Source organism: Neopsephotus bourkii, unplaced genomic scaffold (genome assembly GCF_033783945.1).
Source record: "Neopsephotus bourkii isolate Nb327-2 ecotype Australia unplaced genomic scaffold, CSIRO-AGI_Nbou_v1 NB_1234, whole genome shotgun sequence".
NCBI lineage: Eukaryota > Metazoa > Chordata > Aves > Psittaciformes > Psittacidae > Neopsephotus > Neopsephotus bourkii.
Window position 1 is genome coordinate 2,214,349 of NW_026901719.1, and position 288,358 is coordinate 2,502,706.

At 40.5% G+C, this 288,358-nt stretch overlaps 5 protein-coding genes and 1 long non-coding RNA gene across 14 annotated transcripts; 2 read left to right on the forward strand and 4 right to left on the reverse strand.

Annotated features, from left to right (window-relative positions):
- The first annotated feature begins 49,024 nt into the window (after positions 1-49,024).
- BMX (BMX non-receptor tyrosine kinase) lies at positions 49,025-73,755 on the forward strand. The gene is given in 16 exon segments (XM_061364613.1): positions 49,025-49,157; positions 50,196-50,297; positions 53,505-53,566; positions 57,687-57,726; positions 57,729-57,984; positions 60,307-60,310; positions 61,505-61,735; positions 63,180-63,248; positions 63,614-63,698; positions 63,701-63,765; positions 64,381-64,603; positions 69,270-69,470; positions 71,648-71,665; positions 71,668-71,736; positions 71,739-71,803; positions 72,804-73,755. Coding segments are annotated over 16 exon segments (1,743 nt in total). The 3' UTR covers positions 72,924-73,755.
- A 1,882-nt stretch (positions 73,756-75,637) lies between these two features.
- ACE2 (angiotensin converting enzyme 2) lies at positions 75,638-102,166 on the reverse strand. 2 transcript variants are annotated; one of them, XM_061364484.1, is made up of 18 exons: positions 101,651-102,166; positions 99,167-99,325; positions 98,281-98,374; positions 97,558-97,701; positions 96,641-96,753; positions 95,994-96,102; positions 95,170-95,267; positions 93,504-93,673; positions 92,267-92,493; positions 91,315-91,459; positions 85,988-86,086; positions 85,239-85,361; positions 84,712-84,884; positions 83,713-83,771; positions 79,541-79,641; positions 78,499-78,615; positions 77,066-77,260; positions 75,638-76,430 (listed from the first exon to the last, which is right to left on the reverse strand). In XM_061364484.1, the coding sequence occupies exons 1-18, from the start codon at positions 101,831-101,833 to the stop codon at positions 76,316-76,318; spliced, it is 2,424 nt and encodes an 807-aa protein (XP_061220468.1). In that variant the 5' UTR covers positions 101,834-102,166; the 3' UTR covers positions 75,638-76,315. The 2 variants fall into 2 exon arrangements, with proteins under 2 accessions (XP_061220468.1, XP_061220467.1); XM_061364483.1 differs by having other exon boundaries at positions 75,638-77,260.
- Positions 102,167-110,046: 7,880 nt separating this feature from the next.
- Positions 110,047-133,788, reverse strand: CLTRN (collectrin, amino acid transport regulator). Of its 2 annotated transcripts, none has more exons than XM_061364485.1 (6): positions 133,636-133,787; positions 133,192-133,250; positions 127,295-127,380; positions 119,824-119,940; positions 116,426-116,620; positions 110,047-111,981 (listed from the first exon to the last, which is right to left on the reverse strand). In XM_061364485.1, exons 1-6 carry the CDS (start codon positions 133,700-133,702, stop codon positions 111,825-111,827), a joined length of 681 nt encoding a protein of 226 aa, XP_061220469.1. In that variant the 5' UTR covers positions 133,703-133,787; the 3' UTR covers positions 110,047-111,824. The 2 variants fall into 2 exon arrangements, with proteins under 2 accessions (XP_061220469.1, XP_061220470.1); XM_061364486.1 differs by lacking the exon at positions 110,047-111,981 and adding an exon at positions 113,616-113,776 and having other exon boundaries at positions 133,636-133,788.
- A 7,012-nt stretch (positions 133,789-140,800) lies between these two features.
- ZRSR2 (zinc finger CCCH-type, RNA binding motif and serine/arginine rich 2) lies at positions 140,801-158,345 on the forward strand. Of its 3 annotated transcripts, none has more exons than XM_061364524.1 (11): positions 140,801-140,936; positions 142,763-142,842; positions 142,976-143,075; positions 143,368-143,476; positions 143,814-143,900; positions 146,413-146,451; positions 148,299-148,414; positions 151,162-151,375; positions 154,541-154,596; positions 154,772-154,881; positions 155,515-158,345. In XM_061364524.1, exons 1-11 carry the CDS (start codon positions 140,890-140,892, stop codon positions 155,994-155,996), a joined length of 1,440 nt encoding a protein of 479 aa, XP_061220508.1. In that variant the 5' UTR covers positions 140,801-140,889; the 3' UTR covers positions 155,997-158,345. The 3 variants fall into 3 exon arrangements, with proteins under 3 accessions (XP_061220508.1, XP_061220510.1, XP_061220509.1); XM_061364525.1 differs by lacking the exon at positions 140,801-140,936 and adding an exon at positions 141,010-141,197; XM_061364526.1 differs by lacking the exon at positions 146,413-146,451 and having other exon boundaries at positions 140,860-140,936.
- A 4,077-nt stretch (positions 158,346-162,422) lies between these two features.
- Positions 162,423-191,397, reverse strand: AP1S2 (adaptor related protein complex 1 subunit sigma 2). Of its 5 annotated transcripts, none has more exons than XM_061364530.1 (5): positions 191,183-191,397; positions 183,282-183,390; positions 182,227-182,364; positions 173,900-173,994; positions 162,423-162,711 (listed from the first exon to the last, which is right to left on the reverse strand). In XM_061364530.1, the coding sequence occupies exons 1-4, from the start codon at positions 191,359-191,361 to the stop codon at positions 173,950-173,952; spliced, it is 471 nt and encodes a 156-aa protein (XP_061220514.1). In that variant the 5' UTR covers positions 191,362-191,397; the 3' UTR covers positions 162,423-162,711; positions 173,900-173,949. The 5 variants fall into 5 exon arrangements, with proteins under 5 accessions (XP_061220514.1, XP_061220513.1, XP_061220518.1 ...); XM_061364534.1 differs by lacking the exons at positions 162,423-162,711; positions 173,900-173,994 and adding exons at positions 165,866-166,355; positions 167,759-167,860; XM_061364529.1 differs by lacking the exon at positions 173,900-173,994.
- Positions 191,398-248,147: 56,750 nt separating this feature from the next.
- Positions 248,148-267,899, reverse strand: LOC133218292 (uncharacterized). The gene is made up of 3 exons (XR_009727093.1): positions 267,690-267,899; positions 253,287-253,415; positions 248,148-249,181 (listed from the first exon to the last, which is right to left on the reverse strand). It is a non-coding gene; the product is annotated as an uncharacterized LOC133218292 (long non-coding RNA).
- Positions 267,900-288,358: the final 20,459 nt, after the last annotated feature.

Genomic DNA, 288,358 nt, shown 5'->3' on the forward strand with positions numbered 1-288,358 from the left:
AATCAAGAAAATTTGGACCATTTACTAGAAAATACAAGCATTATGGAATATTTAGGAACTTTTGGATCTAAAATTCTGACAGTATGTTTGTAATCTTATACCTTGAAGGCTGCAGGGAGGTGTAAGGAAGGTGATGAGCAGCCCATAGTTATAGTTTATGGCAACAATGTCAGCAACCCTCATCTTAAGTCTTATCAAGAAGTGTCCTTCAGACTGCAATTATTAAGGCAGAGGTACCTGGTTCTCAAACTGGACAGTACCATCAGTCAATACACTATGGTGAAATTCTAGTTTTTGTTTAGCATCATCAGGATCTTTGAATAAAGCAAACTTTTAAATATGAAATTATAGGAACCAAGCTGTATATTCTTTCTAAACACTTCTGAAAATTATTTTGCTTGGAAACATTTATGTTTCTCTTGCAACCAGCTTAAAATCCTTACAAGATTTTTTTTTCTTGAATACATTGAGATTCACTCTTTCTCAGTATTAACTCAGAATGTTTCTACCATGAAAGGAAGTCATTTCCCCTCTACTTTCAAACTGGGTGTGTGCAACCAGACTTTTCTCAAACACTGGATATGAAGGATTGCCCAAAATCTTTTGATGTTGGATGAACTGTGAATAAGAAAGGCCAAAATACTCTAGCATATATTTCAAAAGCAGAAGATGATACAAAGGAGTCTGTAAAAACTGGATATTCCCATTCAAAGAAGATTTTATGTTCTTATGACGTACATTCCATTGTCTGCACAGAACTGTCCCAAAAGGTCCTTGCTGTCACCGTGTCTTCTTTTAAGCCTTGAATACCATTTTGCAAAGTGACATGTAGGTTTATTTATGAAGTAATTTATAATGTGAATGTATCAATAGTGACTTTTTTAATAAGGGACACATATACTTCCTGAAGAATTTGTTTTCTAGTCCTGTCTGAGAATTCTGATTTACACATCACTAGTACCAGTTTGCCAATATACTGAAGTTCTGACTTTATATGGGGTAATTTTTCCTCTCCTTTTCTAAGAGATGGATAGAAAGAACAAAGTTTGTGATTTCAAATTACATATAAATATAAATGTAGCTCTTATGGCCTGTTGCTGTATTGTCAATTTCTGGCTTCATGGTTAAATGGCAGAGCTTTGACTATATCCCCAGACATTGAAGTCTCTTTGTAATACTGGAGAAAACTAGCTATATAAACCTAGATTATATATGTAAAATATGTTGCTATTTATACATAAAATGCTAACAAAAGAGTTGCAGAGCAGCATCAAAGACAACTACATAAATGTTCACAGGCAATTTTTCTGATACATTATGAACCTTGTTATATTTTGTAAATCAAAAAAGTTTCAAAAGACAAAATACATTTTACATGTCTTTCAGTTATAAATACTGCCAAATCAGATAAGAAATATTTTCCATTGCTAACCTGGGCCAAGAATGCTAACTAACAGTACAGTTCAGTACTGAGGATTAAGCAATAATTCCCAGTATCATGAGACATACAGACCATGCCAATTAAAATATAACATATGTCTTAAAACTTTGATTACTGCTACCTCTTTTGGTTGGACATATTGAGCAGATATACAGATCAGTGTCCTCTTAGCAAGGGAATTAGGACTGCAGACATGAACATAGGAAAACTATGTCTCTATACTCTGATCAACCTAATCATGCCTTTAGTACGTAGAGAGCATAGGAGAGCTAGCCGTCAGATGCTGCAGTGCAACATCTAGATGACACTGCTGGAAAGCATACTGTCAGGGGCGCAGCTTTGCCCCTCATGTTGCTCTCCATGGGTGGCCCCTGTGCTACCCTAACAGTGTGCAGGCGTGTAACCCTGATGAGATAAAAGGGTGGAGAGCATTGGGATCTAAATCAGTTCCAACAAGCGGCAAAACAGATCTGATTGATAGATGACATTGAGCATGTGAATAATAAGCTTGTAATAGAAACCTGTTCTTTGGGCATATTTTCTTTAAAGCACAGTAGTGTCAGTAATACTGAGAGATTGAAGAGGAAATGAAAGCAATGAGCTGTCAATCCACCATACATTGTTCTGCTCAACCACAGACTTTTGCTGTTTTTAAAAGCAGCATCTCACATATTGGCAAATCTTGTCATCTTGTCATTCACCAGAATGCCATTTTTGTACAGCTGAATAGAAGCTTCAAGGAGAATGGCATACAGCTTTACCAACAGTTCCACTGCTGGGCTTGGTGTGAATCAAAGGTGTCAGCACTGAAATACAGCTAGACACAAAAACTCACTGTACCAAGTTTTTAAAAATATATAGGATGGGCTTCTCTGAACAGGAGCAAGGAGTTTCACAGACTTCAACAGTGAGCACAGACACCTCTTTGGATAATGCCTGGAGCCTTAGGTACTGTTGCCATTTGAAGGACAGACAGAAAAAGTTTAGATAGGTTTAGATAGATGTCTTTTCTCCTTGTTTCCAACCTCACTGGCAGAAACAAGGTAGCATAACAAATTTGGAGTATTCTTAACACTGCTTTACAAGTCACTTGCAGTCAGCAAGGTAATTTTGGACAGTGACCAACTTTCCCAGGAGAGTATTGCACCTCCTTCAGAGGCAGTGTTAAGGGGACATTTGTGTGTGTGTATGTATAAGTCCTGACAGACAACTGCAGCTCTGTATATGCTACTTCTAACTTTGGTGCAAATCTACCCACGTGCACATGTACGCATGTGCTTTGAACAAGCACACTGGAGTAAATATCAAAGCAGTATTTCCAGCTTTGGCTGTGGGGAATCTATCAGGCCTGTTCATTGAAAATCTGAAGCCTAACTTAACCTCTAAAAATCCTTGCACTAAGCCAAATCACACAGTATCCAAGAGAATTACTGGTATCTATGACTGGATTAATTTCCTCTAACTTGGGACTTTTACAAACGAGTATATGGTTTATCAGACCAAGTACACAAAGCATGTGCTTTGAAATAAGGAATGTCCTAGCAAGCCTGTTTGCATCCACTACAGTGAGGTCAGGCTGACTCACTCAGGTGCAGATGGATGCTGTCTTCAGGGCTGCAGGCAACTCCTTCAGATGTCCTTCAGCCATGTAGTAAAATCAGAATGTTTTCCAGATACATTTTTATTCTGCTTCTCATATACTGCCTGAAAAATGTCAATTTCCTAGAAACGTTTTAAGCTATTTTAGACATGTAAGGCAATGATTTCCACTTTTCACAGAATTCACAAAGTATCTCATCTGGGTTGGTTGCCTCATCTGAACTGAAATATTTCTACCCTGTGTCTTTCTTTCCTCAAGGTGAAATGTGGTCCTCCAAAGTTTTCTGCAGGTTCCTTAAACTTTCAGTCACACTGTCTGTTTCTTTAATAGCTTCTAACAAATCCCTTTCTGCCTTAGTTACTATCCAGTAACAATCTCTAGCAAAGGATTTCTCTCTAGATCAGTTCACTCCCTTTTTGATTCAGTCTCTCTGTTTTGACAAAACATATTGCTTTCATCTTTAGAAGCTTCTCTCTATTTATTAACTACAGTTGTTTCAGAGTCACACCTTAACCGTGCAGGCTGCAGCAGGGATTGCATTAATGTAAGGAAACTATCCTGCACTACTACTGGGAGAAGTAATTGCATTCAATAGAAGATGTCGTTTATTATCTGAGATGTATAGTAGTCTCACTGGAGATGCTATACCAAATATTACATATACATTTGTTAAATTTCAACAGTCCACATCTGGGGTATGTTTTCTAATGTTAGAAAGTATTAGAAGGAATTTCTTTTTAATTATTGATCAAATTCTTAAGTGTGGTGTGTCCTTTGCACATTGTTCTATTCTTTAATCTTCAATGCAGCCAAGTTAATATTGCTACCAAATTGTAACTTTGCACTAAAAGGATTTTTGATGTGTCACATTTTCAATGAGTACCACAGTGGGAAACATTCATATGTTTCCATACACACTCATAGACACTCATTGACATTTCCTTTTGGGGAGCTACCACTGTACTAGGAGTACATCTGCAGTAAATCGTCTGATAGGAATTCTGCTAAATTACATGACCATGTTTCCTACATTCCCTTCACTTGCTCTGTGCAAGGAGTCATTTGTCCTTGGTGATCACTTCTGACAACAGAGAGAGGTGAAGTACTTAAGTTCTGAAATTCTCAAAAATGTCATCCCTTTTATTCTATACCTTCTAAATCCCTATTTTCCCCTCTTCCATCCATTCTTTTATGCTTTCACTTAATCAGTTACAAAAATGAAGGGTATTCCTCTGTTGGGTTTTTTTTTTTCCTAGATTTTAAGACTAGAAATAGATAATTAAGGAAACCCCCATGACCCTTTAAAAATAACTTATCTCCATCTGCAGTTAGATCTTAAATCAAGGCTTGATTCCTAAATATCACTATAGACTCTAAATCCCTCACCCAATCCCTTATTTATGAACATCTTTGTACACCACATCTGACTCACTTTCATGCTTACCTTACAAATTGATTTGGGATGCCACACAATCTGATACTTAAGCCAAACTGCAGACTGTTGGTTTTGGCTTGGTACAGTAGGCTGATACTGTTCTTCTTTGTGACTGAAGAGTGTGAAATCAGCTCAGATCTCAGGGATGGTATTATCCTAGAGAACAGTACCACATCCTCCCAAAGGATTTATTCTTAGAAAGGTACTTCAGCTTAAAGAAATTTCTTCCAACTTCCCTATCAGATGAACGGCACTGTTGATTCTGAAAACTGAAAAGACTTGACATATTTGTTTTGCATGGGATTGCTTAATAATTTCATGTTTGTCTCATCTCGAGGAGTAACAACAAATCAGCTTCAACACATTTCTCTTACATTTTTGTTTTTGCAATCTGCAATTTAAATCTTCATAAGTGATCTGCAAACTATGATATTTTGACTGCAAAGAGATAGAAAAATCTTATCACCATAATTTTTCAAATTTATGGGATCCTGTTGAGTGCTTTTAGGTATGTAAAGAAATTATTTTTAAAATCCCTCAAATTCTGGAACTAGATTTTCCAGGACATTGTACACTGAAGAGTGATTGTATCAAATGGAAAGCAAAATGCTTCTGCCCTTCAACATATCAGGTCCACCATCAAAGTAACAAATGCTGAAAGTACTGCAAGAGTGATAAAATTGCCAGGGGAAACTTAGACCAAATGTAAAGTTAAGGTATCGCATGCTGCAAAGTTGTAATATAAAGAATGTTTGAGCGCAATTTCTTTTTAAGAAGTTTCAGACAAAATAACAATAGCTTTAGCTAGAATATGCAAGGTAATCTTTAAGAAACTGTCAGCCACATCAAACATTACTCTGTTTTTAGGTTTCGTAAAGGTAAGACATGCACCATTTCTTACTCAGCATTTTTTAAGCAGTTATCTATTGTGGATACTGTAATCCTCAGAGACAGAAGCAATACAGGGTGACTATTTAAAAAGATGAGGTGTATCTACATATTCAATGCAAATTCCCCATGACATTGAACTTACCTCAAAAGCAACAGGTCAAAAGTGACTTGTTTTACATCAGCTAGAACACTACTCATTTATCTTCACTTATGTGATTTGTGCTTTCACAAAGGGTTGGCTTAAAAAACATATGTTCTATGTACAAATTTGCATGGTAACATCACCATGCAAGAAGAGTTAAGCAAGTGCTTTTGAGATTGAAGTGATCTACTAAATCAGAGCCACCATCTTCTAACTCATTTATGACCACAAGGTCATTCATGGATCACCTTGTTACTCTGGCCCTTTGCTAAATTTAAGATAATTGCTCACTAGGTTCTTGTTACTTCCCATGCTATGACCACCTCCAATCATTCTCCTAGCAATTCAAAGCCAAGAGCTGGTATGCTGATTACAGCAGTTGAATACAGTCCTGACCACTCAACTGCAAGTCTATTACTACATACCTGTATGATGCATATAATGTGTAATTTGGGGTAATTCACTAGGCCTAGCTTCCCATCTTTATTATTCTTCTAATATGTATGTAATTAGTAACCTATGCCCTATGCAGTTCATTGGTGGTGTTACATGGTTGTAATGCTTGATACTATCTTACTCCTCATCTGCCCTTTTTATGTGAAAGCAGCTAACAAATATTATCTTGTACTGCAATTGAGATAAATTTCTGACGCAAATCAAACCCACTGCAATAGATAGTAGTGAATTCCCTTTTATACAGGCAGCAGGAAGAAATGTGTTACAAATGTGAAAGAATTATGCAATGCTGATATTCTGCTAATCCTGAGGGCAACCCTTGAGTGCTGTGACTAGCGCATGCTGTGAGGAGAACTGTTCCCAAGAGGAGGATTTATCAGATGGGTGAGGGCTGCACGATGTGGACCCACATTCTTTCCAAGCCACATGGAACATGCTGCTTTCAAAACCCCAGACACCTTTCCACAATGTGCAGAAACACGCTTTCTCTGAGCGCAAAACCACTGATCAACTAGTTAACTCTTAGATGTGACTAAAGGAATCACTCAGGAAATTAAAACAACTGGTTCCCTGAAAGTGTTTTCTAACGTGTTCTCTAATGGATGTGTATCACCCTTTATTTATTGTTCCCATTCACTCCATTGTAAATTCTCTGGTGCTGATGAAGTGAAGCTTCTGAGTGACCTTTTCCCTCTGGTTCTGAGGCACCTGCAACACCCCCTCTCACGAGGACAGTAAGAGGGGAGTTCATATTGGAGTCTTCCCCAGTAGAGGGCTTACAGGAGAGGGTCCATGCCTCCATGTTTGCAGGAAGCTTGCATTATCACTTGTATAATTGTTTGTGAGCAACCTCCATCAGTCACTCACAGACTGAACTTTAAAACAGACTGACATTAAAGACACATTCCACATAGTAAAGGTCTTTCCCTACTACTTAAAAGAAATGCAAACAAGATACTGTTTGCAGTACATGGTTTGCGTATATTATTAGATACTCCAGATTGAAATAAATATACATTGCAATCCTACATGGTTTCTCTTTCAAAGTGTCTCTAGTAGATTTATGCATGAAAATATCTGATTAACATCTGTGATTAATCTTCCAATTGCAGTCTGACAATTAATAAATCTACAGAAGTCAAATAAAAAAGGAACAATGAAACAACACATTTGAAATACCACATGGAATATGTGTTTGAGCTGTCTGTGTTTAATTCTTTCTCCCAAATAAGTACTTAATCATTCACATTAATACAGAGGGTTTGTACAAAGGCCTTTGGAATACCCCTTCACTTACAAGTTTGTATAGTTGACAACTTCACTTTTGCTTCTTTTTTTTAACTCACACCAAGTGGAACTCTTAAGCTTTATTAGCACTAATAAAGTGCTAATTAAAGACCCAAACTCTCAGTTGAGGGTTTTTTCAACCATCAGAGAGCTCACATGTTTTTTCTAGAATAAAAAGGCATGCTTTTCTATAAAAAGGACAGTTTCTTCTCTCATTTAGTCCATCACAAGTTGACACAAAGAAGTTCAGTCCTCTTGCTGTACATTTTGACCCTTCATTATCCAGAAAGCTATGAAGACCTTACAAAATCAGGTTGTGTGTTAACTCATGGTTACCCTTCCAAGGGACCAAGTTCTTTCCAAACAAGCCAGCTGTAGATAACCATCTTCCCGTACTTCAGTTTAGCAACTCAAAATCACACTTACCAGGCTGAGATTACATTTTCCAATTCCTGTTGATTTTTAGTCAGTAGAATTTGAACTGCTCTTGAGTGATCTTTGAAATCAACAGAGATATTTTGCTCCCATATACAGGAACCCAGCTCGCATCAAACACTGTGCTGCTCTTTCCTGGAAGCAGAATCTGGGAACAAGTATCTGCCTTTTCAGATATTTCTAAACATTGTGGACACAGAACATTGCAAAATTAAGATGTTTTTCACCCTATAAAGGTGAAATACTTTACCTTGCTAAGAATCACATTAAATTCATCCTCTTTTCCTACTTGCCTCCACCCCCCAAAACCGGTAAGTTCATTGCCATTTCTAAGTGTTGTGTGCTTGAATTCATTGTGCATCTTGAAGGCTAGGTATAGATCTTGTACTTGCATGTAGCTAAGGAAGAGAAGGAAAGTGTTGTTTATATATTTAGAAGCTATCGATCACTGTTCAAAACCAGTTTGCTTTCTTTTGTTCCTTGGAAGTAAGGTGTAATATCCTAGATAAATGGAATAGTAGTTGAGGAAGATTTCTACATGAGTAACATTATGGCTATAGAAATAGAAGCTATAATGGCAGCTGTAATACAACATGGAAACAGAGAAAAAATTCATGGTAAAAGATAAAAAAATTTCTTTATAGAAATTAATAGCAATTATGAAATCTCATCCACACAAGTGATGTGACTAGAACTTGAGTAAATAAAGCAATGAAAATATCCACTAGGAATAGCAATGCCGTAAAATAATTTTTCCAGTGGGTGTTTACTTGGCTTACCCTTATTTGGAAATATTTCTAGTTAAGAGGCAATTCCAGATGTACATAAGAAAACCCATTTATTTCCCTCCCTCAGACAAATAAAAAGACAGTGGAAATACATTTACATTTTCCAAAATATACGTCAGTCCTCCCTAAAAGAAAAGCAAAAAAGGATTCTCTGGAACTTTCTGCAGTATTGTATAACAGCCCCAGGGCACCTCTGCATTCATCTCTCTGCAGCTGAATAAAAGCACAGGTAGTTCTTGAGAGGGACTGTCACATTGTTAGGCTATTCAGCTGTAATGAACAGGCTTAGGAGGTCATCAGAAGCCTGCCTAGGTTTAAATGTTGACAGACATTTCTCTGTGGAATGCAGCTGCTGGATTTGATCACCTTGCAGTTCTGGCAGAGCTTTCTTTTTTTCAAAGTTAACAATTTAAGGATTATTCCTGGAAAAGTTGCTGCTGAGCTCATGTGCTTTTTCGAAGGCCTACTGAATTTAACACACAAAGTGAAAGAAAATCCTTGAAGCAAGTTCAATTAGCTTAATAGAGAATTGCATTTCTTCCTAAGAGCTCTAAAACCAGGCTAAAATCTATTCAAAGCTTGTGCTACTTTGCAGGGAGCCCTCAGGCATTATTGTTTCATCAAAATGCTATCCGCCAATGTAATTTCCTCACAAGATCCCTCACAGACTGCAGGAGACTTCACAAGACTGTACTCTCTCCACACACACCAACAAGGAAAAGCTGATACTGAACTGGCCACAAACACCAGATGATAGCAAAGCAGGAGCACTGTTTTTCTTTGTGCTCACAGAGACTATCCAAATACATGTTGCATGATCATAGATATGACCTTTCCAGGTCTCTGCTGACAAACTTCAGCTACTTATATGTCTGTTTGACAGGAAAGTTAACTGTCCATGAGCAAACTAAGTGGAGTTCCATGGGTACCAGGCTTCACAGTGCTTACTAGACATATGCAAGGAATCATCTTCTAGCAGAGACTCTGTATTCTGCCTAGACAGGACAGCTTGGACTCTCTAACCGGACAGTGACAACTTCCTGGGCTGTTACTCACTTGATCATATTGTAGTTGCTTTGAGTTGGCTTTTTCATCAAATATTTAGTCAAAATACTGCAGTGGTAATTTTACTGAAATCACAAAACCAAAATAACCAATATAACAAAATAACAGAGCGTTTTTTGTAGAGTTCTTCATTGTGAGGGTGGTGCCCAGAGAAGCAGCGTTCAAGGCCAGGTTGGACGGGGCTTTGAACAACTTTGGTCTAGTGGAAGGTGTCCCTGTCCGTGGCAAGGGGGCTGGAACTCCATAATCTTTAAGGTCCCTCCCAACACAAGCCGTTCTAGGATTCTATGGTTCTATGATTCTATGATTTTATGATTCTGTGAGTCCTGTAGAACTTGCCTGCAGTACACTCTTTATATATACACATTGGATAACAATGAAGTAAATGGGGTTTAAATATCACAGTGGTACTGCTCTGTAAAACATAGACTTAATCTGATACTGCAAGCATACAGTAAATGTATGCAATGCATTCCAGTGCAATTAGGTAGGGTTTATTATATTTCAAAGTATGTTAACAGCTGTATTAAGCCTGTCTACTTTTTCCACAGAAAGACAGTGCCTACAAAATACAGAAATTTCAGTAAGTTTCTGGGTGTCAAAGCCTCAAAAGATGAGAATTTACCAAAAATAAACAGTGCTATTTTATTATGCTAATAACTTTCATCTGTCTTTTTAGTGGCTAAAGTTCAGACACTGATAGTGAGCAGAAATGATAATTAAAACCTTGAAAAAAGACACTGGGGGGAAAAGAAAAAATCAGTGAGACAACCCAAACAATTCCAATATCTTGAATTATCTGAAATAGTAACTTTTGGTTGCACTTCTAGACAATGGAGATAAACAGACACTTCAAAGAATTATTAATCATAGAGTCATAGAATGGTTAGGGTTGGAAAGGACCTCAGGATCATCTATTTCCAACCCCCCTGCACACTTCCCACTAGACCAGGTTGCTCAGGGCACTGGCCAACCTGGCCTTGAACACTACCAGGGATGGAGCATTCACAGCATCCTTGGACGACCTGTTCCAGTGCCTCACCACCCTCACAGTAAAGTTCTTCCTCACATCCAATCAAATCTACCCTCTTTCAGTTTAAAACCATTACTTCTTCTCCTATCAGTATAGTCCCTAATGAAGAGTCCCTTTCCAGCATCCTTTACGTACTGGATGGCTGTTATGAAGTCTCCATGCAGCCTGCTCTTCTCTGGGATGAACAGCCCCAATTTTCTTAGGCTTTTCTTTTTTAAAATAAACAACAAAAATATATCTGAACATAATCCTACAATTTTCTCAACACACTCTAAGGAGCATCTAGGGTGACCAACTCTGCAGCAGATGCCTCTGCCATGGACTTATAATATTAGGGGGGATAAATACCATCCTGGAATCACTGGATGCTTTTCATCTGAGCATAGTCTACATGCACTTAAAGGAAAGTTTCAAAATGGAAAAAAAAAAAAAAAGAAGGAAAAAAAATCAAGGCAAATTAGATTTTTAGATTAGATCAGAATATTTGCCTTACAGCACAGAATAGATCACAGAATCGCTGTCTTTGAGATCGGAAGGAACGGCTGGAGACTGCCTAAGCAGGGGCAGCTACATCAGTGCTCAGGGCCACATCCAGCTGGGTTTTGAGTATCTCCAAGGATGGAAACCCCAAACATCTCTGGGCAACCTGTTCCAGTTCATACAATGGTCAGTTACATTAGGGCATCACCCCACACAGAAAGGGGTTAGAGATTACCCAAAAATGTATGGAAAATGGAGTATGGAAAATGTCAGATGTTGTCTGAGACAGCCTTTTTTGTTTTTAATTAAGAATTTCTAGGTTTTGTCACCTAATTAGTCTCTGTTTTCTGTCACACATATGACAGTCATGAAATCAGTATGTCCTCATCATTCACATTGCAAATAGAAAAGACCTATTCTGATATTATTTTAAGCACATGCAGCCTAGTCAGCTTGAAACTCCTTACTGGTTAACACATTTTATTACAAACCCCAAGACTTAATTTTACATACAGACCAAGGAAAGGCAGACTTGTACTTTTTAAGAGTGAAAACTTTTATAGTGACAACATCAGAAGAAGACAACAAATAGACTTTCCAGAGCATTTATTTTGGGATGGGAATGATTGACAGACTTTTCACTCCTGACAGATCTCCTGGTCTGCTTTGGACTTGGAGCACCACTTGAGACTGGGGAGTCCACCAAGGAACAGAAGATGCCACAGAGCACCCTGGGGGAGCTGCCTACCTCCTAAGCAAGTGTTAAATATTGTTAAGAACGGAAGCTCTTTGATGTTCTTTTCCTTCTTGTAATTTTACCAATACAATGTCTGTCCCCTCCACTCAATAGTTCCCTAATTAAGAACAAAGCCAGATGAGGAACTAACCCTTAGCAAGCAGTCTCACATTGTAACCAAATGCACCGCTTCAATACAGAAAGCACACAGATCAGAACTAAACTAAGCTTGCAAATTCCCTTTCTGAAATGAAGAATTACCTGTATTGTATGACCTTCAAAGAGTTTCCATTCTGAAGTCTTTAATTTTAACACCCCTAGCATTCTTTCCCTTCTTTCCTGGATTTTATTTGTAAATGTGTTCTTAATTATAAGAAAAAAAAAAAAAAACAACACAAAAACCCAACATTGCCACACATAAGCTATGCATCCTATTGAAATCACAGCTGCTCCAACAGGGAGACACTGACTAGAGTTTCTAACACGTGTGAGAGGCAAGAGTATACATGTCCACACTCAATTCCCCTTTTATGCATTAGAACTGATTTATGAACTGCTCTTAATATTTCTATTTTATTGCTGAAGTATAAAACATGAAATAAAAAAGGGAGGCTGAAACAGAGTGGGGTCTGCATACTTGAATAGTCATGAATTTTTCAACATGTGGCTTCAAATGTATCCATAACTATTTTACAAATATATTTTAAAATACATTTGTATGTAATGTTTGAACTTGCTCCGGGTTTTAGATTTCTATAGAGTATTGTGTTTAATTTCCTGACAAAATTATAGTTTGCAACTGAAGTATGAAAAACTATGTCTTAAGACATTATTAAAAACAAATTAGTCTTCCCCCATTTATTGTCTAATGGAATAAAGAAACCAAAAAAGCTTACATCCAGATGTTGTATTAAAATCATAGAATAGTTTGGGTTGGAAGGATCAACTATTCATAATTCCAGGAACACTACAGGCTATGCAGTCAAAGAGATTTTAGGGTTGGGATCATCCAAGATTTTCTCCAGGTTTGCTTTTTGAAATGCTCTGTACTGGATTCAGACACTCTTCGAAAAGCTGCATCTATGGATCTCACCCAGTCGGTACATCTTCTAGAATAATGGTTGTTTTTTGAATAAATTATATGTTGATGATTATCTGTGCTTTTGTTTTGATTCATATATTGCAGCACCAACTTAATTTTACCTGACACCTTCCTTCACCTACTTTTGCCATTCTGATATACATCTCATCCATTCAGTATTTGCCCTTCTCCGATTCTACCCCACTCAGCATCAATACATCATAACCCAAAGATGCTGTTCCACAAGTACCCTCTGTTTATGATTCCTCTCTGTTCTCTCCTTAAAACTTTTCAGTCTTAGGTCAAACTTTACTCAAGCAGCTTTGCAGTAACAGAAGATCTAGGTCCTCAGACATCAACCAAATGCCACTCTGCCATCTCTTGTACAAATACAAAAAGACTAGATGACTTGGAGTATGCCTTCATCTTACTTTAGGACACATATCAGCACATGGGGGAATAAAGAAGCCAGTAAGGCAATGTCATGATGGTAGGCAGTGGGCTCAGCACAAACTCAATTTATTCTCAAGCTTGCTGCCAAACAAGTTCTTATGAAGAGATTTAGAAATGCAGATTTCCCCAAATAACTACCGTAGAATCATAGAATAGTTAGGGTTGGAAAGGACCTTAAGATCATCTAGTTCCAACCCTCCTGCCATGGGAAGGGACACCTCATACCATGTCACCCAAGGCTCTGTCCAACACCACCTTGAACACGGCCAGGGATGGAGCATTCACAACTTCCTTGGGAAACCCATTCCACTGCCTCACTATCCTCACAGTAAAGAACTTCCTCCTTATATCTAACCTAAACTTCCTCTTTGTAAGTTTGAAACTGTTATCCCTTGTCCTAGCACTACAATCCCTAATGAAGAGTCCCTCCCCAGCATCCTTATAGGACCCCTTCAGATACTGGAAGGCTGCTATGAGGTCTTCACGCAGCCTTCTCTTCTCCAGGCTGAACAGTCCCAACTTTCTCAGCATCTCTTCATAAGGAAGGTGCTCCAGCCCTCTGATCATCTTCCTTATGGCCCTCCTCTGGACTTGTTCCAACAGTTCCATGTCCTTTTTATGTTGAGGACACCAGAACTGCACACAATACTCCAAGTGAGGTCTCACAAGAGCAGAGTAGAGGGGCAGGATCACCACCTTCGACCTGCTGGTCACACTCCTTTTGATGCAGCCCAGGATACGGTTGGCTTTCTGGGCTGCAAGTGCCACTGAAGCCTGCTCATGTTCATTTTCTCATTAACTAGCACCCCGAAGTCCTTCTCTGCAGGGCTGCTCTGAATCTGTTCTCTGCCCAACCTGTAGCTGTGCCTGGGATTGCTCTGACCCAGGTGTAGGACCTTGCACTTGCCATGGTTAAACTTCATAAGGTTGGCATCAGCCCACCTCACAAGCGTGCCAAGGTCCCTCTGGATGGCATTCCTTCCCTCCAGCGTATCAACCGAACCACACAGCTTGGTGTCATTGGCAAACTTGCTGAGGGTGCACTCAATCCCACTGTCCATCACCAACAAAGATGTTGAACAAGGCCGGTCCCAACACTGATCCCTGAAGGACACCACTTGTTACTGGTCTCCAGCTGGACGTTGAGCCATTGACCACAACTCTTTGTGTGTGGCCATCCAGCCAGTTCTTTATCCACCGAGTGGTCCACCTATCAAATTGATGTCTCTCCAATTTAGAGACAAGGATATTGTGTGGGACAGCATCAGACACTCTGCACAAACCCAGGTAGATGATGTCAACTGCTTTGCCCCTGTCCATCAGTTCCATAGCCCCACCATAGAAGGCCACCAAATTGGTCAGGCAGGATTTCCCTTTAGTGAAGCCATGCTGGCTGTCACCAACCACCTTGTTGTTTTTCATGACTTTAGGCTTTATCATGCCTTTAGGCTTTATCATGCCTTCATTATTATCAATGATAGATTTTTAAATGGTGCACTGGAATGTATCTAAACATATAGGAGATAAAGAGAAAAATGTGGGGTGAAAGCAAAGATGGCCAAGGCAATTATTAGTTTTATGCATGTGAATTTTTACTTTTCTTAGGACATATCGTTGTAATCATTTTTTACTATCATTCTCTTGTTGCTTCCTGGTTTTGCAATGGATGTCCTTTCTGCCAAGATCACAGCCTATCAGTTGCATCTGCAAACAGAATTCCTTTCAGCTAAGCATAATTTCACACCAGTTCAAGATTCTTCCTATGTAGATACAAATGCAAAATTTTAGCTTTGGATTATACACTTTTCCAGGCAAGGATCACATTTGTGTGATTCTATGAAGTGCAGAAAACACTTTGGACAGCTAGCTAAAAAACTTCTGCAATCAAGAAAAATTTTACATTGGAGACAGTATTTAAAGACTACAAGCCAGTGGCATGATGGTAAGGAGAGTGAGAAGGAAAAAATCTATCTATCTCGTTTTTAAGAGCAATAGCAACCTCCAAGTCAATCATTTCCTGGACGTTAATGACCAGACAGATTAAGATCTCCTCCAGATGGCCATTAACTGCCAGGAAATAGCCGACTTTTGGCCATTAGTGCTTAAAACACCATTAGGATACTGCTCTTCATTAGTCACATTCACATGATGTTACTATGAACTGAGGATATGAATGCAGCAGAAAACCTTAGTTTGAAAAGACAGAAGAAGAACAAAAGAAGAACAAAAGAACAGAAGAAGAACAGGACAAAAATAGCATCTGAAAAAGATGGATAGTTTCACTAATGCAGGGCTGTGTTGCTGCTAGAACAGTAAGAATGTCATACTTGTGGAAATCACTGTTAGCAATGTAAGACTCCAGACACTAATCCACTTAGGTGCCTTCTCTTATGTCTTGAAGGGACCACCCCAAGGGGTGAAAGGTTAGTCTCCATGCCAAATCAACTGATGGTTTCCCTGCTAAGATGTCCAAAAAAGTATGTGACTGGTGAGATTAGGTTACTTGACAACTATTAACAGGACTAAGACAAACATTCCAAAGCATAGAAAGCACAACCATTTAGTTTTAGGGTCCACACATACACATAAGTTAGAATATTTAAGACAGACTGGAATTTCTTCCAAGCAATCTATCTTTAAACACTGTAGTTTATTGTAGTTTATATATATTTTACTATATATATTAAGTCATATTTTATATATTCTATGCTATAGTTTCTTTATACTATAGTTTATATATAATTTTCTGTGATTTGTATAGTTTACTACAGAACTGTGTTTTTTTGAATCATATTGTATATACATATAACTACTCATATCTATTAAAATATATGTACTAACTGTTGAACTCACAATTAATTCAAGGCTTGTTTATCATAAAATTTCCAAAGTTAAAGCTACATGATTAACCTATCTTTGAAAATAGTTTTTTTCTGATCCTTTTTATGTATGTGAACAAACATGAACATCTATGAACTGAAAAGGGAGCAATTTGTGAAGTTGTAGGTAGAATAGTTGGGGAAAAATAATCTGTTCATGTCACTAGTGCAATATAACTAACGGATAGCAGAATTAAGGAGAGCAGTCTTCAAAAGAACAGTGAGTACGCCTAGAGCTGTATTAGTTTTACTAGTTTTAAAAACAATCCCAAATACAAATACTCCTGTTTGATCATCAGCCAACACTTTTCCAGAAGAGATAAGGACAGTCTCACTGTATCTTTGCCAAACTTAGATAGTATTTTTGCAACATGTTTTACACAAAGGGCATGTTACCTAAATAAAGCTAGTGAAGAACTCACAAGTTTTTCTGCATCATTAAACACCATTGCTCACTTGGTGCTGGTGCCTTGAGGCTGACACTGCAGCCCAGCTTACCCATTTTGAGAGATGTGCTATGTAATACTGTGATACTAAAAATTATAACACTCAGGTACACTGCAGAGGAACTGCCAGTAAGGTCTTCTTACCAAGATGCACTATATCGCATTGTCCCTGAGCTTTGTCTCCTAAATATGCTAAAACCTGTTTCTACCAGATGCTGCAGACATGTTAAAAGCTTGGAGAGAGCTTGTTTGACCGGGTCAAAACTATCTTTTTGAAAAAGGAGGATTTTTCCATTACTTTCTTCCTTTCCCCTGCATTATTTTACTACAACAGATTATATTTGTAATATATTTGCTGAGGTCTTCTTAGGGGGGGAGATGCAATTCAAAGTAAACCAATGCATTAAAAATATATCTATATAAAAAATAAAGCTACTGAAATGAGCATTCACAGAAGATTCTTAGATGCTTTCTGAAACACAGAAAAACACAGAAAGAAACCCCCCCCCCAAAGAATCATTATAAAAGTGCCTGAAACCAGAAGGTTTATAAAGGAGGAGTGAAGGAATATTTAGTAATGCGAACATGTAATCCAGTAATTCTGGATGCAACTGTTGTGAGCTCTTAAAATAATCCATCAATTAATGAGGAAGACTGTTGAAAGTATATATGAAAAACTGGGGCTGGCAACCAGCCTGGGCAGTCACTAAGTGTAATCTTAACACCTTCATGTAACTTCTATCAAGCTGCTTATCTTCACAGACATGAAAAAAACCCAAAGAGCATAGTGCAGCCACAGTATGCTATTGTAGCCCAGTGGTGTATTAACACAGCATTTGGCTGACAGGGCAAAATGCGACAACTGGAGAGAGCAGGATTTCTTTTAATCCATCCACTCTGCATTGGTATGCTAATGTCAAAAGAATTTCAAACAACAGGCTCAGAACAGGCTTCTGAATGTCCTATATAGCAGTGACTGAACATGCCCAAATATGCTACAGAATTTTTCACGTAGTTCCTTGTTCTAGTGATTTATATGCTTTTCTTCTGTATGTGCCCTGCTAGGCCTGTTCTGGTGAGCAGTCAGCTGGTTTACTCGCTACTTGATTACCTCATCCCTTTTTTAGCAAACAAGAGTCTCTGCCAATTACAGGGTACAGATGTCTTACAGAGTTCAGTGCCAAAGAAGTAGACAACGCTCCTCTGTCCACAGGCAAGAGCAACACCAGAAACTTACTTTTTATAATGAGGAATGATGACTTAAGTTCCAGCTTTGAACAAGTTAGACATAAAGCAATCAAGTTGTATCTGAATGTCACCTGCCTCAGGCAGAATATACACAGAATATTCTCTTCATCTGTTGATGGCAAAACATCTACTGCCTTCATAAGGAATAGAATTGCACTCCAGAAATTTTCAGGTAATTTGTATCATTAGGCATGCTAATGTGGGAAAAAATGGCAATTCTATTTTTGTGGTTGATTCTATTGGCAATAACATAAAGTACTGATTTGTGTCTATGGTCACTGTGTGACTGAGTGTAACGTTGAGGAAGCCTGCTGAGGATACTTTACAAAATAGCAAGCTGCAATGATAGTGCGAAAAGAGGGTGTTTCTGAAGACAGCACCCGGGACAGCAAATCAGATCAGTCTCTATACCCAGCCCTTCTACCAGTTATCTGGCTGGCTAAACACCTCCTTATCCCTTAAGAAAGCTAACAAGTGGTGTAGTATCCTCCCTTTTACTCCTATTTTGCAAGCATTTTTTCCCATTACTGGCTGGAAGATATGTGAAAGACAAACAAAAAGAGAAGGTTTCCTCCCTTTTTTTGTTAAAGGGGAGGGGGGGGAGAAGGAGAAAAAAACCCCATCCACATGGACCCACTACGTTCTTGCCAGAGGGCAGTAAATGTCAACACTGTAGTATATTTCCTGCTTTGAAAATGAACCAATTTAATTCAGAACTATTAAACTTCACAGCAGTGGTAACTCTTTCCTGTGTATGGCTGTTCTATTGGGCCAGTCTCTTAAATCATTCAGCACTGTGCCTGCTAGAAACTGAATCCTCAACAAACAAATCTACCCCTGCAGTCAGATTTCTGCAATAAGGCTATGCTTTGATCAGAGTCTTACTTCTTTCCCCAAGGATGAGTTAACCTCATAAAAATGCATATCCTGCCCAAATGTTTGTTTGCTCTCATTTATCTCTTCCTTAATACTAATAGCAAAATCACTGAACAAACAAACAACTGTGCCTTGGTATAAATAGCCACCCTTCGATGGCCATTTGTCAAAAGTGATCAAGGCCATCCTACAATTCATGCTCTACTTGGAGGCTGGGTAGCTGCTGTTTTTCTTGTGTAGGTTCAAAGACACCCACTGAGAACAAGCACCTGGTCTTGGAAAGGAAGCAGGGACATGAAATCTTGGACAGTCGGAACAGACACAAATATTAGGGTATTTTTAAATCTGTCTATAAATTCTCTGTACTCCACCCCAGTATATATAGTAAAATCCTTTTGGGGAATGTAGATATGTATGTAGCCACAATTGCCTAATACTAAAGGCTTTGTTCAACACCACCTAAATTAGATCTGGTAGTACAGGCTCCTTCCCTTATCTGTATCCCACTCATCAACAAAAGGATTGTGGAGCAAAACAGGGAAGACTCATCTATAAAGGTGTTTGCTGCGAAATCACAGAATAGTTTGGGTTGGAATGGACATTCAAACATCATCTAAATCATGGACTTATTCTCTATTTTATAATAAAATGCTGTAGATTACCATCTGAGAAGTAGGCAGCCTAAGTTCTCTTCCTCAAAGTAAAAATGAATGATGTAGTAGATGTACAGGAGACAGCCCATAAGTGTTAAACATATTGTGACTGCACACAGGTTCTGTACCCAGATGAAAGACTGAGACATATTACTAACTGAAAAAAAAAAGTCTATAAAAGCAAAGATACAAGCCACATGTAATGCAGTCAAATTCATGTTATGTTTGCAACTTTGTCCACTGTTATTTCCTCAATACTTTTACTCCTAAAGGATCTCTAACAAAAAGCTCATGCTTTCCTTGTTATTTAGGGATTTAGATTTGTACTGGCTTTGTCAGTGATGCTGGTTTTTGAGAGGTTTTGGAGAGGGTAAACAAAAATCTCAGTAGGAAAGGTACCAACATCATCCAGCCACTGTCACAATTGGAAATGTGCTGCCAGCTTGAACAAAAATATCTAAAAGGACTGAGCTGTTTTCACATTCAGTGTGCCTTTCCTATGGATAAGGGGAAGCATTCCAGCTTCTTAAAACATTAAGAAGCTTGTGTTTAACCATTAGACATAACAGAACCCATGAAAAACTGAAAGACATCTGATTACAAATGTTAGTAGAAGATATAGAAATGTTATTTCAACATGCATTCACCTTTTCTTTCTCCCCTAAAAGTTATTCTTAATAAAGATAATAAAACCACAGAGATGTGTATCTCTGCAAAACAGATAAACAGGCATAAAAATGAAGGAGCTACATATGACTGCCTTATGTCATGCATCAAGGGTGTCTAAAATGCATTACGTAAGAGATAGTTATTAACTGGTGATGATTAGTTAATAAACATTAATTCAGACCTTCCACTGAGACAACAGTTTAAATTGCAACGGCCTTATTAACCATGAAAAAAGACCATGTGCACTTTCATAAACTAAGGCAAAGCACCAATTATTTTCTGGCAAAGAAAGTCTCCCATGGCATTTGTACTGAAAATCTGGCTCCACTCTTGTTGGTAATGAATAGTTGACTCTTATCTTGATTTGCTGAATTGTTTATAAGCTCCAGGACATTTCTCTGTGGCCCCCAAAATACTGGCACAGCAGTCAGAAAGCAGGAAGATTTTGTTTTGGATGGACAAAACAGCATCAGAAGTTTGGCTTTAAATGAAAAACCAAGTAGTCTACACCCTCATGTCAAGCTTACAGGACCTGGCAACAGTCTGCAGAAGGGAAGGAGCTGGAGAAGGCAATGCTCCTCTTGGTGACAAGACTTTCTTTAAACTCAGTTTTAGTGGTGTCCAACAAATCTGTGAAGAACATAATTCCCAAGCTTCACCTTTTCATATGTCCACCCTCAAGAGAAGTATCATAGAATCATAAAACAGTCAGGGTTGGAAAGGACCTTAAGACCACCTAGTTCCAACCCCCTGCCATGGGCAGGGACATCTCACACTAAACCATGCCACCCAAGGCTCTGTCCAATCTGGACTTGAATACCGCCAGGGATGGAGCATACTTATTTTTAAGTAAGTTCATAGAGGTGGCAACAGCAGCTCCAGTTCTGTGTCCAAGGCCTGTGAAAGTGTGTGGGGAAACAAAAAAATACTTATCCTCTCCAGAGACAGCTGAGACCTTTAAAATCGGGTGAAATCATTGCACTCTTTGTCTTTCAAAAAAATCTGTCATACAACATCAAGCCCAGAGTCCTCCTATTCAGTATCCCTCTGTGATCTTTGACACTTCAGTCACACCCTTTTCCTTCCCTTATTGTAAATATATATTTGCTCCACCTGGCAAGGGGGAACCATAAATCTCCCCTGACTCTACTTGCTATTCTGGCATATTTGCAGTAGTTCACACAGACAGATAGTATTTAGACAAACGGCAGAAGGAAAACACTTCTGCATGTGTGTAAGTGGACACCTCAGCTACAAACATATTTCTACTGTGAGTTCCTGGTGATGCACATCTTGAACTCAGCTGCACCTTCTGTCTTTCAGCACTACATTCATTGTTTCTTCATGACTGCTTCTGTCAGAAATACAAGATTAATGGATGAAAAGAATGCAGTAAATACCAACACTGAATTATAGCGATCTGCCTTACAAAATCTCACTTGCAAAATTAATGTGAGCCAGCTAGCATGAGAACAGTAATGGACTGGAAAACTCCATAAACAAAAGCAAAGAGGAATGATAAATACCCAAGTACAGAAGTCAGGGATTGCAGCTAATGGAAGATTTAGGGATCAGTGTAAATCTGGTTTTATTTAAAGTATGTATTTAGGATCAAGAAAAGTAAGGGGATACCACATAAGTGTCATTTTTTGATGTTACTAAACCAGAAGGAATGTCAACTACTAGGGGGAAATCATGCAGTCTTTAACCAAAAGTATAGCCTGAGAGCTTGGTGAAACCATTCTGGCAATCTGAAAAACTGAATGCATAGAATAATAGAAGAGTTAGGGTTGGAAAAGACCTTAACATCATCTAGTTCCAACCCCCCTGCCACGGGAAGGGACACCTCATACCATGTCACCCAAGACTCTGTCCAACTCCACCTTGAACACAGCCAGTGATGGAGCATTCACAACTTCCTTGGGAAACCAATTCCACTGCCTCACTATCCTTGCAGTAAAGAACTTCCTCCTTATATCTAACCTAAACTTCCCCTGTTTAAGTTTAAACCCATTACCCCCTGTCCTATCACTACAGTCCCTAACGAATAGTCCCTCCCCAGCATCCTTATACGACCCCTTCAGATACTGGAAGGCTGCTATGAGGTCTCCATGCAGCCTTCTCTTCTCCAGGCTGAACAGTCCCAACTTTCTCAGCATCTCTTCATAAGGAAGGTGCTCCAGCCCTCTGATCATCTTCCTCATGGCCCTCCTCTGGACTTGTTCCAACAGTTCCATGTCCTTTTTATGTTGAGGACCCCAAAACTGCACAAAATACTCCAAGTGAGGTCTCGCGAGAGCAGAGTAGAGGGGCAGGATCACCTCCTTTGACCTGCTGGTCACGCTCCTTTTGATGCAGCCCAGTATACGGTTGGCTTTCTGGGCTGCAAGCGCCACTGAAGCCGGCTCATGTTCATTTTCTCATCAACCAGCACCCCCAAGTCCTTCTCTGCAGGGCTGCTCTGAATCTGTTCTCTGCCCAACCTGTAGCTGTACCTGGGATTGCTCTGACCCAGGTGTAGGACCTTGCACTTGCCATGGTTAATCCTCATAAGGCTGGCATCAGCCCACCTTACAACCATGCCAACGTCCCTCTGGATGGCATCCCTTCCTTCCAGCATATCAGCCAAACCACACAGCTTGGTGTCATTGGCAAACTTGCTGAGGGCGCACTCAATCCCACTGTCCATGTCACTGACAAAGATGCTGAACAAGACCGATCCCTGAGGGACACCACTCGTTACTAGTCTCCCGCCAGACACTGAGCCATTGACCACAACTCTTTGTGTGCGACCATCCAGCCAGTTCTTTATCCACCAAGTGGTCCACCTATCAGATTGTTGTCTCTCATCAGCCTCATGAATCAAAATACTTTTTCTACTGTCTGATCTGCTGTTTTAGGGCATTGTTCATGTAGATAGTGACAGGTCTAGCATGGCCGTTCAAGATGACACGTCGAGAACTATAGTGGCTCGTGACTGAAATGTAATGTCAGAGAACACCCCTAGAGCATTACTTAGCTCATGCTCCTTGATGAGATTTTTACTGCAACATGGATGTACTTTAAGGAAAGCCTGGGACACCCAGTTTATCACTTAATGTATCCAGCATCCAGTTTTGCTGCCTTGTGTAGGTGCTCTGGCACTGCACCAAAAGCTGAGAGGATAGATGCCGGTGAATGCAAGCAGAACACACCCTGCAAGAAAAGGCAAAATGGGAGTAGTGACTAGCTGCTGTAGATGGCTTCAGTGACTTGCAAAAAGACAGAGATTTGGCAGCAAGTAACAGTGAGGTCTCCACAGTAGGGGCAAGAAGAGATTTCCCTACAAGGACAGAGCTGGGAAAGAAGTATTAGAGTAAATTTAGGAGAGGAGCCTGGACAGGTAAACATAATTCCATACCTTGAGGAACAGACAGAATGATGAGTAGAAAACAGGCAGGCAATAACTTTTGTTTTATATTTTTAACAACCCAGGACTGATTAGGTCTATTCTTAATTCGGTGAATGGGCTATGTATCATGCTGCTAACTAGCCCACGGACACAGCAAAAGCAAAAAACAGAGACAGAAGCTTCCATGAGGGTCCACTGAAGTGTAGTCTGCTTCAGCTTCATGAACTTTGAGATGGTATTTCACAGGATTTTTAAAGCCATAAAAATGCAAAGAACCATCTGAAGAATAAGTTTGTACCTGAGGCTTTGTCAGAAATCTTCAGTCAGAGATAAAATAAATTATTAAACCTTTTCATGCTTCACTTTAAATGGTTCTCATTACTATTTTTATTAGTGAGAAACACCTTCATACAGCAGTTGGGGATCTGTGAAATAAATGAATGTGTACAATCAATTATGTTTCAGGAATTTGTTAGAAGTGGAGACAAAAGAAATGAGAGGCCAAAGCAATTCAGATGGACATCTGGGTTTTGCACTGCTCTACGCTTTGTATATGAGATGATCTCTGCTGTTCAGTTTACTGTAGCAGTGGTCTGGCAAAGAGCAAAATGTTAACAGGAATATCACATGCTAGGTGTTACATACTCATATATAAATGCCCATAAAAGAAAAAGAACTCACATCTTCTGCCTTGAACTGTTTCAGGGATCATTTTAAATACATACATGTGAAAATGATACAATACATAGAGATACAGGGAAAAGGAATTATTAAATTAATATGCCCAGCATCTACCCAATTCGCCAGCATCCTTTTTATAAATAGCAACAAGCACTAGGTACTTCAGAACAAAAGTAAGAAATCCCATGTTAGACTGATGTGGGAACAGAAGTCTTTCTCGTTTTTAACAGAGACTGTCTCAAGCCCAGAAAGATGTGGTTTAATAGCATTCTGATTTTATAATATCCAAAATTTTATATAATCACCACAAGCTTGAATGTTATTAACGCTGTAATTCTGTCAAATGGTTTATGAATCTTTTTTATATTCTCAGCATCAACAGGCTCCTATGGCATGAGTTCCAATGCCTAAATACAGTTTTGGTCAAAAAAGCATTAGCTTTCATCAGTCTTCAATTTGAAAACTTCACATTTTCACTGAATATCCCCTTCTTGTCTTTTAACATCAGAAAACCAAGTGTTCCTAAATCTATTTAAGTATCGTACTCTGTTTTGAAAACAACATTGTTCTCACTATTAGTTCACTTCTCATAGTTGTCTATATTGTTTATATGTCTTTCTCTAAATAATTTGGTTTGTTCATAACCTATCTCTCTAAAATATGTCCCAGAATACATTTAATTTTTCACTAACTCCCTTCTGCTGAAATGGAATGAGACATTAGATGTGACATCAGGAAGTTGCCTGTGGTACTAAACAACCACCAAAAGCTCTACCTGTGCTACAAAAAATAATGTAACAATATAGTTAGAAATCATCATCAATACACTTGTAATATAAACACAGTGGGGTTTTGTGTCCCAGGCTATTACTGCCCTAAACATAGATCATTCGGGTGCATGCACATCAGCTGGATTTTCTCTTTTGTTGGAAGAGAAGTTTTGGCAATGAAGCACTCATTTATTGCTACACTCTGGATGTAGCAATAAATTCTGATTCTGTAATGTCCTTTTAGCTCGTATTTGTTCTTACAACTAATGAGGTGATCATTACATACTCATGGCATCTTTGCTAGAAGACATTTAGCTACTTACATTTTTTAAGTCCGGCTATTTGTCTTTGCTCCTTTAAAGAGAGGAGAGATCCTGAAAAACCTTGTTTTTTAAGCATGAAGCCAGCAACAGCAAAACTTTTCTTGCAGAAGAAGTACAGCCATGGATTGAAGAATTTCTTGAGGGACTGTCCATTCCTAAAATCCTGGTCCTTTCTGAATGTCCCTCTGTGCTCGAGTCTTCTATGGTTGAAGGAATTATCCCTAATTATCTACCAGTAACACAGATGACAACAAATACTTTCTCTAGTCAGCTTGCTTATTCCTAAAGGCATCATTTTTTCAAGAAATTTAATTACAGCATGTCATATGACCTGCATATTTGCAAGCCTGAGACTTGTTATACACCCAGCTGAGGTTTTAAAGTTAGCATCCTTGTAACTCCAACCAACCTACCTAGACAATAAAGAACTTAGAGTGATCAGGGTTCCACAGCATTGTGGAAGTGCCTATTACTTTTCATTGAGAAAGACTATGAGTATAGGCATTGCTTAATACAGGTAGCAAGGAACTAAAATTGAAATGAACCCAGGCCTATCTTTTACTTTATTACCTTTTCAGAGAAACTCTCAAGGTTTTTCACTTAGAAGTATTCTAGCATCCATTCCTATACTGCATCTCTTACGAAGAGTTCTGCCTTCTGTTTTTTTCATGGCATAACCTTACTTGATATTCATATTTTTTTTAGCACCAGATTTTCAGCAGGCATGTCTATTTTTATAATCCCCAGTATCTCTAAGTATGTTGCAGTCAGCTAATTATTCTGTTTGGGATAAAATAAAAAAAATATTTTTTTTAGTGCAATCTTGGTAAGCCAGGACATAATTTCCAACAAAAGTTAAGAATCTTCATATACAGCAACTCTTTTGTACATGAAGGAATTTCTACCTGCAGTATCTTCTACTTGCAGAATGATGTGCATCAGTCATATATTTTTTAGGCAAATTCTTTGAATCGCATGAGTTCTGTGTTATGAAGCAGTGCTCTATAATTTTGAGTTTCTTGCTTCAGTCATGGCACTTACATGTTGTTGACTTCGCATGAAACAACTGGACTTCAGAATAAAGGTGTGTGTTAGGACAGCATCCACTAGTAATAGAAAGAGGTCTATAGAACGAATAATAAAATACATCAACACTTTGTAAAAGATGCCCCAGAGGACACCTCATTTACAAAATTAATTCCTCTGGTGGGATTCCTAGAACTTCCTTTAAAGCTACTCCACAAAACTCCTTTCTATTATCCATAACACTCTTGACATCCAGTGAAAAAAGCTTGTGCTCTGTGTTCACTTTTACTATGCTTCATAGACTGTTTAGAGAGGAAGAAATTTCCTGTGCTGAGCTACAGTTTGCAAGAGAAAAAATTGATCCCTTCTGATCCACAGTTCCCAGTATACTAGTTCATGTCAGCCTATCAGAAACAAATTAGAACAGCCAAAAAAAGCTAAACATCCCTGAAACTATTAATGCTGTTTCTTCTCTTCATTTATGTGTCTGCAATTACAGATGGAACACATTACCATGCGATTCCTCAGTTAGGAAATGGTTCCTCTATACGTTTTGTACATCTACTCAGATGTTCTGGGTGCATTTGTCCAGATAGTTATGAGGGAGTTCTGTCCCTCCTGCAGGCGAGTCAAGCGTAAGCCAGCTATGAAGCAGATGTCTTATGGATAAAGTCAAAGATACCAGCAAATAAACCCAATGAAAAATTTGGTATTGCCTGAGCATTTCACCAAGCTGCACAGCAGAGCTCCCTGCCCCTCTGAAATAGCTCACATGTCCCATGGGTAGAAAAGCCCAAATCAGTCTGAAAACACTGTGCAGATGCATCTCTCTATAGGGGGCTTGTAATCAGAGACTTGCTAGATAAGCTAGTCATGGTGCCCTGTTACATGCATACAGTTTTTCTTTCAACACTGCATTATTTACAGTCAGCCTCCAGAAAAAACACATCAGGCCCACATCTTTTCATAAGAGTTTTTGCTGCCTAACCTGTAAAAAAAGGTGAAGAAAGAGAAGCACCTGAACAGTTACTACATCTGGTCCCAAGAACATGTGTAAAATAGAATCTTCTTTTCTCATCAATTACACATGATCTCCAGATGTTAAGCTAATTTCTGTAGAGACCTACATGCTTTATAGGAAACACAAAACTGACACACTTTCTGACTGAAGAAAGTTACAGCTTGGAGATATCATTTTTGGCCTGGGAAGAATACAAGGATGTTGTCTGGGAAGCTAGGGATCAGGTTAGGAAGGCTAAGGCCCAGTTAGAATTAAACTTGTCTAGGGATGTGAATGATAATAGGAAGGGATTCGATAGGTACATTGCGAATAAAAGACAGACTAGGGACAATGTGACCTTGGGCCCATGGTAGGAGAGAATCTGGTTCAAGACCATCTTAAGAACCTGAATGTGCAAAAGTCCATGGGACCTGATAAAATTCAACCACGGGTCCTGAAGGAGCTGGAGAATGAAGTTGCTAAACCACTGGCCATCATATTTGAAAAATCATGGCAGTCAGATGAAGTTCCTGATGACTGGAAAAAGAGAAATATAACCCCCAGTTTCAAGAAGGGGAAAATGGATGACCCGGGGAACTACAGACCAGTCAGTCTCACCTCTGTGCCTGGCAAAATCTTGGAACAGATTCTCCTGGAAGGCATGCTAAGGCACATGAAAAACAACAAGGTGCTTGGTAACAGCCAGCATGGCTTCACTAAGGGAAGATCTTGCCTGACCAATTTGGTGGCCTTCTATGATGGGGCTACGGAACTGATGGACAGGGGTAGAGCAGTTGATGTCATCTCCCTGGATTTGTGCAAAGCATTCGACACTTTCCCACATGACATCCTTGTCTCTAAATTGGAGAGACAACAATTTGATGGTTGGACCACTCGGTGGATAAAGAATTGGCTGGATGGCTGCATGCAAAGCATTGCGGTCAATGGCTCAATGTCTGGCTGGAGACCAGTAACAAGTGGTGTCCCTCAGGGATCAGTGTTGGGACTGGTCTTGTTCAACATCTTTGTCGCTGACATGGACAGTGAGATTGAGTGAGCCCTCAGCAAGTTTGCCAATAACACCAAGCTCTGTAGTTCAGCTGATACGCTGGAGGGAAGGAATGCCATCCAGAGGGACCTTGGCACACTTGTGAGGTGGGCTGATACAAACCTCATGAAGTTTAACCATGCCAAGTGCAAGGTCCTACACCTGGGTCAGAGCAATCCCAGGCACAGCTACAGGTTGGGCAGAGAACAGATTCAGAGCAGCCCTGCAGAGAAGGACTGCTGTTGGGTGCTGGTCGATGAGAAAATGAACATGAGCTGGCTTCAGTGGCGCTTGCAGCCCAGAAAGCCAACCGTATCCTGGGCTGCATCAAAAGGACCGTGACCAGCAGGTCGAAAGTGGTTATCCTGCCCCTCTATTCTGCTCTTGTGAGACCTCACTTGGAGTATTGTGTGCAGTTCTGGTGTCCTCAACATAAAAAGGACATGGAACTGTTGGAACAAGTCCAGAGGAGGGCCATGAGGAAGATGATCAGAGGGCTGGAGCACCTTCCTTATGAAGAGATGTTGAGAAAGTTGGGGCTGTTCAGCCTGGAGAAGAGAAGGCTGCGTGGAGACCTCATAGCAGGCTTCCAGTATCTGAAGGGGTCCTATAAGGATGCTGGGGAGGGACTCTTTACTAGGACTGTAGTGATAGGACCAGGGGTAACGGGTTCAAACTTACAAAGAGGAAGTTTAGATTGGATACAAGGAGGAAGTTCTTTACTGTAAGGGTGGTGAGGCAGTGGAATGGGTTTCCCAAGGAAGTTGTGAATGTTCCATCCCTGGCTGAGTTCAAGGTGGAGTTGGACAGAGCCTTGGGTGACATGGCTCAGTGCAGGGTGTCCTTGCCCATGGCAGGGGGGTTGGAACTAGATGATCTTAAGGTCCTTTCCAACCCTAACTATTCTATGAGTCTTTGATCCTATGATCTAACAGCTCTTATTAATCCTCACTGAGCTGGAGGCAGAACAGTAAGATACAGGCAGTTATTTAGGGTACCAAGAAGTATCACAGAATGTTCTGTCTTCATGCAGTGGGAAGGAGGAAAGCAAACGATTCATCAGAGAGCATAACAGTAAATTACCTCTCCTTGCCCATGTTGTTTATTTTGCACATATCCTTTTTCTGCAGGCTCTCTCCCCTAAAGCCCCTGCTGAATGGGCACCTGGATCGAACTCCCTTTGGGCTGAGGATTGCCAAATACACATATATCTGACAGCAGCACTTACATGCTCTTGACTTGCTACTGAGCTGGATGCCAGGTTAAAAGAAGGGGATGAATGCAGAGGCCTAGGTCAGAGTTGAAGCTTTGAGTAGGAGGGTGCATGCATCACTTCCCTGTGTGGGCACAGGGAAGCAGGTTTGCAAACTTTGTTTTTCCTTCCCAGCCTTCTGTGATATAAACAAACATCCTGCTGGTTCACAGCAAAGACAACCCAGTTTTCTTTCACAAGACACATTCCTGTAGATCACAGAGGCATTCTTTCTTTCCAGAACCTTATATCTGAAGAAACTGACTCTCTCTTCCGTTTAATTCTAGATCTGCGTGTAAACAAACCCTAATAACACATTGAATTCTAATACCAAAACTATGAGTGAAAATAAGCAGCTTGACTCGTGCACATTCAAAATCTTTCATCCCAAATACAAGAAAGATTGAATTCTTTGTTTTAATGGCTCAGAAACAAGAATGAAAACATGAAACAAAAGCACTTTTCATTGTGCTCTCATTCTTCCAGCACAAGGCACACTTTGCCACAAAAAAAAAATAAATACTAGGATAGGAAATTACATAAGCAGGTGAAGTAAAAAAAATATTTTTTGCCATTATTTAATTTTTTCCATTTCATATTACACTAGTACTCCATAGATATTTTCCCAGACATTTGTAAAAAAAAAAAAAAGTGGGTTCTTTATTGTTTTTTTTTTCTATTTTTAACAAGAGACTAATGAGGTAGCTGTCTTTCTGGTGCACGTAGCTTTCATTACTATGCACTACAACTACGTATTTTTTTATACATCTCCCTTGAGATGTAAAGAAAATCTCTCTTGAGGCTTTTTAACAGCCTGTGCCATCAGTTCTCACAGGTGGAAAAAAGATTGAAAGGCTGCCTCTCTGTCCACTTTTGTTTGGGTTTAGGTGAAAACATAATGTCATGCAGAACCAGGCCTCTTTTTCAGTCTGCTTACCACAATTCCCAGATACCCTACAAAGAGTAGCGTGCTCCTCCATGCCAGAGGAACGTAATTGCACCGGGAGAGGAGGAGCAGGCAAACATCCATCTTTGTAAACCTCTTCTGACACTCAGTCCCTACTGCACAGACATCCTAGGAGGGCATAAAGCCCTATTCATGCCACCTACCTTAACGTAGCTGCTCCTTCTACTCTTCCTTCAAACTCCAGCAGGTCGAAGGTGATCCTGCCCCTTTACTCTGCTCTTGTGAGACCTCACCTGGAGTATTGTGTGCAGTTCTGGTGTTCTCAACATAAAAGGGACATGGAACTGTTGGAACAAGTCCAGAGGAGAGCCAGGAGAATGATCAGGGGACTGGAGCACCTCCCATATGAGGATAGGCTGAGAAAGTTGGGGCTGTTCAGCCTGGAGAAGAGAAGGCTGTGTGGAGACCTCACAGAAGCCTTCCAATATCTGAAGGGGGTCATATAAGGGTGCTGGGGAGGGACTCTTCATTAGGGACTGTAGTGATAAAACAAGGGGTAACAGGTTAAAACTTGAACAGGGGAAGTTTAGATTGGATATAAGGAAGAAATTCTTTCCTGTTAGGGTGGGGAGGCACTGGAATAGGTTGCCCAGGGAAGTTGTGAATGCTCCATCCCTGGCTGTGTTCAAGGCCAGGTTGAAAAGAGTCTTGGGTGGCATGGTTTAGTGCGAGGTGTCCCTGCCCATGGCAGGGGGTTGGAATTTGATGATCTTAAGTTCCTTCCCAACCCTAACTATTCTGTGATTCTATGATTCTTAAGCCCACCCCATAAGAAGCTATACAACAGGACCTATCATCAACGTGACTGGACTCCTGGATGAGTTATTTTAAAGAAATACTGCTATCCTGTTTTAAATATTATTTTTTAAGGATCTGCAATCTGATGTTAACTAACCCCAATCAGACAAGCAATTAGGATGGATTCAAACTATACATGGGAGTCAGTTGTACAGATAAGCCCTGTGCAGGGAGACATTGACGATATTCTTCCCCTAACAACATGTCTACATAAGACTCTTTTTCATTCTGAGCGGAGAACTGCATCATAAATATGATTTATAGTGTATCATATGAAGGAATGATTGTAATAAAATGAAGTACTGCAAGAAATATATCTTGCTAATTAGAAATGACAAGATGGAACATTTACCACAGAACTGCAACTCTCAAAACTTATTTATAAAATCCAGAGAATCTTTAGTCTTAAAGTGTAAGGAAGCTGAGGTTTAAACTTGTCTACAGATGTATGATAAATAAAGTTCTACAGCACACAAATCACTTGCATATACTGATCAGTTGTCACAGTGTTCTAAAGAATTTACCTTTGCCTCCAGCATCTCTCCTGAAGTGATGGATGGGATTATTTCATTCTTGCAGGGTTTTGGAATTGCTTCAGTTTTCTTTCATGATCATAGAATGGTTTGGGTTGGAAGGGACATTAAAGCTCATCTAGTTCCAACCGCCCTCCCATTGGCAGGGACACCTTCCACTAGACCAGGCTGCTCAAAGTCCCATTCAGTCTAACCTTGAGCACTGCCAGGGATGGGGCAGCCAAAACTTCTCTGGGCAACCTGTGCCAGTGCCTCACCACCCTCACAGGGAAGATTTTTTTTCCTAGTATCTAACCTATTAATCTAATATCTATCATTAATTAAGATAATAAGATCTAATGATAGTGAGGCCTTATCCTTTTCTCTGATCTGCTCAAATTGATTCAGGTTTGCAGGCCATGGACTAGTTTCTCTGAGTAAGAAATCTCTGCATGAAGACCTGTTTGTCTCATCTGCTAAAGAAGAAGAGGCTAACAAACAGATGACAAACAAAAACCAGAAGTCAGACACTGAATTTTAGAACACAAGATCACAGGAGCATAGCAATGTCACAAAACATTTCCCAGTGTAAGAAAGACACACAGCAAAATACTAAAAGACAAAGTACAGTGTGGTGACATAGGTATAAAACTCACAGTATTAAAGGCATCATAAATATCCCTATACTCCTTCAACAGGAGATACCAGATTAGAGGAAGTATGGATGGAGAAAAAATAAATACTAGAATTGCATTTTATAGGATGAATTTATATGGCTGAGGCTTTCACCTGATTGGAAGATAAGTTAGGTAAACAATAGCTTTCATATCTATTATCTGTTGATTTTCCTGTGTTGAAATGGTGCACTGAAAAATACCACTAAAATGTTAATCAGCATTAGCAGATCAAGAAAGCATGGTAATTTAGTGCTGCTGGAGATTTAATCAGTGCAAACCTAAAGATTCTCAGTAAAGTATGACATGTTGAGGATTCATCTGGAATGTAAACATGCTACATTCATGAGGGAAAATACAGTATTTGGCTGACTTTACCAGAAAGATGTGGTAACAAAAGCATGCCATACTTTTAGGCTGCAAAGTCTTCATCAATTCACATACAAAGGCAGACGGAGCCTCATATATATCAAGTACTCCTTTCTGTCAAGATTCCCTTACCTGTGAACCTTGGCTTCAGTTTAGTCACATGTCCACAGAAATACTCATAAGCCATAAAACCTCTAATAGTTAAGTTACCTTGAAGAACAAGGGATACAGATTAATTCAACAAGTGCCAGCTGCTTTCAAAATAATAACAAACCCAGACAATTCACACTAACTATAGAAATACACTCTGTCTAGGTTTGTTTGTATCGTTTCTAGGACAGAAGAAAGAGGAGAAGAAATAAGCTAAGAAACTAAACCTGCACACCACAGTTTTTGTTACAATGGTAATACAGAAAACCCCACATTTTATGAAGACTGTCCTGAGGAAATCAGGAAGAGAAGCACCACAGCACAAGCCATGGGCCATTTTTTGTGCAACAATACGTTGAGGAAAGCACTGCTGAGACGTCTGCAGGTCTGGCTGTTCCTACAAGCACATAATGCTCACTCTGAGGTTTTCAAAGAACTGCAAATTAAATCTGGGTGAACCAGATGCCGAATTCCCTGCTTAGCTGAACTGTTAACTGCTGTGCTGAGGCAGGAAGAAATACTTTCCACTAGACAAGCATCTCTGGGCCTCAGTTAGTTTCAGCTGCCAGCTGGGTGTAGGCTCATGGATTTCTCCACCTGTTTTTGCTCACCTCAGAAGAGCCCCAACATCCAAAGCCGTAAAATGGTGTTGTGCTCTCTCCTCTCTGGCTTGGCTTCACAAAAAACAAGTTATAGTTTGAGCAAAACTTAGGTCAAACAAGTTACAGATCTGGGACAATAAAGCCAAGAACTGAGGAAGGACAGGAGTCTAATTACATGGAAGAGGAGTCAGAAGTCAAATGTAAGGCAGCATTTGTGGGCATCTAGAATAAATAGCCAGTTAAACCAAATATGAAACCCCATGTAGGGACTGATGCAGAAGTGATTATCAAAAAGACTCTATCTGCCTACTCCAAGTGAAAGCCCATCTTAAGCATTTATAAACCACATCAGGCCTTCAGAAATCATGCTGCTCTAATATATATATATATATATATAGACATTGCCTACTGTGTCCAGTTATTTTTCCAGGAAGCCTCCTAACTTCAGCGTGCAAGTAAACAGTTCAAATCCAATAGTCACTACAAAAGGGAAGCAGCAAATAACAGTCCCCTAATATCCACATGAGGGAAGCTCCATTTACCGTATCAAAATCCCCTGTGCCAGGCAGATGGCTTTTTCAACTGGCCTCTCCTGTAACCTGTAGTCTCATCTGCACTGTCTATTTCATGAGCCTTCACAAGCTCGCTCTCAGGACATCTCCTTTACCTCCTCAATCTGTCTATATACTCACATTACCCTATCTCTCTCCTACTGCATCCCACCCACTCAAGACCACCATATCTACAGAATGCAGCTTTTCCTTTTTGTTTTTCTTTGGATTTTTTTAATAAGTTGAAAATGTCTTTAAATGAGTAAATGAAGACAGTGGCAGCCATTCTGATCCACCCTGACTCCATCGAAAGTGATAGGAATCTTTAGTTGTTATGAATGAGGAAATAAAATTCCAGGAGATGGAAGGCAGGAATAAGGAAATGTGAATTAGGGACACATCTCAGTATCAGGAGACTAAATTCTCAGATACGTGTCACAGAGAGCAATAGTGATATGCTCACTTATGCCATGGGTGAATTTGGTCTAGAACAATTTTCATGTTTATAAAGATGAAGAAAAACTTTGTCAAAATATTAAAAAGCAGTTTTTGCAGGATGTCTGCACAAATTATCACAAACTCAACAAAAACATATGTATCTTTTTTCAGCCATGGATATATTTATGTACTATAGTAAGGCAGTATTTTATACAGCTATGACTTTGTTTCAGCATTTGCATAAAAAGGTTGCTGAAAATCAAATTTTAAGGACAGCTAATCCAGCTCCGGAATTATACCCTCAGCAATATTCTTAACTCAGGTAGGAGGTTACAGTAAAGCCCTCTCCCCTTTCTGTCAAAAAGCTTCAACCAGAATAATTTTTAACATTTATCCTGGATATATAACAAGTTGCTTCAATATATGACTCAACTGCAGGGGTATTGCTAACAATTTTAGCTCTTTAAACTTAGATTTTTGTAGTTTATGGTGTTTGTAGTACACCATGCATCAGGTGAAATGCAATCTGCAGAATATTTATTATTTTACAATACAATCTGGTGCTTTCCATCTAATCTGCTGTTTTCTGTACATTCCACTCCTTTACTTTGAACTTCTGCTATTACAAGCAGTGTTTCAAAACAAAAAGCAGTGGTTATCATCTCCCAGCGATTTTCAATAGGAATTGTAATCTGTGATATTGCATCTTTATTCAATGCCACCCTAGTAATCTAACAGCAGTATTTCTCCACTGATTTTCCACCTCTTTACTCACTGAACTTTGAATGCCTTGTCCACTCTGCAAAAAATCTTATTTTCTCTTAAATTTATTTAGACATTTAGTTAATATGTTTCCTGTGATGTTCAAATGGTTTAATCATCAATTATTAACTAAAACCTGCATTTTATTATTTCCCTCAAGACACGAGAAGAGCTATCCTTTTTTAAGAAGGGTTAATTTACTACTACCACACAGATTTATGCCACTGACACTTCACAGTGAGAAAAAGCCACCAGTGTTACACCATTACAAAACTGAAGTTGTATCAGGCCCTTGAATGGAGATCTAGAAGAGAAAAATTGTATGGATTCATCTGTGCTGAATACTTTTTTATACATTATGTTTCACTTTTCATTCTGTTATGCTATGAATAGGTCCAGAAAAGTTAAAACTGGTTTAGATTTTGTTACCACATCTTTACACAGCTTTTTGTCTAAAAGACCTAACTTGGCTTTTTTTTTCTAAACCTAACAATCTAAAGTGCATAAATTCAAAAGAAAGAACTGCCAGGTGTCTGAGCTATGGGAACAGGTAATGCAGTTACCCTTGGATCACCTCTTTAAGGTGAGTTTCAGAGAGCTGCCACTGTCAGAAAGGCTGTTCATCCAATTGTAGAAGCCCAGAAAAAGAGAAGTTTCATTCTGCTGTACAGGTGACTCTGGATCTCTTGCTGAAAGGAAATACTGCTGAGATAAAGAAGTAGAGAACCAACAATAAGAGGTAAACATTACCAGAGACCCCGGAATGTTTTCCAAGGAAGAAGATATCAAGCACGCATTGCTGCTCCACAATTATTAAACCTGCAGCAGTTTTACTGCTGGCTGTGCTCAGGCAATTTAAAATGTAATGCAACAGTAGAACAATTTACAGATGCGTTAATCACTGCTTACTCTTGTTAGCAAAGAATGTATGAACCATCTTCCAACTTTAAGGCAAGTGCCATATAAAGTTTATCTGATAGAGCCAATTTTCATCCTGAAACAGTGCGTGATTTTATTTAAGCATTTACTGCAATGAAGGAGAGCTTAATTCATTAAATAGTTGAAGAAAGTTTTACACACAAATTCTGTTTCATAATACCCAATCAGACACACGCATAGGGTAATAGTGTCTCATCAACTCAAAGTGCTCTGCCCACAATAGCATTTATAGATTTTAACCAGATCATTATTTTCTGTCTAGGAGATTCTGCCAGATTAAAAAAGGTGGAGAAGGAGGAATAAAAACCGCTTTAATAGTAACTAAAGAATGAAGAGTGATTTTGCCAGTGGAACATATTTGTTTGGGGCAGTGTCAAGAGAAAGAGAAAACCTGAGTCTTTTAACATAATTTGAAACCAGATCCTGCTCTGAGGAATGGAAATGCGAAAAAGAAAAAAGAAGCAAAAAGCTGTTGTCCTGAGGCTAGGCGTGAAGGCATGCTGCAATAACCCTAACTAAATAAGCATCCTCTTGTAGACACATACTGCTGCATTGAAGCAACACAAGGCTGAAGGTAAAAATGAAGTGGGACTACTTTATTAGATTTATTTTCCCATGGGAGAATCCAATCAATGTGTCTAGCACTAATGCTCCTTTGAGAGTATTTCCTTATAGAGAGCATGGCTGGCAGGTGGGGGCAGAGCAGGAGCCAATAGTATGACAGAGACTACTCTGATGGCTAACAGCAGGAAGGCCCCACTTCCTAAGGTGATGAGCAGGAGAAAGGGGTGAACATGAAGCTCAACTGAAAAGGATGTATAAAAATGTTTTCAGGGGAATATTTTAACAAAATAGTGAGTCCAGAGCAGGGCCATGAAGATGATTAGAGGGCTGGAGCGCTTCTCATATGAGAAAAGGCTTAGGGCTGGGATTGTTCAGCCTGGAGAAGAGAAGGCTTCAGCAAGACCTTAGAGCAGCTGACGAGAAACCTGGAGAGGGACATTTTACAGGGGCATGTAGCGACAGGACAAGGGGAATGGCTTTAAACTGAAAGAGGGTAGATTTAGATTAGACATTAGGAAGAAGCTCTTCACTGTGAGTATGGTGAGGAGCATGGTGAGGCACTGCCCAGACACTGGCACAGGTTGCCCAGAGAAGCTGTGGCTGCTCCATCCCTGGCAATGCTCAAGGCCAGGTTGAACGGGGCTCTGAGCAACCTGTCTAGTGGAAGGTGTCCCTGCCCATGGGAGGGGGTTTGGAACTAGATGATTTCTAATGTCCCTTCCAACCCAAACCAGTCTGATTCTGTGATTCTATAAAAATTCTTGATTTAAAAGAATCAAGATTTTCACTGAGAAGAGGGATTTGAACCAGCAATTGAACCAGGGCAATGGAGTTGGCTGGCACTCGGCAGAGATGGGTTTCTATCATTCTAGCACCTCCGTTCCTTGCTCTCCCAGCCCTTCAGTCACTGTGCTTCCTTTAAGGAACAGGGAAGAGGCAAGCAAGCAGACAGCAGCTGGACAGTTAATTGCATTTCAGTTCTCTCAACAAACTTTTTTTCTTCCTCTATATGTCTGGTGGCTGTAGCTGAATTATTTGCTTTCCTTAGTGTGAATCCAGACATATGAAGGTCCTGTCTCATTCCTACGTCTTCCCTTTTCAGTTCCTTATTTCTAACCCTGGATCACAATTCCCAGCCCTCATCATGAGAATACCTTTTTTTTTTTAGCGCATAGCAATCAGTTTATGGCAAAGACCACAAATAGCTTGTTAGTACAACTGAAAACAGTTATGTTAGTACAACTGAGAGGGTTGCAGGAATATGAAAGAGCAGCCAGCAGATGACAAAGGGCAAGAACTTCTTGTCTCCAAAGAAAACACACTGCAGAGCACCCTCCTGAGAGCTCAGCCAGCTTCAGCCAGGCTCTTGGCTCTCCAGAACTATTCCCCAGGCCTTGGCCGAGCACATCTGCTCTGTCTCAGCACCAGCTGTATTTGCCATAGTAAGGTGAATTTCACAATACTAGCTGTTTTCCAGTAGCCCTACTGCTCTGGAATAAAGAAAAAAAAAATCTCTTACCTTAAGAAACAAAGAAAGAAAAGCATTTGTGGTTTGAAATACAAGTTTGATAATGTGAACCCTGATGACTCAACACATCTAGAAGGAAAAAAGCCGCATGAAACTAGTAATTTTTTGGTGGCTTGATTTCATTTCTTTGTGGGCTGACTTATAAGCATAATGCTCAGTACCTGCAACACTCCATCTGCATTTCACAAGGAGACAGGTTTGCTTTCCTTCAGTTTGTCCATGGTTTCACCCTAAAAAAATCAACTTCCCTATGTCTATATAATATGAACAGAGGTGTTTTTCCTTATATATACAGACATGCCCACAATAAACAAAAGATTGCAAAATTAGGAACAAAGCCATTGGCTCTATCCAGTCCCAGATGGAATAAACAGATTGACCATATAAACAAAGTTTGAGAACACCTGCTCTTCTTTGACATGCTCCGCCACCAGCACTATGGCAGAAGAATTTTCATGACACATGGCGAGCTACCATAAGGGCTTGCTCTTGCCAGCTACACACTTCCTGTTGCCTTAGTTGTGCCAGCTTTAATGTTTCTCCATGAACCAGTGTAACTTATGCAATGCACAGAAACAGCCTCGCAAATAATGAAGACACTTCTTGCTGTTATAGTGAGTCAAATCAGTTCAGCAGAAGGTGAACCACTAACCAACAACCTCTGCCAAGGAGAAAGCAATCTGAGTGATCTTGCATAGATCATTTTCTCCTTTACCTCAGCTTCCTTTTTGTAAATGAGGCTCATGCAGAAAAAGGCATGCTATTAGAAATGGTGTTTTTCTTCTGAATGTTCACAAACTTCACCCAGTTGTTTTGGCTAGACTTGCTTCTGTTTTCACAAATTTTGAGTTTCCTGTAGTTAACCAGAAGCCTATTACATGTAAAATGGAAGCTAAACAAAAAGAGGTAAGTTGTCTCTTGCTAGCAGTTTGCCCACTGTCTGTGGTTAGCAGTGAGCTACTCCATTATGCAAGGCTCTATCTAGTATAGCATCTCTTTCACGGACACCCCCTTGTCGTGGGGAAAGAGCTTGCCTGCCCTTGTGAAGTTGGGAGTTATGCTGGTGGTGGCTTATGCTTCCGGTAGGGTCTCCCATGCCAGTCAGCTCTCAAATGGAGGGTCAGACAAAGTGTGTCCATGGGCAGGATGGGCTCACTAGCTGTCAGGCAACCATCCTAGGAGAAGGACAACTCCAACTTCAAACCCGGGCAGATGGAGCTCGTGTAGCCCTCTAAGGCCATCCATCTAAGGGAAGGATACTCTAATTAAACCTACGACCTGAGGACTTTGCTGTCACCGTCCAAGCTTGCTAGGCCCTGGCAGATAAACCTCAGGTGTAAAGGGTGAGGCCAGTTCTGCACACGCTGTGCCTCACCTAAAATAAATCCACTGCGCAGGCCCGAAGGGTTTACCCACACTTGCAAAGCCCTGCAGCGACAGGCGAGGGACGAAACGGCAGGTGATAAGGTGCACTGGAAGTCGCAGACCCAACCCTGCATGCAGGCGGTTCAGGACATTGGTCGCTCAAGTCTGACCCAGGAGATGACAGTCTTGTTCGGCAGCATCCTGAATGACCAAGCAGCCTTTTTCAAGGACAGCACTGCTTGCTCCATATGGAGAGAGGCCTAGAAAAGGTGGCCTAACCAAAGCTCATCCCCCCTCCACCTGGTTGGCTAGCCACGGCCAACGGGCATCTTCTATTGCGGTCAATTAAAAACAAAGAGACAAAGGCATACACCTGCCTCCAAAGGTGTGTCCAGATTGACACTCGCATGTTGGAACATCAGAACCATGCTTGATACAGTGAACAGTGGGCGTCCTGAGCGCCGTTCTGCGCTAATTGCCCATGAATTGTCACGTCTTCACATTGATATCGCTGCACTCAGTGAAGTTCGCCTTCATGAGGAAGGTAGCCTCAAAGAACATGGTGCTGGCTATACACTCTACTGGTCAGGCAAACCCAAAACTGAAAGTCATCTTTCTGGAGTATAGCATAGCCATGTAACTGGAGGCATATCAGCTTCAGCACAGCTGGCTTCAGTTCCAATGCTATACATGTTCTTGTGAAGCAAAAGCATCAGGAAGTGTTTAGCTCAGTCAATAACAAAGGCTTCTCTCATCATAGACTCTTGTTTTCATATCCGAAATGAAAAATTTCCTTTTAAGTGAAATCTGTAAGCATCAGAAACAAAGATATCAGACAGCTAGTATTTTTGTTCTGTAAGAATTGCAATTTCAATGCTCATCAGTAAGTTATTCTTATGACAAGAACACAAAAGTCTATACAGTACAATTTCTGACAGTTAAAAATAAATCCAAGCAACCCTTTCCAGACTTTTTTCTTGCTATTATTTTTTGAATCTTGAGATTTAACCATTACCCTACCTAGAGCCCTTCACAAAAAGAAGACATATTTAAATAACAAAGATTCTCTCAGATATGGAGAGTGCATGGCCTGATACATTAGTAATTGTTCCCTTCCTCAGTACGGCTGCTCACAGTTTCACTACCCTGAATCATCAAGGCTCGGAGTTGAACAATATTAGGTCATAAAGGTCGTTATTACTTAAAGCATTATTTCTATGTATTTCAGAACTTTGGTTGGAACATCTGTAACACAGAAGATGGCAGGAGTCCTTTCTGAGGGTGAGTTTACAAATGCAAACATTCTGAGTTAACAAAACCATTATGCAACTTAGTCTAAACTCACAAACACAATTCAAGCTCAAATCAGCCAGCTAGTGCAATGTTGCGCTTTCATTCAAACCACATCCATGACAATGTGCAGCACTAGATCAGTTTAATTTGTGTGAGATTCAGCACATTTTCTTTATATGGATTTGTACCTAATGAATCTTATTTAGAATTTGAGCCTAACTGCAAAATTGCTTCCTAAATTTGCTGCACAGGTCATGAAAGTTGAATCCCATATATTACACAAACACATGACAAGGGCCTTGGGTGCGAGGAAGACTCATGAAACCATCAACACCAACAAATGGCTACAAATAAACAAGAAGGCAGAATTAAATCTAGTTCTTTTAAAACATTTATAATCCTCTGTGAATTATTTGGCAGCCTTTTAGAGAAAGAACATTGACGTAGTCCGGAAAGAGTCAACAAGAACGATAAAAATTGATGGTTAACATGCACAGAAAGTCTGGAAAACCATGAATACCATAAAGTGAAATGTAAGCTTTTAAACTCTTAAAATGGTGTTTCATAAAAGGATAGAGCAAAACCAGCAGTTATCACTCCAGGAACGAGGCAGTGAATTTTGCAAAGCAATAATGGAGCAATAATGGAGTTCCTTGCTTGTGCTTTTAGGAGTAAGAGTCCTGTTTGCTTATCTCTGTGGTTATACCCTGCTTAGCAATGAAGAACCCTCAGCCCAAGTCTGAGCATTCTGAACACTTTTACCCAGAAGTCAGCATTTCACACTAAACTGAGATACAAAGGTTCGGTTCAGTACCACCAAGCCCTTTCCATTACTTTGTCATTTCGCACATTTTAAATATATATATATATATATATATATAGGTAAGTGAAAGAAAAGATCAAGTTTTTTCTTCCTATAGAAGCATGTGATAGTGTTGTGCACATGAACTGCTATCCTTACATGCGGGATGTAAGAAAAAGTGTATGTATCCACAGTGTGTTTCCTGGCACTGCATCACATTTTTGAGGATGCATCCTTATTTCCTGTTCCCTCTCTTCCCCCTTAAGGTCTCTACTCTGGACCTTATTCAATGGCATTATTTTGACATTAAAGGGAATTTAGATTAACAATCGCCATATGTTATTCTGCATGACCCTTTGCTATGGCTGGATCCTGGTGTCAGAGCACTGACACTATCAGGCTGATGACAAACAAAGCTCACAAAATTTCAACACTCCTAGGGCAAAGAGCTTCCTACTTCAGCACATGATGATAAGTGACCTGACAGACTCTACCAGCCTGATGAAGCTAGACTGAAATGTTCTGTCCTTCTCTGTTTGGCCTTCATTTCTGTCCACTAGACAACCTCTGCTGCTGTAAATTTCCACCAACTCATTTAACTGACTCAATTCTGAAGCCCCACCTTGTCTGCTAAACTCAGTGTTGAACATTACGAGGAATAGGAGCAGTAACCTTTTTTCAAAGCGAAAGCATAACTGAGACATAAGGAAGACATTAAAATGGCTGAGGGCACATGTACACTGTGCAGTGGATTATGGCACAGAGATCCTCAAACTATCATGCAATAAATGAGCTCCAGCACAAGCAACATTAGAACTGCACTGTCTGTGGGCTAATCAGACTCGCCGAGAAGCACTGCATTAATGCAGTTACAGTGTTTCCAAGATGCAAGATCCCTGGTTTTGTGGTTAAATCAAAAGAAATACTCACTTTTGTTAATGCAAAACTTTTTGTAAAATAGTGATCTGGGCAAAAAATAAGATTAGAAACCCCAATAATTTTATGGTATTCATTGTGGGCATTTTTCATAATGAACTCGTAAGGGCAGAGAAACAGCCCTCAGATCTCTCTCATGTCTTCCACAGTCTTGGCACCTTTACAGAAGGTTGCAGTTCACTCCTCTGCTTCATTGTGAGTAAAAGTTTATATAAATCTTTGTCTCCTGCCTCAAGCAAAGGTAGAGACCCATTACATTCATCCTTTTGCACCAGTTCCAGTACCTAGAAAACTACTGGCCACAGGGAAAGAGACTGATACTGTGGTGGTGATTAACAAATTCTTTGGAGAGGTTTTGGTTTCAGCTCTTAATCCAGTACATATTTCAGAAAAGCAGCTTCAAAGACCAGAAGAAACCACCCTGAATCCCCTGCAGCCTCCAGCAAAAAAAAAAGGACCACGTTTCAAATTCCTTTCCCAAACCTGACACATAAATGATTTAAGGAAAACTGTTCTTTTTCCTCCCACTCTTCAAAACGAGTACTCTGACCACTGTGTTACGAGGGTGGGCTTTCCAGGGCTAGCATTAAGTCCATTGAATATTATTCCTGAATTTAGTCAAAACAAGTTTCATCAGATTCACCCCACTACTACCATTACTCACTCAAATGCTACTTCAGACAGCTCAGCTTGTCCCACTCATTCATACAAGTATGTTGCTACTTCATTGTATTAAACACCTTCAAACCTGTATCTTTGTCCTGTAATTAGGAGCAGCAGCATTTCAACACCAATAAAAGATAAATAAGCTTTTACTCCAAGCACTTCTAAATTTTCTAAACTGACAGTAATCACAAAACCTTCCGGTGCAAGTAGTCATCAGCTTATAAAAACTGTTTATACTACATGTCTGTTCATTTCCGTGAGCTTTTCCCAGAGATTAAGGTAATGCATACATACAAGCTGACAAGAGCTAAGGAAAACCTTCCAGCTGTGACATTAACTTATGCCGGATGTACCTGAACATGGTACATTGTAATTACTCACTTTCTCATCTGTATGTGTTTACCAAGGCAAATATTACTTAACCAGAAGTCTTTTGCATCACTGGAAATGTTTTATCTTGTTACATTTGTTTTTATATATTCATGATTTGTATCAAAGCACAATAACATGAACAGCATAGTAAATCAACAATAAAATTAGATGGAGCCTAATCATAGAACCACAGAACAGTTTGGGTTGGAAGCGACATTTGAGATAATCTAGTTCCAACCACCCTGCCAAGGGCAGGGACACCTTTCACTAGACCAGGTTGCTCAAAGCCCCATCCAACCAAGCCTTGAACACCTCCAGGGATGGGGTATCCACAAATTCCCTGGGAAACCTGTGCCAGTGTCTCACCATCCTCACAATAAAGAGCTTCTTCCTTATATCTAATCTAAATCTACTCTCTTTTCTTTTAAAACTTGCTCTTATACAAAGAGCACTGCTTGCTCTTACACAAAGTCCCTAATCATCTCTAACTACCATTTTTGTTCACGTGAAAAGAATCACACAGAAAGTACAGCCTGCTCCCTGCCTCTGGATGTCTCAAGGATTCCACAGATGCTCACCAGAAATGAGGTATGGGCTAAACTGCTAAGCAGCAAGGTCCCAGATGCCTGCTGTCTTTAAAGTTCCATGTCCTGGTCCCATTAGTGACTGGTGGTGCACCTTTCTGAGGACCTGTAATGCCTCTGCTGTGTTGGAGGTCCCATGTCTTTCATTCACTCAACAAGCTCATATGCATACATGAGGCTGCCTAGCTATAAGACACCTATAAGCTGTTCCTTAAAAGGTCAAACGGCCTTCCTGTCAGAAATGGAGAGCCAGGGAAGATCACCTTTAACCTACCATAGCTAATGCTGTGCTACCAGGAAGGCCTAGTGTTACATAGCTTGGGCACACAGGCACACAACACACCTTCAATGCTAAATTGACAACAAAATAAACTTTTTTTTTTTAAAAAAACTATGCTGAATACCCCTCTCTTAAGTAGAAGTGGTTCTTCCTGCGTCCTTTTTCTAAATAAACATGGTTTTTTTTCTATTCAGGGTGTAGCACACCTTACTGCTGCTTGCAGATTTTTAGTGCTGTTGAACCGTGCCATCTGCTGGCTCTCCTGAGAAAGAGAGACTGGTGAGAGTTCAAAACCACAGGATGCTCGCCGGGTTTAAAGGGACTTCCAGAGAGCCTGTTGCCCAAATTCCTCTGGGAAATGATGGCCATGCATATGTCAGACTGAGTCTTGGCTATTTCTGGCAAAGAAGATCCACCATGATTTCAATATTAACTCCTCTCACAGAGAAGTATTTTTTCCTTACATGCAGACAGAATTTCCTGAGACCTGTTGCTTCTTGCCCCATCATTATGCATCTTTGTGAAGAATGTCTCACTCCTCTCTATAAATACCTTTCATTATTTGATACTTTGATTCATATTTGAAGGATGTAGCTAGTTCCCTCTCCTTCCCTTCCCTCTATCTCAGGAGGCAATGAGGTTGGTTATTCACTGTTTACTCTTGGTAAATCTGACTTAGCTTGTTCCAGCCACCTTCTTGCCCTTCAAAAGTAAGCAAACAGCTTCCACGAGGACATGTTACATACTGTTCCCAGGGTGTGCTCACCAGCGGGCAGTTTCTTCCTGTGTAGTTCTCTCTTTTCACAGTTGGGAGTAGTACTTTGTCCTCTTCCTGTTGTCCACAACCTTCCTCTGGTTTCTGTGACCTTCCAGAAATAATAGAGTGGCTTTGCAATTACATCAGTTAGCTCTCTTAGAGCCCTCAAATACACCCCCACATGTCCCACAGACCTTTTTAAGTATATTCGTCTCCAGTTTGTACAGACTGTCCCCAGTCAACTTAATACTACTGTTGGTGGTGTGCCATCTCAGCCTTGCACTTTGGCACAGAGGAAATGCTGGTGGCTACATGCACACGTAAGTCTGTTATGAAAGCCTTATTTAAAACCTGAGTAGAACAATGTCAAGGCACTTCATGATTTGCTGAAATCTTTGGCTACTGAAATCAAGCATATATGTGAAAACAAGCAATTCTCACTGACAATAAAACTAGATTCCAAGTTTGTGTAAAAGAAATCAAAGTGACCTAAAGGTGATAAAAAAAAACCTTCAATTCTATTTCTTTTTTTTTTTTAATTTCATGGTCATTTGATACCTGACTGGTACTTTGATTGTTTGGCGATAATATGAAGATATTACAACATACCTGATATAAATTACAAATGTATATAATTTACGTTGTTAGCTTTACTTGTCTAGGTAAGTGATCACTCCTTAAGAAATACTGGAAAACGTCAGCAATCAAAAAGATACTTTATCAGGGTAACGGACTGTGCTTTTTAGGTTTATTAAGTCCATACTTCTTTAAGAGAAAGCTCAGGTCACAAAGCTAGTAGCGTAGCACTCGTATTACAATATAAGATCACTAGACTACTTCCTGAAACACTGTCTTACATAAGCAAGGAAAATTTGAATATCCTCAGTACAAGCGCAACTGTTTGGAGTACAAAACACGCATTTCAAGCATGCAAAAGTAGTCGAAGATCCCTAGATCCTTTATGTCTCTTCAAACTTATATGGAACAAATATTTACAGCTAATTCTGTATGGCTTTCTATTCCAGATAGGAATTAGCTTTCACAGTTGAAGCAACTGAGCTCCACCCAGCAAAGAGGGAAGATACCATACCCTGCAATTCTCTTAAGTAGGCAGAATTTTGTACACAGCACAGGCCACTCTCTGCACTTTCTCCATTGAAGGATTATCACTTCAGCACAACTGAGTGGTTAGAGCAAGCACATTCTGACTTGCCCAGAAGAGTCTGTTTACGGAGGAAGGGCAGCCTGGGCAGTGAAAAGGCAGTGCAAAACAAGCACATTTTATTCCTTCAACTGTGACCTTATTTTAAAAAAAGTAAAAAAAAAAAAACCAAAACAACAACGAAACAAACCAAAAACAAACCCCAAATTCTGAGTGCTTCATTTGACATTAATTTCAGCTATTACAATTTCTTTTCCACAAAAGGGAAGTCAAAGTGTGGAAGACTTTTTTTTAAACTTGAACCAGAGCACTCCAGTAATGAAGTGGCTTATATAAGAAGCTGCAACATAAGCAGCTGCCCCCTCAAAGACTGAAAACACAGTATTCTGTTTCAGAGAAACCAAGGGATGTAATAAACTTAGAGGCTATTTTACATTTTTCTTTTAATCTGTACCTTTAACCATCTATTGCACCCTTAGAAATAGGTCATGTGCTTGCCACAGATCCACAGATAACAAGGTAGAAGGTATACTATTAGATCACAAGGCAATCCAGGATGTCATATACTATGCAAGGACATATGCACAAACATCGTGTTCCTAAGTGGAACAGACTATTGTTTTCAGCTAATTGTTTCGGAAAGAAGAGTATGTGGGTTTGCGCATATTAAAAAAAAAAATATATATATATTACAAGTATTTATAGTTTTGTTTAAGAAATACGTTTAATAAATCTTGCAGGAGTTTAATATTTATTTCATATTTTGTATTTGATATATGTAATATTCCTGTATTTGTAATACCATTTTTAACCAATAGGTGTTGCAAGTTATGATTCATAGAATGTAAGGTTCTAATACTTAAATGAAATTATATATTGTGATAAATCCTTTTGTCTTTACTCTTTTCTTGGTATGCACTCATGGCACAACTTTGTCAAACCCAGAGGTTGTTTAGTTAGTGCTTCTACAAGTAGTAATGGAAATACTTGTTCTCTTTTCTAAGCCACACCAAGTATAGACTGCAGTCACTCCATGTGGCTTCAGCTGATATTCTCTGGGGTCTCAGTCATTACAGTGTTAGAGTCCTTACTTCTGAAAGTCCGAATTCTCTGAAATGTTTTCAATTAATTGTGATAGAGCGTAGATCAAATCTTGTTTACTTATGCTCAAAGGTCTATCAGATATGGAAGATCAGAAACCTAATCTCACATGAACGATGTTATCAGTCCTGGCAGTTCAGGTAATTGCTCAGAGTAATTCAAGCAGCAGTTATTTAAGAAATTTTGTAAAGCTCACAGACTGACAACCCTGGAAAAAAAGAGCTACAAATAATGCTTTAAAATGTGGTAGCTAAAATTCCACCTCACCTATCCTTTCTCTTAGCCTCCAGCAGGTTAGTAAAGCCCCCTCTTTTCCTCTTCAGACTGTTTGTACTGGATATTTGGTACTTTCTGGTGTTGGGTGGGATTCAGTGGAAAGATCAAGTATGATGAGCATCATGCAAATTTTCCTTTCCTGCTGGGGTCTCTGAAGTGAACAGAGACAAAACAAAGTGGGTTGCTTAGCTCAGCACTTCCCCTTGGAGCTCCACAACGTACAGGGCAAAAGACGTGGCCTACATTCTTCACATTTCAGTAAGATAACCTGAAATTGTATTAAACTTGTAGAAACATGATGGATCTCATCCTTCTTGGCATTTTCCATTGTATGCTTATCAAGGCTAAGAAAAAATACATAGCTATAAATATAGATGCATATACATACCTTGCAAGAACATTTTTACTTTTTGATCTTTCTATGTGTCACCATTCTATAAATATGCTTTTATTTCAGTTGAAAGAAAGGAATGAGAAATTTCTAGTTCAGGGAACACACTTGTTAACACTAGGTATGTTTTCTGGTCTGTAAATAGAATGGCTTGCTTTCCTGTCATTCTCTTTCCTGCTGTAATGACTTGCATGTTATGCTGCAGATGTAATACATTTGTTGATAAAGCAGACTATGCTCTTTGCCAGAAAGGGTGCGTGGTCTTAAAAGCAGAGATTCTCAAGACAATAAAATAACAGAGATTCTTTGTTTAGAACTACAGTATATCTGTAGCTTAATTTTTGTATACTATTATTGTAGTATACAAATATAATAAAAGTATATTTTTGCATACTGTTATTTGCATACTATTAATACTGCTTAAACAAATAAGGTTATTTAGTTTATGCACTCAGTAAATTCATTTAAGCAGTATTAAACACATGCTTTGTAACCAGATATTACATTAAATTTTATAAAACTTAGAATACAATGACTCTTACTATATTCATTACAGTTTCTATAGTTGACCTTGTAATGCTTTTTTATAGTAGTAATACAATGGAGAAGAGAACAATTCTAGAACTTCTTTTAAAGAAATCACTACAGAAGAAAAAAATACCACTAATTAATTACAAGAAAAGCTTGTTTGTTCAGACAAAAGCAAACCTTTCTTACTATGAACATGACAAAGGTATAAGAAACATTTTTTTACATAAACTTCTAAGATTTTCCAGTGTCACCTTACTCCTTTGTTTTTCTTCTGTGAAACTTAATTAGACATTATGTGTTGGAACAACAGGTGTACTTTTTTCTGAGTAGAATTATAGGGTATCAGATCCTAGTTTCAGTTCAGGAAAACACTTAGCTGCAGGCTTGAGAGTGTCTTCATTCAAAACAAGTCTTACAGTTGTGATTACCATTGACCATCTGTTTGTGTCCTTCCAATGAGAACGCAAGCAGGTAATTAACACTGGCATATGCTTATGTTGCCTTGAGTAGGATGTTTCCTTTTTCGGGCTTCCCTCTGAACTGATGTAAATAATGGGCTTCAGAAGTTACATGTATAAGGAATAATTAATTCAGAATCTCATCCGTCAGCTGCACAAAGCAAACGGTTGTCCCTTTTTTCCTAAGGAGTGACTGTATATCATGAAAGAGTAGCTTTTTACTCAGAAGATCTCCCATGAGGAATGCAAATGTATGTCCCAGGCAGCTTATTTTGAAGTTTTTGCTCCTTTAAACATATTTGGACTTCTCCTATGAGATACATCCCACTACAAAACTGCAGGGAAGCTCAGTGAGAATAAGCTCTGTTACCTTAACAAAATTATGGATGCTGCTGCTAGGCTTCTGGTTTGCAATTAAAGTGTTTTCCTCCTAATTTCTCCTTCTTCTTTTCCTCCTAGTCCCTCCTTCTGCCCTGTACTCCTGCAGCTGCAGCAGATGCTTTCACAGATGTGTGGCTGTGTTCTGCAAATCTTGTAACTGACTTAAAAAGGAATTTTTATTAGAAGATTGTATTAGGGTACAAGGGAGGTGTTTTACTACCTTTATTTTAAAGTTTAACAAACCCAAAGCTGTGGCTTATATAGCTTGAAAAATGAAATTGAGTGAAACCATCAAAGTAGAACACTTTATACTATTAGTATATATATTTATAATATTAGTTTACAGTCTGCTATGGATTTTTGCTCTTAGAAAAAAAAAGAAGCAAAAAGGATCAATTGAGAAATACAATATGTTGAAACAATGAATCTTGAGGAAGTACCACCTCCTGCAGCACAATATCCTTTTCAGGTTAGCCATGAAATCTGTTCCATTTACATTTCATGTGCAAGATGACAGTTATCCTAAACGGTTGCGCTTAGTGTTCCTGTCCTGCGTGGAGATACCTGACATTGCTGAGTGCTAGTGATACCTAATGGTTGGACTTGATGATTCAAAACGTCTTTTTGAACCTAACTGATTCCATGGTGTCCTGGGTTCAGCAGGAGCAGTCATTTTTCTCCTTCTTAGTAGCTGGTGCAGTGCCGTGGTTTTGACTTTCAGCCTGGGAACAGCATTGATAACACCGATGCTTTTCGTTGTTGCTCAGTAATGTTTAGTCTGAATAAGGACTTTATAAGTCTCATGCTCTGCCAGGGAGGAGGGGGAGCCAGGAGGAAGCAGAGACAGGACACGTGACCCAGACTGGCCAAAGAGGTATTCCATACCACAGCACATCATGCCCACTATATAAACTGGGGGCAGTTACCGGAAAGGGCTTAGATCACTGCTCAGTCAGGCTGGGTATCGGTTGGTGGGTAGTGAGCGGCTGTATTCTCTTCCCTTGTTATTTCCCTTATCATTATTATTGGTGGTGGCAGCAGTAGTGGTATGTGTTATACCTCAGTTACTGGACTTTTCTTATCTCAACCCATGAGAGTTACATTCTTTTGATTCTCCTCCCCATTCCTCCAGGAGCAGGGGGAGTATGTGGGAGGAGTGAGCGAACTGCTACGTGGTACTGAATTACCAGCTGGGATTAAACCATGACACATGGTTCTGACATTTTCAGCAAATAGAAAAGCAGTCCCTATTACAAAAGTTGTGACTTTGCTCTAATATTTTTAATTGACTGTGATAGAATTTAGATCAAGTCTTGGTTCTATTAAGTTCAAAGGTCTATCAAATATTTGCTTTAATATTATCTGAAATATATAGATCACTATACTATGTGATTATCACTTTTTTGAGGCAGAATTAAGCACTTAAAAATTCTTATTTTAATTTTCACTGCCTCTTTCCACTTCTGTTTTGACCTTAATACCAAGTGCAAGATTTTACTTCTGACCGCCCCATTATCATTCAGATGCGCCACAGTCACGAAAACCAAGCCTGTGCCCTGTATCAGAAGATGCAGCTGCACAAAGCATTACACATGTTCAAGAATTAATTGGGATGAGAAAACCATAACTTCAGATTTGCTGCCTTTCATCTGTTTCAGTTGCCCAGTTCAGGTTCCTCCTAAAGCCTCCATGAATCTCAATTCTACAGGCAGTGAAACTAGAGTGCCACTGACAAACAGTACAAGTGCCATGTTTGGGGGAGGGAGTGCCAGTTTACGGGTATTTGTGTTTCAGCCTTTTAAAGCTTGTATATTTGAAACTGTGGACCACTGATAGATCCACTAATTTCAATCATGACTGAACCTTGGTCTTACATATTTACAGTCGCAATCAAAAAAATATGAACACAAAATTAGAAGTTAAATCCAAAAATGTAGGTATGAGCAGTTAGGTACCTGATTTACATCAGTGAGACTTCTTGTAATAGGCATTCATTTTTGAAAATTTAAATGAGTTATAGAGGCTTATCTACTATTACTACAGGTTTCATCATTATGGAACACTAAATAATATAAAGAGTGGTCGGTTGATTTATATCAGTAATGTTAATAGCTTCATCTAGGTTCAAAATCGCTTGTTTCAAAAGCAAATAAGGAGGCCATGAAACCCCCATCAATTACAAGGACAAGGAAATACCTCATTACCAGTCATGGATGACTTAGCCAAGACAAGAATGATAAAGAGAATTTTTTTATATTGAATGCTTCGGTTATGTCTGAGATAATAAAGCATGCAGGATAATGTGCTGTATCTACTCTAAATTTGTTCATAAATAAGTTCCTAAGGTTGTCAACAGAGATGTGCAGAGCACAGGGAGACTGTCTATGTAGAGATGACTCCAGATAGCCTCAGTATTGTAACCACTGGGTAACTGAAAACAGCTTTTATCATTGCTTTATAGACTAAAAATGTCAATGAAACAATTTCAAAGAACCAGAATAAAAATAAAGCATACATGTGTTTCCTTCTGAATGCAATCAAATCAATTACAAAGTGAGTTTTCAGTTCTTGGAGAAATAAAAAGAGGAGATCAGCAAAACTGTTACTTCGGATGTGCAGAGGTCTGAATTTGTCTTATTTAGAAGCCTGGTTGATAGTTCCTTGGGAAGCAGTCCTGAAGGGCAAGGAACTCTTTGAAAGCTGGAAATTCTTTAAGAAGTAAATCTTAAAGGTGCAGGAATAGGCTGTCCTTATGTGCCAAAAGACAAGCCAGTGCAAAGAAGACCAGCCTGGCTGAACAGAGAGCTTTGGCTGGAAATCAGGAAAAAAAAGGAGGGTTTATGATGCTTGGAAGAAGGAGAGGGCCACTCAGGAGGACTACAGTGATGTTGTGAGGTTATACAGGAAGAAAATTAGAAGTGGCAAAGCCCAATAGAACTTAATCTGGGTACTGACATAAAGGACAAAAAAAAAAAAAAGTTTCTATAAATGCAACAGGAACAAAAGGAGGCTAAGGAGAATCTCTATGCTTTATTGGATGTGAGGGGAAACATAATGACAAAGGATGAGCAAACAGCTGAGGATGAGCAAACAATGCCTACTTTGTGAGGTGGATGTTGATCTGTTGTCCCAAGTAACAAGCAACAGGATGAGAAGAGATTGCCTCAAGTTGCACCAGCTGAGGTTTTGATTTGCTATTAGGAAAAATTTCTTCACCTTCAAAGGGTTGTTGAGCATTGGAACAGGCTGTCCAGGGAAATGGTTGAGACACCATCCCTGGAGGTATTTAAAGGATATGCAGACATGGTTCTTAGGGACACGTTTTAGTGCTGGATTTGGCAGTGCTAGGTTAGAGAGTAGAGTCAATGATCTTAAAGGTCTTTTCTAACCGAAGTGATTCTATTATTCCAAATAAGCAAAGAGAACTGGGAAAAACACAGAGCTAAATACAACAAGAAATTTCTCTAAATTCACATTTTACCATAGATGAAAACAATGATTGATGAGGTTATTAAGGATATTGAGATGGTGCTTGAATTAAGTGAATGTTGAAAACACAGAGCTAGAGCATGTCAGAATATCAGGCAGATGAAATGTCAACTCTCATGATGCTGTTGCTATCACTACATAGATCTGCAAGTGAGAGAGCCCCAGGAGATGAAAACCCACTTAAGTTTGTGGGGTTTATTTTAATTCTCCGTCTCTTCTAGATGTGACTCTGCGTTGTACAACCGAGTCTCTAAAACCACTACCTCCAGTCCCTCAAATGCTCGTAGGTGAAATTTGATTATCTGGCTGGAGGGAAAGACCTGGCATCCAAGTGGTAGGAAGGGCTGTGGGATGGAATGGAGAATTGAAACAGCACTCACTGGAAGTTGGTGTAAACTTCTAATCTGCAGTGCAGCTTCAGAATATTTGTGTCCAGCAGTTTGTCAGACAGAAAGACTCATCTTCCTCCTCCATGTGACAAAGTGGGAAAGTATCAGTCACATTCAGTTTAATATGCTGGTGGCAGTACTGGCTACAGCCCTTGTATTATATATATCTTTTACTTTATATACTTATTTCCAGTGGGATCAGGGAATGACATCAAACTTAGCTCTCTAGGTTGTAGGTGGTCCCATTCCTACAGATGCCAAAAACTTCCCTCCACTACAATCCCCAGTGAAAATGGTGCTCACAGTACTTTAAGAAAACATTGTGACTGAAGACGTCAACAAATATACCTGCTTTGTGGGGGTGAGAAACGGTGGATGAACTGCATTTATCTCAGGCAAGTCCCAAACTGCGCTGCTCTGGGGCTGGGTCAGGAGTACAGATGCCTTGTTAGTCCAACTTTACAGAGGCAGCCTCAGCGTTAAGAAACTGCAAAGTTCATCTGAGCTTTCTATGTGCTCTTGCCTTTATCTTGACTTTGTACCAGACAAAAGCCCAACAGTATGGTGTCCCAGCAGCACTCACTGGACCTTACTGTCCGTCTGAGAAAGGCAGGCTTTCACAGACCCAAAGAGACAAGCATAACACTAAGATGTCAAAAGGTAATACTTATGCTTGATTCATCCTGAGTCCCCTAGCACAGCAGTTGCTTGATGAGAAAGGTCAGCAGTTAACAGGGTTAGAAAAAGTAAACTGGAAGATCTGCTTCTGTGCTTATTTCCTCATCTATCTATTGTAAAATACAAGAGCAATAGTGGTATCTTTGACCTTAATTTTAGTGCCCAGCTTAATTACTGATGTTTGTAGGTGGGAAGGAGGTAACAATGACAAGAGAATAGAAGAAATCAAAGTGACTTCAGTTATAATGTTTTTGTCTCTTAAGGAAATGTCTAGCAGTATGGTTGGACTGTGTATTCACACAGTTACACAGCCTCCTCCAAATTAAACCAGATTGGGTCTCAAATAATATTTTAAAATCCGTATTTCCTGCTTTATTTTAATTTGTCTTCTGTTTTGTATCCTTAGATCTGGGTCTATATCCTAGCTTTTTCTGAAAGCCAGGGCTTTAAGAAACACATAGATTATCAAGAGACAGAAGATAAAACCACAAAACCTGTAAAATGGAGCTTTACAAAAAATAATAATAAAGCCTTGTAAAGAAGATATGAACAAAGAAGCTTTTGACATTTTTTCTGATAATGAGATTTTAAAGTAATAGCATTATGAACAGGCAGCAGCATAACTTGTTTCAAATACTGAGATCTGTTTTGCCTGACTTCTGTCAGGAGATGCTTTGTCTATCTTGAGAGATCACCAGTCATGCAGATCTGTTTCTGAACATGCTGCCTTCTGCTAGGCCTTTATGATTTATTATCTGCTTGAGTTCAGAGATGATATTTTGAAAGGGAAATTTAAAAAGCAGGAACATGACAGTTTTCAGATGGGTACTTCTAAATCAGGTTTAGTACATGTAGGTATAATAACTACCACATCTGGTTAGAAAAACTTCATTTTCCCAAGCAGTATGATATAATCAGGTTAAGAGGGCTAATACTGACTTCTTCTGGTGAGAAACAGTCTATATTTAGTCACAGGGCTACTTCTATAAGCTCTCAGCACATTTTCATTTTGCCCTTTCATCTGCTCAGTTTAGTCATCAGAGGTACTACCGTTATCCCCAACCTTCCTTCTGCCTACCTTTCAGTTCATGTTCCTCACCTATCCAGCCTATGTAAGTTTTACTTCTTGCTTTCTTCCCAGCTGACCAGAGGCATCACTTCTGCATGTGGGCAAAACTGACTAAAGGCACTGTATTTTGCATGAGGCATTACTTTTGTATGCTTGCATCCTGCATTTTTGATGCCTCTGTCCCTTTCACCAGTTCAGTTATACCTCAAAGTCTCCCACAGTGGAGCTGGTTCCTAAAGAGTGACGCCATTACAAAGAATAGCGGGCACAAAGGTCCCTCCATGGGAACCCATAGGTACATCCCCTGTGCTTTGATAACAGCTTCTTGCCTGAGAAACACTTTCACCTCTACTGATACCTGGCATCTACGTCTTTGCAATAGGAAATCGTTCATGGTGGACAGACCAATACTGCAGTAGATCAGATAGAATTTCATTGAGTGCACACAAACATCTTCTTATGATTATGTATTGGACAGGTTTTATGGAATCTGAAGTGCTCCAGCACATGCTTCCAGTTTTATGGCAGGGGTGCAGTTCTGCAGAAAGTAACCATTGCCTATATGGACATCACAGCTGAATCTCAGACTGTCACCTGCATCTGTCTCTAGGTAAGAGTGTCACAGTCATCAATATGAAAACCACAATAATATCACTGCCAGCATAAAGAGAATAATAAGATTCACCCAGTTACTATTAGGAAATGCTCTGGACCTTTCTGCTAGTGCTGGAAATGGAAAGCTACATATATGGACACAAATTAGGACATTAGTCTCTACCAGGTTACAGATGAAGTCTATCCAGAATACTGTAACAGACTATTGCAAACAGACATGTTCAGAGGGACACAAATGTCATGGTCTTATCTTTGGCTGTTTCTTTTCCCTGTCCCTGGTTGGACAAAGCAAAACTAATTTATGTGATAATAATTCTTTGTACCATTTACTTTGGCCAGTGCTTTGCAGTTTCTTCTGTTCACACAAAAAGATGAAAGCTCCATCAAAGAGTGACACTCTGGTCATTCCACAAGTGAAACACAGGAAATTAAGAAAGAACAATTTAATCTCAAAAAATTACTAAGGCCAAATATAGGAGGGACACATCAGCTCATAAAAGTATGTATTGAGTATCAGCTATCTCTAACAGCATTAGACGCTTTAAAGAGAAAACAGTTTAATCTCTGCATTATAATTTTCTCCATCTTTCTGAAGACTGCAGGAAACACTAGTTATGTCATTATTCTACAAAAGAAATAGCCAATCGAAAACCTGAATGCTGCCTAACACATACCCTCAAGCTATAAGCACCTTTCCACCAAAGTCAGATATGACAAAAAAGGAACCACTCTTATTGGGTTCAAGTAGTAGTAGATGATGAGTAACAGATCTGGAGTCAAATGAAGATGACTCTGCTGGGAGTGATATCTTTTTAAAGAATGAGTATCTCCACTGGAGCTTAGTGGGATCCTATGAGACTTTGTGTGTTTGCAGAAAGAGATCATGTGTGTCTTCTGGCTCAGTGGACTCAATCAGGCATACACTTGGCTCTTTGGTTTCTCCTTGTTTAAATTAAATAAATAAATGCCAGTGAAGAGAAAACAAGCAAACATATAATGCTATGTTCACTTGGACTTGATTTAAAGAAATCACAGCCTGATTCAAGACACTTGGCCTTCTTCCCTGGTGTTTCATTGCAGTGGTTTTCAATAATAAATAGGTGTCATTTGGAACTTTTTCTCCTAAGTCTTTCTTACTTTCCCTCATCCTTTGCTGTCAGTGTAGTTATCTCTGCTCTTAAAGAATTGTGATGCCTGGATTTTCTCAGTTACGTCATTTCCCAAATTTCTAAATGCATTTCATTGCCTTAATTTTAGATGCTCTTTTGCCTATGGTTTGGCTGGTGTCACATAACTTTAATGCCAGGTTTCTCATTCAAGTAATTTGTGTAGGCCTCTTCAACAATCAGTGATGAGTGATAGACATTTCTGTAGGATGACATATTTCACATGAAGTCAATTGCTTCTGTTGTCATTATCACAGAACTTGGTTCTGTTCTCCCTGTTTCACAAGTATGGACAACGACACCTGGGATGTGTGTCTGCATGGATGAGGAAAGAGCTGCTTGTCTGTGGCCATCTTTTTAGCTTTAATTAACTTGACTAGTATCATTCTACATGTTGAATATATGTGATCATGTACATGACATGTTGTTTATTACTGTACCCTGTGCTGCATCCCTTCATAATTTTATTTCCTCTGTCTTCAGAAGTGGAAGCATAGAAGCGTGCCTCAAGTGCCATCACCAGACAAGTCATCCTGAATATGGCTGTGGCCCAGTGCAACTATGAACTCAGAGGAAATTCAGCTATCCACCTTGTCAGAAGCAGTAAATGCTATGGATTGCAAGAGGAAGATTCTGACTCATGGAATGCAAGGGATTTGGAAAGGCAAGTGTGCCCTGCAAAATACTTTTGTTTCATGACCATGGTCTTCCACATACTTCATCTTCACAGACAACACTGCAGGCAGTCCCAGTACCTTTCAGGATCTATGTTAGAATTACATTAGTAGCTTTTAAATGTTGCTTTAGAAGCCTCATTGTCTTCTGTACAACTCCATTTTCATTACCATCCTTGGCTGCCAGGTTGAGTAAGATTTACAACAGTCACTGCCTAGTACACTAGCAAAGTTGGTCTTAATTTTGACATGTGTCTGAAGAAGGGCTTATATACACAGAAACTGGCTTTTTTTCCCAATTATTTAGTTTAAATGAATAAAAAGATAAAATATCAGAGATGTTGCCTCTGTCGTACACACAAACCCTCTAGACCAACACCATTACTATTGCAGTAGCAGTAGGGGAGACCAGTGAGAGCTGCTGAGGCATGAATTACTTATCACTCCAGTCTCTCCCCAGTGTTAGCAATACTTATTTATGAAGACAGGGCACCCAGTACCACACAGGGTTTAATTATTCTCTTTGAGTTTCACAAAATGAGGAATCCCCTTTAGCAACGGGAAAAAAAAAAAAAGAAAAAAAAATGTATTTTTCATTAATATCCAGCTGAGGCAGAAAGGAGTGTCTCTTCCCAAGTTATTAAATAAGAAACAGCTTTAGAAGTACACTGGAGACAAAGGCAAGGCAACAAACAGGAGCTGCCTGGAAGAGATAAGATTCCTTGTCTGTCTCATGGTGGATACTGGCTGAGTTTGATTTTATATAACTGATAGAAATGTGGAAGGGAAAAATTTTTGAGCTAGGGGATGCTAGTTTGGAACAGAATAAAATTACTTAATCCACTCATAATTCATTTATTTGAGTTTACAACTGCAGGAAAATTAGCAACCTTAATTTAAGCTAAAGTGTCTGCATTTTATAACTCACAAGCTTGGCATACTGTTCTGGGTGAAGAAAGCAGCACTCAATGCCAGCAACTCAGAGACAATAATAAGTAAGTAAGCTGAGGTAAACTCTTAGGTGTCTTCACTGGACTGCTTATGGATATGTAAAAGCATATGATAAAGGGAGCTCTGCTTATAAAGCCTGAATAGAGGGCTCTAAGATCAATGAAGGAGCAAGGAAAGGTCAAAAGAAAGGGAGGACATTTACAGTTTTTTCTTTGGCTTGAGAAACTTGAGAGTTTTGCAGTACTGATTTGGTAAGGACAAATCACACATACTTCATTACAAAACCTTTAAATTCTGGTTGAAAAAATATAATGTAGTTTTGTTGAATGTAATAGCAACAAACTTCAGAAGTTACCTGTTTCACCTGTTTTCATGCATTTTCAGTTTTCTTTTCACTTCACTGAAATCTGTGCTAAAGCAACTCTTTCTATGTCTATCTATATTCAAAGGTACTATTTATTCCTTCTACTTATTTTCCTCTTGGGCACAGCATTTAGCCCACCTCTTACCACTACAGATGCCTGCTGGGCCCCATAACTTAGGTCTATCATGCCGTGCTGCCAGATGCTTTTAAGTGCTAGCTCAGCTGTCCATCTTCACTTAGCTTAGCTTCTCAATTGCATCTGTCATTCTGTCAGGAAGAGTGCTGAGCCTACCTATTGACTTTCTGCATTCAACTTTGGATGCTCTGCTGGCACCCATTAATCACTGGCATACCTCATTGCAGTAGCTAGATGACATGTAATGATATTGTTGAACAGCTGCTCCCATCTTCCATATAATGAAACCAATCACAGGGGAAGAAGCCATTTCAATGCAGTGAAAAGACTATTTCATTGAAAGGTAACTTTCTAAAATAAATTACTTCTGTATTTTACTATATTGTAAGGAAAAGCAGAAATTTTTTCACCATGATCATTTCAGCTAGTGGCATTCTAAAAATTGACTTTCTGATTTACTTTCTGAATCCCTTTTTTTTTATTTTAAGTGACCAAATTTAAGATGCTAGCTGTGAACTGGGTTTTTTTTGTGGAAAGGAAGGTTTTGTACTGAGCACTTACTTGAGAAAGATATCTCTGAGTGCTGATGAGCCAAGGTGAATAAATATGCAGCCTTAATGTTTAATGCTTAAATGTTTTCCTCCCCCCTCCAGTAAAGACTAGGCAATATTTCTGGAATATTTTTCTTTTCAAATAACACTGAGTTTCTTGAAATGTATAGAATCAGATACAATTTGTATTCCTGACTCATACAAAAAAAATCAGTTGAAAATACTGATTTCATTTAAATCAGTATAGTTTTGCCACTGACTTCAGCGATGCTGGCATTTCCATCTTTTTACTCATGGAAGCGCTAGCAAGGCACTAAGTCAGCCTTGCTAGCACTTCCATGTCTTTGTATGTATGTGAGTAGTCCAGTACAGGATAAAGGGAGTCCAGGTCTGTCAAGGTGATATATCAGATTCATCTTTCCCTTTTTAGTAAGGTGACATAATGTTGTAAGCATTAAAGGTATGCCATAGATGTATGACAGATTATTTTACCATAAACCATACTGCACAAGATTCAGAGGTTTCCTTAAAAAAAAAACCCTACTTTTACAGTATCCTGTAAAAGGCAAGCATAAATCATTATTATTTTTGCGTAAGAGGTTATTTTAGGCATCTTTTTTTCTGCCACTGTTTTCAGCCATACTAAGAACACTTTTTGGAAAGTCTAGGGCTTTATATGTCTGCCATGTAAACTTTGAAAAGGTAGATACAATCTCTTCATAAGGTCACTAAAGTGATGTGCAGTTTCATTGCCTGTTACAGCATGCAGACAGAGTATCTGGCTTTTTGACACGTTGCACAGTGGAAAGTCTGTGTGTTTACCAAGTCCCAAAAAAATCCAGACAACTGAACATGTCTCAACTTTTCAAAATATTCACTTTAGACCATGGCAGAACCATTCAAAAAACATACATAGTATGGTTTTTAACCATAGTTATTTTTCATAATTTCAGCATGTTGTTTTGGTTTTGCAGGCAAAACACCAGGGTCAGTGAACAGGCATTGGCAGAAACAGAATATTGATAAGCATGAGTGAGTATATAGAGTATGTCTTCATAAGAATCCAAAGGATTCTTTGGGCAGAGATTGTCTTTCCACTTTTAGTGTCTGCTATACATAGAACAATGGTATCCTGCATATGGCTGTCATAAAAATTATCATAATTGCAGGTATTGTTATCAGCAACATAATAGCCAGCAGACTTCCAAAGGCATGAATGTATTTGCTTTCAAACAAAGAAGTCATTAGACACATCAGTCTTGTATGCCAAAGGGCTGCTTCATGCAAGTGAACCTCTATTAAAAAAGTTTCATCGAAGCTTCCAGAACTGATCTGACATAGCATGTTTGGCTTGTTCCTCCATTTGGGATCTCTCAGTTTGCCGAAATATTATGACGACTAGAAGGTTCAAGATTAGAAAAGAATTATGCACCGCCCAGCCTTTAGGGAGACAGCTATGTCGTCGTCTGCAGGAGACAGAGTCAATTACTTCTGGTAGGGCTCCTAGCAGAACTTTAGGGCAGCAGGATCCTCCTTTAACGAGCTACTGTAAGTCAGAGTCACAAAGTGAGTCCAGCTATTTCAGGGTGAGGAGAGCCATTGGATTAGAGGAAGCATATGGGAACTAGCAATTACTCTTTAATGTCCTAAAGCCACATATGCAGGACAAGTCCCAAGTCTACCCTCTGGCTTTTAAAAGCAGTTTTGAAAATACTTACAATGACTGGCATTTTTTATGTGCCTGCTGTGCCTTTTTCAGAAATCAGCTTGTGAATAATAAGCCCAATATTCCTCCTTGCGGTCTGTATGCTGGTAATATCTCCTGTGCCCAGTCTGAGCAGGTGCTCCATCAGAAGGACCTACATATCCTTTATTCTTTATATATATGAACAATCATGGAAATGTTTTTGAACAACAATGAACATTGAACAACATTGAATAACAGTAGCTCCAGCTAGTGACAATAATGGCTGTCAGGCGATGTTCCCAACAATTGGAAAAAAGGTAATATAAACCCCATTTTCAAGAAGGGGAAAATGGATGACCCGGGGAACTACAGACCAGTCAGTCTCACCTCTGTGCCTGGCAAAATCTTGGAACAGGTTCTCCTGGAAGGCATGCTAAGGCACATGAAAAATAACAAGGTGCTTGGTGACAGCCAACATGGCTTCACTAAGGGGAGATCCTGGCTGACCAATTTGGTGGCCTTCTATGATGGGGCTACGAAACTGATGGACAGGGGCAAAGCAGTTGATGTCATCTACCTGGACTTGTGCAAAGCGTTCAACACTGTCCCACATGACATCCTTGTCTCTAAATTGGAGAGACATCAATTTGATGGTTGGACCACTCGGTGGATAAAGAATTGGCTGGATGGCTGCAGGCAGAGTTGTGGTCAATGGCTCAATGTCCGGCTGGAGACCAGTAACGAGTGGTGTTCCTCAGGTATCGGTGTTGGGACCGGTCTTGTTCTACATCTTTGTCAGTGACATGGACAGTGGGATTGAGTGCGCCCTCAGCAAGTCTGCTGATGACACCAAGCTGTGTGGTTCGGCTGATATGCTGGGGGGAAGGAATGCCATCCAGAGGGACCTTGAAACGCTTGTAATGAAGAATTTCTTTACTGTGAGTGTGGTGAGACACTGGAATGGGTTGTCCAGGGAGATTGTGAATGCTCCATCCCTGGCAGTCTTCAAGGACAGGTTGGACAGAGCCTTGGTTGACATGGTTTAGTGTGAGATGTCCTTGCCCATGGCAGGGGGGTTGGAAATAGATGATCTTAAGGTCCTTTCCAACCCTAACTATTCTATGATTCTATGAAATATGTGTGTTGTCTTCACTATACTGTGTAGCTAGAGGATTCTGATGCACCTCAAATAGCTGTAGTATTATGAAGTGCTAGAAATTATTCTTCTAAATTGATATAAACAAACAGATCTCAAAAAATGCCACTTCCACATAAGTGAATAAATGATGCACCTCTAACGTAAGCTTGGAATAAAGCCACACTGAGTGCATTTCCCCTCAAAGCTCTGCCTTTTGGTTTTACTTCTAGGCTTGTGTTGTTTGCTCCAGTGTGATACCACAACCGGTTATCCAGACCAGCATTTTAGTGGAAAGAAATATTTCTCAGGCATAATTCACCTTGTCCTAATGTAGTCCTTAAAAGAGGTCAGATAATTCATGTCTTCTTCCCTCCTTTGTGGGTATTACAGTATAAAAGCCTAAAGTCCACTGAAATGAACCCCAACCTCACTGTTCCTTGTAACTTTTTTTTTTTTTCCTTTTTCTTTGTATTAGGAAAAAGAAGGCACTTTAATGGTTTGGAAATCTAGCCAGGCAATCATGTATACTGTGTCTGCATACAGCAAGGTTCCAGAGTGAGTATCCGAAGAATGTGTACTATTGAGCGTGCTATGGGCATACATCACAGCACGCAGAAGAAGTCTCCAACATGCCGGAAGCCTGTATTACATATCCAGGTGGGTGTGGGGGGGGGGGGGGGGGGGGTGTCACAGAAATCAGGTCAAGGCAAATGTAACAGTCTTCCTGGTAACATCTACTGCGTTCTTATTTGGACAGCTGGAACATGGCAGTTAATTCAGTAACCAACTGATCTATTAGCACATGGGCTGGAGAGCACTTTCCAAGGCTTTGATATGTGCTACACTTTGGGGAGTTGGACTAGATGACTTTTAAAGGTCCCATCCAACTCAAACTATTCTATGATTCTATGCTTTTCTGAAGTAAAAAAGGGAACGGTCAAATACTACCATGTGCATAAAACTCCTGAGAACAAGTATTACCTCGCTAAAAATTACTGTTTGAATCAATACTCAAGCTTATACACTACCATCAGCACAACTCAGACGGCAATCCCATATGCTCTGTCTACTTAATTTGCTTTGTCTTATGGTATTTCTCAGCATTATGGTGATTCTCTTCCAATAACAAATACTCCAAATATTGAAACATATTTTAGGAAAGTTTGGGTGGAACTTGATCTAACATATTCACGATCAATAGAGTTGCTTTCCTTTGCTGTACTGAATAATTGCACAGCTGCAGGCAGAGGTGACCCCACAGCTGCAGGCAGAGGTGCCCCCACTGCTGAGTGGACACAGCTGGCGGAGCTGCTTCATCCAGCTGTATCCAGCCAGCACCTGCCCAGACCCATCCTCACCACTGCCGCTGCTCCCGCTCCACTGCCAGGTGGTACCAGCTGTTCTGAGCAGCTTAGAAGTGCTCCCCAGGCTGGCAGCAGAGGGAAGAACTGGCTTGGGTCTCACACAGCTCTTTCTCTGCCCCTTCCCCATGCACAGACCACCTGAAGGAGTGCAGGGAGCCTGGGTCACCCAGCTGCCCTCCATCAAGCTGGTGCTCAAGGAGCTGAGCAGCTGCAATTCTGTAAGTGTCCCTCCTGCCACTGCTCTGCCCCAGGGGCTCCCCCAGCCCTGCATCAGCTGCATCGCTCCTCATCTTCTGCTCTTTTCCCATTGCCTAGGATTCAACACTGGATGCCAGCAGCCTGGAGAAGCTGCTCCAGCACCAGGCTCAGGTCAGGGTCACAACCTCTCACACACAGCCAGGGCCTGATGCAGCTCACCAGGGGCCTGGTCTGCTGCGGGGCTGCTTGGTGAACACAGCGCATTTCTTGCAGGCTAGTGCCAAGCAGGAGCCACCTCCCATCACCACCGGAAATCGAGATGGATGTGGCCACGTCGATGGTGAGTTTGGAGAAGACAGGGACAGGATGGCTTTTCTCTCCCACTCTTGCAGGTGGGCATGTGTGCTGGGAGGGAGCTGCCACTGCCCTTCCCACAGGGCACATCCATCCCCATTGCTCTGCGGCAGGGAGGAGCTGAGCCCCAAGGCCCCTCATTCCCAAATTCCACTGCCTCTCCCATGCCCTGGGCAGGGGAGGGGGATGGCAGCTCCCAAGTCTGGGAGCACTCTCCTGATGCTTCTCCTCCACAGCTCTTTTTACTGTTTCCCTTGCAGCAGTGGGACCCTTAGGAGCAGGAGGAGGCTGACCAGGCCATTTGTGTAGCCAGGGACCTCAGCTACAGTAGAGGCACTGGGGCCATCGGGCTCTGCTGTTGCAGAGGCTCTCTTTGGCTGGCGCCTGGCAGCTCTCTGCAGACAGGACAGCATACTGCTGCAGCCTGGCCAGAGGGTCCCCATCCCATCCCACCCCATCCCATCTCATCCCATCACATTGGCTCCTCCAGAGGGGAGCTGTCCCCAGCACCTACCTCAGGGCCTGTCTCCAGCCCAGCAACTCTCCTCCTCTGTGCCCTCAGGACCTGCTGGTTCTGCTGAGAAAGCATGGGCCATCTACAGAGGGGATCTTCCAGTGGGCAGCCAGCAAGCACACCTCCCGTGAGATTAGGGAGGCCCTCAACAGTGGGGTTGAGGTTCATCTTGAGAGCTAGCCTGTGCTGCTGCTGGCTGTCAACTTCCAGGTGAGCCCTGCTGACCTGGATGCCAGCAGCGCCGAGCTCTTGATGCTGATGGGCACCTGCAGGAGCACAAGCAGAATCCCAGTCACCTGCTCATGAGCCAGAGGGCCTGGGGATGCTGCAAGTGCTCCTGGGGGCAGTGGCCAAAGCCTCACGTGGAGCCCTTGGCATTGCAGGATCTCCTCCGCAAGATCCCCTTCAAGCTCCTTGATGTCCAGCTATATGAGGAGTGGATGAGTGCCCTTCAGGACACCAGCAGGCAGGAGAGGCTGGCAGCACTGAAAGAGTAAGTGTGGCAGCAGCCTGCCTGCTCTGCAGGGACTGGCACAGGCCAGGACTCGCCTGCAAAGCAGTGGCCTGCCTGAAATAGCCATGGTTTATGCAAGCCACTTTCTACTGCTGTGGGGTTTGGATATGGGGAGAAAGGGTGACAGAAAATAATTTCTCCGTGGGAATCACTTTCTGCAGACATTGGGGCTTGCTCCAGCAAGGGCCTCTTTCAGAAGGGCAGAGAGGGAGGGAGGTGGCTGTATCTCAGGGAAGGCAGCCCATCCCCTCCACTATAGACCAGACAGATCAGCCTGGGAGACCTGTGTTGTCAACACCAACTTCATTAACGTTGTGCTTCTGTTCCCTCTGCCTGGCCAGCAAGTTACCTGAGGCCAACATGCTCCTGCTTCAGCACTTGCTTTCCCTGCTCCATAACACCACCAGGAACCTGGCCATGAGCAAGTTGACAGCTAGGAACCTGGCCATCTGCCTGGGGTTAAACCTCATCAGCCCCCACCATGAGCTCTCACTGGATGTCTTTGCAGGAAACAAGGAAAGGTATACTGTGTTCACCTCTCAGCTACAGCCTCCCCAGCTGGACTTGGCTGCCTCCTCCCATCAGCAGCTGGGAAGAGCAGCCCCATGGCTGCACCTCCCTGCACAGAAGTGTGGATCAGGCTGGAAAAGGCTGATTGAGCCCCTATCAGCCTCCTCGGTGGAGCCAGAGCTTTGCTGTGTGCAGGTGACGCAGCTCGTGCAGTTCCTCGTTGAACACCAGGAAGAACTCCTTGGGAGGAGGTGGCTGGGCTGGCCAGCGAGGGGGATGAGGAGCCACCAGCACCGCAGACTCCCCCCTCAGAATGTGGGGCTGCTGCTGCAGGGGCAAGTACGGTGGGCAAATGCCACCCTCTGGCCTATCTCCCCAAGTGGGGAGCTGGCCTCTGAACTCCATCTCACACATGGCAATGATATTCATCTGAGTGGGACAGAGGGCACAACACTTATGCTGGGCCACTTGTTTATTACTATTTCGCTACTGTGTTTGTTACTTTGTTTATTAATGTGTTCATTACTATGATTATTATTATGTTTATTACTATGTTTACTACTATTATATATTACTGTTATTTATTACTCCTATGTTTCGGAAACAAATTTTAGTATATACTTTAGCATACATTTAGGATATATTTTAGGAAACGTCATAGGATATAGGATTTATTTAGAGTGTAGTTTAGGAAACGTTATAGGATAGTATTTATTTCATATTGTTTGAGTACACACTTCTTAGGATCATAGAATAGTTAGGGTTAGAATAGGGTAGTTAGGGTTGGAAAGGACTTCTGGTAATTTCATGTTATGTCACAAGACTACTCTTAGAGTGATTTTTCAGCTATATTATTAAAAAAGCAGAAAGAATTACAAAAGTCGTATCTCTATCTTGCCATCTGCATCCTGTAGAATGTAAAATGGAAAAGAAAGTATATTGAGAGTGTCTGTATTAGGAAAGAAATGACAGAAAGATATTTATGAAAGCAGAAGAAGAATGGTAACTTATCACATATCAGACTTGACACTTCTGAGTGGGTGTTAAGAAAGTGGATAATGCCAGCAGAGCTACACTGCCTTTTGGTAAAGGAACAAACCACTAAACCTTGAAAAGATTCAAAAGATTCATTCTAAGCAGAGAGATGCTGAACAAAACAACCCAGAAAACACACAAACAAAACACCTAACAAACAAAAAAACAATCAAACAAAACACCCAAAACAGACCAAACAAACAAAACAAACAAACAAAAAACCTTAAAAAAACCCCAAAAAGACCCACAAAAAAGAAACAACACCCACAAAAAAAACCCTAAATTCTTTTTGAAAATAATAATAATAAAAAAATCCTTAGATCCCTCTGCACTCAAAAGGGAGAAACATCAGCTCTCAAGATCTCAGTGGGATCTGCCATAGATGTCCAGTGTATATAGTGATACTTTATAAACAGAAGACTATCTAAATGCCATTGGGAAATTACAGCAGGCATCCCATCCATCTGCAAGCAAAGCTGTTTCAAATCTGAGTACTAACAGAGCGATTTGTTTGTAACAGGGCTGAGTGACAACTGCTACAGAATGGCATGGGAGAGAGGAAAAGCTGACTTGAAACCTGCACCCATGGTTCAGGCTCTTCTGCTCTTTTTAGAGGAAGGTTTAGGGTGTGTTTTTTACATTTTGATGTAATTTCCACTGAAGTTTTAGAATGGACTGAAAACCACAAAGTTGGCAATACCGTGATAGTCTTGCACATACTTCGCGACAAAGCCTGAAAATATTAGAATATCTAATTTCCAAAAATTCTTGATTTAATACAGTATTATTGGTACTCCTCAAACAACTCAAACTCTCAACATTTCAGATCAACAAAAGACAATAATTATTTTCTTCAGCCTGCAGTTTTGCAATTTATCTGATTTCCCAAAGATATGAAACTCACTATAGTGCTCTATGACCATCCATGTATGTATGTCACACATGTGTGTGTATGTATTTTCCATTCTCACCATCATAATTTCAAATATTTTGCCCAATTTTAACTGCATTTCATAAGGTTCTACATTTTTACAAGTGCTGAAGAATTAAGTCATTATAGACATAGGTAGAGGAGTTCCTATTCCTGGCCCAGAAGAGAGAAAGTCTTGTTATGCAAGGGCTGACGCTACAGACACTTCACATGGGAGGTGAGTCTGAAGGTGTGAATTCATAACAAATGAAGTATGCTGAAGTACTATGCTGATGGAAAATCTACCAGGTTTTGGAACTGCCAGAAAACCAATAGATTAGTCCTCTGAGAAGCCAATCTTGTCTATCAGGTATTTGAGACCATTTTGTCTTTCCTGGACAGAGTTATCTTTACCATCCAGACCACCCTGAATCTTAACTGGGTTTGGCTTCCTTTTTGAACCTCTAAGATGTCCCTTGACATAGAAAAAATATCCCATTAGTGATGCTGAAGGGCTCTTCTTCCCTTCCCACCCCTAAGACGTCTTTTTTTTACTAGTTCGACTCCCAGATGGCCTTCTCCCACCCCACTTGAATCTTCTAAATATTTTTCTAAAGGTTGCTGGGTTTCTGCACCACTCCACAACCCAGTTCAACAATACACAGTAAGCTTAAGCTGCTGCACTGAAATCACTACTCGCGTGTCTAAGTGCTTCGCTGTAAAAGGGACTGGATGGCCATAAGGCCATTGCCTTGTCGCTCCATATAGAGTGATTTCTCTGCTATGCAGTAGAACTCTGTAAATGTAATCTGTTCAGCACAGCAAATAAATACCTCTATTGGAACATTCACGTAGGGCTTATTTGTGACATGTGTGAATGTTATTTATTAGAAAATTTAAACATTATTGCAGCCAATTAGAAAAGCACTTTTTATTACTTGCAGCCTTTGCTGCTGCCAGTGCCCCATGTCTTCCCCCTTGACACCACTGTTACATACTGGCTCACTTAAAAGGCACAGGGAGCAAGCGTGCCCAGCTCTGCAAAGGTTCTGTAGTCTGAACTCCAGGTGTGATGGTAGTCTGATTTCAGATGTGCTGCTCGTGCTAAAACTCAAGCAGACATGAACACAACTATTTGCAGGATTCAAATCTCCACTTGGACATTTGAGCCATTGATCAGTCTTTGAGTGCAACCATCCAGACAATTCCTTATCAAGTCAGTTACAACCAAGTTTGGCTCTTGCCTCGTAGGTATGTTCTGGATGACCAGTATGTAAGTTCACTAGGAACCAAGTTTCCAGTAAAGTGGTCAGCACCAGAAGATTTTCCTTACACCAAATTTAGCAGAAAGTCAGATGTATGGGCCTTTGGTATGTATGGAATTTGATGTATAAATATATATGCATATATGCCACTATGTTTGGATATCCTCAGCTTACTAAGCAGAAATTCTAGACGTTTACACACTTAAGGAATGTAAAAAGCATTTACAGCGTATGTTCTTGTTTAATAATTTTATGCATCCAAGCCCTATCTTCTTCAGATTTTTCTAACTATACTGTTTTTCTTCTAGGCACATTAAAACTTCCTACTCCCCATTTACTGTTTGTATGTGTTTAATATGGTAAACTAAACTGTTGCCAGTAGAGCTCAAACAATATCGTTGATGTATCTAGACCGCAAATCAATGCTGCTCAACTCAAAAAACCTTTTCTGTTAGTCACAGAGGTCAGAGTGGACTGCGTGCATAAGCCAGCTGTGGAAGAGAGTGGGTGAGCTAGGACTGTGTATCTCAGCAAAAATAAAATATGTTTGCAGATCACTTACTACCCAGGAATTTCAAACATTTGAACTTCTACTTCAGTGCTTTTCAAGCTATGATTTACAAATCCCTGGAGTCTGTTCAGTGTTTCTAAAAGTCTGCAAAAGGTATCAAAAGGAGCCTTTTGTGAATGTGCTTAAATTCCGCTTACATAGGTTTGCTCTTAAAGCAGGAATTTTTTTTTTGCAGCTGCCAAGTTGGTGAAAGATTGCCAACCCACTTTTCTTGACATTGAATAATGGTGAATAAAGCAGATGAAACTATTTCCAAATACTGGGCTTCTTCTTATCTTTAACTTCAGCTAGTCTCCCAGCATTAACAGCTGCAAGAGAAACAGCTCATTCATGCCCTTTACAGGTTATTTATAGTATATCTGATTAAATCAGAAGTTGGATTTTCTGGCGATACTTTTTGTTCCTATTGAAGAAATCCTGGCTCCAGCCTATGTTGTTGTTAACTTTCAATATTGGCATTAATTTCAATGAGAAACATTAATTTTCTTTGGAAGATCTTTTCGCGTTTAAACACTATCCATTGATGCAGTGGAAGCAAGGGGAGAGCAGAATCCATCAGTTCTTGTTTGATTGGTTTTAACTAATGAGTCTTTAAAGGGCTAAAGAACTGATGTATTCATATCCCAAAAGCAGATGTCAGAGAACAAATAACCTTGTTGTTCAAATTTTCTCATCAGGGAAAGCTGGGATTCAGATACTGTTTTATTCTGATCCCACTGTACAATGCTCCACTCTTCAGAATAATTGCTGATAGTGCACCTGGGTCTTGAGTAAGCCAGGGAGTGTTTGGGTGCAAGGTCGGGACGGGAAGCAGCCTGGGGAGTGATTGTTTACAGAGTAGAATTTGTAGTAACTGAAAACAGTCACTGGGAATGATGTAGTTGCTGTTTGGCTTTATGGATCAGACCTGTATCTGTATGCTATATATTACCATGATTGGGTGAATAAAGAAGAGCTAGTTGTGAAAGCAGTGTGTGTGTGCATGTGCGTGTTTAGCCTCTTTCTTTACAGATGCTGCAATCATTGCTGACAGTATTACATATCACTGTAAAATAAATATTTCACTTTTTGTTTCACTTCAGGGTTGGCATGATTATCACATATGTTCAGTTACAACAAAAATTGTTTTTTGTAAAAGCTATCATTATGAATTAATGATTATGATGTTATCCAGTGTTTCTATTGCTTCAGTATAATCCTGTTTTTACAGGTATGTGTAGCTGACACTATAAAGTATTTGGCTATCTTTCTGATAAGTCCCAGAGGAAAAAAAAATCAGTAACAATCTTTCCTATTATTCTATAAAAACATAGATACCTATAGCTGTCATTTTGGGGTTTTTCCCCTCTTTCTGTGTACATTCACATACATAAGGGGAGGTTTGAATGGATTTCGTAAAAAGCTCATTCCATGGATAGCTATGCCTTGGGACTTCTCCATCATTGACTACTTTATCCATCACTGACTACATTAGATATATTTTATAACTGTCTTTATCATTTAACTTTACCTTATTCTGCAGTAGAAGTTGTTTTATATTTATGTACAGAATCACATTTGTCAGTCATATCTGTACTTTTCTTTGGACTGTATTCTCTGTAGAGTCTGATCAGTCATATGTTGCATGTGTGTCTTGTTCTGGGAAAAAGGACTAATCTTCCATGTCTTGACTTTCATTTTTTGTCTTCCATTGCCATGAAAATTTTTGCAGGTATCTTAATGTGGGAGGTGTCACTTTGGGAAAGCATCCCTACAAGGTTTATGATAACATGAAGGTGATCAAGAAAGTTTTTCAGGGATACAACTTTATAGACTACAACTGGTTCCAGACATCATCTACCAGATAATGTACAACTGCTGGCATGCGGTATGTAAATCTCCACATACAAACTGGAGAAAACAAAATAATAAGGGTCACTAGGAACCTCTCTTGATAGCTGAACTAATGTTCATAGTGGAAAATATCCCTTATAAAAGCCATTGCTTGAACGTAGTACATTCTATAAATCAGTCTAACTCAGGACATTGTTAGTACAGGAAACAGGCCATGAAGGAAGATTGGCTCCCTTTTATCAGAACCATGTATTTAGCAAATAACAGTAAGTGCACTTCAACATCAACATGATACACAGACTGAGATTCTTCTCATCTAATTTAATAGTTTAAAATTTGGGTGCTCAGCTAGCTAACTGCCTTAATTCCTTCCATGGTTACAGGACCATTACTGGTACCTGTCCATGGTCATTTGTCTTTTCTATCTCAGCCACCACAGAATAAAATATATCTGTTTTCTTATACAGTGATCTTAAACAGCAAATGTAGATGAGACCTCTGCTTCTTTAGATTAGCTTAAGTTCTGTGAAGCAACCCCATCCTTAGTATGAGAAGGATGTGTAACCCTACCAGTGAGTCTTCTAGGAATTGTAAGTCAGATGCTGATCATGCTCATTTTATTTTGACACCTGCATCTTCTCTACCAAGAATTATCCTGATTTATTGTTCCTCTTCATTGAAATTTTATACAGATGTCTGTGGACCATGACTTGTTTCTCACCAGTAACAAAGAACTGTTTGGCACATTAGTAATGATACCACAAAATGACAGTGACGTTTGGTGTATTTTTAATATAATTGTCAGAAAAATAAGAAAAATAACTTACATTTGAGGAAATGTTAAGGCAAAGAAAGAAGTTTAAACTATCACAGCATAAGACATATATAACAAGTAATTTAATTTTCCTTATCTCATAGTCATCACTGTCTCTGCAAATTTCTGCATTCTAAAATCAGGAAAAACTAATGCAAATTACAGTTCCTGAATGATTTCAAAATTAAATAACCTTATCCATCATCTTTGCTTCATTTAGCTACCAGAAAAGCACCCTGCCTTTTATCAGCTCTTATCTTTTTTTGAGGCACTGAGAGAAGACAACAGAGCTTGGAGAAGACTCTGCATACTGGTTCCATATCACCTGTCTTCTGTATGAGAGCCAAGTCTGAAATCTGCCTGACATTAGCTATCCCTGTTATTCTGTATGTTAGCGTTCTTCTCATTTAATCATCATACTGAGGAAAGAAGCATATGGAGAAAGCTTTTGTGACGCTCTGTAGGTGACAGAATTTGCAAGGATACTGAGGTAGAATATAATTCATTTTGTTAACATTGTCTCAAAAGACTTCTCAGACACTGAGATATATATTCCATTTGTGTACACTCCTTCAGTGCTTCAAGCAGGCATTATTTGACCTTAACTGGAAATGTAAACAAGGAAATATATGCTTGTTAGGTTTTCTGATTATCATAACTCACCTGAATGTGTTTTTTTCTCTGTAATCACTTGAAACTGATGCCTGAAGTAAGTCAAATTTAGAGCTGCTGCAAGTGACAGAAACACAGATAGTTATAGCCTTGCTTTCAATTACTAAGAAATGACTACTGGTAAAATATTATATGTTTGCTTTACAAGCACTACTGACTTAAGTTTCAGTCCTCAAGGTGTACATTTGATTTCAAATTTATTCTAAGCTACATATCGAAGATATCTGCAACTTAGCAATATATGAGGTATTTACTAGAGTGTTATTGCTCCCTGCTAGAGGTAAAAATAGAGGAAAAAAAAGTTTTATACAGAATTCCTTAGTCATTGCAATAGCAAATGGTAAATTTGCTGATCTCTCTAAAACCTGAAGAGAACTAAAAATGCTATTAAGATAATTACTTTGCCAAATACTTTACTACTGAGGAGGTGAAATTTGGCTCCTGACTTTAACACTTAAATAAGAGCACTCGACTTTCAAATGTGCACAGCACTGCACAAATTAGTGACTTTGGTATCTCTAGTGTATTTGGTATCTCTAGAAGTCTAGAGATACCAAATACATCTGAAGCTACATAACTGAGGCATCTAAACTTAGACACTGACATTTGCAAAATGCTGATCTAGTATGTATAAAATAAAGGGGGTTTAAAATAAAGTCTAAAAAACCACTCTTCTCTCTCCTTATATTTAAGCTAGTTCAGTGTGTGATGCCTCTAAGAGTACAAGTCACATCTGCTTGCCTTTTCTGTGATGGAGCTGTCTCTACCCTATCAGGGACACCTCTACAGCTCCAGTTTGAGCTCAACTGAATGTAAAGAGTAAGAAATGCAGGGTGCAGACAGGCAGGGAGAGGGGAGAAGGAAATTAAACCGGAGGTTCCAGCACCTGTGCTCACTGATGTTGCCTGGTCCCAGCACTGTAAGGTGGCTGGCAGAGCACATCCCTGTCTGCATTGGGAGCTCTGAGCAAGTCTGAGGGAAAGCAGCATTTAGGGTCATTCAAATGACTGCGGATCTACACAGGCCTGGAAAGCCATGGGAGGCTGCATTTGATGGAGAAGTAGGGGCATGATATGATGCTGCCTATGCATCAAGTTGGGCCAAGGAGTGCTGGCCCAGAGAAAGGGACAGGAAAGAGTGCTGACACAGACAAAATTTGAAAGGAGTGTGCCCTTGAAGCACAGAGGTATTGTTGGGGCTAATGCATGTGGTTGATTTCTTCAATATAAATGTTTTATTTCTGTTCTTCTAACACCCTGCTGTATTTTTTTTTAGTGGCTTTATGTGTTGACAGTTCTGAATGGTGCTTTTTGATTCATAGCACAGCTTTTAAAATTAATTGCTTGAAATGAAAGCTTTGCTTTAATGGAAATGTTAGTCTTAACAACAGATCTGAAGATGGCTGGCATGACTAATTATGTTACTTGATTGTTTCCAGCTTTGCCATTCTCTTTTTCCGTTGCCGCGCATTAAGTGGGAAGACCACATATAGTTGAATTATTTATCTTAGAAGCTCAGCTGAAGTACTAAGGTTTGGGGATGTTATGGCAATGGGATATGTGATGTAGGTAGGAAACTTACAGAAAAATTATTTTTATTGCTTTACATTCCTGTCTAGTTTGCAGTTCATCAGTATCATCTGCCTACCATCTGAATTGTCTCATTTAAGGGTTTTATCTCTTAAATATGAAGTGAGAGTGAAACATTAGGATAGTGTTTGATGAGTCCACAGAGTCCAACTGTATGTTTTCAGATATGTTTGCCAGCTTTCTACAGTTTCTGATTATTTTGGAGGCACATTATTTTAAAAGTCTATGTATTTGTTGAATGCTTTCATGCAGGCTTGTGTTTGCTACCAGCTTTTTGTCAGAATGCCTTCAGATACCTTGTGCCTTTCAGTGACCCTGGTGTGATAGAACAACTTCACTGGCATGGTGGCAGGTATGGCATAGGTCCTACAAGAGACAGAATCACAGAAATGCTGTCTGGAAGGGATGTCTGGAGGTCATCTAACCAAACTTTTCAGTCAGAGTAGGACTGTCCCAACTGCTCGATCAGCCATTCCTTTGTCTACCTGAGTTCTGGACACTTCTAAACATGAAGATGCCACAGTCTCTCCCAGAGCATAGAACATGGAACCTGTTCCAGTATTGCACTACTCTCCTGGTGAAAAGCATTTCTTTTTCAGGTGCAACTTGAGCCTCTCAAGCCCCAGTCTACTGCCCCCTGTATATAATAGGGCAATTTGTATTTGTAGTACGCAGTATTTGTAATGCAATATTTGTAATAGTGGTGGTGAGGTACTGAAAAATAAAAGAATTTTAATAATTTGGTTTCAAGAAAGTTTATTCCATTTTTGGATGATAACATAACACAGAGATCTTTTTATTATTTTTTTTGAGGGACCATGGGCTTTTTGTCTCTACAATACTTATCAAGCAAGCAGTTAGAAAAATAACTTATGTTACAACTTCCTAACAAAGTTCCAGTGCTTGTTAGCCTTCATCTAGTATCCATTTCACATTGATACAGATTTCCTGAAGGTGCAAAAATTGCAGTTTCGTAACAATTGAGCTCTTCATCACTAAGGATCTTCTGGTGATAAGTGCAGTTTTTTTCTCACTGTCTATTAGATACCGTTTTAAGGTCTCTGTCTTGAATGATCAAGATTTTCCTCACAGGCATTAGGAGTTTGTGAACTATTGTTATGTCTGTCTTGACCTGTATACAACTGTATGCTTCCAAATTTTTGCATCTCATAATAGAAGAAGCAAAAAGAAGTTGGATACAGCACACTTATGGAAAGCAACAGTGTATAACATTATGTGCATAATTCATAGAGAAGCCACAGGACATATGTATCTTCAATTTTTGCATTTTTTTCTAGTTACCACATAAATGACAGATGTAGCTGATGTTGTCTATGGACCAGTAAGTTAATGGTCAACCAGAAGATACTATGCAAAACACTATGACATCCATAGTATTTTGGTCCTTGCTAGGCAGTACTGCTAAAAGTGAGATGAAAAATCCCACAAAACCTTAGTGTACCCACGTCTTCTAGAATGACGTTTGTGTCTCTTCAGATGGCTCAAAACCCATGTTGCTTTTTCCTTCTTCAGCATAAGGGTTCACCTCTTGACAGTTTGATCCTGCTTCACCTCTCCTTTCTTTCCTGTAATGAAAATGCAGTTTTTTATTAGAAGCCTCTGTTCTGTTCAAGTTCTTCTGGATCCCCAGAATCCCCTACTGTAAATAATACTGTGTTTAAACAGGAATCTTTATATAAAAGGAGTTGTGTTTGTTTTAAGAGAACTGTAGCAAACCTACTACATTCTTAGAAACACCATTAAAGAAGGCACATATGAAACCAACCCAGCTATATTGCTGTTAATGCAGTATTTAAGGAACATTACATTACTGGACAGCCTCCAACAATATTACTGAAAACTGCCAGTGGTGATGAATGTGGGCAACTCTGCTCTTGGAGAAGGCACTGTGTTCCCAGCAGGCCACTCCATCAATCTTGCAGTGAGGCTGGCAGAAGCCTAGCCCCTCACAGCTCCCTGTAGCCACAGCTTCCAGCTGTGATAATGATGGGCAAATTGCACTAAGCTGCCAAATTTGTTGTGCACTGAAAGGCAGGGAGCTGAACCTTTAGCTATCACTGTTGGTGGGAGGGGAATTATAAGCAGTAATTCCTTGACTTGCTTCAGTTAGATTTGGCAGCCTATTTGTGAGCACCCTGGCGATTCAGTCATCAGGACATCTTCCAGTGTTCATGATCGTAGTATCAAAAATACTACTCACTTCTTGCGATCTCTGTGACCAGTGATGATCAAGACAATAACTCCAATGACAACCAGGCTAATGACCACCCCAAATATAATTAACCAGATGGTGACCGGTGGTTCATAAGGTGTGGCCAAGGTTGGAAGTATGCCCACAAACTCCAGCGTGTTATCATCCAGTCTGAAAGCCTCATTGATTCGTCCCCGAGACATCCTGCCATTGAGAGCAAATTCAAAGAGTTTTGCATGTTTATTGAAAGCATACAAACAGTTTTCAGTTGTTTTATAAATCTCCAGTGTCAGCTTCCCCTGGACTGCTCAGTTGGAAAGGCTGCAACAGAGTTACTGCTAAGCCCATGTTCCTTCTGGTATGGGTCCCTGAGTGACAGCCACAGTAACTTAAGCTCTTAATGTGTTGCAGCTTAACTGGCATGTTCAGACACTGAATGAACTCTTAACCTCAGTCTTAACATTTACAAAAATGAGGCAAACAGCCTTCTGACCTCCCTCTCTATTTGCATTTCTCCCACGATTCTCTTCACCTTAAGTGTCTTAGCTATCCATAAGTTTCTTCAATGTGTGATAGAAAACCACAGCTTTGAAGAAAACCACAGAAGACCTCCTACAGTGTTCCATAGTTTTTATTCTTGTGTTTTTCACTGCCCTGAAAACCCTTTCTCCGGTGTATTTTCTGTGCTTTGTTTTTCCCTGAACTTCTGCTATTGAGTGCTAACCAGACAGTGACTATCATAGCCATATTCTTCTCCCCTGGTTCACCAACTTATGTCACTGCTTTTTCAACCCCATCTAATACTGCTGCTGCTTTTAGATTTGTGCCCTCTTCATTTCCCACTGTACATTACCTGTGACCAACTGCAGAATTGCAGTTTTACTTATCATTTTTACAAAAGTGACTTACAGTAGTGTCATACTGTGCTATAAGGAGCTCTTCATTGATCCATAAGTAGGAACAATCTCCTGTTCTGACCTCTTCTTTTCTGTATAATTGAATACATCTGGCTATCTTTCTAATACATCATTGTTCTGGAGTCCTTGCTGACAATAAATCTTCCACTGAATTTTCACTTAGGAGAAAACACACATGCATTCACACACAGTTACAGTGCTCTGTATTTCAGAATATAAGATCCTGTTAAAGTTCAAGCAATGATATTTTTCTGGCAAAGTATGATGCAATTAGGTGTGTTACAGCAGTTACAAGCATGTTGAAGCATTTTACATTGGCGGTTGTCCAAGACAGCACCAGATAGATAGACTGTTTTCTTTCTGTCATAACAGTTTCTCACATCCCACTATTTCTGCTAACTGCATAAATGACTTTCTTATCACTCCTTCTGCTTCAGCTGATGTGAGCATTGCTTTCCTTTCCACCCTTTCACCTGGTTGTTTGACTGATGAGGTTTTTTCTTTCCCCAGAGAGCAAAATCTCACCTGATGGCATTTTCCACATCAGATTTGGGCACAATATCACTGATATTGCCTGGCATGCTAACAGTAAGGTAGAAGGAGATCCTTTTTGTCTGTTCCCCAACATGAATGTCTGTAGTTCTGAATAAGAAACAGAAGAAAAAGATTTTTTTTTAATTGCTGAGACAAAATTGGTTTTAAATTTGGGTGAGTGAACAGATGTGATGGGCAATGACAGGGGGTTGGTTTATTTAAGTGAATTTCGGTTATTTAAGTGAATGCTTCCTAGTGACCTCAACTGGGAACTGAAATAAATTTCCTCACAGAATTTCTTTTTCTATGTGCTATTTCTTTACTCAGATGGAGAAATTCTACCCTGTACCTTTTCCAAAGCACATAATCAGCTGCAGAAGTGTTCAAGGCAAGTCTTGTGAATGAGGTGATGTACGAAGTACCTAACCATTTTTCCTTATATCCTGCTGGTCATAGATCCTAGATACTACATGGCTGATATTCTGTAATGTAGCATCAAAGAGCTTAAGTGGATAGCCTGAAAAAATTTTGAGAGACCTAATAAAAAGGGTTGTTTTCCTATCAGAATCAATTTCAGATAATAGATTTTATGTGTAAGTGAACCTAGATAAGATTAGTAAGTCTGCACAGAATTCTAGTGGTTTGTAATCAACAAATCTTTCCTTGGCCCAAAACCTCTTGTATATTCAGTATCATACACACACATTGTCATAAATGCATCTTCCCTGATATTCCCATATAGGTGTCAAATTCTCAAGGCTCACTTCAACCACTGATAACCTGTGGGAGGCAAAGCCTTCTACATCCACTGAAGTGAACTAACCTTTGCACATTTTTCCCAAACTGCAGACTCTTGAGTGAAAAGACAGCATGTAACCAAGCTGGCATTTTACCTTTTGCAACCAGCTGATGTTTAACACTGTTTGCTATCACCTTACATTTGACAGAAGGCACAATTAATTCCACCAATTCATGCTGCTAGCAAACCAGAACCAATATAGACATAGCTGGCACAATTAAGCGAGTCACTCACTGGAAGTTAACTTCCTGTTGCTTCACCTCTGTAAAGTATTTTCTCATGGCATAGGCGATGGATGACTTGAAGAGGAAGAGCTCGCTTTCATCCCATTCATACTGCAGAAACAGCACAAGCAAAATTCATGAGATGGCAAGTTACCTGACACCAAGAAATCATTCTAAAAAGAAATAGCAATTGTAATGCTTGGCATGCACTTCAGTATTATTTATTTGCGCCATGATAGCACTTCAGGAACCTACTCAAACCTTTTAGCTCTGTTAATCTGAGTGTTTTGCAGGAGGATAAACATGCAGGCAGCCCTGCTGCCAAACACTGCATCAGGCTGCTCCTCTGCAGTTTCTGGTACCTTTACATGAGGTCGTGAAGGTGCTGCAGTCCCAGCTCATCATTTTATTTGCAGACCTAGTCTTTTGAGGAGAAACTTTGGGGTGGGATTTTTATGTGAAGGTGGCTTATTTATTTGTCTGGTGAGCTGGGATTTTTATTTGGGGTTTGGTTTATTTCAATAAAAACTCTTTTCATCAGTATTTCTGAAACAGGCATATAATTGCTGTTTTACCCTGACAAATAGAGAAGGGATATAAAACAATGCACTGCCTGTGTGCAGACTCATCCTGACCTGCCTTATAAGTCCAAAGTTATTTGCAGTGGAAATCAAAAACAGCTTCTCAGGGCCAGGAACTGAGAGCTGTACACAGGACAAAAACCATCACAGGAGCTGATAATGAAGCCTTCTCTGTTGTGCAACACTGTGTGCGCAAAGGGAAAATTCCTGTCTGAACTCTGTAACATTTTTTTTTAGCCCCCTAGATTTGCCTAGATTTGATAGTGTTTATGGTACCTGAGCAGGAATGCCTATAAATGTTGTCAGTGATAGTTTTACACAGCTCCTGACTTTTTCAAGTATCATTCTGGAAGGTGTGGTTGAAGGCAGCTCTGTTGTAACAGTTTTTATAAAACCCATATTTCAACCTTGTCATCCTCTTAACACTGACATAAAATGAAGAAGGAGACATACAAGGGAGGAAAAAGTAGAAAGAGCCTGCTGTTCTCAATTTGTGCAGGATCAGGCCCCCGGAATACAGTGGTGTCCCAAAGCCACCGCTAGCAGAGCAGCCTCATTAGAGAGTGGAGGGCAAGGGCTGTGCCAGCTCTGGGTGTTTCCATCAGCAAAGGTTGAAGCTATGAATCGCCTTGGCGAATGCCTGTGGCTTTCTCCTGTTTGCTGAGAGGCAGGCAAATCCGTGTGCTGAAGCACTTGCTGTTACCGCGGTTATCTCCAGCAGCTGGCAGTGTTCACCATTGCAGCCTAGGATGCTGCTGTGGGAGTTTCTCAATTTTTCATTTACCCCCAACATCTTTAGACTGCAGTGCTTTTTTTTTTTTTTCTTAAACCAGGAGCTAATTGAGCTTCATTCCTCTACTGCTGCCTTCTTGCTGCTTTCTGTACTTAGCATTTTAGCTTTTTAATTATTTATTCATTTCCATAATATATATATATTTTTTTTACTCTAATGTATTTTAATTGCCACTATGCCTCTCAAGTGCCTTTATAAATACCATTACTGGTTGTGTGGATGGGAAGCACCTGTCTGGCTTCTGATCTGTGTTTGAGTAATGAGTACCCACACCCCTCTAATAAGCATCTCAGAAACCTACCTTGGTGCTTGCTATTCATTACAGAGGCTGCTTTGCTTTCAGAGCAAAATGAACTTTGCTAAGTGCCTCTACTCTATTATACCCTGTTCCCTCCAAGATCCCATGTGTGACTTAAAAGACTGTAAGTCTGGCCTCTGATTCAAAACGCATTTTCCATTGTAAAATATGTCAAAATGCCCGCAGGCTGATAGCTCCCCATTCCCTAACGCTGTCTTGTGTGACACCTTTTTACACTGTAATCAGATGTCTGACATTGACCCAGTGGAGAATCTTGAATCAATGTTTGAAAAGGGGTCATGTTGTCAAGTTGTGCTCAGGGGACTGACACTCTGGAACCCTTTAATTTAAATAAGACAGACCCCATGTGATTCAGCAGCGGTCTTGTAGCAGTTTCCCTTGGAAGGGCACTTTTCATAAAGCGCCAGCTGAAGCAAAAGCTGTGGGTGTTTCAGCCTCACTGATGATCCAGCAAGGCTAGGCTGCAGCTTTAATCTCATCAGCCTGAAAACAATTAGCAGGGTAATTGCAGTAGCACACACTCTAGTACAGCTGGTGTAAACCCATCCCTCAGTCAGGAAGTTTAATTTGCATAACTTCGGCCTACTGAAACATCCCTGCTGGTAATAGCCAGGGTATGTAGTTGTGGGGTGCAGGACTGCCTGCATGAGCTGCAGCTGCCCCAGTGCAGCTCTCCCTCTGCTGGGAGGGGGGATCTTTCACTTTCTGTTCAACTCAGTGCTAAAAAGCAGAAATACTAAAAGATTTGCTGGCATACTCAGACAGTTTTCTGCTGTCATACTGGTGCAAAGCAGCTCAAAATACATCTTAAACAAGCAGTTGCATCAGGATCTCGGCTTCTGTACGCTCTGGGGTGTGTAAAGCTGCCAAAACATATTGCTTTGTGCAGCTGGGCTGAGATTCCTGCCTGAAGTTCTCCCTGCCTTTTCTCTATGCCGGTTCTTGCATGTACCATTACCCGCTGCTGGCATACAAATATACAGAGTGATGTGCCTGGGAGCTCAGCATAAGAGAAATTTGTGGGGAGGCAGAAAGCTCTGTACAAAAAAGGTTTCTTGAAAGTTAGTAATGTGGACTGGTTTTGAGAGGAAAATGCATGGCTTGCTCTTCAGAGTTTAGGAACCTACTGTCCATACAATAGTTCAAATTGAGTAATCTGCATGAGATTATTTTACAGCTGCTCAATTGTACAACAAAAGACTATGGTGGCAAAAAGCAGGCATAAAACTGGTATTAAGCTAAACATTAACCATAATGACTAATAAATGTGTTGTAATATGGAACCTTTTCATGCTCCTGATATCAGTTTAAAATTGTATCTAACTCTACTCAGTGATCTAGGAAGCAATAAAACTCCAGTGGTGTTTGCATGTGAGGCAGCAATAGAAGCAAAAGCATCCATTCATATGAAAAATGAGTCCATGGTATTGTGTCCTTGGTAGTCCAATAGGCTCCACCATGCCGGTCTAAATGACTTGCCTGATGACATACTCACTCCTGGAAAATCGCTAATGTTCTGCAAGGTGAAAATGGCTATTGACAGGAGTGAAGTGTCTGCACTTAAGCCTCCTATGTTGCCTCTGTGAGATTAACATAAAGAGGCACAGCCAGAGCAGGGAGCAAATTTTCAGCCTGGGTTTAGCAACTGGGCTAAGACAATGCTCTGTTTAAAATCATAAAAGCCATCTTTGGCTTTGATGAGCTTTTCCAGTTGCTGTAATACATTTTATTGGACCAGCTGGTATAACCAGGGAAAGTAGACAAGCTCTTGGGAATGAAAGCCCTTCTTGTCTGAAACAGAAGCAGCTGTGCTGCCCCCCACAATCTTAATAACAAAGCTGTCTCTGCGTAAGAGTTGGAGGGCAGGGAGGCAGCCAAATATATCAGGGCCTGGAAAGATTACAGCAAACAGGCAAACAAAAATCTACAAAGGAATGCTGACAGAAGGGTTTCAGCATGAAATCAAGAGCATTTGAGATTAGCTAGTGGAATTCAGCTTCTCTGTGTTAAGCCCTACATTCAAATGTGAAGTAGTTGCTCTAATAGCAATTTCTGAACACAGCCACTGAAGCATTCATAAAAGAAGTCAGAGGAAATTAGATAGAGGCTTTGTTTAGACACACCAGCATAGCTGGGAAAAATACAGTCATTTTCAGGTACACGGTTTCCCCTACACTACCCTCCAGGCATGTCCTGTAACAGGTAAAAAAGGAGAAGTATTTCCACAGAATAACTCAACTAATCTAGCTGAGATGTTTGTCTAAAATGAGTAGGATCACTCCCTGGAGAGGTCCCTCCACCAACTGTAGTGGGAGTCTTGAGCACAAAGTCAGACAAGACATCTTTTATGTGATAACCCTTCACCTGAGCTGATGCCACTCTTCAGATGCAAAGACCAGCTATACCCTGCTTTATTTTCTGAGAACCATTAGCACAACATCTCTGTTGCCTAGGCAATGCGAAGAGTGCCACAGCGAGAGCACACTTACCGCCTGGTCTCCCAGTGCTGACTTCAGGCTGATGCGTACTTTGATGGCATTGTTGGAATCTGGTTTAAAGAGAAACAAGGGCTGTGTCACAACTGTAGTGACAGAAAGTCTGTCCATGGGAAATACTGGGGGGACTAGAGTTTCCTTATAGGTTCCCCTGCTCCAAATGGCCAGCTTGGTGGGATTGATCTTGTTTCCCTTCAGCCACCTTTACTCCAACATCCACATCTGAGCTGTCAGTCACCCAAGTTTGGCTTTGTAGTAGTCAAGAGTAAGCACATCTAGAGCGCAGTCCTCTGGTCTTCTTTAAACATCTCCCAAAGAAAGTGCCTCTTTCCCACCACTGGGAATGAGCAGCTCAGATGCAAATATTGGTTTCTGTTTGTCTGGTTAGATAAATCCCACCATTAGGCACATCACTGTGTTATGGTATGCTCCAGTACTGACAGTGATTACACGTATATAACCTGGGTGGTACAATGTCATCACAATAGGCTGAAATATGCGATTCCTCCCCTTGAGCTCCCTTCTTTGATTAGCACATGATAGTAAATAAAAAAATAGCAGTAATTTTTTTGTACTGGTTTTCCCTTGTGCCCCCAGCTCAGGGTCCTCTGTTTCCCAGGACTGGTGGCTCCCAGCCCTGCAGAACAGTCACACTACTCCCAGGCAAGCACCAAACAAGTCCAAGCCTCTGGTCTTTCTTCCCTCTGCACAGCCATCCCACATTCTTAGTGCTGCCACTACTGAATAACATAAACTATTTCTGAAAACTGATGAAGCTGTGACAAACCTCATGTATGCCAATTTCTCCAGCTTTGGCCATGAGGAAGTCGGACTGCCTTCCCATGAGTGAAACTTAATGCTCAGTGTATATTTCCCAAAACCCTGCTTCCCTAGGAAGAAGAGCCTTCAATAGCTGAGAAGACAGGGAATTTGCTGATCAAGAGTTGTGAGGACTACTGCATGGCCCTAAATCCACCCACAAGCCATACATACATGGAGCCCAGTCTGTTTTCCAACCAATGTATCTGCCAGCGTTGTTTTTTTGCAGCCAGTTATATAAAGGTTCAAAGTACTGGAGCAAGGGTGATGCATTCATGTATTTCTCTCCTGTTACGCTTTCCAGTGCCTGAGTCCAGGGCTTGGATCTACCTAATTCAAGCAATTGTCTGTGTACATGGAAGGAGAGGTAGTATATGTTACTGCTATGTTCCATCCAGCCATCTAGCAAAACAATCTGAGAGCAGTATCAAAATTTTCTTTTTGCTTCTGAATTCCCCCTTTCCTCCCATCACTCCTATTAATAAAAATAAATTATTTTCCCATTAATGGGCAATTAAACCTTTGATGTTTAGATCCTCAGTGGATATAAACTTAGTTAACTTATCAAAATAAACTGAGTAGATAAATGCTAAATTTTTAAGCTAGGTTCATTCTATGTTCATTGACTCCAGAAGCTTTCAAGGATGAATTAGGCTTCATTATACTCTGATTTATTATGTGTGAGAAATTTGTTTTGTTACCTCAGCTTCTGACCAGCTGCTCTGGAGTTGGTAATGTCACATGTGTGAAGAGGGCCAGTATGGTTAGCTGCTTTGCAAAGTGCCTCCTGAAACTGGAACTGATAGATGGTCCGGGTGTAATACCTAAAGGAAGGGATAAGGAAGGCACAGTTTTCGTTAGTCATCTGGCAAGGAAACCTGTAAGCCCTTTGCCTTTGGAGAGCTCTGCTATGTCAGCTGGTGCTCCTGCTGATATTTATAGGCTATGCTAACTCAGATCTAACAAAATGCCAAGATCAGATGCAGCAGAAGACTCCCAGATCTGTTTGCTGCCACATAAACCAGGAGCAAGTAAGGTTTTTAAGGTCCAACTCTCTGCTCCAGTTGAGCATTCTGAAATGAGATGGCTGGGGGATAGAGGGACATCAGAGTTAGTTTCTTCAGGGCTGCATGTGCATACCCCAAGTGACAGTGGTAAAGGGTACACTTTCTCCTCAGAAGGTAAGCACTTCCTGCAGATGTGCTCCCAATGGTTTGATGATAGCACAAAGCTTCTCTGCTCCACAAGAAGCTCAGCAGCCTCCTCACTGCTTAGACATTGCTATGCAGCAGCCCCTGGTGTTCACGGAAAAACTTCCACTGAAATCAGTGACCTGATCAGGACTTTAAAGCAAGTGAGATTGTGTCCTGAGACTCCCCACCGGATGTTTTAGGTAGTCAGGGCTTGTTCTGTACCCAAAATGTAAAGCATTAATTAAACACTGAGCTACCTTATGAACGAGTAATCGTTAGCCACATGAAACAGCACTGCAGGGTCACAATAGGTTTCATCATGAGGGACTGGTTCAACAACACCAACTATTTCTCTCCTGGGATGAAGAAAAAACACAGGATTTCTGTTAGTAGGATAATAAGGGGGGAGGAGACCTGACTCTGCTCTTCCTCTATATTTTCAGATACATATGGACACCTCTTTCACGTCCAAACAGAAGTAAAAAAAAGCCAACAAAAAAAAAGGAGGAAGAGGACAATTAAAAGCAAGGGGCTTCTTCCTAAATCTGATGTCCCCACCCAGAACTGCTTCACAGTTCTGCAGGGGGCTAATGAGGAAACACACACCTCACCACATGAACAACCAGCTGATGCACCAGTAAAGAGGATCACTACTGGTGTCATCAGGAAAAAGCGGTGGGTCATAATAGTAGGGAACTCTGGACAGGCACAGAGGCAACCACCTGTCGGCCTGACCCAGTCTCAAGGGATGTGTGTAGCCTACCAGGGGCTCAGATCAGGGGTGTTGCAGAGAGGCTGCCTGGTCTAGTAAGTCCCACTATTACCCACTTCGCGATCCATGTAGGTGCTAGTGATACAGATAGCAGTAGCCCGGAGAGCATTAAGGAGGACTACAGAGCCCTGGGAGAGGTGGTTAAGGGCTCTGGGGCTCAGATAGGTTTTTCATCAATCCTGCAGGCCAAAGGGGAGGATCTTAAGAAGGGTAGATGGGTTTGGCAGGTTAATAAATGGTTAGAACAGTGGTGCCATAGTCAGGGGTTTGGGTATTTAGAACATGGGATTAGATTTGAGAGGCCAGGTCTACTGGAGGCTGGTGGAGCTGGTCGTGCTTTTGGTAGATTTGTCAGGCTGGTCAAGAAAGTATTAAACTAGATGTGTTGGGGAAGGGGGTCATCACTCCATCCCAACACACCCAGTCAGTTGCCATCACCTATAATAAATGCTCGGAGCAATGTAGAGATATTCCAGGCACTGCAGCCAATAAGCTGGCTTCATTTGGAGCTCAGTTCAGATGCCTCTATACAAACACCCATAGCATGGGGAACAAACAAGAGGAATTAGAGATGTGTGCACGTGTATGGGGGTATGGTATAACATCACAGAAACCTGGTGGGATGGCTCCTGTGACTGAAGTGTTGGAATGGAAGATTACAGACTCTTTAGAAAAGACAGGCCCGGCAGACAGGGAGGGGGAGTTGCCCTTTATGTTAGGGGTAGGCTGAAGAGTATGGAACTCTGTCTGGGGACAGGTGACCAGTTAACAGAAAGTTTGTGGGTCAGGGTTAAAGGGAGAACAGCAATGGGAGACATTACTGTGGGGATCTATTACAGACCACCTGATCAAGAGGAATCTGTGAATGAAGCACTCTACAGACAGAAAGGAACAGCCTCACGCTCGCAGGCCCTTGTCCTCATGGTGGACTTCAACCACCCTGATATCTGTTGGAGAGATGGTACAGCCTGGCACAAGCAATCCAGGAGGTTCCTCAATTGTGTAGAAGACAACTTCCCTCTGCAAGTAATAGAGGAGCCAACAAGGAGAGGTGCCATGCTTGACCTTGTGCTCACCAACAGGGAAGGGATCGTTGGAAATGTGACTCTCCAGGGCAGCCTTGGTTACAGCAATCATGAGATGGTCGAGCTCGAGATCCTCAGGACAGTGAGAAGAGCATGCAGCAAGCTCACTGCCCTAGACTGCAAGAGAGCAGACTTTGGCCTCTTCAGGAACCTGCTTAGTAAGGTTTCATGGGATATAGCCCTAGAGGGCAGGGGGGGTCAAGACTGTTGGCTGATATTCAAAGATCACCTGCTCCAGGCTCAGGAGTGTTGCATCCCAATTAGAAGGAAGTGCAGCAGGAGGGCCAGGAGACCTCCTTGAATGGATAAGGAGCTGATGAGGAAACTTAGAGGGAAAAAGGAGGCTTATAAAAGGTGGAAGCAAAGACAGGTGGCCTGGGAAGAGTACAGGGATGTTGTCTGGGAAGCTAGGGACCAGGTTAGGAAAGCTAAGGTCCAATTAGAATTAAACTTGGCTAGGGATGTTAAGGATAACAGGAAGGGATTCTGTAAGTATGTACCGAATAAAAGACAGACATGGGACAGCGTGGGCCCCCTCTGGAATCTATCAGGACAACAGGCTACCTTGGATTTGGAGAAGGCTGAGGTTCTCAATGACTCCTTTGCCTTGGTCTTCACTGGCAAATGCTCAGACCCCACCTCCCAAGTCTTGGAAGGCAGATGCAGGGACTGTGAGAATGAAGACCTCAGGCCCACTGTAGGAGAGGATCTGGCTCGAGACCATCTTAAGAATATGAATGTGCACAAGTCCATGGGACCTGATGAAATCCATCCGCAGGTCCAGAGGAGCAGGCAAATGAAGATGCTAAGCCACTGGCCATCTTATTTGAAAAATTATGGCAGTCAGGTGAAGTTCCCGGCAACTGGAAAAAGGGAAATATAACCCCCATTTAAAGAAGGGGAAAATGGATGATCCAGGGAACTACAGAGCAGTCAGTCTCTCTCTGTGCCTGGCAAAATTTTGGAGCAGATTCTCCTGGAAGGCATGCTAAGGCACATGAAAAACAACAAGGTGCTTGGTGACAGCCAGCATGGCTTCACTAAGGGGAAATTCTGCCTGACCAATTTGGTGGCCTTCTATGATGGGGCTACGAAACTGATGGACAGGGACAAGGCAGTTGACGTCATCTACCTGGACTTGTCCAAAGCGTTCGACACTGTCCCACATGACATCCTTGTCTCTAAATTGGAGAGACATCAATTTGATGGATGGACCACTCGGTGGATAAAGAATTGGCTGGATGGCCACACACAAAGAGTTTTGGTCAATGGCTCAATGTCCGGCTGGAGACCAGTAACAAGTGGTGTCCCTCAGGGATCAGTGTTGGGATTGGACTTGTTCCACATCTTTGTCAGTGACATGGACAGTGGGATTGAGTGCTCCCTCAGCAAGTCTGCTGATGACACCAAGCTGTGTGGTTCAGTTGATATGCTGGAGGGAAGGAATGCCATCCAGAGGGACCTCGACACACTTGTGAGGTGGGCTGATGCCAACCTCATGAAGTTTAACCATGACAAGTGCAAGGTCCTACACCTGGGTTTGAGCAATCCCAGGCACAGCTACAGCCTGGGCAGAGAACAGATTCAGAGCAGCCCTTCAGAGAAGAACTTGGGGGTGCTGGTCGATGAGAAAATGAACATAAGCCAGCTTCAGTGTGCACTTGCAGCCCAGAAAGCCAACCGTATCCGGAGCTGCATCAAAAGGACCATGACCAGCAGGTCAAAGGAGGTGATCCTGCCCCTTTACTCTGCTCTCGTGAGACCTCACTTGGAGTATTGTGTGCAGTTCTGGTGTCCTCAACATAAAAAGGACATGGAACTGTTGGAACAAGTCCAGAGGAGGGCCATGAGGAAGGTGATCAGAGGACTGGATCACCTCCCATATGAAGACAGGCTGAGAAAGTTGGGGCTGTTCAGCCTGGTGCAGAGAAGGCTGCGTGAAGACCTCATAGCAGGCTTCCAGTATCTGAAGGGGGGCTATAGGGATGCTGGGGAGGGACTCTTCATTAGGGACTGTAGTGATAGGACAAGGGGTAATGGGTTAAAACTTAAACAGGGGAAATTTAGATTGGATATAATGAAGAATTTCTTTCCTGTTAGGGTGGTGAGGCACTGGAATGGGTTGCCCAGGAAGATTGTGAATGCTTCACCCCTGGTGGTGTTCAAGGCCAGGTTGGACAGAGCCTTGGGTGACATGGTTTAGTGTGTGGTGTCCCTGCCCATGTTGGAGACCAGGCTGCACCCATAGCCTGCTATCTGCCTCTGCCCATGGCAGAGGTGTTGGAACTTGATGATCTTAAGGTCCTTTCCAACCCTAACTATTCTATGATTCTAAGTCCATAGCCCCAGATGAGTACTGCTCCACAGCTGGAGACCACAGAGAAGAAGCTGCTTTGAAACTGATAGTGCAAGGAAGGGATTTGTGTGACAGCAGAGTGTGAAGGGAATAATTATGGAATGAAATAATCTACAAGACATAAGCTTCATGTGTATACCTCATGCCCTCGGCCATCCCCAATTTGGAGTCTAACACTTGTGCTTTTTGTGCTGTATGGCCTGTTGTGCCACTAGGCTGGAGATTAAATTTCTCTTTATTTTCCTCTCCTGAGGGTGTGATTCATGGAAACAAGCCCATTCCCTAAATTCTGAAAATGGTAATAAGGTCCCATGGAAATATTTTCCGTAAACCTGCACTTCAAGGTCTTGCTCCAGCAGAGAGATTTGTGGTGCTGCTACAACAGATGTGATAAGCTTCCCTGAACAATTTGTCATTCTCAATTTTCTGACATCTCTGCTACTTTTGAATAAATTGAAGCTGATTGATTTTTACAGTGGGTCAGGAAGTTTGCTTATATCAAATTTTGTTACAGATTTTGTTTGCTGATGGAGGCTCTCTGTGGTCATGTTAAGATTTCAGACTCCATTATCCATGCGGGCTTGTTAGGTTTCTTTGCATTTTTCTGCCCTATGTTAACAAACCTGGGAAATTACAGTCTCCAGTTTGAATCAAACTGCTTTTTAATCTTGAGCTCCAGGGTGCTGAAAATAGGCTGGCTGGTGGGCATTATCTGGAAAGACACCTCTGGACACTACTTGCCAAGGGAACTGTATTTCCTTGATTAAGAAAAGTGGTATCTCCATAGGAAAGTAAAGGATCAGTCTGGAGTCTTTCAGACAATTTGCCTCCAAAACCACATGAGAAGGGGGAGATAAGAGTGCACAGATACTTGGTAAACTGAGGTCCCTATGCTTCTTGGGCTGGCAAGCATGATGAACTTCACTTTCCATTTGTCCTTAAGGCAGTAGGAAGCAAACCAGAGTTTATGTCTGAAAAGACTTAGGAGAGGGCTATACCTAAGTGATGAAGATGTCTTGGGGTGTGTGTCAAGGAAATGGCAGGGTCAATCCTGGGATCTGGAACATCCCATGTGAAGGCCATGGGCTGTCTTTATCAGAGGAGCTGACATTAGAAATGAGGGGAAAGTCTGATGAGAGGCAGGGTACACTGCTGGGGGCTATACACAGTGCTAATAGGGACACATTGCTTGTGAGATGTTGTCTATACCACACTGAGCATTTGTAGCTGGTATTCTACCAGGCAATGTAGAAAGAGCCTGAGACAGATCCTGCCCTGTCGAGGCACAGGCACTTCATTGCACTGAGTAACTATGAAGGGCTGGTTTTGCAGGTTCATTTGCAAAAAATCGCTTTTGTTTCCCAGACTTACTTCATCTCCCACCACCGCTTTGTCCATTCCTGCTTTGTAATCTCACCGCTAAACACCATCCACCTCCACTTCTCCAGCATGTAAGTAAAAGGCATTGTTCCAACAATCGTTAGTGCTTGTTTGAGCAGAAAGTTGATTTCCGTTTCTGAAGAGAGAAGTAGTTAAGGTAATGGTTATGGCAGCAATTAGTATCTGATTACACAGCTAAAGTTGCTTCCTTTTACAGCTAAGCTTGCACCTGGTTTGAATTACAAATTTTCACTAAAGAAAAAGTGAATACTACTGAAAAAAGCAACATGAGAAAAGATCACTTAGGTATTGTATACAATTTTGTCTCTTTTCCCCCCTCCCTCCCCCCCGTGCCCCCTCCATAAATAACCTAGTACTTTGGCATTTATGTTTCATTATATACCACTGGAAATCTTCCCAGGCTCTGGTGAATATCAAGTTGAAGACATCTCAGAATGTACAAAGTGTACATCTCCATCTTTATAAGGTAATACTCAGAGAAGCCAGACAAAATGCATTATAATGAAGGCCTAACTACATTGTCCGCTCAATATTCACTTAAGTAGGAGATGGAAATCTCAAGGTTTCAGTTTCATTTGAACTGCTAAGTACATACTTGGTAGAAATATGTACAGATTTGTGCAACAGAAATGGAAAAGACTATTGGAGTCTCATCTAAATGAACAACGAAGATTTGGAAATAAGTTGTTCAGTACAGAAGATAATGAAGTGCTAGCTATTCATTTCTAAATTATGTAGCAGCATTATAAAGTAGTGACCCTTGCTTCATGATATGATCTGGGAAAAAAAAAAGGTATTTCTGGTAAGTTAGTGGGTAAGACTTTCAGAAGCCTCTCAGCTGCTCACTCAGTTTGCAGACATAATCTTCTGCTACAAAATAAGACCTGCAAGTGTTTTCACATAAGCATATGTATGTATTTACCTTCATCCTCTTGGAAAGTTTGCTCTAGGAGGTCAAGAGATTTCAAGTGCTGAGGGGTGGCTGCAGAAAGTGACATAATTTCACCCACTGCTTCATGGAAGCCCTCATTGGCACCGTCCCTTAGCAGGTAGGGCTGCACAGAGTATGCCATGTCATACTCAATGTGGCCCATCTCATGGTGAGCAGTCAAGAAGTCGTCCATGGTCACTTTGGTGCACATCTTGATCCTGCACACCAGAGCAACATGTCTGTGGTTAGAGGGACAGTGGTCCAGACAGCTGCTGCCCAAGCCCTTTCTACAAAGCAGCCTCCAGAGCTTGCAAACACCCTTTGCCCCTTACAAAGCCTGGGCAGACACATCTTAGCATGGGATGCAGTTTCTCCTGCAAGAGCTATACTTGGATGGGGAATTCAGCAGAACACTTTCACCCACCTGGAAGTTGTGCTGGTGGTAAGAGAAAATAATTGTTTTGTGAGAAGCAGATGCACTCTGAAACTTGGCAATAAACTCACTGTGTTAGAGCGAGTACCCACCATCAAGCTTAGGAAGAGAGTAGTGTAAAAAACCTGTGTGCCGCTGACTCTGGCTACTTCAGCCTCCCATTGGCACTATTAAATAATGGAATTTCTTCCAAATAGTGTTTCCTTTCAGCTTCCTCAACTGGTGAGGTGTGAGGCTGGCAGCTTTCACTAAGGCTCTGCTGGGGACCAGCCCCTTTCCCCAGGTAACCGCAGGGACTGCAAGAGGGCACAGAATTTGCCCCAGGAGACTTCCCTGTGTGGGAATTTGCTGTCCCTCTCCTTTTCCAAATATGGAAGATGTTGTTGGATTTTCACAAAACTGGATATATCTGCTAAAGAAGATGGTGGGCTCTCAGGTTTTCACTTGCTGTTTAGGAACCCTGTCCCATTGCTGCTGAATGGGCAAGTGTCCCCAAATCTCACTGATATCCACAAACACCAGTGTTTATGCTTATTCCTTAAGCTCTAGAACATAGCCATTTCTGTAATTCATATAAATTTGAGAGTAGTCATTAGATCTTCATAGAAAAAGTTATACAGAAAGGTTTACAGTCCCACAGGAATGCCTGCTTTTTTGTCTTCCTTTTCCATTTTATCATCTAGAAGAAAGTTATTAATAATGAAAAATATAACTTATACCAGTATGGTGTACCATTAGTGAAAATATGAATGTCTTACGAGATGGTATAAAAAGAGGTTATAGTAATCACAGTACCTGTAGTCATTTTTCCCCAGATCCCATGCTGTAGGATGGCAAACAACTTTCCTGTTGTCTGCTGGCTCTGTGAGCATAGAGTTATTCCAGAAGCCCTCAGTCATTTCGTCGAGGCCAATGGAAGTGAAGAAGGCCTCAGCAGCTTTAAATATTCTCATTGCATCCCACTGCTGAGGGAGACAATACCACCATTAACCATTGCTTCCCACAGAGCCTGTTCCCTGTGGTTGGCTTAACACAGGGCAGCTGACTTCATATTTATCTCCTATGAACTTCAGCACCTCATTTTCTGGGAGTAAGATGGTACTGTTTGCCTTTGGCATTTCTGTAAATTCTGCTGGTAACTGGAATTAAGTGTTTTCTCCACAAACAAAACAGATTTCTTCACTCAGAGGTTCAGCAGACAGCACCTGACCCAGACCAGAGAAGCCCTCAACCAAAGATAAGGCAGTGCACATAAAAAAGACATTCCTCTCAGTAACATGTCAAATCTGGGATGCAACCCTTTGGCCATTTCAGCTGGGGACTACTGATTTGAGAGAGTGAGGCAGCATTCCCAGAATATGAGCATTAGAGGAGATCTCAGCCAGAACCGTAAAACCTGGCAAATGCATCTAGAAGACTTATCAGATTGTAACTGCATGGTAATGTTCAAAGCATTTTTGTCATTCAGCAGGTTTATTATTCTACATAGGAGGACCTCTGCATGTACTGGACTGAGTTTTCAGAGTGATTTAGGTGGCAGACAGATCAATTGGATGAGAATCCTAAATTGGGTACATCCACTAACAAGGATGAGTTCAGCCTTTGCCTCAAGGCTCTGTAAATAATGCTTTCCTCCTTACAGTGGTACTTTAATATACATAAATTTATGACTACAGAGGGGTCAGTACTGTAAAATAGAGGTGAGATTGATGCAGACTTGTTCAAACTGCTTATGAATCAAATTTCTCCATTCCTTCTCTTGCCAGCATAACTTTTGCATGGAGTGCTCCTACTGAAAGGGAGGTAGGTTTCAGGTGAATGATCACATTTTAGAAATTAAATTCCACCAGAGCTTCACTTCTTTTATCTTGTAAAAGGAGTGAATCTTAGTCCTTAGTCAAGACTACAGAGGTTAATCTTCATCCATGTTCCCTTTTTGGTAAAGGCGCCGTCACAGCTGTTAGCACCACAGATCTCAAACACAGACTTTATGGTGCCATGCAGCTATCAAAAGACAACAGGCAGCAGTGCAGTTTCCTAGCTGTATTCAAATAAACAAGACTGGGAGAAAAAAACAACAACACAATCTGCAATACTCAAACTATTTGATTATGGTAATGGCTGGCAAAGGTCATATTTGAAACCAGCCAACTCCATGAGTTCTGAAATATTTATATGTACAAAATACATCTCTTAATGGATGGAGGTCTCTGAGGAAAATAGATGTGGAGCCAAGATTAAGCCGGTCAAAGAGAGTGGAGAAGAAAGAGAGAACAGCTAAGGGAAAAGGTACAGTGCATGAACACATTAAGGTGAAGAGCAAACAAAAAAGGATGCTGAAAGTAATGTTTTGCCTTAGGGCAGCTATGGCTTTCTAAAAAAGCAGCTGAGATCTGCTGTATAATTGTTATTCCATCTATATTTCTTGCATAATTCATGTTGCATAAAAGTACGTCTCTACCTTTTGAACCATTGTAGAAGTTACATCAATGTTGGGTTTGGCTGGATAGGGAACTGTCAAGGCATACAGATTTGTCCAAAATCTACCCCACATATCACCTTCAAATAAAGAAAGAAACAAAGAAATAATTTAAATGATTGGTTATATATTGTTCAGAAGTGCCAGACAGTTCTAGAAATTGTGCAGTGTCATAAATGGATGTCCTGTACATCTAAACAGGTCTGATCCAGCTGTGGAGGGCAGAAGTTCTAGGAAGTCATGCATAGGTCAAAGTCAGATCAAAGATCCTTTTATTCCACAAAATCAGCTATTATTTTAAAATACAGTTTCAGGACAGGTCACCTTCCTAAAGGTCTGTTCACAACTGAACTTCATGTTGTTAGTCCATGTGATGGTTGATGCCATGTTCAGGTACATTACAGTTACAGCAACTTGATGCTTCGTGCTTTGGAAGCAAAGTTGTGGAAATGCGAGTCCTTAAAATACGATTTAAAAGGGAAAATGGGTCTCTCTGAAACTCTCATTTCTAAGTAAGACAAGCACTGCAGAGGGGAGGGAAATGTCCCAGCCCAGTGCTAGAGTTTTGAGCTGAGAGTTACCAGCTCCAGCAACGATGAGGACACCTGCCTTCCCTACCTGCCACTGCTGCTAAGTACCTGTGTCATCTATGCCAGGGACTTCATTTCTCCTCTCCCTTTCTCTTATCTGCAACCTGTTTGTTAATATCCTGATTAAACAGGCAGATTACTCTCTTCCCTTATGCCTTGAAGGGGTCTGCCCTGTGTACAAAGTCAGGCTTGCATGACACGGCCGCATTGACATACCCAGCAAGTGAGCAGGCAGGCATCCCGTGGAGCTGATGAGCTCGGGGCCATAGACCTCCTCTAGCTTGTGCCTCACGTAGGCATGCAGCTGCTGGTACAGAGGTTTTATCTGGAGGCAGAGGAGAAGAAGGAAACAAATTAATTTCTCTTCGCTCTATGCCACTCACCCCTCTTAAACAGAGAGCCTCAAAAGTGTCCGACAAAGTTCTCCTGGCAGGTAAGTGTACCCCAAACTTGCAGCTTTGCCTCAGGGCTCAATTGCTGAGTCCAGATCCTAGCCCCAGAAGTCCTGCTCAGGTATGAAGGAGGGAGCATTGCTAACTTTACATGAGGAGTATCACAGATGCCATCTACCCATGGAAAACACGCTTTCCCACATGGGCCCTGCCTGGAGGAGAGACATCTCGGGTCTGCAGAGCCCTCTCTTTTCCCAGCCTTTGGCACAGTGCACCCAAAGGGGACCAAGCTGGTCTTAGAATGGCTGCAGAGGTTAAAAAGTTTATGTTTCCGAACATCTGTTAACTCCATGTGGGCTAGGATTAGTCAGTTTAAAGCGGGTCTTATCTTCCTTCACAACATTGACAAATGAGACCTCCATCACAAAACACAACCGTGTGTCTCAGATGAGAGCTTTTTCCTGCCTCTACCTGCTCAAATGTGTTCTCCACATCTCTGACCAGTTGGTCACGGCTGTATTTGTATTCTTCTGGATAGTCTGCTTCATAATTTGCTCTCCAGTAATCTCCATAGTCAGAATAACCTGTAAAGCACAGATGCATCAAATCAGGATACCACACGTGGAACCACGTGGGTCTGCAGGAGTGCTGCTCCCTGATGATCCCATGCAGACCTGCAAAGGGTCTAGGCAGGGGAGAGTGCTCGTCCATGGCTCTGTTCCATGAACATGCAGGTATGCTAGTGTTCCAAGAAATGCAGTTACTGCAGTCACAGTTATCTGCTAATTAAGGTCATTCCAGTTGGAGGTCAAAGGAAATTGTCACTCCTGACTGGAGCTCCTGTGGCTATGTGGGAGGGCAGCCTCTGTCAGGCTGTGTACTAAGGGGTTCTCACTGAAGATGTAAGGTGGTGGACACTGAATATGGGCCCCCCCTTCTAGCAACAAAACCACCAGAGCAGGTGTAGATACCAGGACTGGAATTCATCTCCCAGTTCCACCAACTCTTCCAGTCCACTGAGCTTCATTAAGCCTAGAGTAGAAATGTCTCATAGCTGAGGCCTCTTCCTTAGTGATATGGAGAAAGTTCTTTATGATCATTTCTTAATATTTGATATTTTTGTGTCTAACTATTCAGGCTATAATTTCTTATTCCTTACGTCTAGCTCCAGCTTGATAATTTTCACAAAACAAGGATATAAGAAAGCAGGTGATACAGGTGCAGTTTGGCCAAGAGACAGATAATATAGCTACTTCAAAAGATACTTTAAAAGAAAACTAGCAGCCATCTGCCATTGTTCCTTGAGAAAACAGTTCCAAATTGTGCAAGACTCGTGCATGTTTGTTGCTTTTTGGGTGCCAGAAAAGAAAAATAAAACTGTGACTTACTATTAAGCTTTGCAACTTCATTTTTAAGTTCAACATACTCTTCGTATAATGGTCTCATCATTCTGCCAACGCCAGCTCTCCAGCCTTCCCAGGCCCACAGCCTCTCATTATAATCCGTGCTGTTAGCCATAATAGTATCAAGACCTGTCAGAACAGAATAATAAGTACTAAGACTCAAAAAGGCAGAATCTCTATTTTTCTTTCACAGGAGGCAAATGAGCCAAAGCAAAAGAAATTTTCAATAACTCACTATTTTATTGTGTTCTTTTCTGATTTGAGCTTTTCCTGTCCTCTTTAAGAGACATGGAGCAGATCACGAGTCCCTTATATGCTCTCTTTACATTAGCTTCCCTTAAATGGGCAGTGTTCTTGGGATTGGCCTCAATGTAATGTTGAGTCCAACAAGACTTTGATGATGGGGAAAATAATGGACTTTCTGTGACACAAGCAAACTCCAGGTAATAGGCAGACTGGCACACAGGCTGAACAGCTCTCTTCAAATTCTGTCTACTACAGGTAGGAGACAGTATGTCTTGTGGGCAGCAGGCCCGCTGGAGGTCCCTGAACCACAAGATGCAATTAAATTATTACTAAGTTTTAGATAGCAAGGTATATCTATTGAAATGACAGCCTGGTCTCTTGCAGTCAGGAGCCACTCTTGGGCTTTTTTGTTTTGAACCCTCAATGTAAAGGACAGAGTAGGGGCTATGGTTAGTACTGTACCTGGCTCCAGCACCAAACACTCGGATGGTTCGGTGATTTTACAGACAGTCCCAGTGCTGTAGATGGTACTCATTGTATTTAACACAGTGCTCAGCTGCAAGTTAGATGTGAGATAGTCTGTTAGAAACACACTTTGTGCAAAATAACAGCCAATTATGCTAATTCCTTAAAAGTTCAGTTCAACACTTCACCCACCAGCTTAACATTTAAACATACATTTAAGCTCAGTAGAGGTTAATGAAAGAATTTTCCTAAATGAATTACTGAACCAGGACCTAGCTGGAACAGGCAGATAATCCCCCAAATATATGATGTAATATTCAGGTCCTTAACATACAGTCAGAGAGAGCTCTGGAAGGAAGGAAGGAAGGTAGGAAGTCACCGACCCTCTCCAATTTCAGGCATCCAGGGTGCCCGCTGCATAAAACACCCCCTTTTTCACTGTTTAATAATGAAACATGATCAAAGAAAGAAAGTCTTCCTCCACCTTTTTGACTCATTGAATGTCCTTTGACCCATCTCTTTCTGCTCATTGCCCTAGGTCTGCACTTAGCCAAGCACTTCTCGCAGGTACTCTTTTCCCCTTAGGACCAATACAGCTATTTGTCAAGGACACCTTTGAAGCGTGTGTTCATGTTTGAAATTCATTGCATGGATTACACAGCGAAACTGCTGACTTGGATGGGAATCAGCTTCATAAACCAGACTTCCCCATCAGTCCTGTACTGCTATGAGTACCTTGAACAGGTACACTCTCCATTCTGGTGCTGGAAAAAGGCATCATCCTGAGACAAGCAGGTGGCAACAACACTCTGCCATTGCTTGGGGGTGTCATGAGAGGCAGCTCAACTCAACTCACAAAAATGAGCTACATTCATCAACTTACTCTGCTGTATTTTTCTGGTGACAGCACAGATGATCCTCTGTCCTGGAGAGCCTGAATCTGAAGCCTGGTGAGAACATCCTGGATACTGGATAACGGGAAGCTGCTGGCATTCCTGGAGGCCTCCTCGTAAAATGTGGACCACTTGGCACCTGCCTCATTCTGAAAGAGGTTCACACAAACCCTGAATTACTCTGTCAAAAGAGTGCAGCATCCTGAAATACTCAGTAGGCAAGAACGTTATTTCCAGGAAAGCTTCCTTTGTGGAGACCACCTGTGGCTGAGCATTTGCACTGCACAGTGAAATGATTGAAGAATGCTTTGGCTTTGCTTTGTTCGCATATCCAGATAACTATTTTTCTTTGGAAATAGCAAAAAGTGAACCTGTCACCTCACACCATGCTTGTTATAATCGATCCAGCATCACCTAGCTGTGTTTCCTGATACTTTAAAATACCATGTGTTCTTCCCTTAGTGTTTTTTTCCACCCACCTGTGCCTAACAAAAACCAGATACAAGTCAGGGCATGAGAGGTCTGTATCCCAGATGTCATTCCCCATTTCTGCTTCAAGTAGCAGGGACAGACAGCAGCCATATGCATATATCAACTTATATATCAGTAATATCATAATATACCAATATATATAAAATCAATAAACATATGCAAATATCAATTTCTCCTGAAGTTCTGGTAAATAAATGATTGTATTTGAGCTTAGAAGCCTAGAAATAGGTGCCTAAATTGGGCATGCAAAACCTCAATGTTTTGCATGAAGTTGCTTTTATCACTGCTACAGTTTCATATCATGAGACATGAAACTCCCCGATTTCAGTGGACAAAGTAGCCCCATAAAGACAGTGTTTGGATTTCAGACTCTCTTCTTTTTATTCACCTTTTTAAAATGTGTTTGTACATTGTGTATCAATACCCATCCCAAATGGTAACAAGAACAGTACTAATTAAGCCTGATCCTCCTTAATTGTGCTCATGCCAGAGCTTCCTGGGTTGTGGAGAAGGCACCTGTAACATCTCCCTCAGCAGAGCCCCTCCTTGCTGAGGCATCAGGAAACACAAATGTCATATTGTCTCTGAAAAGCTCTTTCATGTACACTGTGTAAATCTATGTCTGAACTCCTTGTGCTGAGCAGGGATTGATAGGTGTCTTAGTAGCAGTGGGGCAGAAGAGGGGGCTCTTTGGCTATAAAAGCTGGGGGAAAGAAGTCAGCTTGCTGATTTTTCGTCAATTAGAGGTACTGGTTGAGAAGTCAGGGAATAGTTAGGGTGTTTGTGGCCCAGTTTACAAGGAATATGGTTGGGAAGGAGCCAGAAAAGACAGTATTCATTAACTCTGATCCTCATAAGTGCGCTTATTTCAAGTGTTGCTGAAGAGATCAAGTGAGAGAAAATGTTCTCTTTGAGCACTCAACTAATTGATTCTTCTTGCTGGTGTCTCCGCACGTATTTTATTATCATCTCACTAATGCTGAAGGTACGATATGGGGCTTTTATTTTACATCTTTGGAAATGTTAAAGTACCTGGTGCCTCAGAAAACATTCCAGGTTGACAATGATTAGCCATTCAGATTTCTTCCAGCAACGAGTCTCCTTGCTTTAATTAAGAAATACGATCATTAAACCATGTTTTAATTAATCTATAAGATCACAAACTGGAAGAGTTACACCATTATGGAAAATTGGATGTAGGATGTTCAGCTTCATTTTTCTGCTCTGAATTGTTTTTCTGTAAAGCTTGAGTTAACCTTAAAATACACACAGCTATAAAATTTAAGGTGTCTTTGTCCATTCTGAAAGGCTCCACTGTTATGAGATGCTAGGCTGAGGCATGGCACCCGTGATCTTGTAACCACCTACATCATGGCTGACTGCTCTTTATAAACACGGTACTTGCCTACAGATCCCATCTGCCTCAACAGCTAGAGGTTGAGAAGCAGGGAGGACTGTACTGCAAGGTAAGTACAAATGCTGTGGTACTTCCTGCTGCAAGGCAGCATCTAGCCTGGGCCCTGGAAGAAGACCATCCCCTCCAGCCTGTGACCTTTCCAAGAGGAAAGGGGCCCTGCACAGGAAGAGTGCAACACGAAGCGCTGGTGGTGGTGGACCCCAATCAGAAGGAAGCATCTCTTAGATTTCGGGGCAGAACATGCACCACTTCCTTGCCTTTTCCCTTCGCTCACCAGGGTGATTCAGGGTAATGGCTAGGGACAAGTCCAGCCTCTGACCATCCCCATGTACTGCATAGGCATCCTAGGCACCGACCCTAAGCTGTAGAGGCAGGTAGTGGCCCAGGCACCTCCAGCGAGGCATTGCTACGTTAAAACAAGACCCTCTACCCTCCTGAAACTAAACCACAGCTACCAAAGAAGTAGCAGTCCAATTTCAGCCAACTTAACTGGAACCAAAATAAACTAGAAAGTAGCTGTTAGATTCCTCAAACAACAGTAAAACCTGTGGGATGGAGCACTTACCATTTGCCTGGCAGTCTCCTCAGTGATGTTGGTGTTGTAGTTCCATGAGGCAAGGGAGCTTTCATAGCTGATGTCTTCTACCTTCCTGTTAAACTCTTCTAGAAACATTTGGGCTTGTGGTGTGACATCCTGGGGGGTCACAACAGCAGTCAGACCACAGACAAGCCAAAGGTGGACCAACATATTCTTGTCTGGGCTGAGAACCACCCAATGAAGTAGGTTTCCTCAGGTAAGCTTCTGTGTCAGGCTATGTCTCATCCGCCTTCAAGCAAGACTAGAGTGAAGAAAAAAGGCTGAATCCAATTTGCAGGGCCTTTTATAGGTTTTATCCATTGAAGGAGAGAAAGGAAAAAGTTTTTTACAAAAAGACAAATAAACAAAAGTCAATTATTAACTTTGGGAAAACATAATTACTGCTGCCATTTTATGGCCTTCTTATAAAAGGCTTTTACTTTTGGTTAATGTTTCCCAAATGTGCTGTCAATGATACAGCTGGCCACTTTATCTATAGCCTGCCCTTGTCTTTGGTAGCTCAGAATCTGTGAATCCTTTAACAAGTTGGTGATAAGCTGTAAAAATATTTAGAAACTTCACTGAAACACCAAGCTGTGAACCTTAACTCCCAGGCAGGAAGAAATGCCAGTTAGCCTGACATAGGTTACGTGGCTGGGGGTTTAGGGCCATGTTTTAAAATCCTTTGCAAAGCCCAAGTGGTTTGGATGATATACCTCATTTTCAAAGCAACTGGGGCATATAAAACCAGATTTTTTAATGTGTTCACTGAACTATTGAAAAATAGCAAGAGACAAGTGGGATCACAGCGTCTTGCATAGAGACCTAATCTGAACTATAAATCAACTGGATTTAAGTACTATGGTGACTTTGACTACTAATATGACTCCAGTTTAACATCTAAATACCTTTGCTAATCTAGCTTGGAACCTAGCACTTACTGCAGATCAATGGGAAAATCGATGCACGAATTAGTTCTGGAAATGCAGCGTGGGTTGAGTGTTATGGTTCAGACAAAACCTTGGTGTTTTTTAAATTAGCCTGTTTCTACCCAGCATCACCTGGATGCTTTTGGTTTGGGTTCTTCGTTTATTCCTTGGCAAGGGGGAGTTTTCTGGGACACAACTCTGCAGCCACATCCATGGGTTTGGCTTCCAGTTCCCAGCAGAGCCCCTCCAAAGCCACTGAGTCTGTCTACATACAAGCAGCAGCAATCAGCCCCTTCATTGCCAAACCCAAGAAGGTAGCAGCAGCCACCCATCTGCAAGAGGCTGAAACCAGCACAGCCTCAGCAAGGCAACCAGCAACAGGCATCCCCAGCAAGCAGAGCCAGAAACCAGGGACCTTGAGGAAGCACCTTGTTTCAATATTGTGTGATACATGCCCGTGGACCATGTAAAAGTGATCTGTCATCCATGTACAATCTTTTAGCAGTCTTTTAGCAATCTTTTTTTTTTTTTTTTTTTCCCAATAGCATTCACTCAACCCTTCCCCACATTCCCTAAATTCCATGTTACTTTTCTTGGTGCCATCCAGACTCACTATATTTTATGCTTTCTCAGCGATCGTGTCCACATCTGATCGTAACTGAAACCTTAACGATGATCAGTAGTGCAATCACCATCCATATCTTACATGATGTACCTTGCTGATACATACCTTCTTTCTGGCAACATTAGCCAACACTGACTCATGTTGCAGTTGTGACCTTTCCAGTAGCACTGCTACTTGCTCAGTTGTTCCTTTCTTGTCGCAGTACCTCTGGTTCCAGGGTGGCACTAATTAGCACATTTTGAATTTGTCTGGGCTGAATCCATAGCAATGCTTTCAGACCAGTTTTCCATTTTTTTATGATCATTTGGAATTGTTAATCCTTCAAAAGACTTTCACCTGGCAATGCCACAAACCTGTTAGGTTTTCTCTTCCCACATCCAGATTTTATGGGATACAGCAAGGCCCAGGAGAGTTATCACTTAAAATGGCCCCTCTTCTTGACTGATAACTGTAAAGCCTGTTTTTTGAAGTAATTATGTGTCTTTTGTGATTCTTGTCTAGCTCATCGTTCCTTAATTTGTCACTGAGTCTGTCATGTACTGAAATGTTGACAGGTTTTTGTGTTGTTTCATCTGCTGTCTGTCAGAGTAGAGAATTATTTCTATTATCACCTTGATATGATTTCTTGTCTCCCATTAGTCAACAGGGATTATGTTGACTGCTCACTTTAACTCTTTTATTTTCTCCTCTATGCTGGTAAGTTACCTGAACACTCACTGGACCCAGTACTTCTTCAGGTACTAGAACAGTGAGCTGAAAATGGCAGCAGGGAGAGCCACACTGAATTATGCTGCAAATTTTCAGCCTTATTTGTAACTTCTTTTCTATTGCATACCTAAACGCAATACTTGATATCATATTTGAGAAATAATACAAGAATTACACTGCATCTTTCTTGCCATTGCCTTAACACAAGAGAAAAAAACTCTAACCTGTTTGATTAATTAGCACAAAGACATGTTTTGAAAAACGATTGTAACAGTGGGGCTCCACACACATCATACTTTCATGGATGGATTTGTTTCTGCAAGCAGACACATGGAAGACCACTGGATACAGACTTGTTTGTGTCAGCCTTACTACAGGCTTTCTGAAGGATGGCTGGGCTCTGAGCTTGGAGTGACTTGTGTAGTCTAAGATGGTGAGGGCAGGCCTGTTGGGAGAGGATGCCATCCACTGAGCTGGGAGCATTTCTTGGGGTGGACCTTCTGTCTGGTCTGGCAAGAACCTGGAGATAGTTTGTGCCACAGCAAAAAGGAAACAGCAAACAACTGAGAAATGGAAGTAGCTTGATTCTTTTCAGGAAATCCAAACATCCCGCAAGGGTAGCAAGGTAGCAGCCCTTGGGCTTGGGTGACAGGAGAAGAGCAACCAGGAGTTAAAATCCAGTCTCATTCAAAGATGTTGTGTGCAATGGCAGGCAGCCTGCTTGGCTCAGAGCAAAGATGACTATGTCAGTTTGCCACAGTACAAAGGCTGCAGATAACCTGACATGACAGCACAACCTCATTCTTTTCCAGTGTGCCAACCCTGCCCTCCACCCCTCGGATCGCCAGTGCGCACTGTGGCTCCCAGCTCCTACCTGATACTCCCAGTCCAGTAGTCTCGAGGGTTTGAGTTGTTTGACATCTACTTAAATAGCTGCCCACCAATGTTCATCTGTACTCTGGCTCTGTTAGAACAGCTTTCTGCCTCACCACTCACGTTGTTGGCTGAGCTGTGCTATGAAACTATGACTGCAATAACAAAGAATTGCAGTCAGGGCATGCCTCAATAAGAAACTCCTGTGTTGTGTATTGGGGACCACAAACTCTTTAAATTGCTTAAAATATCATTATCGGGCAATTTTTCCAGACAGGATAATTGTCTAAGCTCTCTGCTGCACTTCTGCCTAGTGCATAAAAAATGGACATAAGCATTACTCAGTGACTGATTTACAGAGAGGGGCTCTGAAGGGCTATGGCTGCATAGCACCATGGCTGCCTGGCCTGGAGCATCCCCAAGGAGGATGAGCTGCTGTGGAACAGCCATCCCACTGCCTGTGCAGGGTTGCGCCTGACCCACTCTCTGCCATTCCTCTGCTGTTTGCCAAAGAGCTGCTTAAATCAGTTAAATACCTGGCAAATCCTTGCTCTGAGGACTCCCCGTAAAGTGGCTTTGTGCAGGAAGTGGATGGCCCAAGCGTGGCTTCAGCCCCGGCGCAAATTTCTCTGACACTACAGTAGTACTTGGAGAGGGGCCATGCTGCTTCAGCTGCACCTGGGCACTGCCGGGGGGCAATCCCAGCACCTCTGCCTCTTCCTGGTGCTTCAAACTGGGGGCTGGGCAAATAGTCCTTTTAATCCCCTGAGCAGCCTTTTTCGCACATGACTAACTCTTCTGCATGCATGATATATGCCCTTTTATCAGATAAAAGCCCTCTTGCCAGTGCTGGGACCAGGGTGCTGGCTTTCTGGCTCACCAGCTGCCCTCAGTCCATGTGACGGGGCCTTTCCCCTCACTGGGATCTCTCCTACAAGAAGGGGGTTTTGTGAAATCCTTGTGTCTGCTCCCTAGGTTGGGAGCAGAGCTGTGCTGCAGCAAGGATGGACAACTCTCTTACTCTGCAGGTAGGCACATCTTGTCCTGCTCAACCTCTGAGCCACCTGGGACCAGCTCCTGTGCAAAAGGCACATACCAGCATCCAGTGTTGGCATAGCTGGCTCTTCCTCTGCAGTAACAGACAGGGTGGATCAGTGGCTGGTCAAATTCATTCCTCATTGCCCAGCAGGAATGGAGGTCAAGGCAATGAGTGCAGGGCAGAAAGACTCCCCACCTGCTGCCCCACACACAGGACCTTCATCTCAGAGGGGAAGAAGTGAGGTAGGGGGAGCTTCTACCTCTCTTGCACCCATCTCCTGCAGCTGATCTGGCCACACAGCCATATCCCAGTAACTTCATGGAGCAGGGAGGGGTTTGTACCCTGCCAACCTGGGGTTGGGGCTGGCACCTTGGATGACTAATTCGTATCCCTCCATAAACTGCTGTCCCATGGCAGGCTGTTTCACTGCCTGGATTTCAAACTTAAAGAAAAGCTATGACTTCTGCACCACACATATTTGCTCTAATAGAGGCACAGACTGGTGGCTGCTCCCCAAGCCAAAGCGTGCTCTCCATCGCCAAGGAGGGTATTGCCCTGTGGGCAGGGGCAAGCCCCAGATCTGAAAACAGCATCACAATATCAGGAGTTGTTTAATGATGCTGTCAGCTGCCCAAAGCATCAGGAAACCAAAGTGTTTTTCCATGGTTTTGGAGAAAGCTTTGAAGCTGAATGATTTTCAGGAAGGCAGATGAGTGTACAAACCAGCAGGTTAAATTAGGATATCATGAAGTGTCACTGCTGAAGGCCACAATCAAAATCAAGACCATATGCTAATAAAGCAAAGGAGAGGGAAGCACCCAGGGAAACAATACTCTACATTCCTTATGCCCTGTCCATTACAAAAAGCCACCTTGCCCCACCAGTGAAGGGAAAGGTACTGATCCTGTGGAATGCAACTTTTCATCTAGGCATCCAGTGTTTCTCATTTCAGTTTTACTGAGTGCTCCCAGTTCATTTTACATTAAACATGTGTCTGCACATCAGCATCTACAATGTTGTTTCAATACAATATCATAGCGTACATCAGTCCAAGGTCTGTTGGTCCACAACTGATAAAAACTACACACTGTAATTTGTAGCAATTAGGATCTAAATGATAGGAGAGAGGCAGAAGCTGACAGAAAGAACGTCAGAACACACTCTCTCATTATTTCTCAAAAATTAAATGTTTCCTATTTAGCCGTTGCTGTAGCTAATAAGATGCTTTGATGGCTTCAGATTGCCACCTCCCAGGGAAACAGAAGCACAGGAGAAGGGAGACAACAGCAAAATCAAACTTTTCTTTTTGATCTTAGGTCAAATTCAGCTCATACTGAACCTTCTGACTTTGCTTACAACAAAGTTGAATACGTGCTATAAAGGTGGAATTCCTCTGGATTGATGTTTGCATCAATCCAGCCACAGAATATCCAGTTAAAACACAAATGCGTTACGCCATGTGCATCCACAGTGTTTAATGTATTCACAGAACTGAATATACTGACACATTTGTGCTGGCAAGTGCGTATCACGCATCACTGTCAGTGTACTTTAGCTTTATGTGATTTGAAAACTAGCAAGTTCAGTCCATCAAATTAGGAATATCTAACAGTGAAAATTTTTCATTAGCAATTGTCAGCATAGGAAGCTGTGGTGTCACTCCATTGCACACATCCCTCCCTGCATCCCACATTAAAAGGAAACAAAAACCATGAGAGGCTAAAAGGAACTGCTCATAGAAAACCAAGCACAGATTGCTCATTGCTAATGGATTGTGGACAGTTGGTCAATGCATTTTGTATATAAACTTGGCCCATTTAAAACAGCTTATGAGTCACAGGTTATTGCACTGATGAACTGACCAAATTTCTGAGGGCAGCAGAGCCATATTTTTAGGAGTATCTAGAAACGTAAACTCACTTTTCACTGGGAGTTATTTTACATTTTTGTTGCCCTTCTGCCCTAAGATTTAAAGTAATTTCTTTTGTTTTTCCACATGTGGGAGGTTACATAAGAAAAACTCTTTCCTTCAACGTGTGGTATTGCTCCTTGCTTTGAAAAAAATGATGCCCAGTTCAAATTATCAAACCAGAAGCTCCTGTTCTAATTCCACGACTTGTATTAATTTGGGAATTATTTCATTCTCACAATGAAGGAACATCACTTGAATCCTACCTTAAGGCTCCTTGTGCCCACTTCAGCCTTCTCTTTTGTGAACAGTGGTAGAAATTGTGAACTGGCTTCTGTCTTCCCTCAAAATGCATAACAAAGGTGTCCCTTTATGAAGGCATAGCCAGGAAAGAGTTCTCCATTAAGGTCAATGCAACAGAAGCAAATGTCATATCTGGACAGGCAAATATGACCATGTAGGGCATAGCCTGTAGGAATACTGGGTCCGGTAGTGAGCGCCAGACTTTCAGGTGGGCTAACAGGGAGATGTTTAGGAGTGAGAACCACAGACTTTCTCAAGGTATTGTACACTGTCATGGAAGGGAAAACACAAATGCTGATGTGACAGAACAAGCTTCAGTCTAGTTTTCCCTAACACAGAGTAAGCATCAGTTTGCAGGGCAGAATGGCTAGCTTTCCTTCAAACAAGTGGCAGAATGGCTCAAGTAAGGGCTTCAACATCTGCTCACAGTTTGCAATCTTCCCTGCATACATATGCGTAAACAAAGACTGCTAGCTTCATCTACAAGACCAGTCTGTGATTCATACAACACTGAGGGTTGCACACAGCAAACAGTTGCTTCACAACCAGTGCTGGATCTAATTCAAGGAGGGCACTGCAGAGTTCCCAACATTCTCTAGCACTACAAATGTGTAGCTAATGACTGGCAGTGTAAACAACTTGTTCATGCATGATTTGTGCTCATTCTAGCCTAGACATCTCTCTCAAGTAAGCTGAACAGAACTGTAACATCCTCTGAACTGTCGACTCTTCAAACATAACTTCTTTGCCTTTATTGCTTCATTTAACTGAATTTCCTTTACTCTTTTTTCTCTCAAATGAAGCTCTTGAAAATGAAACAGGGTAGATTCCAGCAGACCATGTTCCTTTGTCAAAATTCATTGGTATGGCACAAATGTAACTGAAAGCAGAACCGACTCACTGTTTTAGGAAGTAGTTTACAGTACAGTGTATATTGTTTGTTTCTCACTTTTCTGTTTATTATCAGGTTGTTTGACAGCAGGTGGTTTAGAGGAAAAAAAAAAGGTGAAAGCTACATAAAACATCTGGGTGAGATCCTCAAGGAATATAAATTGTTACTGTACCATTTGCAGGCTCTGGACAACAGCCTTTACCAAATCAAAATGCTTTTTTAATACGATCCTGCTGCACACAGAAACTAGAGAAGAGATTTATTTCTTCTGTAGCACTGTGCCCTTGGTTAACCCAGTTTGTGGTACCTATTTCAGTGAAAGAGATAATACCAACCCTGACTTCAAAGCATCGCTAAGTGTGATACGTGCCTGTTCATGTATCATTTGCTTCTCTCAAGCCATCTTCTGTCAGCAGAGAGGCAAGCAACATATATGATCTGAGTGAATCCCATGCCATCATTAGCAGAACATTACATCAAACTGCTGTAAAGTAATTACGTGGCTAAAAGGTAAGCTGGGAGGAAGTCAGTGATTAAATACTTACCACCAGAGTCAGCCCACATCACATAATGTTTTTTGTTCAGAGGCTTTCATTCTATTTTCAAATTATCTGCCAGTGCCACAGGCTGAATTGAACCTTCTTCACTCAGACTTTGATAATTATTTTGATCAGATATGCTTGGCCCTTTTCCATAGCAAATGAATTTTATTTTGGTATCATACAGTACAATAGAGGATAATAGTAATTCTTAGTCGGTAGCTTGAGGTTGCTCTTGCACCGCCAAGCTATTCTCACCAAAATCTTTCACAGGTTCTTACAGAGGTGCTGCAGTTACAGCAACCCATTGTGGTCACACTGCAGTGTAGCTATCTGCCTACAAAAAATACAAAAAGTGTGAAGTTCTAGAAATTATGGGATCTGAATTACCTCAATAAAACTCTGCCTAAGTGAAAGACCTTGGGGCAATGACTGAGGAAGCAATAATAACACTGTACTCTGTATCTTCCCTCCATACAATTTTAAACACCAGTACGCTTCATCTTTGACATTCCTATGAGAAATATATCTCCACGTTGTGGATGGTAATTTTGAAGCACTGAGATATTACATGAATAACTGACTTTATTAATCCTTTTCAGAATGGAGCAGCACACCCTCTGGGACACAGAGAAGATGCCACCCTTGTCCAGAGGTACCCACCAGCAGGACAACTGTGACAGATGAGACCACATGACGTAAATTGTGAGTTCCATAGTTTTATTTTGCATTTAGCCCTCTTCTTCCCCAACTCCCCTAGCCTTGAGCTTCTCCCTCTGAGGTTCCTCCCTTTGTCCTGAAGCTTACCCTCCTCTTCCCCATTTCTAACCTTCTGCTCACCCTGTTCGCAAGAGCCAGCACTAAGTCAAATTGACAACCAGAAGTGCTCAATACAGCCAAAATGCTGAACGACGTATACCCTGGGATACAAGAAACATTTTAGCCTTAGGACTGGATGGTCCTTTACAAGCAGCTTTGACCCTGTTTTACCCTGTTCTTCTTTGTGAGGAGTCTGATGCAATAACCTTGGTAAATAAATGGTTTTTCTAATATTGCCTCCAAACACAGCAAACAGGATGCCTAATGGTTAAATTCTGCTTCCAGTGATACGGGCAGCTGTTTGGTGACTGCAGATACTGCATCACACTTCCATTCTCTGTGCACAGTTACCCACACACTCAAACCCCCTTTCACTGGAGCTCAGTTCTTCTGAAATCAGTCAGAATTTTATCACAGATTTAAATAGGAATTGGATCAGGGCCCAGATAGTGCAGTCTGTACGTATGACTGACTTCAAAGCAATCCAACAGTGCAGTTCAGGGTCTGGTACCATTTGGTGCCCTCAACTCCCAGCCACACAAACAACAACACAGGTCTGAAAACTCTCTGCCAACTTACGACCACCTACATGTTGTCATGCAAGTTGGGTACACCAAGCCCAGCAGCTGGTGTCTCAAGCACTGAACCTTCTCAGGAGCTCTCCAGCTGTCACATGAAGGTTCACCTGACCCCAGGCTGGCTATGTCTTGGATGTCTACTCTAGTTTCACTATTTAAAAACGTAAGGGGGATTTTTTTTCAGAGCTGTGAAATGTCCTCATAGATTTAATGAGAGCTGGGCCACTCACTACAGACTGCACCTTTGGAAATCTGCCCTTTGTTGAAATTTCTACTTTCAACAGATCTTAAACTTTTGCAACTTTTAATTTCCTGGTCATATGCTTTGTGACTTTGACTGTTAAATGAAAAACAGTTTTAGTACCAGATCTTTGCTAGCCCTAAAGCTATATATGGTCCAGCTGCTTTTTAATCTGCTGTTATGGAGGCTGTGAAAGCTTGCTTTTTTTCTCAATAAATGAAAACTTCCATGCACTGATCACTATTAAATCCAAAGGCATACTGTGTACCAGCAAAACCAAGTCATTTTACAGAGAAACTTTTGCATATGGCTTGAAAGAAAGCCCAGCAAGAATTGACAATGATAGATGTTAACCTCAGTGACATTCAGTTTCACATTTATATTAGGGGAAAACAAGCGATGGACATATTTAAATAATCATTACAAATTAAATGCCTGCCACAAGGCAGGTTTCAACCTTGTTTTGCTGCACATCTTCTGGTAATCTTTAATGGTTATCATTTGAGGTCTTCTCATTTGCTTTGCCCATGAACAAAAACTTTGTAATGAAAGTTCAAGTGTATGTATCGTCAGCAAAGAGTTCTCTTGAGGGAAATTAAGTGAAAGGACATTTTTCTTGTCTTCATGTTTGACATTGAGGAGTAGTGACGAGATAAGGTAGACACAGGAGTCTTTCAAAAAGAACACCAGATAGCAATGGCAGCATTTCATAAGGATGTGAACCGTTCATCATCTGCTGCAAAGACTCCATTAATACGGCCTGCTTTTAAATCCAGTGCTTCACAAGGAATCCCATTTTCTACTGTTATTGTCACTTCGCATTTCTCTTCTAAATTTTCTCTCTCTGTTGACTTTTTATTCTTTCTAAAAACAAGAAAGAGAAAATTATCTTATTCTGTTGACCTGCAGCACTCCACCATGATTCCACAGCCAGGAAACTGCACATATAGTCAGAAGTTCATCATAGGTTATGAAAAGCATAATCTGGTGCACCTCTTTGCTGCTGTAAGCAAACCACAGAGGGTGGCGGCTTAAAGACTGGAAACCCTTGTTTAGTGGTTTGAGGTCAGGAATCAGGAATCAGAAAACCTAAAGTAAACATGTTGTAAGTATGTTATAAATATTACTTCACCTTCTCATTCTGTAGAATGACTGCAGAGTGCAGAAGGAAAAGCTGGCGAAAAACAAAAATGGAAAAAACCTCTACATCTGTTTTTGGTTTATGTCAGGAAGGACCACGCTAAGCATCTAGTCTGACCCTGTTAGGTATGTTATAGATTTTACCCCATGATGTGGGCAAATTAAAACATAATTTTAGGAACCGATCATCTTAAGACTATAGTCTTCAAATGTGGAGATTCGAATGCCCTCACACTCCTTGATGATCTCCAGAACTTAGATACTCTTACTGCTACAAATCTGTGTTTTTCATTCAATCCTCATTAACAGCCACCTTCCCACCCAGTATTTATATTTCTGTTTTCTAGATCAAACAATTGCACAGCTTTCACTTTTCCAGGCTCCAGTTCTCACCGAAAGCATATTAAAATTATCCAAAAATACAACCACAAGAGGATGTAATACAGAAATATCAGTCAACATGTCACAATGTTCCTTTAGTTCCAGATTTATTCTGACCTTGAGATCTACTAGTTCATAGTTTAAAAACCTGCTACATTTTACAGCCTGCAGCATCAGCGGTTTCAGAGGATAAGAAACTCAAAGGTCAGCTCCACTGGTTCTTCCTATCCTGCAACACGTACTGTAACAATCTGACCCAGGACAACAAGAACAACCTGAGTCAGTGTAACTGCTAATAACAGCGATATTAACAATAATAAAATTTTATTGGCCTTTGGGAGATTCTTGGCATTACAGATTTGCTAAACATAAACATGGGCAGTAGTAGTGGAAAACTCTGACCTCTGGCTGCTGTACTTGCTCTTACATTGCTAAAAGGAGTGTTCCTTAGTACAAAAACTGTGGGGCAGAACATAAAAGAAGATGCTAACAAGCAGGTTTGAAAGAAATTCTCTTCATCAGGGATTGTAGTGATAATATAAGAGGTAATAGGTACAGTAAGGAAGAAGTTCTTTACTGTAAGGGTGGTGAGGCACTTGAACAGGTTGGTCAATGAAGTGGTAAATGCTGCATCCCTGGCAGTGTTCAAGGCCAGGCTGGACAGAGCCTTGAGTGACATGGTCTAGTGTGAGGTGTCCCTGCCCATGGCAGGGGGGTTTGAACTAGATGATCTTGAGGTTCTTTCCAACCCAAACCATTCTATGATTCTATGAAATTACACAAAGATGAGATGTGTAGAACTTGTTGCCATAGGAATTCAGAGAAGCCAAAAATTTCTGAGTCCAAGGGAAGACTAACAAGTTAAGGAGAAAACATTGTGGGTTACCCAATACATGAAAACCCAACACAGCTCAGGAAGGCCCCCAGCTGTAAATTACACACTGGGAGAGTAACAGAGGGAAAAAACGTGTGCTTACTCTGTTTTCACTCTTCCCAAGGCAAATGTTTATGGCCTCTGCTGCAGATGGTATTTTGGGGGGTAAGGACAGACTTCAGTCTAGTTCAGCATAACCAGCAGAGGATGATCCTGCCCTGGGTATGTGCCAAATCTATTATCAGACAGGGAGGTGTCCTATAGCTGCAATGAAAGGAGAACAAACATAAGGCTGGGAGACAGTATGTCTGATACAGCTCACTGTAAAGTCAAAGGCTACAATTACACAGAGCTCTTCAACTGCAGGCAGCTGTGGGCTAGAATTTGATATGTTGGCAGTGATGCACACTGAAGGACTAATTAAGAAAATCTTTCAACTCAAGAAATAAGGCATGAGTGTAACTCATTCCTGAAACTCCATTATAGGCCAATCATGTGCTTCCCTGCCACCCTGAGTACGAATAGCCTGAAGCATGTGCTTTTGGGCTTCCTTTAACAAAGGTATTTAACCAATACTTTACAGGCTTATAAATACAGAATTCCAAATTATTTTTTTTTATTTATTTTTACTTCTTACAAGGGCATGTTATGATAGAACAGTGGGTAATGGCTTTAAATGGAAAGAGGGTAGCTTTAGATTTGATATTAGAAAGAAGTTCTTCCCTTTGAGGGTGGTGAAACACTGGAACAGGTTTTCCAGAGAGGTTGTGGCTTCCCCATCCCTGGCCAGTTTGGACAGGGCTTTGAGAAACCTGGTCTAGTGGAAGGTGTCCCTGCCCATGGCAGGGTGGTTGGAACTAGAGGAGCTTTAGGTCCCTTCCAACTCAGACCATTCTATGGTTGATATGATTTTATGAATTATAAGAAGTCAACACTGTCCTTGGGGCCAGATTTCCAACACGGCTTGCTAGGCAGCAAAGCTGCTGTTATGTCAGCACTGGACAGATTTCCAGTAAAACTCATTACTAGGCATGCTAAAATCTTTGACAACCTGGTCACATACTTTGATGCCTGCAAAAGAGATGAGTACTTTCTGATTTCTCTTCTCTGATGTCTGGCTCTTCTTTCAAGCAGCCAAATAGCTTATACCATCCATGTTATTTTTTCAGTCTTTGCAACAGTAGATGGAAGAAATATATGCTTGGTTTACCCTCTCTCTCACTCCCTTGCCCCTGCCTGCAGATGCCATAGATGTAAAAGGAGAGTTGGAGTTCAATCATGGTGGGATCTGCTCTGAGGAAAAGTTATATGTAAAGGCAAAGAAGGGAAACAGGAGAAATGAAGCATAACAAGTAAAACGACAAAAAGAGCATGAGCCAGATGCCAACTGACCACAGGCAGGCAGCAAGTCATATTAGTGGCAGTATGATGATATGAGCATGTACTTTACACCATATTGAGGGGAACCGCTCAAGCTCGGCTGAGTTATTTTGAAAATAGAGGGGAGAAAATACTGTCTTTCAGCATGATATGAAACACAAATTATTATTTTAGCTAGGAAAAAATATCATGGCTATTTAGCATAATTTATTTATATTACACTTATTTGAAATGTTCAAAGACCCCCTTTAAGTTAAGCACTACATAGACACACAGCCATTTTACTAACACAGAGGGCACATATGGACTTCAGACAGCAACATCATTCTCCAGTTTTACAGAAGAAGTTGCCGAGGTTCAGAGATGAAAGAACTCAGCCCATACCACACGGAAGGTTGTGACACAGCCTAAGCTAATCACACATCTGAAGTATCTGCCCAGACTCTTCCCCCAACAGCATCTCTTAGCTATTGTTTGTCAAATTCTGCTTTTTAAAAACAGAGGGCTTGCAAATCATACAATTATTCTGAATGCAAAATATAACTAAAGGCATTCTGACTACACTACTACAGGTTCTTTATGAGAAGCACTTATCCTTCACAATAAGTGGTGTTCTTCTGCAGTTAAAATAACGTTCTTCAAGGTGATAAGGAGGCAGAAAGGAAGTGTCTCTACAACACACCACTCTTCGTATCTTGCAAGAATCCTTTGTTCTGTTGTATTTGGGGATGCAGCTTACCATATATGCAATAATTTTAACATTATCTAGTTGTCAGCAGAGATTTACCCTTTTTCAGTTCTGCTGCTCCTATATAACTCTGTTGCTGAAGTCATAATTTTCTCATGCATAGCATAACTGTTGTGGCAGCCTAAAGCATCTCTTTTTCACCACTGCCACCACAGAAACTAAGAGAAAAAGGGCAGAAACAAAAAGAGTGTATCTCTTTCCTACCCTACTGTCAAACAGAGAACGCTTAGGCTCATGGGGAGGTCTGGTCATGAATCTGTGAAGGGTTGGGTTCTTTGCACTAAATAAGGTGAGACCATGCACCGTTCCACTGAGCAGACCCTCTTCAGCCATACACTAATCATTATTGTGTCCTCTACTGAGTCTTCTCAAACTGCAGCAGCGATTTTTTTAGCCCTGCCAGCAAGTGCACAATCACTGCTAGGCTTCTCCCTCTTGGTAGCAATTTGGGTAGTCTGTGAGAGAAGGCTCACCTGTGGCACGCTAAACCTTGAGAACAATGACAGCAAATGTCTTGTAAAGCTGTCATGTCTAGTTAGGTATTCTCCAGGATCGTATTTATACTCCCCATTTCTTCAGTACAACTCAACGTTACTATACTTCACAGTTACACTTCACATCTATACTTCCTTTTCTCAGAAACACACAGATAGGTTATCTTTACCTAGTGAGGGAGAGGGGGGCACAGCTATAATTTCTCTGAGACTGATCTGAAAAACAAAACCAGCCCAGGTGGCTTAACTTGCAGCATTCAGTTAAGACAGAAGAAAAGCTAAGCCGCTTACTTCTTGCGCTGATGAATCCCTGCAACAACGAGGAAAACAATTCCAGCCAAAATAAGACAAAGAACAACACCAAATACAATAAGCCAGACAGGTGTGGAGGGTTCCACAGGAGGTGACAAGGTTGAGGTTATCTTCACGAACTGCAGTGTTTTGTCACTCAGTAGGAAGGCACTGTTGATTCTGTTCCGGTTCATCCTTCATAAAAACACAAAGAACAACACAATTTTTTATAATGGCATTTTACAAGTTAAAAAGATAAAAGGAAAAAAAAAATCATATAGGTGCTGCAAGTCAGGGAGGGCTGAATTTGATCCAGTATGATATTGGCAAGATTACACAAACCTTCATTTTAATACAGACCTTGTCAGTAATCCACAGACGTCCACACACTTACAAAGTTTTGTACAATTGAATTTTGTATGTGTTCATGAGAAAAACTGGGAAATATAGATGAGTATTATTATTTACTTCTAGTTTGGACCATACACTGAAGACTTAGCAGGTTGTAATCTGTAAAAGCAGCTCTGTTATCTTGTTCATGCAGCATTCAAGATTAGCACAGAAGTGGATTTACTTTTCAGTGCCCCTTGGTTCCTCAAACTGAACCACCCTGCATGTGACGGGCCGATATATCTGCTCTTGCTGCTGTGGGTTTTCTTAGGCCCACAAGGCACAAGATACAATTTGATCCAGAAGAATCCACCCATATAGCCTACACGCCCTTCCTCCCTGCAGGGTGCATGTAAAGGGATTTATACTTTGCACATTTTTTTCCAATTGCTACCCTTTAAGGCATACTTTCATTCACAGTCACTATTTCTAGGCATTTTCAGGCATTTTTGGATCCAAATCTAAGCAGCCTTAAGAGGCTTTAGCAGTATCTTTCATTATCTCTTTCAGAATGTTAAAAATTTTTGAGAAAATTTATTACATATGTTTGTCTTGAGAGATTCTTTTTATTTGTAGTTGTACGATTTACAAGCAGCTTTCCTGTAGACAATTCCATTTAATTACCATAAAGCAAGTATTTCCTAAGAACAAATATATGGGAAATGCAAGTAAGATTTTGCGTTTTTTTTCCTTGGAAATTATAACGTTTGCTTTCCCTTAAACAGGAAGTTCTTAGCCTTAATGAAAAGCTAGCATTCCTGGGGAAGACTGAAAGCCATGGGATATTACAAGACTCATTATACGGTAATCCATCTTTGATTTAGAAAAGATTTTTATCCCTACTGATATGAAAGAATCATTGTGAACAGCTGAAATAAGCATTGTTCACCGTCATCTAACAGCTGTAGTTACAGAATTATGTGCTGAAATGCAGGCAACTACAGGTGCATTTCATGTTTGTATATGCATAAGAATACCTTGTGTATATTTATGCAAGATCTTGAGTATCATACAGAACTCTGAAAAGGTTTACTTTCCTCTTTATTCTTACTTTGTAGAGAATATGAGACAATAAAATTCTTGTCCATGAGTAATGTGCTACTGTAGCCTGAAGAATTAGAATAATGGTTTAGTGTGGAAGCCTACAATCAGAAGCAATTGAATAAAAAGTATTGTAGTTTTATAGATAATTTTATTTCTCATTTCTAAGTTATAAGAGTTCCTATAAATAGCATATTCTTTATCAGGTGACAGACAACGGTTAAAAACCAAACATACTATAACAGCATCCAATTTCTGTGGCAAACAGGGCGCATAAAAGATTTAAATAAATCAGCTTATGCTACTGAAGGTATCAAAGAATAACAGAAATGCAAAACCCCTGCATTCCATCACTCTTACAGAGAGCTTCAGTGAATAAATAATCTGCTTCCTTCACTAATGCTATGAAGCTATTGTTTGGTGTCTCTGTAGGAAATAGTTTAATCTGCTCATGAGCTTAAGTTAATCTTTCCAAAAGAACGCATACTCATTCATCAGGAATTAGGCATTACACCTCCATAGAGATAACATGAATTTTCAAGACAAAGTACAGAATGCCTGAAAACAAAGAGGTCTGTTTTCCACTCCGTGCTTCAGAAATGTACGTGTTATGCGGCTTGTGGGAGTCATCCCTATAAACCCTTTATGCAGGTCTGATGGACCACTGAAGTGAGATTACCCCCTTTTTTTTTTCCCCCTTCTTCAGCTCCACACTCCTGCTTTTATTGGCTATGTGATAATGTGATATTTAGTAGAAAGCAAATTGCTTTGTACTGCATGGTCCTTTGTACAAGCAATGCTCAACAACGTTATCAACTGGCATTCTAGGAAGAGATGATATGAAAAGAATGTGAGCATAAGATTGTTTAAGACAAGCTGGGACACAGCCAGCTCTGCTCATGAAGAATTCACAGGAGCTCTTGTATAGTGAAAGCTGACTTCTGAATTAAGTCAGATGAACTGTAATTGAGAAGCACCAAAAGGGAGCCTGTGGCCATTAGTCTAGGCATAGATGTGCATGTGTCACGCAACTAAAGTTAAATGACCTCGAATACTGTATTCAGTTTTGGGCCTCTCACTAAAAAAAAGGCATTGAGGTACTGGAACAGGTCCAGAGAAGGGCAAGTAAGGTGGTTAAGGGTCCAGAGAGCAAGCCCTGTGAGAAGCAGCTGAGGGAACTGGGGTTATTTAGTCTGAAGAAAATGAGGCTCAGGGGAGACCTTATTGCTCTCTACAACTACCTGAAACTAGTATGGCAACAGGTAGGTGTCAGTTTGTTTTTCAAGTAACAAGCAACAGGGTGAGAGGAAACAGACTCAAGTTACACCAGGGGAGACTGAGATTGTATATTAGGAAAAACATCTTCATCAGAAAGGTTGTCGAGCATTGGAACAGGCTGCCCAGGGAAGTGGTCGAGTCACCGTTTCTGGAGATATTGAAAAGACACTGAAGTAACATTTAGGGACTTGGTTTAGTGATGGACTTGACAGTTAACACCGTCAAGTGTTAACAGCTTATGGCTGGACTTGATGATCTTACAGGTCTTTTCCAACCTAAATATGATTCTATGATATAAATTACACCCAGAAAGTGTGCAATTCTCTCATCTGAGGGAGAAGGCTCTCTCACTGGGAAATACAGCAGCTGGATGAGAACTGCATAAGTGCAGTACACTGGTCAGCAAATTACAGGTAAAGCTCTAGAAAAGAACAAGATTTCTTCTGGGGCTCCAGCAGTGAGGGAAACTCCTTCCAAGTTATAATCCCAGTGCCAACACGCTTTGCATTCTGTGGGACTGTTAAAAATCCTCTAGTCTCACATGCATGAAAGAGTAGTGACCCCTTGGTGCTTTAACTACTTGGACGGGTTCATCCTTAAAGAGGCAGAGTGCTCATTCACACAAGTCCAGAGAGAGAAAGCATCCTCAGTCAGCAAGGAAGAAAAGGTTACAGAGGCAGTGGCTGTACCTGATGGCTGCTTCTACCTCACTTCCAGGAACAGTTGTCACATTTTTTGAAGAATCTGTGACCACGAACCAAAAGGACACCCTATCCGTCACATTGCAGAGCAGCACATTGGAAATTCTGCAGACAGTTAAAACAAAAATCATCATTAAAGTGCACAGAAGGAATTACCAAAATATTACAGATTTTCTTAAAATATTTCTTTCATTTAAAGATTAATTCTTTTAGAAATGTTTACAGTTAATGCTCAAGGAAGAAATATCACTCTCAGCATTTAATATTTTCCAATATGAATAATAATAAAAAAAAGCTTACTAAGACCAAACTTGAGTCTTAAAATGAATTTCTGAATCTATTACAAACTTGCATAGTCTTGCATACACATGTAATGCAATCAGATCGAAAAATACATACTTGCATCTTAATCATTAGGGCTGTGACTAAAGCCGTATAAAGGGGCAAATGCGTTGGTTGAACTAAGAACTTTGGTTTTGACAGGTAATGCCACAGGAACCAGGAATGAGGGATTCCCCACATGATTTTCAAATGAATGAAGTCCTCATATAGGATACATTTGTTGGAGGGAAGAGCAATGAAATTGATGTTATTCTTTTTGACATCTTTGTTCACAGAGTAAGGGCAATGGGCTAAGTATATGCATTCTACTGGCACTAGCCTATGACCTTCAGCTTATGCTATGACAAAGATTTATCTTGTCTGTTTAAAAAGATTGCTCAGTTTTATGTGAAGTTAATAGTGGAAGGCCCCAGGCACACAGCTTCTTATGGCATGCTATGTAAAAAGTGTGAAAAAAATGTCTTTTAAATGCCTTTTTTCAGATTCTTACAAATTTGTTTTCTACCACTAATAGTAGTAAAAGGTAGAAGTATCATTTAAAAAATTCATGGGATGACATGAATGAGTATTTAAACTAAAGAAATGAAGGCTAATATATCATAGTAGTGACTGAGGATAGATGGTACCCTTATATCTTTCTGTGTGTTCCCAGTTTATTCACACAACTAAGAAACAAACCAGCCAAATGCATAATACACAGGAATTGTATAATTTGACATTAATTGCAGCATGGCAAGGAACATCACATGTACCATAAAAAGACTGCTGAAGACAGCTAGAGAGATAAAAATGGGAAAAATATTTAGTTCTATATCATTATACGTTATGTATGTATATAATCATATACTTCCAGGTTGGATGGGGTTTTGGGCAACTTGGTCTATGGGAAGGTGTCCCTGGCCATGGCAGGGGGCTGGAACTGGATAATCTTTAAGGTTGCTTCCAACCCAAACCATTCTGTGACTCTATGATTTTATGATCATTAATAAATAACCTAAAGAATTTAGCTCAGGACTCAGGTTTACTGGCCATGTCCAAGCAGCAAGCAGATATTCTGACCGTATAGGACAAAGGATTAGGATCATTTTTATTTCCAGAGAGCAGCCCTGACTCATTTCCCCTTTGCACAAGTTCTACCTAGTTACAACCTGCCCTGTCTTAACCGACCTCAGTTGGGATGGTCAGTCTTCAGATACTTCCTGCTGTTCTGGAGAAGGAAATTCTGCAGTATGTCAGTGAAGAAGATTGCAGCCCCTCTTTTAATTCACTGCAGTGATGTTTGTAACGTCCATTACTACTACAATTGGTTTTAAGATTTGGCCTGTCCATTATCAAAATTCAGGTTTTAACATTTGCTTTTCCAACCTGCGATCTTTCTCAAGGTGATGAATTCCCAGCCGCAAGCCACATCCCCTGCCGCAGAGTTCTGTTTTGTAGTGCCATCTGCCGGCTAATTACAATCATAATTAAATGACCTCTGCAGTAGCCTGAGAAACAGGAACCATGAGGTAGGAAGGAATACAAGGCAGTCAAAATTGCCGATGAATGTGTTGAGTTTGTCCAGAAAAGAACGACTTTGCTTTTAAGGCACAACAGGCATTGGCTTGATCACAGTACTCCATTATGTGTATTTTTGCACAAATATTTTACGTACTGCTGAAAAGCTTTTTGGGCAATATTCTGGGTATCTTGGGTAGTGCAACCTTTTGTTTTACAGAGAAGGTATATATTAAATAGAGATACACAATAAAATGGACATCAATAAGTTTGCAGTGCTGAAATAGTCACTTTTACTATTATGGAACAATGACAATTTTGCAAATACAGAGAATTTTTATGGAAAAAAGAGGAAAGTTATCCCCTGGAATTTGGAAAGATGTTCACATCAGTTTGCTGGCAACAGTCAGAGGATCAAAGCAGATTTATTCCTCCCAAAACAAAAGCAAAGCACAACATCTGGGGGGGTCTTGCTGACTTCACAGAATATCCAAAATTGTATCTGCAGAGGAAGTTTTCCATCAGGAGAATTTAGAACAGTAGGACGTAAGGCTTCATTTCACTGCAGTTCCTAAAGCTGGAATTTCTGTAGTGCAATCAAAACCTGGCCCAGGTAGAAAATCTGGGTTCATATTGCCTACAGATGATTTTGAAATGGGGTGAGTGAGGAACATCTGATCCCCAAAGAGATCCCCAATAAATTTCATATATAAAGACTGGCAGAACACCCTGACTTTCTTACTCTCATTCAGAGATTCAGAGACACTTCAATCTGGAGTCTTCCCAGTGTCAAAGCTTTCAGAATGTGATAGAGCAGTTCATCATCATTTTGGGGCAGCATATCTTTCTCTAGAACAAACAGCACTGAATCAATCAATTGGGCAGCAAGGCTTACACTAGAATACTTGAATTCTGTTTCCTTTCTGCTCCTATTTTGTCTAAAATCTTTGCTCAGTTATAAGAATCCAAAATCTGGCTTTACTGCCAGCACCACTGGCAGAATCTGAATGCTGTAAATCCTTCCAGTCTCCAAAGAGAGTAATACTGCTTATGAGAATTTCAAAGGGGATTGAGTAAACACCAAAACAGCCTGGTTCAACAAGCACCAATGTGGCAATCTCTTTGCAGCAGGTACACTTTTTGGCTTTTTTCCTCTGTGCTGTTTCCACGCAGATTTGTTTCACAGCATGCAGAAGAATTACTACACTATGCTTATATATTGTTTAGATGTGAGAATCTGATATCTCCACGCACTATCGTTATTAAATGTATTTGTAAACATATATGTGGACATCTTTTTACTTCCTTAGCAGGCAATAAGACTTTTGTCACAGGTACTATAGGAGACTGTTATCATCAAAATGACAAGATCCTGGTTCTGCTTTATGGCACCATGACAGAAGCCTGAAATTGCAATTCCTTTAATATATGCAAGTGAACATCAGTGAGTTGAGTGCAGGAAACCCTCATGGTTTCTTGGCCTGAAACACCATCATTGTTCCTTATGGAGATATAAAGGCTTGGTTAGGGTAAGAAAGAGCTGCCAGAGACTTGGGGAGCTGGCTGCCTTGAGCGGTCGTTAGCTTGTGAGAGAACCACAGTCCCCAAGTCCTGAGCACTGGTCTCTAACTCTCCTGAAGGCATCAGGCCCCTTCCAACCCAGTGCTGTGCGGCTGCTCCTGCAAAGAAACGCTATTTTCTTCCTCTTTGCAAACACCAGCAATGAGATCACCTTGATGTAACAGCTTTAACTCTAGAAGCTTATTTTCTTGTTCTAAATAGACACAGTATTTTTAGTATCAAAAAAGCCTGTCTTAGGAAGATGGATAACGTTGATGGATTTTTTTCTCATAACCTCATGAGGAAAACTTCAGCTTTTTTAATATACAAATGAGGAAAAGACGTACCAAAAGTAGATTCTGTTACTTGAATGAAAGTAAATGTGATGACATTCTTTCTGTTTTAAAGATTAACTAATCTGAGGCCAAAAAGAGATGCATATTATTTCAAATGAGTCACAGATTATAAAAAAACAGGGTTACTAACACAGACTACAGACAATAATTTTTTAACACTGAGAGATCAAAGGTTGGCTCACATAGTTCAGTAATGTATGTATTGAGAAGCCATATACAGAGCAGGAAATAAAGGGGGTTTAATTCTTTACTGAAAAAGAAATATTTATATATATATAATATATATATAATATATAATTATATTAATAATTACTGAGTAATTTGATGGCTTGTGTCTTTGTTTCATACAAACTTGAAAAGTTTGATAAAACTTTCAAACATTAAACAGAGCTTCATTATTTATTAAATTCTAGCTTAGAAATTAACTTTAGAGAACTCAAGACGTAATGTGCAGTCCTGTCCATTTTGCATTAGTTACACAAGGGCAACAACATCATCAGCTGTTGTTTCCAGCAGCACATTTAAATGCTTTGTCATTACAGGCTGGCTTTTATTCAGCTCCAGAAGCCTAACAAAAGATGACTTTGAATCTCAAAAATGATGGGACAAACTGCAACAATGGTTATGCTGATCCACCAGACAGATTATTCTGGGGCCTGATCCAGCTTGCTCAAGTTAATGGCATTTGCTCTCATGTGGGAGTTAGTTGCGGCTGTGAGCTACTGCAAGGCTGTGGCTGTGCTAGAAATCAATGTTAAAGGGGAGGTTTGTCACATCCTAGTTATGGATGGTGCAGAATTTATACCCTGGCAGAACCAGCATTTGCTTACAGAAAATACTGGTGAATTTTTCGTAAGTCTTTATTTTGACAAGTCTTTAATTAAACAGATGCAAAATTTGGGTAAATTTAGATGCTACCAGAATGCAATCACAAACAATTTGTTTGTTATTTTATAACAGAATAATTATCATTGATCTTTTACAGCTCCCAAAGAAAATGTGTTGGCATTTATCTGTAAAAGCTCCTGCAGCACAGTGTAATCTATCTGACACCAGCTCCTGCTGGTGCTGCCACTCTCCTTACCAGCTATGCGAGAGTGTGCAGGGCATGCTGCTCTACCCTCTGGGAAGCTGAGTGGTCCTGCACCTCCATTCCCACTGAGAAGGGGATGGAGATGGGCTGCATTCTCTCCTCTATATCCAGTTCCTCCCAGCTGCCAGCCACACGGGTGGGGAAAGGAGTACATTACTTTCAGGTTTTCTAACAGGATGGAGGCTTTCATAGCTTTCCTGATCTCATGTAACAGGCAGGTTAGTTGGGGTGCACTGAGAGGCTCATCATGCTGTCTACACATGACCCCAGAGGTACCTAGAAGTCCTAGAAGAGTTACCAGTTATACCTTGAAGGTACACCACAACAAGCTATAGCCCACATAAGAAAGTCCTATACCATCTTAAAAAGAGGTAAAGATGACCACACCTAGCCGTTTCCAAATATTATACTGACTTCACCTCTGACAAACATAGCAGCAGGAAATTATTGGCATGTGCAACCCCTCCTCCAAACTGCAGTGACGCTGACATTATCATATTTGTCCATAGGAAAAACTGTCTTGGTAGGAGACTGAATTAAGTGAGCATAAATTCTGTGATTTCCCAGAGTGGATAGAGATAACTTCCATTCAAACTTGAACTGTTTTCATACTGGCTTGATTTTTTAACTCTTCCTGCACTAAGCTTTAAAATTTCACTTTAATGGGCAGAGAGCTGTGGTGCTTAAAGAGGAAAAAGATCACTGGCTTCTGACACAGGTTTTTTGCTATGTGAAAGAACTATGACTGAAGAAAGAGAATAATTTACAAAATGGACATGAGACTAAAGTATACAAACGTGAATCTTTGCAGATCAGATACTCTGAAACCTCTGCTAATTTGAAAACCTGAGAAAAAGCCCTGCATAATCATCTTTAATTAGCTTGTATCTTGAACTCATTTTTTTAAATGTCATTTTGATTGGGTGCAGTAGCATACTTAGTTTCTCTTAAGCCTGGTATAATGGCCCTCTTGCTCAAAGGAGACAACTTCGGAGAAATAAAAATGAAACGGCAAGGAATCAAACATTCGTGTTACACAGAGAGGGAAATAAGCTTCCATTTAAGAGAAAGTGCAGCCACCACAATAATCACCATGTGACTAAAGGTACCTTTGCAAATGTGGAATATGCTTCATCTGATACAATGACAGCCTGAAGCAGGGTTTATTAAAGTAAATTGAGAACCTTATTCTCATTAGCCTACCAGAACTATAAATCTTTCCTTTAAGACTGAAAAACAATGAAAAAATAATAGACCTATAGAAATTCACTTACAAGGTTTCTCATTTAAGAGACATACTGCAAATACAGCTTGCTAAATAGTCTGCCTTTTCTGATATCTAATTTCATAAATTGCAAGGATCAGAAACCTGAGAAGAATATTCAATACCTCAGGGTGGATTTAATCCCAAAACCAATTAGAAGCTGATTTATGTCTGAACTGCAATATCTGAAACTTCTTGACGTTACATAACTCAACCACTGCAATATTAGGGATAGATACACACAGCAGAACAGAGCAGTAGCATAGCCATCCACCTTCCAGTTCCCCAAGTCAGCTCATCTTCAGCATGCCACTGGAGCTGTGCTCTAAAATGTGCACCAAAGCTGCCTATTCAAGGATCTGTACTGCATTTCTTAACCTTCCCAATGTGTCCCTTCACCTCTTCCCCATATGGTGTGCAGAAAGTACCATGTCTTCATGCCAGATTCTGATAAAGCGAAACTGCACAATCCACTGAGACCCACAGCTGTTGAACTCACATCAACAGGGATACTGGTCCAAAGAGTGAACACTGCTTAAGACAAAGAGAGTGTGATGTTTAACACAGTCCTGGTTTCAGCTGGGATAGAGTTAGTTTTCTTCCTAGTAGCTGGTGCAGTGCTGTGTTTGGATTAGGCTGAGAACAATGCTGAAAACACACTGATGTTTTTAGTTGTTGCTGAGTAATGCTAACCCCAATTAAGGACTTTTCAGTCTCTCATGCTCTGCCAGGGAGGAGGGGCACAAGAAGCCAGGAGGGAGCAGAGACAGGACACCTGATCCAAACTAGCCAAAGGGGTATTCCATACCACAGCGGCCATGCCCAGTATAGAAACTGGAGGGGGGGAAGTTAAGCAGGAAGAGACCAATTGCTGTTTGGGTTGGTCTGGATATCGTTTGGTGGGTGATGAGCAATTTTATTGTGCATCACTTATGTTTATTGGGGTTCTGGGTTTTTTTTTGTTTTGTGGTGGTTTTTTTCTTTTCTTCTTCCCTTCTAGTTTTGTATGTCTCTCCTTGTTATTTCACTTTCATTAGTAGCAGTAGTAGTAGCAGCACATTGCACTTTAACTATTAAACTGCTTTTATCTCAACCCACAGGTTTTACTTTATTTTTTCAGTTTTCCTCCCCATCCCACTGTAGGGGGTGTGTGAGCAGCTGCATGCTATTTAGTTGCCAGCTGGTGTTAAACCATGACAAACATATATCTGTGTGTCAAAGAAATATAGTGGAATAGTCTGTTTTCAGGAACTTTATATAATGATTTCTACAGTTCTGTACAGCAAAGAATACACCACTACGTACAGCATTTTAATATGTATAAGACAAATCAGAGTAGGTGCTTACTGAGTCGTGCTCTTGCTGGAGTATCTTCTCATTGCAAAAGCCATCATTGCTTTGAAGAGGTACTCTTCATTAGCATCCCAGGCATACTGTAAAGGAGGAAGGAAGATAAATCAGTTTCAGCACCAGTGCTGGAAATACAGAAAGGGAAAAGGGTCACTGAACTTGTAATGCTATATTGATCAAGAAAATGAATAAATTCTCTGGTTGTGCTATGAAAATAAATTCCTACCCACTATCTAGCATTCACTAAGGACTTTTAATAGCAGCTGTTATAAAGCACAATATAAAGTGCAAAGAATGTTTCCAAAAGCTGAATGCATTGAATGCTTCCGAAAGTTAGAGATGCAAAGATTCTTGTACCAAAGATAAGGCATATTACCAGAATTCTCCCTCACACACCTGCACCGATGGCCTTGACTCTTTTGCTGGATAAACCCTAGTGAAGCAAAAGGCCTATTTCACTTTGTCTCTTCCCCGCCTCCTCCCCCCCCCCAAAAAAAAAAAAAAAAAGATGAAGGTAGCATCTGAAAGTTGGGTATCAGGACACCAAGAAATAAAATGAGATTATGGCCTTATTGCTGTATGCCGTCCTTGCAACAAGAAGACAGACTAAACTATAGTACAAATTACTGCATTTCACATGAGACGAAAGAAAATAGCATCCTTACTAATTCAGTAAGAAGTAAAATGCAGGCTCCAAAAGTTGTTCCGTGTTTTCTTGATGAAAAATCATGCTTCCACAATTTCACTTTTCTGAGATAGCTGCACTGGGTTCCCCTGGGCTTTCATTCACATATGCAATTCTAATTACCTATAAGAACTGCACCTATTACATTTTTATAACAAGAGCCATGACTGAGGCATACTGATTGAATTTCCTCTTTCAGCAGATTACAAACATTAGTAGTTTCTCGGAATTATATTAATGGAGGCTAGAGACAGCTTTCCTCAGTCAATCAGAACACAAATCTAATCTTTAACTTTCAGCATGTAAAAAATATGCATTATAATCATCCAAATGAGAAACCCAAGAGGGTAGATACTTAACCCTGTTGACAACTTGGACCTACTTTTTCATGGGCCTTTATAACACATTGAAAAAAAACAACAATTTACATCAAAAAAGCAGTAAATAGCACCAAAAATGACGAATGATAATTACTGTTCTTTTTCATTCTGATTTTGGATGCATGGAGCTGCAAACTCTCTCCAGAAAGAAGGAATCCAACTACCAAGCATCAACTCTCACCTTGCTCTGATACCCTATGGACTGTGAATCTACGACAGGAAGGAGGCAATCATTTAAAGGGCAGAATGTCATACTGATCATATTTATCATCCCTACACAAATGGTAAGTTGTCAAATTGGCTCTCCGAGATACGGTAGGCCAGGGACAATAAAGCTGAGCAACAGACAATTTGAATAGCATTAAAATCCAGCTGCAGCAGTGAGAATCTGGGTTCTAATCACTACTCTTCAACTGTGAATGAAGAGATGTGTAAGCATACTGTAATATTGCCAGTCTGGGAACTAAAACTAAGAAGAGAGAAGAGGGCAAGGGATGGAAGGGGATGGAAGGGGATGGGAGGGGATGGGAGGGGAGGGCAGGGAAGAGAAGGGAAGGGAAGAAAGAGGAGAAAAAGAAGAAAAAGAGAAAAGGAAAAGGAAAAGGGAAAGGGAAAGGGAAAAGGAAAAGGTAAAGGAAAAAGAAAAAGTGAGAGAATCTTTGAAAAGAAATTCTAAAAGCCTGCATTTTGATCCCACTGCACTGATGAAAACATGTCAGTAATAACAACAACTAGTACTAAAAGAAAAAAAAGATAATGTAGTAGAGGAATTAATACAGATGAGAGCCATAACACTACTTATCATAATTTTAAAGACATTTGTATTTAAACCATGGAGCACAGTTTGCAGCACTAAAAGGGAAGATCTTTTTTCTGTGTGTGATACTACTGACTGAATCCCTACATGCCATCTGCAATCTCTGAGAACAGGTCCAAATGGACATTAACAACTAATCTGTTATCCAGTGGATTAAACCGGCTGTAGAGATAATTGAATCAGTTGTCTTGAAAATGGATAATGATGATGCACACTCCATTTCATGGACACAAATGCAATGTAGTACTACTGAGTATATGTACTTGGTATGCTTACATTCAGTGCAGTACATGTATATATGCACAATCTGTCACTATCAAGTATTCAGTTTTCATAAATAATGCAGTAGCCTATAGCTTCTTTAAGTCAGAGTAACAAAGGGCATCTTAAAACAGGGACAATAATTTGTAGTGAGGAACTCAATCCCCAGCTAAAAGAGTAAGCACTTTAAAAAGAAGACAGAATAAACAGAAAGCTGCAAGAAATGGGGAAAGAGAGAAAGCTCAGCAGAAACTGGGAGCCTGTTTGAGATGCTGAAGAAGATGCTGCAAACAACCTTCTGGGCAGAAGGTTGCAAAGTCCCAAGAAAACAGTGATCAGACAGAAGTTAAGACAAGATTGAGGTTGCTGTGGAGTCCATATGAACAAGAACCTCAGGACATGACTCATTGAAGGAATATGCACAGGGAAGAGAACACAATGAGGAGCAAAAGTATGGCAAGAAAACCTTAAAGCTAACAGACTGTATGAATTCAGGACAAGTGGGCATGGATTGCCAGAAGTCAATTTCTAATCGTCAGCTTTCTCCAGTCAGAGAGGGGTAGGTGCAAAGAAACCTAGAAACCTGAATTGTTCTACTATCAGGCTTTATCAGTTTCAACTTTATCCTCCAATTGCAAAAGCCTGGGCTGCAGCTGATGACTGAGGATGTTGCTTCTGCTCTCATGTTCCTGAAGTACAGCTATTAATGCACATTTTGTGCTGCCACAGAGGAAACTTTAAATATCATTTGCAACCACACACTACAAGCATAACTCTGTTATCAATGAAACCTCACATGACAGTACCAGAAATGTTATTGTTTACCATCCTCTTTGCTACACAGAGGAACACACACAAAGACCATGACTCAATTGAGCTTGTCATCCTTTATATGTTACGGAGGAGCAGAATTAGACACAGCTGACTGTAAAAGTCAGTTTTAAGCGCCTGTAGTAAAAGAGGAGGTTGATGACAAAATGGGTAAAAGATGATGAGTGTAAGCTGTTGATGAGGTGAAATGGTATAGTAATGCTCTAAGGAAGACAACATTAAATGTTAAAGTAGCAGAATAAGACAGATTATAATATCACAAAATTGCCATGAGCAACCTGAGCTGATTTCAGTGTTGACCTGGCTTTCAGCAGCAGGAGACTAGGGACCTTCCAAGGTCCCCTCCCTCCTGAACAGTTCTGTGTTTTAATTAAGTGGGCATGTTTGGCTGTATGGCTACAGACACAAGAGCATAATTCTGGGTCCCACCTCGTGGAAAGACACCAGATGCACATCAGCCTTTCTCCCCTTCATCTTCTATCCTGGAAATAGCCTGAATACATGAGCTAGAAGGAGGTGCACCTTCTATTTCCCCTGGCTGCAGCCCTTGAGGTACCAGCTCTTTGACTCTGACATTTAAACTGAGTGGTGACACAGACTTACATGGAATTCTCAGGGCACATAGTTTCTACTCACTTGCTAGTTGTCTTTGGCCCTTTTGAATTAACTCTAGCATTCTGCTAACTCCATGCATAGCAAGCAACTAGTGACTAGCACCTACTCCAGAAGCCACTCATAAAGTTAACATTGTCCTCAAACTCACAAATCACTTTCCTTTCATTTAGGCTACAGATACCATGTCTCCTCCCACTAGTTAGCAAACAATGTCAAGTACACCCATTATTTGCAAATAAAATGGTAACAGCTAAATACATACCCTCTCTTAGCCGCTCTTTCCAGCTCCATTGTGATAAGAACCATATAAATACATGAAATGGCACACCTGCCTCAAAGTACAGCCTACCTTGTAAACAGATTAAAATATGGTGTCTTGTCTTTATCAGCCTCACAAAAAAGTGGTATGCACTAAACCCTGTGGAAAACGACACTAACCCATTTTCTATGCACCTGCACATTGGAGTTATCCTGCCAGTCCTACAGCAAAATGCCCACAGTATCAGTGTTTTGTGTTGTAATCCAGCTTGAAGTGACTTGGAAATAAATGGAAAAAAAATCAGCAGCAGAGCATCATAACAAGATGTTCTAAGCAGGCTGTGTCCTACTGTGATACAGTGACATTATTATGCTTTTCTTTGCTAAGATAGATATATAAAATGAAAAAGTAAAGTGTCCCAAATTATTCAATCAAAATAAGTTTCAGTTTTATAGTAGTTTCAGTTTTCAGTTTCAGACATTTACAGAGAAGATTGCAAAGCCTACAGAAAGAAGCAACTATTACCTGTGCACTCAGTAAATTGTTCGTTATTTGTGAATAATTCTGTATGGCATCATACCACTTTCAGCATGTTATTGTTCTAAAATGCTGTTCTAAATTGTCCCATTCTTAAGATATATAGGAAATAAACTGCTATCTATCTAAAAAAAAAAAAAAAGACTCCTCAGTTACTGCTTTTTTCTTGTGATACAAAATGACTTCAAGATTCATTATTTGTATCAAAGCCTTTTTAGATAAAAAATAATAAAAAAGCTCCCAAATGATCAAATAAACCCCCCTTATTTTACTACAATTGGAGAAGAAAAAAGCACTAAGAAAGAACATTACTGGGAACTGCAATTTTAATTCCTTGCTACTATTTTGAACCAAGATTAAATCGAAACATTACAGTTATCATCAAGAGGACCTTCAATAACAGAAGCCATAGAAAACTATTTTTAATAAATTTTTTTTAACTAATCAGGCTCACACTACTGTTTAATTAAAGTCTCTCACCCAAGTGAATTGATTTCAATATGAAGTTCCACAAATACTTTAGCATGTATCTGGAACTTTTCTTCCCAATTTGTCTGGTTTATGAAGTTACCAGCAGGATAAGGTCCCTGCTAATGTCAGTTAAAATTTTCTGATATTTTAGGGTAATTTTAGAAAGGCTTCTACAGTCATAGGGAGACTTACATGTCTCCAAGGCCTTATAATATGTAACCAACTGCTTTTTGTTTCTCAGGGCTCCTAACATAATCAGACACCAGACTTCCAGATAGACAACTGCTCAAGACATTTCATATCTAATTTTATACTGCATCACACTGCAGATTTGCTCTAAGCATTCTAAACTGCAAACAAAGTACTGAGCTCTGCCATATTTCATAGTGCTTTAGATCAGGAAGGACCATTCAGTCATCCAATGTCCCAGTCTCTTATGTATCACAGACCCTTATCACTCACAACAGTACTTCATTAAGCTCAAGGACCTGCTTTAAGCCAAAGCATTCCAGTCTTCATGAGCCTCACGAGAAGAAAGGCCACTGTCTGATGAAGCCCTACATTAGTAAGGAATTGATGAGATATGCTTGAATGATCTCTCCAGCGCAGTCTGAGAGTCTGACATAAGTCCCATTTTATAAAGACCTAACAATCTTTTCCTGCTTCTCTTCCCAGACATACTTGACTTTACAATTAGCACTGAAGTAGAAGTGCTTTTCCCAAAATACAGACTAAGGTTTATGCAGCACCTCTCATGCATAAAGTGTAATATAACTACTGTTTTTCCAGGAAAAAATAAAGTATTTGACAGAATATTATCTCTATGAAAATATGAGCTTTCTACTTCTCTTAAAGGATCCCATTTTAAGGAGTGGACTAATCAAATGTCAAGAAATGGATGTCTGGATCATGACTTGAGCACATCTATTACAATTAACACTTCAAAACAAATTGCTTGTGCTGCCTTCAGAAACTTTACAGTATACATTACTTCTTACATATTCAGTTAGGATGAATAAGTGAAGATATTTTACTTACTGCATTATCTCCCAAAGCTGTTTTGATACTAAGCCGTACTTTGAAAGCATTCTGTGCATCTGACACAAAGAGAGAAAAAGGGAAACATATATTGACAATTGGCCAAAATAGGATTTAAATATATTTATTTCTCTGATTATTTCACAAATGGCAACTCTTCTAAATTTGTCTCTACAGATCATCCGGTTAGGAGGACAGAAGTTACTGGCGTGAAAAAAGCCATAGCCCTACAGAGTCTCAGTAAGAGTTACCACGACCTTTTCAAGTGAGATCAACTTCCAGATTTAATTTGAAAACTCATAAAAGAAGTAAACGTTCAGCATTTCAATCTCCAAACCAGAGACAACCAGTTACAATAAAAATCTGAGAAGCTGGCAGCATTATAGAAGTAAACTCATAGCTACGTTTATCTGGGGAAGGGTGGGAATAAGCTACAAAACTTACCTGGCTTGCAGAGCTCAGCATGAGCAATAGCAACTACAGAGAAAGTAAGCAGCAAAACCCGTAACATCCTGTCAGCATGGAAAGGCTGAAGAAAAAGAAGTGAGTCTCCCCTGTAAAGCACTCTTAAACTTTCTGTGACCCAGGATTAAAGCATCAGGAGCATAAGTGAGCAACCAAAGGTTTAATAATTAACCCCCATTATTTTAGCTAAAACAGGCACTAGAAACAAGTGTCTTCTGTTAGTTATTTACTACCTTTTTATGTAGTAAAAAACCAAAAAAGTCATAACAACTTCTTAATTTTCCTTCTTCCTTTTTAGAATAATACAAAACTTCGCACAGTGCTCCAGACCAACCTTTTTTCCTTATAGATGCAATGTCAGACAGGCATAGAGATGTCTGAGGGACATTACAGCTGAGCAGCCAGTGACTGTGGTGGTAGGACACTGTGCTCTTACCCACAGCAGGTGAATTTGAAGCTCAGGTGCCACTGGATCCCAAAGGAAGCTGCCACCCAGCTTCCTTGGGAAACTGGCTGGCCCCACAGAGGGCCCTGAGGATAAAGGAAGACTGGACACCATTTTCAACCCAGAATAAACGAGTGATGAACACAGAAGCCCCAGCCCCCCAATAAAACAAGGCTCCAGATTTTCCTCTTATTTGCCTTTGAACTCACAGAACTTCTGAAGAGCCAGCATCATCCTCCCAGTGGCATGCACCCCCATCCCTGACAAAGCCCCACTCCACTTTCTGGCTAAGGAGTTTGTCTGAGCCTGGCAGAGCAATCATCTCATTCCCCACAAAAGCCTCACAACTGAGGCACTGCTTTGCATGAAAAGAATGTTATAAAAGTGGAAAAATACTTTCTTGCTCTTGGAGAATCATTATGGTAGCAACTAGAATAAGAAGAGGTACAATAAAATGAGACTTCATAGGAAGCATGGTGAATAAGCACATATTCTGTTTTGTAGACATGGCATGCTGTGCATACATATATGCACACATGTGGAAATACTTTAAGAAATGCAGAGGAGAATGAATTCAGAAACTGGAATGTATCATAAGTACTTGAACAGTCTTTGCATTCTGGGTAGCAAGACAGGATTATTCTATTTCACTCTGCTGCTGTAGTCCCCCTGTAGCCACTCTGATTAATGGTTAGTTCACAAACCGAAAATAGCTTCAAAATTACTTTCAGTTGGTCCTTTAGCACTGAGAAGTGTGTCTTGAGACTGCAAACCAAAGACCTTCACAAGAATGAGAAAATTTCAGTGAACTGTGGGACTGAATTTATGGAAAACAATAACCAGTATTTACTACATAGGAGTACTTGGACTTTCAGGTAATTGAGAAATTACTGTTTTACTAATTTAATCTTATTTTTAGAAGCCACTATTAAAGGACTTGATATCCCATCTTTAGAAGTCATTAAATCAAACTAATTTCTGGGCACCTGTTTGCTCTCACTAGGCAACCAGTTCTGAGTACAAGATTATTGGATACATTATCTGCTCAGACGTTCGATCTATGCCTATGAAAACATAAAAATCATGTATTCATTTCTAATGACAGCTTAAACTAACACACTGCATATGCATGGATCAAAAGGAGAGCACTGAAAAATGTACAGACATATGAAAGACTTCTCTAAAATTTGTAATTTAAAAAATCCTTAGAAGAACGTGAATGTGATCAGTTTCATTCTAAATTCATGTGCGTTACTTCAATAATGAGCATGTGAACCCTTTTTTACCTTTGGGGAAAATACTGGAGAACTTAGGAAGGGAAGGGAAAAGCCAAATGTGGTTCCCCTGCTGTCAGAAGGCAAAGAGAACTGAGCGTTGATACGCAGCATCACCATTCCTCCCTACTGTAAACCACTGTAAATCAGTTCTTTCCCTCAGAATCACACGGAGCTGGTGTCAAAGTACATTGAAGGCACACAACACCCAGCATGAACAACCTCAGAGGACATGATTGGGTTCCCTGATCAGAGCTGATAACTTCCAGCTGGAGTGCCTGCTTTTCCCCAGTTTGTCTTGCTGCTTGCCAGCAAGACAAATGCTTTTTTCCAGCGGAGAGGGGAGGAGGCCAGGAGAAGCAGCAGTGTGATAAAAACCCCAGCTCAGAGCTCACAGGGAGAGCATTGCACAGTTATTTATGCGTATGGCAGTTTGGATCCAGGCCAAACCCATCCACCTGACAGCCCATGTGCTTAGCCAGTTGTATATGCACAGAGCACTGCATGTAAGCAACCGATCGCTACACATCTACTTATCTTTTTCCAAAGCCAGCATGTTTTTTAAACAAGCTAGGAAGACAAGCTAGACGAGAGAGATGTTAGCAGAAAGATGACTTTTCTTCAAATTAATGGCATTTTTAAATACTGTCTTAAAAATCTTAATCTTTCAGGTTACAAACGGCATTTTAGATTATCAGCATAATGTAAAAAGACAAACATCCTGTCACTTCCTATCTTGGTAATAAATCTACATGCATGGTATTTTAGATTATTCAGCATAATCTAAAAAGACAGACATCCCGTCACTTCATATCTCGGTAATAAATCTACATGCATGGGTTTTTTACTCATTTTAGCTCCCATTTTAGACAGATAAGTAGCACTGTTGAAGCATCTCTGCATTTATTTGCCACTAATTAATCAGTCAGGCATCCGTCTGCTTTAACAAATGACAATCTACATGCATCTATGCAAGGTATGGCTTTAACTCTTTTACTCTGTGAGGTGTTAGATTTTTAGATAATTCCTCTTCTATAGTAACTTTGTTTTTCCTGACTACTGTTGAGCTACAGGTGATAGCCATGCAGAATCTCATGCACAATCAACATCCCAGAAATATCACTGATCTAGTGCAAGGAACTATTTCTCTTCCTGTACTAAATGAGTTGTTGAAAATACCAGTATACCGATGTTTTTTTCAGTGTTTGCGACTTCCAGAAGTTCATGTATTACATGTATGCATGTACTTAACAGTATACTGTAATTTGGACTCCCAAACAAATCAAGAGAGGACTGAAATTTCAAGAAAGCATATGACTTGGTAAAACAAACAAACACCTTCAGTCTTATCGACATGATTAGCAAGGTACTTTTCTGCTTCTTTGAAAGGCTTTGAAATGGAAAATCCCAGGAAAGTAAAATATTGAGACCTATCATATAAGTTAATTAACAGCTATGGCCAAACTTAACCTCAGTTTTCAAATTTGACAAATTAACAGTTTTAAACTCTGACAAAGTTAATCTTTAGTCTTAAATAGCTGTGTTCAACTCTCATGAGGAAAGAGTCAATGTGCTACTGTCAGCATTAGTCACTCATGGAAATGTACCTGGAGAATTGCAGATCTAATTGTACACAGTGCTTTGCAATTCCCCAGCTGAAATAGAAACAAACACTGCACACCTTTTGCTGACTTCAGAAACTGAGATTAGGATCTATGTGAATGACAGTATCATCCAAGAGACCAGGTCCAGTCTAAGTCTCATTAAATGGGAGGTTTTCCAGCAACTTTTCGGGAAACATGGTACTGAATGCTGACCGCCACCACTGTCATCACTGTAATAATGCAAAAGCGACTTACACCGTTACGGAGTTTTTATCAATGCTCACAGATCAGACAATATATAAGAAATCTGAGACAGTAGCGTAGCCACTGGGCAGCAGGCAGGGGAAGGATGTGCCCTCCAGATTTCACACATACTGCTTTAAAATGTGCACTCTGCATTGGAAAACACCAAGGATTGCCCACAATGGGCTGCAGAGAGTGTGGCATAGGATGATGCTGCTTCCATCATTTCACTGTTAAATTTATAGTACCATCCACACCCCTGAAGTGTCAACAAAAACTATTTCCCATCTCAAACCCACACTTCCTGAATGTCTCCTAGTCAAGATTTTTTTTTTTTTAGTCAACCAAATCAGTGCCAGTGATTTATTGCCATTTGTATCATGCTCTCTTATGTCAATTTTCTTCAGGAAGGAAAATAAAAGCAGTAAGGTTCCATGAGGACCACTCTCCTATTGGAGTGTATGGCCAAAATTATCATGATGAAGGCAACTTTTAGGTAACCTGTATGCTTATAAAAATTACCTTCCTTTTTTCAACACAGGGCTTGGGCAGACAACGAAGAGAGTGAACAGTTCTTATCTGCTTATGTCAGTCCACAATGGAAGAAAATATGACAGAAATGGAAACCAGAAGCACAAGGAAATGAAGTGCAAATGTGTGCTAAATGGAGTACCTGTACTCTTGCCCAGAGTGGGTCTGCTGCATGCAGAATTCTGTGCACAGGTCTTAGAATACACCCAGAGACTTATAATGCAGTATGATATGTAACTTCAAGTTGTAGGAGAAAAGTTTCTCTTTTCTGCCCTGTTCTGTGAATTACCATCAGTGCACCCAGTATTGACCTTCCCATGATGGGGTTCATATAGTACCATACCATACAGGTGTATTTATTTTTCTTTAGGAAATGTAGAAGAGGGAGTTCCACAAACTTCGTGTAGGTTTCCACAGAAATAAGCTATGCTTGAAAAGGCCTGTCTTGTCTGTGGTCTATAATCCCCATGTAAGGGCTAACAGTTACCAACCAGAATGCTACACTACTTTCGGTATGTGAATGGCCATTTTTTGTTTCTTTCTGACACCTTATCAATTAAATTATATGGAATTCTGTGCCTGCACTTGAATATCAAGCTGCTATTATGTGTATAAATTAATAAGAATAAACAATATGGAGAAAAACATAATTACTGTATTCCTGTTTCAGAGAGGCATTTTTCCAGAACCATTATGAGTATCTGTAATAGTTGATGTATTTTGTGTTTTCTTACAAGAGATCCTCCTTTTCACTGCTGAAATATATAAGCTCAAGATGGTTCTTTCCTAAAGTGTATCAGGAAAATGGCAGAATGAAATATAGCATACCAATGAAAGTCAGGCTTGACTTATAGATAAAGGAAGGTTACTGTTACGGCACTTACTGTGTTGAAAGGAAGGTGAAATGTTACAGTTGTAATTACTTAATGAAATAAGATTTATGAAACACATTTCATTGTGTTTTTTCAAAACTTTCATGGGTGTCAATAGTTCATCAGTTGTAAAGTGCACAATACTGCCATCTTCTGTATCTATGACGCAGAAAATCGTGTGGTTTTACATGTATGCTCTGCACAAACAAACAGTAAAAGTAATAAAAATGTCAAATCCTCCATTTTAAAAGACAATCCACAATCTAAAATATTGTTAGGTAATAGAAGAGAGGTCACGGTCTGAATATTCACTGGTCAAACAGCAAACATAACTGCTGACTACAGCAGTCACATGTTTGCTTTGAGTAACTTCACTGAGCTTCGGCATAAATAAGATGATGCTCATTATGATGTTAACAAACAGCACAGTCAATTAATCCAGTTTTGACAAAGCCTGCTCTGGTATGCTTCTCTGCCTGCAGCTCAGACTATTTATCCTCTAGGATACACAAGTTCCTACACTGTGGTTTCTGACAATAATTTAGATCTTAATCAACAATGTACATTATTAATGGCTATGCAAAACGTGCCCAAGCAAAACCTAAAAATTCACTGCCTCTGAAGACTGCAATCTATAACGCGTGTCACTGAGGAATTGATTACTGACAACTTGCATATTTCGACCCATCATATCCACGACTTTATTTGCATTGTAATTCATTTCCTGCCATGAAATACATTTATAATCAAGACAGGTAGCATGTCTCAGAGACAATTATAGGAATATATCAGCAGCATCAGGTAAATTCATCCATATAGCAGCCTGATGTTCCCCTGCTATACTGGAGCTGTGACTTTCCTCAGCAGTTTCATAGGCTGTAGGCCAGGACAGCTATCCATCACTCATGTTCATAGCAGCCAAGAGACAAATTAGAAGCTTGCCTTTTGGCAAGCACTGCACACCTCATGTTTCCAAACATATGTCATGAGGTAACCAACACAACGCAAGAGAGGACAAGCTGTCAGCAGCTAGTCACTTCAGCTGGGGAGTACTGATGTAGCACAGGCTGCAACGTGCCGAAAAAAGCACAGGGTAGCTGCTGCACAGTGCACCAAGTGCACTGCTTTCCTCAGTAAGGCTGGGAAGCTAACCACTATGAAAGATTCAGTAGACTAAGTTAATTCTGGTCTTTAAAGACAATTTAGTAAACTGGAATTTAAAATGCTACTTTTCCACACGTTTACTGAATCCTAGTTCTTGGCTGGAGGAGTAACTTTATCTTCTCAGATGTGAATACAAGAGCAAGAGATGTGAATTACAAGGAGAACCTGCTGGAGTGAGTCCAGAGGAGGCCATGAAGATGATCAGAGGGCTAGAGCACCCATCCTGGAGGCAGGCTGAGAGAGTTGTTCAGCCTGGAGAAGAAAAGGCTCAGAACATACCTTGGAGTAGCCTTCCAGTATCTAAAGGGGCCTACAAGAAATCTGGAGAGGGACTTTTTACAAGGGCACATAGTGACGGGACAAGGTAAATGGCTTTAACCTGACAAGAGTACATTTACATTAGACATCAGGAAGAAATTCTTCACGACGACACTGGTGAGACAGTGGCACAGGTTACCCAGAGAAGTTGTGGCTGCCCCATCCCTGGCAGTGTTCAAGGCCAGGCTGGATGTGGCTTTGAGCAACGAGGTCCAGTGGAAGGTGTCCCTGCCCATGACAGGGGGGTTGGCACGAGATGATCTTTAAGGACACTTCCAACCCATTTCTATTTTACTGTGATTCCATAAACAGCTCTGGCCTCGTTTTCCAAATTTTAGAGAGGCAACTTTGATAATGCACAAACACGCTAAGAACAGCTGTAGCCGCCAGTCATCCAAACCTTGTCCTCTTCCCCCTGCATTCACTACCCAGCTCACTGGAGCTGCAGCTTCACACGGATGAAGGGCGGCTAGAAAACCACGGCTGCAGGCCATCAACTCCTGTGCCTCCTAGCACCCTCCTCAGCGACCCGGCCACAACTGCGAAGGACAGCAGACACCCTTGCCCGGTCCCTCCGCCTCCGGTGCCCGGAGCTCGTCCACAGACCGCACCGCCCCCCGCCAGGCGGCTTCGATCGGTCCTGTCCCCCGGCAGCACAGTGCGCATGCGTGCTCGCACCTCCCACCCGGACCTGCCGCTGCCAACGCTCCCCGTTCGGGCTGCCGGAAGGGATTTTGCGCCCTTCCGTCGATGGATCACGTGACATCCCCTGGTAACGCAAGATGGCGGCGCCCATGTTGCTGCCCGAGTCCCCTCTGGGGAAGTTGAGGTGAGGCCGAGGCTGGTACCGGTATTGGGCCTCCCCGCCGCCTCTGGGGGAAAGGGGAAGTGCCTGGGGATCCCAGAGGAGGGTCGTGGCCCAGCCCTGGCTGACACCACCCCGGCCGTACGGCGGCCACGGCTGAGGCCGCCTCGCGGACGGGCCTGGGAGTGGCGCAGCTGACGTGCGACAGCGGCCATGGCTGACGGACCGCCGCCGGGCACGGGAGATGAGCGGGATGTGTGCAATCGGCGCCCGGGGGGGGTGGAGGTTGGAGCGCGGCCTGGCGCTCGGGATGGCCAGCGGGGCTGTGGGGAGCTCTCGCAGGAGGGGCCCGAAGCGGGATGGGGGTGGGGGAGGGCACAGTGCCGTGGGACGATCGGCGCTGCCAAGAGGGGAGCCGGGGCGGAGGTCAGCCCTCCACACCCAGGGGAAGAGGCGGCCACGGGACGGTGAGAGGCTAGGCGAAGGCCGCCGCGCGGGGAGACAGCCGGAAAATCCGGCTCCCTCCGCGGATGTTGGGATCCCCGCTCCCTGTCTTCGCAAGCGCCTTCCCTCCGCGCTTGCTGGAGTGGTCTTCATCGCCAGTGCTGTGTGGCTGGAGGGGCAAGCGAGCCAAGTCGCTGCTCCTTGAGCTTAAGCTGTTTGCCCGCCTCCTCGTGTGCTGCTGTGGGCTGGGAGTGAGGAGAGTTGCTGGCTCTGTTTCTTAGGCTTCACGAGCAGTTAAGGAAGTCTGGGGACTGGGAAGGAGGTATTCTCATTTGCCGGCCTGAGGCATCTGCTGAGTGCATGAGATTGGCTTCAAGCAGGTGGCATTAAAGGAGGACTCACTAGGCTTGCTTAACTGATAAATGCAGGAGGCTCAGATGTGGGCATTGCATATGGTCAGGCATTGCTCTTTGAGGGCAAGTGTTCTGTTGCTGGAATAGCTACCATGATGGCATGCAAACGGTGAGGTTGTGAGTAAGCCTGAACAGAAGGGTTAGAGATGCAGGTGAGGTTTTGGCTGTCTGATTTACACCTATGGAATCTTTTAGAATTACATACTTCAAAACCTGAAGATTTTGATCTCCTATTTGAATATTCTGCATGGCAGAATGACAAGGGCTGAAGATACCCTTCCCTCCTATTTTTCCATTATGAAGTGGCTAGAAAGAATAAAGTTAGAATGAAATATGATAGAAAAGGGGTTGATACGAAAAGGCTTTCAGATACTTAAGGCTTTTATGACTGTAACAAAAGTATGGTGTTGTTTCTAGGCAGCCTTGCTGAGCTTTCAGACAAGGAAGGATAAATCTGGCCAAGCTTCAGTAGCAGAAGAGTAGACACCTGTGCAGTGGTGGTGAAGTGTGCTTTTCTTACAGGTACATTAAGGCTGCTGCCTGTAGAGACTATCAAAGGAGATGGGAAGGGACTTAAAATTTCATACCCTATGTAAGAGAGGAAGACTAGAATGAAATGAAAGGTGTGCCAAAATTGTAGGATAGGAGAGCTGCAAATTTTTCTCCCTAATCTTACCTAGTATCCAAGTTTCAGGAACTAAGGGAGATTTCATGGAGTTGTCAATAATGTGAATACTGCACAGCTCTGGAAGGTTGAGACCCTCTGTGTTGTGTCCAAATGTGATTGCTGCTGCTGTCTGCATGTAGCTCTGACAGCAGGGCTACAGATTCATTATCATGTCAGATCTCCCTGTAGAGTTACTGTTTCATATGAATAGCTGTTAATTTTGTGGTTTGTGGGGTTTTGGACTGCTGATGTAAATTGAGTGCATGTATGAAGTAAAAACCCTTTGCTTGGCTGTTTTAATGTAATTAATACTCTCTTATCCTCAGCCATCAAAAATACAGAGCTATTCTAAAGAAAGAAAAACGAAAAAAAAAGCGTCAGGCACTTGCCAAACTAAGAGACTCTGGTAAGTGTGGTTTGTATTGTCAGTGGAATGAGTAGGTTGTGATTTTTGTTTTTTTTAAAGGATATAATTTTGTGTATCTTTGCTGAGTACAGCGTCCAGTTATTTAGATGCATTGTTTTGTGGGTTTTCTCAGAAACTACAGAAAAAGATGAATCAGTGTCAGAGGAGGAAGAAGAGGAAGTGGAAGAAGAGGAGGAAGAAGAAGAAGAAGAAAAGAAACTTGAGGCAGAAAGGTGAAAAATCTAGAAAATGCCATATACGCAGTAAATGCATTTGTAGTCAATTACACTTTGATACTTTGAAAAGTTTAAATATAGTCTGTAAAACTGAATCCATTTTGTCTATTTTCAGCAATACAGTTTTTTCTCTAAAGTCTGAATGATTCCTGTGGAATTTTCTCTTTTAATGAAGATTGGATGACCCGTAGTTATTCCTCAACTAATACATTTGAATTGTATGCATGAGAATTCCATCACTTGTGGGTAGTCATTAAATTTTGTCTAAGTGTTACTGTTTCCTTGGTAGACAAAAGCTACATGAGCAGTGGTTGCTGAGAGAAGAAAAGGCCCAAGAAGAGTTCAAGCTTAAGAAAGAAAAAGAAGAGGCTGCAAGAAAACGTCAAGAAGAAGAAGAGGTGACGTATAAATCACGTATTACAGTTGTGTCTGGCAGCAAGGTAGATTTAGTGTAGTACCTTTTACTGTTCTGTAGTGGACTCAGTTTTCTTGATGTCGGTATGTTTGAAAGAGTAAGCTCTTTTTTTTCCACTCTAGAAGAGCAAAATTAAAGCAGGAAAAAAAACCACTCTTTAAAATTTTTTTATTTTGTTCTCTGGAGATTTAGTTGCTTATGACTGGATGAAAACTTAATGGTCAGGGAGTTGTATTACAACATGATTGTTTTGAATTTGACTGATTATAAAGCATTAGTTTCCTTCAATAATTTTTTTTTTTATTTTTTTAATCATAAAGAGGAAGATAAAAGAAGAGTGGGAAGAGCAGCAAAGAAAAGAGAAAGAAGTGGCACAGCAGAAGCAGCAGGAGAAGAAAGAGAGAGAGGTGATTCCTGGCAGTGGGAGGATAAACGTGTTACATATCTTCTTACATTATCAGATACAGCAGCCTCCTTGTTGGAAGAGGGATTTCATTCTAATTAGCCATTGTATAAATGTGTTAGAATACTATTTCTCTTGGTTCTGTCTATATTCCTGAAACTGTTACTCACTTTTAAAGAGGATACAGTGAATCCATACACCTAGAAGCAACTAGGTTTTCGTAGTATGCAATTTCTGTATCTATTAAATACAAAAGCACACTGTGAATTCAGGTTCTGATGTACACTTTTTGCATCACGCATTAAAGATAATTCTTACTTAATAGAATCACAGAATGTTTTGGATTGGAAGGGACATTAAAGCTCATCCAGTTCCAATCCCCTGCCATGGGCAGGGACACGTTCCACTAGACCAGGTTGCTCAAAGGACTGTCCAGCCTTGGCCTTGAACACTTCCAGGGAAGGGGCAGCCACAATTTCTCTGGGCAACATTTTCCAGTGCCTCACCACCCTCACAGTAAAGAACTTCTTCCTTAAAATGTCCCAGTTGAATACAGCCAGTGTTGAAGAAAATGCCGTATGAGGATATGGATTATGGAATTACATTGCTGCTGTTCCTTAACACAGTTCTTAAAAGATACAGCTCTTCTTTACCCGACTCATCCAACAGAACGTATCTTTTTTCAGAGCTCTTTGAGTGGAATAAAAAATGGTACTGAAGACACAAGGCAATGATAACTTTTCTGTTAACAATACATTCTTCTTAAGTTTTAGAAGTTGAATGGCCTGGATGTAAGATGTCCTGTAGAGAATTCCAACGTGAGGACTGGCCTATCAGCAAGAAAGGGTGATTGCAGCTTTCTAGGATCGGTCATGTTAGCTTCTCAACAATCACAAAAGATTCCTGTCATTTCACTGGGAGGTGTCGTGCTACTGTGTCTCATAGCCACAGCAGGAGAAGAGACATAAGCGAACAGGACTGGCTCCTGCATGCAGTAGTTGGTTTTGTCACTACTTACATAACACTTGCATGAGCAATGAAAAAGACCAGCAGTTGTTGTATTTCCTGTCTTACTTCCTCTTGTGTGAAGTGTCCTATTTCTTTCTTTGTAGAATAGGAAAATAATGGTTATGTCCTTTATTTAAGGTTGAGATATAGTTTCAAGAGAGTTGAACCGCAGGTTCAACTGCTTCACTAGTAACAGCTCGATTTTATTCCTGTCTCCTTGTGTCTGGCTTTGCCCAAGCCCACAGTGAACTCATTTACTTCCCTGAGCTAGATGGAAGGTGCTTTCTTCTTGGTTTGGTTGTTGGCTGGTTTGTTTGGTTTGGGTTTTTGTTGGCTGGGAGGGTTTTGGGGTTTGGTTGGTTGTTGTGTTTTTTTCTGGGTTACTATTTTACTGGCTTAGTGGGTTGAATTGGCTCATAGAAGGCAATGATAGTCGCCCAGAGGGAAGCCGTACCCAGCTGTGAGTGGAGCCACTCATTTCAGCAGCAGAAAGTTGATAGCTGATTTTGCCTGTCTCTTTAAACAGCAGTTTATTCAAATTCTGAGTTAATGATTTGAAAAATAAAATAAAATAAAATTCCCTCCCTAAGGTGAGAAAATAGATTTTCTGATTTGGTGGGGTTTTGATTATTATTTTTTGATTATTATTTTTTTGATTTTTTTTTTTTTTGGTGTGTATTTTGGGTTGGGTTTTTTTTATGATGTTTGATTTGGTTTGTTTTATTTTTCCCTATTAAGATGAATAGTATCTGACACACTTGATAATGCTGTCTGGATCCTTGTGTTGGATTGCCTTTTTTTTTTTTTAATTTGCTCTTTTTAATTAATTAATTCTCTTCCAAGTGAGAACAAAGTTTTCTTATATTCGTTATATTTAAATGTTTTTTTTTCTTTTATTTCTTGGAACATCCTAGCATAATTTCTTAGAACACATTTCCAGCCAGTTTCGGAGGGTGACTATTGTTTTGCTCAGCCAACTTAGAAAAAGAAAGGGGAAAAATAACCTCATTGTTTTCTGGTATTTCAAAGGCTAGATACAGTTAACTTATGATATATTAAAGTTTCTTAACAGTTAAATATTTTGCTTTAACAGAAGCTCACTAAGCAGTGTGTTTTTCTGTGTTACATAGAATGTTCCAAGTTGAAAAGCTTAAGGCAGCTAAATGATGATGAACCTGTCTGTAACCAGACTGAGTACTAGAGCAGGAGATACATTTTTCAGTAGCTCAATGATAGTTTTAAAAAAGAAAATGAAACTTTTAAAGTTGTCTAGCATTTAGATCAGAAAATCATCTACACAAGGGTGTTGTCTGATGTATCCTTTAATAGCTTTGTCGTACTTGAATTGCTACAGAGCAAAAGTAAACCTTCCATTTTTAAAGCAAACCCCATCAAACTTTTATTATGTATAATCACTGAGTATTGTAAATTAGGTTCTTAACTAAAGAAACCAGATGTTTTGTGTGTCTTCAGGGTTTTCACTAGTCCTGTGTTTGCACCATTTATAGGCAGCTGTGCAGAGGATGCTGGACCAAGCTGAAAGCCAGGTATGCTCAGAGACTTCCTCAAAAAGAACTGAAAAGTAATTTAATTGCCACCCAGTGTTTCCCTTCTAGCATGTTATCCATCTGCTCTCAAGAACCTAATGGCCTGAATAAATTTAATATGTAGTGGCTTGCATGAGCTGTAAACAATTATTTACTGGGTGGAACATAATTAAGCATATTTCTGGCTGGTTGGTGGCAGTGCACTTGTGCATGCTTATTCCTCTTCAGATCTGAATCAAAATAAATCTGGAAATAACTGCTATGTGCTGTTCAAAAAAAAAAAAAAAAAGCAAAAAGCAAAACACTGCGTGTGATGGTTTATATGTGGATCAGAATTCTCAATAAATCTGTCAGTCCTTCTGGGTGGCAAGACAAACTTGTCTTTTTAAGCAGATGGCAGGCTCTAAATAGAAGTATTCTGTAGTAGAGGAGGCCAGGGATCTGTAATGGGAAAAATGAAAGGTGGGGGAGGGAGAAGCTAACTGCTTGGGTGCCTGGAAAAGCATGGATCTCAAGCTGGCAGCGTGTGGTTTTCATTTGAATCTTGGGGAGGATTAATTCAATCCTCCCACTGCCTTACAGAATAATTTGGCTTTGTATTCCTGTCCTGTGATAAACTCATGAAGATCCTTGCTCTGCTTAAACCACTGCGTGAATCTGAAAATTAAGTTTTAATCTAGTTAACCCACTGAATGTTGATTGCTGTAGCTACATTGGAGTTGAATTAAGTTCCAAATTATGTTTAAACTGTTATTTAGGTAGGGAATATAACTGTTTCATAATATGTGTGGAAAAATGCTCTGAGCTATCTGCCCAGAGCTCAAGATGTATTAGCAGCCATTTCTGCAAAGGAATAGGCAGAAATGTGCTATGTTAGACACTTCATTATAGTATCAGCGCAGGGATCAGTTACGTGCTGTTGAAGCAATGGTGCTGTTAAGTTACAAGAAAATTGTGTCTGAGAGTCATGAACAGAACTAGTAGCAGGGTCAAATGCTGCTTGTAAGTAAACAGTTTTTGGTTGATTTAAAATGAGAACTTAGGTGAGTCAGCTGTACAAATCTTTTGGTTAACAAAACGAAAATTCCCTTTTCAAAATGTGCTTTTTGTTGTCAGTGACAGCTTGCAACTTGATAATCCCATTTTGAATTACAGAAATTTTAATGGCCTGAGATTATAGTACAGAGGCTTTTACTTCCAGTGCCAACTGAATTTTTATTATTTTTTATTTTGGCCTTTGGCATGTTACTAGTATTTTAACCTTTTCTAGCTGCACAAAAACAATTATGATGGTAACCTTACTGAGCTCTGAGCTGTTGCAGAGACAAATGAGTAAATAGTCCTAGCTTTCTATCTGCCAGGTGTATAAAGGGCTGCTCAGCAGGTCCTGGACTGAAGTAGGTAACTGGCTAAGCTGAATGGAAAAAAACTGTCCAATATTTGTAATTCTTGTGGAAAACAAATGAAATTGCTGCTCAAGGAGCAAATACATTGCAACTCTTTTTTCGTTATAAAATATTAAGAAGCTTTTCATTTAACAGAAGAAAGCATCCAGTTTAGTGATTTCTTTTGTCTGTTGTTGTTGTTAAAAAAACAAAAGAAAAGACTTGTTCTTAAAACTGAGCAAGTATCAAGAAAGAGGTGTCCATCAACAGAGACCCAAGCCACTGGGCAGCTTTGTAACATAGTGCTTAAAGTAAGTTCAGCTTGCCTTGTAGTAACACAGCACTCATAACTGCATATGTATTTAATTGGTGATAGTGAGTTTATTTTGACATTGCATTTCTTTATTCTTTTTTAACTTCTGTGTATTTTAATGTTTGGTTTGTTGTTTTTTTTCCCCACAGCTGGAGAATGGTGTGACCTGGCATAACCCAGAACCCCCAGAGAATATAGGAACAGAGAAGGATAGAGCAAATTGCCCATTCTACATTAAAACAGGTTCCTGCCGATTTGGAGACAGGTAATTAATTGAATATTTACCAGCAAAGGAGTGTTTTGGAGAGATGAAAGGGAAGCAACTTGATTAGGTCATATGCAAACTGAAGAAAAATTGCTATGCAAATTACTTTTAATTTATTTGAATGTGGTTATGTTATTGATGATGGAACCAGACACTGAAAGCAAAAGTGTTCCCTAGCTGGAATTGAACTGTTTATTGTTAAGGCAAATTACTGGTGTTGCATCCTGGTTACATTGGTCAGACTGACTTTTCCTTTGCTCTGATGCATGCACAGATATATTCAAACAGAATATGTTTGATTTCTGTTATTAATACAGGCTTGGTATGTCATCTGGCTAAAAATCCCTGTTTTTTTGTGTGTATTATGGAGGACCTATAACTCAGCAGAGAAAGACTTCGATACTTATTATATGAATTGTCAGCATAAACTAATAAGGCTATTTTACTAATTTATATCACTGTCCAGCTATTGTAGCCTTCTCTGTCCTAGAAGTAATTTGTTTCAGTGTGGTGTATATTGTGGATAATTATGTGGTAATGCAACTCTGTGGCAGCTTCAAGTCTACACAGAATCACAGAATAGTTAGGGTTGGAAAGGACCCTTAAGATCATCTCGTTCCAACCCCCGATATGGGCAGGGACACTTTGCACTAAACTATGTCACCCAAGGCTGCGTCCAACCTGGCCTTGATCTATGCCCAGGGATGGAGCATTCACAACTTCCTTGGGCAACACATTCCAGTGCCTCACCACCCTCACAGCTAAGAACTTCTTCCTTGTATCCAACCTCATCTTCCCCTGTTCAAGTTTGAACCCATTACCCCTTCTCCTGTCACTACAGTCCCTAATGAAGAGTCCATCCCCAGCATCCTTGTAGGCCCCCATCAGATACTGGAAGGCTGCGATGAGGTCTCCACGCAGCCTTCTCTTCTCTAGGTGGAACAGCCCCAAATTTCTTGGGCCTGTCTTCATATGGGAGGTGCTCAAGCACCCAATCATTCTTGCGACCCTCCTCTGCACTTGCTCCAATAGCTCCATGTTCTTATGTATCTTTACTCTGAAATATGTGTCAGAATTCCTAAATAAAACTTTGGCCAGCTGTTTCACTGCAGGCAGCATTTTTGCTCTTCAGATGTTTAGTTCTTTGTATTTTTTATAGTATTTGTGTTTCAGTGATATTTAATGGAGGTAACCTCCTTGGATTAATGATGGATTGCATAAAAATCAGTTTTACTGTGAAGAGCCTTGGTAAATACTGAGAAATATCATATTCCACCTTTCTTGTCTCACTTGTTGTTACTGACATCAGCTACCTCTCCCATCTTCCTTCCTCCCCCTGACATACCTGCTTCCTCCATATTCTGGTCATTTTAACCTCTGGTGTTGTCAATAAGTTGAAGGACCAAGGTACAGCTAAGATAAGGACTAGAAGAATGGGTTGGAAGCTGAAATGCACCTCAGTGGTGAAAAATTGAGAGCCAGTGTTATCAATAAAATAATTGCTGAATCTTGTCAAAGCTCACTTTGTCTTGAAGAAGGTAAAAACTGGCTGAGTTCACCATTATTAATTTCCCTAGTAATTCAGACCCTAATACTTTGTAGTAATACTGGATTTTGGGTAATTCATTTTCCTCGAGGCTGTGTTCTGTCAAATATATTCATTTTGTGTACAGACAGTATTAGTTGGGTATAATATTTTGAGCTGCTATTATTCTACGAACTTCTATGATTCTATTCAAATAGAACAAATGAGTTGTCTCTGGGTTTAGTTTTGGGTTTGGAGTTTTGGTTTTGTCTGTAGTTTTTTTAAGTCAGAAGCGTCAACCACAAAGTGACAGTCAATTTCTGACTGACTGAATGCAGAAGGAAACTTCCGAAGTCTAGTTTGCAGTTGCCCATTTTGAGACCTCACCTCCTCCAATTTGTCTGTGCAAGTGCTAGATAAAGAGAGTAGACTAGTCTGACTTTTTCTGATCATGTCTTGAAAAGGAGAAATGTGTTGGGGAGTGCATGACCCAGTTGCTCAGGGCAGTGTTTGAAATGGAGATCATAAAGCACAGTGAAATAAACATGATGGCTAACATCTGTGTTAAAGGTTTGTAGAGCAGAACTGTGTTTTAGCATGTGAGGGAGGTAGCCTGAACATGATGGATGATGAGGGAGGTCTAATACTTTTACGGCTGCCAGGAAGATGCAGTTTAAGGTAAGACTTATTAGAAGAATTTCTTTTATTTATTTATTTATTTTTTAGAAGTGGAAAACCACCAATCTTGTACTCATCCAATTTCAGGTCTAAATGTGCCTTCCTTCCCTCAATTCTTCTCCCTACCTCTGTATGATAAGAAAAACTTCAGTAAAAGTTGTTCCACTTGCAAAATAAAGTTGCTTTCAAATGTCTTAAAAGATTGTCAGTAGTCTTTTTATAAAGCCCTTCAGACGTGGGGAACATTGTTTAAACCTAGTAGCTTAAAAGAACTTCAGCTCTTACTGTGTTACTAGTACCTATAGCTTTTGCAGATGTGCTTTTTTAAGTAGGAATGTATTTATGCATGGCAGCCCTAAGGTTATATGTAAACTCACTTCTGAAATAATTGTTTTAATAATTGAAGTATGTTAATCTTTCGCTAACTGATTTTATGTTGTAATATGTGTAACTTGAAATGGGAAGCGTTTGAAGTTTGAATAGATGCATCTTTGGCTCAAGGTGATGATCTTTTCCCTTTCCTTTCTTCACTACAAATGTCCAGGTGTTCTCGCAAGCATAACTATCCAACATCTAGTAAGACGCTACTCGTTCGAGGGATGTTCATTACTTTTGGCATGGAGCAGTGCCGGAGAGATGACTATGACACAGATGCAAGTCTCGAATATAGTGACGAGGAGACTTACCAGCAGTTCCTGGAGTTCTACGAGGACGTGCTCCCTGAGTTTCAGAACGTGGGGAAGGTTGTGCAGTTCAAGGTATGCATCTGAATGTAACAGCTTGTTAAATATCTAACATATACCACCTGAGTTGTTTTACTAGCCTTAACAGGAATTGTTTCCAGCATGCCTTAGCTAAATCCCATGCACACAAGAGAACCATACAGTTTCCTTACAGCAAACTGTACATCTCTCATGTCACTTGTAAACTTGTCAATGCTGTTATAGAGCATCGTCTTACTCCGGGTAAATCTTCTCTCCTGTTCCCTTGACTGTTACAAAAGCTTGTGCTTTTATATCACAAGTTACTCATACTGCTCAACAGTCCACTTACCTCACAGTCCCTGCTTTACTTAACCCTTGATAAGCCCCAGAGGGTCCACTAAGACTGTTAGACAGTATGCCTGAGCTATTGTATTTGTGCCTAAGGAATTAAAATAGTGGGGATATAAAATGTATTTGGACTATAAACACAGTGTAATTTTAGAGCTTGTTGGATAAAATAAAATCAGATTACAATGAATTGCAACAGTAGTAGACGTTTTGTTAGAAGGAATTATAAAAAGGTAAGTAATGTAAACGGTGTTGAGATTTGTCATCTATCCTTAGTTTATGTGCTTGGTTTGCTGAACATTCTGTACTGAATTTTCCCCATTTATGATTTCTTAATGGGGGAAAAAGAGGGACCTGTATATGGATACCCCAGAGATGACTGATGTGCGTTTACAGTCCCATGTTGCCTCAAAATACACAACTTGGATAGTGAAATTGCCTTGCGGTGAAGTCTAGTGCAGCATCCTTTCCTGCTTGCCATTCCTGAGTGTTTTCCTGCAGTCACCAGGAGGCAGGCAGTGCCTTTACTCCTTTCGTTTCCATCTACTGACAGCTGCCTCAGGACTGAGATTGCATTAGCATTTCAAGAAAGATGAAAGTAGAAAAAGTGAATTTTCAATAGCTGTATAATAAGCTTTGTAGGTAAAAAAACCTTCACTGGTTTGGAGGAGCATCCTCTCCACATTTTGACTCATGGACTCCCCTGACAGAGCTGCTGTGTTCCAACCTAGAAGATGGGATATAGATTCCCGATGAAGTGTGGGTGGAAATGCTGTCTCGCCATCTAACTCAGATCCTTGACTTTGTATCACTGTTATATGTAAACATGCAGAGTTGCACCTTCTTGGGTCCCTGTGACTAATAATGGGGTAAGAGCTTTTAGCATGGCATTTCTCAGCTTCTGAAGCAATTGTGCAACTCTGATGTGATTCTCATGGGTGTTTTCATTTATTAGAGATACTCAAATTGCATTTTGGCTGCAGGGGTCTTAACTGTGAGCTGAATCTCTGCTATCATTTTGGAATCAGATAATGCATACCCCTCTCTTACAGCTGACTTCCATTTCCAACGTGGCCTAAGGTTTTATTCTTGCTGCTCTTTCTGGGAAGCTACTTCAGAATCTGGCAGATCAGACAAAACACACTTCTTTTCCCACCCAAAAAATGTCTATGGCAAAACCATTCTTGGTTTTAGAATCATAGAATAGTTAGGGTTAGAAAGGACCTTAAGATCATCAAATTCCAACCCCCCTGCCATGGGCAGGGACACCTTGCTCTAAACCGTATCACCCAAGGCCTTGTCCAACCTGGCCTTGAACACTGCCAGGGATGGAGCATTCACAATCTTCCTGGTCAACCTGTTCCAGTGCCTCACCACCCTAACAGGAAAGAATTTCTTCCTTATATCCAATCTAAACTTCCCCTGTTTAAGTTTTAACCCATTACCCCTTGTCCTATCACCTACTGTCCCTCTTGAAGAGTCCATCCCCAGCATCCCTATAGGCCCCCTTCAGATACTGGAAGGCTGCTATGAGGTCTCCACGCAGCCTTCTCCAGGATGAACAGCCCCAACTTTCTCAACCTGTCTTCATATGGGAGGTGCTCCAGTCCCCTGATCATCCTTGTGGCCCTCCTCTGGACATGTTCCAACAGTTCCATGTCCTTTTTATGTTGAGGACACCAGAACTGCAAACAAAACTCCAAGTGAGGTCTCAAGAGAGCAGAATAAAGGGGCAGGGTCACCTCCTTCGACCTGCTAGTCACGCTCCTTTTGATGCAGCCCAGGATACGGTTGGCTTTCTGGGCTGCAAGAGCACACTGAAGCCGGCTCATGTTCATTTTCTCATTGACCAACACCTCCAAGTCCTTCTCCGCAGGGCTGCTCTGAATCTCTTCTCTGCCCAGCCTGTAGCTGTGCCTGGGATTGCTCCGACCCAGCTGTAGGACCTTGCACTTGGCATGGTTAAACTTCATGAGGTTGGCATCAGCCCACCTCACAAGCGTGTCAAGGGTTTGACATTGTTTATCTCAGCGTTTGACTGCTTGTTCTTTACTATTATTCAACTGCTTGTGGTTGTGTCTGAAGCCCTTGCCTAATCCAGTTCAGAGAGAGGTGTTCTCTGAGGGCCGGTCAGGGTTCACTGATGAAAGGAGCCACTTGCCTCATTAGGTGCTGATAACAGAAGAGGCCTCAAGTCAAAAGAAGCTGGGTACACTCTTCTGCCCTGGAGAACTGGCTTCTTGCCTGCTTGGGCCATCCCACCTCAGAATCTTTTGTAACTAGCAACAAGCTTTTGGGAAGTTGAATAATGTATTTTTGAGATCTTTAGATATACTTTGAATTCTAAATCATTATGAAAAAAGGCGTTTCAGAACTGTTCAGTGATGAAAGCTAGTGACTTCAGCTTTTCTAACTCATCTCATGAGGATGCTGTGAAGGTAAATGGCTCTAAAGATTCTCTTACTGTAATGAATCCTATGTTTCCACATGGGGATACTACTAATCATTTTCAGAGCAGGATTTGGCTGTTGCAGAGTAGAGGTGGTCCAGACAAGTGCAAGACAATGAGTACAGGCTGTCGTGCAGACTAAGTGAAGCAGAGGTCCCAGAGTTAATAAAAGCATAATGCTGGAAACCATCAAATGAAAGTCAGAAGGGTGTTTTTTTGTTTGTTTTGTCGAGTGTTTTGTTTGGGATTTTTTTTGTTGTTGTTTTTTTTTTTTTTGGCTAAAACTAAGTTCTCAGAAGAATCACTTAATAAGTTCACATTGATGAGCTGTGATAAATTGGAATAGCAGGATCTTAGCATGTGTGAGCTACTGTATAGCATAAACCTTGAGTTGTGCCAACTTTATGTTTCCATCCTCTTAGGTCAGTTGCAACTATGAGCCTCATCTTCGAGGAAATGTATATGTCCAGTATCAGTCGTAAGTACTCACAGTCTTATATAGTTTTACAACTAAACTCCAAAGTTCAGTAAAAACACTGTCTGTATAATCCAGTTGATTCATTCTCATACTGTAATGGGAGCCTAAAATTGTTAAATAATATCTGAAGTGATTGTAGGATGAGAACGTGATTTGTCATTTTTACTTATCAAAGGGAGAAGGACTGTCAGGCAGCTCTTGCTCTCTTCAGTGGACGATGGTATGCAGGCCGACAGCTTCATTGTGAATTTTGTCCTGTGACAAGGTGGAAAACTGCTATATGTGGTGAGTCACAAACTGAGAATGTGTGTTACTGAAAGTGTACTTCTGGAAGTGAAAAAGAGGGAATTAGCCTGTAGCTTTCAGATATGCCTAATGTTGTAGCTCATTTCTGTTTGGAAGACAAACATGCTGATTTGCTTGAATGCAGATCTAGGAAGGAAAGGGAATATTCCTGCCATGTCACATGTGTGTCTGAATTGTTCTAGTGGATGTACCTTGGCCTGGAAAAGAAGGTTTGGATCTATGCTTTAGAAATAATAATCTTAAAGTGAAACTACTGGAAGTACCAATTTATCTTTTTAAAAAGCAACAGCAGTTTCTGAACCATCAGTTCTTAGCACTAACTATCACATTCGACTTACCTATATTTACATTCTTAGATTAAGGTGGTAAAAGTATTTATGAAGATTGTTTTAAGCTAAAACCTTCATAACTGTTAGAAAGTCAATTCCAAGGAAAGTACATATTGAAAATTAATCTTGTGTGAATTACATTGACGGGAGGTCAGATACATGTTTTTCTGTTTGAAGATGTGAAATGCAGTTTATTAAGTTTCTTTCTGGTAGGCACATAATGAAGAAAGGGATTTAACAGGTCTGGTTCATAAAAAAAAAAGCAAACCCTAATCTGTTGCAGGCTTATTTGAAAGGCAGAAGTGTCCGAGAGGGAAACACTGCAATTTTCTTCATGTATTCAAAAATCCAAACAATGAGTTCTGGGAGGCCAATAGAGACATACGTATTTCTCCTGAACGGACTAATCAGTTGTCTAAAAACTCTGAAAGGAGAAAAAGGACAAGCCACCGTGATGACTATTACAGCCGCTCCAGGAGAAGGGGCAGCCCCAGCCCAGATCATTCTTACCGGAGAAATGGAGAATCTGAGAGAAAAAAGAACCGCCGCAAAAACAAGAGAAGGCGCCGATCAGGAAGGTCAAGAAGCCGAGAACGGAGGAGATCTCACAGCCGGGGCAGAAAGAGGAGAGGCCGCAGTCGCAGCAGAAGTCATAGTCGAACACGCAGCAGGAGCAGAAGCCGGAGTTCCTCTCGATCCAGGAGCAGGGGTAAAAAGAGATCAAGCAGCAGAGGAAAGAATAGTGAAACTCCCAAAACAAAGTGAGAATCACTTTTAGAAATTGCTAATTGATCAAACCTAGAGCTGACAAAGCAATCTTTCCAATAGGGCACCAGATATTTGAGTTTCAAATAAAGTGTTTTTGCACAATAAATGTTTCTTCCTAATAAAGGAACCTAATTCATTGTGTGCTAAGCTTCAGAAAATTAAAAGTTTTAAGTCCTATATAAGGTGCGAATGTCAAGTACTCTAGCTACTCTGTCCTGAACTGCTGCAACACCCGGATGCATACGGAGTACACACAGAGAGAGAAGTAAAGCTTATTTGGTATATGCTTATTTCTGTGTTACGTCTGTGTTAAATGTTTGCTGTCCCTGTAAGGAGTTAGTAGTACAGAACAGCCAGCGTGCTGTAAATTCACACCGCAGCATATTGCAGCCTGAAGCCTCTGTAGAAGACTGCCATTTATATTTTCCATCTGTTCATGGGAAATCTCTTTCAAGACAAAGTAAATATAATCCTGTTAAGAGTTGGAGAAAAGGGATCTAAAATACATTGCTGTTTGTACAGTACTTTCCCAGGAGGAGCTTTCTGGTCACTTGTGTTGGATTTTTCTCTCTCCCCTGACAGAGCTGCTGAGTTAAGTGCCTGTAGGGATTGCAGTAGACTAAAACCAAGTAGGAAGTACACAGAAAAACAATCGATTTATTCAGTATCTTAATCCCCAAGTATGAGTGGAGACCATGAGGTTGTAATCCTCGAGTGGGGATAGAAAATACTGTCCTAGCTCTTGGTTGCATGCCATTTGTAGTTTAAAACAACCTGCCTGACCTGTGAAGGAGCGGTGGAAAAGTGCACATCTGGTAACCAAAGATGCATGTATGTACTTTTGAAGGCTCAGGATGCTGGCAGAGTGGCTAAAGAAACTGCAGGGTTTATAAGTGAAACAATACTTCAGGTTTTTGGGAGAGGAAGAGCTGACTTTTTAGGCTTATCTTACAAATGGTTTAAGGCACCCTACTGCCTAGTTTTCCTATGGTCAAGGTGGAGAGTAGGGTACATGAAAGTGAAGTTATCGGGACACAACCTTTTTTAAGTGACAGCTTTATTAGCAAAGTACCTGCAATTAGATAAATCCTTACAAATATTTCTTCCCTTTTAAATGGGAGATTTGTGCTGTTAGCTGGACTGTACTTCACTGTTTAACTTAAGGTATTTAACTTGGGTACGTAAGTGTCTTTAGGTGCTTAGAGAGAGCAGACTGTGATACTGAAGGTGCCCTGAAGGGTCTGCAGAGGCACTTCCTTCTCTTCAGCCTCTCCAAAGAACTTGGGCTTCCGCTATTAGAGTACAGTTCTGACCACTGAAGTCGGAAACCTGAAGTAGAAATGCAGTGATCCCAAATTGGTATTCATTAACAATTCCTACAAAGTAATAAAGTCCCACAGAAAATCTGGATATCCAAACTTTACGACAGCATTCCTCACAAGAACCGTTTTTCCCCGAGGATAGTTGAGAGTGAATGAACATTGCTTCTGGATATAATATATATATATTTTTGCTTTTCTAAATGCATACTGCACCTAGCATGCTGAATATACATTTTCCTTCTTTCATGTGTAATTGTTGTCCAATATGGAGTAATACAACAGAATTGCTATATATTGATGTTCAGTTCAGAAACTACTTTCACTATATATTGTCATAGCTGTAGGCAGAATTGTAGCTTAGTTAATTTGATTAAATGTTTTAGTTATTAACAGGTGTAGGACTTGTAACTTAATAGCATAACTTTTGAAATAACTTTGTTTTAAAGGCATATTTCAAAGGATAGACAGCACTAAGTTTTAAATTACATTTGGGAAATTTGTGACCACTGGTTTCTTGTGCTGTACTTTTTTGTGACTAGACCTTACAGGCAGATTTTCCCCAAGGTTTCTATTTTTTCATAGATGCTCACTTGTCTAGTTGGGTCACTGATGCAGAATGTGGCAAATGCCAGTTCAGCACCCTGGAACAGGATTAAACTGGCAGGCCAGTAACACCTCCCTTTGGACGGTGCTGCTGGCTTCCCACAGCTGCTGCTGCACCAGCCTGCTGGTTAAGACTGACTCCTGCCATCTGTAGTGCACTGTACATCCTGTGTCAGGTGGCAGGCCATAGCTGAGCATTATACGAGTGAAATCAATTGCTGAGCTCAAAGGGCAGTAGTGGAATGGGTGGTGGGAACCCGTGACCAGCAAAGCAGGCTTCTGCAGGATTAGAAACTGGGTGCCAGCTAATGCCCATGTGAGAATTCCACAGGTAATTAGGCTTTGTGTCCCCATGGTTTTGTAATGGGATTTGGGAACCTGAGCTGCTGTATTTTTTAAAAAAATAAGTTCCTATAATAAATGGAAAAAAAAAAAAAAAAGACTTGCTCAGAGGTGCATGTAAAAAATTAAATATACTTTATTTCTGCTACTATAATGGCTGAAGCTTCAGCTTTTTTTTCTTGAGGCCTGGACCCAAATGTACTGGCTGTACCTGTGCAGTGTAGGACTGGTAGCTGTAATTATCATTCTCTTCTACACGCTATCTGTTTATTACACAGAAACTGAGTGCTGTAAAACTGACGTTTACTTTGCATTTGTTAGCATGAAACCTGGGATTCACCCAGTTTTCTGACTTCCATATATTTCAATATTGTTTCCCTACTTCATAATCTTTAGTGTTACATGCATGGTTTTGTGTTTCCTTATTACCTGAGTGAGCGTTTTATTCTGAAGAGACAAAAAGACTAGAAGTTTTTAAATGTTAGCTTAATTCTTTTTCCAAAGGGGAGAAACCCAAGAAGAACACAGAAAGGGTTTAAATTTGCAAGGAATAACTTGTTTTCACTGCCTGTTATTCTGCATTATTCCACATAAAAGGACCTTAGAAACTGAATACATATTGGCCAAGGTTTGGTTTGGTTTGGTTTGAAGGACGAGGGTGGTGAGGCTCTGTCAAAGGTTGCCCAGAGAAGCTGTGGCTGCCCCATCCCTGGCAGTGTTCAAGGCCAGGCTGGATGTGGCTTTAACGTGGTCTAGTAGAAGGTGTCCCTGCCCATGGCAGGGGGTTGGAGCTGAATGATATTTAAGGCCCCTTAACCATTCTAGAATTCTATGTTTCTGTGGCTGCTTAAAAGCAGTGGCTTTCAAAGCTCTTTTTTTCAGTTGTGAATTCTGAAAGGCTGGCTGAGGTGGGTTAGGGTGATGAGCAAAGCAGGTGCTGAGTGGGAAGAAGTTGTCAAGGCAGCAAGGGAGATCACCAGGCAGGAAGCGTGCATTTCCCAGTGGCAGAAGGGGAATAAAGGCTGCATGGTGGGAACTCCTGTGGACACAGGCAATAGTGTTGCCCAGCAGCACTCAGGCAGCAGGGAGCAAGGCTTGTTCCCCTCTGCAGCAGCCTGCCCCAAGTTCTGCCTGCCCAGAGCAGCTTAACCACCAGCAGGGTGAGGAGTGGCGGATGGATGCAAAGCCTTCCATTGCTCACAGAGTGGGACACCAGCACCTGAAAGGGCCTTTCTGCTCTGTCCCCTTCCCTGGCTTGTAGGGCAGGAGGCCTGGAATGCAACCCAAGTAACTTCACAGCTTTACACCCTTTAATGACAGTATGTCTTTCTTGGATTCAGCTTTGCATTACTCTATTGGGCATATCAGAAATTGCCCTAAAGTTCATGAGTGACATTGCTTTTCTTTTCTTCCCAAAAGAAACACAAGAGCCTACTTCAAGGTGCTGTTGCTTCTTGTCATGGGTCAGCACTTACAAAACATTAAAAGTCTGTGGTACTTAATAATTTAAAGGTTTCATTTACTTTCTTACATCATCTAAAGGGCGCAGCTGATTTTGCTTTCACTGCAAAAGTTATAATTAAAAGAAATGCCTATTATTCCACATATCTTTCTGTTCAGCACTGTTGAATTAGCTGAATTCAGTACCTGCCTCTGGTTAAAAAATATATGTAACACTGATAAGGTTACACTTGGGTAAACAATGCGGCAGGTTACAAAGTGAGCTGTACAAGCACAACCCATGACGCATGGTACCATTCCAAAGGCAGACACAGAGCCACCATCATCATCATGGCATTAACCCCAAAGGAACAGCACATGTTTAAGAAGGGCTCTTCCAGTTAAAGACTAAGATTCAGTGAAGTTTAAGACACTCAAGCCAACAATCAACTTGCCTAAACAATCCAGAAAGTCTAATTAACGCTTGAGCTTCCCCCAACCTATTCCCTGTAAAACATGGAATTTAAGAAACAAACATTTCATGCAAAAGAAAGGCCATAAGATGGTGTCGTGGTTTATGAAGTTTTCCCCATGCTTCTGATAACATCAACCACTTCAGTTCTTTCAGAAAGCTGGAGAACAGACTGATCTGAGAGAATTTTGGTCGAGAGCAGGACTGTGGCTGTTGCAATGACTTGCTCATAATTCCATGTAAGGATCTGAATATTCAGTCTGTCTTATCCAGAACCCTTTCTCAATGTGGTTTGCTTCAATTTGCAGATGAAATGGCACTACGCATCCATCCACTTTAATAAATTCCATGTTTAATGTGGTAAGCCTTCTAGAAACTTGCCAATTTACTGCTTTCTGTACACTTTAAATAGATGTAAATAACTAATCTTGACACAGTATACTCTCACATTTTTTTAATAAAGTGCTCAAGAACAGGTTAAGCACTGTAATAAAATTTCCCTTTTTCTAAGCTAGCACCGAGTAGCCTCTTCTTTGCAAATACCAGGACTAATTACATATAAACACATGGCAATGGTGTAAAAATGGACATTTATTACAACTAAACCAATATGACAGACAGAGGTCAAACAGTTTGTCACAACCACAACAAAGCTTAATCCAGCCAAGCACATACAAGTGACAGTGTAAACGTTAAAAACATGTTTTAATACATACAAAATTGCTTCAGATTTGATTTAAGGTAATTTTAGCACTTCAAGCTCACACATGGGTCATTCTGCTACCACTTTCCCCTTGCCTACCCCTGCAGGGCATGCACTGGGGAAATGCAAACCACTGCCTTGGTGTGCCCTAGAACAGAAACAGTCTCCAGCAATTCATATGTTTGAATCACAGAAAGGGCCGAAGGAGACAGATTTTACCACTGTGAGTTCACATGCTCCACCCTGGCACTGCCCTTTGCTGCCCCATGCATTTATTTATACTGGGATCTGTATTAGGGGCTCGCCTGTGGCAACACTGAGCCATTCCTACTGGGTTAAATTTAACCTAGATGGCATCAAGCTGCCAGTCTGGCTCTCCAGATGGCTATCTATGTAAATGCTTATACTAGCAGTGCATGACTGCTTCCAGGAACAGCACCAAAGCTAAGGTTTGTGAAAATGTGGCACTACTGACTCAAGCAAACAAGCCAAAATGTTGACTGTTAGAGTGAAGTTACTGGGGAGGGAGGAAGAGAGGGAAGCAGCTCCCCCTCCTCAGAGACCATGCAGATGCACAGCAGAATTTGGCTAGTTCAAAGCATGACACATGACCTCTAAAGTATACATGAATCTGATTCCCTCGAGCAAGTGAAACAGGTTTCATTTATAACTACTGCTTGGCTGCTCCAAGTGTCAAAATATTACTTGCTATCATTTGACATAAGTTGCAGTAAACCTACTGTACAAATCCAATATTTAAAAGCTCTTAAAGCAAGTTGGTTCAACTGTATGTCACACAGGACTGTTGTAAGGGATGTGTCACAGTTAAAGGTGTAAGTTAAGAAAAGCAGTTAAAATGACATTGATGTTTACTATGGGATTTGGATTTTCTTAAGGTACCTATACACCCATTAAAGCATAACTATAAACCATGAATAAATACAAGTTAATTTGTAGTTTGAAAGAAAACAAGTCACTTTTGTAAAGCTCCTTCTTCCCATCTTCAAACGTACCTGATTTTCATTATGCACCTCTATACAGTCAGAAAGCCTACCTCCTTTTTAGCATTTATGTGTAGAGCAAGCTAATATTAGGTTTTTAAGTTTAAAAAATTTCCTTTAAAAAAAAATTCACACATTCCCTTTTTTAGCATAGAAACGTGCACAGTTTTGCTCAGAGTAGCTACATTTCCTGTCTAGTGAGTTGATCAGTTTGCAGTTTTCTTGCAAAAGCTGTATCACCTTAACAGTTTTGACCAGTGAGACATGCAGATCCTAACAGGATTCTTTGGTATAATGACAAATTCAGTAGTAAACCAGCATTTCCAATCTTTATGCATCAACTGAAATAAGCAGAATTATCACAACTGGTGACTGAAATGTAGATGAACAGAAGTCTTTGGTTGCATAAAAACAATTTCTACACTGTAACATTTCATAGTTTCTTTTCATTTAGATATGTCACAATGATACACTTATTTCCTGAAGTTTGCTTATAAAAAACAGTACACTTACTGAAGTCAAATGCAATTTTGTTATAAATGCAGTGACATGAGACACTGAGTCAATTTTAATGTAATTCCCTTTCATTTATGATTTCTGGACTTTTAATTTCTTGTTCCCTTTTCAAAAAGGAGTATTTTTCTTCTAGGCCCGAATGAAGCAGCTTAGCAATACAGTAATACTGACAACCAGCATCTTACACCATTAGCTAAACATTACAATGAAGGCAGTGAACATTTACAGTATGAAACATTAATATGTCATCAGCTGAAGTGAAGATTTATGTCAATCCAATTTCTTCAAGTACACTACGTGGGGTCTCTGCTTCCTATGGAGGGAAAATAGGAGACAGTGGTAAATGCACCCTGCACTTCTGTTAATAGTACCATATACGAGTTGAGTTAGTATGAAAAATGCGTAATTAAAGAAAAGCTGAAAGGCATGATAATAGAGAAGTATTGCAGTTTGCAAACACAGGATTAGCTTCAATTTTCAAAGTACTGATTATTAGATTGCCGGGGCTCATAGGAATCGCTGGTAGATTTTATTGCCCTTAAGTGCAATAAAACTAAAGCAATTCAGATGTACCAGTAGGGAACAAATCACAACCCAGTAACAAAGACATGAACTGGGGACACATGGGGAAGCATCTTGCAATGGAGTCACTGATTTTTGTGGTGAATTTTTTCATGGATCTCAAAAATCTGTTAGGGAACAATGAATAAATGGATGAATGAAATGACTGATGCAACTAAGGCACAGTATCCCTTAAGCTTTTCATAGGAGATCAGATTTTTTGATTTATTTTTTTTTTAACTGTTCCTATATGTAGTACATAAAACCAGGACAAGGTACTTGTCCAAGAATTGACCCTGGCAGAAGTGGAGGAATTGCCAGGATTGGAATGGTATTATTCCACACCAAGCATAAAGTTTTAAATTAATTCTAACCTTAAATAACTTTGTTTAGATTCAGAACAATTTGTTTAATATAACAATGCAAAGGGTTATCATCAGTGTTGTAGTCATTATTCCTATAGCATCTGACAAAAAATTGTAGTTTAATCAGAAATACTTAGGCTCTGCTTTTCCATAATTATTAACAATATCAAAAAGGGATACTGTGTCCTTATGGAAACAAACAGGTTTAGTATCCACAGTCTGAATAAACTTACTTTAGCATCCTAAACCAAGACATGTCATGAAGCAGAAAAAAAAGGCAGATAACAGTTAAGGCAGCAAATTATTTTTCAACTGCTTTCTAAATATTAGAAAAACACTGTCAGCAAAATATATAATTAAATGTCTTAGATCTTGCATGTAACACCAAAACATCATCTTTATCAACCCTGACTGTAGCACAAAATGATCAAGTTCACAATCCTCATTCAGTTCATGTATAAGGCAATTTTAGAATTGAAAGAACAAGCCATATTTCAAAGGCAACAGTCAGTGCCTGGAACAGGCCACCTCTGAACACTTTGAGATGGCTTCCAAAATCCAGCAGCAAATAAGAAATGGCAAGGAAAAACGAAAGTTAATACTGGAGACAAGATACTTGTATCTTATATTAACGATGTCGTTTTTCCCACTGATGCAATATTTATTCTTAGAGCTGCAGTGACCTTGAAAAAGCCAGAGAGAATGGCAGGATTAAAGATTTGCATGTGTATTTTAACACAAATCCCCCAAAAGAGATACTGATTGAAGAAAAGGCTTTGTAGCATTTTTAATATAACCTGTCGTATTGTATTACCAGATTACTCTGTTGCATTCATTTTAGGGGACATGCATCTCCCCTATCTACCAACTTAAAACATTTTACTCAAAAAAAAACCAACCCAAAACAACACCCAACCCAAAATCCTACACTAACTATAGCAACAGAAGTGACAACAAAGTGTAACTTCTCAGGCATTTCAGGGTCTTGAAAACACTTGTACTAAAACAACTTCACAATTTTAAATTGATTAGACAACAGTGGATACTTACAGATACTCAGTGGTAAGACACAATATTTACTAAATGACCTGAGGAGTTGCTTGATAGCTATGAAGAAACACAGTTCACTGCTGCTACTGTCTTCAGGAACAGTACAGTATTACTGTCTCCACTGCCAATTCAGAGTTGTGGGTAACTTTCAGCAGGCATATACTTAAAGATTAAATTTCTTCAAGAATATCAAGGTAATTGGCTAACAATTAACTTAAAATAATGTATTTCAAGTACATTGGCTACTTGCCCACAGGTCTCTCACCCTAAAACTCTGTGAGATTTTAATTTTTTAATACTACAGCAGTAACCTTGAGGCAGACATGCCTTCTTATTCGCACAGCAACAATACAATCTCAAGGAACACCTAAAGGCTAATGTGTTTTGTTAGAGGAATTATTTCATCAATTATGACTTTTACGAAACAAGTAGGATGAATTATGTTTTGTTCATGTTATTTGTTTTAGGAAGTGTCAAACATTTTAGCCAATTGTTATGGAAAGCATTCTGTAGCATTATACACTACCTGCAGCTCAGAATCACCCCAGGCAAACAGTGACAATTTGAAATATATCAGAACACAGATGAGGAAAAAGTCATTCACATGAGACGAAAGTGCATGCAATACTTTATTTCAAACATGCCAGGAAAGCTAATTCATTACCTAGTCAATTAGAAGCAAGCAGCTGTATACAGATAACAAGAAAAACAGCATCTCATTACAGCTCAATGCACATCATTTTAAGCCAACACGCATGAAATAATGCAGGCTAAAGCAGCATTAACCAGACATTCAAACACATTGTTAATGTCTTACAGAAAAAAAGGCAAACTTTGAAGCGGAAAGCCACTCCTATGATCTTGTTTTCTAAGACTTCAGAATGCTGCGAGTCCAATCCAGATCTTTTGTCTAATCCCCTAAATCTCACATTTCTCTGTCAGTTTAACATTTAAAAGATAGTGCATTACCACATACAGTACATGCAACTAGCTGCGGTTAATCTCAGTAACCAATTTCTTGCTAATTAAATTTTAAGCAACTTTCAAAACCAGCACTCGTTTTAGCTTACAAATTATTCTCCTCTTCTAGGCAAACAGAGGATGCAATACATGCCCTCTCCCTCTGCCCCTGCTTTTTAATTGAATGGCACTTATATTCATCCTTGTGGCAGTTCTCTGATACACAAGGTAGTCTGCACTTAAAACTGGAAATGCCAGTTGAAGGTGACATTTTTCAAGTATGCTGTAAATGGACTTAAAAGAAATGATTTTTCTAACCCTAGCCATTTGTGAAGCAATGAGCTTGTTCTCTCCTTCAGTAGCAGCAATTGTTCAACTACTCACAAGAGTGTTTGAACAATTAAACACAAACTTTGCAACTTCAGATTTACCTGTCATTCCTTTTGCCCGTATCAGTTCTGCCTTCCTCCTCTTTATAAGGAGGTCTCATTAAGTATACTGCTGTGCACACATTTAATTGCGTGTAACATCATTTAACATTTGTGTGTTTACACAGTTTGCATACTACTACTTCATTAGTTTCTCTGTAAATACTAACTTCATCTACGGGTTTTAAGTATGTTTAAATACCACCACAACTTATTTGCAAGATAAACACAGGTCAAGTAATGTTACAGTATAGGTGTTGCAGTATATAGATATTTAGCTCGGAAAATTCTACAGAACTTTTAAGCATAAGACTTCAAGCTTACACATAAAGTTAAAACCATATGCCAACAAGCACAAGTTCTGTTGAAAAGAGACATGTGAAGAGACAATACTGTAAAACAGAAGGGGAAGAGGGAAGTACAACAGCAGAGAATGGTTGTGGCATTCTGTTAGATTCAAGATGACTGGATTCACCAAGCTGATGATAATGTCCTGTCATGAGTAAGTCACAGGTCTATCTCCTCTGAAATTCTGCATGCATGATGAATGAAGCCATTTAGTACACTGGGACATTAAAGTATTCATGACGTGGCTACAAAAGAAATGTACATATTCTTATACATAATAGAAAGGTGGAGAGATATGCAAGGAAACAAAAATACTATCTCACTATTGTTATCTCTGACATGGAAAGGACATTTGAGACATAAATACAATACTGTATTTTCTGACTACTCTAGACTTCTGGGGTGGGGGACAACACATGACACCATCATTTTACCCCCCCATACTTGCATTTTGGGTCCAACAACATACAGGATAACTTCATAATTACTATATTATGAAAGTTCAGTCTTTTCTCTGACAAAACTTATCTGAAGCTGAGATACTGTTCCAAGAGATGGACCACCCTATGTATTTGCTCCATCTAGCCTCTTTGGTAGACACTATTGGCTGCTGTCAGAAACAGCCCAGGCAGTGGGCTAAGTGAAGTTTTGACATCACACACCAAATCTGCTCTAATAAACATGGATTGCTTACAGGCCTCTAGAACACAGTTGTAAGCAGCACTGTGGCAGGGTAGTACAGCAGTGGTGTTACTTGGCATTGTTTGTAAAAGAGGCCCTGTTTGAAAACCAGGAGCTATCTCAGACATGCCTCTTATCAGAGTTTCCTTCACTTTTGAATTATACCACCTAATACTTTTGTTTCATTAGCATGAACATTAATATGCAATTTGTTGAAAGATGAGTTAGAAAGCAAGCAACACTCAATTTTCTGTATTAAAATCAGTGCCCCAAAGACAGATGAGGATATTTTTGATGGAGTAACAGCAATTTAGGAGTATGCCCCTTACACGGCTAGCAGGAATGGGGCGGGGGGCGGGTTGGGGGGTCACAAACCACAACTTTCTGCATACCAGTTACTGATCTTTCATGATGTACCAATTAAAATCTTCAACCTATTTTAGCATCCCACTCCCAAAATTACAGAACTGTTACAAGACTTCTAGACCTAAAAATTTCTTCTGTGTTATCTCAGTTTATTCACACATTAAAGCTTACATATTTTCAAATTCTAATCTCCAATTACAAAAAAGCACAAGAATATCTTAGAAGATTTATGGGATTTATACTGCTTTTCACTATCAGTAATATGGACATTATCCCACAGTAGTTAAAAGTTACTCTGATCAAGCCAAATACAAATCCAGTAGTTCACAAAACTATAGCACCTAATGCCGAGTGACAGTCACAAATACGTTACAAGAAGCCTGCTGTGATGATTTTTTTTTTTTAGGGTAAAATTCAGAAGAATTTGGTGTACAATAGAGAACACAAATAATAGAGAATTACCAATGTGAATTTTTACTCTTAAAACCTCTCATATTGCACTTAAGTGTCAGCTTAAATTAAAAACGAGATATTGAGGCATATTACTAACTGGAAAAGGCATTGCATAATAGGTAACATAAAATACTAGGCCAAGAAATACACTGTTGGCATGATATGTATTCATGAAGACAATTCATGTCTTCCAGTGTTTCACACCCTTGGAAACCTGGAACCAGCAAAGTTGGTGTCTTCACTGAAATGCCTGGCAACAGATTTCACCTTAATTTTACACTAGCTCTCTGGTCAGGAAGTAGGAGAGCAGCTCACTCTCTAGCACTCTTACAAAGTTGATTACAATTCATTCTTGGTGTGTTCAAAGATTATCCAAGGGCTGCACACACCATTTAGCACACTTCAGCCTGGAAGTGCTGACCACGTTCCATTTTACACCACTGGTTCAAACTAAAAAGGACATGGAAGTCTTTGTTTCATGTTAACTCACCTGTTACCTTCCAGTACTTTGCGAAGTTCTACCGCCCCACACACCCCTATGGTATTCCCTGCCCTATGCATATTTTCAGTGGTTTAGAACTTCAGGCATTAACTGTCTTTGATGAGAAAATCCTGGTATACAAAATTAAATGATCAACTCAAATTACTGTTACGGGATTAGTGTCTTGACAGAAAATTATTATCTACTGATAAAGCAAGATGAATTGTCAGGTAATTATAGGACGAAAGTGGTTTTTTTGCTCCTGAAGGCTTTTTAGTTTATAGACCATGTAAACACCACCTGCAACTAAACTAGCAATATTCTAATACTGTAGAGGTGAATCTAAAAGATTAAATGGAAGACAACAATAACTGAAATATGAAGTCATAACAGCAGTACAGTGAGATGGAAAACACTGCAGTTTCAGTAAGACCTCTGAGGAGAACATCTGAGACCATCATGCACAGAGGGTCTGCCACTATGGGCTGCCTGACAAACAACAGAAAGGAAAATAAGGGTTTGATACATTATTTTCCATCACAGAACTACAGTATCTCACAAGCTGCAACTACGATTTGTTAATTTTGGTTTGGTTTTCTGGTTTGGGTTGGGTGGTTTTTTTTTTTGTGAGGTTTTTTGGTGGTTTTTTTTATTATTATTAGTAGTAGTAGTAGTAGTATTTTTATTTTACTGTGTTCCCTGCCACATTGTCTCCAGAGCTAGCCTGCTAGTCTGAATACCAGAAAAGACAATTTGGCTGAAAGGACATGGCAGTTTCTACAACCAGTATCTAGACCTTGTCCACCTTCTGTGAGATTCTGCAGACCTCAAAACATCTGAGCCTGCGAAGCATGTCCTTAAGACAGTCAGCTATCTGGATCTAATGAATTTAGAAATGAGTTGATCTAGCAGCTAGCAAAGAGGCAGCAGTATCCTTACAGCACAATACAATGGCAAATTAACATGAAATACTACCTCTGAAAAACTATCACTTAAAAATTTACACATAAAATGTTTACTTGACTTTAACACATAGATAGGTCTTAGATCCCAGCTTTGCCAAAACAGTAATAGCTCTACAGTACAAGCTGCACATTGCAATTCCACAGTATTTTAAAGTTACTAGAATTCATCTTTTTCAAACTGACACCTGTGTTTACTCCTTTTAAAAAGCTAATACTCTCTGAAATTGGCAGCCTGAACCATTAGATTTTTAAATTATAAAAATGCTAGAGTTGATTGAAGTCAACAGACCATTTAGCTAGCCCATCCCAACTTTTTCCTCAGCCAACTTTGTCATGACCCAACCTAATTAAAAATCATAATTAAAACTAAAATTAGAAGTGACTTCATTTAATCCAGTCCCCCAAACAGCATACCTACAACATCCCTGAGAGCTATTTAATCTGGTAAAGGCATCCAGTGATGGAAACTTTTCAATGCCCTCCAAACAATCTACTTAAATGCTTCATTATCATCACCACTGGAAAATTTGCCTAACATCTACTTGGAATTTATTTTCTTGCTGCAGTTTAAGCTATTTCATGTCTGTAGTGGACAAGAAAACAGTTTATAACGTCAGGCAAGAGAAAGACACATAATTTTTTATGCCTACACCAAACTGACCTAAGTTCAGTGTTTTGCAATGCTGCCATATTACTGACAACATCATAGTGACACAGACTTCATGAGTAGTTGTCATGCCTTCTTTTTCAGGGAAAGTTTGCTTAGGTTTTTATTTTAACTTCTTTCCCATCAAAACCAGCACAAAGTCTATGAAGGCAATCCATGTTAAGCTGCAGGCAAAAATTACAACTGTTACCTTTTGATAAAGGATTGGCTACCCCCCTCTCTCAGCATCTAAACAAATCCCAAGCTAGAACCCCAGACAAGATGTGGGGCTGCAGAGTGCACAGCAGTTTGGGAATAATTCTACAGAAACAGGTTATGGGAAAGAGAGGAGGTGCAAGGGCTTCTATTTAGAAACACAAAATTCTTCCAGTAGGAAGAAACTGACACTTAAGAAGAACATTTTTAGCAATGCTTCAGAAGCAACTACTTTTACACTCTCATTCTGAAGCTTCATTAGGAAATATTTCTAACAAAAGCCTGCTTTAGGAAATTTCTGCTGTTCACTTGCCTCTTCCGGGATTTCAAAACAGTAGAGTGCCCATTTCCCAATCCTTGGTTCGCTAACTATTCAGAAACGCCAGTTACACGGTTATTGAGAAAACTCTACTTTGAAAGGAGTGCAAGATGTATCCTCAGAGAACCTAGAAACACCCATGAGGTCTTGAACATGTTCAGAAACAAATATTAACTATGATGCTGTTCAAAACCAAAGTACAATCCTACATCAATGCTAGCTCCAGGTCAAGATCTTGCCTGCAGCTTCCTATACAGAGAACAAAAAGAAGAAATCTTCAAGAATGGTGTACATTAGTGAACACAATACTCAACCAGTGTCTGAAACAGCAGCAGCTGTCATGCAAATGTTACTCAGCAAAACACCCTACCATGTGCAAACACTTTGGCTCTGAAACATCACCCCAACAGACCAGAGCAGAAGGGCATGATATAAGATAAGCAGTGGCCAGCCTGCCTGCCACCTTCTCAAAAGCAGGAGTAAAAATATCAGTGAAAACTTCATGTAGTGTAACTGGACGATAGCAGATACTTCCTGCTTCTTAGTTGTTATTCCAATCTGCTGGATCATAGGTGGTAATCTCTCCAGGAGACAGTGGTTTATACCTGCCAATCATTTGCTACACAACAAGCTATGAAGAACTGACAATCTAATTTTTAAAAGGTAAGGATGGTTCTAAGCATCCACTGAAGGCTCTACTTCCTCACCACAAAAATCACAAATGCTTCAAGCAAATACTACTACTGAATACTTATTGTAAAGCTAGAGCCAAAACTATTACAAACCACCAATATCTCCACCAGATAATCTCACAGCATCTGTATATTCAGCAGTTTGCCAAACTACACAGGTAAGGTTTCATTAATGTTTTCTTCCAGCATTGCACATACAAATTTACATTACTTACTCCCCTTAAGGACCACTTCTTAAACTGCACGGTTGTATCTCTGAAGGTATGACCAGAATATACTGCTATAACAAACCATGCCATGGCCAGTATCATTCAGCTTCCATGGCAATGGCATTTAAGCATTGTCCTTCCTTCTTGTTCTGCAGCATTTTACCTTCTAAGAGTTGTTTGGACAAATGTTTGCAGGGCCAAGTTATAAACACAGAAAACCTGCTGGCTATATGTTTTTAGAAATAGGCAATTTAAATTGGATCAGTTTAAATGGATCTGAAATCTAGTTCTAGAATGGTCACATAAATAGTTTCCCTGGCACAGAAGGTATGAGGGAGGGAAAGGACAACTGAAAACTCCCTAAGGTAATACTGCTGCTGCTGAAGCTCCCTGCTACACTCCTAGGACTCAGATCAAAAGGAGGGGTGCAGGTGAATCAGAACTTACCTGACTATGCTAGCTGACTTGAGGGTTCACAGCAGACATGAAAGAAGACAAGATATAGGGAACACTGGCTTTTTAAACATTTAAAGTACACAGGGGATTGTTAAAAATAAATGCAATTTGTTTTAGCAGAAGTCCTGGCTGCCACTAAAAGCAGATGTCTTTTACTTCCTTTTTCAATGCCATTGCTTTCCTCCTCCTGGCACTTCCCTCATGCCCTCCTGCATATTCTCAGGTTTTACCGAACAAGCTAGGAACCACATAATCACAGGGCAAGCACATGAACACAAGTGCCTCCACAAAGGTAGTAGATGGAATGGATCCATCCTTCTCAACATAAGACACTGTCAGCATTATTTTAGGTGATGAGGAAACTGCATTCTGACTCAAGTCCATGACTTTACCACCTGTAAACTGCTTTTGATAGAATGCGTAAATTCTATTCAGCAGAACTTGAGTGTACAATAGAGATTTCACCCTATCTAGTTGTATACCACTCTAGGCTTTTTAACATTATACAAGGTATACTTTAAATTTATAAGCAAATCTCTCTGAAACAGAGAAAAAACCCAAATTGTCCTCCTCTAGTGCTTGTTTATGCTTGATAAAGTAACAAGATTAAGTAATCTGAGTTGTATAACCTGTTAAATATCAGGTTAATACAAGCACAGAAGCTGTACGAGTCAAATTCCTTCCCTTGCCCAAAGACAACCTTCTTTACCTGAGGAAATATTTCTTTACTACGTATGATCTTCCTTCCAATATACAAGCTGCAGTTTCTTTCAGCAGTCAAGCTATCCCCATCTGTTATATTCAATCATCTATTTGTCCAATGCCCCTTTATCCATGTTCTGTGGAGTCATGCCAACCATGTAAACTAAGCTCAGTACACAGCCACTATTCCTTCACTCGTTCCAGGGAACAGTACAGGCCAGGAAGCATCCCATAGGCATCTAGTAATGCCGCTGTGTTTAAATTAATGGGGGCAAAGCACATTTCTTCAACTAAAACTGTGCCCATATACAAAATTAATCAGAGACATACTGCAGACAAGTACGGAGACTGGAGTCACACAGAATTCTCCAAGCCTGAGGCTGCATGTTCCAGAATGGTTTTTTGTAGCTAAGACAACAAAAAGATGAAGACTCCTAGTAAGAGCTCTGTTTAGCATAGGTCCCAAACAAATTTTAGAAGTTTTAATTACAAGGAAAGTTTTACAGTATTAATACTAATTCTCATCGTGAGAATCACACTCTTTATACATGAACTTGCTATAAACAGGAAAAAGAGGAATACACATGGGGAAGAAAAACTGTGGAAAAGAATCAAGCTTGAGCATTTAGGTTTTCTCATCATTAAAGTATGTCAAAACTTACATAAAAGATACTATTTTGAACAAATGACTCGTTGAGTGCCATAATTCTACAAGTCTAATATGCAAGCAGGTTATTAGCCACTCCCCAACATGGATCAATAGCTGTTTCATATACTAGGTAACTTTTAAATGGTAAAAACACCCATACACCAACAGTGAATTTGATTTTGAATACATTACAAATATTTTTGTCTATTAGAAGAAGTTTCTTTTGCTCAGAAACTAAACCCTGATGTTTATAAAGCTGCATATGAAAATTAGACCTATTACTGCAGTTCCACATGACAAAAGACAATTTGTTTACTGCACTACTTGTTTATCATTGTATCAAGTAAGCAGCAGACAAAGTTTTCTCCAGCAAATTATTTTCGCATGTGTTTTAAACTTGACTTATGTAAAAGAAAATCTTACCTTTAATAAAGGACTGCCACAATGTATTCCACTTATGCTTTGGACAAAAAAATATGTTGCAATGCACTATATATGCAAATAAGCTTTGTTCTCTCATGCAGCATCCCGCACTTAATATACAACCACAGCAGCACCCAGTCTTTTTAGGGCCCACTTTCTTTGCACAGCAGATGTAAAAAGCTCATTTTCCAGTAAATACACATTTACATGGGTTGATTGTAAGTAAACAAAGCCAAACATCTGTTTAGTTATTAGTTTTAGTAACCATTTCTCTAACTTGCATTATCCCACTTGATTATCAACACCAAAGAAAGCTAGAAGTCAGACGCTTCCAGTTGATGCAGTTAGTAAACAAAGGAAAATAAAAGGGAACACTCAAAGCACTCTTTAAAGATCATCATGCAAGTGTTGCAGAAAGTTAAGCCCATCACCCATTTTCTGTTTACCCTTGCAAGGACTTAATTACACGTGCAGCAGTCTTGCATAGCACCCATTTAATCCATGCCACCAAAATGGTAAACTGGTAGTTACCAATCATTTAGATGGGGGTCAAAAGGGCTAATGCCTTAGATTGCTCTTAATCATAAGATATCCTCAGACAAACCTCCCCAGTCTTCATTCTGGCTCTACAAACACAAAATCAAGCAGCAGTGAAAATGCAATACCGACTACTTAATTAAACAAAACAAAAAATAAACAACAACACAAAACCAAACAAAACCCCAACACCCACCCAATTATTTACAGGTTACTTCTGTTTAAAACAAACATTAGAAAATATTCTAAACTATATACAAAATTAAATTCAGTTATTTCATTCAAATGTGTTTCAGCTATTGTTACTCAGTAAATACAATTTTATCAGGTCCTACTAAAAAGCCCACTCTTAAACAACAAATATGCATCAGTAAAACATCTGTTCAAAGGCTCCAAATAGATGCATTAAACAAAAACCCCTCAAGTTTATTTTTCAGTTCTTACCAAGACAAAGAATACCTTACAGTAATAAATTCTAGACAGCTGTTGAGAAAGCTTTACCTTTGCTTGAAGGAGTACTAATTCAGACTTGGGGGTTTGATTTTTTTTTTTTAAGAGAACTGAAGATCAGATGTTCATTATTGTAACAGATTAAAAGCGTATCAGAATAGGATGCTCCCATATTTACATACATTTAATCCAGTGATTTATGTGAAACATGCTTAATCCAATAAGATTTGTTCCATTAAAGGAAGTTAAGAATTGCGTTCAACTTCTCTACCTACCAGCCCTAAAGTAATCTAAACAATTCAAGAGCTATGTACCGCATTTACTATTAAGCCTCATTGTTACTTGCTGAGCAGTATATAAACCAGACATTTTCATGTAGTGGTGCTTGGTGCAAAAGTTGAACATTTTTACTTTAATCCATCTGTTAACCAGGTGTCCTTAGATTGCTCGGAGAATTATGAACAGTAGGGTTTTTTTAGACTTTTTTTTCTTTTTTAAAATCACATTTTCAGCATAAGCTTTAACATATATATGCTTTTAATATGCATCTTCATATCCATCACCAGAACTGCTACTGTTGCTAGACAGCTTAGCAACAACAAAAAAAAAAACCAAAAAACCCCAACAAAACCCCAAAACCATAGCTTCTCCCTTAAAAACAATAAATAAAAACCCCAAAACACATACCAGCAATGTGCCTGACATGTACAACATACAGACAAGACCACAAAGAAATTACTCTAAAAACTGAACACAACGGCAGTATCTCCTGGGGACATTCATATTCTTTTCACCTACTATTGTGTCACTCTAAAATCATCTTCACAGGTAGCAAGAATTCCCTTTCAGGAAAGGGTAGGAGCACTGCAACATCACACATCTCAGACACCAGTAAAAATCGAATTTTCTCCTCAGTATTTCAGGGTTCAAACATTAACATTGCTCTTTCCAATATTCTGACAGATTCAGGGAAAATGTTCCGCTAAAATGCGAAATTATGTGCTCATTCAGAGAGAGTGTGTAATTTTGAAGATAGGACATTCTCTACTGCCAAGCAGCCTTCCACAATTATTCAGGGAATTTACTATGTTTATTGACAAAAAGCACACAAGTAAGCACCTGAAAACAATTGTGACGTGCAGCAGTGCTAAAATTTTCATCACATCACCCTGACAGTGCTTCTACAGACAGCAACAGAAGAATATCTCTGGAGAAAAATCTATAGGTTAATGTATAGATAATAAACACACCCTTAATAGAATTATAATCCATAAGGAGTTCAGGGTACCATTAATATACCCTTAACCATTCTACAAGAATTGTTTATGTCAATGCATGATCAACTTCATAGGTAGTTTTGCAAAGTGGATGATCTTGATCAGTACTGGAATTTACACCAGCCAGGGTACTGAATCATTTATCAATCAGCAAGGACTTTACTTAAACTAACTTGCCTTACTTATAATTGAAATTTCCTTATGTTTCTATTTGCAAAGCTGACTGAATGCATATTTAATACTTATATGGACAACTCCTTCCTCACAACTTGTTGAGTCTTAAGAATCTTTAATCAGCATTTTGATTTCCTTAATAGAATAAGATCTCATACACTTCACACACATACACACTAAACAAAACAGGAAAAAAAAAGTATTATGGAGACAGATTTATTAAAATGATATTTTAAAGGTCTGAACAAAAGCTACTCAGGTAAAAAGCAGACTGCTTTCTACCATTTTCAATTCATAAACGCAAAGATAGATTAAGATTTGCCAAAACGTTTCCGGAAAGACAATTAGATTTCTAAAGCATTTAGAAATCACAGCCTGCAAATCTATTATAAACCCTAAGCACCATGACACATCCAGAAAAGTAAGAAACTTCAAAAAGAACATTAAAATACTGAACTGCATTTTTCTAAATGTAATTAAAAGACTCATGGACCAGTAAAATATTTAAGTTGCGAGAAGACAAAAAAACACTCTTGAGAATGGGAAGGAGGTGAAGAATGATGCAGTAACCTCTTGATTCTGACACTTTTTCAAGACTACATTTAAATCTGGAAAAGTTAACTTCCCCTTCTCCATTCCTCCTTGGGAGGAAAACAGAGATGCAGATTATACTGTTAATATTCTGGACCAATTTTCCTACTGTTTTAAAACAGAAGAATATGATTTGGTACGTATTTGCAGGAAAGCTTACTCCACAGTACTCCAACTCAAAAATATCTATTAAAAATACGGAAACATCTTTGACATCAAGGTTTACAGATCTGTCTGCTACTATAAAATGTACAAGTAGTTGTCTTCAGAGGCTTGTTTCAAAGAGAAGCAATGTTCCTGTGATTCCCAATTACATATAGTCTTACAGTTCCTTCCACCTTAAGTCCAGTTGAATTTATATTAGGTATTTATAAAGCTATGACAACTTCTAACAAAAACTGTTGGTAGGTTTTATCAGTCTACAGTACAGTCAATGATAAGCAAGATACCCCTAAACATATATGTATATACTTAAAGTCAGAAATGCAGTTCTATAAAGATCTTAAGTCACTTTTTACTTAAACAGAACACTGCAAAGAGCAAAGTAATTAACACAAACATACACAAAGAACAAATGCTAGCATGACAAGGCTTGGAACTTTAACTGACACATTTGGAAATACCTCCCATGCACATTAATACTTCTTAACTGGGTATCTCTTTGCTCTCCACCCTGCAAATGCTGATTTTAAGAGGCTGTGTAGTTTTTATGACCACAATAACAACTTATATAATAACTGAACAACAAATACACAAATTTGCCTAAGATAATGTGCAAATAAATTCTTATAAAGTGAAGCATATTATATACATAATGTTACAGAGCACAACTGTAGCCAAGCAGTTATACAAGGCTTCAAAGAATAATAACCATCTGTTCGACTGATGTGGGAAAACAAACATAAAAGTAATTAACCTCTTCACTTAGGCCCAATATACTTTTATGTTGATTTGGGGTAATATGTTTCCTAGAAAACTATGCCAGTCTCTAAGAACAAGCAATTAAACTTTTTACTCCCAAGACTGGGGAAAAAACACCTCTCTCTCCACACCCAAAGTACCTTACAAAAAGCCATTTACACATGCACCCATTTCCTTACATACTACTTAAAAAGCACCCATACTTCGAATAGCACAATTAAGAAAACATGCAATGCCTCACAAAGAAAGTAATTATGTTGAATGAACATTCCCAAATCATTGTACTTATGTATAGACTATCACAAAAAAAAAAGATAGTTTAATTACAGGTTTTTAAATAACATCTGGAACTAGTACCATAAACAAGCCCCTTTATTTTTGATCAGTGTATCAGCATCAATGACAAGATGTCATCGAAATGGACAAGACATACACTGCATACTTAAACCAAAAGATCAAACATGTTAACTGCTTTACCTCTTCTTTCCTGCTACATATCCAACATCCTCCAGGGACTGACAGCTGAAATGTATTTTACAAAAGTGTCAGCTACAAAAACACTACCATAACTTACTCTATCTTCCATAAGTAAGTTCAGATCATTATTTGTGCCTAAAATTGAGTACATACATCTCTTAAGAACTGCAGTCTTGAACTGACCAACCAAGCCGACTGCCTGAAACTGAGCCAGAAGTTACACATGAAGAACAGATGGCAATCAAGGCAGTCAGATCTCCATTATAATACGGATCTCATTATCCATTCTTGTTTCACATTGAGAGGAATACCGGTACAGTTGAGGCAATTAATGTCACTGCCAACTTAGGAAGGCAGTCTATTGCAGTAGTCTATTTTTAAGAGCTAACATTAAATGAAGAATGAATTAATTACATTAATTATGCTAAGTTTCTCAGGCAACTGTTAAGAAACAGGTGCTTACAAAGGCTGTTTCCTAAACCAGACAAAAATCCTTCTACTCCCACTCACTCCAGGCTTAAGTATCAGGGATTTTCTTTGTCATTGCTTATGCTAGAATTCCTTTATTTTGTCATATCTCAAAGACAACCTAATACCACCTCTCTGCTATCATGCATAACTTTAAACCTACAGCTTCCGATGAGAACATTTCATGTTTAAGAAAACAATTTTCATGGCACACGTATAGAAATAAAAATTTGGTGTATTTATAAGATACTCACTCTAAAACTAGAAGCTTAATCTACATAGCAACCATAAGCGTCTAGTGGAAGTCAGCTGACATTAACAGTTTAAGCACCCTTCTTGATACAGGATGAGGTAAGGCCTTGAAATAACAAGCACAATAAGGTTAATTGATGACTATCTAGTTTTCTTCACGCAGAAGGACTAGTAAATACTACCTGAGGCTAAACTGCAAGAGCCTAAGAGAAAATACTCACATCGCTTTTAGATTTTTTTTTCATTACTACAGTACTTATGGAAACAAACAAGTATGATATGTCAACAGATCCACTGGTCTTTTTATTGATATAATGTCTTAAAAATATTTAGATTTTCATTATTTCAGATGCTCTGCAATCAAATATTACATACATACACACCCTACAAAAGAACAGTGGTGGACAAAATGGGGGTAATGTCCAAGATACTTTTTATAAAAATTATGTAGGTTGAATAATAAAAATAGTTTTCGCTCAAAGCCAAAGTTTAGGAACTTTCCTGAAATGAAGATGAGTGAGTCTGTATGTATTTGCTTTTAAACATATACATCATTGCCTGGTTTCGGCATTAGAATTACTAACTCCTTGATATTAGTATTTTAGCTCAGTAAATGACCATGAACTTCCTAGCACCATATGGAATTACTTGTAAAAACCACAATAATTAGAGTTGAGTGAAAAAATTCAGCTTTTTTCTTTTGCGTAGAGCATATTATGTTCCTAGGTTCATGCACTTTATGTACCATGAAATCATGCACAGGATTATCTTTTAGCTGTTCCACACACCACATGTACAAGTCATGCAACGACATAATGCACCTGCCCATTCTCTCAGTACAAATTGTTCACACAAGCAAACACACATCTTTTCAGAAAGGCATGACTTTGTAATCACTAGTGAAATATTTAAGATTTGTACAGCAAGCAAGATACATGACAGCATTCTTTTGAAGTATTTCTAGCAACAGATTTACAAGGAAGCATGTAAGCACACTGGAATAATTATATGTATAACACAGCTAGTACTGACAACTGACTATTGGTAAGTTAACACGTGGTAATAAATGGGGTGTAGGGAATGAATGTTTTAAATGAGCACATTATGAAAGAGCTAACAAGAAAGTGAAGGTGAGGAAGGTTTAAAAAGTTAGTATGTTTCAGTCACACAAACTCCAGCAGTCTGTAGGTGTACTGCACAGCACTAAGAACTTAATGACAAACAGAAGTAGGTGCTCAGAAACAGTACATGCTAGAAAACTGCCACATAAAATAAAAACAGGCAAGGGTATTAAGAGCTAATTCACTATTCAGCAATTTATGCCTCTGTGCATTTCCTTTTAACAACACACAAATAGCCACTTAACGTATTTGTAATGATTTTCCCTTGCTTAAGTATTCTGTACAGCTTTTAATCTTTAAGGTGCTTCATACATTAATGTATATAGCATTACTAATTAATAATGTGTATTCAACACTGATTAATAATTTTTAGTTTAGGCAACCTGAGTATTCAGGACCAAACAGAAGTTCTTTTGTTGCACATAACTGGGATCTGACATGGCCAAAACCACACATCCACCCTGCTAGAAATGGTTTGCATTGGGAATCAAACCACATTTCATTACAGTAGCTTTGAAGTATTCTTGGAAGCAGAAATTAACTAAAGTACCAGAGAGTCTCCAGTTGTGACAAACTATTATTTTAACAACCCTCTTCATCAAACTCAGCATGCACACAGCAGCAGCTGATACAGAAACAAACCTCTGCATAAAGAGTTCAACTTTCTTGGAAGCTCGATTTAAATGAGCTCAAACTTTTACAGGCTTTATAAACTAAAAATCAGATATATCGAGTAGCTTTATACTTGATCAACAATCAATATAACCAAGAATGAAATACATACACATCAAACATAAGACTAGGGTGGCACTGTGATAAACTGTTAAAGTCCAATTTAATCAGAGGATACCTAACAAACCTTGGCAGAACAGAAAAATCTCAGAGATAGGGAAAGGAAGGATAATCAGAGTACCTCTATCAGGGCAAGGGAAAAGTCTTCCACTGAAAAAGTGATACTTCCTTTTGTGTAAAATTTAAGTGTAAAAAGAGAATGTTAATTGTTTGGCTAAAAACCAGTAATTAATTCCTACAGGTAGAACGCTTTTTTTGTTTTAGAAGAGCCCTGGGAAAATGGTGAAAATAAAATTCAAAACTAGTGAGGATGTGAAAAAGTACAGTAATTCTATTTTATGTATTATTAACTGTGCATTTGCAGGAGACAGACTGAAATATATAAAAGCAGATATAACAGGTACCTAGAGAGTAGCAAAACATTTTCAGAGACTAAACAGATTATTCCCCCCAACCTCCTTTGTAAACGGCAACAGGACTTCCCGTTAAGATGATTACTTTTAAGGGTAAAGAAGAGGCTAACCAAAAGTGCATCAGAATACAAGCTGTAAGCAAGCACATACAATAATTTCCTTACTAGAAACAGAGGGCAGCAAATCTGTAACGGCTGACCTTGCTTATTACACTAACTAGCTGTTGATGGACCGGAATTGTAATGTGCTGTACTCTGAAAGGGTTACAAACATAACTACAAGGGTAAAAAAACATTTCATGTTTCCCCATGCTATTAATACCACATTCAACAAAAAGAGTACCAAGTGGAACACAGAATAGTTATGAAAGAATTAAGCAATTAACTCACAGGATGAAATAACAACTGAGGGAAAAAAAAAGTGAGCTTACATCTATATGTAATCTTACCCATGAATCTCAGTACACTTAAACAAAATTATGACTCATCACCACTATTAAACTGGATGTTCCACTGACTTGTACAGAAGATTGACTAGTCCCCCAGCACACCAGAATTTCAATTTCCATTTAGGTTAGGAATTACCTTAACACTCACCTGAAGACTACAGCAATTTTTTTTTGGGGGGGGGGCAAAAAAAACCAAACAAATGAAAATAAACAAAAAATGCCTAGAAAAAAAACCACAAATGTAGACAACAAACAGAAAACCCCACAAACCCAAAACCACCATTACCATCCCAAAAACAATAAAAAAACCCCACCAGAATACAATGGAGAAACATGGGGAAATTATACTAAGCTTAGAGATGCAATCTGTCTTTTTTCAAAGTTTTGTTCTTATACTTCATTCTGTACCTTTCTGTGGTATTACTTTTACTACTTTGTCAACTTAAAAAGATAGAAATGTTCCATGGTAAGCAACCTGTAGCAGAAAGGCAGGTCTTTAGAATAAGAACTATACCTGAACGAGTCTCAAAGAAGAGAGTCTAGCTTCTGGATTTCAGCAATGAAACAGTAAAGAAGTGAACATGCATCAGGTATGACAAAAAACTAATGGTTGATTAATAAAAATAAGAAATTAAAGACACATGAACAAAACTAAGTTAAAGCAGCATGAACTATCATGAACTATAATTATCTAATGACAAAACAGCTACTTGAATTTCTAGCAAAACAAAAAAAAAAATCACTGTAGGTTACAATATACACATGCCGAACAAAAGAGCAGAGAGCATCATCATACTGCACAATTAGAACAAACAACTAGAAACTACATGCTAAGCATGCTAAAAAGCACCTCCTACAAGCTTAACAGAAACAGAAGCTTTTTCAATTCAAGCCTACCATGCTGTTACTTTGGCCAGAAAAAGCTGAATTTGCTTACCTCCTGTAAAAGATCTGCCTGTTCAATGGCTTTGAGAACATTTTTCTTGGAAGTCTCCTGAACTTCCCCTCCTAAAAGGAACTCATCCAGAATGAAATAGGCTTTTTCAAAATTGAAGATGATATCAAGTTCACATACCTAAAAAGAACACCAAGCATTAACAGAAAGTAGGAGGATACTGTTTATTGAGGTATATCCTCTCACAATATTTAACTTGTTTACAGCTTCACCAAACCAAGATGTTAGCCTCAGGCTGTAACTTTTTAAGAAACGGGCAACAACAACAAAACAAACAAGCAAACAAAAACAAAAAAAAAAAATCAATCCCTTGGAAAAAAAATACTTTTTTTTTTGCTTAAGTACAGTTATAGCAAACTCTCTGCAAAATGTTTTCATTGTTGAAAAGAATTCAATTCATAACTGTCAATATAATGTGGCTCTTCATGAAACAAGAGAACATTCCTACATAGAGTTCTCTTCTTGCCTGTGGTATCCAAAGGCAGAACATGCAATCTTACATAAAACATTAAAATACAATCATCTCAAATTTCTTATTCATTCTGTGCACTACCCTTGGAAGGTACAAGGATGAGCAACAGTTTTTCCGAGTGGTAATGCACATTACTGCAGTTGTTTGTTTGTTATCTTGATAAGCAGCTGTGTGCCATTTCTTTGCCCACTGCTCCTGCTAGTTCACAACCCACTGCTTCCTTTGGGAGCAGATACAAGAAATGCTTACACACTAGCAGTGTCAAGGAGAAGGAAGTCTGGCTGACTAGCCAGAAAGCTAAGTATAAGATTTTGCCTGACCTCAAGCGAGGCTATTACAAAAATGAAACAAATACAAGGCAATTAACTCCAGATTCATAACAGTTCTTCTCCCAGATTACTGGTATTCTGTATTTTAACAGCCATATAGGCAACCATTAGTTTAGTTAGGCCAAGCAAGCAACATAAAATGTGTCAGATGTACCTCTTAAAAAACATAATCAGCTAGCTGTTGAAAGTGCTGTGGGCATAAAGAAAAGTTCTGTAATATGAAGACACTAACTTACGCTGCCAAAATACTTGTCAAGAAGTTCTACATAGCGATGAATTATTTCTAGAGTTATTAGTTCGTTGTCTTGATCTTCAATAGCACAGCAGAAATAGAGGCTTGCATATCTGTAATAAAATAATCCTTATGTTAGCATAAGAACATGTACAAAATGAACACACTTGAGATGTATTATGCTCTCAGTAGTCCTTCATACTCAAATCAAGTACACTGTTACACTACATCAGCAGTCATACAAGCTCTACCGAAGAACTTTCAGCAGACATAGGACAGCAGACATATTCATGGGATCTGCCTCCTTGATTCAAGAAAGACTTCAGTCTTTATCACTCTTCAGTTGATGGAATTAAATTAGCTTAAGAGGTAACAGGAAATGGAAATGCATTAGGCTTTTTTTTGGCCTCCTGGCAGAGTTCTGGGGCAATTTTATTTTTTTTCTACTATCTGTAACATCCAAACACTGGTATACTAATTAACAGACTCAATCTTAAATTTTTATCTCAAAAGCCACACACTTCAGATAATAAAAACGACAGAAAATACCTTGGGAAAGATAAATTGAACTAACAATTAGAATTTGGTCTTTGTAGAGAATTTAACAAATGCCCAAAAACTCCAAAATTAATACTAATGTCATATACCCCAATTGCTACCAAGTCACCAACTCAATCACTACCAACTATCCTGGCATAAGGCTAACAAGACACCATCATCTGGTTTCTAGCAATCCACTGCCACCTTGGAAGACAGGGAATTCTTTATTTCAGATATCTTGGTTTGCCACTTTAACAAAAAGACCATTCAATTCTGCTGTACTCTACCACATTCTTGTTTAAGTCATGCTTAAAAAAAAAGCTGATAAAAAAAATAGAACAGAAATGAAAGCTGAATTTTTAAGTGCCAAAACCATATGTTATACAGACACACATGGCACAACTGAGATTTCAAGTCACACCTGTTGTAACTGATAATTTACAGGAAGCAGAAACAGCTTTTGTTTACCTACTCAGAACAACTGGCCACATTAAGCACTTGGTAGCCAGCCCTACTGAAAAAAAGAAGCCATTTAGATATGAATGGCAAGTTTAAGATGTGCATTTGTTTCCCATGCTGTGTGGAGACCTCATAGCAGCCTTCCAGTATCTAAAGGGGGCCTATAGGGATGCTGGGGATGGACTCTTCATTAGGGACTGTAGTGATAGGAAAAGGGGTAATGGGTTAAAACTTAAACAGGGGAACTTTAGACTGGATATAAGGAGGAAATTCTTTCCTGTTAGGGTGGTGAGGCACTGGAATAGGTTGCCCAGAGAGGTTGTGAATGCTCCATCCCTGGCAGTGTTCAAGGCCAGGTTGGACAAGGCCTTGGGTGATACGGTTTAGAGTGAGGTGTCCCTGCCCATGGCAGGGCGGTTGGAAGTTGATGATCTTAAGGTCCTTTCCAACCCTAACTATTCTATGATTCTATGCATATTTTATAAGATGGGACTTCATAAGTCAACAAAGAAAGTGTCAGGGTTTGGGCTAGAAGTCTGGCAAAGAAAAAAAGTTGCATTTTGTAGTACGTTCAAATTTGCTCACCTAGCACCATTTATGATTAGAACATCCCCCCCACTCTGAGTCAAACTGCTGTGGCTTCATTATGAAAACTTCCCAGAATAACTTTTGAATAAGAATTTTAAACTTTTTTAACAAAATTACTGCCTGCCAATTTTTCCACCCTACCACAAAACTTTGGGGGGAAGGGAAGAGAGGAAGACACCCCCACTGAAGCCCTTCACACTAAATCCCTTGCTCTTTCATCTCTTCATCATAGGGACTTGTCAGCTCATCAGAAATCCTATCTGAGCACAGTTCTTTTGATTTTAAGTTGTTGTGCTTGTGCCTCGCCAATTTTTCAAACAGCCTGCAAGATGCAATCTGTAAAAGGCATCTTTTAGACAAAGCTATTTTAAAAAGTATTGGAAAGTGGTACTATAAAGAAAAAATCATTTTCAAATCTACTGAGGAATTTAGAAGTCAAACTCCAACTTACTGTATTTCATTGTACAGACGGAGCTTTGGTGCATTAGTTGACATTTAAGCTAATTACCAGCACTCAGGCCAGATCCATCTTTTCTTCATATAGCTTTCTTCATATTCAAATGATCAGCACTGACTATAAAGTGTAGTTAAAACTGTTCCCTTACAGTGCTAAACACAACTTGAAACACATACAGGAAACATTATCAAATTTAACTCAAATATTTGAATTTTAACCACATAGAACAGTCCTTTTGTGCTTCCCCATTACTTATGAATCTTTTCTGATGAACAGAACTATTTTATGCAAATACCCACAAAGAAGAGGGGGGTGGGGATAGAAGGGAGTGATTACCTAACATAAAGTACTTTCCCAGAAAGGTGCCTGCTCTCAACATCCTCGTTTAAAAGAAAATGTAGCATACTTTTGAAAGACTTTATTTGGCAGCTAGTGAGTAGACTACACATTCAAGCTCTGCCAACTGCAGTTTTGGCAAAAGAATACCAAGAAATAAAAACTACTCAGTGGGAATCTTAACATGAAAGAGAGGCCTGGGTATCTATCATTATATGCAGAGAATATTTTTCCAAGTATTTTCTAAGTAACAACCATAACTAATGGATCACTACTCAACAAAAGAAAATAAATGCAGATTCAATCAGCCTATATGGCAAATAGCCTTAGACTATAAACAAGTCAGCCATCACAGCAAAGGGCATGAGCATACTACTAAGGTATACCTTTCTTCTGATGCAAATTCTCAAAGACAACAGTTTAATATCAATTTTTTCTCTTTGCAGGCCAGGGCTTCATAAAAAAGTATCCACATCTAGTCTACCACAGATAAACTAAAGGTTTTGCCAAGTGTAAAGTTTAAATGGAGAATGCCCTACAATTAGATTACGGCACTGAAGGCTGAAGAAAGATTTCTGCTCTGCAGAAATGCCATTTTCTCCTACTGAGCCTGACATAAACCTGTCTTTCGTATGCACCCACTGAAAAAGTAAATCTTTATAGTAAAGTATGCCACATCACACAAAAGCAAATCTAGTGCAGCCTGTAAGAAAAACATTCTGCCCTGTTTTCTTCCACTTGCTATTGTGTTTTGTTTGGGGGTTTGGTCTTTTTTTTCCTCGGTTGGTTGGCTTGAGAGTTTTTTTGTTCTTGTTTTGGGTTGGGTTGGATTTATTTTGCTTTGTTTTCCCTTTTCTCTCTCAGTAAGTATCTTCATACCCAACTTAGGTGCTTACATTCATTTAGGGAAATATTTTAGGACAGAACTCCCTCCACTTGTCAGAAATGGAAGCAAACACAGAAACCCCCCAGAAGAGCTTAGGGGAAAAAAAAAAAAAATCACCTAAAAATCCAATGTGGAATAAAAGAATAAAAAGGAAACACAGGAGGCATATAAATACTTTTACAAACTCCTGCCTTCAGATAGATTACTTTAGGGAGATTTTTTTAGCACTAAACAAATTCATGAACCTACCCCTCAACAGCTGCAATAGTTCAACAGCAGGAAGCCTTATGATTGGCAGGCAAAGCTTCAGCAGAGCTCTCTGCTACTGCTGTACTCACAACAAGGTTCAGTAACTCTGCCAGGAGATCAGGTCACTGAGTGCAGAGCATAATTGATAAACCCTATCAGTTCAGTAATATTCTTCTATTAGCTGAGAGAACGCCTACTTGAAGCCAGCACTGGAAGTTTGTCACAAGGCAAAGCTACAAGCAAGCCAAAAGTCTGTCAGCATCTGAAGTCACTTTGAACGTAGATCCTAATTACAGAAATTTAACGCTTACAGAGTTTGACAGGAGCAGAGATGAAATGCAAATGACAACCAAGCTGCCTTTAAAAGGCAGGCAGGTGGTTACAGGAGCCCCAGAATCTGTGATTTGATGTTAGTTGTTGACCCAATGAAAACTGGGACAGCTAATAAGTTGTGATTAATAGAAGATTTTTTCTCCTCCAAAAAAACTTACACATTTGTTTGATAAAACAAGTTCTGAGCACTTACGACAGGCAGATCAGTCACTATTCAGCTATAGAGAGATTAACAATACCACTACTGAAATTAAGGGTTTTTTTGTTTTTGTTTTTGTTTTTTTTTTTTTTTTTACAGTTTATCATTTCAGCAAGGCTATACCCTCCAGTAGGTTTAGAAATGCACAAAAACTTGGTACTGCTAAGCATCTAAGAATTTTTTCTCAATACCAAGGTCCTTCTAGTGATGCATGAACTGGAATCCTGTATAAAGACGACCTGATCAAGTTAAAATAATCAAACCCAAGTACCTAATTCACTATAATAACTGCATTCAGTTTTACAGTGACCTAATTAACATCACAGGGATACTTTTAACAGATTCAACTGGCAGCTAAGATGTACATAGACAGTGATTATGTCAACTGCTTGTTGTGCTACCATACCACTAGCCACAGGCCTGCACCTTAGGTTCGCAATATTTGAAGAATAGTCTCTTTTGTTGTTGGGGTGGAGGGGGGAAGGAAAGGAGGGAGGGGGTTGCGAGGGGCCAGAGGAATAGGACAGTTGAAAAGAAAAGCTTTAGAACTTACTTTTCCACAAGACTTTAACATAACCTATTTTAAAGTAAAAGACATTTGCCACAACATTAAGGGCAGCACAAACTATGACTATTTTAGCTTCTGGTGGTATGAATTATTTTCATGATGTAGTATATTGCAGTTATAAAACTTCATACTGAAAACATATAAAAGCAAAGGCAAAAACCTTAATCAAATTATGAAACAACAATAAGCAAGCCTCATGTTAGCCCATATTAACAACGTGAAATGTATATAAAAATCAGTTATTCTGCAATTCCAATTTTGACTGCATATACTACACCATGAAAATAATTCATATCACCAGTAGCTAAAATAGTGACCAGCTGACATCTGGGGGGGGGGGGAGGGGAAATCACATCCCATCTTAAGTTCATTTTTTCAGTAAAACTACAAATTTTAGCATTTAACACATTTATCTGCCACAAGCGGACAGCTGCATGAATTTCTAACCTGTATGCACCAGTACCACTAGAGCTAGCTCTTAGAAGGACAAAACATGAACAGTGATTATTAACTGCATTTGCTAAATTTCTAATCAGCTGTCTACAGATGGTTCCCTCTCTATTTTCATAAAGTGCAATTATTGTTGACTTCCCATATTTGAATTTCTTTTTCTTTTTTTAGACAGCAAGTCACTTCAGATCTCCATTTGTCTCCTTAAGTTAAACACTCATATCCTTTTCCAGTATTCTGGTGTCAACTAGCCTGAAAAACTTTCTTCCAAACGAGCTACAGAGTACATACACCCTAACTCATGACCACATAAAAAGCAGGGCAACTTTTGATCTGACCCTGGTTTGCAACCGTTATCAATGCTACATGCCTGAAACTAAAGAAAATAAATCACACACATTAAGATGGATTTTAAGACAGTTCTATTTTCTTGAAGTTTCATTCAGAAAGCAAACTAAGGATGACATGTTAGAGAGCTAAGGAGGCTAATCAAAATAGTCCAGCTTTCTTGATAAACACTAAGTATCAAGGTGGCAAAAGCTACTGGCTTGTCAATTCTGCATTTGTGTTCATTCTGTTCTTGCAAATAGGTACATCAATGCAACCCTTGAGTATACAATTCTCTGGGCTGCAATATCTAGATCAATTCTCTCACATGTTGACAGTAAATACACTCTAAAAACAAGAGCAGCGCATCAATTTCAGCACTTTCAGAGTGTTAATAGCAACACACACAACATATACAATAGCACTATGCACATACTTTTCTAGTTTATATTGAAAAACATTTGCAACAGAAGTTCACATCTTTAATAATAGATTGGACAAGAACAGATACCAGCAGATACTCAAGAGCTTTTTGCAGTTTCACAAATCATACAAAACTCAGATGTGTTTCTCTTTTAGCCACCCACCCTTCAGAATGTATTAGACTTTGATTATCATAACTGTCTTTTGGGGATTATCTAATTTTGAGTTATAACTGATCTCTCTTTTCAAAGAAATCATACGAGCTTGTACTCATCACCTTTAATGACAATGTGATGAGTGGAAAAAAATCCCACTAACCTAAAAGCTGTAATCAGATACAAGAATCTAAACTATCACTTCTTATACTTAGTCCTTCTGACAACGTTTTAGTCTTACTGAACATCCTGAAAAAGCAGAATTAAAGACTGGAGATGTTTATTAGCTTGATACAAGCTAATCTTAACAAGATTTCATAGGCTAACTGTGCCAGATTGGTTTGCACAGTGAAGTAAGTAAGCTACTGCAGTCAGCTGTGCAAACCAGCAGTCTAGCAGACAGAATGCAGTCTACATCCAGCCCAAAATGGTCTAGGATACATCTCCCAGCAAATTTCTTCATTCTCCCTAACCAGAGGATCCACAACACATTACTGAGATGCATGAACACCAAAAGTTTCAGCAACAGAGTCATAGCCACATTTTCACCACTTCCCTTAGACACAAAAAGGACATGCAAAGTTGTCAATAGCAATGAACAGACAAGAAGGGAAAGCAGCTGCGTGAAATTAAACCACCACCAGAAGAGCTACTGCTGTTCAAGACTGGGCAAGGAAGGGAACAGACTGGTTTACATATGCTCAATTTTTCTGATTTAGTCCCATAAAAGCCCAGCTTTAGCACTTGTAGGCATTAGCACTCAAGGGAGCACACAGAGAATTCGAGTAAGCTTGCCTACATGCATGTACAAGAAGTTTTGTTAGATAATCAAGAGGCTGAAATAAAAACTATCTGTGCTTTCAAAACAGCCTTATGCATTGTTCCTCCTTTTTCCTCCTCGTTAAAAAACTACATGCATTAGACTGAATGACATTCATGTGCATGAAGTTCCATGCAACAACATGTACATGAAACTGGACTTAAAACCTCTAAGCCTTTTTGATTCTACCCATTTGGTACACTAGGAAAGAATTACAAACTCTTCATTTCAGCTCCAGTCCTCTCTGCCTTACCTATAGAGAGAATATAATAATATTTATTGTAGGGCACAAATCATTTAGTATCTCAAAGAGGGAAATACGAATGCACAAACCTTCTAGGGGAGATAACTCAAGGTTTCTTGGTGCCAGCTTTAGCTGGAAGAGATTCAGCCTACCGAATCAGGATGAGGATTACAGTTATTTCTGGAGAAAATTATGTTCACATGGCTATGCTATAATACATTCTAAAGATCAGCGCAAAGCTGAAAAATGCTTTTAAAATACTCCTAGAAAAGTTATGGAACAACTGAGAAATGAAATTATTGCAAAGAAAATTATACATTACTTCCATCAGAAGAAAGCTAGGCATGATTTGTTCAATTAGGAGAAATGCTTTTTTGTATTCACAGAAAAAAAAATTAAAGAAAGGACAAAAAAACAAACTGGGTAATCTCAAAAATTATTCCTCATTTCTGTAAGCCTTTAAAAGCAAGCTACATTTTTAGGTGATTTATGAAGTCACTGACTTACGAAATTCAGTTTTCTTTATCATGTATTAAATCTTACATGCTTCATATTTGTCAGCATTTACGTACTGTGTATCTCAACGGAGAACCAAGACCCACCACTCCTTCTGGAAGTGGAAGGAAACCTCATTTCTTCAGCACATTTCTAAACGCATGAATGATTTTCCACACATGAATGATTCCTAGTTGGTTATCAAATTAGATTCAAGGGAGAGTCAGTGCTCTCCATAACCAGCAGAGGCAAGGAAAAAGCAACAAAACAAAAACAAAAACAAATCAACAACAAAAATCAACATTCATTATTTTCTTGCTACTTATTACACTGTTTGCCATGTAAGGCAATTATGAGGTTAGTGAGACAGAACAACCTTTTGTAGACAATCTTCAGGTCTCTCCATTCCAGGAAGCTGCACATTTTCGGTTTGCGGGCTAATACTGTTTGGACAAGTTCCCTTGTGATTTTCTTCTTTTCTTTGTCAGATAATGGGACATACCACTTCTGGAGTCTCAGTTTCCCCTGGCGACTGAAAAGCAACATAAACTGCATCTGTTGAATTGGGGTGGGGGGCCGGGGAGGAAGGGGAGAAAAGAAAGGGGGGGGAAGGTTACTCTCAGGCTCTTAGTTCTAAAAAGATTTATATGAGAAAAAGCAAGCAGGAAGCAAGACAGCCATCGAAAACTGCAACCATGTTATGTATTTCTATAGCCATGGCAGACGTTACACAAGATTGTGAGTACCAATAACACAAAGGATTCTGCTGAATAAGGTCAGTGATAGCAAAGATAGCAGAAAGCACACGTTTCAGAAACTGATGTCAGAGCCACCAAGTAGCAAGCGAATACACCCAAATTTCAGACAACAATCTCCAGCACTGTTCCGGTTGCATCTGCATTTACTACAGAAAATTACAAAACAAAAAACAACAACCCAGCACAGCGGTCTCCTCAAATACCCAAACTCATTTTGAATTCACCGGATTAGAGCCTTACAGCAGGAGCAATTTGCACTTTAGATCTTTCTGAAAAGCCTCAGAATACTTTAAAAGACATTAAATCTCCCAGCAGAGAGTCCTACGGAACAGAAAAGCCTAGTCTTTCCACACATTACAACAAAAGGAGTTGAGATTGTTTTCCCTGCGATCGTATGTTCAGGTCTCGCTTCCTCTAAAGGAGTGATGTTGCAATTATGTTATAAGAGGAACTTGCCGACTGTGTTTTCCAGCAGCTATAACATTAAAAGAAATTAGTTTTTCTCTTTTCGCTCAAAGTTGTTTCGAGCTGGTGAAGTTTCCCAGGCAATGACAGGCGTGAAATACGACGAGAAATCCCAGCCTAGTCCCGGATGACAACTCCGACCAGCGCCAGCACACACAAGAGGCGGCAGCGGCGGCTCGAAGCCCGGTGATGCCGAGGCGCTCCCTCCGCGGGAACAACCCTCCGCGCCCGCGGTCTCCTCCGCCCGCCGCCACCACACTCCCCAGCACTCCCCTACCTCAGGAGACCCTCCCTTCGTCCCCGCCACGCGCCCCCGGCCGCAGTTGTGGGTCGGGCCCGCCCCGCGCCGTGAGGAGACCAGCGCCCACCGGGCAAGGGGCAGCCGACGCCCGTCCCAGCTTGGGGCGAGGAGCTGGGCAGGAAGCAGCGCCTTGGTCGCCACAGCATCTCTTTATGGTGTGGAGTGGCAGGAGGGCGAGCAGCCACCGGCAGCAGCCCCCTCCCTCGGCCGCTACCGGCTGCTGCCAGGCGGGCTGGAAAAGAGGACGTCCCGCAATCTCGGGTAAGAACAGCTCCCGCGTCCCGCCGCACCCCAAAGGCAGGCTCCGCACCCCGACGCTATAAGGGAAGGGAGTCCGCCTCCACGCTACTGTGCTCACCGTGTCCTAGATGGGGAGGGGGGGGGGAAAGAACGAGAAGAAGAAGGAGGACGAAGGAGAAAACAGCGGCTCCACTATCCAGACTGCCACTGCTGTTGCTACCGCGGCTGCCGAGCGGGACTGAGGGGAGGCGAGATGCCGCCAGCTCGAGCCCAGCGCGGGCGCACGCGCCCACCCCTTCAACGGCCAACCGCTCGGGGAGGTCGGGGCGGGGCCGGACTCGCGGAAGGCGCTCGCGGGCTGGGGGCGTGGCAATGCAGGAAAGGGGCGGGGCCAGGCTGTGCCACCGTTTGTACACCCCCCCCCCCCCACCATCTCGCAACAAAACTTTATTAGCTCGTCGGCTTCGCGTGGGGAGGGGGGTTTGGTGGTGGGGCACGAGACCAGCACATGCGCAATGCCGCGAGCCAAGGGGGGGGACCTGAAGGAGCTCGCAGCCACCCAATCAGGTTGCTCAGTGCGGAGGAGGGAGGGAGGAGCAAAGCATGTTTATTGACCAATGAGAGCGAGGAGCAGGCGGCGAAAGGAGGAGCTGGCAGAGACGGTAGGAGGGGCTGGAGTGGGAGGTGCGGTTAGAGACCTTAATTTGCGTGGCCCGAATTGGGATAGGGCGAGAGCCGGCGAGGAAACAGCCAACCAGGAAGCGTAACTGCAGATAGCGGTCCCTCCAGCAGCCAATGGGCTGGCGAGCCACGGAGTTGGGGAAATGACATCAGTCAATTAGGCGGCCGGAGATGTGAGGCTCTCCTCCTTAAGCCTTTCTCCTCCCCGGGGGCGGCCGCACCGCGCCTGCGCCGCGTCGTGTTTCCCTCCAGCACGTGTGCGCCCCGCCTGGGGGCGGGCGGAAGAGGACGGCGGCAGGGGTGGGTTTAGGCGGTGATTGAGCCTTTTCGTGAGGCGGGCGAGCGAGTTCCCTCCCCGCTCCTCGCCGCGAGAAGACATGACCCCGCACAGAGATCGATGTGCGGGGGTTCGCTGGTGTGTGGGGAGCTGAACCAGGGCAGGTGGCACCGTCTTTCATCGGGAAGCTCCCCCTCAAAGGCAGCTTGCTTGGTCCTTAGGTTGGCATTATGGGCCTCCGTTATGTGTTCAGAGGTGTTGTGTTTCCCAAATGCAGTCGGGTTTTATTCCTGTGCAGCTGAAGAGGTTTTCGTGCCAGAACAGCTTGATTTTGTGGTTTGGTTGGTTTTTGGTGAGTTTGTTGGGGAGATGATATAGGTGAAATTTTAGTTGAAAGAAACACAAGAGATGTGTCTCTGAGACAAAATTAAGGCAGCTTTATTTGAAAGTATTTTAAGGACCTAATGCTCTCTTATGTCGCTGGTGCGCATCCCTGTCCTTCCCACCCCAGCAGTATTAAAGGTGGCAATAATCAGGAAAGATCACTTTAAGCACCCGATCCTTTCATGGTGTGATGGGATTACAGGAGAAGATTGTACTCGCTCTGTAGCTCTCCATTAGGAGTAGCTCCAAGCGCTTTGGGATATGTCATGCTTTTATTACTTTTTATTATTGATACTTAAAAAAAAAAAAAAAAAAAAAGAGCCTGTTCTTCTGGCTGCAAAACAGCTGTGTCAGCAGAAACCAGTGCTGAAAATGCTTTTGTTTAAAAATGTGGTTAGTCTAAGAGGTAAGCCAGTTTTTCTGGCATTTCAAGGAATGCTATATTCAATTGTACTTGAGGAAAACTGCAAATATCTTTCCGTTTTTACAGCAGAGGTTATAACTCTTAGCCAAAAGTGACATAAGTTTCATGAAACCAAACTGAAAGGATAAGGCAATTGCAATATTAGAGATCATGTAGAATGTGAGAGCTACTGATGTTAGGGGCTTGTTCCTGTCATACTTAATGTTTGTTCAGCAGCTATCCTGTTCTCATTTGAACTTACCTGTCACGAAGTGTAACAAATATGTGTGGATCTGTTACCTCGTAGAGGCTTCCTTTATACCAGTGTATTATTTTGTCTGCTGTGGTTGCCACCCATTGCAGCTCCCGCTTGTTTGTTGTGATCCTGTTCCATGACCTAAAACATCCTGTTGTTCAGAAAGTTTTCATAAAGTATCTCTTTCCTAATATGCACTTCACTGTTCTTGAATTTAGCATCATATATCCCATGAGTTCTGTGTTAAAAGTGCATGCACACTGCGGATGCTTCTAGATCTTAAGCCAACTTTTATTTCTCTTGTCAGAGCTACTTCAAGTATGTTAGCATCATTATGGTAATGGAAGTTCAGAAGTTAATTTCTGAAGTAGTTGCACCAGACCTGTATTTTGATTTGTTTCTTCCCAGCTCAATGAAATATTTATGCAATATGGATCAAACCACACACTCTACAAATGCTTAGTTGAGTGAAATCAGGGGAACTACCCAGATGGCTCAAGACATGTATGTAATTTGGTGACATAAATGGGATATGGAATATTTTTTTTTATTATTTTTTTTTTTCTTTTTGTCAGATTTCCTGATTAGTTTCAGTTTCTGGTTTCATCCAGTGATACAAGGGCAATTGCTACAGTTTTTCCCCTTCCTCTATTACTTGGCTGGAATACTTCAGGCTTTAACCTGGAGTTTCTTAATTAAAAATTCTTCTGGTCTTAATCATTCTGACATATGCAGCTTCAGGTGGTCTCATAAAGCATGTGATACCATTGGTATGTCAGTCGTGCTGGGAACTGTATCTAGCTGTGTCTAACTCAGCTGAAGCTTTGTCTTCCTCAGCCTGTCCTGCATGCCCTCATCACTGCTCCAGCCAGAGGATGCAATTTTATCTAGTCTACCCATATTACCACTTATATGATCATTCCTTAACTCATTTCTCTCAAAATTACTCTGCTTACTTTAACCAGTTTAAGGTGCAATTCTGTGGCAGTTTCAAATTACCTAAATCCTGACTTCTCCTACCCTGTCCTTCCATTCCCAGCTCCATGTTCTGATGTCTTTTTCTGTGCTAGTACTTGGCTGCATATCACACAGGGCATTGCTAATGAGGCTGCTTTGGCTGTACTGAGTTAGTTGGTTTCAGGATTGAGTACCTCTGTCAGGAGGGCAGTAGCAAACAGAGGTAATTCTGTCCTTTGTGTTTGTGCTGTTTCTTTCGGGAACTTTAGGAGACTTGCTGTTTGCATTTTTTTCTTGCGTTTTGTACTAATGTGCCTCTTTATACCAACTCCATTTGTTCCTGTAAGAAATTATCCTGTCACCTATTGAACTAGCAATATACCCAACTAGCTGTGATTATCAAATTGATAAAGATACATATGATGCTTAAAACAATAATATAATAGCATTCGAGCATTCCACAGACACGTCACAATGCAAATGTCATGCAGTCTAATTTTACACATGACATGGCGAGTCTTCTATTCATTAGCCTTTGTGTTTTGTCCTAAATGTGGCTTTCACAAGATGGATTTTAAAGAATTAGCTCAGTATTTTGATTTCTCAGCCTTGGATGATAACCCCCAGGTTTAGTACAGGTGAATTTTTTTAATTGCTACACTTGTAAAACCCCATTTTTCCATTTTAGAGTTAAGGCAAGTCTTCAGGGGGTATACCCATTGACCATAAGACATTTGGGGTTCCCAGCCAAGAGTTTGTTCTCTGGGTTATTTCCAGCATGACTTGAGACACAGAAAAGACTGCCTCAAGTTGGGGAAAGAGGCAGGGTGGGAGGAAGGAAGCTTATATCAAATGAGATTAAATTTGCCTGGTATGGTTTATGTCAATTCTTAAGGGTTTTTATTTACTTAATTGGTTGCTTGGGTGTGGATTTTTGTTTGTTTTTCATTAACTGGGATACAGTAGGTTTGTCTGTGATACTGGGTCTTATAAAAAATATAGTAAGGCAAACATCCTGACATTCGTCACTTAATGCATGGTGTTAGTGCCAACTCTGAAGCCCCTAAAAGAATTCTGTTGTGTTTTCACTGTTAGCTAAAATGATGGATAAACCAAGAGGCTTTTGTAATATGAACTGTTAATTCCAATGGAAAATTCATTTACTGAATATTAACAGCTTTTTCTTTTCTTTTTTTTTTTTTCTTTTTTTTTTTTCCTTCCTTTTCAGGAAAGTAACCCAGTATTTAGTAGAGAAAGGCTTTGCTTCTGCTTCCCTTTCAACCATCTCAGCACTTTAAAGAGAAGGGCAACATTCTTTAAAAGTACATACTGTATCTCTGCAGGCCTCGGCTAAAGTAGGCGGTGGACGTATGAGTGAGACTCATTTTATTGTTAATTTATCTTCATGATGCTCAATATCAGACTCCATTTTCATTGACTGAATAGCTGTGGAGTCATTATGAAGGCAATAAGAACTGAGCTACTAGCCTTGGAAGTGATTATTGCTAGATTTTTTTCCTCTTAAGCCTCCAAACAGGATGTTGCGTTATCGTATGCAGTTCTCTCCCCTGATGTATTGTCTGAACATTGGCCAAACTATCAGTGCACCGTTCTGATTCATGCAGAATACTTAATCTCAGTGGAGCCAAAGTAAGTATACATGAGACCGTAAATGACAGTTCTCATTGCTGAACTCCTTTTTTTTACATGGAGCTCTCCCAATTAATTACTATTATTGCAATCTAGTAGTCTGATTGCTAGATGCTAGTAAATCATTGGATCATGCCTGGAATCGTAACCCATCTGTCTCTTCTGTGTAAGGGGTACAGGTTTGCCTGTGAGAGACTTCTGGACATTGAAATTCTTTAAATGCTATTGGTTTCTAACAGTCTTGTATAGCTCTCAGGAATATGAGTCAGGCAAAATGTATGATAGGCACAGCTACAAAATGAGCATCACAGATGTTTGTCCTTGAAGTTGAATTTTCAGAGCTAAAGGAATAGTTGGAAACTGGAGTGTGAAAATCGCAGCCTGGTTGTAAAAATCGCAGAGTCTAAACCATGCCTTACACGTGTCATTTGCTTTGGAAAATAAAAACCAACTTTTGAAAGTATCTGAATATACAGAAATGAGGTAAGGAAATGTAGTAGTTGCCAGTCAGCAAGGATTTCGTTTTACTTACCATGTTTATTAGCCTGAGCCTGGTGCAAGACACAGCAGCCGTTTCAATAAGACACACACAAGCCAGTTGGTAGCATTGTGTACACTGGGCTAGTGAGCTGCAGATTTCTCTCCTCTACTTCAATGATGTTCTCATCTTTTGTTTTTTCACTGTCTGTGTTGGGAGTAGTGCTCGGAAACCCCAGAAGTGAAGAAAACTAGCTGCTGTGCAGACATTTATGAAGAAATTGTCAGGACTTCTGGTGCTTCTTCCTGCTCCACAGCTACAGACTACAGCAAAGAATTGAATGGTTTCAGAAGGAATTGTGTGAGGAAACATGGCTTTTCAGCCTCACATGGTAGTTCCTTAGAGGAAAGGAGAGAGGGAGAGAGACGAAGGGAAAGAGAGGAGGGTGGGATTTCTGAGAATGCATCAGTACTTCAAAGAGTTGTTGAATGCAGCATCTCACATATATCTTGCTCATCTTCTGGAGATCCTAAGAAAGCAGTAGATGCCATTACAGCCATTTGTGAAGTGGCTAATGCTGCAGGTTAAGCAGTAAGTACTTATTGGATTGCCTTGGGTGGCATGGTTTAGTGTGAGGTGTCCCTGCCCATGGCAGGGGGGTTGGAACTAGATGATCTTAAGGTCCTTTCCAACCCTAACTATTCTATGATTCTGTGATTCTATGAAGAAGTAGTTGGACAGGCTTACGTGAAATGGCTCAATTTTGCTCAGAATCAGGAATTTATTTTTTTTTTATATATCAAAGCACAGTTCTGGATAGGACACCTGTGAAGTCAGACACATTCAGAGTAAGACAGTGTATAGGTTTTCTGGAACCCAGTTTGATTACTCTAAATCCACTTCTTATTTAGGCATGTATGTCCTCTTCTGCCCTTGCTACAAAATGTGTCCAACCGGTGATCCTGTAAGGCCTCTTGGTGTGACTGTGTGTGGAGCCTGAATCCAAAGGGTACTGCCTTTTGCACCAAGGAGATAATTTGCTTTTCAACTTCTGCCTTTCCCAGGTTGGCACGTTGCTCTTTGTAACCAGGACAGAAGATGCAGATTTGCATAGCATGTGTCCTAATTTTCAGCTGATAGAAACTTCATGGAAACTTGGAAAATGGTCTGAATCTGAAATGGTAACCTAAAACTAAAATGTTCTGTGTTATAATCAGACTCCTAAATCCCCCAAGCTTCCACACTGATCCTACAGTATTACACTAAGCTTTCATTTCAGATCCTTCTGGAAAATTCAGTACAACTTTCTCTGTCATTTTAAAGAAAATATATTACATGATCTGCCTAGTTATTGACACTACCAGAGAGGGATGACGCATACTGCAAGGTCTTCATTTACTGCCATTTTCTTTTTGTCGGAAGTGTTTAATGAGGATGAAACTGGGGCAGCTGAAGGCCTGTAAGCCATTTACTCCTTAATTTTAAAGGCTCAAGAAGAATTTAAATGATGCATAGATTTTATGCTGCCTGTTTTTGCATGTGAGAAGATTTGAACCACATGAAGTTTTGTTCAAGCTGTCTAGACCCCTTCTGTTGCCATTACTTTGTAAAGCCTTTCGTAGTGGTGCTGAGCTCTGCCTACCTTAAAGCTGCTGAAGAATGGTAATTACAGGAAACACCTTTGCTGGGGGACATGCATCTGTTAAAAGAAAGTGCACGTGTTCAAAGTTATTGAAGGAATTTGAAAAATTAAAAATCATACAAAATAAGTATGATAAAGTTTACTGTGAGATCTAATGGAGGGGGAATGTGAGTTTACAAACAAAGTATCTGTAAAAACAAAGTATCTGTAAACACTTACTGTCTCCCTTTATGCTTTCACACCCATACACTCAGAAGCACCAGCGTATGTGGATTGAAATGGTCTGGTCAAGATCACATGTGTGATCACACAGAGGGTAAGGATGCTGTCTGCTAAGTCTTCCTTGTGCCTCTGGGTTCCTTGATTGGCAGATGAACTGATTTTGAACTTGTTTTTTTTATACTGTCTAGGAGGGGATGATGTTTGTGATACTTCACCGTTTTGTTTCAGCCTTAACAAAGTAATGAAAGGCTTCTTGCCTTTGGGTATTTTTTGACGCTGGACTTGTTCTTCATCTTTTTTGATACCTTAATGTCAGTTTTCTCCTCCTTTTCGTTTGTGTACTTTTTTGTACATGTTCTAGAGCTTTTTCTGGTACTTTCACACACATACGCCTTAAGAGTTGTTAAAATTCACTGCAGGAGAGCCAAGTAGCTCCTTTTTCCATGATCACTTTGTTCCTCAAGTGCAAGCCTTGCTTTCTGTTTCCATCTATACAGTAGCATATCAAACATATAGTCAGAAGTCAGTCCCAGTAAGAAGACGCCATTTACTCTCCAACTTTAGGATTCTGCCCTTTTCCAATTTACTCAAGTCTGAAAGGCCAGTGTTTCAAAACTGCAGAGTGTGCTATTAACAAGGATGAATTCTTTGGCAGTGTATTCTTTCTACTGCAAAATACTTGCTGTGTGGAACCTAAGACCCTCATTACAAATTAATGAATGATTTTTATCCATCCTGGCAGCTCTCATAAGCATTGTAATCATCTAGAAGGAAAAAGTTCATTAGTTTTTACAAAATAATACAGCTTTGCTTATATTTGATCTAGCACTATAGTGGGAAAGGAATACTTAAACTTTTTTTAAAAAAATCATCAAGAGGTGCATCTACTATATTGCATTTCACCAATCTATTTAGAAGCAATGTTCAATAAGAGATAGCAGTGCAGAGCATCAACAAAAGAAAAGATGATGTCTGAAATGTGCACAGTCCTCGATGTGTTGGAGGAGTTGTAAAATCATCTTGTAAAACTTAACTACCAGTCATCAGAAAATAACTTTCTAAAAGGAAAATCTGCCTATCAAGAAGTCCTCTAATTTCTTCATAATCTTTTAAATACTTTCCCCAAAATGTGAGTTTCCCTTTGAGCACTCTTAACTTAGAGGCACTGTTTGTTGCAGAGACAAAGCTGTCAGAAAGGAAATCAGATCTGAGAGGGAGCAGCTTTTATTTCCCTGGAGCACTATGGTGCAAATGTAACATTTACAGTGTTAGATACTTGAAGAAGTACCTGATAGCTTGATTTCAAGTACAATTTTCATAATACTGTTTTTCCCAGTGAGCAACTGTTGTGGAAACAAAAGAGATATGCTGTGATAGCAAGTAGAGAGGATGTATGCATGGCAGAGGATGTGCTGAAATGACTAGGGATCCAGAACTGCTACTGTGCGTAATACAGTGTAATACAGTCGACCCTGATATAAGGCCAAAACTAAGGATTCAAACTTCCAAGAGTCTGGCTCTTATTTTTATAGAGCCAAACAGATAAGCTTTTTATAGGGCTCCTAAATGCTATAAAATTTCTTCTGTAAATAGAACACTTTCATCCCACTTGCTCAGATGTGCAAAAGGAACTCATGTAAAGAAAGCTTACAATTAATCTGTTATCCCAGCCTGCCATGAAGAAATTACATTTTTACAGCTAGTTTTGCCACTGATAAATACTATCAATAATAAATAATAATCAGAATTAGGCATCCTTCCTCTCTGTTCAGTCATGAGTAATTTGCATTGAGGGGTACCAGAGGACAGTGTAGTGAAATCACCCCCAGGCAGGAAAACAGTCTGAAGAAATTAAGTCTGTGCATGAGCCACATGTAGATTTAAAAAAAAAGATGAATAATAACAATAAAAACCCTAACAAAAAGTAAACCCAGCAAAAACCAAGAGACCCATGCCTGAAATTGAGCAACAAGCCAGAGAATATTTATGTTTGCTTATATTTGTTTACAAATGTTGGTAGCAGATGGTTACCAACATTTCATCAGTACGGCTGTTTAAGTGACTTATAAAGCTTTAACAAACAGCACGGTTTCTGTGGTAGCTCACCTTCTTTAGCCCACTCTTAACTTGTGTTACCCAGAACAGCTCCCATTACAATTCGTCGCAAAGCTAAGTAACTAAAAAAGGAAGCAGATGCAAATCCTGAAAAGCAGCACAGTTGTCCAAAATTAGAGATTAGTGGTTTCTCCACCATGGATGCCTGCTTTGAGTGATAGTTCTGCGCACAAATGTTCATTTTCAGGAGATTGCTTCCTCTTCCCAAGTACAGTGTACCTTGGTTATTAAAGCTTGTGGAGGCTGAAGATGCAGGCTCTATCTTAGGTGATAGATAGGCATAACATCTCAGAACTTTGTTAAAGAACATATTTAGCAGACAAACTAAACTAATTTGCTTTTATCCCACATTACCTTTTTATTTTCATGCAACACCCAAGCTAGTTAAGTTGAGGTGATGACTGTCAGATGAAGGTGGCTCTTCAAATGGATGACTATGCTACGTGTTGGTTAAAATATTCTGTCTAAGGAAAATAAATAAGTACAAAAGGGGGTCTCGGCTGAATTTCCCGAAAAGAAGGCCTCACACCTAAGTATATCATATCTTGAGTTGCCATACAGAATATACATGTTTTGTGTACCTCCTACTGAAATGGTCTAATTTGTTTGAGCTCCTCTCTTGGATACCTGATTTGCTTACAAATTCAAGAAGAATTCATAGGTGGCTGGATGGAACTTGTGATGAAAGTGGAAACAGAAGAGAACATCAGTAACATCACTACAAAAGTTATACAAAAGGCAACATAATGATTAAACAGTGATTTAAAAATATAAACCCAAATACTTCCTTTGTGAATATTTACCATGAAGCTGACACTGTAGATGGCCTGGAGAAAGAGGTCCTACCACCGTTTCCCTGTCTGACATGGCCTCAGAGCCTCCCTGGCTTCAGAAACCTCTGCTTGGCATTAGCTCAAAGTGTCTGTGCATGGGGATGTGTGCGTTTGTGTCTGAGAAAGGATTACTGACTGCACACTTGCAAACTGAGAGTTACTGACTGTACCCCTTTGTTCCTTCCTGGACAAATTCAATGTACAGTGGCAATGCATGATCATATAAAAACAGGTGGAGTCTGAACTGAAAATGTTGATTTAATTGGTTACATTAAATGTATTTAGAGGCTGAGAAAAAAAAGTTTTTCCTTTTATACCCTGCATTTGTATGTAATGAAGGCTCAAAACAACTTCTATGAGAGTATGTCTGTAATTAAGAGTGGTGTGCTTTTAAAAAATGGAAAGTTATTTGAAAGATAAACATTGACATGTTCCACAGCAAGCTTTACTTAAGACCAGGATGTGAATGTTTAGATCTTATGCTTGCGGGGTATCTGCCCACTATGCCCTTTTGCTGAGTTTACACATTAGCCCAGCGTGGGAGCATTTCCATGCCAGTGTGACAGATGCTTCCATCATCTCTTTTCTGTATCCACTCGTGTGTAGTGGAGCATGGAGCACACCAGGAGCACCTGGTGTGCTGGGACCTGCCCTTGTGCCAGCAGGAGCCCTGGCATGGGTGGGGGACTGCAGGGAACAGTGGGATGCAGGGCTACCAGTGCTCGGGCTTGCCTGCATCCTTGCTGCACATCCACCCAGTCCTAGAAACAGATGGGCACTAAGTCAATTTGGGACCTTGAAGCAGCGCCAGATTTAAATTGCCAGACTTGGGAGTGGATGATGGATGGGTGGAGGTTAAAACTGGCTGAGAGCCCTGAGTATCTCTCCCATTTAGACATTGCCACTATGGAGGAGACTTTGGCAGGATCTACACTTACCTTCCAGCAAGTGCTGAATCATCCTGCTCAGCTGGGGCAAACAGCATCCAGCCAGGGAAGAGTCACCGGCGAAGGATGCCATTGTGCCAAGGAACCATGCCTGCCTGGAGCTTGGGGCACTCCTGGTTCTTGGATGCAGGCACAGCTGCCCTCTCACCCATGCATGGCAGACACTGGCACAGACAGAGCCAGCTGAACAGAGACTGTCTCTGAGAAAAAAGCATATTCACCACAGGCAAATTTATGGGGTTGTTCTTTCTTCTCCATGCAGGAGAGCAGAGACAGTGCCTCACCATCACTTGGGAATCAGAAGCTGTGAGGCTTGCTGGGGACGTATGCAACCAGTGCTGTTAGACGTGTCCTAGAAGTCGGTGGTAATGACATATTTAGGTTAGAGCAGATCACATTTTCATTAGTGGTGCTACTTCTGGAGAGGAGTGCTGAGTAATAATCATCATTATTACTTTAACAGATTGTATCTGTGCATGGCTGCCACCTGCCACTTGCAGTACTGCGCTGGGGAGACAGCCCTGGATTTAAATCCTAGTGGGTGACCTTGCTATCAGTTCCAGGTCTTCAAAGCCCATAGAAGCCTGGCCCCAAATTAGGGAATTTAGAAATAAATACATTGGAGGTTTCCTTTTCCTTGCTTTTTGGCTTCTAGGTCGTTAGCATCCATACAGGTCATTTGTATTTTACTCTCTACAGCAGGCTAAGATTTTCAGTGCAGGGAGGAGGTAAGGAAGGGGGAAAGAGGGATGGTCAGAAGAAAAGAAGAAGGGTAGAGAAAAAGGGAAGAATAACAAACAAAAAGAAGAAAAATAATTTCTACGAAACACCAGGAACTGTGTGTTTAACAAAAGTAACAGGTAAAATAAGTTTAAAAACAGAGACAGTAGCTCTGTCAAGACTTGGCTTGCTGAAGAGTGAAAGGCAAAGTAAATAAATATATTTCATCCAGCAATAGCCTGTCAGCTAAAATTATTCATGACACCACAGTCATTAACAGAGTTATAAAGCCACCCTATTCCAGTCTCATAAATCCCCCAGCTTGAATTAGTGAACTTGAGATTTCTTGTCCCCTTAGTACTCGCAATTCTCAGGACTCTTAAGCCGCAGCACTACGATAATGGATTGCTTTGGTGCTGAATTTTGGTTTAGTTTCTGAAGTGCAAGAGCTGGGATTTCAGGCTTTTACACTTGAATGCTACCTTTGCTGTCTGGGCTATTGAATGTGCAGGCGCAGAAGGACAGAGTAATTCAGGATCTCTGATTTCTCTAGCTGGCTAAGGGTCACAGAAGTGATATTTCAGAAGAGGATTTAAGACAGTGTGGAATACAGGAATAATTGTTTGGATGTTGCTGCAAAAGGACAAAATAATACTGGGGAAAACACAGTGCTCTGACCTTTGTCTGAAGAACCAATCTGCCTGAGACATGCCCAGGCAGTCACCTGCCTGGGTCAGCATGAAATAGGACATAGATTTTTTGAAAAGCATGGCTTTGGATGTGTACGCTGTGTAAATCCCTACGTCCACCAATTTAACAGAGGCATACAAATTTACATCACTGGGAAGCTTGGCCATGTCTTTAATATATAATCCAAAGCCTTTGCCACAAATCTGAAGAAAATTACTCCAAAATGTGATCATTGACACTGGCAACAGTCTGATTTAAATGCAAAGTGTGGGTTGGCCATTGTCAAAGGTTTGTGGTATGCATTGCTTCCATTTTCATTGTGTGTAGACAGAATGGATTTTGTAGTTGAAAGCCTGATAATACTGTTATCCTTGTTCATTTTTTTAGCACTGTATGTTCTTCCCAAGTAGAAATTCCTGACAAATCATATGAGCAAAAGCTGACTTTATTTCTCCATGCAGCAGATGAACCATTAGAATTACGGAAATCTGGTTGGGCAAAGAAATATGTTTATAAAATGATTGGTTTAAGTCTTTGTTGTCTGAGAAAATTACTTTTTAATGTACTGACAGCTGTTTCCCTCTGGCATGTTTTCAGTTTAACAGTTCATGCTGGAGCCAGATCATTTGTTTCATAACTGGCTGTAGCATAACAAACAGCACTTCTAAATCTCCAGTCAGCTCAAATATCACATAAATGTTATATGTCCCAATTGAATAGTTTCCAATCACTGTGTTTTCTTAATCAGGCCTGAAAAACAGGCAAATAATATGGCTCCATGATAATCCTTATTTAAGTGATGTAGGTAAAAAATTGAGTCGACTGAAACATTTGGATATTTTTATTCGGTCATTTTAATTTAGAGTCTAGGAAGCTACCCAGCACATTAATAGATATTTATTTATTTGCTAAAATAGTTCTATAGTTCTTATTTAAATCCCATCTAGAAAACAAGTAGTATTATTTTATGATCCCTATAGCTTCCAAAGCCCAGTGTGCTTGGGATGCTTACAGGCTAAATCAGGGATTCATTTGAATGTCTTCGTACCTTATTTTCAGAAACGAGACCACTGGGCTACATGGTCTGATCCCTCCATCTGTATCCTGCAGTGTCCAGCTGGACCTAGGCTGGTTTCTTGTGAGTGAATGCAGAATGTGTCATAGAATCATAGAATAGTTAGGGTTGGAAAGGACCTTAAGATCATCTAGTTTCAACCCCCCTGCCATGGGCAGGGACACATCGCATTAAACCATGTCACCCAAGACTCCACCCAGCCTGGCCTTGAACACCTCCAGGGATGGAGCATTCACAACATCCTTAGGCAACCCATTCTAGTGCCTTACCACCCTCACAGTAAAGAACTTCTTCCTTATATCTAACCTAAACTTCCCCTGTTTAAGTTTGAACCCATTACCCCTTCTCCTGTCACTACAGTCCCTAACGAGGAGTACCTCCAGCATCCTTGTAGGCCCCCTTCAGATACTGGAGGATGCTATGAGGTCTCTGCACAGCCTTCTCTAATCCAGGCTGAACAGACCCAACTTTCTCAGCTTGTCTTCATATAGGATGTGTTTCAGCCTCCTGATCACCATCATGGCCCTCCTCTGGACTTGTTCCAACAGTTCCATGTCCTTTTTATGTTGAGGACACCAGAACTGTACACATTACTCCAAGTGAGATTTCAGGAGATTTTGATGCAGCCCAGGATACGGTTGGCTTTCTGGGCTGCAAGCGCACACTGAAACCAGCTCATGTTCAGTTTCTTAACAACCAACACCCCAAGTCCTTCTCCACAGGTAGAATCCTAGAATGGTTTGGGTTGGAAGGGACCTTAAATCTCATCCAGCTCCAACCACCTGCCATGGGCAGGGGCACCTTGCACTACACCAGGTTGCTCAAAGCCCCATCCAACTTGGTCTTGAATGCTTCCAGGGATGGGGCAGCTACAACATCTCTGGACTGCCTGTGCCAGTGTCTCCCCACCCTCACAGTGAAGAATTTTTGCACACATTTTGCTGTCAGTGCTCCCACCCCTTGAGCATCATACAGGACTTCTTCATCACCACTTCAGAGCAGTGCCTGCATCTTAGGTTGAAAACTTCAGCCTGAATGAGAAAATCAAGTCATAGTAGGGGCAGCTGGAAGTGAAACAGAGGGAGTTCTCTTCATTTCCATTTAAAGTGGTCTTTTGACACAATTATCTCCTCAATGGTGTGTTGCAGACCTGACAGAAATGGCAACATTGGAATATTATTTCTATTGTTTTCAGTGTAATGCTACCTTTCCCTGTTTCACAGGGAAAAGGGACCAACTGATCTGTATCATATTATGTGTACTGTGATGCCACCAATACTAATTTGGTAAGGATTCCTTGGCATCATTTATATGAGATGTTACTGATTTTACTAACTGATTATATCCATTCATTGTGGAACCAGAGTAACCCTCAAACATCTCCTCGAGGCTTAAATATGTTATTTGTTCCTGAACAGTAGCATTTGTAGCCTCTCTTAAATCCCATTCTTCAAATAAATTTTGTAACCAAGGTGAAAAGGATCTACTGTAAGTAGAAATTTTCTTGCTAAGCAGCAGAGAATGTTACCGGTCTCTGGTGTATTTCTGAAGTACATCTGTGTCCGTGATCTGTACGTAGGTTATATACCTTCTGAACTGAAACACTCATTTTGGGTCACAGTAATATGCTTATGGACCATGTAAAAACAGAACAAACACTAAAATCTTTGCAAGCCTTGTACCACAAATGCAGAAGAATGGAAAAATACAAGCTCTTTGTAGAAGTAAGCGTCTGGATAAAGCATCTCTGAGAGAAAATGTATCTGAAGGATGGATTTTTAGATGAAACACAGAAGACCTCCTACATAAGTAAATGTTGGTAGGCTGTTGGAGGTTGCAGCCATGGATGGAATGACGGTCTTCTGATCTTTGGCTCTGAAAGCTCTTAACTATAATCTGTGATAGTACCAGTGTGACACTGGTGTGAAATGTGGCACTGCAATAGGCAGCATAACCAAGTTTACTTATACTGACTCTGCATCATGTGGCTTCCTTTCCCTTCCTTTCCCTGTGATGACTGGTGTCCTGGGTTCAGCAGTAGCAGTCATTTTTTTTCTTTCTTAGTAGCTGGTGCAGTGCTCTGTTTTTGACTTTCAGCCTGAGAACAGCGCTGATAACACCAGTGTTTTTAGTTGCTGCTCAGTAATGTTTAGTCTGACCAAGGACTTTCTGAGTCTCATGCTCTGCCAGAGAGGAGGGGAAGCTGGAAGGAAGCAGAGACAGGACACCTGACACAAACTAACCAAAGCAGCATTCCATACCACAGCACGTCATGCCCACTATATAAGCTGGGGGCAGTTACCTGGAAGGGCTAGATCACTGCTCAGGTTGGGCTGGGTGTCAGTCAGCAGGTGGTGAGCAGCTGTATTCTCTTCCCTTGTTATTTCCCTTATTATTATTGGTGGTTGTAGCAGTAGTGGTTTGTGTTACACCTTAGTTATTGGACTGTTCTTATCTCAACCTGTGGGAGTTACATTATTTTGATTCTCCTCCCCATTCCTCTGGGAGCAGGGGGAGGAACAGGGGGGTGTGGCTGTGTGGCTGTGTGGCTGTGTGGCTGTGTGGCTGTGTGGCTGTGTGGCTGTGTGGCTGTGTGGCTGTGTGGCTGTGTGGCTGTGTGGCTGTGTGGTTTCTGGGTTGCTGGCTGGGCTGAAATGACGACAACTGGCAAATTAACTGAATTAACTCCAAGGTAAGGTAAGTAAGGTAATTAACTCCAATATCATGACTGCATTAGACCCTGGGAGGTCTCATTGAGCACAGTATTCATTGTGTGCTGGTCACAACCTTACAGCAGATTGTACTATATGGAGCCATAGAAGGGGGTTTGGGAGAGAGGGAGAAAGAGAGTCAACAGGGCTGTTTTGGTAGGAGGTATGAGTCTATGTATGGGAAAATCTTTTGACCACAGGATTTGCCATATCAGGTAGGCTGACACTGAGTGGGAAAAGAAGTGTAATGGTCAGAAAGTGAGCTATGGGACTTGTGTGAAGATCTTAGATGATCCAGTTCTAACTTGAAGGAAAACTAAATGAGGCAAATACATGTTGCAATTATTATTTAATCTATTTCTCTGTACTATTCACATAACTTCAGTGAAGATCCAGTCATTTTGGAATCTGAGAAACCTGCATGTATTATTTGCTATGTATGTCACACGTCTATTAGGATATGGACCATATCTTTGAAAATCTGGGAAAACCTTCAGTTTAAGCTATTAGAGCTAAAGCTGCATCTGTACTTACTTGGAGATGTATTGCAGTTCTCATCTGATCGATCTGCCTATGGGAACCAGAATGGAGGAGAGAGGCCAGTTCGTAGTTGGTTCTGGCTGTAGTTCATGTACCCACACTCAAAGTGTACTTCTATGTTGGTCACAGAGGTAGAAGCATGGATAATCTTCAGGGATAAACAGTTTTATTGTGAAGTCCCAGCTCTTGGGTGTTAGTAAATGAAGGAGCTGGTTCCAAGACTATGTGGAAAGATCTTGAATTTGCATCAGTTTTCTTGCTCCCTCTCTGACTTGGAAAGCTCACTCATGATGTGCAGGCAAAGCTGTCATGTCTACCTGAGAAGTATTCAATTCTGCTGCCAGCAATGTGGGCTTCTTTCAGTGTGGGCTTCTTTCCAAGTGCCAGTGTTCTGGTGCAGCACAGGATGGAGCAGTAGCTCCCCTGGGTGAAAAGAGTGTGGAGGAGAAAAACTGAAATTAAGCTGCAGTAGTAGAAATGAAATATTAATAATTATGTGTATAAATTTATTACACAATTTTATCAACCTCCCCCCTCCCCTTGAGTCTGTGTTTTAAATTGTGAAAGCTTTTGCAAGATGCTCTCAGCTCTGAAGTGTGTCCTAAAACTGGTTTGGGTTTCTTTTTGCAGCTGTTCAGGTGTGTCACATTAGGTATATGTGGATATCTATTTATTTATATATATTTAATAGCATTCATGAGCTTCTGTGGTGATACAAGGCTTTGTTGAAGCTCTCTGACTATAACAGATCTCAAATAAGTGAATACTTTGAATAAATTATCTATGCTATTGTTTTCCCACAGCAAACAGAACAGAGCCATTTTTAAACAGGCTGGATAAAGATGACACAGAATTCCGTGTGTGAAAGGAAAGGATAATTTTGATTCATTTTTCCCTGATATTTTCTGAACACTTCTCATTTTTTTATTATTATTATTTATTATTACTATTGCATTGTTCTTTCAGTTCAATAACAGACAAAGCTTTGGAAAGTCTTGCCTCCAACTAATAAACACAGGGAGTAGCACACAGTCGTTCACTTAATGTTTTGAACAAGGAGTTTCTTACATATGTACAAAAGTGGCAGAGCTTGAGAATCTTTGATATGGCATTTCTCCAAGCCACAGTTGAAGAGAGCTGTGCTGTTGTTTCTTAGATTTCAGATGCTAATTGCAGCAAGATACTTGTCTAGTGCATTAGTGAAAGCCTTCAATAAGACAAAGGTGCTGTATCAGCCAATATTCATGGTTCATCAGATGAGCTGAAGCCTCAGTTTTTTACTGGGAAACATGGTGCTGTCTTCCTGATGAGCCGTTGTGGTGGATTCATGACCTCTTATGGTCATTACAGATCCCTCATCAAATTTTTTGAAGAGGTCCTGTCAATCCAGTTCAGATGATAGCAGTACAGGTAACAGCAGCCTTACTCCTGAAAGTCTCACCTCAGTTTCAGCCAGATGCAGCATTTTTGCTATCTTAGGTTGTGGTTTACAGAACATTTACAGGATATTTCACTTCAGAGCAAGCAGAAGAGCAGTAGCGAGTAGGGCAGCATGCCTGAGCAAGGACTGATGTACATGCATGCCCTTAGAGGAACAGCCTTCAGGACTGTGATTTACAAGACACTTTCATGTCCAAATAGACTGATGTGTCAGGGCATTTCACAAGCTGCCCTAACTTCCTTGTAGCACATGTAATTTCTGCCTGCTTGTCCTCATCCCTCTGCTCTCAGAGCTGCCTGTAACCCCAGCTGCCTGCAGTGCGGAGAGGCATGACTCAGGCCAAGAGGGAGATTTCAGGCAGCTTCTATCTAGCAGACACCCAGTTTTTCCCTACAGCATCCCTCATCACACAGCCAGCTCCTGTTTAAGCCCTAACTGAAACCAGATGGTGGTGAATGCGCTGATGATGATGATGATGATGCCTTGAAGCAGAGGGCAGTCTGAAGCCCTATAGCCTCTCCTCTCCCTCTACTATGAGGGAACATCTCCCCATGGCACTGGAGTCCCTGAGCACTGCTGCTGGTGCAGGAGGACATGGCATTACTCGGGGAAAGGAAGTGTCTGAGGCTGGAAAGGATCCACACTCATGTACTGAGTCCTTAATTAATAAACTGCTTTGAGACAGGAAAGGTACTACTTAATAGGGCACATAAGAAATAAGACATTTGTTTTCTAAAGCCTTCTGTTTTAAAGAGCAGTGTCAGCTAAAATGCGTGTGTTTTTAAATTTAGCTTTTATACTACATCAGTTCCAGAGCCAGACACATTTTTCCTGTGATAATATTACTAAAGTAATTCTCAGCTGAGCCCTTAGCCTTATTTTGTGTCTCATCACTCTTTAATAATTGGAAACATACCACAGATATTAGGCATGTACTGGAAATTAAGAATTACAGAAAAACTGTTGTCTCATCCTTGAGAATGACGAAATATTTTGCTGTCAAGAAAATCAGCCACAGATTGTGTTTTGGAGTAATTCACAATCAAAAGGTTCTCAAATCTATTTTAATGCTCCACCTTCCCTTTAAAAGCCTCAGGATGCTTGCATTATATTTATGGTAGATTCTGATTTTTTTTTAATTACAGCAATTAAAAACACGAGGGCAGAATTTTCATTCAGAATTTTCATTGAGTGGAGGAAACCACAGTCTGGATGGCGTAAGAAGAAGAGGTGCTGTTTGCTCCCTGTTTTGTTGCTCCAATCCTGTGCCATGCTGGGCAGTGTGATCAGTGAGTGCCCTATCTAAAATGGTTTTGGCTTCCTGAAATGCCCATCACTGCTTCATTTTCTTCTCAGAAATATTCCTGCCCATTACTGAATGTTACTGTGAGAAGGAAATGCCATCTTGTGGTCAGATTTTCAGCTCGCAGGCCTGAGCTTGCTTTGCTGAGGAAACTAGTTCAATTATCTCTCCACCTTGGGGATGCAAAATAACTAACCCAGCGTTTTCAGATTTCATTATAAACCCAAGTTCTCTCCTAAGACCTACAGTCTTTTACAGTAAAAACTGGACAGTTTCGAAGTAAACTTTTCTGCTATTAATCATAACCTAGAAATTGGCATTTGGAGATAATAATTTTTTAAGTTATCAAAACAAAATGCTGATATGTGAAATTTATTTTTTCCAAAGTCAAGCAAGCATAGTTTTGCAAAGTGTAATGATTTTGTGCAGCTGCTTGGAAAAAAGTGGTGCAAGCATTATTCAGTAGAAAGCTTATGTTTTCTCTAATTTAGGGTGATATAAATAGCTGTCAGGACTACCTCATATTTTCCACATTTGCTCTTTTCTCAACCTCAGGTACAAAGTTGAGTAATAAGAATATCAAAATGCAAAATCTGCTGGAGGACAGACTTTGAGAGCACTTAAATGTAGATTTTTGTCCAGTTGGCTATTCAGTAATTACCTATGAAGTTAAGATAGAATCTATTCCTTTTGATATACTGTTCCCAATGCTCTGGTATGTTTGTGCAACATAAAGATCCACTCCCTTACTGCAGCCTCTTTAGTAAATGAAGGAAAAGCCAAGGATATGATTGCAGTAATCTTTTAGCAATAGAGGATAACTGCCATCAGGGTTTCTTCACTAGGACCGTACGATGAGCTCTGGTACAGAGAACATTATAGGCAGAGCAATAGAGCCCTAATTATGTCAGAGACAACTCCAGCTCCTGGAACAGCTGAGGAATGAAAGTAATAAAATGGATGTGAAGCTGCTTTACCTCCCACTCCTTTTCGGCTATAAGTTCAGTCCAGCTTTGTTTTAAAAAACAGTTAAAAAAAAGCATCTGTTGGATATGCTCTCTGGGTGCAACACTGTCTGCATACAGACACTGTCTGTATGGGTGCTATATGGACTCACAGGCATGCTGACCCTGTCCATGTATCTATACTTATAAATGAAACAGGCCCAGAAATTTCCCTGCCCATCAGGACAGCCCATATTAAAGCCAGTTCACCTGCTGGGTTGCAGATGGAAGCAGCTGTAGGCACACTGCTTGCTAGCAGTGGACATCCTGCTGCCTTCACTGCCAGCCTGCCTGGAAGCTGTTCTTGGGGAGCACTAGCTCAGCCAAAATGGGGGTCAGGGCAGTTAAGGGTAGATACTTATGGTCACGTGTTCAGGAACCTGCCTGCGTTGACTAGGATGGACAAGCATCAAGTAGCAGAAGTACTATGTATGCAGCCAGGGGAGGAACAGAGCAACATGGACTGTTACAAGCTATTTGTTATTTGACGTTACTTGATGCACATTGACCAGCAAAAGAAAAGAACACCAAACTCGAGGAGCTTGCCAGATGAGATAGGGGAGGAAAGCAAAGGCTCAGTGGTGGGAAATGCCTGGCCAAAGTTTCCAAGCCAGCCTACGGCATCTCTGTGACCAAAGCCACCTGCAGAAAGGGGAATCTGCAGCCGGGTCCCAGTGGTGCTGCTGGCCCAGTCAACACCCAGCCTCACACCCTGGCCAAGAAGTGGGGAGGTTTTGCTGTCTCCATGCTCTGTCCACCTTCATGCTGGAAAGCAGATGATCAAAGTGAGTTAGAAGAACAGAGGAGCAGAGTGCTCTCCCAGGACAGCCATCAAATTGCTCCAGATGACATGTGCTGCTGTGTCTCAACTGGTGTCGATTTGTGTAAGCACGTAAAGGAGTAAAGGTGCAAGTTTAAGCAAGGAATAACACTGAAAAGAGACTCTTTACCATTGCCAATTGATTTTTTTTTTTTTTGTGGGTTTTTTGTGGGTTTTTTTTGTTTGTTTTTTTTTGGGTTTTTTTTTTTTTGGCAGTAAAGAGGCTTTTATTCTCACTGCATCACAATGAGAGCTTCAAAGCCTGTTTGCCTTTCTATTTACTCTGCATTGCAGCTGGCATACCCAAGAAAAACAGCTTGCTCTAAATGCACATTAAAGCTTGGCCAGTGTGTGTAAAAGCAGAAGTGATGTATCACCGTTTCAGAGCCAGCAGGCACTGGGATCAGAGAAGAAAGAAGAGGGCACAATGGTGTTCCCATCCTTCCAGGTGCTTCTTCACCTGTGTCAGCCAAGACATGGCCATGATCGCTGTGGGCTCCTCAGATATGCTGCATTGAAAGGGATGGAGCTAAATGCAAACCACCAGAGCAGTGACCTGATTCTGCATTGTACTTCTGTCTGCAAAGATACAACTTCTCTACATTCACATATTTATTTTGAAAATTGGTCAAAAATGCATGAAATTCTGTACTTGATGTTGGTTCTTTTCTCTCTGACCCAATTTTATTCTGTTTTTTTTTTTTTTAATCAGCTGCTACAGTGCTTGACAATGGGAAGAAAAAGTGAGAGAAACACAATTTTTCTTTGTTTGAAAGTGATCCATTTCTCTCCTACCTGTATCTGCCAAATTTGACAAGTAGTAAATGGAGCTGCCTTGGGTCAGCACACTGTTGCAAAGTCAGCACAATCAGGAACCAAAATGTCTATAAACATCTGTTGTATCTTTCATAGATTATAGAGGTGAAAGGAATCCCTGCGTTCATGCACTCTGGTCTTCTGCATAAACAGGACGTTCTCTGCAACTACATGACAGCCAGTTTATAGAAAGATAATTTCATTTTAAGAGCCTGTGCATTTCCCCTGATAAATCATTCCAGCTGCTAATTTCCTTACTTAAGGAAATTTTGTCCTATTTCAAAGCTGAATTTATCTGTCAGGGTTCAGATTCTAGCTGCTGAATCCTGGTAAGCTGCTGTCTGCCAGATGGAAATGCTGGGGCTGGAGGATTTGTGCAGCTTTCTTGGGGAGGAAGGGGGAATATGTGGGTGTTGCTCCTGTATCACTAGAAAAGCAAATACACAGCCCCAACCAGAGCTGAGAGTAAGCTGCAACCTTATTTAGATCCTCCTCCTCTCTTTTTCGATGAGTTCATGTGTGTTAAAGTAACTCCACGTCAGTGTTTTTTGGGGTGTAAATACCCATCTAACATTATTATAAGACCTCTCACACTTTCTTTAAGCTAAATAATTCAGTCCTTCTGCATTTTAAGAATCCCCTCCCTATTCTGGATCATTTTCTGTGTCTTCCCTTTGACTTGCCCCTCCCTGACATCCTCCCTGGTGGCACACTATTCTAGCAGCAGTTTTCCAATTGCTGCATACAGAAACAAGATCACTTTCCAGCCCTAGCATGATATTTCGTTTTATGTATCAATTTTTCTGGTTATAGTGATCATCAAGACCTTTCTCATCTCATTGCTTTCTGTGAGAAATAGTCTGTTCCCTCCGCTGACACAGATACATGGACATATCTTTCAACAGCATGGGTGAAAAGCCTCTCCAAAGACAGACTTGCCTTCAGCAGGGTGATTGTCCCCATGCCAGGATATCATGCCATGACATCCTCAGTCCTACTGTGACTGGTCACTCAGAATGGTCAGTGCAGGTCTTGGTCTATGGTGGTCTGTCTAACAGGTTACGCGGCTCAGATGTTTATGCTGAAGTTTGTGTTTCTGCTCTGAATCTCTAAATCCTGGTAACCCTTCACTGATTATGCATTCGAATTATGTATAGATATTAGGGAGAAGCTCTTCACTGTGGGGGTGATGAGGCCCTGGCACATATTGCCCGGAGAAGCTGTGAATGCCCCATCCCTGGCAGTGTTCAAGGCCAGGTTGGATGGAGCTTTGAGTAACCTGATTTAGTGGAAGGTGGAGTGTTGCATGACCCATAGTCACCTAGGAAGCTTTTAACAGTCCAAAAATTAAGAGAAACATTTAAATCTGAGTGTCACCAGCACTGCCTGGAGAACTGGCAGCCTCTTGCACTCAGGCATCAACCGCATTTCCTAATAAGGGAGATTCATGTGGCAAAATAACCCATCTGAGTACAGTCACTGAGCTTTTACCAGATCCAGCCCTGCTTACAGTTTAGTTTGTAGGAGATGGTCAGGTTTATTTTGCAGCTCTAACAGCATGGATGATATTAATAAGATGCTCCTGCAGCATCTCAGTAGCTCTGTCTGAAAGAACGCTCCTGGAAGGATCAAAACAGCAAAGATTAACTGGAAATTCAAGAGGCCATAACCTTCCTCCTGCATGCTAGAGCCTACTTCTTGTTCACACTTGATGTCCTGGGTAAAAAGGCATCACAAAATAAAATAAAAAATAAAAAAGTAAAATAAAAAAGTAAAAAATAAACAGTAAATTAAAAAAGTTTATTTATTGTGTTCAGTAACATTCATCTAGAATATTTTATAGGTGCCAAATGTGAGAACAGTGCTAAGAACTGGAAAAAGTCCTCTTATTTCCACTTAATTTATGTTCTGACAAAGAAAAAATATCTGTCCATTTAAAATATCAAATAGCATCCACTTTTCTGTTTTCACCTCAGAGGTATTGAAAAATGTTGTACTGTCAGTTCTACTCAGACCCAGCATGAAGGGCTTACCTCTCACCGTATCTGCTCACAGTCTGAACTAATCCTTTCGTATCACTTGTCCGTTAATATTTAACAGGCTCCAACATGCTCAGATTCAGTGACCAAAAATACTGCTTATAAAATAATCCTTTAGTCTATTTTTTAATTTCTAATGCTTAATCATTGTCCTTGTGAAATATTTTTGATTACTTAAAAATTCTGACTAGCTTAATATATTTTTTGCAAAGAATTATTGCAGAGGTGACAAGTTAATTTTGTAGTGCAAAATATTAAGACAGCCATAATATATTATTGTCAGAATTTAGTCACAAATGGGACATAATTTTTCTACTAATATAAACATAATTTTATCTCTTCAGTTATTAATTTCTTTAATGTGCAATTATTCAGATATTTTGTATTTAATTATTGCTCCCCCTCACTCCTGAATAAACATGATATATATTTATCTATAAAGAAACTATTATCTGTATTCAGCAATTAAAGGAGAACAACACCATTAGGATTGTAAATAATTGAGCACTCGAATTTATTTCTTGCAATAAGCGATGAACTAAAATGTAGGTAAAGAAAGTCTCAGGATCCTTTTCTAATTTAAAATAGACTTAAATAGCATATTATGGTCAAGCACAGAGTTTAATTGCATCATCCTTACTAACTCTTTGGTCATCCTTTAAAAAATTGGTAATCTCAGTAAATTCGCTTGATAATGCTGTGGCAGCTCCAGTGTGGCTGTAGCATAGAAATTGCTGAATGTCCGAAAGGTGATGGTGGTAAAATCAGAATTGCTCTGCTCTTCAATGCATTTTTGCAAAAACAAAAAGCATTTTACTTTATCTGTTTGTCATTTATGTGTCCTATTAAAAAGAAAAAAAATGGCTAATTTATTATGCTGTACACCCATCCTCAGGCTTTTTTATGGAACCAGCAGCTGTGGAATCCAGCCCCTGAATCTCTATTGGAGCCTTTCTCTTTCTTCATTCTTGGAAATGAGTGAACTGAATAGGTTATGTGGATACCTAAATTACCTAAAAGTAATAGGACCAACAAAGACGATAGTGCAAGAATACATTTCTCCCACCTGCTGTTAGTGGGGAGGGTAAGTTATCGCTCTAGCTCTTAAGACAGAGGACATCCACAATACTGATGCCTCCTCCTTTCTTCCACCCCCAGTGTTTATGGACCCCATCCAATGCCTGAATGGGAGAGGTGGGATTCCTATTGTTGGATGGTTGGGCAAGAGTAAAAACGAGTGTTGGTTGGCTTCCTTTGTGGACCCTTCCTTTTGCTACCTGCTGCTAGGTGCTGCCACAGGCTTCACTGTGTTGCTTGGAGATCTGCTTTGTGAACTGCGGTTATCAAGAAGGACTACTTTTGGACAAGGAAAATAAGTAAAGTGTGCTGTGTGATACATCAAGAGGAGAAAAGTTTAAATTGATCAATGCCCTCCTAGGTGAATTTCGTTGGGAAAACTGAAGGGGCAGAGGTGCTTCAAGAGTGCAGTGAATGCATCGCAGCCATAGATGGGCATTCAGTTTACAAGCTGAGCTAGAGCTGGATACACATCTCAAGAAAGATGGCTATAGCATAGGCACCAAGTCCTCAGCACAACTCTTTCACTAGAGATACCTGCTCCTATCAATATACATTACCTGCTAATAAAAAATTTCATTGAAGAGTGCCACCCTCTCAGCTTCCTGCCTGCCCACCCCAGCCCTTGCTGACCCTGTCTGTTCCCCTCAGCTCTGCTAGCCAAGGTCTTGGTTGGGGTGAGCTGTGGCTGGATCACCAAAACAACCTTCAACAAGCATGAGAAGAAGGATTTTAGTTTGCTTTGAGTTTAACCTCTTGTTTGGCACAACCAAGAGGGCAGCATGCTGCTGTGGGGCAGCATGAGAACACCCCAACATTGGGGAAAGCTGATTATTACCTTTTGCAGAACAGTGTTTTCATGTCAGACAGTCAAGAAGCTGTAACCTACTTCCACAACAGCTTTATCACATCAGCCTCCCTTCCCTTATTTAGCCCAATTAGTAGGAGTTTTTGAGGTCAAGACAGTCAGTTTAGGAAAAATACGAACATCATTGACAGCTGACACTTGAAACTCAATAGCTGCAAAAAGGTTGCTCAGTAAGAGTAGATATTATATTTCTCATTATTCTTCTATGCCCTGGCCCCACAATCCATTCATGAGGACATAAGTATTTCAATACATTAACTGGAACCTCTGCCAACTTTTGGACTAATATAATTTGTGGCCAATGAACTCATGTAGTCCATCATTAAATTCCCTAATAGGCTCTTCCACAAGCTATTGTTGAGGCAAGCTTGCCAAGTCTGAACAATTTTTGCTCAGGGCCTTTCTATATGCTTCCAAACCCTTGGATGAAGCCTGAGAGATGAACAGGGACCTCAGGAAGTAGTTATTATTTCTCAGTGGACACCTTGTGTGTGGCATCTGCCTGAGTTACACAGAGAAAGGACGGAAGGCATAAGGTCCAGTTGTTTTAAGGTATTTGCTAACAGAAAGTTCTCTACACTATAATTATGAACTGATGTAAAAAAGCTGTCTGTTACAGTGATGAAGTTGCTTAGTTGACTGAGGCTACTTATTTTCTTTTAAATTATTGTTTGGTTATTAAATGTTTGGTACGGAAATCAGAATTAAAACATTTCTCCATCAACTTTCCAAGAATCAGACATACTTACATCTTACCAGCACAGCTGGAGGCAAAACAGGGATGGTATGAAAAATGATATAAGTAAAAAGTTTTCTAGAAGGCATTTGTAGAGATAAAGGGCTATGATTCACCGAGTATTATTTGTCTAGAAGTCCCACTAGAAATGGCAGAAGTGATAATTAGAGGACACCAAGGGTTCTAAGAGCTCCACTGGTTTGTAGATATATGTGCAGTCTTTCTATGTCTGCCTCTTCCCTGTGAAACAGAATGAAAGTTTCTCTTTGTACTCTCCTCATACCATGTGGGGTTCCCAAAACTGTGGCTTACTGATTGGTCACTGCCTAATGTCTGCCAAGAGGGACCTAGTCTTGATAACAAATAAACGTAAGAACAAAACAGGAAGCTTATTCTAGAAAATAAAAATATTATGTCATCTGATTACAGAAATTGGAATTGGAAACACAGGAAAGAAAAAGAAAAAGAAATCTATGAAGTGCAGTTCTTCATGATGTTTAGTTATTACAGCTGCTCCCACATTTCAGATAACAAGGGCCAAACAGTCTAGTCCCCCCACACCAAGGAGTATCCTTTGTGACTGTATTTTCTCTTTTTGTCCAACATACAGTTTTCTCCCTACCTGTTTTGTCAGACTGCAGGATCTCCTTCCCACCTTTTCTTCAGTTCTTCAGCACAGTTTTAGCATCATCAAACTCTTCTGTCCCACCTGCCTGTGATCATTTATGGATCTTTGTTTCTGAGCAGAGGGACCCATCCTCCTCTTCCCTTCCCTGGAACTGGGTTCTGATGTTCAAGCTACAAAAGCTTTAAATGGGACATGTCCCAGTCCTGGCAGCTCCTCTGCACAGGCACTGATGCTGCAGTCATTGCCAAACAGATCTTTTCTAGCTTAAAGAGCCTTCCTGCTTTTCATATATTTTTCAGGTTTGCTATGGAGCTTTATAAAACCTGTGCTATAAGAAAAGATTGACAGTGCTGATGCCTGATTTTATCCACAATCTCTGGCTCACTGGTAATGCATTGCCAAGACTAGAGATGACAAATTAATGGATGGTGTGACAGACTTGCAATTCAGATGGAAGTATCCGTCTTTGCCAGCATGTCGCTTTTCCCCCTGCACCTCTTCACTGGTTTTAAGAGTTCTACTTATGTTCTATAACTGGACAGTGGAAGCTCAGCTTAAGTGGCTGGGGCACTGGAGATCTGTTCAAGAACTGAAACTACTTCCTGCTGGCAAAACCACTGCTGAGCAGCATTTTCTTGGAGGTGTAGAGTCCTGTGTTGTGAGAAAGGGGGTTGTGGTGACCCCAAGCAGGAGCCCCTGGGGAAAGAATGCATACACCTTCCCCTGCCAAATCCTGCTGCCAGTCTTGGCCTTATGTGGGGAGGTTTTGTGTCCTGCAGACCTCTGTGCAAGGAATATTTGAGGAACTGGGACCCAACAGGGGAAAGGTACCAGGTACTCACCGGTTGGTGATACTCTGCTACTGTGAGCAGCAGAGACTTCTTGACCAGTTTTGTTCCATGACATTTGCAAGAATATCGGTTGACCAGCAGAGCTCCTGGAGGCTTCCTGAAAAGTAAAGGTGTCATTATGGTAAACATCAGTAAGGAAAAATGTGGCTATGGATATTGTTCATTCAGGTTACATCTTACATCCAGCACATGCTAGGTGCCTTCAATCTGTGTCACTGGGTGTCCACCTTATGTGCTTTCAGCACCAAATGATGCTCTGGGGAGAAGTTGGCGCCTGCCTCCTGTTTGAATTTGTCTGGTTCACAAAGATTAATAAGCGTGAATGATGCTATATCTAGCAGCGGTCTGGGAAAAGCTGATGACAAATCATGCAAATCTGGTGTCTCCTTAGCAAATGCAGATCAACCAAGAGAACAGCAGGTGGAAAATCAGTTGGCCTCACACTGTCAAGATTGCCCTGGCAAGATTTACCAGAGAACACAGCAGCAGCAAGAGCATCAATCCAACCTCATCCAGCATGAAGGAGAGTACTGTGACTGAAGAATATACATCCTTGATGAGACTTAGAAAACCAGTTCTCAGGGGACAAAAGAATTCACTCTGCCCTTAGTGAATAATTCAACTAAGGAGTTTTGCTTTGGGCAACTTGTGAAAGTAGCAGAGCTTCATGTATAAAATGTTAGTTCTGAAAGCTTTACCCATTAATTTAAGATGGCTTAGCTCAGTTCCAGCCTTCCTTATACAGTACAGTCCATCTTCTGCTTTGCTAGTCAGGACTGATATATTCCTCTGTGGTGTGAAGTGAATCAGCTGCTTGCAGATCTCAGTAACTCAATTCCACAGCAAAACAAAAGGGGAGCTTTAGAACATCAAAGCCAGTCAGACAGAATTTATAGAATACTCAGCAATTTCTCATTCATTCTGTGCTGTGCAGTATTCATTTATGGATCAAGATGTTATAAGAACCATTTAAATATATGATTGTAATAAATATTCATAACTCCTTTTGCAAGATTTTTTTTAAATGTACAGAAGAACAACAAAGATATTTCAGGTCTTCCTTTCTCTGTACAGATCTAGAAATATTAAACATCTGTGAAAAGCAAGGGACAAAGGGGGTTGCATAATCATAAGTGACAGTCATGTAATATGATGTTTATTCAAATCAGTCTTTACAGCCAACATGAATGCAGAACACCTGAACAGATATATCATGTAAATTTGGGCTTGTATGTAAAGAAATACAAGCCAGAAAATATATGCTAAATACGCCACCTTAACTTCAGTGACTAATATTGAGATGTTCAGTACCAGAATAAAAGGAGACCTATAGAAATCTAACAGAAGAGTAATTCTAGGAAAAGGGTAATGAATAGTGTAAAATCCAAAGCATACTGGAGCTTAATGACTGGCATAGATGTTTATGTTGTTACCCTGCTGATCTTTACATATAACTTCAGTGTACCTGCTGAATGTTTTTAGGCTGATCAGGTATTTAGGCTTGGTACTTTTTGGGGAAAAACTGGGATGAAGACCCGAGGAGTGAAGCAAGTTTCAGTAAAAGTGGTCTAGCAGTTTTCAGGACTGAAATTTCTAGAAGAGAACAGATTGCTCTGCTAAGTTGAAACAGTTTTACAAGCAATTTCTTTCAGCAGTGTCAGCAGGCATCTTTCTGCTTTGGAGCAGGAACTTGGACTTCTTCAAGAGCAGAGAACTCCCCCTGGGTTTGGAAGCATACCATTTTCTTTCTTCACATTTGCTGAGTTGCAACATTTAAACTACTGTAAGTTTGCAAATGGTGAAGGCTTTTCAGCTCTGTCCTCTGGACACTCTCCAGCCCAAGTGTTTTCCAACTGCTCAGAGATACAATTGGCCGGGGATCACAGGAGCAGTCAACCTCAATTCATTCAGAAGCAGAATCAGAATTTTCCTTTTATTTTTCTCCCAGCAAGGAGGTCTTTGGGAGCAAAAAGATGGCATAGGGAGGTTGAAGGACAGAGGAGAAAGGGAAAAAGAGAAGTTTTGAGGGTCTAGAGAAACCAGTATAATCAAAGGCTTAAAACTTTCAGCCTACTTATCTTATATAGAAGCAAGTTCATGGGTGATATATTTTCACAAGAGGAAAATGCAACGTACTAAAGCAGTCTTCAGTCCTAGAGAGAAAGATTCAATGATGTACTGCAACAACATCCAAGGAAGATGGATTAAAAAAAAATATAGACAAGGTTCTTCAGAAAGAAAGTGAAAACATTGTAAGATATTCCTAAAGCAAGTAATTGGTTTACTGCTTTTGGTATCTTATTCGGGTTTGCTATCTCTAAGGAGCGTGCTTTGACCACTACAGCACTTTGTGCTTACTAATTTATTTTTTTTCTAGGTGACAGTTTCTAGCTAGTTTTATACATTTAATAAGGTTGGGTGAAGAATTGGTGCCTTTATTTCTTGAACTCTTTGAAGTGGCAGGGACAGGATGAACGTAAGAGCTGAGCAAGATAAAAGGAAGAAGAAAAGGAACAGATGAAGAAGATTGATGCTGAAGGGGAAGGACAATATAGGAAAGAAGGACCAGGAGCTCAACTGTGCAGTTGGATTATTAGACCACAAACCAGAGAGGACCCAGCTGTACTGCACACCCTGAGACTTCCCAGTTGTGTAGCACCACATCCTTTGGCAGATATTAGTATGGCCGACTGCATTTTTTGTTAAAAGCAAAGGTGGTGTTTTCTCTCCAGAAGGGCTTAATCATTTGTTTTATGATGTAAAAAAGAACAGAGACATTATCTGCATGAATGAAAATGAAATTACATTTTCAGTCTATTTTCAGAGTCATTTTACTTTCTTATCTAAAACACTATTTTTCTGATGTAGTAAAGCAATGAATACCTAAACAACAGGGAACCTTCACTTCAGTTTTACTGCTTTGAGCTTTCTATTAAAAAAAAATATAAAAATCAGCACGAAGTTCCTCATCTTCCTCAAATTGTGATTCCCTTTCTCAAGGGTATATTTCTGTGGAGATGTTTTCATACTTCTCATATGTGAAGACCCTTTTAAAGAAATATCCTAGGAGATACAGCTTCTCAGCAGCTCGTTTGTGAACATTCTTATTTCTTGACAGTTAAGCACACAACATTTAATCTTACCGGTAACCATCTTCAAATCCGTCTTTTCTCTAGAATCATTTGCACTGCCAGCAAATTGGAAATAAATGAGACAAAGGTAGACAAGTCAGGTTTGAAACACCAAATTTAGGGATGACACCAGCAGAGGGCAATAAACAGACACCGTCCCTGACAGCCCGAAGGCTGGAAGCACAAGGCCTGCTGCCCCTCATTTTTTGAGAAATGGTCTTAGATTCCTTCAATATATTACAAGAAGAAAAGACAAAAGTGGCTTTCTTTTCCAAAATCTGTTTAGCCGTCACACAGTCCTTTGGTAAAATCACTAAGTACTCATAACCAGCCATAACAAAGAATTGTCATTAATAATAAAGTAGAAAAAATGTCACAAACCACAGCATCCCTGGTTGAAGACACAGGTATGTGCACATGCAATAAAGTGGGTGCTCCGTCTACAGCTTGAGAACAGCTACTTGTTAACGTGATTTGCAGCACCTTCTTTTCCTTTTAATGACAGGAAATACAGTATTAGAGATGGTGCAACAGAAATGGATGATGAACAAAACTTCGTAATTGCCATCCATGGAGATGTAGGCTGAAAAGTCTTTTTTGTGTACATGGCGTGTTCTGGTTTTACTCTTTTTTACTTTACTATGATCATGTCAGGAGACCATTAACCAGTCTTTAACGCTTTCAGCTTTCACATCTAGTTGTTTGTTTAGGAGACATTTACTGAAATAGGACCAAAAAAAAGATATATTTTGGTCCTAATGAGGCAGAACTGCTGGAGTTTCCTAGGAATCTTGTTAGATAATTAAGTGCCTTAGGCCTACTAAGTATCACCAAACTTTTTAGCACTTAAATTATTTACAGGTAGTTAAGACCAAATGTTTTGCCCACCATCAACATGGTGGGCATGCATGGCTTGTCAAGGTCATTACTAAGGGCTGTAGCAGTGGGATTGCATTCAGTTGTACCCCTCAGTCTCTCTAATCCAGTGTTTTGGATCTGGAAATAGCCAACTAATTCCCTCTATGCTCTAAAAATACAGGGACAGGGTATGATAGACTTACCTATAATAAATGCGGTTGCTTGGGGTGAAAAAGAAAAGGTATTTTCTCCCTGACACCTAAGTTTGTGTACATCCCAATGGATGTACAAAACAAAAAACAAAAAAGGGAGAGAGGCAGGGAAAGGATGTCCTAGCAGCTTATCAGTATTCAGCTAGCTCTCTCTGAAGAAAGTATTAGCTCCATCTCCCTCTCCAAGGGATCATGCAGTTCTGTATGCCCATACACATGCAGAGAATGAAGTCTTGCAAGGAAGAAATGTCCCACCTTTTAAAGATAAAAAGCCACATCATTTGCAAAATTATGCCATTTGAGAATTGACTGAAATTATTTGCAACTTCTAGCCAAATTGACAGAATCATTTAGAGGATTAGGAAAGTGAAAAGTAGACACATTATGAGCATTTTTAAGCACTTGAACAAAATATTGATTTTAATTTCAAAGTGGAGTTCTGTTTTCAGCTTTACCTAAATGTAATTCTAGAACGGCTAAAACACCCTGGAAGAAGTTTCTTTTTTTTAATTTCTCCTTGGACTTGGAAGTAGAAAGTCCTTTGACAATAGACAAGACAATGCATACTTTGGCAGCTTCTTTCTTTGTTCTCACAGTCTAGAGACTTCTTACGTTTTGTCATTTGACAGCTTGCTTTGTGTTTTGTCCCAGAAAGAAACAGAGATTTGTTTTACTAAACAGGTGATGGGAGATACAGATAAACAAGTCAGTCTGTAAAACAACTCCATGTCTTTCTTTGAATGCAGAGTTCAGGACTTTTAAAGTTCAGGAAGCGCAGGAATTCCTTTTCGCCCAGCACCCTAAGTCTACAGAAGTTAACAATAGGATAGCTCTTCCCATGTAAGACTGACTCAGTCTGGAGCAAGCCAACACATAAGGAACACAAGGGAATATTAGGAAGGTCTTATCATCTCAGAGATTGCGTGATCCCTTCCTGCCTTCATAGGTAAATATGTAGTAGTATAAAGAAGCCTGTAATAACAGCACTAATCTCAGAAGACTACTACAGATTATATCAAATCTTTCCAGAAAGCATTGCAATAAATGCTCAGGTTTTATAGTGTGTTGCTCATTGTAACAGTAGCTGTTAGGATTTAGCACTATTCAGTGTTTACAGCAGAATATTGTTCTAAACAGGAAAGCACCTGCCTGTACCAGGCTCTAGCCAGCATCAGCCAACCTAATACTGTTTTTCCGAGGCTGCAGAGTGCTGCAGAGTCATTTTAGCATGCTGCTAGGTGATGTGGCTCATTGCAGTGATGCCCTGTTACAGTCAAGAGCTGCAGCAGGGATGAAGCCAAGCAGATGTGTTGGCCCAGCCTGGGGCAGCCCTGCAGCCAAGTAGTGCTGCCTGAAGGAAAACTAGTCCTTAATTGCCTTTCATGTATTTCTTTTTAAAATTACGGGTTAAGGGCTTGGCTCTTGACCAGGGTCAAATCTGGCCTGTTTACACTGTCAGTCTTTCACACCATGAGCCTACTCCTAAGGAAGTAATCAGCTTGCTGCGAATAAGAATGCTACAAAACTCCTTCTGTGCTAGGCTTTTCAAGTGATTGCTATGCTAACAAAGGTTTAGATCAGCTATCAATTTATATTATGTATTCATAGTGTAAGATTTTCAGAGACAAATTAATGAGAGCTTGTCATCATACAGTCTTCTGAAATAAGAAAGGCTGCTTCTTGCTCTGAGGCATCGACAAGCTCTTAACAATCTCATCATAAGATGTTACTGTATGTCTTTATATCTCTTTTTTTTTTTCAGCCATTTTATTTATCTTTTTATTTCAATACAAACGTTTTTAACTTCTCCTTCCAGTCCTGGCAGCTTGTTATATCCTACAGGTCTGTGAGCTCTTTAACTAAGTTTTGCTCTCATGTAGGTTCTTAGAAATTTTGTTCAAACCCTTAGCCCTCTATTGTATGGGCAATATGAACGGATAACTCAGTTTTTCATGAGGAAAACACATTTTCCACCTGTCTTGGATTTTTATTTTTTTCTTTCCCTCTCTGACACCTGCTTTGTTTTTCCAGCCTATGGAACCTGGGGCATCAGGACTCGGTGTGGAGTTGTACACACACCCCTGGTCAGGCCAAGGAGTGGGCAATGGTCTCATCTCATGGCTGGTGGTTTGTCTCCTGGGGCCACATTGGTGCTTTTGACTGTGGTTGCACTGAGTGCTTATACTCAGCTGGTTACAAAGATATACAAGAAATAGTCACAGCTTCTTATGACAGAGTGCCTGATCCTATGGGAATTCCTGTGTTCCTACATGCACATGACATGGGGTGTTATAAAAACATAAGCCTTTGAATTTCACTACTTCACCAAACAATTCAGTTTATACTATAGCAGCGATCTAACTTCACATTAGCGCTGCCCAGTCTTTTCTGTCACTTGCAACCTCCATCAGCAATATATCATTAATGAGTATTTTGCTTTCTTTTTCCTGCTAAGTGACTCTTCAGTCTTTATGAAAGGCATGTTGACAGCATATTTGTAAAATATTTGTATTTCAAATATTTTAGTCTTCAGTGTTTAAAATCAAGGCAGGACGAATTTGACATGCTTTCAAACAAAAGGAGTCCCACAAACCCTGAATGGTTTCCCACTCAGAGAAGTGGGGGAACGACAGGAGGAGAAGAAGGGGGAGGGAGAAAGGAAGGAAAAGGATTCCAGCAACTTTATCCTTAAAGAGATTTGGGCCCCAGTTCTGCTTTTATCTACAGTGGTTTCCACACTAAGGCAATGTGATGGACTTCGCTGGAATAGCTGTTTTCCACCCTAATGAAAATAAGAAGACAATCAGCCTCTCACAGGGAAAGAGAAAAGGTAACTGACTGTATTCTGGTGGCTGGCACTGATGACTTGCCTCTGAAATGGAGAGAAAGAGGCACCCTTGGAAAGCAACTAATCTCAACCTGAAAGAGGCCAAATGAGTAACTATAGAGAATGCTAACATATAAGTGTCAGAAGACCTGATGGGCCAAAGTTAGGTGAGGTGGACCCTACCTGTAATGATCAGCATGGTTCTCTACATTTATTTGTGACCAACAAGTGCTTCATATTGTGAGCAATAAAGAAGCTTTGGTTATATTTAGCATGCCACCTGGCAAAACGCCAGTACATAAAACCTGAGGGCGTTCTGTTTAATCCAAAGTAAATATAATCAACTTACTTTATTTTGCGTGTGTGCTTTTAGCTGGTGCCTGCTGCCAGCAAGCTGCCGAGCGAGGTGCAGAGCACAGCGCGGAGCCCAGGGCCGGGCTACAGCCGGGTTAGAGTCTGAGAACAAGTGTATGGCACAAGTGTGGCCAGGAGAGGGCCACCAAGCCCTGGCAGTTTCACGGTGCGTTGCTTTCTCACCAAGCAAAAAAGCTTAGTGTAAGTTTAGTTGCAAAGTCATTGAAGTTTGTAGACGTCTAACCCCAGGGGAACACTTGCACATTCTTGTAGGAGAGGAATGGAAGAGAGACATTCCTTCAGATCTGCTGCAAATGTTAATTTTAGGAGTCTGAATTAAAAAGAAAAAATAATAAAAAAGAAGTGCTATTAAAAGTGCAGGGAGTCTTTGCCTTTTTGCCTTTTATCCTGATAGCCTCTGTCTGATAAATGTCCCACAAGACATAAGACCACTAATCTATGTATAAATACATGTGCCCCACAGATCAAGAGGAATCTACCTCTTACTCCTTTATAAGCAGATAACCCTGACAGAGACAGCCCTTTTGCTTCTTTGTTTGCCCCTTTGTCTCCTTGTGTTAGGACTAAGACATGTTAGCAAAAAAGCTACGTATTGCACCCTATCCCAGACTCTCTGACTGCCTTAACTGAGAGAAAAATCACATAAAATGAGTCTGTAGAAGCTAATTGCTACCTGTTTTGAAGCTGATTATACGGGACACTTAAGGGAGGTGCATGCCTTGCAGAAGCGTGGCCAAGAGATTTTGACACATAGTGGAAGGCCAGTGCTCCCAGCCATGTCCCTGCCTGTGCCTGGGGCAGACACAGGCAGCCTGCAGCCCTGCGACTCCTCAGCGTGGAACACAGGCAGCCCACATGCATGCATATTTCCCTAACCCAGTACTAAGCACCTGCAGGATGAGTAGGGATTTAGTCTTCCCTTCTGAATTGGCTGGGGTTCATAGGGTACGTGTAGAATGTTTTCAAATCTCTAAATTGAGTGTCTTGGGCTTTCTCACTTCTCTATGCTTGCAGGTACATCAACCCCTTTGCACACTACTGAGTTTAGGAGTTGCTACTATTTTTACCCAACAATCACATTAACAAACACATTTGGTCTCTGCAGAAAGGAAGTGTGACCAGAACTGTCAGGTCATAGGAAGCAAAGTAAAAAAGGAAGTCTAGTGGGCACAGACTCCAGCTTTAGGAATCTCTTCTGTGCAGTCTGATTAAACAGAGAGTCAAGCAAGATCTACCCAGAACTGGGAGAACCAGAAAAATGTGTGCCTTGCTCTTTTTTCTCATGTGTTGATGTTCTCCCACCACTGTGCTGTTTTTTCAGTTGCTGAGCATGAGTTGATCAGAGGCAAAGGCAGCCTGGTCTGGAGCTACCTGCAGCCCAAGTGAAACACCCCTGCTATTGTGTTCCCATGCACAGATCATTCCCCAGCCAAGGCAGGTCAGTACTGAGGCAGGGCAAGGTACAGAGCAGAACTGAACTACTGGGGCTCCAGAAATATATGGTTCAACTAGGATTTTCCTTGGGCAAGCCCATCATAAATAGGTCTCTGGTAAAAGAAACCCACTGCTGAATCCTTTCATGTGGCATAGGTAGTCATGGTGGGCTCTTGCAGGTCAAGTTGGGGTCCCATGTGCAGGAAAAGCTACTCAGTGAAGCTACCCATTCAGGGCCCAAACTCTACACCTTGAACACTTGAGCTTGAGGGTGTCCATTAATGGTGGAGGAGATGCTGTCAGATCTACTGCTGGTGACAGTTGCTGTTACTGTCAGGTAACGCTGCTTCATTTTTAGTGTATTGCAATACAAGATTGTTCTGTTTTTGAGGAGAGACTGGCACTGAGATTTTTACAAAGGCATGCAGTGACAGGACAAGAGGAATGGCTTTAATCTGAAAGAGGGTAGATTTAGATTAGGTACTAGGAAGTCCTTCACTGTAAGGCTGGTGAGGTACTGGCACAGGTTGCCCAGAGAAGTTGTGGATGCCCTATCCCTGGCAGTGTTCAAGGCCAGGCTTGACGGGGCTTTGAGCAAGCTGGTCTAGTAGAAAGTATCCCTGACCATGGCAGGGGGTTTGAGCTGGATGACCTTTAAGGCTCCTCCCAACTCAAACCGTTCTGTGTTTCTATGCAGAGATCTCCCTCCAACCAAGAGGACTGAGTGAAATCTCATAAGGAGGGAGCAATACTTTGAAGAACTGCCTTCTTCTCGCACAGGAGGAAAGTTCTACTTGATGCTTCCTTCTCAAGATGATGAACTCTGCATTTAGGTTATGAGTCAGATGCAAACAATACTTCCTTCTAACATTTTCCCCTGTATTTGCTCTATCATCTTCTTCAAGGTTCTCATGAATTAATCTTGTTGTTTAGTGAAGTTTCTAATTCATGACATTTGTAGCTTGTATGAGATTTGCTTCTTTAAACAGTCAAACAAAATCTGGAATAACCGTCTTAACTGCTAAAATCCAAAATAGCTTTACCAAAAGAGAAGATTCTACATACTTAGCGTGGTAGAAGCAAGATAGATTATAGCCATGGTGACATCATCTTGAGGAATCATTCCAGAAAGTGATTCTTTGACATATTCTTTATCCTCAGCCTGCCTAATTTACATGTTTATTAATTAGCTAGAGGTGATATATATCACCTGGCAATAAAATTAGTGTCCTGTGTTGTTTTGGTTTAATCTCATTTGCATTTACTTTGTGATAGCGTATCTTACACATATATCACATATTTTCAAATGAAAACAACTTGTCTCAATAAATGCCTTACCCATTGTAAGAATTAAAGCAACTTCTCTGTCAACTTAGCCAAAATATGTGCCAGCTGTAACAAAGCTGACTGCCCTATCCCTTGATAAGAAAACTTCCAAACACTGTCCACATCAAGTAAATCTCTCTTTCCACTGTGTACCCCACAAGGCTTTAATTCATTAGGACTTTCAATACCAAAATTCTTTTCACACTAATAAGATGTTATACAGTAAGATTGCTATACATACAGGCAAAAACTTCAACCATAGCTGACTATTGCACTGTCATGGAGAATGCAGCAGTTTACCTTCTTGGTCTGCTATTACTGTTATTCTTGGGCTCAGTTATTTTCATCCATGTTCTCAGTCATTTAAAAATCTTAGTTCCAGTTTCCAAGACTATTGGTCACTGCCTGGGTACAGTTGCGTTACTGGTCTCATTATCACTCATGAGTCATTCATGACTTTACCAGGGCAGTTCCTGGAGCCCAGCACAAGGAGTCTGAATTACAGACACTGTTCTCGAGCTGCAAACTAAACTGTGAAAGAATATTACCAGGGTCTGGCTTAGACTTCTTATCAGATCATCTTGCAGAACCATTCTCTTTACTAAGATGTGTGTATTGCCATAGGTTAAGACAGCAGAAGGGAAAAGAGAGAACAATGATCTTGCCAAGTAGTGCCTACTTCTCCATCAAAGCATCAAATGATCCTGATGTCCTCCAGTGAATGATATAGACCTAATTTACCCTAATTTACCATTCTGAAAAGTGCTATAAAAGCATATAAACACAATCTGCCACACTGTAATTAGACTGGAACCATAGTCAAAGGTGGGCTGCATCAGCTGTCTCCAACAAGAGCTCAGACAGTTCACAAAAGACAAGGAAGATGTAAAAATGCTCCGTTCCCTTCCTGTCAAAGCCTTCTCCATCTCCATACCCTCAGCTAAGAGCCAGGAATTTGCAGGTACCTTGTCATTTGGATACTGTTAAGAATTTCCAAAAAGGAGCTAAGAAGTCTCAAAAACTGCCTCTTTTGTCTATATCAAAAGAGACTAAGGATCTAAAGGTGCTGTGTAACTTTGAAATTATGTATCATACTTCTGAACATCCAGTAAACACCAACTGCAGTCAGAAAAGTCACTGGAATGAGAATGGCATAATTGAAACAACAAAAAAAAAACCAACAGTGGAGGTATTTTCAGAGATCTTCAAATTTTTCTTTCATGTGTTGAGAAACAAAGTTTCCTGAGACTAAGGAAAATACACAGGCAGATGATTATATACATATACAGCCAATATGATTTTAGGAGATTGTAATATAGTAACAGTGAATCAGAAAGTTATTATTTTGAGTACAAAGAAGTGGAAATGGGAAATGTGAAGGGAAGGTGCTCAGGAATTACATGCATTGTCACAAGTATATGCCACTTGGTGACACCAAGTTAAATACAGTGCAAGGCAGACTGATGCTGGCATCCCTCTGTCCTACTAGTTCAGCAACAAGACTTTTCTAATTTTGAATAAGGGGAGAGAGAAAGAAACCTACCTCATTCCAGTCACAATCTACTATGTGTTGATGTCAGATTTTGTTCTGAGTGCTACAGAAGCTGCAGTTGTTATTTAAATTAATTACTGCTACTGTCTTAGCTCATTCCTGCATGGAGAAGTGCCCAGACTCACATAGCTCCTGAATACTTGGCCGATGTCTTGAGCTTTAAGGCTATGAATGTAGTGAGCATTTGCTGGGTCCTACTGTAGTTATTTTAAGACTCAGATAATGCTTTCATATGTTTTGATTCCTTTTTGGTTTAAAACTCTGTTTACACTCCAGGACAAAAGATATCCTGCCACAGCGCTGGAGCATGCTGCCTCCAAATGCATTGGGTCACTTGTGGCACACATCAAAATATTTTTGATGCTCTCAGACCATGCTGCGAAAGCTGACAGATTAAAGATTCCCCTTACGCAGTCAACATGTAAAATGGAGGGTCAATATATACTTCCTATAGGTTCTGTGAAATAATTATGGGTAATACAGAAACACCTGAATTCCCATATAAAGACTGAATTTGGCTGCATTTATTAGCACATGTAAGCACAGCATATACCAATGTCCTCTGAAGTGACAGCAGAGAAAAGCAAAGGTAAAAGCGTTGTTGAAGCTTTCTTACCCTTCAGTGAGTGGGTAGGCAGAGGAAAGCCTGAGATGCCTTTACAGAAGCTATTTTGAGATTATCACAGTAACATCCAAAGATCTTGGGACAAAGCCTTGGATTGAATTCACGTTCCTCAAGACACAATCACTTTCATCCAAAAGAATTTATTTCTGTCTTGCTGCTAGGCAAATTGGAAATGTGACAGATGACTGTCCTGGGTTTAGCAGTAGCAGTCATTTTTCTCTTTCTTGGTAGCTGGTGCAGGGCTGTGTTTTGACTTTCGGGCTGGGAACAGAGCTGATAAAAATGATGTTTTGGTTTGGCCAAGGGCTTTGTGAGCCTCATGCTCTGCCAGGGAGGAGGGAAGCTGGGAGGAAGCAGAGACAGGACACCTGACACAAGCTAGCCAAAGAGGTATTCCATACCACAGCACGTCATGCCCAGGATGTAACTGGAAGTTAGTGGGAAGGGCGAAGTGGACTGCGGGGTTGGAGGAGGTATCAGTCGGTGCTTGGTCGGGCTGGGGGGGCAAGTTACCGGTTGGCTGGTGATGAGGTGTTGTATTCTCTTCCCTTGTTATTTCCTTTATCATTACTATTATTGGTGGTAGCAGTAGTGATTTGTGTTATACCTTAGTTACTAAACTGTTCTTATCTCAACCTGTGGGAGTTGCATTCTTTTTAATTCTCCTCTCCGTCCCTCCGAGAGTAGGGGGAGGGCAAGAAGGGGGGGGAGTGAGTGGACAAGCTGTCTTGTCTGGGGTTAAACTATGACAATGACAGACAAGCTGGCAGGGTGACGGGAGATCACCCCTAGGATCTAGTCTGCAAACAGGACAAGAGCATCTATTTTACTACCACACAAAATATGCCTGCCTTTCCCTCTGCTCCTGTTTATATCCTGCTTTGCCAGAAAAGGCAGTTTCATTTATTTCATGGAAGCCCTTTCAGAGTCAGTCATCTAGGACAACTGAGCATAGTCATTAAGATAATTAGAGTGAAAAGTTATTATAGCCTGGCCAAGCCTTGTGCTCAGTTTTTCTAAATACAAATTTCTTGCAAAATTCATCTCCAGAACACACTACAGGTATTCACCTGTGGTGAGGCTTCCCAGAGCTTTGGTATGGAGCTGAGTGAATCTTTTCCCTAAAATAGAAATTCCCAGGGAAAAAAATAGTCAAATGTGAAAGCTAGATTTATGAAAACAAAGCCTTTAAACGAAAAAAAAATGTGTAACTCAGAAAAACTGAAATTAAAAGGGCTTGTAAACAAATCTTTGCCTTCATCTTTCATTCTTGAAGAGAGGGACCAATCTCACATTCTTGTTAGTTCTTTCTTTCAGTGATAAAAGTGACACAGTCCCATCTGGGTACTTAGGAAGAGTCTTTCTTATTGTCCCATCCCAGACCTACTGTCTGCTTTCTGCTCTTCTCAACAATCAGTCTCTGCTCTTGTCTGACTTATGTTAGATGTAACATAAGTCAAGTATGGACCTCAGGTGAAAACTAGGCATGGGCCCAAACAAAACCACACATGGGAACAGTGTGCTGTAGGAAATGATATCACAGAGTAAAGTGGCTGGTTATAGCCTGGTATATTGATAAGGAGGGGGAAAAGAGGAACATCAGAAAAGTGGGGAAAGTGGTCAAGAAACACAGGGCCCACTGTGAAAGAGTGTGAAACAGCACTGTATGGAACAAGTGCACCAAGAGGCTTTTGTGCACAGCCTTGGCTGAAAGCAGTTTGCAGCTGTAAGGAAAGAAGCAGCCACCTTCTGTTGGATTGCCCTTGCATTCAAGAAAACTGTACACACACTGCTTCTGGCACTTTACTCTGCCATCCTTGTCTTTTCCCAAGAGGAATAACCTGGAAGATCCCATAGTTTTCTTACCAACTTGGGGCCAAAGGGGATAAAAATATGCATAATGTAACAATTAGGTTTGGGCAGTATTTAATGTATTCACACCAGGAAAGGCTTGGATAATAGTTCTGATTAATACAAATGAATCAAATTTTACGGAGGTTGTCAGCTGTCCTCCCCCTGAGAAGCAGAATGATTAATGGTAGCAAAATTATAACAATAACTAATAATAGCTTGCACTTCGCTTTTTAAACTGTAAGAAACTTTACAAACATTTGCTAATTGATTTTAAGCCTCTATTTATCCTGTGCTGTGAACATTGGAAGTGTAAGACAAATATATTAACCAGAGAGATAGTGAAATTCATCATGCTTCTCAGTGTCCACTTCTGTGTTAGAAAGGAGAAGTAATAGAATTTCAAGCAGTTAGTATTGGAGAGCAGATCTTCTAGCTGCCAAGGACCCGGAGGAAAGCATTGTTTATAACTAAGCTCCTAGTGATGTTCTCTACTGTTTGTAACAAAGACGACTTTCATTGACTTGTGTATTTTTAAAGCATACTCAGGAGTGGAGATACTGAACTCATATCAGCTACAACAACAATATCGAAACTGATGGCTGCCACACTTCTATTGCCCTCATGCAGTTGTGAGGCTACCTCTGAAGTGAAATATTAGTCCCTGTGTGCAGGGATGTGAGATTTAAATTCAGCCTTCACTTGTTAAAAGCACTCATTTTTCTGAAAGACAAGCCTAGCTGTCCTCAGCAAGGATTCCTCACAGAAAGGGAAACGAGGCTGCAGCTTGTCTTGAGGGAAAGCTCCATTTTCAAATCTGAAAGTGATTACTACACTCAAATAACATAGGTGTGTGGATACATCTTTTCATCTTCAACTCCATAAATTAACATTACGGTTTGCTTTCCATAGAGAGTTATTAGCACTGTTGGACTGTTTGGCTGTTCTTGCTCCACATGTGTTCATCTTTTGTAAAGGTTGTGCTGCTGCTTGCAGTAGAATTGGCAACAGAGGTTGTTAGCAAAAAAGCTGTTTTTGTACAGAACTCTGAAGGACTTTATGAAGGAATATAACCCTAAAATAACCAAGACATTTCGTAGGGATTATACACTTAAAATTGCTCTTGGCCAAAAACCAATGTTTTTTGATTCTCTTTTGACTTTTTTTTTATGCCACACTTAACATCACAGTAACAGAAGACAAGGTAACTGCAAATACTACTTCAAACACCAAATGAGGTAACCTGAAAAGCAGAGCACTAGCAAACAGTGCAGAGCCACTTGAACTGCTTCTGCATGGAGCTGGCACCTATCAGAAGCAGTACATCTGCATTGCACTGCAGGGTTGAGCTAGGGGAACCTGCAGAGCACTTTCCAGGTGGGTTGCTTCAATGTCCAAGCTGATATGCCTGCACAGACCAATGCAATACCATGGGAGCTGCCTGGTTGTGGTAAAGTTGTCTCTGCACAGCACTTGTTATGTGGTGCGAGCATTAGGTGGGATGAGATTTTGTGGAACATGAGGCCAATGTAGATAGAAAAAATAAACATATTTCTGCACACACCTTCAAAAACATGTTTCTGCATGGGGTATGGCTGCATGGGTTGGCAATTATTAAACTAGGCAAGCTTCATGCCCAGATGACTGCAAGCCTTTGAGTGAGTAGCATCACTTTAGTTTTGCCCATTTGTGTAATTCAGCTGATGATCTGTGAACTAAATCCCTTCAGAGGCAGGGGCAATACTGCTGCAGGGAAAGAAAAAGGAGAAGCTGTGTATTGTTTGTATAACAGTGGTCATATGAAGTCTGTACTGCACTCTTACACTGGTACTTGAGTCAATGTCTTCTGACCATTACAACTTACAGTTCAGGTATAGAAAGATGATATGTCCACATGGTGTTAGAAGAGAGCAAGCAGACCAGGGGTGATACTTCGGGAAAAACAGAGTAGTGAATACCTTGGTGTGAAGTGCTGTCTGCTGCAAGAGTATCTATGAAAACACAGATAGATAGATGCCAGCTTTCTGAAAGACATGTTTACCTGTCTGGACACAGGCTTGCACGAGTGCAGGTATACTTCTTCTGGGCCCCAGTTTAGTGACCTTCATCCCCAGATGGGGTAAGCTTAGTGACCATCACTGTTAGATGTGCCCTGGAATCACACACACTTCCAGGTGGTGTAAACTTGCTATTACTTGCTTTTAGATGGGCATTGCCTACAACAGAAATGAATGTAAGCTGCAAATGGAAGACATTCTTTGGGGCACACAGGAGATTTTTTTCAGCATCACAGAACTTGTGAACTGCCTGGGCTCTGAGCAATCTGAATCCACTTCTCCTGTGGGAGGGTGAATGAAGTATCCTGTTGGAGTGAGTCCAGAGGAGGCCACAAAGATAATCCAAAGGCTGGAGCACTTCTCCAATGGAGACAATCTGAGAGAGTTGGGGTTTTCAGCCTTGAGAAGGCTCTGGGGACCTTAGAGCACCCTCCCAGTACCTAAAGGAGCTACAAGAAAGCTGGAGAGAGACTTTGTATAAGAGCATGTAGTGACAGGACAGGGGGAAAGGCTTTAAACTGAAAGAGGGCAAATTTAGATTAGACATTAGCAAAATATCTAATATCTAGGTGGTGAGACCCTGGCACAGGTTATCCAGAGAAGCTGTAGCTGCCCCTGGCAGTATTTGAGGCCAGGTTGGATGGGGCTTTGATCAACCTGATCTAGTGTCCCTGTATGTGGCAGGGGGGTTGAAATGGAATGATCTTTAAGGTCTGTTTCAATCAAAACCATTCTGTGAATTGATGATCTTCCCTTGCCAGCACCATGGTGCAGTCACAGGTAAATTCCTGACTCTCTGGAATGCCTTGGAGCCAATTTGTGAAGTAGTAAGTCATTCCCCTATTGGGTGGTCCTTCAGAGTGTTACTAGCGTCCTGCCTTTTCCACCCCTAATACTAGCAACTTTCTTCAGCAGTCCGAAGCATTTTCTGTTGCTGCAGAAAATGCTGTTGCTGTTCTGTTACTTGACTGTCTTCAGCCTGCTGTCAAAATCTGCTACTTCTGAACCTGAGTAAATCCAGTGAGGGTTTTTTTTAAGCGTTTTTTCCCTGGCCTTGTGCAATACATACAGAGCGCAACACTAAAACCTAAATCTTGTATTTACTTTAACTCCTTTAATAACAAAACGTAGGAACCTGATTAACAAATGAAGTAAGAATTAGCCATGAAAGCTGTGGAGCTAGGGATAGCTGAACAGGAAAACTTCAGTTTTCAGCAGCTGAGATTCTGTAGCATTTTTCAGAAGAAAAGATCTCCATCAGCCTCTAATTCCTACTGCTTTGGAAACACCCAGTCCAAATAGGCAAAACCAAGGTTTGACTCTCTCTACCTCATAGAAGAAAAAAATGAGGAAGAAGCTAATTAGTGGGGCAGTAGGGTGCAAGATTTGGACTTGATGATCTTGAAGGTCTTTTCCGACCTAGCTGATTCTATGATTCTAAGAAAAAGACAGGAAGAGGACTCAAATTTAAATGCAAATCAAATGTCTCAACCACAAGGCTGTCCTTTCTTTTCATATGAGGACTTACCTCCCTAAACACTTTCTTCAAAAAGCAAGCCAAGTGTGGAGAAAATGTATGTCAGATTATGTGAGACTGTCATCACTAGCCTTTTGCTTACTAACCATTTTGGATAACATTGTTCTTTCAGATGTCACAGATATGTCACTAGCATATGGCATTGAGACACATATGCCCGCTAAATCTGCCACTGGCTTGTAAGGTACTTAATGTGGGGTTTTTAGCAGAAGAAATTTTAATCACCCTAATCTCAGGAAAATAGTACTGCAGGAAGAAAAAATTCATTTATCTAAATACTGATTTTGACTGATGAGAGTCAGAGGACCATAAACCAAAACTTTTAGTCCTGAGTAAACTGAATTTTAAATCCAGGTTAAAAAAAAAAAAAAGAAAACGTTTTAAAGAAATGCTCAGCATTCACAGGAAACAAGAAGGCATGTGTGGTATTTTGTGCAGAAGCAAATCTTATCCCAGTTTTCAGCCAGATCTACCAACCAGCCTTCCCTTTCAGGCGGCCTTGAGACCAAGCTGCCTGAGGCATTGCACTGGGTACACAGAGTTTTTGTACATGGTTAGAGGTCAAAAACAACACAGAGAGCTTGACAGAAGTGATATGTACAAAAAACACATTACTAAAAAGTAGCCTTGAAGTGCTGCTGATGTGTCAGGGAGCTTATGTACAAAGTACTCAGGTGAAATGCACTTATAAAAAGGTGTAGATATGTCTCCTTAGTCAAGGCTCCTTGAAGGTATTTTGGACACTCAGCAAGTATTTGTTTTCCTCAAAATGTCTGGCTTCTGTCTTCCAGCCATCATCCTTCATGCCCCTGTATAGGTATTTTTCTAAATGACCTCCACTCTAAGTCTCTCTGCATTTTAATTATTCTAAGATGGAGTCCTGAATGTTAATGATACTTCAGTATATTACATTTGTGAATAATTAAGGCCACGGGTTTTGCTTCCTGCCTTCTCACAGTGAGAAAGATTTGTATTCAGTGCACTAACTTTTAAAGCTTGACAGCTGAAGCTTCATATTTTTTCATAGTTTCAGAGCCTGAAAGCTTCTATTAATTTAGACTGTCATTAAGAAAAAAAATCTCAAAATGATAATACAAAGAAGAGAAGATTATATTCATTAAATAAATTCACAAAGGAAAATAATGTTCTTCAGTGTATTTATGCATAAATTTACCATTAAATTTATTTTAAATTATCTAATTTTTTCTATGGTTATTATAAATTTTGTGCCTCAGCACTTCCTTAGTGAGTACCTTTGAAACCATAGGCACCTTTCTGCTGGCTTAAGGAATTTAAGATAAAGATGCTTCACTAGCATCCTGGTAGCAGGGCTAGATGTGCATTTCCTTTGCCATCACTTTACCCAGCTTTATTCAAAGTGAAAGGAAGTTTTACATCTATTACAAGGAGAATTGACTGGAAATTATTTCTTGAGTTTTATTCACTGAGAATATCCAATTCTTTCTTGATTGACTAGAAACCCGTGCTAAAACTCAGTATCCAATATATTTTCTCTTGAATTAGAGTACTATTTCCATGAACGAGTTTACTGACCCTTAGTATTACAACATTTTGACTCAGTCTTATACCTGATGCCTTTAAAAACATTTCTGCCTTTATGTTATGTCACTTACTAGCAGTGAATGAAAGCACAATGTTTTGGAGAAGAAAATTCAAAGTATCTCGAAAAAGTAAACATCATAAAGTTTTGACCCCATCTCATACATGATGGTTTCTTGCTTTTCTGTGTGTACCATTCATTATTGATGGTTTTATTGTACTACAATTTTGAAAAGACTTTTGAAGCAAGTCTCTAAAATACAAATCTAGAAAAAATGAGGATGTAGTATCTCAGAGGTACTAATTATGAAGACTAAGAAACATAGTGTAGTAGCTGCTGGCAGTATGGCTCAGAAGTGTTTGTACTTTTCCATGGTGTAAGTCAAGGAAAATTTTACCAACTGGAAGAATCATGAAGCACTGAAACAAGACTCCTTTCAAACAGATTGTTTTATGTGAGTATGAGGATGCTCTGAGGAAATGAATTGCATACACCAGAACCTCTTGGGTACCTTGGTTACACCAAAATAATTGTGTAAACTTTTCATAAAATGTCTTTTAGAAGATAGATATGCAATTAAAGCTTATTAGGATTAGGATGTTTGTTTGGTAGGACCATCACTACCCAGCACTGCCCTCAGATTTGGGTGTAATTAGTTTTTGCCTGTCATACCTTGTATTGACTGTGAGCTGGTTTAAGACAGGTTCTTATTTTTGTGCTTAAACCTATGTTGAGAAATTATGGGACTAACACCACTTTAGGTTTCAACATATATAAATCTTGACATTGCTTTCAAAAATACGGGTTATCAGAGAAATCACAGATGTGTTACAAGTATTTCTGCTTATACACTTAAGCAAAGAACAGGGTTTGAAAGGTGGGTTATGCAGCAGCACATGGGAAAGGATAAGTTAAGACAGCAAAGTGGTGCTATCCAGTGCAGTGCACCACTTACCTAGAACTATTTGAATAACCATAAATCAAGGGGGAATCTACTTTTACTGAGCCCTGTTAATTTGCATGGAGGTTTTGGCATGACCTAGGCAAGAACTGCCTCTGGGGAGGTGTGCTGAGCAAGATGTGAAATAATGCTCTATGTTTCCTTTTTTCACCTCTGAGCCCCATCCTGAAAGTCATTGTGAACATGGAAGGAGTCACCTAGAATTCCACTGAATTATTTGTGTGTTACATCAGTGTTTGCAGGTTGAGGGCTTAATGACAAGGTTTATACCTGCTACTAATTTGTCTCAGTAATTGAAAATGAATGATGAATATTTTGCCATGAGTCTGTATAGATTGATGCATTTTCACTAATCATATCGAGACAACTTGTAAGCAAAATTCTTCTGCAACAAATAACAGGCATAGGGCATTTTTATGTTGTCAGCAATAAATCAAAATGAGTCTTAAAACCTTATATTTCTATGGACAGCAGTCAAATTACTAACTATATTTGCCAAGTGTCTCGTAGAGTACCCTGCCAATATGCCACTTCTACAGGAATGACAAACCTGTTACATTCAATAATAATTTGGAATCAGATAAGGAGAAAATTACATAGAAATAAAGGATAGCAAGGACAGAGAAGGGTGAAAGACAGATATGTTGAGTCTTACAATCCTAATACTTGATATGAAGGCAGCTGGATGGTCATTGCTTGGCCAGAGTATGATCAGTAACAGCAAAAACATACCAGCAAGATGGTGATCTCAAGCATGTTTGAGGTGCTGTTGTCTGGTGTTCCTGGAACATTTCCTTCCAAGAGAGGCTGAACTATGACATTTTCCCAGAAGAAGGAAAGTAGTGGGGAAAGAACAAGCAAAATGTTTAGGACTCATAAAAAAAAAACCCAAACAGTGGTTTGGGCTTGCTTTGGGTGAAGGTCTGGAAACTGGCAGTTTACCTTCTGTGCTTTGTTGTCTGAATTTGCTTTTATGCTCTTTCAGGGAATTGAGTAGTTCTCTGGTTTCTTGTTAAATTTTTGCAAGAAAGAAATAAGAAATACATTAAGATACCTTTAAATTAGATTTTAAATACCTACAGACCTGTTAAAAACATGTAATACTTTTTTATTTTCTTTTTAATAGCTTCAACAGATTTGCCTCCAGGGTAACACTTTTCAAAGGTAAATTTTCATTAACTTGTATCTCTCAGCATTTCAATGCTGTTAATAATTTAAAATACAGTTTTAAAGAATATGTTAGGTTTAACAATTAAGATAACCTTTCATCCTTATTCATAGTCATGGACTAGGCACCTTCGAAAAGGGTTTTATAGGCCAGAGCTTCAGCTAAAGTTTTACTTAACCATCTCTGTTTATGGGTTGCAATATTGTTTGGCTGTCTTTTCCAAAGTGAGCATGCAATTATAGCCCACAGAATGAGAACAGGGATTTCGTATTTGCATTTGTTTGTTACAAATTTTCATTTATAATCTCCTTGCCATTCTATTTTGTGGGTGCTATTATGGTGTTTGCGAACACTGAATTCTGTCAGTGTGGTATTATACATTCACGTAGTATATTTAGAATCACAAACTATATAAGGATTTGACTGGCAGTGAGTACAACTAATGTTTCAGAAACTCCTGATCTTAACCTGTGAGATGTGTGCATGAGTACATGACTTTCGGTGTACTTTGTACTACCTTCAAAAACCCCAAACTAAACAGAACATGAAAATGGACCTCCACAACCTCAGTGTAATCTTTCCTTCCCATAACTTATAAAAAATAAAAAAATTAACAAAATGTTCTGGGCCAGAGACATACAGTACTTGGAACCTGCTCTTACTTGGGATTTAGCACACCTAGGGAATTCCAGCTAACATAGCTTTAGACTACAAGAGAGACTTAAAGGAGAAGCACAAACAAATGAACAGATCTGCTTCTTGGATGATCTCACACCTGAGAACAGAGCTAACATCAGGAAAAAAAAAAAAAAAGCTTTTTTGGGTTTAAGTGTACTTACTGAATATTACTTATATAAACCTTTACCAAGATACACATTCCAAGTATCTTGAGAACTTGCCCTACTTTGTAAGCCTAACTTTGGTGCAATCACTGCTCCGCCAGGCTTCTGGGTTGGATATGTGGCCCTAAAAAGAAATCTTGTACCCTGTAACAAAGCATTTCTCCTAGAAAAGGCTGTCAGAGAAACTAAACTGAACTGGTGTAGTTGTTGGTGGGTTTGACAGATCAGGACATGGTCCATAGCCTTGTGGGAAGATTTAACTCAGATCCATGGGTTCCTCCTGCATCACTGCAAGTGTAGTCACTTTGAAGGAAAGGAAAAGGGAATGGTGATCCCCCAGTCTAAGACAGGTCCCGTTACAAAACAGTGAGAAATTCTTGATAGATGCTGGTACCTAAGGAGAATTCCAACAGGGGAAATAGATTAACAAGTGTCACCCCACCACACTTTGAGGTCTAGGAGATATTTTAGCCATTGCAGGTGGACAGAAACAACAAGCATGAAAATATTTGTGATATTTTTTGTTTTTTTGATTGGGTAATTATACATCTACTGGCCCAGTGCCTAATTTACACCTCAAATACTGTAATTTGTCTTGCCAGGTGCTTCTTTGTATTGTGTATTTCACTGTGTTAAGATAATTATAATCATATACTTCTGAGGGAGATTACTGTTGTTGGACCTAAAATTTTCATGAGATCTTTTCAGTCAGCCATCACAGCCACTCCTATCGCACCTTCTACTGTGATACACTTGCACAGACAAGAAAAAACAAGAAAGATAAGCCAAAAAAACTCTGAGGTACCATTTGCATCTGTACAATAATTATTTTCTGTCCAAAATACCGGCATTCCTGGCAATAATTCATCAATAAATCTGCTTGAAATATTTTTCTTCCCTGAGAGTTCCTGGAGCAGTGAGTCATTCTTATAGTCAGACTTCAAATAATTTCATAAATGAAGTGGTTATCCCATGTGTTTTTACTGTCCTTCTGCACTGTGCTCATTTTAGACCCACAGCAATGATCTGGAATGTCCCATTGTTACTTTGGAAACTTTCCTTTGCACAACCTGTTGGTATCTCCAGTCCAACTTGGAGAAGGTTACACAGAAATAAATGTTTATCAAGAAAGATCTCAGCTATTTTAGCCACTGCTGTATTGCTCTAGGCTCTACGCTCCATAAATTAGGTTTTTACGCTGCCATGTGCGATTGAATTTCACTCTCCAGCTGTTTGCTCCTTGTCTATCACAGCACTTACCTTTGGTGGGTGTGATGCCACAGAAGCCAATCAGGGATAGATGCAAACAGCTGAACTGAACCACAAGCAATGCTTAAATATCTTGCTGTTCTTATTATTGCTATTACACAGCATCTACGTCTACCCTTGATCTGAAATAGAGTAGGTGATTCCAGAGCCTTATCAATTTCCACCTCAGGAGAATGATCCCACCATTGACCTCACATGTGAAAAATGACTGAGAGCTTATACTCAGCCTGTCCATTTCCCCACGGTGTCTTTCTGCTTTTTTAATTGCTTTAGAACTCCTGCTAATTCTTGAATGATGTAATTTTTCTTGTCACCTCCTCTATGCCACTGGTATTTTATGGAGTTCATAATATCATTGCTGAGCTCTTTCTTTTCTAGAATTGAAGGGTACATTGTTATTTACAACAAATTTTATAGAATTTCATTTGCAAAGGCTTTCTTGAGTTGCTAAAACTGCAGTATTTTGATAAAAAACCCTTTTATTATGGGGTGGTGGTACTATGCTAAGATACAGATTATAAAGTATCCTTTAATGTCAGAATTAAACTATTACAAGAGCCTACGACTGAACTCAAATATGCATATCACAGTGCAAAGGAATGAGCATTGCAGCTGTTTCAGAGCCTTGTAGTCAGGATTCAAGGATTTAAATGACACAGTACTCTTTTCTGCAAATATGTCTTGAAGAATAATATGTTTTCAGTACTCTGTAGACCTTCCCTTAATGCAGGCCATTTAGAAATGATGGAATACAACAACAACAAAAAATAAATAGAGTATTTCTGACCAAACATATTATAATTAACAATTAACACTATGTACATCATCCACTTTTAAAACCAGTTTGGGAATTGTTGCATATTCCTGTAGCTATTTACAATAAGAGTAACAGAGCTCTATGTTACTTGATTTCTGTTGTCTATGCTAGAAATGTAAAAGAGAGAACAAAAGCCAGAAACATCTGAATTCTAAGCCCAGCACTTCAACAAAAATTCTGCCCATTTTCTTAAAAGGTTAATAAATTTTGCATGTCCCAGTATGAAATTATTTTGGAATTGGTAATATACTCACCAAAAACTTCACTGTCTTCAGTGAACTGCTATCCAGACTTTGTTTAGATGTCAGAAGACGGATTAAGTCCTAATTTAAGACACCCACATGAGAAATGTTCTGTCTGTATTTCAGTGTTGCTACCTATAAAAAGATGAGAATAAATTTAAACATTCCCATAGGATTTGGGGAGGATTCATCAGGATGCACTTATAAAACTGAAAAACACTGGTCCTACAAACATCTTCATCAGAAGTGGCAATCTTGTCTGTTACTTAACTCCAAAGAAATGAAATATTGACTGTCTTCCAAGATTATTTTAACCCTCTCTACTTTCACTGCAGTAAGTGAAATTCACAGAGCAGAAACCACTTAATTAAAATCTCACTGGACATGGTCACATTACTGCCCAGTGATTTTTTAACAAAACCTTAATGGATAGTGATTTTTAACAAACTCCTTTTTTCTTCTTCTTTTTTTTTTTTTTTTTTCCTTTTCCATTTAATGAGAAACCCCCTGAAAATATCTCTATTCACTTTAGTGGGAATCCTTATTTTGTATGCAAATGGTGTGCCATGATATCAGGGACAAAACTGCGAGAGAAATTCAGGTTTACTATCAGTATGTAGAAAGACTATATCATTTACTGGACACATGGTGGGATGGCTGCTATGAGTGTAGTGTTGTAATGGTAGGATACAGGCTCTTCAGAAAAGACAGGGAGAGGAGACAGGGAGAGGGTGTTACCCTCTGTGTCAACGACAAGCTGGAGTGCATGGAGTTTTGCTTGGGGATGCATGAGAAGGTGACTGAGAGCTCATGGGTCAGGATTAAAGGGGACTAGGGACTGTTGACGTTATAGTGGATGCCCGTAGGTTGCCCAGCCAGAAAGACTGAATGTATGAGGCACTCTCTAGACAGGTAAGAGCAGTCTCATGTTCACAAGCCTTGGTCCTTATCAGGGACTTCAACCATCCTAATATCTGGAGAGACAGCACAGCAGGGCATAAGCCATCCAGGAATATGTTGATGATAACTTCCTTTTCCAGGTGATAGAAGAGCGAATGAGGAGAAAAGCTACGCTGGACCTTGTTCTCACTAGCAAGGGGAGAAAAGGTCTGCAGGGGAACGTGAAGCTCAAAACCAGCCTTGGTCTAGTGGAAGGTGTCCCTGCCTATGGCAGCGGGTTGGATCTAGATGATCTTTAAGGTCCCTTCCAACCCAAATCATTCGATGATTCTATGATTTAGGTTTTTGATAAATTTGGGTTTGGAAAGAGCTAAATCAGTTTTCTCATTCTTCTGCTAGCTTGAGATTTCTTTTCTATGATTTATTCATATAAGGATTCATTAATGGGATGCTCAAGAGCAACACATCCGCAGACTGGTGAGTGCCTTTGGTGCACTGCTGGTGAAACCTGTGTGCCTTGAATGCGGAGATGTTGAGAAGGACAGACTGGCTTCTGTACCTTTAAAACTTCAAAACCACCAGTTTCCTGCAGTTTAATGTCACTGAGAGAGAGCGTTTCATATCTGCAGAATGACAGTCTCATTGATGCTTGATTTGTGCTTTGTTTTCCCCTGTTATAACTGTTATGATCTGAACTTTATGAAATGTTTCTTAACAGTTTAAAGAGTAAATTCCATATATAACTTAAAATTAAACAAAACAATTAGGTCCTGAAATAAAAAAATATTGCTTTGCATCTGACAGGGACTATTAATTTTATCCAGTAAGGGCTGCAGACACACTGGACACAGGCAGCTAAGATGGAGTGCCAAGGCTGCAAAAAACAGGATAAATGGCTGTTTTGCTTAAGCCCATTTGCTGTTGATCACAGTATCACAGTATCACAGTATGTTAGAGATTGGAAGGGACCTCAAAAGATCATCTAGTCCAATCCCCCTGCCGGAGCAGGAACACCTAGATAAGGTTACACAGGAATGTGTCCAGGCGGGTTTTGAATGTCTCCAAAGAAGGAGATTCCACAACCCCCCTGGGCAGCCTGTTCCAGTGTTCCGTCACCCTCACTGAGAAGAAGTTTCTTCTCAGGTTTAAGTGGAACCTCTTGTGCTCCAATTTGTACCCATTACCCCTTGTCCTTTCATTGTTTGCCACTGAGAAGAGCCTGGCTCCATCCTCGTGACACTCCCCCTTTATATATTTATATACACTAATAAGGTCACCCCTCAATCTCCTCTTCTCCAAACTATAGAGACCCAGCTCCCTCAGTCTTTCCTCATAAGGGAGATGCTCCACTCCCTTAATCATCTTAGTTGCCCTGCGCTGGACTCTCTCCAGCAGGTCCCTGTCCTTTTTAAACTGAGGGGCCCAGAACTGGACACAATATTCCAGATGAGGTCTCACCAGGGCAGAGTAGAGGGGAAGGAGGACCTCTCTCGACCTACTAACCACCCCCCTTCTAATACACCCCAGGATGCCATTGGCCTTCTTGGCCACAAGGGCACAGTGTCGGCTCATGGTCACCCTGTCATCCACCAGGACCCCCAGGTCCCTCTCCCCTACACTGCTCTCTAACAGGTCGTTCCCCAGACTATACTGGAACCTGGGGTTGTTCCTGCCCAAATGCAGGACTCTACACTTTCCCTTGTTATATTTCATCAAGTTATTCCCCGCCCAGCTCTCCAGCCTGTCCAGGTCCCTCTGGATGGCAGCACAGCCTTCTGGCGTGTCTGCCACCCCTCCCAGCTTAGTGTCATCAGCAAATGTCCCCAAGATGGACTCAGCTTCTGGGTGATTTCATAGTCTGTATCTGACCCCCAACACTTTCACTTGGACTTATTTTCACACATTTTGAAGTAGTTTTGTTGGCATTCCTTTTCTGTGAATATTGTTTTAAATAATGATTTGTAAATGCATTGCATCAGTCATGTTTATAATGGTGTTTGCACCCTTTGTCGTGCATAAAGGCCACTTAATCATTAAAAATACCCCATCACATCCAAGCTTTCCACTGAGATATTTGGCAGTCTTTGAAGGCTTGGCAATGTGACATTACAGGCACTTAAACATCAACTGCAGCTTTTTCACAAGCTGATTGAAAAAGGAAGGGGGAGAGGAAAGGCATTTTTAATGTATGTCTCAGTGTAGGAATAGGAGGATCCATTAAGAAGTGACAGAGAGTAATGTGCTGCAGAGATGCCCAACACAGCATACACGTTTTCCTCGCGCCTTCCACAAAAAGGGTTGTACATTTCCCCACAGTTGCTCTGGCTGGTCAGCCTTGGAGGCTCAAGCAATACCTTAAGATGCCGCTGCCCAGGCAAGATAATTCTTGGCAAAGCTGCTGTGACAGCTGCCCAGGTTTCCATTTTATGCCAGAAACTTTATGCTGCTACGGTCATTTGGCCGGGAGTGAAATTGATGTGCCACTTCCCCTCAGGAAGGAGCTCAGATAGTTGTGGACAGTAAGTTCATCTTGTGCCCACTTTGCATTTCGTCCATGAATAGTCAGATGCAGCCATGGCCCCAGGACTCTGTGCAGCAGGGAAATGCTGGATGGTGTGGTTTGCCCATCTTATATCACTGAAATGCAACCGTAATTATGAAGAAAGCAAACTTAATATCCCCAAGCCTAACTGTTATAACCACCAGGTGCTCACTTCCGATGCTTCATCTTTCCAGTTCCCTGCTGGTCTTCACCCCCCTGCTACTTCATTTCTTCTGAGAACAGCATTAGCTGATTCTGCCACTCTTTGAGCCTGCTTGACTGTGCTGTTCCCTGGGGTAAAACATGGTTATCTTGGTGAATCTGATTTAGGCTCCCATTTCATAATTTTGTTCTCTCCAGCTACAAGAAAAGTCATAATTGGTGACTGAAGAGCTTCCTTAGAGCAAAGCATCATTTAGGAGAAAAGCATTTTGAAAGAAAACATACCTCACTGTCAATAAAACAGCTTGCACTCCTACCTGCTCCCAAGGTAATTAGTGGTTTTCTACATGGGAGCCCTGTAAGGACTTACTGCACATTTGATCTTCTCACTTCTTGTCTCTACCAGAGCTCCCTGCCCTACCCTGAAGATGCAGGGGCTCTGTCCAGGCCCTTCCTATCCACTGGGAGGCTGACAGCAAGGCAAACTCCAAGTCCGGATAAGCAATATTAACACACCACCTAATGCAGAAGCTCTTCCAAGCTGCCAGCTTTCTCTGATGGGTTTCTGGTACACACACATTGCCACATCCCTCCCCTTTCTGCTGCCTCTGCCTCTTCCCAGCCACAGCATCATCACAGTATAGCAAAGCACTGGCAGAGCCATCTGAAGACTGCCAGCTTGGGACAGCTCCCCTCCCTCATGGCAATTAGGAAATGAATGCTGCCTGACTGGCTTTTCCTCACAGAACCAAGTAGGTTGGAAAAGACCTTTAAGATCATCAAGTCCAACCTCATGCTCCATTTGTGTTCCACATGGATCAATTTTATGTGTGACTGCTGTTCCACTAAGACTAAAAAAATATCAATTTATTTAGATGTGTTGCTGTTTTACGCTTCACCACTTTACTCATTTCAGTTTCTGTTAAGATGGCAATATGAAATACTAGCACCCTAACTCATAAGATGTATTTAAATTGTAGGCACAGTGACTAGAGTTGTAATTTTTGTTGTTTTGTTTTGTTTTGTTTTTAAGATGTGAAGTTATTGAAGAACCATGCCAGGGCATTTTAATGAAGTTCAGAAATATATATTTGAAATTTATAACTGGAAAGCAAAAAGAAGGCAATGTAGAAGAAGGACTAGAGACAAGGGCCAACTTTTAGCAGCGTATCAAGTAAGGTGAATGGAAATCAGTTCATGTATTCCAGCTGTACACCAGCTGAAGTATGATTTAGAGTACACTACAGCTATTCAGGATCTAGGATCTGATTACACAGACATAAGAAGTATTGAAATATTCTTACATTTTCTCTCTGATAAGCCATGTAGTGTTGTATATACATTAATAAGCTGTTAAGACATAGTTATCTTGGTACTCACTCAATGTTATCATTTACTGTTTGAAATACATAAAATTAAAAGTAATTATGTAATAATTAAAAAGAAAGGAAAGCATTGTATCCTGGAAATTAATGACATTTATCCTTTGACTTTTATCTTATCTATGCAGTACAGGATATTTGGAATACTATCCTGCTGAAATTTAGTCAGGAAAATACACATACACTATGAGAGCTTCTGAGCTTAAACCCCTTATTGCTGAGAGTAATTAACTCCTTGAGTCTCAAACTTTACCAGATGAAATAAAAATTTGATATATAAAGCACCTTCAAAAAGCTTAAGTGCCCAGCAATACAAGAGAAAACTTCTAAATGTCTTTGATTTTTCTCTAGCCATTGAATCTCATTTTTGCCATGAAGTGGGAAAGCAGTGAGGGAGAAGAGAGAGCAGCAAGCACTAGAGAAGAGATGAAACAAATCAAAACAAGTTATAATGAACTTTCCCAGACCTGTACATGTTTTCCTACACAAGCCTGTGATCCTGAAATCACCCTGAATTTTCTTGTCCCCTTCTCCCTCATTTTGACTGCTGTTGAGTCTAATTCTTGCATTGTATTCTATGTTAGGTATGTGCTCATATATACTCCTGTGCCTACCTAAAGTGTATGTTCCTTCTGTCCAAGGCAGTGCATTTAGATTAAATTCATGGTCAATTTTGTCCACTAGCTCCTTTAGAGAGCCAGGTAATTTAGGAATACCTTGACAAAGCAAGCTATTGCTTGCGTAACACCCTTTGATCAAAGCATTTGCTGGGAAATGGAAGAGCAGCATTCAAGGCAGAGCAAGACTAAAAACACTGCTCACATTTTTTAGATTAGAGATTAGGTGGAAAGAGAATGAGGGACAAGGCAGAAAACATAAGAGTCACAGGGTATGAATGTGTGGGAGCATAGCTTTGTAATCAGGGATGTGGGTGTTCAATGAGGATAGAAAGGTCCTGTGTTCAGGTCTCTTCTTCATAGGCACTGCACAAATCTATTAATGAAAATGCTCAGGGTAAAATACAGAAGCAGTGGTGGGAGTGGGTACCACACCTAGACCATCTACCCCTTCGCAGGGCTCCTTCTCCTCACTGGTCCACAGACCTTCTTTGCTGACTTCTCTGGCTCCCTGCTCCTTGCTAAGTTGTGAGGGTCCCCAGCAGAGCCACAGAGGTGCCTGTAGCCATCTGCTTGGAGCTGTGACATACCCACAACACCAAGGTGGACTGAAAAAGGTATCACCTTTGCTAAATAATTCAGGAAGCTAGTGTGGAAAAGGATGCTTTGAGGAAAATAGATGTTTTAGGAATTAAAAAAGAGCCAGCCTCCAGGTTCCTTATGAAACCCAGCTAGATAAAAAAAACATATGTGCAACACTTATATTTATGCAAATATAAGCATGGGAAGTACATGCTTTAGGATATACAAGGGGGGGGGGGGATTATCTTATCAAGCCAGTTTGTTGGAAAGGAGCTTATACTTTTAATGTTAGAAATAGCTTGCTGTTTAATGACATAAAGGGAGGGAACGGAGGAAAGGATCTTTTCACAGGAGTTTGCAGGGCTCATTGAAAGAGCTTTAGACTAAATTTGAAGGTGGAAAGGGATAAAGCCAGGCTCACTAGAGATAAGCCTGAGGTCAACATGCCAATGTTTGAGGGACGATGTGCTTGCAAGGTCCTTTGATCTGCTGTCTTAGTAAGGGATGGAGAACCATGAAGTGGCAAAGATGCAAAGATTAGTGATGTGTTAGAAATCATGCAAGTGCTTGAGGATGGTCATGTAGGAATTAAGGCTTCTCCCCCAGAAAGGTGGCAGCCCAACTGAAGCACATCTACACCAGTGCATGCAGCATGGGCAACAAATAGGAGGAGCTGGAAGCTACTGCACAGGAAACCTATGACAGTGTTGCCATCACAGGAACATGGTGGGGTGACTTGCATACCTGGAGTGCTGAAATAGATGGCTATAAACTCTTTAGAAGGTATACGCAAGGCCACCTTCCTCCATTTACTTTCTCTTTCTCTCCTCTCTCTCTTTCCTTTCATATAGATTTTGGGGTAATTTTATTATTAGACTTTACATATAAGACGGGAAAGTAGCTGAAGGAGAAAAATGTTATCAGTAAAGCTTGATATAAACAAATTGTACTTTGGCAACTTGTCAGTATAATCCCAATATTGTTGTTTCCCAGTTTTAGAAATTTAGTCTTAACAATTCAGAAATTTAGTCTTAACAATTTCATTTGAACAGTTTAATTTGAACAATTCCATGAAGAAATACAATTCTGAAGAGTTTAAATAAGGAGAATGAACTTTGACTATTATAGATATAGAAATGCAGTTCTGTTATCCAGAAGGGGAATAATGACCTTATTTGTTGATTAGCAAGGGAAACAAAGAAATGTTGAGTTACTACGTTTGTGTTGTTTGCTGCAACTGTTCTTGATTAATTAGAGTATGAGGTTAAATTGTAATAATAATAGTATAACTGATGTACTGATGTAAACTTGATATAACAGAGAGATTTGTGTTGCCAGTAATAATTAGATACCCTAATGTTTTAATCAATAAGATTAAGAAATGTTTGGGAACCAATACATAATACAGCTAAAATGATGCTTAAGAGGACAGCTTAAAAGGCTGTTCTTTGGTGCTGTTCCTGAGGTGGTGTTTCTGGACACAGCAGTGTTATCCTGCTCTGCCAGATGGTGCTAAAGATAAACAAGGCAAGCTGAAGCATTGGTGGAAAAGAACACTGTTTCATTTCAGCAATAAAATGCTCAGATGAAACTGCTTTTCTAAGGCTTTAAGTTTTTATAAGGATGTCAGTGTGATTAGTCAGAGATAATCCTATCACAAGTCACAGGTACTACCCTGTCTGCCTATCCTCAGGGGGAGCAAGACTTGAGCCTAGGTCTTACCTTCCCCATCAGCAGCTTCTGAGACTTTCCAGGGCTGGATGCTAGATTTTTCCTCCTCTTCAAAAGCCAGCACAACCCTGATCCATCCACAGCTCATCACATTCAATTTTCTTTTTCATCTGCTTACTTCTGCAGTAACAGAAATGCCAAACTAGAAGAGATCTGGCCCCTTCTCTGTGTTTCTGTATGTGAACAGCTGAAGAGAGTAATACACTGAACAAAACCAGTTGAAGATACCAGAGCTTTACTCCTGCTTAAATATATTTCAGTGTATGTATCTTGGACTTTACACACAGATCTCCTTAACAAAGCTCTCTTCAATGTGCTGTCAACTGAGAGAAATCTGGCAAGAGTTTTTGAAAATGTTTACTTCCAGGAATACTTCCAAAGCATGAGAAGTCCTGTGAATTTGGAGTTCAAATGATGAGGTGTGTCTTAGTTCATTTTAATCAGGAAAACTATCATGTTTACTATTTTGCATCCCTTGGGTTGTCAAGCATTGGAGCATTGGAGCGGGCTACCCAAAGAAGTGGTTGAGTTGCCATCCCTGGAGATATTTAAAAGACATGTAGATGTGACATGTAGAGACATGGTTTAGTGGTGACTTGTCAGTGCTAGGTTAATGGTCAATGATCTTACAAGTCTTTTCCAACCTAAATGATTCCATGATCCTGCTTTTTCCTCTGGTTTGCATTTCTCATTTAGAGAGAGAACTGAACACAATCATTCAAGTGAAACAATTTTCTTACACCAGAGCAACTTTTTTGTAACAAGTCAAAAGATGCTTGGCAGAGCTAGCAATGTCCAAGAGATTCTCTTTTAGATGTAATCAGATGCAGATGAAATGCCACACAGAGTTAATTAAAAGAGCTGATTCCAAATTGGGCTATGGTTGCAGTTAATCACATAGATCCTTGCCAGAAGCATATAGATAGCAGAACTTCTTGGCCTCAGATAATAGAACAGATAATTGCTCAGCAACAGAGAGCATATGTCTTTCACTGCACATGATTGTATTATATTGGACAAGGTTTCCTAGGAGAAGCTTTCTGTTTGCATGCTCCTGCCCTATAGCTCTGTGTTTCAACCAGTCTTCTGCAAAAGGACCTGGCCATTCAGCCAGCTTCATTTGAAGACCACTTCTTCCAAGACAAAAATGGCCTTCAAGGTCCAAAACCCCATCACTAGCATGAAAGAAAATGTTTTCTCTCACCTTTGTGCTTTCCCTTTAATTTGCTCTTTCAATCAATATTGCTCAATATTCCACTCACACTAGCCTACAGATGGCTTCTAACTCTCCTTTCCCTGTCTTCATTGGTTGTTTGTTGGTTGTTTTTTTTTTTGCCTTTTTATTTCTCTTTTCTGTGGTATTTTTTCCTTCTTATATATACAGATGATACCTGCATATTATGCATACCACTGAGCCCAGGTTTGCACTCCCTAACAGCTAAATGCTCAGATCCTGTAGTATCCTGCAAGTGACTTTAGATATCTAGGACTTTTCAGCAATCTTTGGTGAGCATTGGGATCCTGTAAGGATCTCACCTTCTTAACAAATACCTTGTGCCTCTTGGGGACAGGAGAAGAACACAGTCTCAAGGCTGTTGGAAACAGGGAAGAAGGAGAATGAAGGTGACAGCTGAGATGGAGAGGGATCAAGTAAGGAGTTTCTCTGAAATAAATTTTCCAACTTTGGCTTGTAATTGTAATTTATGACTGTTGTTTTTCTGATTTGTGGGTTTTGGTTTTTTTTTTGGTTGGGTGGTTTTGTTTTGGTGGGCTTTTCTTTTTTTGGTTTGTTTTTTATTTTCCTTTTTTTTGGTTGCTGTTGTTGGGTTTTGTTTGTTTGCTTGTTTGTTTTCTCCTATTGACTACCAATTATAATAAAAATCCTAAGCAAAGCAGCTTGGCAATTGAGACCCATGCATTTTATTTCAAGGAAAATGTTACATATATACACAATAATGTGAACAATCCTGGGCATTGAATCGGAGACCAGGAAATTTTATAGCCATTGCCTTAGTCTCCCTTTGGCTTGCTGAATCTTGCACCTCTGCTTGTGCTCTAGTCTCACAAGAGTCTTCCCATCCAACTAGGTTGCTGTGAAAAGTGGGACCTTCCTTCAAGCACATATTTGAAAGAAGGCCACCATGGCAGCCATGGATTCTGCTATCCGTGCCTATCAAGCATTTTACTGGACAAGGCTCTCCCAGGACTGAAGTGGAGCTCAGTGACTCTCTTAATTCTTTTCCAAATCACATGAGACTTTCAGCAGGACCTAGCACTAGACTGGGGTATTCCTGTGTGTTCACAAGCACCCCAAGAGCTAGGCTATTGCTGGACAAGCATATTTTTTCAGTGTGTTCTTAGGCTTGAGTGCCTAACTTCTTCAAGTCCCATTCTTAGAAGATGTAGTAGTGTATTTCACCTTCTTTTATGAGCTGCTTCCTCAAGCAGGGTAGCCATGGCCATGGCTGCATGGGCATTGACTTACTCGTGCAAATATGAATCACGTAGTCAGACTTGCACAAACCACTCTGTGCCATCAGTGTTTCTCAGCTGTGGTTACAGGAGTTGTTGCATGGCTTGGTTGTGTGGTTCCCAGAGTGGGAATGCTTTCTGCAGAAACATCCTTTCCACTCTGTTCTTAGCCTTACACCTGCTTCACTGATTTTTTTGTAGTGCTTTTCATTCTCCTTTTCCCTATGAATTTCACTACTTTTGGATGTGGTTTTAACTATACCTTAGAGTCTTTTACACCTAGAGCTGTTCAATACATTAGCCTTTTAAGACCTGCTGTTGAATGAATAATGCACTGCATTTATAGACTACAATTAGGCTAAATTAAACCAATTTCTCCTATTCCCAGGAGTGCAGTGGACATTTCTGTTGCAAAGGCTGGAGGTAACACTGCAATTCTTCCCCAGGAAACCAGCAGGTTCTCCAGTCTGTGTGAGTGAAAATAAGGACTTTCCTGCATTGCCTCTCTCAGGACTGATAGGGACTCATAGTTTTCTATATAATTCCTGGCCCTCCGTATCCATCCAACCATCAAAAACACCACATTTCCTAACTCTGATTTAGCCACTGTGGGCTGAGATGCGTGCATCTCACCTGAATTGCTGTTGTTTGTTTGGTGACAGAAATGAATCAAAGCTTTCTCAGCTTGCAGGTGCGGTAGTATTGAAAACCAAAGTAGTGAAAGAGAAACTGTGGTCTGTTTCTAGTGGGACTGAATCACCAAGGCCTGGAGAACTCTTCTGTGCTCATACAACTCTTTCCAAGCACTGCCTGAAAAAACACCTTCCTCCCATCCAAGAGGCTTCTCCAACTCTCTGAGAGAAGATGGGGCCCACACTAAAGCATGTAATCTAATATATACTCAGTTTTATTTCTAGGTACTTGAAATCTTCTGAAGGATGGAGAAAGTAAAATAGGTGAAGTTACCAAAAAGTAACATAGCTTCCTAATAAAGGGCTTGGTGATTAAAATGCTCAGAGGATTGTTATACTGCAATAAGAAAAATTCCTTGTGTAGGCATTTCCAGGTATTTCTTCAAGTGAGGGAAAGGTTATGATGAAAATAAGGTCACTGAGTATTTTCTGCTGATGACAAGCCCAGACTCTCTGCAGAATTTAGGTAGTTACTGCACCTTGCCAAGTGACAGGTCCAGTGATATAGAGTATGGAAAAAGAATTCATTTTCTGCTGCAAATAAAGTCATCATTCAACTGTTCACCCCAGAAAGTTTCAGCCAAGAAGCTAACAGACCTGCTTGTTACAGAATATATTTACATTTTAACTACAGTAATAAAATTCTAGTAGCACAATTTCAGTGGAAGCACAGCTCTGCTTCAGATCCTATACAATATCAGAATCTGTGGGATTTGAGGCACTGTTCACATAGCATTGTTCACATTGCCAGTGAACACAAATTGATATACAGAAACAAATCTACATGGTCTGCACTCCACTGCTATTCTCTGCTTTGGAGACAAAGTGCTTAACAAAAAATTAACTTGCTTTTATGATAAAACATATTTTAAAGAATAAAAAGCAATTTATATTATTTTTTTTTCTTGCCTGCCACTACTTTACTTCTGCGTATTTGTATGCTACCTCCTACTAAAACCAGATTTAATTATACTGCTGTTACTGACTATGATGCTAAACTCCAACTCTCATCATGGTCTATGGCTTATCATCGGAGGGAGGAAAGAAATGACTCACCTTTTTCCATTGGGATGAATACACTCATCTCTAGAAGATAAAAGCTGCCCAGACTATTTCGAATCCCTTGAACCAAATCTAATGCATTTTCAAGTAGAGAAAATTTGCTAAAGATTGAGCAAAACCTGAAACTTTTTCTCCCTGCATAAACTGCTTGATTTCAGCAGGACCAAGTCAGCCTTAGTCAGGGAGCTGTGACTCTATAGCAAACCATATTTTTGCTAAGAGAAAGGGCACAGAGCCAATTCTAGTTATGCATGTTGGGTGATTGTATTGAGCATGCACAAAAGACGTGTATGCCAGAGTACCAGCTCTCTGCATAAAGATCTTATGATTCTTCTTTCCTCAAAATTCCTCACAGACTGCATTTGTATCACAAATGTATCTTTTGCCTTGTTCTACCTTGCCTTTGCACATCCTCATCAAAATTCAATTTTATGGTTAATGTAAAATTGTTGTGCAAAAAGTATTAATTTAACAGAGATTATTTGGTAAAAATAATTCCCACAGGTTCTGTTTGCGTCTCAAGAGCTCCTCTAAGAAAGTAACATAAATTGCAAGCAGAACTCCTGTGATTTTCTGGCAGTCAGCCCTCTAAGTACTTTTCTTATTTCCAAAAAAATTTGATGCATTTTCCCCGGTTTGTCCATTTTCATTAGTGTTTAATGAAGTCTCTGCAGACTGTGTGCAGCTACTGTTTGCATCATGCAGTTGTGGTACCTTATTTTGTATCTACCTAAATCAGTCCAGAAATGGAAAATGATGGAGGCTTTATGTGTGGTGCTGACTCTGGAAATGAATTAATGTTTCTTCCTATACATTTTCTTCCAGAGCTGTATGAATTTTACATGTCTGATATAAACAAATATAATCAATAAAGCAGGAATGTCACCATTGCTGATAAATGAAGGTACAGCTAGAAACGACTTGCTGAGACACAAAACATCCTAGCCATACTTTTTGAAGCAGATACTTTTCTATTATTTGTTAGGATGAGTCCTGGCTGCCAATGGAAGTCAGTGCTGGGAATTCTCTTCCTCCTGAATATGTTTGGAAAGAGGTAGTATGTGTATCAGAGCACTGCCAGCAGAACTACCTTGGGGAAGGTGCCTCCATGGGGCTATGCACAGCCCCAAGCAGCAACCACCCCCAGCTCATCGGGGCATGGCCGGCTTGGACAATGATGTGTGAAGAAGCCTTGTACAGCAGTACATAATAAATCCCCCAAACAGTAAACAGCTGGCAAGGAAGAGAAGTCAGCAGGCATCATTTGCTCTTTTTTAAAGGGCTGACATACGAAAGGGAATACAGGATAATCTGCAGTTGCATCAGATTTTTTGTAATACAGTGTGGAAGTTGTGCCTTTTGGAAGTTGAAAAGCCTTTAAGAAGGCTTAAAGGCAGTCAAGTAAACAAGGAGACTTAAGCTCTCTTAAGAGTACAGGCAGTGTAAAACAAACTGGCACCACACCAAAAAGGTGAGTAAGAAGTTTTCTTGCCTCAAAAGAGACTAATCTCTGGGCACCCCATGCGAAAGTATTTACGTTGCATCTCTGCCTTGAGGACGGGTTGGTGGTGCACAGTGATGGTGTTACATACCTGGTAAATGACACTCAGCATCTACGCCTTGTCCTGAAGAAGTTGAAGGTAGTCTGATGCATGGCTCATGATCACCAGTGTTTTGGTCCCTGACACATTAAAGCTTAAGAAAAGCTCTCTTCAAAAAAGCTTTTACTTTCTCTTACCTTCAGTGGGACACTTCTGAACATAAACTTCCTTAGACAGGAAAAAAATGGGATTTTGTCAAGATGAATGCCAAGAGAAGCTAAAATCCTCAGCATTTTGCTGGCAACACGCAATGCAGTCAAATGAAGACTTGTCATTACAAGCTGTAGCCTATAGTGGGTAAATAACCTGCTACAAAGACTGGCATGAAATGACCTGCTAAGACTTGCCTGCCAAACAGTGTGCAGGTGCCTCTGCTTTTGTTTTTTCCTGTCAGCTGTTATTCTGTGACTAAAAATGATTTTAGGCTCTATTTTGTGCTGCTGATCGTCTTCCTACTGGGTTTTCTCTGATGTGTGCACCCAGCAGCTGTGGCCCTCCAGGTCTCAGATCCTTGAGAAATGCTTTAGTTTCCCCAAACCAGCAACTTTCCATGTGAAAGTCAGAAAGAAAAGACAAGGAGGTCAAAACAGAACAGGCTTTTTACTGTGGGACAGTGAAAAGTGTTGTTGCAAGTCTTCTCTGTACATGAGTAAAGCACATATGCTGAGGAAAGACTACTCAACTAGTGAAGAACCTGGAGAGATCTCCCTAAAGCTTTCTATTGCCTTTGGGCTGCTGTGCAGCTTGTTCAGATGAAATTAATCAGTGATTTGTACACTGAATTACATTTATTTGAAAAGCTAGTGGGTTCACTTTTTGACAAAAGCCCTCATTATCTATTTACAGTAATACAATTCTGAGTTTTGTTTGGAATAGTAACATTGAGTTTAGTTATGTCACTCCAGTATATTTTCTTTCTTCTCTTTATAATTCAGAAATACTGAACATGTCACATTTCTCTGCATGGCAGCATACCCTGTTATTTGCAGATACTGAAAATAATATTTTGGCTACAATTAAGATGGCAGCAATCAGCTGCTTGTTGTTAGTGAAATGGAGTGATGCATTTCCAGAAAGTGAGAATTCATAGCTTTGAAGAAAGAAAAGATCTGTCGTCCCATAGCAGTAAATAAAATGAGAGTTAGTTTCAACTGTTTAGAAGGGGAAGCTTAGAGGCTTAATTGGAATACTTTACTAGGGTTTTGTGGGGGTCAACTGTTTGTTTTTTACTTTTAGCACTTTCTGTCTTTTGTCCCATTTTACACTTTCTGATTAATATCTTTTTATGATCTGAATTCTGTCTTCCTTCACATAGCAAGAGACCTATCAAATGATATTTCCACTGATCACATCTGGATTTATTATTTTCCTCCTTTCTCATTGCTCAGATGTTTAGATATAAGGAAGAAAATAAATGCTTTGACATCATTTCTAACAAGACAGAGGAGACAGGCCATAGCTGTCAAGGGAAGTGACAGCCGCAAACAAGATATACATCACTTTGTTCTTCCCATCAAAGCCTTTGGTTCATCTCTAGCATTTCACCAGACAACTGTCTCAAATGGTTTTTTTTTGGACAAGATCTCTCAATAGACTGAGTTTTCCTTTCTCTATGAGAATCATGTCATCTGTGTTACAAAAGCACTGGACCAGCACCTGATTATTGGGTTTGCTCCTGTTCAGTCCTGGGCTTTCTGTATGCTTTTGGATGTTAGCACTCAGAAGAGGAATCGTCTATTTTAAAGCTCAAAATTTAAAATTTCGCTGTCATACCACCTGCACTTCCCTCCAAAGCAAATGGAGGGAGGAGGCGACCCTCGGAGGTGTCTGCCCTCAGAGAATTAACAACCAAGTGCCTGTGGGCCACCCTAATTTGCTGCAGAGCCACACTGTGACCATGCTATACAAACACCTGGTTACATGTCCTAGATCCTGGCTCAAGTCCCTCCGTTACTCATCTGTAAACATAACAGTTGGTCCTTTTGCCAGTGAAGAGGCACAAATCCATAGGTTGGTGACTATTCAAACAATATGCTGATGGACCAAAGTTTTTTCTAACTTGAGCCACAGGGGAGGAGGGTTACTCTGAACTCAACAATTTCAGCTGTGGAGAGCACTGTGATACTCTTGCAGTGTAATCAAGATTTTGTGGGCACATGATCTGACAAATCTTGAAGCTGATAATACAAACTACCAGTGCCTGGGCATACATTTTTGCAGTAGCCATCAACCCAGGCACCTTTTTTTCTCATGTTCTGTCAGTCTGTTAGTATTTCTTTGTCTGTGACTGCTGTCTGCATCTGAACTGCTCTTTCTTGAGGCCGGAGGCAGAGCAAGACCACAAGCAAACAGCATCTTGCATCAGACACTGTTGCCTTGGGAAAACATTCTTGAGCAATCTTGCTCTCATAATGACACCCTATTTATTTACTTACGCTGATATTCCTAGAGGAAAACTCTTTCCCATTTGTATTAGTGGTGCTTGGATATCTTAGCATAGAATACGTGAACAACAACAAAAAAGTAAGCTATATCTGAATTTGAATGTGCTTGGACTTGCAAGTCCAGAGGCATTCTGCCTAAATCCTATTCCTTCCAGTGATTCTGCATTTCTTCTTTCCAGGCTGGTAAGACTGTCAAATGGATTTGTAAGTTAGAGTAGCTCCAAGGTAAATTCCAGTCTTCCCCTAAAGTGTCATCTTAAGGCAAAGTCTAAGAGTCTGGAACAACCTAACCAGAGCACTGGGCCTCTGCCTCAGTACAATGATTTTTTTTTTTCATAATGGTATCAAGATATATGATCTACTAATCATGTTTTAAATAAGGAAAAAAAAAGGCACATAAAAGTTACATAAATCACCCAAGCCAGTGTTTAAACATTATTCAGCAGCTGATGAATGCTTTAATTTTCTAGTTCTGAAGTAATTACTTCTCTTCAGGTGTAGATTTGTATATTTTGTAGCTCAGAAGCATTTTCAGAAATTGGGATGGTGTATTTGTGTACTAAACTGATTTCATTTAGAAAGCACAAGAATAGAGTAATAAAAAGCTATTTCCTGATGAGAACCAGTAGCTGAATGAAGTCTCGAAAGGAGACAAAGTGCTTAACATAGAATCATAGAATAGTTAAGGTTGGAAAGAACCTTAAGATCATCTAGTTCAAGCCCCACTGCCATGGGCAGGGACACTTCCCACTAAACCATGCCACCCAAGGCTCTGTCCAGCCTGGATTTGAACACTGCCAGGGATAGAGCATTCAGAACTTCCCTGGGAAACCCATTCATGGATATATTTGAGTTGTCTTTTATGTTCTGCCAAAAAAGAAGCCCATTCTTCTTTCTTTAATGGCATATAGATTTCCAGATTGCCCACTTAATTATCCAGGTATCATTTATTAGGCCAGGAAAACACATTGACAAAAGGTATTTCTAAAATCTTGTGGGCAATGACTAGCCTGAAATTAATTCTGAATGAGATTTTCTCATCTAGTTTTACTTAGCTGTTTTAAGAAGTGTTTATTATGAAAGAAAAGCTCACTTACTACAAGCAAAATGAGCAAAAGTAACACATTTTGGAGCATTTAAAAATACAACTGCTCTGCACCTTCAAGCCATGTGTTGGCAGAGATGTAGTGGATGTTATCTATGGCAGTTCTGCAGTGAAAAGTGCTAGTGAAGTGTTAGTGTTCAGCTGCCAAATAACAGCTTGAATTTTGAGATTAATTGGCTTACATGTCCTTTTGGTTGGCTGCACTTTACCTGGTGATTTAATGGGTTAGATTATTACTGTTATATAACTGTTATAACACGAAAAATGTTTTGGGCTATTTTTAACTAAAAAGTAAAGGAATAAGCCCTTTGCTTAGCATTTTAAGCTCTAAATGTAAGTGTGCTTTTGTCCCTGAGCCAGAGATGATGGAAAAGGGAAGAAAAAGTGTTGCTATAATAGGAATGACTGGTTTCTCATGAAGGTGTAGCTTCAAACGCTGCCAGGGCTCTGTGCAGGGGAACTGGGGAGCTTGCCCCTTTAGACAAAACAGCAGCATCTGGAGGAAGTGGCCTCTGGGACATGACTCAGGTATTACTATTTCACCTGACACATGGAGAGGAAATCTCTCATTGCCTTTTCTGTGTTTGAAAATCTTCTGAATCCTCTTTGCCATGGCTATCACTTGCCTCATTTACCACCTAACCTGGAGACAGCAGCAGGCATTTCATCCTTGCGCTCTCCCCTTCTTTGCAAGGGGAGCAGAGCTGTGGCTAAAACCCACTTGCTGTATGGGTTTGTGGTAGAGAAGTCTGCATGTAATGTCTGAACTGAGATCCAGGTTATTCTGCTGTTACTGCCCCTGGGAGTCCTAACTTTTTATTGCTGCTTACCCAATTAGCCCTCCTGACACATCCTACATCATATGAAGCCTTGCTGTACCAGTTTAAACAGTCACTTCTCATAGATAATGTAGGTTATACTAGTTTAGAATTTTAAAGAATAGCTATTATTTGAGGACAGATGAGGCAAGATGCGCCTCACAGTAGATTTTCTCCTTAGTCTAGTGAAAAAAAAAATAAAAATAGCAAAAGCCCAAAGCTGAAATAATTCAGAATTTTTCAGCACAGAGTAGGTGCTCAAGCACTGGAACACTTTTCCTGGAATCTCAACAGATTTTCTGCCACCTAACAATGAAGATGAGTCCTGTCTGGTCAAATCTTGACACTGTTGACAGGCAAACTGAGCTAGTCACCTTCTTTTTTGTGGACAGGCAATGTAAACATAGAAGCATACTGGGAACATGGTTTGTGTCTGTCCAAATTGGACAGTGAAAATAGTAAGATTAATTTTAAATTGAAAGCGTGCATTTTGCCCTGGTGACTGCAAAGGCAGTTTTGGCCAACTGACTCGTCTGTGAATTTTTGTTCTGTAGCTACTGCAAGTCAGACAAAATGAATTATACTGCAAATTCCTTCTTACCTGTCCTGGGTTCAGCAGTAGCTGTCATTTTTTCCCTCTTATTAGCCGGTGCAGTGCTCTGTTTTTGACTTTCAGCCTGGGAACAGCACTGATAACATTGATGTTTTTAGTTGTTCCTCAGTAATGTTTACTCTGACCAAGGACTTTCTGAATCTCATGCTCTGACAGGGAGGATGGCAAGATGGGAGGAAGCAGAGACAGAACACCTGCCACAAACTAACCAAAGGGGTATTCATACCATAGCACATCATGCCCAATATATAAACTGGGAGCAGTTACCCGGAAAGCCCAGGTCACTGCAAGGGTCAGGCTGGGTGTCGGCGGGTGGTGAGCGACTGTGTTCTCTTCCCTTGTTATTTCCCTTATCATTATTATTATTGGTGGCATCAGCAGTGGTTTGTGTTATACCTTAGTTACTGGACTGTTCTCACCCCGTGAGAGTTACATTCTTTTGATTCTCCTCCCCATCCCTCCGGGAGCAGGGAGAGAAAGCAAGAGGGGAGCGAAAGAGCAGCTGCGTGGTTCTGAATTACTGGCTGGGCTTAAACCATGACATAACTCAAGCTTGTTGCATGGGCTTAGTATGCAAAGGGTAGTGAAAAGCTGTGATCCCGGTGTCATGCAGTAGCTCATATTGGAACAGACTGATCTCAGCCTAGAGGAGGAGTTCTAGTGGAACAACCATCTGCACAAGGAAGACTCTGATATTTGTAGAACTCCCAAAAGCTTAGCAGTGCAGCAAGAAAAGTGGACAACTTAGCTCCAGTATGGTCAGAAACAGCCAAAACAACAAAAGTCACTCTGGAAGCTCTGACTTTTACTTAATTCTCCTCCCAGATTAGGTTGTTCTAGGTAGCAGGCCAGTCAGCATTCATGGAGCAGAAGAAGATGCCAGCAAGGGGTAAGATTGCAAAAAGGGTTTTTAGTACATTGTCTAGGAAGTGAAATCATGACAGAAACCTAAACTGAAACAAAAGTAAGCAAATTCATTAGGAAGTGTTGCAACTAAAAGAAAAAAAAAAAATCTCAGATCAAAATGTTTTATTTGGGAAATAGAAACAAAAATAATAAATACTTAGGTTCAAACAAAGAATTTCATATCAAACCCTAGGAGTCATGCAGAAATGTCTTGTTTTGTGGAGAACATGAATTTGTAATGTTGTTATTTATGTTAAGAGGAGCTGTGGCTGGGGTTGCCTTTATGTGTGTTCCCTGCTTTCAGAATAATGTTTAGTGAACTGAGGAAAAAAACCTTAAAACAACCAACCAACCAAACAAAAAAACCACAAAACAAGACAGTTTTGCAAGGCATTTCCAGCAATGATCCTGCAGATCCCCATTTAAGTAAGCCCTGTTGAACCCTATTGCATACTTTATTGAAAATATTTATGTAACATTAGAGGACAGCAGGTTTGACTACAAAGCCTCTGTAGAGCACAAGCATTCATGTAACTTCAGTTTGTTTATCACAAACATCTAAGCTTGCAGCCACATTGCAATGTTACGAACATTGCTGTATTTTTACTCAGGTATTTCCAAGGCTTTATTTTAAATTAAAAGGGTCTTGACTGTTACACGTTATTTGTCCACACTGCATAGAAAGAAACTCCCAGGGACTTTTATAGTAACTTGGCAGCTGTGCTCTGCAACATAACTAGATCTCTCAAAAGACTGAGTAATTTTCCCCTGCTAATTTTCTTTGCAGAAGAAATAAAAGTCACAGTGAAAATCATTCTTTATTAAATGATATTTGTAGCAAACTGAAACACAGAAAACGAGACTGAAACAATTTATTATTTTTTTTTTCCTTGTTGCAAACTGCTTGTTAACATTCAGCCCTCTGCAGATAGTGAGGATATATATACGGCTTTTGCTATTCCTCATTTCTTAGCAGTCTGCCTGGGGTTGAGGCAAAGGAATAACTCTTAGAATGGAATTACAGAAGGGAATTTCTCCCTTCTATTTCCTTTTGCTGAGAGGGTTATAGTGTGTCCTTCAAGAGGAAATTGAGTTTCTCAACTGAAAAACACACAGTAAAAGGGAAAACTATGTTCTCAAGGAAAACCTTGAGAAACATTATAAGCACTGAAATCTTATGTTGTTACATGGGAAACAACACCTAGGACTTTATGTGTACTTCTGGAATGTTTCCGAGTTGTAGCTATTGCAGGTAGGGCAAGAAATATGCTTGTTGGGGTCAGACCAGGGGCACCTCTAGCTTTTCCATCTGCTTCACTGCATATAAGCCTGGGAAGGCATGTGAGCCTATCTTCTCTGTGGTATTCCCTTCTACTTATAACAGCCATAAGGGTTGGATGAAGGATGCTGAAAGTTACATCCTTCCCTATTCCCTTTCCTGCCTGTTGATGGGCTTGTTGTCCAAATTTGTCCAAACCATTTTAAAGTCTGCTAACGTTGTTTGCCTCCTTCCCAGGGCAGCACATTCCAGAAGTTCTCTATCCATTGCTAAAAAACCCCACTTTCTCTTGTCCCCCTCAGGCTGGTCTACTCATTTCCTTTTTGCACAAAGGAACAGCATACAGTCACTGGCTAGTCACAGTTTTAGGGTTACTCATGATTTTATAAAAAATTGCTGCATTCAATCACCTCTTTTGGACATGGAAAAATCCAAACTAACTTGGTTGCTTATCATACAATACTGGCCTGCAACTTCAACCATCTTTGTTGTGCTTCTCTAACCTTTATCATATGTTCTATGTGATCTGAGAAGCTGTGCATGGTATGTGTTGTATGGTTTGATTTTGAAGATCTGTTAATTCACATCATTTAGCTGCTGAACTGAAAATACTATCTTTCTGACACAGCACTACTATAGAAATTCAGGTAATATAGTCTTCCAAGATACAGAACAAAACTTCTAGCAGTCTAATTACTTAAAACATCAGTTCATTTAAAATCTTAATTTCACAACATAAGAAAAATATCTATGAGCTACTCTTTCACATAATTTTCTGTCAGAAACACAGTGTTTAATGGACAGAACTATTTTATTAGAAAATAAATTTAATATTAAACATTCAGCTTAATTATTGTAAATAATTAATAGCTATGCTGTTACACTGACACTTGAAATAATACTTGGCTCATGAGAAAATTTTCTTTTACTGAGGTTTTGAAATTTTCAGAACACAAAAAGTGTAACTTCAATATTGAAAAGATATACTCTTCCCTGTCTCACCAGAAAACAGGTAGGCAAAGCAAATCTATTAAAAGTACCTTCAGGTTACTTTTGAAAGTTCCTTCAGGGCTGTCATTTCTACAGGTACTCAAGCTACAAGTTCGCTTGAAGTGAGATTGTTTCTTACAGGTAAGCTGGAAGTAATGCTACTTTCACAGAAAAAGGATGAAGAGTACTTTACTGAAGCTTGTGCAGTTAAGGAAATTACAGCAGTTGTTCAAAGCAGCCCTGAGGTTCATACTATTATTTTAGCACATTAAGCAGCTGTGTCTTGAGTCAATTTAATTAGTGAATTGTATGCTCTTTAGTTTGATCATGACCCAAACTCTTTTAATTAATTAACCCAGTTCTTCAAAGCAGTGAAATTGAGTCATATCTCAAACGAAATAATTGTTATTACCTGATAGGTCCCATTAGAAAAGCTCCTGATTTCAGGTAGGACAGGCAAATCAAGGACCTCTTCTTTTTTTGCACACAATTTAAATCTTGCACCCCACTGTAGATGTGTTCTACTGGGGGACAGCTGCTCTCACCGCATTTGGTCAGGTTAGATATATGATACTCTGCTTCTTGTAGTCGCTTCCTTTTTCCCTTCCTTACATTTATCAGCCTCCCAAAACAGCAATGGGAGGGAAATGGAAACTTCACATCTGCTGGGTTTTCTGGCCTTCATTTGTGATAATAATACCTATTTTCTACAATCAAACAGTATTTCTCCTTTTTTAAAAATAAAATATTTTTTTTTTGCCTATGTTCACATTGACAAGTAGCTCAGGGCAATAGGACTGAATCCGTGAATTCAGACATTAGTGCTGAGGCCTTGACATCTACTCCATCATGGGGTGTGATGGACCTACTTCGGCCAGTTCCCAAAGGCCCTGATCCTGATCCCCTATCCCACATATGGCTTAGACCTGGGACCAGTCTTTGGTTCTGACTCATATTCCTGAACTGAAGCTCAGCTGCTGCCTGCCTGGAGCAAAAGCACCAGTCTAGTTTGTGTAGACCAAAAAAGGTTTAAGGACTGAACCATCACACCCTCTATATGATCATGATCAGATTTGCCCTGGAAAAGCTACACTGCTCTAGACTACAAAACAAATGTAGACTTGGCCTTTCTCTCCTTGCAGGTGCCTTCTGCATACCTTTCCACTGCTTCTGATCAGATGCTCTTTGCTTCTATCCTCACCAGCCCATGCTGCCATACTTATCCAGACACATCTCTGACATGGTTCCAATGAGAGTGTTAGGGTTGGATATCTGGAAACAGCTAAGCTCAGCATTCCCCTATTCTGATTAAAAAAGGGTTGACAACACAACCCCAAATTATAACAAAGTGGAAAATGGGAGGAATGATTCACTTAATAACCCAGCAATGAAAGCAGTGACTCAGCTGAGAGGGAACAATGACAGTTTGTCCGCACTTCATCAGTATTGGTATGAGCTGGTATTTGCTCTTTTAACTGTGGCAGTACTGCTGTTTTCCAACCCCATATTCAATCAATGTTTTTGGCTTAATTCTCAGCTGGGACCCACTTTTCCCTCCCCAACCCCCTCTTCTTTTCAATAGCGTCCAGATAGCTAATAAAAGAGAGCCACCTACGCTGAGCTGTTTATTGTTGCCTGTTCCCTGCACGGTTGGGGTGGCAGTGAGCAGGGTACAGGTGATTGAGTGTTAATTAGACCTTTCCCACGCAGCAGGTTTCCCAAGTGCTGCAGTTACAAGTGGCACTCTCAAATAAAAGCCCAGACTGGGGATGCAGCTACAAAATACTGACAAAATATCAATTCTTTAACCCTGCCTTCTTTGCTTTTCTCTTCTGAGAGCATCCCCACACTAGCACCATGTCTCCGGGTAGTAGTACTGCTCTAGCAGAGCTCCACCATACTGGGCTGTCAATATGCCCTCTTTCCCTGGTCCCTCCACAATGGTTCCCAGTTTCTGACTTTTTATCTTCCTTCCTTGCATTCATTTCTTGGATAAAAATAAGATATGCTGTTCCTGAGTCTGTTTTCATATGCTGGACTAAGTGACTGTCATTAGCACATTTGGATGGGACACTCTGACCACATTACAAAACCAATCAGCTCTTCCCATTCATCGAGCATGAGGAAAAATTAGGTGAAAGCTTTTTCCAAGAAGCCTGAGATATACTTAGAAAAGCTGCTGACAGCCCAGATTCTGGCTTGCACAAGGAAACAAGTTTCTCTAGCTGGCCAGTTTGACGAGATGAATGTATTTTCTCACCCAATTAATACTGCTCATGGAAGACCTTACGAGGCTATACAGGCTCCATCAGCCCAGGTTTGAAGATAGGAGTTTTCCTTCTGTGAGGAAGGCCTGTCTTCGCTAATAAAGATTCAGGAAGGGCTTTAACCCACACATTCTGAACAAGACTGTCACCATCCTAGCTAACTAGGCTGTGCCAGTTAAACCTCAGGTTTAAAGGGAGGGGCCAGTTCTGTGCAAGCTGCGCCTCACCTAAAAAATCCACTGCGCAGGCTGGAAGAGCTTACTCTCACTTGTCTGTATGGACAGGTGAGGGTCGAAACGGTAGGTGACAAGGTGCATGGGAACCTGCAGATCCAACCTTGCATGCGGGCGGACCAGCGCAGGGGTCGCTCGAGAACACTCAGGTGATGACAGTCCTGGTCAGACACTTCCTGATTGCCTAAGCACCCTTTTTTCCAAACAGATTTGCATATCCCTCATGCCTTTGGTCATTGTGCTTGCGTGGTTAAAGCCCTTCCCAAATCTTCGCTCACAAAGCCAAGCCATCATGCTCATCATCATCATCAATACTGCTCATAGATCCCTAAGTCAAACCTTCAAAGAATCGAAAAACAGACTTTGCTGGTATTGGCAGACTGTGACCCAACTGGATGGTAGCAAGAAGACTGCGACTGGTTCAGATGATTTTTTATTTTTTTTTCCTCTGTGCAATGGTATTTGCTTTACCTACACCATGACAAGAAAAATCGCGATTCTTTGGTGACATTTCCCATGCTGCCACTGCTGCCTTTATTCACTTTGTTTTCTGTATGGCGAAATCCCCAAGGGACTTTTCTTACCATGAGAAGAATTGGTGTAGGTGATGGTTTTGTCATTTCAGTGGTTAGTATGAGTGAAATCCTTAATCCTACCTTTCAGGAGGAATCTTTCATTTATGTGTAACGCCTTGTAGAGGTCCACAGACTCTGTTCTTACCATCACACATATTGATAGTGAAATTAAAGGTAAAATGCATGTCTTGATCCAGTGTCATATATTAGGATCTGATTATCTGAGCTTCAGTGGTCAAAAAAACACAGTGGCTCAAGAATACTGGTGTCTCCCAGAACTTTGTTTTTGCAGTCCCTTCGTGCTAATCTCTGTGTTCTCAATGGAGACCTGTTATAAAAGAAGGATCTTTAGGATAAGGTATATGCACCTGTCAGTCACTAGCTACTTGCCTAGACAACATATCATAGACCTTTAGATCTCCTAAAACAACAGACAAAGACTATTTTTCCTCTCCAGATACACTGACTTATTCTGTGTAGTAGCTTTAACACCTTTTCCTGGAACACATAGGGAATGGAAGTGTGAATAGTTAATTTACTCTGCGCTTGCTTACTCCGTTATGAATGAAACCTGCATGTAACAGATGAGATATGTTGAGAAGAACCTGACCTTTAAATTTGGCCTGGGAGTAGGGCCTGTTCTCCTAAAATGAACGAAGCCAGATGGTAATGATGAAGAGCAGGGTTTTCCCTGCCTTTTCACAGCCTTCTGCTTAGGCCAGACTCATGGCTTTTGTGTGTTAAACATGACCACGTATCCCATCCCTACCATAAGTGTAAGAATCTTGGAAACACAGCAGGGAGCTTCCTAAAGGTTTTATTGTTTTCAGTTTGCTCACACTTTATCTGTCAGTGATCAGAGTTCTCCATGAGAAGGAGAGGAGTGACATTGTGGCAGGTTTACCTTGACTGGCCATCAGATGCCCACCAAGCCATTCTATCACTCCCACTCCTCAACAGGTCAGGGTGGAGAAAACCAGATTAAAATCTCGTGGGTCAAGATAAAGGCAGTTTGATGATAAAAAGAAAAGGTCTCACAGAAGGAAATTAAGAAAAAAATACTTAGTCTCTACCTCCCACCTACCAGCAGGTGATGCGCAGCCACTTCCTGGGAAGCAGGGCCTCAGTACACAGTCACTGGTTCAGAAGACAGCGCCTTAATAAGAAATACTCTCCCCTCTTCCACCTTTCCAACCCCCTTTAGCTGTTATTGTAGCATACAATCTGGACTATCCCTTTGGTTGTTGTGGGTCAGCTATGCCCCTTCTCACCCTCTTGCCCACCCACTCCCCACCTAACAGCCTCTGGGGACAAGAGGGGTTGGAGAGACAGCTTTGATGTTGTACAAGATGCTCAGCAGCAGCCAGAACACTGGTATGTTATCAATATTGTCTTAACTATCAATACAAAGCACGGCAGGCAGAAAAACTAACTCCATCCCAGCTACATCTGGTACATGCAGCAAAACATCAAGCTTGTCTCTGCCTGTCCACCAGTTGTGGACAGGGTGGCTCAGTGAATCGCTTTGTCCCCACCAGCCACCCCTGCCTGCCCACCACAGCAGAGAAGCAGAAACACTGAGGAACCAGCTTCACCCCAGAGGTCTACATATCTGTGCAGCTCAAAACCCAGAGGGCTCAAAAGTATTCAGGGTGCCCCATGCTGTTTTATGCCCTGTCCTTGTGAAGGGAAGGGAGGACTCTGGCTTCTGAAGCCATTCCTGATACCTGGCATGAGGCAGGGTACTCCCAGACCTGTCCTTGTGGATGAGATTGGTGCCCATGGTGCCATATGGCAAGAGTGAGAAAGAAATGCAAACGGCAGAAATGCTACCCTACACTCTCCTGTTTTGCAGGAGCCACACCAAATCTGTCTTCCATTTGGCAAATGCCCCTTCTGAACCCTGTCGAGCCTTGATTGTCTGAAACTACTAGATTTCTTTTTCAAGTCATTCCCTTCTACTCATCATTGAAAGATTACTTTAAACTATATTTTTCCACATGTTTGAATATATATTATTTTAAAAAGCACAAGAAATAACCCTATTACAATTCCCAGACTGCATCATGATTTCTCTTTATTGCTATTTAACTTTCAAATAAGTCTTCCTGGAAAAGAGAATAGTCTTGGTGTTGCAGAAACAGATCCTGGCTGAATGCATCATAATCACAAATGCTTTTTCATGTAAAGGGAATATATATCATCTTGATGAATCTCTGATTTAAACTTGAAAAGAAAAACAGATAGTCGGATCCCAAGCTGTGTTCAAAGACGAAGGATGTGCGAGCAGGCTGTGGCAAAGATACTAAAGAGAAATGCTATCATTCTGAGATTTGTCAGCTCATCTTTCAGTTGTGCACGGTGTCATTTATCACCCAGTTTTCATAAGGAAATGCTATGCATTAATCTGTCCTAAAGCAATATTTCATGTTATCTGGCAGTTAGTAAACACTGAAAATAAACAATGATTTAAAAAAAATTTAAAATTGTGTAAGATCTTTCATGGGGGATAAAAGCAATAATTAGATAAATACAACCTGGAAATTATTCACAGGTACTGATAGGCAGAAGTCCCCAGGTTTGGTTTGGTGGTTTTGGTTTTGTTTTTTTTTTTAATAAATATAAAATATAAAAGAATAATTTAATAAAAAATTAAGGACGATCATCCCATAAAAGCTGCGGCTTCAGTCTCTGGTGAGCAGGTTCCCAGATGGAGAGGAAGAGCTGATTTTACTCTAGCTCCTGTGATAAAGACTAATCCCTGTTAACAAGATGCAAGTGACCAGTGTTGTGATGACTGTTAGAGGGGCCCTGCATCCAGCCAGGTGGAGGTAGGGGACAATCAGATTTACTGGACTGTGTGGATCAGATGACCTCGCACATCAGTCCCACAGAAGTATAAGGCTCTAGTAGATAGCAGTGCACAGTGTACCCTGATGCCATCAAGCTGTCAAGGGGTGGAACCCATCTATATTTCTGGAGTGACAGGAAGATCCCAAGAGTTGACTGTACTGGAGGCTGAAATCAGCCTGACTGGGAGGGAATGGCAAAAGCACCCTATTGTGACTGGTCCAGAGGCTCCGTGCATCCTTGGCATAGACTACCTCAGGAGAGGGTACTTCAAAGACCCAGAAGGGCACCAATGGGATTTTGGTATTGCTGCTTTGGAGACAGAGGAAACTGAGCAGCTGTCCACCTTGCCTGGTCTCTCAGAGGATCCTTCTGTTGTGGGGTTGCTGAAGGTTAAAGAACAAATGTCAATCGCAACCACAGCAGTGCACCGGCAGCAATATCACACCAACCGAGACTCCCTGATTCCTATCCATCAGCTGATCCGTAGACTGGAGAGTCAGGGAGTGATCAGCAGGACCCGCTCACCCTTTAATAGCCCCATATGGCCAGTGCAAAAGTCTAAAGGAGAGTGGAGACTAACAGTAATTATTGTGGCCTGAATGAAGTCACACGACCATTGAGTGCTGCCGCACTGGACATGCTAGAACTTCAGTATGAACTGAAGTCAAAGGCAGCCAAGTGGTATGCCACAATTGATATTGCCAATGCATTTTTCTCAGTTCCTTTGGCAGCGGAGTGCAGGCCACAGTTCGCTTTTACTTGAAGGGGCGTCCAGTACACTTGGAACTGACTGCCCCAGGGATGGAAACACAGCCCTACCATCTGCCATGGACTGATCTGAACTGCACTGGAACAAGGGCAAGCTCCAGAACACCTGCAATACATTGATGACATCATCGTGTAGGGTGATATAGCTGAAGAAGTTTTTGAGGAAGGAAGGAAAATAATCCAAATGCTGCTAAAAGCCTGTTTTGCCTTAAAATGGAGTAAGGTCAAGGGACCTGCACAGGAGATTGAATTTTTGGGAATAAAATGACAAGATGGACGTCACCAGATCCCCACAGATGTGATCAACAAGATAATAGCAATGCCTCCACCAACTAATAAAGAAACACAAGCTTTCTTAGGTGTTGTGGAGAATGCACATCCCAAGTTACAGTTTGATTGTAAGCCCTCTCTACCATGTGACCCAGAAGAAAAATGATTTTAAATGGGGCCCTGAGCAACAACAAGCCTTTGAGCAAATTAAACAAGAGATAGTTCATGCAGCAGCCCTTGGACCAGTTCTGACCGGGCCAGATGTAAAAAAATGCTCTCTACACTGCAGCCGGGGAGAATGGCCCTACCTGGAGCCTCTGTCAGAAAGCTCCAGGGGAGACTCGAGGTCAACCCTTCAGCTTTTGGAGTTGGGGATACAGAGGATCTGAGACTAGCTATACCCCAACTGAAAAAGAGATATTGGCAACCTATGAAGGGGTTTGAGCTGCTTCAGAAGTGATTGGCACTGAAGCACAGCTCCTCCTGGCACCTCAGTTACCCGTGCTGGGCTGGATGTTCAAAGGCAGGGTCTCCTGTACACATCATGCAACCGATACTACATGGAGTAAGTGGGCTGTGCTAACTACACAATGAACTCAAATAGGAAATCCCAGTTGTCCAGGCATTCTAGAAGTCATCATGGACTGGCCAGCTGGCAAAGATTTTGGAATATAACCAGAGGAGGTGATGTGTGCTGGAGAGACCCCACCATATAATGAACTGTCAGAAAGCAAAAAGCAGTATGTCTTGTTTACTGATGGGTCCTGCTGTGTTGTGGGAAAGCATCAGAGATGGAAGGTAGCTGTAAGGAGTCCCTGATGACAAGCTGCAGAAACTGCTGAAGGAGAGGGTGAATTGAGTCAGTTTGCTGAGGTGAAAGCCATCCAGCCGGCCCTGGACATTGATGAAAGAGAAAAGTGGCCAGCACTTTATACTGACTCATGGATGGTGGCAAATGCCCTGTGGGGGAGGTTGCAGTGAAGCAGAACAACTGGCAACACAGAGGTAAACCCATCTGGGCTGCTGCACTGTGGCAAGATATCAGTGCCCGGGTGCAGAACCTGGTGGTGAAGGTACATCCTGTAGATGCTCACCCTTGAGTCATGCCACTGAGGAACACCAGAACAGCCAACAAGTGGATAAAGCTGCTAAGATTGAAGTGGCTCAGATGGACTTAGATTGGCAACATAAGGGTGAATTATTTTTGGCACGGTGGGCCTATGACACTTCAGGCCATCAGGGCAGAGATGCAACATACAGATGGGCCCATGATCGAGGGGTGGACTTAACAAAGGACACTATTGCTCAGGTTATTCATGAGTGTGAAACGTGCTGCAATTAAGCAAAGCAAACGGTTAAAGCCTCTTTGGTATGGAGGATGATGGCTGAAGTATAAATATGGGGAGGCCTGGCAGATTAATTATATCACACTCCCACCAAACCGCCAAGGCAAGTGCCATGTGCTTACCATGGTGGAAACAACCACCGGATGGCTGGAAACATACACTGTGCCCCACACCACTGCCAGGAACACTATCCTGGGCCTTGAGAAACAGATTTTGTGGAGACACAGCATCCCAGAGAGAACTGAGCCAGACAATGGGACTCATTTCCGGAATAGCCTTGTAGACACTTGGGCCAAAGAGCATGGCATTGAGTGGGTATATCACATCCCCTACCATTCACCAGCCTCTGGGAAAATCAAAGAGTACAATGGGCTGTTAAAAACTACACTGAGAGCAATGGGTGGTGGGACTTTCAGACATTGGGATATACATTTATCAAAGGCCACCTGGTTGGTGAACACCAGAGAATCTGCCAACAGGGCTGGCCCAGCCCAGCCAGAAATTTTACATACTGTAGAAGGGGATAAAGTTCCTGTGGTGCACATAAAGAATTTGCTGGGGAAGACAGTCTGCGTTATTCCTGCTTCAGGTAAAGGCAAACCCACTTGTGGGATTGCTTTTATGCAGGGACCCGGATATACTTAGTGGATAAAGGGGGAAGATGGGAAAGTTCGATGTGTACCTCAAGGGTATTTGATTTTAGGGGAAAACATCCAATGAGCTCAATTGTGTGCTGTTGCCTGCTATGTAGCACTTTTATGGCCCACCAGCTAGATGCCTTCAAGTCACCAGCAACTGGCCCTGACTTCCCTCCAATCATCATCCCAACAAAGAATGAACTTTGATGAAACCAGACAAGTTCTGTGGTGTCTTCAGCAGGCAACAATCCAACACTGCACAAAGCCTCTCCTGATCTGAAAGACTGTTACAAGAGACGGAGCCCAACATCATAGAATCATAGAATAGTTAGGGTTGGAAAGGACCTTAAGATCATCAAGTTCCAACCCCCCTGCCATGGGCAGGGACACCTCGCTCTAAACCATATTACCCAAGGCCTCGTCCAACCTGGCTTTGAACACTGCCAGGGATGAAGCATTCACAACCTCCCTGGACAACCTATTCCAGTGCCTCAACACCCTAACAGGAAAAAAATTCCTCCTTATATCCAACCTAAACTTCCCCTGTTTAAGTTTTAACCCATTACCCCTTGTCCTATCACTACAATCCCTAATGAACAGCTTACTTAAAAGGAATTCCTAACAGTATCATGCTAGTTTGAATTCTTCATGATGAACCTCTCTTCCTACCTACGTGGCATGGAAATTGTCACACTATAAAGACAAAGGTACTTTAGAATGGCTGCACAGTCGAAGCAACTCAGCCCCAGGGAATTTTTCTGTAGGATACCCTTGTTAATTTGGCCCTCAAATATAATATGGCCTGAAATATAATCATGAACCAAATGAGCTCAGCAGCTTTATAGGGATTGGTCCATGCACTAAGGAATTATCTCTCACCCTCTTTGTGTGCGTGTGTGTATGTATATATGTATATATATATATATATGAAACAAGAGTGATGGTATATTGAAAAATTTGAGATCTGAGCATGATGTGAATGGTATGGAATAAGGGGTGGATTCTGTCCTGGGTTCAGCAGCAGCAGTCATTTTTCTCCTTCTTAGTAGCTGGTGCAATGCTGTGTTTTTGACTTTCAGCCTGATAACACCGATGTTTTTAGTTGTTGCTCAGTAATGTTTACTCTGACCAAGGACTTTCTGAATCTCATGCTCTGCCAAGGAGGAGGGGAAGATGGGAGGAAGTAGAGACAGGACACAGACCTAAACCAGCCAAAGAGGTATTCCATACCACACATCATGCCCAGTATATAAACTGGGGGCTGTTACCTGGAAGGGCTAGATCACTGCTCGGGTTGGGCTGGGTATCGGCTGGTGGGTGGTGAGCGGTTGTATTCTCTTCCCTTGTTATTTCCCTTATCATTATTATTGGTGGTGATAGCAGTAGTGGTTTGTGTTATACCTTAGTTACTGGACTGTTCTTATCTCAACCTTGTGGGAGTTACATTCTTTTGATTCTCCTCCCCATCCCTCTGGGAGCAGGTGGAGGAAGTGAGGTGGGGAGTGAGAGAGCGGCTACATGGTTCTGGGTTGTCGGTTGGGCTTAAACCACAACAGATACTTAACTGTAGTGTATGTGTATTAGTTTCATTAATCAAGTGCTGTGATTCATTTTAACAATACAAACTGCTGCTAAATTACATTTGCAATCCTCTAGATATAAACTGTTCTCCAAATCTAAGAATACGACTATGTCCAGCCACACCTAGATTCCTCTCTGAGAGGAAGTTTCAAAAGCAAGTTTCCAATCTGAACCTTGTGGGTCTCCCTTATTCCATTGTATTTTTGGTTGCTATACACATAATTTCAATTCAATTCTGTATAAATCACTTTAACCCAATCCTGTACAAATCATTGCCGATTCTGACACAATCTCTTTCTGTGTGTGATAGAATGTACCTTGCAATTGAATTCTGTTGGATCAAATAATTATAAATTTATTTTAAAATTTCTTCCCTTAAGATCTCTGACAATGATTCTTTTAGTGATCCTAAACAGTCTGGTTTTGGGACAGGCAGAGAGCCTGGGGGCCGGGATGGAAGAACAGCTAGGAGGGTTTCTATCTTTTCTTCTAATAATTTGTTTCAGGGTGTATCTACATCAGTGTTCTAATTTGAAACAGGTTTGCACTTTTGACAGAAATCTCATCATCATCCCTATTATGTCTTTGGTTTGCATTGTAGAGCGCACTTTGTAGCACATGAACTAAAATAATTTCAAATAAAATTAAATTAAAGTTTGTTACCCAGGAAGTATGCCTAATATGCCTCAAGCACTTGTGGCTATATGGGGACCAGAGCAGAAGTTCTCATAAGTAAACCCAAAAGGTTTCAAGATCTTAAGGCCTAAAAGATTGAGTGTGTCTGAAGGATACTGGAGAACAGGAAAGAAAGGAAACTAAATTTGTTTTAGAAATCTCCTGACCTGAAGGAAACTAACTCACCATTTGAATGTATTTGATGTTAGCAGTGCTCGTATTCGGAATCAAATGCTGACTGAATGAGTGGTAAAAAAATTGCTCTTAATATTGTTCATTTCATATTTCAAAATTGTTTATTCCAAACTAGAAGTTCAAATATTCCTTAAAGTCCTGTGATGTGAAAAGCTCATTAAGTCAGATCTGTAGGACTTGGCAAGTCTCAGCTGGATCCATTTTAAAGAATGAAAAAAGCAAAGACGCATGCCCAGTAACACAGATGTCAATCCTGCCAATGCTTCGTTCCCACTGCGAATCATCCTTCCAGCTGCAGCTGGAAAAGAGAATATATTTATTTAACCCTCTTTCATACCATTTTTTGTATTTTGTCCTATTAATCTGAGCCTGAGTAGTTCAGACTTGAATTAAGGGTATCATTATGAGATAGCACAAAACAATCTAGTGATTTATTGCTTGACAATGGACTTCCTCACCTAGGAAAGAGCATCATTTCAGGGTCTCTGATATAAATCTGACACAGCTGTCCATAAGATTCGAGAGACTGTTCTTGCAGCACCTTCCAATGAAGTGACATCGGAACAGACTCCAGAGCAGCATGACATGATTTGCTGCCCACAGAAGTCTTGCCATCATTAAGATGCTGAGAGCTGGATTAATCTCTCCTAGTGCAGCTGATCAAGAAGCAATTAAAGATTTCTTACAGGTCCCAAACTGGCTCCTGACTGTGATTAACTTCCTGGGAAGGACGTCATCCTTCTTCAGGAAAAGCACCCATCACCCTGCCAGTGCCCTCATACTGTCCCCTTTCTAGCCCCTGTCATATCCTCCACTTAGCTGCTGTCAGAAAGACACGACACTCACCTGAGGACTACAGTCTGAGAATCGATCCCTTTGGCAACTGTCCCTTTTGTGAGTGTAGAATAGATGGCCTCCATTGAGACAAATATTTACAGTCTAAAATGTGAAACATTAAGGCAACAAATTAAAAATTGCTGATGACTAATGTTTGTGTTGCATATATAGTTGTGAATTTGTTGCCTGTTTTGTTCAATGAATTAGACACTAATCAAGGTTATCAGATTAGAAGAAGCTTCCCTTCCCCTGACTAATAGCCCTACTTCATTTTTTTCAAAGGCTTTGTTCAAAAGGAGGGAAAATAAAGGATAAAAAGCAGAACTGCAAACAGACTGAGATTTATAAAATGTGGCATTTTATTATAAGTAATAAAGTCAAGCAACAAAGCAAAGATAAATGTTAAAAGACACGGTTACACATTTTTTTAATCTAGGCAAATATTTTTAACTGCGTCAGTTTTGCTTGGGTCTACGTGAGTTCCTTGAGACAGAGAAAATATATCTTCTACTCATAAGCACCACTTTTCATGTGGGTTATCATACAATTGAATTTTTGGCCATTTCCTTTAGTGGATTTAGTTACATTTCTCACAATACATCAGGGGTTTGTTGCTTATTGGTGCATTATATTGCTGTTAAACTATACACATTTGTTGCCGTGATCTTTTTCTTTCAGTTCTGCATTTTAATCAGCATTCCACATAGTAATGTCAGTTCTACAGCTCATAGCAAAAAAATTCTCAAGATACATTTGCTTTTCACAGTCTGTTAATTTTAGACCCCAAATTTCTGCTTAAGCCTTAGCAATATTCAAGTGATGTATGAGACTTTGGGTATGTGTGAGTATATATGTATGGAAAATATTTCTAAATTCATAATGTGTAACAGTTTGGATTTATTCCCCAGCTTAATTTCCTATATCAAAGTAAATGTAACTGCTACATTTTAAAAATTATTAACATGTCAAGTGAGTGAATATTAAACAGTGCAGGTTAAGTTTTTATGTTAATATTCTTGCATTTTACAAAGTCAAGAACATGTTTTGAAATGTAATATTGTTGGGTAGCACAGGCAGTTCTTTTTCCCTTTCCTGTAACTTATCAGTCTCTTAAACAGCATAGCACACTTTACGATAATCCTGCTGTCCATATTTCCATGCATTGATGCTTTATCCCAAGGACCTTCTTACTTGTTAAAAACACATGTAGAGTTTTCTCAGTTTCCTCTTACACTTGCCTGATTTCACCTTTTACAGTCTGTAGATGAGATAAGCTACACAGGACACAGAGTCCTGTAAATGTCTCACAGGATAAAAACACTTACCCACTTCTTCCTAATGTGTTAAGCTTAACAACATCCCATTAAACCCTGTCTTCTGTGCTGAGCAGAAGCATTTCATGGAATATTACTGCACTGCTAGTCATTTAACTCTTAGATTTAAGGTCATGAATTTCCCATTGAGTCAGCTATAATAGCACTTCACCACTTTCATATATGGATGAGTGATTCTTTACAACAAATTAGCACCTCTGAATTGACACTGTGAAAGATTTTCATTCAAATTAATGTTTCTATTGTGCTCCCACTGCTGTCTTAATTGGTGCAGAAAATATGATTTTTGAATTAGGAATAGGTTTATTTACTAGAAATAGGTTTTATTGACTAGGTTTTGTTTACTTATTTATTTAGGAATAGGTTTAGAATAGGTTTATATGGACACCACCAAAAGAAATACTCTCTTAAATTATCTTTCAAACTTGGCATAATTTTTTAATCTTTTTTAATCATAAACAGACAACTGCAATTATTATTCACTTTCTGATTTTCCCCCATCTTAATACTATTTAGTCTGTGGTAAGGTACTCTAAATAGGAGCTCTTCATCAAGCTAAAAAACAATGTCTTTTGTGACTGAAAATCATAATACCATCAGTCTCTTCATCTATTCAGCTGGAGAACCACATACATCCCATTCTTGCTAAAGAAATTTGGAAGCGAGGAATTTTGGATCAACAGATGCCCAGTGTTGGATGGAGAAAGGTAGTCACTGCCTGTCTTTTAGGTGAGAGATAAATTTTGTTGGCAGTTTGACATTGGTATATTTTTAATTCCCAGCACTTGCATGCCTTATCTATCATATGCAATGTTTGCAAGACATCCTGTCCCAGGGATGGGCAAGGCTGTTCAGACCTCACATCCCTGGAGCCTTGGGCATGTCTCAGAAGCACTGTGCCACTATTGCTGGAGAAGCCAGGAGCCACTAGATATCATTGCCAAAATGTACCATATTTTCCATGCTGTGCTGAAAAGGCCCAGCCAGTACTGTGCCTCCCTCACATCTGCACATGGTTCCTGGGACGTGGACAGATACAATTTGTTGTATTGTGGCATTTCACGACACAGACTGAAGTTGATGCAGAGACACAAATCCTTGTTTATTACCACCAAGCCCTTTTTATCCCCTTGTTCAGTACTTTCCCAACCTGCACATACATACAACGTTCAATCTCACTGCCACTGTGAAACTGTCCAGGTAAACAGTCCAATCACAGTCCTGCAGACCCTCTCACAAACCCCACATCCTCTGCCCTTCAACTGAGATTCCTGCCACAACTACATCCTGGCCCATTCCCCCAAGGCTTGTTTTTCCATCTTCCCTGTCCTTCAGCGGTCCACCTTATCGCCCCAGGGCTTGTCAAGCACCAAGGCCTCAGAGCTCATTCCCAAACTCTTTTTCATGCAAATCTTATCACCTTCTCTCCCCACATTTTATGATTGAAATTTCTTTATTTCTCTCAGCAAAATGAACTCACAATACACTTTGGTGCTATGCTAGGAAAAGAACTGTTTCTAAAAATTAAGAAACTCTTCTGAAACTTGGTTATAGGTTTTTAACACAGATGAACTGGAAGAGCATGCTTCAGTTAACCATCCTGCCCTCCCATGCCTCTTGCCCCTTTAATTTTTCCAAGCCAAAGAAGTATTGAAGCATTCTTTTTGGTATTTTGATAGAATTAAAAATGTGTGTGAAAATCTGTGTATATCTGGTCACAGTTTTCTAATGCTTTGGTTTAGACCAATTTCTCAGATGACGAGATGAGGGACCAGAGCGTAAAGTAACTCAATGCCACAGTGAGCTAATTGGGGGTATAAATGAACAATGCTGTTGTTTTGTTTTGTTTTTTTCTGGAATACTCACTTGGTGATTCTGTTTCCAAGGGTAGGTCAAAAACCGGGGTCATTCAAGAACAGGTCATTAAAATCACTGTGGTGAGATTTCCAGGTGAGGACAGATTGTGAAGAAGCAATAAAGGAACACCACGCTGGAGCCACACAAAGCTACCCACAGTGGGGGAAATTAAAAAGAATGACCTCGGGGTGCAGTGCCAAATGCTCAAAATTTAGGAGGCGTAAGTTGAATCCAGCTTCTTGTGTGTTTCCAGCTTGCCTGTGGTCCTGCCTGCCCTTCCTGCTGCACAGACACAGCCATGCATCAGTCAGAGTGTGACCTTGCAGCAGCCCAGTCGCTACAGCCTGGAGCTCCCAGCACTCACGATGTATTTCCACAGCAACCCACTGTGGCTTTGCAGCCCACCCTGAGGTGTCTGGGGCTGTGACTGGCCTACTTTGAATCAACCTGTGTTAAGTGGTATAAAATGTGTTAACTGCTATAAAATATGCTCAGGGACACATTCATTTGGCTTTTACAGTACCAATGCCAGATTAGACATACCTGCCTTTGGTAATTACATGGTACAGTTTTTTTCTAGGAATCTTATTTTTCTTTAGTACAGATGTACCATCTCTTTATTGCATTTGTTTGCTCTCCTTTCTCATTGTTTTGCCTCCGTCTTTTACGTCCTGCAGCCTATTGAAACCACATACTGGAGGAAGAGTTATTGCTTTCTTCCCATGATGCCTATTGACTTTAGCTCTGTTAATGACTTGTATTTTTGTTACATATGCAGCAAATGAATAAGGATCCATTTTGCAAACAGTAAGCTGAGACACAGCCATTAGAGCAAAAAAATATGCATTAATTTTGAGTACCAAATTTAAGATACTTTGGACCTTATATTTTCAGAGCATTATATGACATATCATAAGTCAAGCAGCAGACCTGAATGTTCAGTGCTTTGATTGATCTGATTCCAAGGTCTTGTATCGCATACCATAGAAAATGAGTCCTATATGCCTTGGCTGGTCTTGCACAGGAGGCAGAGACGATTGTAGCTGATCCTCCACATCAGCACTTAACCACCCTTTTTCCTCCAACAGGCTCCTGGAGCTCCTCCTACCATCTTTAGTAAACGGTGCTGAGATCTTACAAGGAGCTGTCCCCTCTGCTACATGTCAGATACTTACACATTAAGAAGTTTAATTGTTATGTTTTGACTAAGGAGGTGACACTTGGATGAAATGATAAGTGACTGTATAATTGAAGACCCCAAGATAGAGTGCCTGAGAAATATGTAATCCCTTTGCACTAACAAACTCAAATCTAGTATTTCTTAGCTCTGAAGTGCTTAATTTCCATATTTAATTTTATTTTTTGCACAGTATTCTTTCCATCATGGCTGGGTGCTTGGGCTAGATTACCTGCAGGTAACTCCACTGCAGCCTTTGGACTGACTCCTGCCGTACTTGGGTCACAAGGGCTGGGCTTGGACACCCGGGCCATCATCCCTCATCTGCCGGTTGGAAGCACAATGTGGGTACAGTCAAGGTCTTCAGCCCTCTCCCATGCTGTGGGGGAGTCTGATTCCTCCCAGTGCCCAGTCTCCTCACCATTTATTTCCAGTTTCTCCCTGACCTGACTTTCTCCTCCCTTCTCCCCTTCCAGCCTCAGTGTCCCCAGACTGACATTTCCAATCACTCTGCCCAGACTGAACTGGGAGCTGCGAGGGCGTGAATGCCTCCATTGCTCTGCAGGGAAGGAGACCTGGAGGCTCAGACACCTGGGTCCAGAGCAGGTCCAGATCTGCACAGAGCACCCATCACAGGGTAGATTTTCAAAGGAGAGGAAGCCATTAAGCTCCCAGAACTTCTACTGAAGGCGGAGAGAGTGGAAATTCCTCAGACTGAGGTCATATTCAGATCTGCACAGCTTTTCCTACAGTAGCGATAGGTACATTCATGATGGAGAACGCACAGGTGCAAAGGCTTGAGCCAGAGGGCCTGGGTTTTAAGCCTCTCTCAAAATGAGATCATGGGGTTTTTCTTAACACAGAAGATCGATCAGATGCTATTTTTTTACTGCTCTTCCCCAAGATTTTTTCTTAATTTTCAGAACTGGCTAATCTGCTTTGCCTGAAACCTTTGCGAAAAAATCAGCTTAAGGCGGGTATGTAGCACTGACATTTCAGCCTGAAGCATTCATGTCTGACAAAGTTAGAAGCAACTGAAAACACGGTATTGTAATAGGAAGTGCCAGGCTTCATAATAGGAAGCTGTACCACCTCTGCTTACTGTAATGAATGATCTAGGGAAGGTAATTCAGAGGCCTCTCATTTGCCCTTTCTCAGAAGACATGAACAAGACAGTATTAAATGAAATCGAAAGACTAAAGAGAAATATTTCTCACATAGCATGCAGCACATGAAATTCACTGCCAGAGGATAATGCTGAGAGCAAAAATTTAGCAATTCACAGAGAGTCAGTTCCACATAATGAGAACATCTGCAGTTGCATTTGATTGGACACATTTATAGAGAAGAGTTTTCTTCATGCTTGAGGACATATGGCAAGTGCTAACTGCCCAAAGAAGAACCTTCCCTTACAGACTGTTGGGCCACTGTCAGTATCAGATCTTCTTCTCCAAAGCAGTCAGTATTATTGCTGAATGTGTTTTGACTATGAAGTATTCACACCTACTATTCCTTTCATGCAGACTTAAACAGTTCTTTTGTCAGATCCAGGAAGGTAATTCCAAGAACTGTGATGACAAATCTTACTATTCCAATCCTATAATTTCCCCCTATTTTGATAATCCTTTTGTCTGTCAGACAGTGATGATGGTTTTATTTTTGTCGTTGTTGTTTTCTTTTTGTTGTTGTTACTGGTTTGTTTGGGTTTTCAGTTTGTTTTTTTCATTTTTTTTTCTTCAATTTACAAGCAATTTAAAAGGAAATGAGTTGCTCTGTTTAAATGATGAAGCAGTTATATGTTTGTGACTTGGTATTTTGTCATGAATTAAATAATTACAGCTTTAACATCAACATTCAGTGCTCCCAGAATAAATTGAAACTACAGGTATTTATTTAAATTAAAACCTCTTTCCTTGATCAGTAGCTCACCAATGGTTTTAAATTATAACATATGTCCTGTTCAGTAAACATTGTATGATATAACACTTTTCAAAGGAACAAAGGTCAAACCCACCTTTCACAACAAATGTCTAAAGGCAGCACATTCTTTAATTGCCAGCTTGCCACCAGATGTTTGCTGTCACTTACCAAAAGTACTACTGAAGGTTGTCACCAGTGCTACAGATGACTAGCAATAAAATAAACACTATTATATTCCTTTTAAACTATTCACACTACCTAGTCTCATATGCTGAAAATGTTCAGGCATTTTATTTAGGATTTATCCCTTAGCTACGTGGCTCATTGTATCTGTGCAGTAAGGTGCCTTGTATAAGCAGAATACATTACCTTTGAACAACAACATCTTATCACACACTAGCTGTGAGTTCAAGATAAAATCACACTATCTATCTGCCATATAGTTTTCATTACCTGGTAAGCCTCTAGCTGCAGTTAACAGTGGTTATTGATAGTCTTATATTAAAAAAAAAATGTTGGTATGTGGGTTAGTTTAAATTAGTCTTCATTCAGCAATTGCAGCTGGGCTGGAAGTAACCTGAATAATGGGTTTCAGTGTTCTGGTGGGCTTCAAAATGAGTATTTGTGTACAATTAAGGTTAGATATAAATCATATACATATTACTAAAGTACCATTTTATTATTATCATCAGACTTAAAAAAACAACCAAACAACCCTCTTCACCCCCAAACTATGCAAACAAATGAGAGAGCAGAAATGGCTTTACATATCTAGGATTTTTATCTAGACTTAGATCTATCAGGCTTTTGTGAGATACTGGTCAAAGCCTGATAGAATCAGAACAGTTCATGTCTCTGCCATAGCCTCTTTCTCCAGCCGTTGGGGTAGAGGGCTACATGGTCTAGAGGAAAAGCTCTCTTTTTCTGGACCTGAAGTTGCATGCTACTCCTGATTTTGACAGTACATGCTAACAGGCTGCAGCAAGCAGAACTGGTGAGTAATGTGTCTGGGTGCTTTCTGCTTGCTTCACTTCAAAAACTGAAGTCACCTGAGTACCGGGAAATGAAAAGTCAGCTGGTGATAGCACTGAAGCTCTAAAAAAATGCTCAAAACCCCCAAAAATAATAATTTAAAGGCTCTCAGAGGGGAAGAAATTATTCATTTCATAGGGTCATGAGAGATCATTAGCTGATTTTTTTAGTGATAGAATCTACCAATCTGTTCCAAAACCCCAAAGAACTTGTCTTCTCCATTCTTCTTGTTTTGGTTTTTGTTTTGGTTTGGTTTTGTTTGTTTGTTTGCTTGCTTGGGCTTTGTTGTTGTTCTTGTTTGTTCTGTACTGAATAATCAGCACAGTAATTCAATTTGCTGAAGCAAAGCTGAGTAGGTGCAGCAAGGATGGTGAGATGACAGAAAGCTTCTGCAGGGCTACATAAGCACCAGCAGCATGGGTACAATTTCACCTCTGAGAGAAACAAGTCAGAGGGAACATCTGGAAAGGCAGATAAACTGAGAGAAGACTGGGTCAATCTGATATTTTGCTACTTCATATCACATGATCTCGCCCTCATGTCTAAATTCTTTCTTATTTTTTTTAATTGGGGGTAAAGCTGATTGAATTTTTAAAATGTTAATTATGCTGACATTATTTGCTCATTCTAAGTAGATAATTCTAAATATCTGGAGGAAAAATGATACCAAATTGATTTATAGTGCTACTGCTCAAAAGAAGATTAAGTTCTTTTCAAGATATTTGAAAGGGAGAAAAATCAAGAATATTTCACAGACAATAGGACCAAACAGGACATTGCATATATAAGTATCTCTGGCTACTGGTAGACTTCTATGTGTGAGTACATGTGTATATATATGGGTATGTATATACACATATTTGTATCTATGTATACGTAAGTATATATATATCTATGCACATAAGATGTATTAAGTCACTGGGAACAGCTGGGAAGCTGCCTTGTCTCGGAGGAAGGATCTGGCTGTGCTGTGAAAGGTTTCTGGTCTGTGGCGTGGCCTTTGAAATGCAAGCAGTAAAAACACAGGCAAGGGGTCATAGGATGGTATCATCTAATGCGATGCAGCTTTGCTGTGCTGGTGTGAGCTGTCCCAGCTCTTTGCCTGTAAGCATTATTTAACTTGGCTTGTCACTGTTGAGAAGTGAACTTCAGGTCGCATCTGCTTAATTTTTCTCAGGGGATTTCTGCTGGGACAAATGCACATGCCAGCCCAAAGGCTGCCCATGACAGCACAGGCAGGAACAGGCAGTAGATGTGCACAGCTGAGTGAGGGAGGCAGCAAAGCCACAGGGGAGCGGGTGATGGACACCTCATCCCTACCAAGGACTGACCTTCCTGTGCCCTTTCTTACCTCCAGCCACTTGCTTTTCAGCCTCTTACGGTTGCCTCAGTACTTCTAGTATTATTTGAAGTTATATACAATTAAAGCAATTATTCTGTTTGGTTTTGCCCACCTGTCCTGGGTTCAGCCGTAACAGTTATTTTTAACTTCTTCCTAGTAGCTGGTGCAGTGCTGTGTTTTG

Bases quoted from the DNA above. Each gene is read 5' to 3' on its own strand.
- AP1S2 (XM_061364529.1), bottom strand. From the start codon at position 191,361: ATGCAGTTTATGTTGCTTTTCAGTCGCCAGGGGAAACTGAGACTCCAG. The intron at 183,391-191,182 runs GTTGTTCTGTCT...ATTTTATTACAG, and splicing joins CTGAAGATTGTCTACAAAAG to ATATGCAAGCCTCTATTTCT. The intron at 162,712-182,226 runs GTAAGCAAATTC...TTCCCTCCATAG, and splicing joins AGGCAGATCTTTTACAGGAG to GAAGCAGAGACCCCACGTAG.
- CLTRN (XM_061364485.1), bottom strand. From the start codon at position 133,702: ATGTTACGGGTTTTGCTGCTTACTTTCTCTGTAGTTGCTATTGCTCAT. The intron at 119,941-127,294 runs GTAAGCACCTAC...AACTGTCTGCAG, and splicing joins TCCAGCAAGAGCACGACTCA to AATTTCCAATGTGCTGCTCT. The intron at 116,621-119,823 runs GTACAGCCACTG...GTTTTTATGAAG, and splicing joins GAGGTAGAAGCAGCCATCAG to GATGAACCGGAACAGAATCA.
- ACE2 (XM_061364484.1), bottom strand. From the start codon at position 101,833: ATGTTGGTCCACCTTTGGCTTGTCTGTGGTCTGACTGCTGTTGTGACC. The intron at 91,460-92,266 runs GTAAATACATAC...TTCTCTCTTCAG, and splicing joins AACTTTCCAAGAGGATGAAG to AAACGGAAATCAACTTTCTG. The intron at 79,642-83,712 runs GTAAGTGTGCTC...CTGTTTCTGCAG, and splicing joins CAGCACTGGGAGACCAGGCG to TATGAATGGGATGAAAGCGA.
- ZRSR2 (XM_061364524.1), top strand. From the start codon at position 140,890: ATGGCGGCGCCCATGTTGCTGCCCGAGTCCCCTCTGGGGAAGTTGAG. The intron at 140,937-142,762 runs GTGAGGCCGAGG...TCTTATCCTCAG, and splicing joins TCCCCTCTGGGGAAGTTGAG to CCATCAAAAATACAGAGCTA. The intron at 143,901-146,412 runs GTGATTCCTGGC...CACCATTTATAG, and splicing joins AGGAGAAGAAAGAGAGAGAG to GCAGCTGTGCAGAGGATGCT.